The 288,358-nt window shown below is 42.3% G+C and overlaps 2 protein-coding genes and 1 pseudogene across 7 annotated transcripts; 2 read left to right on the top strand and 1 right to left on the bottom strand.

The window, feature by feature from the left end:
• Positions 1-29,580: 29,580 nt before the first annotated feature.
• Positions 29,581-32,728, bottom strand: LOC103007750 (calcitonin receptor-stimulating peptide 3-like; annotated as a pseudogene).
• A 77,784-nt stretch (positions 32,729-110,512) lies between these two features.
• Positions 110,513-115,456, top strand: CALCB (calcitonin related polypeptide beta). Of its 3 annotated transcripts, none has more exons than XM_057553973.1 (5): positions 110,523-110,684; positions 111,767-111,861; positions 112,126-112,269; positions 114,220-114,410; positions 114,943-115,456. In XM_057553973.1, the coding sequence occupies exons 2-4, from the start codon at positions 111,776-111,778 to the stop codon at positions 114,383-114,385; spliced, it is 396 nt and encodes a 131-aa protein (XP_057409956.1). In that variant the 5' UTR covers positions 110,523-110,684; positions 111,767-111,775; the 3' UTR covers positions 114,386-114,410; positions 114,943-115,456. The 3 variants fall into 3 exon arrangements, with proteins under 3 accessions (XP_057409955.1, XP_057409956.1, XP_007174946.1); XM_007174884.2 differs by having other exon boundaries at positions 110,528-110,684; positions 115,010-115,453; XM_057553972.1 differs by lacking the exons at positions 114,220-114,410; positions 114,943-115,456 and adding an exon at positions 113,148-113,634 and having other exon boundaries at positions 110,513-110,684.
• A 13,468-nt stretch (positions 115,457-128,924) lies between these two features.
• On the top strand, positions 128,925-257,043 carry INSC (INSC spindle orientation adaptor protein). Of its 4 annotated transcripts, none has more exons than XM_057553072.1 (13): positions 128,925-128,970; positions 168,502-168,602; positions 193,674-194,019; positions 194,992-195,044; positions 196,181-196,304; positions 209,169-209,282; positions 214,945-215,070; positions 230,890-231,061; positions 235,108-235,286; positions 244,250-244,316; positions 248,438-248,593; positions 250,122-250,198; positions 256,429-257,043. In XM_057553072.1, the coding sequence occupies exons 1-13, from the start codon at positions 128,968-128,970 to the stop codon at positions 256,555-256,557; spliced, it is 1,647 nt and encodes a 548-aa protein (XP_057409055.1). In that variant the 5' UTR covers positions 128,925-128,967; the 3' UTR covers positions 256,558-257,043. The 4 variants fall into 4 exon arrangements, with proteins under 4 accessions (XP_057409055.1, XP_007174943.1, XP_057409056.1 ...); XM_007174881.2 differs by lacking the exon at positions 128,925-128,970 and adding an exon at positions 134,393-134,488; XM_057553073.1 differs by lacking the exon at positions 128,925-128,970 and adding an exon at positions 136,319-136,431.
• Positions 257,044-288,358: the final 31,315 nt, after the last annotated feature.

Genomic DNA, 288,358 nt, shown 5'->3' with positions numbered 1-288,358 from the left:
TAAACATTAATCAATAAAATATATAGAAAGAAAGCCATAGTCCTCAATGAGCTTGTATTAAATCCTAAGAGACTGAATTTACAGTGCACCCAGGCCTCCTGCTTCATCCTCTAAGCTCCCAGAGAGTGCATTCATTTGGTCGAGAAATCTGTGTTGAAGTCCTCTGTGCCACACATATTGCCTAACATTAAGGACAGAGTGGTGAAGGATGTCATTCTTCCCTATGAGCTTTGGCTCATGTCATCAGTGTAGGTCATATCACAGTATATTATGGCTCGTTGTGATTATGTCTTAAGGAAGAACTCATGTCCTATTCATGTTTGTTCACTGTGTTTAGCTCAGTAATGAAGTTTAATTGCTGCAAAAAGTTTAAATGGTTAATTCCCCCCCACCACCAAAATATAGTTATGGGAATAAAGAGAAAAATGAGAATAGATGAAAAACAATTAATATTGTTGGACTAAAGAAGGTATTAAAAATTTCTGATTGCCTATCATGTGGCAAACATCATTCCAGGGAATTTGTATGTGTACGCTTGTTTATTCCTCACCCCAGTTTTGTGAGACAGGAAGAAAACTAACCTTACTAAGCCTTACAGAGGTTAATGCTTCACTCCCTTCCTACCTATACTCCCCACTGCAGCCAGGTGACCCAGTCTGGTCACTCATTGGCTTAGCAGCCTTCCATGGCTCTCCACTGTACTTGGAAAAATGCCCCAAACCCTCAACTGACTTGGAAGGAGCTATGGGACCTGGTGTTTTCCCAAGTCTCCAGCCTCATTTCTTGCCTTTCTTTCTCCTGCTCTTTTCTCTCTTGGTAAAATGCATTTCCTTCTGTTCCTTAAGCACACACCATGCCCTTTTTCATCCTGGCCTTCCCACAGGCTGTTCTCAAATGCAGAATGCTTTTCCTTCCTCTTTCCTCAATAAATATCGAATGAGTGAATGAATTAATGAATGAAGGGATATTGACGAGAACGTAGAATCCTGTTCAGTGGAAAGATAAAGAGTAGGTAAAGGGATTATGGAATTAATCACAAAACTATGATAATAGATGAGTTCTTTGAGGTTTAAGCTGATCACAAGATGTAGTACATCTAGCACCCAGATCTTGGTTTCTTCTCTTCACTAGTTCCTGCTCTTCCTTCAAGCCTCCATGTTAGTGCCACACTCTCTAGGATGCTTTTGTGACCACCAAGGTGGTTAAATCCCTCACTATATGCCCTATAGCTCCATACACTTCCCTTCTATGGTGCTTATCACACCAGACTGAAGCTGCTTAAAAGGGCTGTGACTTCCTTGTTTGCTTCTCTATTCTCAGCACACAGCTGGTGTGCACACAGCTGTGGTGTGTTGTAAACACGACATAGTGGTTACTCTATATTAATTGATTTGAATTAACACAGAATTACTCTAGGACACATAGTTGGTTAGCGTTTCTCATTGGTTTTGGTGTTTTATTCTTTTGGTCATTAGTTTATTTTATATAGAATTATCGTGTAGTTGGAGATTTTATATTTTCCCTACCCACTCTCAGATTGAGTACAGGGACTTCCCTGGTGGTCTAGTGGTTAAGACTCCACGCTCCCAATGCAGGGGACCCGGGTTCGATCCTTGGTCAGGGAACTAGATCCGCATGCCGCAGCAAAGATCCCGTGTGCTGCAACTAAGACCCGGCACAGCCAAATAAATAAATAAATATTTTTTAAAAATTGAGTACAACTGGTGAGAGATAGGGGCTACTCTCAAATATAAAATATTATCTACTCAATAATAGAATTAAAAAATAACTATCCCAGTTATTTAAGTGTCCTTCTGGGTGCATGCTCTGGGGAGCACATGCATTTCTTTTTTTTTTTTTAACCTCACCCTCCACCCTTTTCCATTTTCCTGGCTAATTCCTGTCTATCTTTTTCATCTCATCAAGTATTACTTCAGAGAATGTGTACATACACTATCAAGAGGACAACTGCATTCCCAGTGTCAAATACAAGAGTACCTGACACATGGTAGGAGCTCAATATTGAATAATGAATGAGTGAGTGAATAAATGAGGATGTGTTGGAAAGATTCAAGGTAGGATCTTGTTCAATGGAAAGATACAGGAATAAAGAGATGAGGAAATAAATCACAAAGCTATGATAATAGTTGTGTTCTTTAACATTTAAGCTGATCATAACATGAAGCACACTTAGCACCCAGATCTTGGTTTCTACATAACATTCTCCAGTAAAATGAAGCAGGAATTCTTGGAGAAATAGCTGATTCTAGGGCAGGGGCAGGGAAAATACAAGATGAGTTTGGAATATCACATGCTGCCAGACAATAATGAAGTGCTTAAGTGGCCAAAAGTGTGGACTGAACTTAGTGACTCTCATCTAACAGAATATGGAAAGGAAAAAATAGTAACTGTAGTAACAGGAGAAACCTGGCAGACACTCCCTTAACCAACTGATCAAGATTTATATCACCAGTAATACAGGCTGACATCATGGACTCCCTGACATGATGCAATGAGAAACGCACCTCTCTTCAGGGATATTGTTTTACAAGATCCATAAACTCCATCTAATCATGAGAAAATACCAGATAACCTAAATTGGGGGACAGTGAAGGAAATATCTGACCAGTGCATTTAAAAGTGTCAAGGTCATGAAAAAGCTAGGGAAGACTGCGAAACTGTTAAAGAATCAAAGGAGAATGAGACATGACAACTAAATGCAACATGGTATCCTGGAACACAAGAAGGATATTAGTGGAAAAATTGGTGAAGTCTGAATAAATTCTATAGTTTAGTTAATTTCACTGTTCCAGTGTTAATTTCTTGATGCTGATACATGGGTCATGGTTATGTAAGATGTTAACACCATGAGAAGCTGGATGAAGGGTATATGGGGACTCCGTACTATCTTTGCATCTCATCTGAAAAATCTAAATTATTTCAAAATAAAAAGTTGAAAAAGAAAAAGATTCCACACAAGGCTGCAGTGTCCGTTACAGGGAGTGTAGTGAGGAGGGCAGGGAAAATTGCCTGATTTGGGGTCCATAAAATCTTGGCCCTCTAGCAGTACATATAATGCTACCCTTAATCTGCATAGTGATTTTGATTTTGTGGAAGGATTTCACATCCTAAGCTCATTTAACCCTTTCCACTAAGAGGAAGGATAGGTAAGGAAGGTGCTTATGTTCATAGGGGACTAGAGTGAGAAACTTCCAGAACTTTAGGACAAAATGAGTAATCTCACATATAACGTTTGAGATTAGGCATCTGTAGAGAGCAAAGTATGGACTCTAAAAGGAACTGAACTGAAAGAAGACTGTGACATCAGTAATTAACACACTGGTGAAAAAAAGCACGCAGAGATGGCAGGCAACCAAGTCCAGAAATAGGATAACCAAACTCTGAATTTGTCAATATGTTTGCAGCAGGGACCAGGGAGATGTAGGTGCAAGCTGTGTCTCAGAAACTCAGATAATAGGATCTTCTCTTTGGGAAAAAGATCAACTCAGGCTATTGTATCTCCTTTTTCTGATTCTTTTCTCTCTTAACAAGTAATTAAAGCACAAAGAAAGAAAATTGGTTACCTGTGTAGTTAGCACTGTGCTAGATAATTTTGATGTTTTAAAATTTTCTCAAAACACTATGAAGTAGGCATTACTGCCCCCAGGTTACACGTGGGAATCAAACACCTATAGAGAGATTAAGCTACTCACTTGGTTACAACGTAAGTAGCAGAGCTGGAATTCAAACCCATATGTATCTGATGCCCTGACCCAATCTCTTACCAGACCCATTGGGTGAGTACAGAGGAAATGCCCCACAGCCCTCCTGTGCTCTTTAACCATCCTACCTGATGGGGACTTCTGGCAAAAACTGGATCACTGCTCTCTGGGGTTGTCTTTTGCAGCAGTTGTTTAAAGGCCAAAACCCCACTTGCCTTTTGAAGACAACAAGCTCTATAGTGAATGGACAAGAGGGTGACTCCCCAACATCCATGTCCCTTTCTCTTGGTACTCACCCTGATTTTTGTTGGGTATTCGTGCCAGCCCTGCTCAGCCCAAGCAATTTGGCTGAAGCTGACTCCACCCCTGGTCCTTGGGGAAGGACGTCTGATTCAGACTAGTGTGACACTATTCTCTGGCCACAGATTTTGGTGACAGGATGGGCATGCAGGCAGAATTAGGTCAAGGAGCATGAGGATTCATACACTGGGAGCCTCTGAGAAATATGCCTCTTTGTTTTTTTTGGGTGGTGGGGGGTTTCAGAGTTTTTTCTGGGAATGGAATGAGGACTCATGTAGCACAAGGGTATGGATGAAGAAGCAGGTTGTCATTATTTACTTTGTCCCAGTGAAGTGGAGTCAGCCTTTGGAGAAAGTGCCTTGTGCATCAGACAGGTCAAAATAAACTAAGCCTTTGGTGTTTCCACTTTTCTTATGAGCTAATAAGTCCCTCCAATGATTTAATACAATTTCAGTTGGTTTTTCTCTTACTTACAACTGAAATTATCTTCACTGAAAAAGTCCAAACTAACTTTTATGGACATTAGCCAGTAAGCAGGATAATCATGTAATTTATCAATCAAATCAGGACTTTTTTTCAGAGAATGAGAGGGAGTTATTAATAATTAAATGGGGCAACAGGTGTGAGCTGGGACCATCCTGGACAGGCTGGAATGTGTAGTCCCTCTACCACTGAGGCAGATGCTAGTTGCAAATCTGTCAGTGAATATGCTGTGAGACTTTGGGAAATTAATTTCTGATCTCTGAATATCAGTTTTATATAAAATAAAAATAAAATATGACATTCTTTGAGTCTAGGTGGTTTCTCTTGAGTCTGTAATACTCTTTACTCCTTGCTGCAATGGGGTTCCAAAGGCTGAAATGTTCCTCGCAGCAGAGATAATAATAATAACAATAACAATAATAATAATAAGCACAGTGGCAGCTTCACAAACTAAATGTTTACTAGTTGGGATTTCGTTATTCTGCCATTTTCATACCAACCTTTACATGGATATTTGAGAAGCATCAATGAATAAAAATTACAAAACCACAAAAGACTAATAAACAAAAGTCATTAGGTGGTACACTTGATGTCTAGGCATTCTTATGTTGGGATTCGTAGCATCAAGGAAAAGTTGAGTGGGGAGAAAACCTGGGCCAAGGATGATGTCCAGTCAATGTTCAAATTGCTTCTCCTCCCACTCGTTCTCAAGACCATTTTGATGTCGTAGTCTGGAGTCAAATCCTGAGTCTTTGCCAAGTCATTATCCTTTAAATTTATATTATTTAATAAATAACACCCTCTAACAATTAATAAAAAATATCAGGCCACATACTTTTATTTCATCCAGAACTTACTGAATATCTTCTATTTGCTAGCCACTAAGCCAGGTGCAAGTGACAATCTTGCCATCAAGGTCACACATAATCCAGTGTGAAAATAGCAAATATATATAGATTTAACCATAATGAGGTGACGCCCATGCTTTATTTGACATATCAACCAGTCTATGAGACACAGAAGAGAGAGGAATTGTTTCTTTTGGAGGGAGGAGCAGAAAGAGTAGGTCCCATCCAATCTGAGTCTTAAAATCTGAGAGGAGGAAGAAGGACCTTTGGGGAAGAATTTCAGAATATGAAACAGGACAAAGAAATAAAACCACTTTCCATCTCCCTCAGAGCTCTAATGCCTGCAAGGTTGCCTCAGGTACTATTGTGGGATGGAGACTTATAGGTTGAATTGTGTCACTCCAAAAAAAAATATTGGAGTCTTAACCTCCACCATATCAGAATGTGACTTTTTTGGAAATAGGGTCTTTACTATGTTGAGGTCATTAGGGTGGACACTAGTCCAATATGACTGGTGTCCTTATAAAAAGCAGAAATTTGGACACAGAGAGGCACAGAGGGCACACAGTGGAAAGAGACACAGAGAGAACTGTAAAGCCATGTGAAATGGAGGATTGGAGTGATGCATCTATAAACCAAGGAACACCAAAGATGCCAGCAAACCAGCAGAAGCTGGAAAGAGGCAAGGAAGGATTCCCCTACAGGTTTCAGAGGGAGCAGGGTGCTGTTGACACATTGATGTCTGAGTTCGAGCCTCCAGAGCTGGGAGATAATAAATTTCTGTTGTTGTAAGTCACCCAGTTAGTGGTACTTGCATATGGCAGACCTAGGGATCAAATATAGGAACAAAGAAGTTGCTCTCAGGATTCTGGGCTGCCCATTCCTACTTTAAACACATTCTCTTTTGTTTTATGCTTCTCCTTAAGGTTTTGTTTGAAAAGCAGGGTTTCATTGATGAAATGAACTTGAAAACCACAGGTACAGAGCTTTGAGAGTATATCAGTTGGACACTTTCAGTTGCAAATAACCAAAGCAGAGGTCAAATGTCTTAATTAACCAAGGGATTTATGGCTCCTATAATTATAAAAGCCTAGAGAAGATGTGAGGTTCCAGTGCAGTTTGACAGAGACATTGACCAAGGCTCTGACTCCATTTCTCTGCAGTTTTCTGGAGAGTTGTCATGTAAGGGTTTCATCCTCGGCTGCTCCTGTAATGGTGGCAAAATGGCTGCATAGTTCCAGCTTCACCTGACAGCACACTACGCAGAGTAGGGAGGAACAATGTTGACCAGCTATCCCCAGCCAAGGCCTTGAGGTTCTCACTGATTGAACCACCCCTGAGCCTGCACTGATCACTTGGCCTATATTCTGGATCAACTGTGACAGGAGGGAAGGATTCACTCTAATTGGCTTAGCTCACTGTTTCCATTAGCCTTTGCTACATAAAAAAATACTCCAAAATTTAGTGTCTCAAAACCACAACAGTTTATTAGTTCATGAGTCTGTGGGTCAGGAATTTGGGCAGGGCTCACCTGGGATGGCTCATTCTCTTCCATGTCGTGTTGGCTGGGCTCACTCATGCATTTAATGTCACTTGACAAGTCAGCTTGGGGCCAGCTGGTCCTGGATGGTGTTGGTTCTATGTCTGCTGATTGTCCGGGCTGCCTTGGTTCTCTTCTGTGTGTCCTCTCCACCCAGCCAGCTGGGGCATGTTCTTATGCACATAGCACCTCATGAGGTGAGAACAGAGGCTCAAGGACCCTTGACATCCAAACTTGAGACCTGTGCGATATAGTTTCTGTCACATTATATTGGTCAAAGCAAGTCCCCACCTCTTGGTGGGAAGATCTGTAAGAATTTGTGATGGTTTAAAAACATCACACCCACCCTTAGAGCTGGGGGAGGGGGAACCAATTTCACCAAACCACAGAGCTCCTGAACAGAATGGACATTAGGGGGAAAACTGGCCAGAGGCTGGAGAAGATTGAAATCAATTGTGAGGGGTTCTGTATGCCTTGCTAAGTGGAATTTATCTTCTAGGCTTATGGTTCTCACCCTGTTTCTGTGACAACGTAATGATTCTGATGCATTTTCATTAGGAAACATGATTTAAAAGTGAGTCACCATGGCTGTTTTTCTCAACCTGAAGATTGGGCATGAATAATGTTTTTTTAGGGGGGCTGCCTGCTCCTTCCTCTTGGGGAGTGGGGCTGCCTTGGTTGTAACTCACTGTTCCAGGCACTGGGGAGCCATTGATACCTTGTTCCTAAGTGCAAGGGAGATTTCTGCTCTGAGACTCAGTCTTAAGCTGCTCCTGTAACAGCTCTGAGTTATACTCACACACCTTTCTTCATTTCCCCCAGTGTGCACATATGCTGCTAGTTTGGGATTTTCCTCTTTCCAGCAGCACATGATTCCCAGAAGCAACCTTTCCTTCCTGCTGGTCAAGTGCTTAGGGCCCAGTCTACTCCTGGGTGCTCACACACCATTCTCATTGCCATAACTTTTTTTTTCTGCTTTCTGGCCTCAACCAGGACAGCCCTAGTCCATCCAATGTGTTTGGACATCAGTCAGGGAAATGGCTACTGCCCAATTCTCTTCCCTCCCAGAAATTGCCTTCTTGCAACTGATTTGGTCTCCAATGGCCAAATGAACATGAACGTGAGCATATTGACAAGGGGATCTTGTCACTGCCATCCCTGTGGCATATGAGCTGCAGCTCCAGTGAGTGTCCTGCCATGTGCACATATTTATCTCTGCTGCTGGGCTGTACACAACTTGTAGAAGAAACATGGGATTCAAATTGTTTGTGTTGAAAATAAATACTTTTTGAATGAGGGAATTAATAATGTATAAATAAACAAGATAACCCTGTGTAGCATCCCTCTTGATGGAAAAGTTAGGGACAAGGAAAATGTCCCCTGGTGGATGACTTTTCTTGTATTCTCAGAGTCCTGGTTCCCAGTCAGGCACTAGTGCCAGGTGGTATCAGGCATCCTGATCTCAGGTTCTCCCTTACACTGGAGGTAATGGTTTTATCATTTCATAGTGGGGAACTAGAAGGATCCCTACAGAGCAGAACTTGTCAGGTGAAGCAACAGGTAAAGAAGGAAAGGTCGCCTATCTGATTTAGTGACAAATAGAGGGGCATAACTTTGATCTCTTGAGTTCCCAGGCCAAATAATTTCCCATTTACTACTCTTCTTTCATTTACTAGTCACGTGGTCTTGGTCAAGTCTCAGTTTCCTCACCTGTAAAATAGATATCATCACCTAATCTACTTTTTTCCTATTATTGCCATGAGGGCTGGAGTTCATGAAGATGCTGGGCAAACCATGTAGGGGGGAGAGAAGAAACAGCAGAGATATGTCTTTAGGTATGGGACTTTAGAGGATATTGTCTAAATGATGGTGGTGGGATAGAATTACATGAAAAATAGATTTTCAATGCCTTCTACATTCTACCCTTTTCTCCAAGAGGCTATAATAAAATCTGGTCAGAATGTTGTGAGATCCCTGGTCAGGCTCCATCTCTCCCTAGATGGGGTTAAATCTAGTCTCATTGTTCTCTAGGGAGTTAATGGCCAATGAATCTTCTGCTACTCTTGCCTCTGTTCCTAGTGGCCACCTAGACCAGAGCTGGTACATCTCTATTTCATTGTCAGTAATGTTGTTGGATGAATGAGTGCATGGAGTCTTGGCTTCTTATAGTCTTAGTCATATTAGACAGAACTTCCCAGCTCTCTTCTTCTCTTTTCCAGAAAGAACCTTCCTCAAACTCCTAAAATGATAACCAGACCCCTGAAAAGCTACAATGCCAACCATCAGGCACTCTTGTACAAACATGTTCCACTGTCACACTTTCAGCCTTAATAATTCCAAAGGGAAATCCAGCTCAACCCAAGTGACTAAGGCATTCCCTTGTAGAACCTGTATTAGTTTCTTCCTTCCCCCTCCCTCCCTCCCTCTCTCCCTCTCTTCCTTCCTTCCTTCCTTCCATCTGTATTGGAACAGCCTTTAGAAATGAGTTTGTTACAGTCTGGAGCCCTGCCCTGAGAAGGGCTTATCTGTAAATGATATGCTCTGTGATGAATTAAAAGACAGGAATCTTTGCAACATCGCTTGGAAGTCACTCTGTGAAGTCCTACGTTGCTTTGCCTCCTTAGCTTCCATGCCCAGAGCACCTTGAAGACAGTCTCAGAGAAGATACTAATGGGTCCATGTGTGAGCTCACTTACCAGGACAGGAACATGTGGGTTGCCTTGAGCCCAACTGCGTCTTCTGATCTCTTTGTCCCTGTAAGAAGGAGACTCAGACGTGAGGAGAAAAAGCAAGCTGGAGATTGTTAGAGGTAGGAGCCAGGCAGCCCACTGGAGAATATCCAGTCAGCAGCCACAGAGGCCTGGTCAATATACAGTTGGCAGCAGACAGGTTTGGGATCAGGAGTAATCATGGGCATGGACTCCTCAGGCCATATAGGACTAATGAGAAATGGAAGGGAAAATAAGAGAAGGAAAAAAGACATTGCAAAAGCAAGCTGCTTCTAGGCCAAGACTAGCAATTAGGCCAGGACTGGTTCCCAAGGCAGCCATGAGGTTAAGTCTGCACAGGAACCCAGTGGCCCCAGCTATGAAGGTCAGAAGTCACAGCTCATGGAGGCTCATGGTACATCCCTTGCACACCAGCCCAGGCTACAGATTCTGTTCCACCCTGCAGGGCAGCACTTGTCTCAGCAGAAGAATACAGCTGAATACAGCCAAGACAAGCTTTGGGTGTCTGTCCACCTACCCAAGTACAGGCTGATCTCAGGAAGATGTCCTTCTGTGGCTTGTTTTTTGCCACTAATAGACTACGTGACCCCGTGCAGGTCACTCTTGCTCTCTGGAACTCTGTCTTCTCACCTGTTAAAGGGGTCATTGGAAGTAGACCAGCCCAACAGTTCTTGTGGCCCTAATACTCTGAGAGCACCTCTCTCTGCTCCCTGCCCAGTCTGTGCCCTGCTTCTGGCCCCCCTGTGTCCCCAAGTATTCCTGTTCCTTCCTTTTATAATTAAAATGTATACTTCACATTCTTGAGCCTGGCTTCCCTTTGTTTCTTTTCTTACTGCCACACAGATGTAGCTCATCTTTCCTGGATCTCAGTCTCTTGCCCTCTCTCTGTCCATTAACTATCTGTACTTAGTTATTAGCCAAAGTGTTCATTTTGATGTGTGCAGCTCTTTATAATTTGTAGACCTCCTTCACAGAGCTTCTCTCATTAATCCTCACCAAAAAACTTGGCCTGCAGGAACCCCAAAGAGCTTCAGTCCCGTCGGTCACTGAACTTTGGGCTATCTTTTCTAGAGCAAGTCTTCCTCCTTCTTATCCTGACGTTTATTTGAGCTGAACTAGTTTCAAATGAAAACTTGCTTTCATAGAGATATTTAGAAATTACAACCCTTTTTCCCTCCATGGGAATTTATTAAATCTATTCCTTCAATATTAAAGCTATAAACCAATTTATGTCTTGCTGGCTTGGGGGCTGTACCAACACAGAAATCAGACTGCCTTGATGTGACCCTCCCTCAGTCACTCACAGGGGAAATGTCCGGACTGACCCAGCTCGAGGCCTGTGATGCCTTGAATCATTCTTTTCTAGGAGTCTCTGAAGGGGTTACTGGCCACAGTCCATCTCTACAGCCAAGAGCTTTCAGGGAGACCAGAATGAATGAGGAACAAAGTTCCTACAATTTATTAATCAAAGATGGGGAAGGCCTATTGGGGAAAAGTCCCTAGAGGGTCGGCAGCTGGTCCAAGGCACTGCTTTTTGGAGTTGGAGAGGAGCAGTTGGCTTTGAGGCAAGGCCCTGAACATGATCTCAATAAGGAAAAAGGGGTGGGGTGGGGTGGAATTCTCCTGGGAGCAGGAGTAACCTGAGGACATGTTTTCCTCAGGTCACCGAGAGAAAGCATGGTGGACTGTTCCCCAGTATCTCTCATCTTGCCCTGATGCTACCTACTATTAGAGGCTTGTTCCTTTGTATTTCTGGTTAGAGATCTCATCTATGCCAGGCGCTATCCTAGTGATGAAAGTACAAAGTGAAATGAAACATAGCTCCTAACCTCATGGAACTTCTGGCTTGTTTTGGAATTCCATAGGACTGATTGGCTGTGGGGTTAAATAATTAAAATGTATAAATGTCACCAGGATTCTGACTCAGGAACTGGGTGGATCCTCTGAAATACACTAGCTGCTTTCACATTTGTTACAAGGATGTGCTCCAACTTCTTTCCAAAGCCAACTGCTCTAGGCTCTGGGTCCATCCTCTCTCACCCTCTCGTTTTTCATTCTTGCATTATTTTCCCCGTTACATGGGATCATTCCAGTCAGCACGCAGACATGTCTGGTACCCACTATTGGTAAGCCCTCCTTGACATCTCACTTACTTCTGCTGCTTCATAGAAAACTTGTCCACAGTCACTTTTTCCACTTCCTCTCTTTCCATTCTCAATCCACTCCAATCAGGTCAGGCAAACAACCCCTGAAAATGTCACTAATGGTCTCCTTGTTGCCAAATCTGGAGGTTACATTTCTGGTCTCTTCTTACTTGGTATCTCCAGCATTTTTTTTTGACCTAGCTGACCATTCCCCTTTTATTTAAACCTCTTATCTTGTCTATTATTTTTTCCATAAATTTATTTATTTATTTATTTATGGCTGTGTTGGGTCTTCATTGCTGTGCGTGGGCTTTTCTCTAGTTGCGGTGAGCGGGGGCTACTCTTCGTTGCAGTGTGCCGGCTTCTCACTGTGGTGGCTTCTCTTGTTGCAGAGCACGGGCTCCAGGTGCGCAGGCTTCAGTAGTTGTGGCCTGAGGGCTTCAGTAGTTGTGGCTCACGGGCTCTAGAGCACAGGCTCAGTAGTTGTGGCACATGGGCTTAGTTGCTCCACGGCATGTGGGATCTTCCCGGACCAGGGCTCGAACCCGTGTCCCCTGCATTGGCAGGCGGACTCTTAACCACTGCGCCACCAGGGAAGCCCTTATCTTGTCTTTTAATGACTCCATTTTCATCGCATTTTCCTCCCATCTCACTGGCCACTTTTTCTTAATTTCCTCTCCTGGCTCCTCTTTCTTTTCTAGACCTCTAAACTGTAAAGAGTCCCAGGGCTCTACCCCAGGCCCCGCCTGTTCCTCGCTGTCCTCTTTCTCTAGGTGAGCCTCTCTGCTGTCAAGGCTTTAAATATGCTGATTATTGGTAAATGTAGTTACCCAGTTGAGCTCCAGACATATATTAAATTGCTCATTTCACACCTCCACTTAATACTTCACATGACAAAAACAGAATTTTTGATTTCTAGTTCTGTGGGTAAATAGCATAACTTTTTTCCATTCTGCATAAGAACCTGACCTTCAAAGTGTAGCTCTGTTCTCCTAATGACCTGAAGAGGGTAAGAATGTCAACTATGTTACTAAGCAACATCTCTTATAGTAAAAATGACGCCTGTTTGGTAATCTAAACATGGAGTGGGAGGAAGCATAAATGAACTGTAAATACCTGGTGGGAAAGCATGCTCTAGGGCTTCCTCCACATGTGGTGATTCTTGTAATTGCCATGAGCCTTCCTGGGAAACTGGAAGGTATGTCCTTAGAGTAATTACATAGATACTAGCTCCTTTAGGCAAAGAAGCTATTAAGCTAAGTAAGCCCCGGCACCTGACTGATATAGATCTGGAATCCTTGCATCTGGGCTATCACCTGGCAAGAAGGTAGTTTCTGGACAATTGAATGGGCTGCTGTTGGACTGCTTTAAGGAACCTAACAAAAGAGGAACCTTGTGATGTGCCCTGCTGAACAACTGGGATTTCTCTCCTGTATCCTTCTAAGAAGACCTGTGGCAAGCGTGGCTGATGGTAGTCTTGTGAGTTTCCATTTTTAGGAGAGTCTAAGAAGACCTCATATCATACCTATTTCTAACCCAGTATTGCACATTTCAGTAAATGGCGCAAGTATTCATTCAGATGCTCAAGCCAAACACCTAGGAGTTTGATTCCATCTTTTTTGATTATTTTCTTAGTCCCAAGCTTTGCAAGTCATCAGCAAATTGCTAGCTCTACTTCTAAAATATATCCCATATCCATTTATTTCTTGCCATCTCTACCATTACCTTAAATCAAACAATCAACATCTCTCATAAGGTTTATAGCAATAGCCTGCTTCCATTCTTGGACCCATCAACCCATTCTCCACACTGCATCCAGAGTGATCTTTTAAAAACATCAATTACATTATGTTCCTTTCTTGCTGAAGCCCCACTCCCCGGGCCCACACCCCATGACTTTCCATTGCACATAGATAAACTGTAAACTCTACTGAGATCTACAGACCCCACATGGGGGGGCCCCTACCTATGTTTCCAATTTCAACTCCTGCCATTCCCCACTGTTGTTCACCATGTTCTAGACACACTGCTTGCTCTCTGGCTTGTAATTTCTATGTCCTCCAACTGGATTGAACAAGCCCTACATCTTCCTGTGTAATCTTTCTTTTCTTGTGGTTTTAATTGTCACAACCAACTTGAATAGTGGGCTAAGCAGTGACTGGAATTGAATTAGAAACAAGAATTATGGAATTATGAGTAAAAAGGAAGGAGAGTTATAGAACAGATGATAAGAGGGGAGTGTGGAGTCAAAACTTAATTTTTGCCATGGAAGAGAGACTTGAGCATTTTTATGTCTCTGAGAGAGGAGCCAGAAAGAGAGAAATACGTGACATGGAAGGAAGTGGAATAACAAAAGAAGCAAATTCCCTGAGCCCCTTTTAAAGATAAAATCCCTTTAAAGAGATAAGATATGTGACTCCAAAGGATTCTGGTTCCCACCTTACTTCCTTTTTTCCCTATCACTTTGTGAACTTCTCTACTATATTACAATTACCTCCTTATCCATCTATGTGTAAACAGTGAGTTCAGTGAACAGAGGGGAGAGGTCTTAATCACAGTTATATCCCAGTGCTGAACACAAAATAAAGGCTCTATAATTAATGAATAAATTTACCTGTTGCCTTTCTTTCTAAATGACATGTGTACCCCGAAGCAGCATGAATCCACTCAATAAATGAGTAAGAAGGAGCTATTAAAAAGAGAGGGGGCTGTGCAGGTAAAGGGGTGTGTTGATGACCTTGACAGACAATTGGTAAAGGTTCTTTTTTAAAAAGAACCTTTACCAACTTTATGTTTTGAAGAGAAGGAGCAGGAGCAAACACAATCTATTTTTCTCTCCTCCCTTATGGTTGTGGTCTACATTCTGGTACATTTTACAAAGCTATAATCAAAACATCTACATAATTGAATATTTTGTTTTATGAAACAGTGTTTGGAACAACTCCTTGCCATATCTCATATTCTCCATAATTATTATTATGAGAGCTGCAGAATATTCCATCTAGTTAGTGTACTGAAATTTACTTCACTGTTTTCACTGTTCCTATTGTTGGACATTTAGGTGTTTTCATTTTCTGCTATTTTGGAGAAGGCTACAATGAAGAGCCTCATACATAGGGATTTGCCCTCCTTTTGAATTATCTCCTCAGTTTAAATTACAGTGAATCAAATTACTGGGTCAAAGGGTATGAACACTTTAATGATTCTCAATACATACTGCCATGTTCCTGCTTTGTATCCGCTGTCAAAGGTATTCATCAATTTCACTGTAAACAATGGTACTAATATTATTACATCTTCTTTGCCAAGTTAATTGATATAAAAACATACTTTGTTGTTCAATTTGAAGTTTGCTGTAGCCTGAACATTTTCCCCTGTTTGCTAACTATCTACATTTTGTTGTTTATTTCATTTGCCATAAAGGGGGCATTTATAATATTTTTATATATTAGGGTAAACTTTTTATATATTATACATAATAATCCATTGCTCTAACATTTGAGACAAATACTTTTCCTGCTGTTTTCATTTTCACTGTGATTTGTTGGTTCTTATACTGAAGTTATATATTGATCTTTTCCTTTATGAATTCTTTCAAAGATCAGTTGCTATCATCTAAATGAACACATAAAAACTCTCAATTCTGTTTTGTGCAATTTATGAAAATTAAGATATTTAATAAATTTGTAATATTTAAATATAAGATTTGGATATAACTTGATGTTTCCCCAAACTGGTAATCCAGTGGCAGCTTGGAGTCTATAAGAGAGAGCAATAGGGAACAATCTTTTTAAAAGGGAGGGTGGGTTCCTTGTCTTGAAGCTGCATTTGTACAACAAGCACATTGTTTTCACTGTTGCTGCATGTTGTGAGGTAGCTTTATGATGGTGGTGACCATGATGGAGATTATGGACGAGAAAGGCTAAAGCTCTCCAGATCAGGACTGCTTTTTGATTTTGGGGGGATCTAGGCATTTTTGCCTTCATAGGCTCCATAGGAAAAATATTAAAAACCATATTTTATAACTGTTTTGTTGTAAAGATGAATATAACAGGCTGGATTCATTATTATACAATTATTATTATTAATTTTCCTTTTTTCTTATTTTAAATGTTAAAATTAAAACATTTTTGTGGGCCCCTAAACTGTGCCTATTGTGTCTAATAAATGAGTCAACCCTGTCCCAAAGCCACCCCTTAGCACTGATTAACTCTATCAATCGTCTATCTATCTAACCTATCTATCTATCTATCCATCATCTATCTAGATCTATCATCTATCATATCTATCTATCCATCTATCTGTCTATCTACCTATCTATCCATCCATCTGTCATCTATCTAGATCTATCATCTATCTATCTCTCTACCCATCTGTCTAAATAATTGGGTCTACTTCTTGCCTTTTCATTCAGTTTCTCAGATACACATTTCTATCTATATCAGAATCACAGTATTTCAACAATAATTGTTTTTTTATTTTTAAAAATTTATTTTATTGAAGTATAGTTGATTTACAATGTGTTAATGTCTACTGTACAGCAAAGTGATTCAGTTATATATGTGTATATATATATGTATGTATACACATTCTTTTTCATATTTCTTTTCCATTATGATTTATCACAGGATATTGAATGTCATTCCCTGTGCTATACAGTAGATCAGTTGTCATTTTTTAAAATATGAAATAACATTCTAATATTGTTAGAGGTGATCTATACCACAGAGTTCTTTTCAAATTTCTTGACCACTTATTTTCAAAGTGAATCTTAGAACCCTTCTGTTTACTATAATAAAAAAAAAACCCATTGAAGTTGCATTGTGTTGGTAAGTTGTCTCAAAGAGACGTAACATCTTTATAAAGATACACAGTTTGATATTCCATTCCAGCACCAGGGTACCATGACCATGCTGCAAAGAGAGTTCAAGGGGAGTGGAGACAGAGGCAGGAAACAGGGTACAGAAGGACCTGCACTCTGGTAGGGTGATCTCGCAACTAGGGGTGCTCAGCGAAGCTAGAACACAAGCTGCCATGAGTCAACATAGTGCCAGAAGTGGGTCATAAGCCAACACTGTAGGATACCTGCTAGTTTATTCCTCAGTTTAGGGAAAGGGAGTGCCTTTGGGAAGAAAGCTGGAGACCATGTTTTAGCCAAACCCACCTTCTTCTAATCTGTTGTTCTAAAGTGGCTATAGCTTGGTAGCCCTGAGTATCATATTACTTATGAGTGAGTTTAAAGCAGAAATTTTGTTTTTCATGCAGGTATCCTTGACACAATAAATAGTGATAGAAATAGGGAAAAGAGATCACAGGGTGGAGGCTGACCAGTATGGAGCCATTTTGGATCATCACTCATGATCAGCTCACTCCTTTGCAATTTTTATTATAACAGAAATATTTTATGTATCCTTATAATTTTCTAATATGAGGAACAGTCATTTTAGGATAGAGTTGCAAAATCCAAAGGCCTTCCTCCCCAAGTCCAAAGTCTTTAGTGATGAAAATTAAGAAGCACTGTACATCAAGCTAGTGACTTACAAGCTAAACTTACAGGTGTTGTCTGCTGTGAATAGATGTAACTTTAATATAAGGGCCATTAGAGTAAATTGAGTAACTTTAATGTAGAGAGAATTTGGATGTATATCATGTTTTATAAATCACATGCAGAGGATACACTTGGCAAGCTATTCCCCTAAAGGACCTAGATTAGGAAGATTTCTGTGACTCCAAGAAAAAGGTGAAAGATAAATGATCTGAAACTTCCAACTTTCAAAATTTCAAGGACAATATTTTACTTCAATTTTAATGTTATGAGGGATATTGGAGCACCTTGTTGGAAAATCTACTTGTGGGTCCATTCCTGCCCACTCTTCACACTCGATAGTATACAGTTACCTTTGTACTCAGAGATGCCTTCCCCCTCCAGGTAAATCAAATAATCATCTACATACTTACTGGGGGATGACACATTAGTTTCTAACACTGATTAATGTTAGTCATTTCATGTATATATATCAACAACAAAAAAACCCATCCAATATATGAGGGACCTCAGCAAATTCAAAAAGAGTGGCCAAGCTGAATAAACAGAGAAAATTTTCCTTAATGAAATAGGACATTCAGTTTAAACCTATCATGAACTGGTCACAGTCCCAGACAGCAAATAGAAACAAATGTTAATTATCTCTTGGAGATTTAAACCCAGACCAATAAAAATTCCAATTGATTAAGTACCAATGAACACAAACTAAAAATTGAAAAATCACAAAAATACCCATGGAAGAAGTCATCATAAATAAGAGTCATCAGAAATAAGAAACTGAAAAATCAGACCCACAAATAATGCAGATACAGGAATTTTTGGTTTCAAAACAAATTTGTCCAATATTGTTAAATAAATTAAAAAATGATGTTAAAATTTTTATTGGTCAGCTTGGGATACCACACGCTAGGTGGCTTAAAGGACAGGAATTTATTTTCTCCCAGTTCTAGTTGCTGGGAAGTTCAAGATCAAAGTGCCAGCTGACTCGGGTTGGGGGGTGGGGAATGTGATGCCCAGATCCCAACTAAAGTGATCCTCAGGAATTTGCTCTGGCAAGCATGCAGCATCTCTCCCAAAAGAAGCTTCTAATTCTGGCTCCAAAGGTGACTTTGGGGACTATGGAATCTCTTGTTCCCTCTCTAGAGACATATACCTGCCTCCTGGTTTCACCCTCTAAAATGCTTCTTGATCTTGGCTCTTAACTGACACTTAATGTAGGTGTTGGACTTAGACCCCTTTTCCTGTCCCTGACCCTTTTCAATCTCTGACCTCCTCTTCTTCCAAGTTCAGTGCACAATTCCTTAAGTTCTCCTCACTATGCAGTCTCAAACAGGTACACTTAACTATAACAGCTTGTATAAGGGATCTGTTCATCATTCTTTTATGTAAAACACAGGTATTAAGTTATTAGCATCCTCCAAGTACTGAGTGCTATATGAGGCACTCTGGAGACTGCAAAGGAAAAATAGATGAATAGTCCCTGCATATAAGATACTCCGAGTTTAAGAGAGGACACAGAGATGTTAACCAACTATACTATCATGTATTCAGAGCTATAATCAAAGTGTTGTAAACCTTGCTATTTGAAGTGTGGCCTTCAGTTGAACAGCATTAGCGTCACTGGGGAGTTTGTAAGAATTACAGAATCTCTTGCCCCAGCCCAGACCTACTGAATTAGAATCTATATTTTAATATAATGTGCACATGAGTCACCTGGGGATGCCAATGCTGCTGGTGCATGGATCACGCTTTGAGGCATGAGGTTGTAGAGTACAATGAAAAGGATAATTCTGCCTAGCTGAGTGAAGGGATAAGGGTGTCACTGAAAGCATCACAGAAGGGATATCATATGCATTGGGCAAGGAAGGACAGAGAAAACTTTGCTTAGCAGATTGGGAGAGAGGACAGGTGGATGGGCAGTCAGGCAGAGGAGATAACACAAATAAAGACATAGGGACATGAAGAGTATATTTGGAGAATGGTAAGTAGTAATTGTATTGGAAAAATGGATGAAGACGAAGTTGAAAATATAGGCTGGGACCGTATTTTGAGAAATCTTTTATGCTATGAAAAAGACAGTAGAAAACAGGGATTCTAGAAGTTCTTTGAGTGGAGAAGCAACAAGATTATATCTGCCTCATTGAAGTGAAGAGGGTAGATTGAATGGGAGAAAGCCAGACCACAGCAAGAAGCCAGGAGGAGGTTACTGCAATAATTCAGGCATGAAATAAATAAGAGCTGGAACTAAGACAATGGTTGTGGGAATTGCAGATACTTTGAACTAATAAGTTTGTATTAATTTGTTATGCAGCCATACATAATTAGCTCACATTTTACTACCTGGAACTGGGATCCAGAAATATATAAGAATGTGAGAGCAGTAATGAAATCAGAGAATAGGCAGTGACTGGAAGAGTTTTGAAAAGCATGTATGAGAAAGTGCAAATTTCCTTGAACAGACTTTAGTAGAAATCTGGACTTTCAGGATGCTGATGGTGGGGATTCAAAAGGAAGTGAGGAACATGTTATTGGAACCTGGGGAAGGAAAATCCTTGTTACATAATGACAGAAACTTAGCAAAATTATCTCCAGCAGTTATGTGCAAAGAAGAAATTGTAAGTGATGAACTTTAGATTTTACAGCTAAGGAGATTTCCAGGGAAAGTGTAGAAGGTGCCACCTGACTTCTTCCTGTCATTTATAAAACATGGGAGAGGAGAGCGATAACTTGAGGGAAGAACAAAACAGGACCTAATGATTTTGAAAAATCAGCCTCTCCAGATGGCAAAAGATGTTAAGGGATTCACTGTTGGGAAATCATGCTCTGGAGAAAAGGCTGAAGCTATTACTATACCTTTTGCTAAAATGTCATAAAGATCAAAAGTCAGAGTATTCAGCCACACTCAGGATTCTTTCAAGAGATTCAGAGTGCACCTCACAGATCTTTTCAATTGTGGATGAAGAATGTCACCCATCATATCAGTAAGCAAAGGATGTTGGGACCAACAAGCCATCAGCCACTGCAGTCGCCCCTGTGCACCCTGAGGAGACTCAGGATGGAGAAAAGCAGGATGCTGGCCCTAGGTAACTAAGGTGCATATCAAATGAATAATTTCAATGAGCCCGGACTCTTGCATCTTCCCATACATAGAAAAGAGCTAAATTCATTAACTTGAGATGACTGTTTGTCTTTAATTAACAGTAATCTTTTGATGTTCTGACTACCTGGTTTTGTTGCAAAAACTCCTATTTAAAAAAAAAATTTATTTATTTTATTTATTTTATTTTTAGCTGTGTTGGGTCTTCATTGCTGCTCATGGGCTTTCTCTAGTTGCGACGAGCGGGGGCTGCTCTTTGTTGTGGTGAGCGGGCTTCTCATTGCAGTGGCTTCTCTTGTTGCAGAGCACCAGCTTTAGGCGTGCGGGCTTCAGTAGTTGTGGCACGCGGGCTTAACTGCTCCATGGCATGTGGGATCTTCCCGGACCAGGGCTCGAACCCGCGTCCCCTGCATTGGCAGGTGGATTCTTAACCACTGCGCCATCAGGGAAGCCCCCAAAACTCCTATTTTTTAAAATTAATTTTTATTGGAGTATAGTTGATTTACAGTTTTGTGTTAGTTTCTGCTGTACGGCAAAGTGAATCAGTTATACATAATACATATACCCACTCTTTTTTAGATTCTGTTTCCGTATAGGTCATTACAGAGTATTGAGTAGAGTTCCCTGTGCTATACAGTAGCTTCTTATTAGTTATATATTTTATGTATAGTAGTGTGTATATGTCAACCCCAATCTCCCAGTTTATCCCTTCCCCCCTTTCCCCTTTGGTAACCATAAGTTTGTTTTCTACATTTGTGACTCTATTTCTGTTTTGCAAATAGGTTCATTTGTACCATTTTTTAGATTCCACATACAAGCGCTATTGTATGATATTGTCTTTCTCTGTCTGGCTTACTTCACTCAGTATGCAGTCTCTAGGTCCATGCATGTTGCTGCAAATGGCATTATTTTGTTCTTTTTAATGGCTGAATAATATTCCACTGTATATATGTACTACATCTTCTTTATCCATTCCTCCATCGATGAACACTTAGGTTGCTTCCATCTCCTGGCTATTGTAAATAGTGCTGCAGTGAACACTGGGGTACATGTATCTTTTTGAATTATGGTTTTCTCTAGATATATGCCCAGGAGTGGGATTGCTGGGTCAAATGGTAGCTCTATTTTTAGTTTTTAAAGGAACCTCCATACTGTTCTCCATAGTGGCCGTACCAATTTACATTCCCACTAACATTGTAGGAGGGCTCCCTTTTCTCCACACCCTCTCCAGCATTTATTGTTTGTAGATTTTTTGATGATGGCCATTCTGACTGGTGTGAGGTGATACCTCATTGTAGTGTTGATTTGCATTTCTCTAATAATTAATGATGTTGAGCATCTTTCCATGTGCTTCTTGGCCATCTGTATGTCTTCTTTGGAGAAATGTCTATTTAGGTCTTCTGCCCATTTTTGGATTAGGTTATTTGTTTTTTTGATATTGAGCTGCATGAGCTGTTTGTTTATTTTGGAGATTAATCCTTTGTCGGTCGCTTTGTTTGCAAATATTTTTTCCCTTTCTGTGGGTTGTCTTTTCATCTTGTTTATAGTTTACTTTGCTGTTCAGAAGTTTTTAAGTTTAATTAGGTCCCATTTGTTTTGTTTTGTTTTGTTTTTCATTACTCTAGGAGGTGGATCCAAAAAGATCTTGCTGCGATTTATATCAGAGGGTGTTCTGCCTATGTTTTCTGCTAAGAAAAAACTATTATATGTCAGCTCCTCCCTCACCTCTTTGGAGCAATCCCTCAGAGTTATCTGAAAGGCTGCCTTCTAGACGTAAGTCTTTAGCAAGTCCGCCAAATAAAACATAATTCTCAACTTTTAGGTTGTGCTTTTTTTTTTTTTCAGTTGACACACTCAAGTCAGAAAGCCTCTAGGAGACTTAAGAGCATTGTCCCTCAGCTATTTTGGCAGGAGCTAAGGATAGAGAAGTGGATAGAGAAGTTTGCTGTTAGTGTATAGAAATGCAACCACTTCAGTTGATTCCACATGACCTATAGACAGGCCCAGCATTCCTTGGGAGCTTCCCAAGCCAGGTGTATGTGTTACTGCTTTCTGGTTTTGCTAGGGTTTTGTGGAATTGCCTTTGCATTCCCAGGTCATGCCCTAGGCCCAATCTTCACAAGACTAAAGGAAGAATAACCTTAGTGATCCTGCCTGATCTGGCGTCACCTATTCTCAGCTCTGGAATCCTCAGCTGTGGCTCCTGGACGTTCTGCCATCTCCAGAAACCCAGTCATCAGTGATCAAGGGTACAGCTCTCTAGCAAAGCTGGTCTTCCTTGATGAGGCTCTGTGATGGTACGTGCCATACAACTGCCACCTTACAAGCTCATTTTTCTTCCAGTTTTAAATCTGCCATGCTTCGTGAGACTTTCAATAACTTTCTGTACCTGGATAGAAGACTGATGGTTCTCATTGGCAGAGGGGAAATAATTGACTTGACTTGGATCCAATGATTGACCAACTTATTCAGGCTCTTCTTACCTCTTACTTCTCTAGTTGCTTTGTTCACTTGACAGAATCCTGTTCATTTTTAGAGATGTGATATGATATCACATCCCCAGGGAAGTTTTTAAAAATCTAGATCAGGTTAGACTATAGTCCCCCTGTGCCTACTCCAAAGATAGCATTTAACACAATGGGTTCTAATTGCTTCTTTCCTAAATGCTGCAAAGACTTACTATACCTGACACCACGTTAAGTGCTACAACAAAGAGCAAAACGGATGTGGTTCCTGTGTGAATGGAACTCTCAGTCTAAGAGGAAATAGATATTAATAAAATAATAAATCTGAATGTATAAACTAAACCTGAAATAGTGAGCTGAAAGAAAGGTATATCCAATCTTTGAAATCAGATAAGAAAAGAATGTAACGTAGACTCTGGGAGTGGTCATCTGGGAAGGCTTCCATGAGGAAACAATGCTTAGCTGAAATCTGAAAGATAGAGTTACCTGGGAATAGAGAAGATATAAGGACTCTAGAACAAAGAAACAGAATGTGGAAAGGCCCCATGTAGGAAGAACATGCAGGTTCTGACAAACTGAAAGAATACCAGTGTAATTGGAACTCAGAGTGGGAGGGAGAGCATGGTAAGAAATGAGCCTGGAACAATAGTCAGGTTTCACATCATCCGTAGCTTTGTGGACTATCTTAAGGGTTTTATACAGGACCTGGCAGACTGTTGACTCTCTTTACAAAGGCAAGAAACCACTCCTACAACCTTCCTAGATCCACAGTTTAGCCAAGCTCTCTAGGAAGCCTCTAGAGTACCCCTCTTTATGGAAACAATTAATCTCATCATGGTCCTGGCAAGCCTGAGTAGGAGAGATGAGGGCTAGATTTATAGTTCGTGGGTTGGGGCCCTACAAGAGACAAGGGCAAGACGTTTGTTAGCTCTACCAATCATTTATGTGCAGCAGCTGCTACAGGAATATCCAGAAAAGTTTCACCAAGAGTAGAAACATCTGAGGACCCAAATAATTGCAGAGCCTTCTCCCCTACCCCAGATACATTCTTGAGAATGAATAGGTAATTGTCTAGAATGAATCTAGCTAATGAGATGGCTAAATCCAACTAAGGACTTCATAGTGAAGAAAATATGATTTACTTTAAATCCCCAACGATTAATACCTTCAGAAGTGTGGTCTCACTCATAGCTAATTCTTCCTGGATATTTTGCCCAAGAACAAATTTGTTGAGAACCCAGTGAAGCAGGAGAGGAAAGAAAGTGAATTCTGCTCACTATTGGAGGAATTTTCTAAGAGTCAGAATGATCCAAAGATAGAATGAGCTATATCAGGATATGGTGACATCAAAATTTCAAAAGTAAGCTAGTAGACCACTTCGGGGTGTTATAGAGTAATTCAAGCATGAGGGTTGTGCTACACGATCTTAGTGGTTTCTTCCCACCATGAGAATCTTAGAGGCAGAAAGAATGATGTGAAAGAGTAGCTACAGGATGGAGAGCATTGAGAACTCAGAGAGAGAAAGAGGCTCTGGTAAAAAGCACTCAATAATGAGGAGGAACAGGACTTAATTTTGTTTGGAGTGGAAGCCGCTTATGCCATTGCACCTAATATGATCTGGGCTTGGGAACAAGGGGAAAGAAATCTGACAATGCATCCTTTCTGGGAACTGTGACTTCCAACTTGAACTCAGGTCTGCTCATCTAGCCAACTTCCCTTGAATGTGTTTTCCAGGGAAAGCACTAAAATTATCATGGTTTGGATGGATATTAGTTATCTATTGCTGTGTAGCAAATTATCTCAAAACTTAGCAGCTCTGAAGAACAAAAACTTAATATCGCATACAGTTTCTGAGAGTAGGCTCTCTGGGAGAGGCTCAGCTGGGTGGTTCTGGCTCGGGGTCTCTCTTGAGGTTGCTGTCCAGCTCTCAGCTAGGTCTGCAGTCATATCCAGGCTCAAAGGGAGCTGGAGAATCCACTTCTAAACTCACTCATTTGGTTGTTGACAGGCCTCCATTCTTCATGGCTATTGGTCAGAGACCTGCATTCCTTGACACACAGACTCCTCCACAGCCTGCTTGAACAGCCTTGTTTCATGGCATCTGGTTTCCCACAGAAGAAGTGATTGAGGAGGGAGAGAAACGTGAGAAGGTAAGTGAAATAGTGCCCCCAAAGGAAGCAGGACTTGTATCTAGAATATATTAAGATCTTTACAGCTAAATAGTAAGAAGATAAGGTGTCCAATTAAAAATGGGAAAAATAGTGGAATGGGAACTTCATGAAAGAATATAAACAAATGGCCAATAAGCATATGAGAGGATATTCAATTATCAGTAGTTATTAGGGAGATAAAAATTAAAACTCACAATTAGAATCTGCTACAGTATCATAAGAATGGCCAAAATTATAAAGGCTGAAAGTACCCATCATTGTCAAGGTTGTGTGCAGCAAGTTAAATGATCTGACATTTATGCTGGGAGTGTAAAATGGCAGAGCTATTTGTAAACTGGCAGAGTCAGTTTAGTCATAACAGACGTTTACCATACAACTTTTAGCTATTTATCCAAGAGAAATGGCTTCAACTGTTCCCAGAAATATTTATACATGAATGTTCATAAGAGTGTCATGCATAATAATCAAAACTGAAAGTAATGCATCTGTCTGTCCAACAGATTTTAGTATGCAATGGAATGCTACTTAACCCCTCCTCTACAATCCTTGAGAATTAATACTCAATTAATATCCAATTAGTTTCCCAAATAACTATATAATGATATATGCAACAATATAAATAAATCTCCCAAACAAGATGCTGAGTGAAAGGAGCTAGATAAAAAAGAGTACATAGCATATATCTATCGAAAAATGAATTCACAGTGATAGAAATTACATCAGTGATTATGAGAGGCAGGGGTTTGGAGGATATTGACTTCAAAGTGGCATGAGGAACCTTCTGAGATGATGGAAATATTCCATACCTTCTATTGTGGTGATGGTTACATAGATTTTATGGTATAATTTTGGTAAAACTCATGGAAATATAATTCATCTATATAATTTTATATTATATAATTTATACCTTATGAAAGTAGATTTTAAAAGTAAAAAACACCCTTTATAATATGTAAAATCAAATGTTTTTAGAAATACAAGGGGCTAATTCACAGAGACAAAAATAACACTTGGAAACTTTACTGCCCTCTCCTAGTCTTTGCAAGATCAACTACCCAGGCAAAAATAATATATAAGAATAATGTAATTAATCTTTTAATTATATATGCATAGATATATACACAGATAAACACTGATATAAAAGTTTTTAGCTCAGGGAAAGTACTTTATTTTCTGTTATTTTTATAACATTTGTGAGAAAGGACCATATAATATGCCTCAAAGAAAATTTAACTAAATTTCCCAAGCAAAAAATTATAGAGATCACTTTATCAAACCTCAATGCAAAAAACCTGGAACTAAATAACTGAAATGTAATTTTAAAAGCTATTTTAAATTTGAAATTTCTCTACTAAATAACTTTTGAGTTAAGAGTAGATAGCAAAAGAAAAATTAAAGGTGATGTTAAAAATGACAACTTTACTTCTCAAAACATGATGCTTATTTTCCTCTGAGTTCATCTTAAAGATGAACTCAGAGGAAAATAAGTCAGAAGTTCATAGTTTTATAATTTATTTATTAACTCAACAGATGTTTTTTGAAGGGCTACCATGTTCTAGAAATTTTTCTGTGCTCCAGGGATATAGGTAAATATCCATATAACTTCCTTCATAGAGTTACATGCTAGTGGAAGTACATAGACCAAAAAACCCCACTAAATATGTAACATTTTAGATGGTGATAGGTTCTATGTGGATAAAATAATGGTAAGTTCTATATGGATAAAATAAAGCTGAATAAGGTGGGTAGACAGTGATCAGAGCCATTTCATGTATAAGCATACAGGAAAGCCTTTTCTGAGAAGGTGATGTTTCAGCAGAGTTCTGAAAGAAAGGAAACGAGTCAGTCACGCAAACATTGAGGGAATAGCATGCTAGGCAGAGAAAATAGTAACTGCAAAGACCCAGAGGAAGATGGGAGTGGAGCAAGCAATGGGTCAGTTGGCAGGAGATCTGAGAAATATATAGGGTCAGGTCATGTGGTACCTGTTAGACTACCATAAGGAAAATACAGGTACACTACCTCCAGAATGAAAAAGAAGATATAACCTCAAATATGAAAATTTTAAATTATAATGAAAAAGTACGATTTGTTAATGCATGTAAAAATTTTTAAATTAAAATTTCACGGAAATATATATAAATCAAGAATATATAAAATAAAATAAAATAGTAGAGTTGAATAATCTTGAAAAAATCGAAAACCTTGCAAGGAACTATGTTATAAAAAGAACTCTGTGAGAAACTTTTACAGGTGATTTACATCCAGCTTAAGGCAGAGATAGTTTCCACGCTATTTGCACTGATTTAAAACAGAAAAATTTCAAGTTTGCCAACTCATTTGATACCATTGGCATAGCCCCAATTCTAGACTTAACAAAGGTAGTACAAAATCCTAAATAAATCACAAGCAAATTGAATTTGGAAATAAATTTTAATACATATCCTCTGACCAAGTGGAGTTTATTAAGAAGCCACTGCAATGCCCCAAGTGATTACTCTGTGAGATGGGGACTCAATGGAGTATTCTGTACTTACAGGAGACATGGTCTGATCTGCTTTATGTACTACTGTGATGAGTAAAGAATGAATGGGAGCGAGGGTCATAGTTCTGTGTGTTTCTGAGGAAATAACTAGAATCAGTAGGTAGTAGGAGATGACTTTTCTAATTAAAAAACCCCTCTTAACTGACTGCCCACCAGTGAAACTTGCTGCAGAGTCACCTTGGAAGTTACAGTTAGCAGTTTGTCACCGGCATTTCCAGCAAATGCCAGGGATGTTGACGCTGGGAAATTTCTGTATTTAATAAGCCTTTAGACCATATGACATCCCAGATTCCTTCCAATACCGAACATCTCCGATTCTACAGCATGTATCACCTCAGTCTCCCCCAGTTAGAATATAAGCTCCATGAATGCAGGGGGTTTTGTCTGTTCTGTTCATTGCTCTAGTCCTGGAGCTCAAATAGGGTCAAGCATATAGCAGACACTCAATGATTATTTGTTAAATATAAGAATGTCTCTGTTAAACTTATTGCAGGACCTGAGCAACGCACTTTTCTTCTCTGCACATCAAAGAGTAAAAAGTTGGATTAGATGGCATCTGATGATCTTTCTAGGTCTGCCAGTGTGTGATCCCCTTTCAAACTGTGAGCTGTTGTTCTAACGGGCTTTGCAGGCTATGGGGTGTATGAAGGGGTGCTGTTGGGAGGAAAGGCAGGGATGGGTAAGGGCAAACCTGAGTCAAGGAGAAGAGAACAGATAACTTCTGGGGCTGGGGACCAGGGCACTCTCTGAAAATAAATGTGAATGTCTCTTTGAGATGCACAGGGTTCTAATTCCAGTAAAGGTGTTTCACTAGACACTGAGGATACAGGATACTGAGGACCCACCCCAAACATGGCATCATTGCCTCATTTGAGCCAGCCTGGCCAACAAAGTGTCACAGGTCCCTGAGGTTCTCATGGGAAAAACAGCATAAATAGCAGCAGGGACTCCTTTTAACTATATCGAAAATATATTTTGTATCTTGACGAAGTGCACAAATGAGAACATTTCTTTAAAGAGAGAGTTCCATTGAGGCTCAGCATTACTAGGCATCTCCAGACACCCACAAGGCAGCGATTTCATGTACCCCTGAGGTTTAGCAGAGCAGCCAACAGGTTGGCTGACAGGGTCCAGATTTGCTACCAGATAAGCCAGTGAGATATGTGTCATATTTATTGAATACAGAATCAAATATATTGATAAAAAAGATGCACAGTAGGTAGCTGCATTGATTTTATTCTGCATTTAGTTTATTTCAAACAAAAAAAAAAAGAGTGGTTTCAATGTCAAGAAGCATGCATACATGGGTGTCTTCCAGGCTATTTTTTTTGTAAGTTGCTTTCATTGCAAATTAAAAGAAATGGAGTTCAGCTCTTTGGTGACCTAGGAGAAAAAAAAAAGTAAGAACTAGAATATTATTACTTATTAACAGTGAGGCTCTTGTCATGTATTATCTCAATTACTTTTTATATTAATGATACAGGTAGGTACTTATTGTTGCTTTCAAGTTATATGGGGAAACAGGCTCAGAGAGGGTCTGGTCCATGGTCACATAGTTAGTAGAGGACAAACACAGTATTTGAACCCAAGTCTATGCTCTGAATCCAGATGTACATGACATTGTAGAGAATACTCCCGAAGGGTAGGGTCTTTGCCTTTCTAACTAAAAAACTAGAATAATCACAATTATAACTGTAGGGAACAGTGTTTTAAATGAATAGGATCTATATTTCCTGGCAGATGATCTCAGAGTCACTTGGAGACACTGAAAAAAACCAGAAACGAACCCAAATTCTAGGTGTTTTAGCTATTGGGACTCTGTTCTTTCTCCGGACACTGTGGTTGGCGCCTTCACTGTGGATTTTTTTTGCAATACAGGACCAGGGAGGGTCAGACTGTGGCCTGCACTCCTGCAATACCCAGCCATCTGCCCTGCCATCTGAGGTACTAGGGCAGTTGTCTTCTTCCTGGAGTCATTTCACTGCTCAGGCCTAAAGGTCACTGCGGCGCCAGCCAAAGGCTTTGGAGCCCACGCTGGCGGGCATGAAGTTGTTCTTAACCACGCTCCCAGATCTGCTCAGCCAGCCTGCATCTTATGGGTCACATAGGTGGCAGTGTTACAGGATCTCTTCTGGGCAGTGATGCTGATTTGCAGGATAGAGAAAAAGAAAAGGCCTGTCAGTGAGAGGCTGAGGGCAGGTGCTACCCCATGGGACCCACATGGTAAAATTACTGCTCTGAGAGGCACCAATGAACTTTAAATATTTTTCCTAAACACAAAATCACCACAGACAATCATAGGGCATTAGGGAAAATGCCACAGTCACTTCCCATAGACGTTTCCAAGGGTGTCAGAAAACCCAAACGTGCTCTGGGCAACAAGCCATGGAACACAGAACTGTAGCAGCCAATCTTTTCTGTACAAGTAAACGCAAGCTTAACCAAGGCTTAGGTGACTAGAGAGGTTATGGTGCCACACCCAACCTCATTCTTAAAGATTGTCTAGAAGATGCATCCCATTCACAAGGTACTGAGTGCTCCTTAGGAAAAGGAAAATTCCCCTGTCCTCCTAGAAGAGGAAGCGAGTTTGCAGCATCAAGTCTCAGAGGTGCTTAGTGCTCCTGTTTTTGCTACCTGAGGTTATTCACAGGGACCACCCACTATGCCCTGACTCCAGCTACCCGGGGCTAAAGCTACTTGCCAGACAGTTCCCTGTATCCATGAAGTGTGGGATGTGGCCAGACCAATAACCACCACAGCTCAGGTGATTTTAGAAATATACTATTATTCCCCCAATGAAAGGCATGTTCAGAAGCAGGACTGAGAAGCTCTGCTATGAAATCTACAGGTACTCACAGGGCTGCCCTCTCTCTCCTGATCTCTTCCTGAATGATTCTCTCTGGCCTGCTCTCCCTCCTCCCATCTGATGTTCCAGACATCCACTGCCACAAAGAATGCCACTGATACTAGCCCAAAGAGCAACCAGAGAAGACCACATGCATCAAGTTATAGGAACAAAGGAATTAGAAAGGAGAGGAAGGGGTTGAGTAGGCACCTTGAGGCATGCCAACATGAGGGGTCATGGTCTTTCTCCAATACTCTGGCCATGACCCATTTCTTGCCAGGCATTCTGACCCCAGTTTTAGTTAAGGGGAATGTGTAAAACTTGTTGAGGTCCTATGTGTGTGTGCCCAGGACACAGGTACTCAGATTATTGCACTGCTTAGTTCTGGAGCTGTCTAGGCTACAGGGAAAAGTCAGGCTAGACAATACCATGCACCAGGGCTGCCCCTGCAGGCAGTCATGCAGAAGGTTAGAATAGGGAGAGGGCACCTGGAGCAAAAGCAGAGGGGCAGGAATGGGGGCGGCTCACGCATCCTCCATTAGGAGAACACAGAGGTTCACTGAGCCAGGGCAGTGTGGGGAAGGGCTGCGGGGGGAAGGGGTGACCTTTTCTGGCATTCCACATGCTGCTCAGTCCTTCTTGCTCTGCAGAGAGGTTCTTAGGGCAGATACAGGTGCAGCACATGCCTCTGAACAGGTACGGCCAGGTCAGGAGCTGGTGTGAGCTCCAAGCTCAGGGTGCACAGGGGGGTGGGGCTGGGGAAGGGTGTCTGGTCCAGTGAGAACATGCACATCTCCACAGATTCTACACATCTAAAGGCCCTGGACCTACCTCAGACACTGTGCTACCTGACAACATCCTTTGTAAGGGCTCTGGCTTCACCTTGCAAATGTGCAATGAAGATGCCTTGCAGGTGTGAAAGAATATCATGTGCAGGTTAACAAGGAGGGGCTAGATTTCTAAAATCCCCTGAGATACATGGGATTCATTTCCTGGCTTTACTTTACGAGGCTAAACTCCGCCAGTGCTGGGAGGTATCCTCAGTACTGCCAGACAATTTCCGGAATGAGGGAGTCCACAGCTTCCCCCACTGCTTTTAGAAAGGGATCTTTGTACATGTGGTGCAACCATAGTTCCTTCACATGACCTCTGTCTTCAGTGGAGCCTGTAGAAGAGCTGGGCCCCAGGCCAAGGTGAACAGTGACTGCTTGCTGGCTGCCTGTCCAGCTATGTTCTCTTCCTACCTGTCAGGATACATCTTCCTGGTGAGCCAGGGGAGAGGGTAAGTGCTGAGCAGAGGGCAGAGCCTTACTTGAAGCCCTCCTGTCTCTTGCTTCAGCTCACGGGCCTTCATCTGCACATAATCGTTCATCATTGCAGCCAGTAGGAGGCGCATTTCCTTACTGGTGAGTGTAGCAGGATCAAAGCCATTCTCCAAGGCCCACCTAGGGAAGGGAAGCAAGCCCAATCCTGGCTCTGAGTCCCTGCCTACCCCCACGCCCAGGATAAGCAGCCAGGTTTCCTGGTTTCTGCATCTTCCCCTGAGGATGTGGCTGCCCCAACTGCCAACGGAAGAAATGAGGCCAGTGTCCGTCCAAAAATGCTGCTCCACTTGGAGGTAGGCTCTGGTGTGACCTCCAAGAAATGGTTTGCTGGCAACTGACGGTTAGATTTTCAGGAATTTTTTGAGCTTAGTGTGAAATGCAGCCATTATTAAAAATTAAATGATAATGATAATTTGAATCTGAAAATGGTTTCAGTTTAATAAATATAATTTGAATGAGGATGAGAAATTAGATGAATAGATCACATATCAGATTTAATAACAAATTTATTGGCCAAGTCGTTAGCAGACTAGGATGAAATCCATTTCTCAAATTATGGTTAAGTTAGTAAATAGCTTTGCTAAAGATAAAAGTGTTTGATAAAAAGCAACAAAAGTATGTTGTGAGGTTCAATGAGTTATATGAAATTTCTAATAACTAGTACTGTATATCTTATGTCTATTTGTAAACTGTGTGCTACACATCTTTCTATGATAAACTTATATATAAGTGTACATTTGTACATTACCACCACCCATCCCCCCACCTCCACCCACCAGGAGCCAGTTGCTAAAGATTCAGCACAAGCACAACTGAGAACACAGAACTGTATGATTCCAGGGGCCATGGGAGGTGAGAGTGCTCCTGGCAGGGCTGTCTCACCTGAATGGCGCTGCCTGGAGCATGCCTGCCTGGTTCAGGACCGGAATGCTGAGGACCAGGAACGGGAGGGAACTTCCAGAAGCCCATGGCACCTCTCTGCAAGGGAAAAATGACATCACCACCTGCAGCAGTTCAAGTTCTGTGAGCCCACAGACCCAGGCTCTGCTCCTGTCTCTGACTCTAACTCTCTGGTGTCCTGACTTCAGGTTGGACATGTCACTTCCCTTCACCATCGTTTCCTTCTCACCAAAGTGGACTGCTGGAAGATCCAGTAAGCCTGTAGCATGCTTGACTTAGCAAAGAAACCTAGTGGGACAACTGGGTGAGGAGGTCTCAGTCTGTAGCCCCCTCCCCATCACTCCACACATTCTCACATACAACCTGTTGGCCAGGACTCCTGGAGGGCAGACTCCGAGTACCTGTCACCACAGCGTTTCCCATTGTGCAACCCAGAGCTGTCCTCCTGGTGTGGGGCTTTTGCTCATACCTGGTTGGGGGAGGTGGGTAGGGAGGACATATCTCTGCGGTTGGAATCCCTGAGAAACTGAAGAACCAAATTCTACTGCTCAGCTGCTTCACACTTTGGCAAAGAGTACCCTGTGAGAAGCAAGCTGGCAGAGTCTTAATTTGGAACCCAGGACTTAAATGGGGGAAAAAAGCTCCCGGAACCTGCCACTGGGGCTTGCATTTAACGGTTACCTGCCCCTCAGTCACTGCACCTATTTGCCATCCGGTTGCGCTGGCCCAGGTTCCGAACCCATTTCCCACGGACCATTAGGCGAGGGATGTGATCCATGAGCGCACTGTCCGCACAAAGCCATTGCTGCGTCCTGTTCTGTGGGTGGTGCCTGGGGAGCTCCAGCATCCCGAAATTGACCTAAGCAAGTGTGCCGCAGGAGACAGCGAGACTGGAACCCACCCCAGTGCGGGGAGAGTGGAGCAGAGAGTCCCCGGACTGAGACCATGTATTCACATTCCTCCAGACACCCATTCCACCCTGCATACTGAAGATGGGATCCTTGCCATGAAACAGTGAAATCTTTCACTTCATCTTTCACAAAACATCCTCGTTGTGATCAAATCCATAGACAAACATTATCGATTGTTTTCTATCACTCTAAAAGCAAATGTAGGGAGCTGTTTCTCTTTTCTGAGCACTGAGAGAACATAATAAATGATTACAAGGAAAGCTTTATGTTCTGAGAGACTTTTAGTGATCCTTGAGGCCACCTCCTTACTGTCCCCCAAGGGGAGGTGAGGATGGGGGAGGAGGCATCTCATCAGTGCTGTTAGACTGCTTGAGTCATGGATCAAGTTCCCCTTTGCTAATGTAGCCAGGGGAAGAATGCCAAAGAAGGAATGCTCCTTAATTTAAGTGAACTGGAGGTATTTACAGAATGGAAATCAATCTTTTTTGAAATTAAAAAAATGATCTGACCAAGGATCCTCTCCTGATCGATATTATGGTTAGATTAGAGTTTACTGATGTGGATTTCAGGCAAGGATGACCTCAGGATCATCCTTTTTGGATCTTCTCCCTCCTTCTGCTGCCTCCTTCTTCACGTAAGGTCCAATCTGAATGGTGTTCTCATAGGAACTTTCTAATGGCCTGACCCTAGGCTGTTACTTGTCATTTTGACAACATCCTGACCAAAGGCCTTATCTTGGAACGTCAGGCAGCTTGAGGGGCAGTGAAGAAATCCTTATTTGGGACTATTATATAGACCTTTGATATATAAACCTTTGTAATTCTTGCCAAAACAATTGTAAAACATGGATTATGTTAATCAATGAGCATAAATAATGTGAGCTCAATGAGCACGATGAATGTTCACAAATCTGGGTGTATGTGTAGGAATGTGTTGCTGAGGATGTCTGAATCTTATTGAAACCGTGGTCTAGAATTCCAGGAAAAGTTGACATCTAGTGGTAAAAAAATTAAAGACAAAGATACACTTATGTCTTTGTCTGTTCAGGCTGCTGTAACAGAGTACCATGGACTGGGTGGCTTTTAAACAACAAAAATTTATTTCTTACCATTTTGGAGGCTGGGAAATCCAAGATCAAGGTACTGGCAGATTTGGTGTCTGATGAGAGCCCACTTGCTGATTCATACATAGATGTCTGTCTTCTCGCATGGCAGAGGGGCAAAGGAGCTCTCTAAGGTCTCTTTTATAAGGGCACTAATCCCATTCATGAGAGCTCCACCCTCACGAGCTAATCACCTTCCAAAGGCTCTACCTCCAAATACTAACACATTGGGGAATGGGTTTCAACATATGAATGTTGGGGGAACACAAGCATTCAGTTTACAGCATCATAGAACTACTGGAAGATAAGAGCAAAACCAGTTGGGTGACCTTGGCTCATGCTTAGTGTCCCAGTGGAGCTATTAATACCACCCCCTTTCACTCTCAGAAGGATACCAGTATGGACAGTGTCTTAGTCCATTTGGGCTTCTGTAACAAAATACCACAGACTGGTTAGCTAATAATCAACAGAAATTTATTTCTCACATTCCTGGATTCTGGAATTCCAAGATCGCTTCCTGGTTAAATATATGGTTGTCTTGTTGCTGTATCCTCACATGGTGGAAGAGGATAGGGATCTCTCTGGAGCCTCTTTATAAAGCACTAATTCCATTTATGAGGGCTCCAATCTCATGGCTTAAGTATCTCCCAAAGGCCCCACCTACTAACATCATCACATTGGGTATTGTGTATGGACACAAACATTTCAGACCATAGGCAACAATAAATCTTATTGTTGCCTAATATATATGTCATTAGTCTAGGGTATGTGGTCAGTCAGTGTAAACTCTGTGATGGTATCATTAGATGAGACCTAGTACTATAGAAGACAGGAGAAATAGACTGCACTGGAGGTGAAAAGAAGGAAGACAGATCCCATAAAAAGATAAAGCTGCTGATAGGCAAGCCCTTTATCCTCCAGGCAACAGAATCTACTACACCTCTGATATCTGAAATAAATGTGTCAAATATGAGAGGTATGTGAAGTGTTTGAATGAGAATGTGTAGTTTATTAGGATACATACATATTTATCATTATTCATCCTTTACTAAGTGCAATTTCTTAGCTGCTGGGAATAGAAAAATGAACAAGAAAAGGATTCTGCCCTCAGGGAATACTAGATCTACTTCAGTGTGTATTAACAAGCTCTCTTCAATCTTGGAGTCATTTTCATAAGCCCAAGTAACAGAAAATCTTTACTTCCCAAATCACTTCCCTTAAGGAACTCTACCACATACTTAGAAAAGGTCTTGAACTCCTAATATATTTATAAAAGCATGGAACATAAAAATGAAATCAAAAAATTTTAGGCAATCATCTAGAATTTTCTGTCCAACAAAACTCTGAATTTTTTGTAATGATGTAAATATTCTGTACTTGTGCTGTCTGATGCCATAGCCACTAGCCACATGTAGTTATTGAACACTTGATATTGGTTAGGGCAACTGGGCAACTGATTTTTAAATGTTATTGAATTTAAATGTAAATTGCCACATAGCTAGTGGGTACTGTTTTGGACAGTACAGATTCTAGACCTTTTTTGATTCTCAATTAAAATAGTCAAGTTTTTTGCTCTTTTTACTTAGATGTTTTAGCACTGTAGGGATACAACATATGTCCTAAATGAAAATGGGTAAATCACAGGAATGACAATTCTACAATCTCCATATTTAATGAGAGAAATGTGTTTATTCACTCAATCAAATTAGATTTAGCAAGCACAACTGTGTGCTGGGCACAATGATGAGATATGATGTACATGGACTTGCCCCCAGGGGATTATAGGGCTTCAGGATAAATAATTCATCAGTGCTGGTAATGGGTATCATTTAATGCCCATATTAGAATATTTTTTTTCTACTCTTTTTCCTTTCCCAGACACCAAATCAGATGTATCAGAAGTTTCTGGCTGCTTAAGCCTTAAAATAAACAGAGGTCAGGCAATATCTCTGTACTGTGAAAAGGGGACTTCCATGTTCTGATGACTGAGGACATGGAAGTGACTGAGAATAAGGTATTTAATTTCCTGTCCATTAAAGAAAAATATTGAGAAGCCCAGGCAGGAGAGATTTAGAGGCATTTCTTATGAAGATTAACTTACTGGTGAGGTATTATTTATAAAAATAAGTAAAAAAAGAAATCAAGAGAATGATAGAGACTTCATCTGTTTTCTTTTCTAATATCTGTGCGTTGGAGGAAGATGTAATGATATTCCTGGCATGTCATTTTGCCCTCCGGAACCATCAAGCATTGTAGATGTGATTAGGTAGAATCATTTAAATATGGTCGTATATCTTTAACTTTCTGGTCAATCACAAGTTCTGGTTATTATTTTTTTTTTTAATAAAGAGTTTTTGTTTTTTGTTTTTTAAAATGTAACCCAAATGTCTCAAAGTCCTCAGGCCTCTTGGGGTCATTCTTTTATTTAATATTCAAAGAAAAATGGCTTAAGCTCCCATTCTACATAACAGCAAGTTCTAGTTTTAACATACCTTTCCTTTAACTTTCTTTCTTTTTTTTTTTTTTAATCCATGCTTATGTTCCTTAAAAGGATTGGGAAAGGGAGGGAGGGGTGTTTGGAAGTATTGTTAAGAGGCCCCGAGCAACTGAGCCCATCATTACATTAAGCCCTAATTTTCGTCTTCCCCAGAGGATACTGTGTCTTCGTAGGGCAGCTGGCTAGAATTCAGGATTGTCACTTAACTGAGAACAGGGTGAATCCAGTATTGATGAACTGTTTTCATGAAGCCTGGGTAGTTCTGTAAGATCCAGGCCCCTGCGGAATCTTTGTTGAAAGAGAGCCTAAAGACCCACCTGTAGTTTTTCCACACTAAGCCGCTAATCCCTTGGATTTGTGGGGGGAGGAGCGGCAGATAAGATCATCCTCATCCATTTTAGGAGCCAGGACCTGAGGTGGCTAACCTCTATTGTTTTTTTTTCTAGGTTATTCTTTTTTTTAATTGATGTATAGTTGATTTACAATGTTGTCTGAGTTTCGGGTGTACAGCAAAGTGATTCAGATATATATAATATATATATTCTTACGTATATGTATATATAATATATTCACATACATATATATTCTTTTTATAATATATTCATATACATATATATTCTTTTTCAGATTCTTTCCATTATAGGTTATTACAATATATTGAATATATATTCAATATATATTCCCTGTGCTATGCAATAGGTTCTTGTTATTTATCTATTTTATATATAGTAGCATGTATATGTTAATCCCAAATTCCTAATTTATAACCTCCTCCCCACCTTTCCTCTTTGGTAACCATAAGTTTGTTTTCTATGTCTGTGAGTCTCTTTCTGTTTTGGAAATAAGTTCATTTGTATCATTTTTTTAGAACCCACGTATATGTGATATTCTATGATGTTTGTCTTTCTCTGCCTGACTTCACTTAGTATGATAATCTCTAGGTCCATCCATGTTGCTGCAAATGGCATTAGTTCACTATTTTTTATGGCTGAGTAATATTCCATTGTGTATATATATATATATATATATATATATATGTATATATATATATATGCCACATCTTCCTTATCCATTCATTTGTTGATGGACGCTTAGGTTGCTTCCATGTCTTGGCTATTGTAAATAGTGCTTCTGTGAACACTGGGGTGCATGTATCTTTTCAAGTTAGAGTTTTTGTCTTTTCCGGATATATGCCCAGGAGTGAGATTGCTGGCTCATATGGTAACTCTATTTTTAATTTTTTAAGGAACCTCCATACTGTTTTCCATAGTGGTTGTGCCAATTTACATTCCCATCAACAGTATTGGAGGGTTTCCTTTTCTCCACACCGTCTCCAGCATTTATTATTCGTAGAATTTTTGATGATGGCCATTCCGACCGGTGTGAAGTGATACTTCATTGTAGTTTTGATTTGCATTTCTCTAATAATTAGTGATGTTGCGCATCTTTTCATGTGCCTCTTGGCCATCTGTATGTCTTCTTTGGAGAAATGTCTAGTTAGGTCTTCTGCCCATTTTTTGATTGGGTTGTTAGTTTTTTTGATGTTGAGCTGTATGAGCTGTTTGTATATTAAGAAAAAAATTTAAGTAACATAGAATACAAAGCAAGCACCAATTTACTCAAAATGGCCAGAAATAACAAGGTTTAGCATTTGGTGAAAATAATTCCAAACACAACTTTATACCCATAATCAGACAAAACTATGGATATGTAGGTGGTAGGCAAGTAGATACATTAAAACAGTTTTATAAACTAGAATTATACCGTACATGCCTTTTAAATGTATTATATTTATCATACTTGAATTGAATAGAAAAAATAAGCTGAAAAAATTGCTGAATTGCAGATAAATATTTATTTAACAAAGTGATCATAAATTATTATGAATTGAAGCTATACTTTTTTCCCCACTAATTTCTTTTACTGAGTTATAATTTACATAGAGTAAAATGTAAAACGTACCTTTTCTTAGGTAAAGAGTTCTATTAATTTTTTTAGAACATTTAATTTTTAGAGCAGTTTTAGGTTTACAAAAAAGCTGAGAGGAAGGTACAAAGATTTCTCATAAGCCTTCTGCCCCCACACACACTAGCCTCCCCCATTGTTAACATCACTCACCAGAAAGGTACCTTTTTTTCTTTTTAACCAAGGATGAACCTACATTGATATATCATAATCACCCAAAGTCCATAGTTTACCTTAGGGTTCACTCTTGGTGTTATTACATTCTATGGGTTTGGACAAAAATACAATGACACATATTTGCCACTATATCATACAGAGTAATTTCACTGTCCTAAAAGTTTGAAACTATATTTTCCATTTTTTGTTTTTACTGTGTGTTCCTTTCCAGTAGGAAAACAAAATTCAATTAACAGAAAGTTTGAAATATGCATATTTAAAGCAAAGCCTTGCATAAAATGTGCCACATTATTTTAGGAGAAATTTTATTGAGAATAAGATGTTATATATCCCTTTGCCATTTTCCCCTCAATTTTATTAAGGTCTAACTCACATATAATCAAATGCACTCATTTTAAAAATATAGTTTGATGAGTTTTGACAAATGTATACCCCCGTATCATCACCACCATATTCAAGATATAAAACATTTCCATCACCCCCAAAGTTCTTTCTTCCCTTTCCCAGCCAGTCCCTCTTTCCTACACCCTACAACCAGTGATTTGCTGTCTGTCATAGATTAGATTAGTTTTCTAGAGTCTCCAATAAATGGAACCATACAGTATCTACTCCTTTATCTGGCTTCTTTTGGGAACTTATCCATGTTATGTGTATCAGTAGTTTGTTTCTTTTTATTGCTGAGTGTAGTTCATTGTATGAATATGCCATATTGTGTTTATCCATTCACTTACTGATAGTCATTTAACTGTTTGCATTTTTTGTCTGTCATTAAAAAAAAAACTCCTGTAAACATTCTTGTATATATTTTTTTGGATGTAAAAATATGTTTTAATTTTTCTTGGATAAATACTTAGAGTGTAGTTGCTAGGTCATATGGGAAGCATATGTTTAGTTTTATAAGAAGGTGCTAAACCATTTTCCATTATTTCATTATTATAACATTTTACATTCCCACCAACTATGTACAAGGATTTTACTTTCTCCACATGCTCACAAACACTTGGCATTGTTCACTTTTTAAAATTTTAGCCATTCTCCTGATTTTGTATTTGTATCTGATTGTAGTTTTAATTTGCATTTTCCTTATGACTAATGACATTAGCTACATCTGATGTGCTTATTGGCCATTTGCATAGCTTCTTTTGTAAAGTGTTTTTTCAAATCTTTTGCCCAGTTTTTTAATTGAGATTTTGTCTTCTAATGTTGAATTGTAAGAGTTCTTTATATGTCTATATATGTTGGATACTAGTCCTTTGTCAGATATACGTATCATGAATATTTTCTGCCAGCCTATGGCTATTTTTTAACGCTGCCTTTCAAAAAGTAGATTTTAGTTTTTATAAAGTCCAATGTTTCATGCTTTTTGTACCTTATCTAAAGAAATCTTCAACTACTCCAAGCTTGAAAGATTTTCTCCTATGTTTTCTTTAAATTTTATTGTTTTAGTTTTTATGTTTAGGTCTATGGCTTACTTCAGGTTAATATTTGGGTATCTTTGAGATCAAGATTTCTGTTTTTACCATATGGTTGACCAGTTGTTCCAGCACCATTTGTTGAAAAGATTATCACTTTCCCATTGAATTGCCCGGAACTTTTGTCAAAAATCAGTTGACCACATATGTGTGTCTATTTCTGGATTATCTATTTGGTTGTTTTGTTCTATATGATTATCTTCACTACATCACCACACTGTTATAATTACTGTAGCTTTATATTAAGTCTTGAAATCAGGTAGTGTAAGTCTTCCCAACTGAATCTTCTTCAAAATGGTTTTGGCTATTCTAGCTCCTTTACAGTTCCATTTAAATTGTCAATTTTGAAAAACATTCTATTGGTAGTTTGATTGGCATAGCACTGAATTTATAGATCAACTTGGGGAGAATTGAAATCTTAGTGATATTGACTATTCCAATCCATGAACTCGATACATCTCTCCATTTATTTGGGGCTTCTTTAGACCTTCTCAGGAGTGTTTTGTAGTTTTCACTAAAAGTTTGTCTGTAAGTGTTTTACATTTGTTGATGTTATTGTAAATTTCAATTCCCAGTTGTTAATTATTTGAATATGGAAACAAATTGTTTACCTCTCGAAGTGCTTTACATGAATCCTCTAACTTTTATGTGCTGCATTTTAATTATGATTTAGTTCAGAATATTTTCTTGTTTTCCCTATGATTTATTCTTTGAGCTATGGGTTCATATGAATTATAAAATTTAATCCCCCAATATTTGGGTAGTTTGAGATTTTTTTAGTTAGTAATTTCTAATTTAATTCCCTTTTGATTTCATTCTTTTAAAATGTATTGAGACTTAGCTAATGGCCTAACATCTGTTCTATATTGATAAGTGCTCCATGAGTACTTAAAAAGGACATACAGTCTGCTACTGATGGGTAGTTTTCTAGAAATGTCCAGTAGTTCAAGTTCTTTGATCGTGTCATTCAGTTCTTCTATATTCCTATTGATTTCTGTACTTTTTATATTAATTACTGAGGGAAGAGTTTTGGAATCTACAACTATAATTTTAGATTTATTTTTCTTTCAATATTATCATGTTTTAGTTTTGTGTATTTTAAAACTCTACTATTATCCCTTCAAGAATTTTTTTCTCTTCTCCTTTTCATCTCTTTCTAAGACCCCAATTACATGTGTGTTAGACCGCTTGATACTGTTTCACAGATTACTTAGACTCTCCTATTTATTTTTATTTTTTTCCCCTGAGTGCTTCATTTTGGATATTTTCTATTGCTTTGTCTCCTAGTTCACTAACCTTCTTTATCTTTTGTGTCTAATTTATGGTTTATTTCATTCAGTGTAATTTTCACTTCATGTATTTTATTTTTCTTCCCTAGTGGTTGCATTTGGTTTTATTTTTTAATTCTTCCATTTCTCCCCTCATTGTGTTCACATTTTTATTTAAGTTCTCAAGCATATTGAACATATTTATAAAAGTTATCTTATCATTACTGTTACTAATTCCATCAATTTTATCATTTATGCATATGTCTCTATAAAATTAATTTTTTCCTTGGTCACATTTTTCTCTGTCTTTGCATGTTTAGCCATTTTAGTTGGATGCTGGACATTGTAAATATTTCATTGTTAAGTGCTGGATTTGCTGTGTTTCTTTAAAGGTGTGGATTTTATTCTAGTAAGCAATTAAATTACTCATGATTTAGTTTGATATTTTCTAGGCTTATTTTAAAGCTTTTTAAGGATGTGACTAGAGTAGATATTCCTACAGTACCAGTTTAGCCCCAAATGTGACTCTTCTAGGATCACAAGTAAATGCCATGTGTATTTAACAAAGTCTTTCTGCTCTGGTGGGAAGGAACTTGAATAGTCCTGGCCCTGTATAAACTATGGGCTTTTTGGCTTTCACTCTGTGGTAATTGTTTTTTCTCCACACATCGTCCTTCATGCAGTCTTGTTGAATTTTATGCTGTGCATGGACAGATTAGTATTAAGTCAAAGGCTGACAGATATCCATAGTCAGATATCTGAGACTTCTTCTGAATATTCTACTACCCCCTTCTCTGTAATATTCTACTCTGCAAGTTCTAATTGCCTTAACCACCCTAAACTCTAATATCTGTCTCCTCAACTCAGAGAAGACTATTCAGACTTTGAGTTCCCCCTTCCTGCACTCATGGGCCAGAAATTGTCTACTTTCTGAAAGCTGGAGCTATTGCATGGCACATATCATTTTTTTCTTTTCTTTCAGGGATCATAACCCTTCACTGGTTGTTGTCCAATGTCCAAAATCATTTATTTTATATATATTTGGCCAGGTTTTTAATTGTTTATGATTGAAGAGTAAGTCCCAAACCATTTACTCCCTCATGGTTGTAAGCACAAACCATGGTATTTTTGTTGTCTTCTGAAATAATTTTTTCCTAGTGGCTTAGTTTTAGTTCTATGTTCATATGGTGGTTATCACTTGTGATTTTACCTCTTTGGGTTCTTAATTTTGAATCAGCTTTTGCTTAGCTCATTTTATCAGTCTGAAGTGCTTTTTGTTGAGGGGCTCATGGGTGCTCTGTGTCCAGAGAGTTTCATGTTTGAAAATATCTCTTAACCTTTTTACTTGAAAGACAACTTATGTGGGTTTAATTTTGTGAGTCACATCCATTTTCCACTTTTAATTTATAGACATTTCTCCATTGTCTTCTGCCACTGAATGTTACTGTGAGAAGTCAGTCTGATATCCAGCTCACTTTTTAAAAAAAATTAATTTATTTGGTTGCACCAGGTCTTAGTTGCAGCAAGTGGGCTCCTTAGTTGCGGCTCATGGGTTCCTTAATTGTGGCATTGTGAACTCTTAGTTGCAACATGCATGTGAGAGCTAGTTCCCTGACCAGGGATCGAACCCAGGCCCCCTGAATTGGGAGTGCAGAATCTTATCATCTGTGCCACTAAGGAAGTCCCTCCAGCTCACTTTTAAATTATTTGATTTTTATTTTTTGCTCACGTATCTGAAGACTTCTGTTTTTGTCCTTAAAGTTCAATAATAATCAGGATCTGTCATTGATGCCCTGTATAATTTTGGGGGGGGGGGTATGTGGTATACTGTTTTAATCTGCAGATTTAGATTTGCAGATTTTTTTTTACTGCAAGGAATATACATATATATATATATATATTTTTTCTCTTTGTTGGGTTCACCATTTAAGGGACATGTAAATATCTTAATATGAGATAGTCTTTCTTTGACTTCTATTTTTTTTTAACATCATTTGTTTTATTCTCTGTTTTTCTTTCTATTCATTCATCATTATTATATTTAGTTTTTCTTCTGCCTTCATCTGAGTTTTAGCTGTATCTGTCCTGTCCATGCAATTTCTAGTTTATAGATAATGTTGTTTGGATCTCCTTTTATTTCTTTAGCTTTAAAATTTCTGTTTTTCTTCCCGTTCTGGTACTTCATTTTCCATTTAGTCTTTAAGCTCTCATTTTACTGAATTCATGTTTACTAAGCAGTTCTATAAAGCTCAGCGTTTGTAGGTAATTTGTTTCTGTATCTCATGCTATGTTATTTTTCAGACTGCGTTCTTTGACAGTTCTTGCTTATTTTCTGGATTGTTTGTTTTCTTTGAGTGAATTCTCCTTGGTATTTCTCTCATTTTATCTGAGAATTTTTTTTCCCCCTGTTTGAGGTTTAGATATTTCTTTCCATCATTTTCTGAAGCCTATTTATCCCTGGGTTCTTAGAGAGGCCTTCTCTTATTCCTCAATCTGAATTAGGACTCCACTGTTATTTTTCTCCCAGAACTCTGGTCTTTCCCCTTATAGCATTTATTAAAATGTGTGATTTTGACCACAATTTGAAAAAGAAAGCTCCTTACAGCTTTGAAGTAATTTCTCCCCTCCCCTTAAAGGTCTATTAGTGCCATCAAGGTTTTTTGTTTGTTTGTTTGTTTAAAGCATTAGGTTTTAACCTTGTAAATATTTCATTACCTAGTGAATAAAAAATAATTACAGTAAAACTTTCAAATAATCTTAAAGAAAAAGCAACTGCTTTACAAACCACACAGCTGATATAGCTTGCTTGGGGCATCATTAAATGTCTAAATGTCATTAGAAAGATATTGATTTTCATGACTACTTTGACCCTTTTTATTAAAGCTCTTACCAAGCGCTAAATGATCACCTCAATGCCACTTAACTTAAGAGTGTAAAAGCAAACTCCACACAAATTCTGCAAATTGCTGACTTCATTTTTTTCACACACACACAAACATATGCACATTTATATGTAGCTATAGAACTACTTTTTATTTTGTACTCACTATCATTACCACAACTTAAAAGTTGTGGTGAGATAAAGAATGAGAGGAATTTACATGCTTGAGGAAAAGACATTAAAGTATCTTTAGAGATATATCTAGAGCCAACTGAAAAGAATTTGAAAAATAAATACAAGATTCAATCAGACAGAAAAGTGATTAGTTGACTCCAAATCTGGATAAAGAGTTTCAAAATACCATCTACTCAAATTGACTCATATAAAAGAGCCCAGCATATCTGAGGAAAAATAGGATCATTTTGGAAGCAAAGAATTATCTTTTATTTACTATGGTTCATTTTCTTGGAGTGTAAAAACTTGTGGTATGATGAAAGGATTCTTTGGAATTTTTGGTGCTGGGATTGAGGAAGTAAATTTCTGAAGACTGGATTAAAAAATCTTTGGCAAGTCAAGTGGTTTCCAATTATTTGTTTTCAATAAAATTGACAAAGGATCTAATCAAGATTTTTCTTATAGATCACTAAAAATTATTTTTGAAGCTTATATCATTAGGTGCTTTCTGGCATTTTACTCAGAAGTAGTTCAAAGATATTACTATGACAAAATTTCTTCCACTCCCATTCTCACTTTTTGTATGAATGAGGTATCATAGTTCTTACATCTATTAAATAACTATAAAAATAGGAATCGAATTGCATCTGAGCATTTTTTTCATTTTAGTAATAAGTAGATTTGTCCATAGATACTGGAACTGATTAAAAAAATATCCTAACCATCTTGTTAAGATTTCTAGTAAAAATTTACTTTATATATTTCATAATTATTTAGCAAAATACATAACAAATTTTTAGTGTTTAATCGATTCTATTAATATATTTATAATGATAATTTACTTCAGAAGAAAATTTTATACTTGGAGTATTATAGATACAGGAAATAAAAAATATATTCATCTCTTTTTTCAGAGAAGAATATAATGGGACAAATAAGAGACTCCAGGGCATAAAATATAATGCATTGTGATAAAATTCAAGGGAAGAAGAACAATGTAAATTTTCTGAAAGTTAAAGAAGAGCCTGTTCTTTTATTTTTTAAATTGATGATGTCATTATACATTGCTATGGCATTTAGATTCCAATGGATATATTTAAAAGAACAATATAGTAGCTTAAAATGTCGATATTTGCAATATACTGGGTAGTACGTATTTTACAACTCTTCAAACTTATGAGAAACATTTTAGATATCGCCTAAAAGAGGGTAGTGAGCAAAATTGTTTAAAATTACTGTACTAAGCTACAGTGGACTTGTAATAATCTCACTTAGTTTAAATTTTCTAGTCTGAAAAACAGACGTAATTATACCAAATTCACAGGGTACTTCTGTTAAATAAAATAATAAATGCAAAGGTCTTAGCATGAAATAAGCTCTCAGAATGTTAATTCTGGTCCTTCTCATTTTTCAAGTGAAGAAACCAAGTTGAAACCTGCCTACAAAAGATGGTGTGAAGCCAGCTAAAGCTCCAGTGAGAGGGGTGTGGAGGCAACTCCTTGTATCCCTGGGTAGGGGAAATAGGGTACAGGTAAGGAATCACAGACAAAGGGACTTATCTAGGTGCTAAAGTTAGGGACAGGAACAGAACAGGAAACCAAGCAATTTTCCCTCTCCTCTGTATACTGAGCACTTTCTATATGTCTGGCACTGTGTGTTAAACCCATTTCAATCATTATGTAATTTAACCCTATGAACAAATCTATGTGGACATTATTTTTAAAAATTTATCTCCATATAGCAGAAAAGGAAATAGAGTCTATGGGATGTTAAGTAATTTGTCTGAGGTGAGGCAGCTAGTACATTTCTGAGGTGGGAATCAAATCCCACCTTAGGTATGTTTGTCCCCAAACACAATCCTGCCTGCATTGAAAACTGTGTGCTTAGTTTCTATTCTACAAGCTCCTTCCTAAGAAGGCCACACCCAGGGAAGACCATGAGTTTGGTGTCTAAATTCTAGGAGTGGGCCTTCAGGGATAGAGGCTTCAAAAGCCCTATGCCCAGGGCATGGCACAACTCACCAAGACCCATGCTTCAGATTGAAGTTTAAGTCAGACTCACAGCTGGATTCTAGAGCTGGACTCCAGGCTTAGAGAACTGCCTCTGAGCCCACCTCCACCTCTTGTCATTTCCAGGCAGGAATGGCAGTCCCTATCTTGCGTCAGGATGACATAGCTACTGGCTGGTTTCCATATACACTAGGAAATCCAGCCTGGGCTCTGTGGGCAGCCTGCTGTGAGAAGAAACATTTCTCTTAAGACAGGATCTTTGACTCAAAGTGCCATTCTTGTGGAAAGACTTGATGAACTAGGAAACCATCATAGTACACTGTAGTAGATTCTCTGAAAAAGGTAAGTACAGGAGGAGTGAGATGATGGAGGGGAGGGGCTCTTAACTCAGCCCAGAAAGGCCACCCTTGAAGGATAAGCAGCACAATACAGGCTAAGGTAGCAGTGAGAAGTGGGGAAAAGGTGATAAAAGAAGTGGGAGGGGGCAGTGAAAAGGTCTTTGGATGAAAGAAAACAGGGGTTAGGTGGCAGAGGGCCTTAATGCCATGGTTAAGAGTTTGGACTTTATCCAGTGTGATGGGGAGCAATGGAGTGTTTTAGGCTACACAGTGAACACCTCACACTATGTGTGATCAGGGACTGGAAATAGATTAGAAAGGGGTGAAACATCTAAATTTAGAGACTTGGTTATAAGTCAGGCAAAAAATTATAAGGACTCCATTTTAAGTAGTGGTAATGGGATTGGAAAGGAGAAAAAGTTTTTCCAAGTATTGTCCTGCTTCAGAATAACCTGAAGGTATAATAACCTGAAGGAGGTGCATCTGAAAAATAATGCAGATTTCTAGACCAACCAGAGGATGAATCTTTGATGGATAGGGCCCAGGAACCTACAAGTTCATCAAATACCTGGCACAGCACTTTACAATTGGGAGGGAACCGCCAAATCCCTGTTTCTGTCTAAAGAGTGAAGGTTTTGGACCACACATCTACTGCCCCGACTTTTATATCTGAGAGCCAGTGAGGCTCAGCATTTGCCAGTTTCTCAGGACTACATTTAACAAAGAGGTGGTTTTTACATGGGTGTGTGAGCACTTCCCAAGGCTATCCAAACTAGGTTCATCAGAGGGAGCAGGCAAAAACACAGAGCTCTCAGTTTTTCCCTGGAAGGGATTAGGCTGCATACTTTCCCAAGTGCTGCCTGAAAGTTGGGCTTCTAATCAACCTGCATGTGGGAGCTGACTGGGATCCTCACTGGAGCCTGAAAGAGCTTCTGGGCGCTTCCCCAGCCACCCTGAGACACATTATAATCAAATTGCCAAAAGTTAAGAAAGTAGCAAGAGAAGAGTGATGTGTTACATATAAGGGAACACCCAAAAGACTATCAGTAGATTTCTGGGCAGAAACGTTATAGGCCAGAAGGGAGTGGGATGATATATTTAAAGTGCTGAAAGAAGAAACCTGTCAACTAAGAATACTTTACCTGGCAAAGTTGTCATTTAGAATTGAAGGAGAAATAAAGATATTCCCAGACAAACAAAACCGTAGAAATTCATCACCACTAGATTGGCCTTACAAGAAATGCTAAATGGAGTTCTTCCAGCTAAAATGAAAGGACACTAATTTGTAACGTGAAAACATATGAAGTATAAAACCCACCAGTAAAGGTAAATATATGATTAAATTCAGAATACTTTAATACTCTAATGGTGGTATGTAAATTGCTTGTAACTCTAGGATAAAGGTTAAAAGACAAAAGTATTAAAAATAAATATAGCTACAGTAATTTGTTAATTGATATGCAATAGAAAAAGATATAAATTGTGACATCAAAAATAAAAAATGTGGAAGGGGAATAAAAGTGTATAGCTTTTGTATGAGATCAAATTAAGTTGTTATCAGCTTAAAATACACTATTATAAGATATTTATTTATATCTTGGAAACTATTATGTAATTCAAAAACTTTTGGAGATACACAGAAGATAAAGAGAAAGGAATCAAAGCAGAAAATTATATCATAAAGGAAGACAGAGAGGAAAACAAGAACAAAGGATCAACAAAACAGCCATAAGATAATTAACAAAATGGGAATAGTAAGCCCTTACCTATCAATAATCACTTTAAATGTAAATCTACTAAATTCTTAAAGTTTTTAAGTAAAAAACTATTATAAGAGACTACTATGAACAGTAATATGCCAACAAATTGATCACCTGGAAGAAGTGGATAAATTCGTAGAAACATACAACTTAGAATGAATCATGAAGAAGTGAAAAACAAACCAGTAATGAGTAAGAAGAGTGAATCAGTAATCAAAAACCTTCATGCAAAGAAAAGTCCAGGACCAGATGGCTTCACTGATAATTTCTAAAAATATCTAAAGAAGAATTAATATCGGTCTCAAATTCTTCCAAAAAACATTAAAGAAGAGCGAACACTTCCAAACATATTTTATGAGGCTAGCGTTACCCTAAAACCAAGGCCAGAGAAGTACACTACAAGAAAAGAAAATTGCAGGCCAATATCCCTGTTAAACATAAATGCAAAATCTTCAACAAAATACTAGCAAACCATACTCAACAGCACATTAAAAGGATCATACACCACGATCAAGTAGGATTTATTCCTGGATGCAAGGATGGCTCAAAATTTGCAAATCAGTAAAAGTAATGCACAACATAAACAAAGTGAGAGATAAAAATCATGTGATCATCTTAATAGATACAGAAAAAATATTTGACAAAATGCAACATCCTTTCATGATTAGAACTTTCAACAAACTAAGTATAGCAGGTATGTACCTCAACATAATAAAGGCTAACATGACAAGCCCACAGTTAACATCATATTCATTGGTGAAAGCTGAACACTTTTAAAATGTACCTTTGTCACTCCTATTCAATAGAGTACTGGAAGTCCTAGCCAGAGCAAACAGGGAAGAAAAAGGAAAAAGAAGCTATCAAAATTGCAAAGGCAGAAGTAAAATTGTCTTCTTTTTCAGATGACATGATGTTATATATAAAAACCCTAAAGAATTTACCAAAAAACTGTTAGAGCTTATAAACAAATTTCATAAAGTTGCAGGATACAAAATCAACATATAAAAATCAATTGTGGAGAGGGCAGACAGCAGAAGCAAGAAGAACTACAATCCTGCAGCCTGTGAAACAAAAACCACATTCACAGAAAGATAGACAAGGTGAAAAGGCAGAGGGCTATGTACGAGATGAAGGAACGAGATAAAACCCCAGGAAAACAACTCAATGAAGTGGAGATAGGCAATCTTCCAGAAAAAGAATTCAGAATAATGATAGTGAAGATGATCCAGGACCTCGTAAAAAGAGTGGAGGCAAAGATCACGAAGATGCAAGAAATGTTTAACAAAGACCTAGAAGAATTAAAGAACAAACAAACAGAGATGACCAATACAATAACTGAAATGAAAACTACACTAGAAGGAATCAATAGCAGAATAACTGAGGCAGAACAACGGATAAGTGACCTGGAAGACAGAATGGTGGAATTTACTGCTGTGGAACAGAATAAAGAAAAAAGAATGAAAAGAAATGAAGACAGCCTAAGAGACCTCTGGGACAGCATTAAATGCAACAACATTCGCATTTTAGGGGTCCCAGAAGGAGAAGAGAGAGAGAAAGGACCCGAGAAAATATTTGAAGAGATTATAGTTGAAAACTTCCCTAACATGGGAAAGGAAATAGCCACCCAAGTCCAGGAAGCGCAGTGAATCCCATACAGGATAAACCCAAGGAGAAACACGCCAACACACATATTAATCAAATTGGCAAAAATTAAAGACAAAGAAAAATTATTGAAAGCAGCAAGGGAAAAATGACAGATAACATACAAGGGAACTCCCATAAGGTTAGCAGCTGATTTCTCAGCAGAAACTCTACAAGCCAGAAGGGAGTGGCATGATATACTTAAAGTGATGAAAGGGAAAAACCTACAACCAAGATTACTCTACCCGGCAAGGATCTCTTTCAGATTCGATGGAGAAATCAAAAGCTTTACAGACAAGCAAAAGCTAAGAGAATTCAGCACCACCAAACCAGCTCTACAACAAATGCTGAAGGAACTTCTCTAAGTGGGAAACACAAGAGAAGAAAAGGACCTACAAAAAACAAACTCAAAATGATTAAGAAAATGGTCATAGGAACATACATATCGATAATTACCTTAAACGTGAATGGATTAAATGCTCCAACCAAAAGACACAGGCTTGCTGAATGGATACAAAAACAAGACCCATCCATATGCTGTCTACAAGAGACCCATTTCAGACCTAGGGACACATACAGACTGAAAGTGAGGGGATGGAAAAAGATATTCCATGCAAATGGAAATCACAATAAAGCTGGAGTAGCAATACTCATATCAGATAAAATAGACTTTAAAATAAAGAATGTTACAAGAGGCAAGGAAGGACACTACATAATGATCAAGGGATCAATCCGAGAAGAAGATATAACAATTATAAATATATATGCACCCAACATAGGAGCACCTCAATACATAAGGCAACTGCTAACAGCTGTAAAAGAGGAAATCAACAGTAACACAATAATAGTGGGGGACTTTAACACCTCACTTACACCAATGGACAGATCATCCAAAATGAAAATAAATAAGGAAACAGAAGCTTTAAATGACACAATAGACCAGATAGATTTAATTGATATTTATAGGACATTCCATCGAAAAACAGCAGATTACACATTCTTCTCAAGTGCGCATGGAACATTCTCCAGGGTAGATCACATCTTGGGTCACAAATCAAGCCTCAGTAAATTTAAGAAAATTCAAATCATATCAAGCGTCTTTTCTGACCACAACGCTATGAGATTAGAAATGAATTACAGGGGGAAAAACTTAAAAAACACAAACACATGGAGGCTAAACAATACGTTAGTATATAACCAAGAGATGACTGAAGAAATCAAAGAAGAAATCAAAAAATACCTAGAGACAAATGACAATGAAACCACGATGATCCAAAACCCATGGGATGCAGCAAAAGCAGTTCTAAGAGGGAAGTTTATAGCTATACAAGCCTACCTCAAGAAACAAGAAAAATCTCAAATAAACAATCTAACCTTACACCTAAAGAAACTAGAGAAAGAAGAACAAACAAAACCCAAAGTTAGCAGAAGGAAAGAAATCATAAAGATCAGAGCAGAAATAAATGAAATAGAAACAAAGAAAACAATAGCAAAGATCAATAAAACTAAAAGCTGGTTCTTTGAGAAGATAAACAAAATTGATAAACCATTAGCCAGACTCATCAAGAAAAGGAGGGAGAGGACTCAAATCAATAAAATTAGAAATGAAAAAGGAGAAGTTACAACAGACACCACAGAAATACAAAGCATTCTAAGAGACTACTACAAGCAACTCTATGCCAATAAAATGGACAACCTGGAAGAAATGGACAAATTCTTAGAAAGGTATAATCTCCCAAGACTTAACCAGGAAGAAACAGAAAATATGAACAGACCAATCACAAGGAATGAAATTGAAACTGTGATTAGAACTCTTCCAACAAACAAAAGTCCAGGACCAGATGGCTTCACAGGTGAACTCTATCAAACATTTAGAGAAGAGCTAAAACCCATCCTTCTCAAACTCTTCCAAAAAATTGCAGAGGAAGGAATACTCCCAAACTCATTCTATGAGGCCACCATCACTCTGATACAAAAACCAGACAAAGATACTACAAAAAGAAAATTACAGACCAATATCACTGATGAATATAGATACAAAAATCCTCAACAAAATACTAGCAAACAGAATCCAACAACACATTAAAAGGATCATACACCATGATCAAGTGGGATTTATCCCAGGGATGCAAGGATTCTTAAATATACGGCAAATCAATCAATGTGATACACCATATTAACAAACTGAAGAATAAAAACCATATGATCATCTCAATAGATGCAGAAAAATCTTTTGACAATATTCACACATTTATGATAAAAACTCTCCAGAAAGTGGGCATAGAGGGAACCTACCTCAACATAGTAAAGGCCATATACGACAAACCCACAGCAAACATCATTCTCAATGGTGAAAAACTGAAAGCATTTCCTCTAAGATCAGGAACAAGACAAGGTTGTCCACTCTCACTGCTATTATTCAACATAGTTTTGGAAGTCCTAGCCATGGCAATCAGAGAAGAAAAAGAAATAAAAGGAATACAAATTGGAAAAGAAGAAGTAAAACTGTCACTGTTTGCAGATGACATGATACTATACATAGAAAATCCTAATAATGCCACCAGAAAACTAGTAGAGCTAATCAATGAATTTGGTTAAGTTGCAGGATACAAAAGTAATGCAAAGAAATCTTTTGCATTCCTATACAGTAATGATGACAAATCTGAAAGAGAAATTAAGGAAACACTCCCATTTACCATTGCAACAAAAAGAATAAAATACCTAGGAATAAACCTACCTAGGGAGACAAAAGACCTGTATGCAGAAAGCTATAAGACACTGATGAAAGAAATTAAAGATGTTACCAACAGATGGCAAGATATACCATGTTCTTGGATTGGAAGAATCAATATTGTGAAAATGACTATACTACCCAAAGCAATCTATGGATTCAATGCAATCCCTATCAAATTACCAATGGCATATTTTATGGAACTAGAACAAAAAATCTTAAAATTTGTATGGAGACACAAAAGACCCCGAATACCCAAAGCAGCCTTGAGGGAAAAAAACGGAGCTGGAGGAATCAGACTCCCTGACTTCAGACTATACTGCAAAGCTACAGTAATCAAGACAATATGGCACTGGCACAAAAACAGAAACATAGATCAATGGAACAAGAAAGAAAGCCCAGAGATAAACCCACGCACCTATGGTCAACTAATCTATGACAAAGGAGGCAGGGATATACAATGGAGAAAAAACAGTCTCTTCAATAAGTGGTGCTGGGAAAACTGGACAGCAACATGTAAAAGAATGAAAGTAGAACACTCCCTAACACCACACACAAAAATAAACTCAAAATGGATTAGAGACCTAAATGTAAGGCTGGACACTATAAAACTCTTAGAGGAAAATATAGGCAGAACACTCTTTGACATAAATCACAGCAAGATCCTTTTTGATCCACCTTCTATAGTAATGGAAATAAAAACAAAAATAAACAAATGGGACCTAATGAAACTTCAAAGCTTCTGCACAGCAAAGGAAACCATAAAGAAGACTAAAAGACAACCCTCAGAATGGGAGAAAATATTTGCAAATGAATCAATGGACAAAGGATTAATCTCCAAAATATATAAACAGCTCATGCAGCTCAATATTAAAGAAACAAACAACCCAATCCAAAAATGGGCAGAAGACCTAAATAGACATTTCTCCAAAGAAGACATACAGATGGCCAAGAAGCACATGGAAAGATGCTCAACATCACTAATTATTAGAGAAATGTAAATCAAAACTACAATGAGGTATCACCTCACACCTGTTAGAATGGGCATCATCGGAAAATCTACAAACAACAAATGCTGGAGAGTGTGTGGAGAAAAGGGAACCCTCTTGCACTGTTGGTGGGAATGTAAACTGATACCGCCACTATGGAGAACAGTATGGAGGTTCCTTAAAAAGCTAAAAATAGAACTACCATATGACCCAGCAATCCCACTACTGGGCATATACCCAGAGAAAACCATAATTCAAAAAGACACATGCACCCGAATGTTCATTGCAGCACTATTTACAATAGCCAGGTCATGGAAGCAACCTAAATGCCCATCAGCAGACGAATGGATAAAGAAGTTGTGGTACATATATACAACTGAATATTACTCTGCCATAAAAAGGAACGAAATTGTCATTTGTTGAGATGTAGATGGATCTAGAGACTGTCATACAGAGTGAAGTAAGTTAGAAAGAGAAAAACAAATATCGTATATTAACGCATGTATGTGGCACCTAGAAAAATGGTACAGATGAACCGGTTTGCAGGGCAGAAGTTGAGAGATGTAGAGAACAAACATGCGGACACCAAGGGGGGAAAGTCGCTCGGGGGTGGGGATGGTGGTGTGCTGCATTGGGCGATTGGGATTGACGTGTATACACTGATGTGTATAAAATTGATGAGTAATAAGAACCTGCTGTATAAAAAAATAAATTAATTAAAATTCAAAAATTAAAAAAAAAAACTAAAAAAAATCTATTGTGTTTCTATACACTAACAATGAACTATTGGAAATCAAAAAAAAAATCCTATTTTAAGTGGCATCAAAAAGAATAGAATACTTAGGAATACATTTAACAAAGTAGGTGAAAGATCTGTACATTGAAAACTAAAATATTGATGAAAGAATTTGAAAAATTCACAAATAAAATGAAAGATATCCTTTGTTCATGGATCAGAAAATTAATATTGCTAAAATGTCCATGATGCTCTAAAGATTCAATGCAATATTTATCAAAATTCCAATGACATTTTTCACAGAAATAGAAAAAATATATATAAAATTCACATGGAACCAAAAAAGACTCTGATTAACTAATGCAATCTTGAGCAAGAAGATCAAAGCTGGAAGCATTATACTTGCTGGTTTCAAACTATATTGCAAAGCTTTAGTAATCAAAACAGTATGGTACTGGCATAAACGTAGATATATAGATCAATGAAACAGAATAGAAAGTCCATAAATAAACCCACACATACATTGCCAACTAATTTTTGACAAAGGTGCCAAGAATAGAGAATGAGGAAAAGATAATCTTTTCAATAAATGATGTTGGGAAAACAGGATATCCACATGCAAAAGAATGAATCTAGACCTTATCTTACACCACACACAAAAATTACCTCAAAATGGATTAAATGTCAGACCCCAAATCATAAAACTCCTACAAGGATACATAGGGGAAAACTCCCTGACATTGATCTTGGCAATAATTTTTTGGATCTGACACTGAAAGCACAAGCAACAAAAACAAAAATAAACAAGTGAGACTACATCAAACCAAAAAGTTTCTGTATAGCAAAGGAAGCAGACAACAAAATGAAAAGGCAATTATGGATAGGAGAAAACATTTGCAAAGCATACATTCAAGAAGAAGTTAATACCCAAACTATATAAGGAACTCTTACAACTCAATAGCAAAAAAACCCAAATATTCTGATTAAAAAATGGGCAAAGAACCTGAATAGACATATTTCCAAAAAGACATACAAATGCTTAACAGGTATGTGAAAAAATACTCAACATTACTAATCATCAGGGAAATTCAAATCAAAACCAGAATGAGATATCAACTCATGCTTTTTAGGACATCTATTATCAAAAAGATGAGATAAATGCTGGTGAGGATGTGGAGAAAAGGGAACCCTTGTACACTGTTGGAGGGAATGTAAATTGGTACAGTCATTATAGAAAACAGTATGGAAGTTCCTCCAAAATTTAAAAATAGAAATACCATATGATCTAGCAATCCCACTCTTTGGTATCCAAAGGAAGTGAAATCACTATCTTAAAGAGATATTTGCACTCCCATGTTCACTGCAGCATTATTCATAGTAGCCAAGACATGGAAACAACCTAAGTGTCTATCCATGGATGAATGGATAAAGAAGATGTGAATAAATATATATACAATGGGATATTAAGAAGGAAATCCTGCAATTTGTGACAACACCAGTAAACCTGAAAGTCATTATGCTAGGTGAAATTAGCCAGACAAATACTGGCTAATGGTATCACTTTTATGTGGAACCTTAAAAAAAAAAAAAAGCCAAACTCATGGAAACATATTTAGAATAGAATTGTGGTTTCCAGGGGCTGGAGGGGTGGGTGAAATGTGTTGATGTTGGTCAAATGGTACAAAATTTCAGTTCTAAGATGAATAAATTCTAAGGCTCTAATGTACAGCATGGTGACTATAGTTAATAATACTGTATTGTATGCTTGAAATTTGCTAAAAGAGTAGATCTTAACCATTCTCATAAAAAAGTAACTATGTGAAGTGATAAATGTGTTAATAACTTGATTGTGATAATCATTTTACAACGATTTATACATATATCAAATCATCTTGTACACTTTAATTCATTATAATTTTATTCATCAATTTTACCTTAATAAAGCTGGAAAAAAGGAAAAGCACTCCTAATCACATTAGTAGTATATGAAATGAGGCTGGAGAGAATCATAAGTGAAGGGGTAGACCAGCTGGCTGGTTGCTGCAAGCACCAATCTATAAGGAGGCTAAAACATCTCTAGACAAGGGGAAATACGTATCTGTTCATCTTCTTTTCCATCACCTGATGGAAAATGGTGAAATGTACATTGTTCCCTCTTCTGCTGAAGTGGGTAGTGCCCTCTAGTGGAAATTTAAGCAAAAATACCCTCCTTGCTGGTGTCAACCTACTATAACTGCCTTCTCCACTTGTGGCTTTTAAGTTTAATTTCCTATAAATTAAATAAAATTAAAAATTCTATGTCTCCGTTTCACCAGCCACCTTTGAAGTGCTCAATAGCCACATGTGGCTAATAGCTATTGTACTGGATAGCACAGGTATAGATCATTTCCATCACTGGACAGCCGACATACCTTAAATCTGTTATCACAGTCAACTAAAATTCCTAACCACTAAAATACATGGCATTGTGCTTTTTACCAGGAATAAGTGATTTCTTTGTTGTCTAATTTTTTGTCTCTTTAAAATACCTCTCAAGAAGTAGTCAGTTACAGAAAATCACAAACATTTTAACTTTAAGTAAGCAAAAGTGTCATGTTAAATATTGTTTTTAGTGTAAACAGATGTACTATTTTTATTCCTAGAATAAAAATTCTACCCACAGCAAAGTAATATTGAACAATTTTAAAAAGAATTTCAGCTTGAAGTAGTGTTATATTTTTAGCTTCGGTGTTTTCTCCATTCTACCCCTTTCCAGTTAGGCTCTGTCTTACTCAATGACAGCAAGGAGTGGGATGAGTTACTGAGACTTCAGGCTTTTATTATTTCTGAGAATCCAAGTTATTCACTAAAGCTATTTGGAAAGCATGTTTTGTCATATACAATCCATGGCATTTCCCCTGCACAAAAGCTGAGTAATGGCACAAGAAAACCAATGAGGATTCACAAATATTTGTCTTATTCATGCTGGTGATGACCATGCCAGTAGAAGAAACAACAGGTAGACATAATGCCCCAGAAATTCTCATCAAATAAAATCCTCATTTATCTACCACTGTAACCATTCTTTTAAAAATCCCAGTCACTGTCCTTTGCACACACTTCTTTCGAAACACATCAAATCTGTACTCTCTCATAATAGAAAAATATTAAAAGTGTGGTCTCTTTTTCTTATGGTTTGCTTTCAAGTGTCTTGCTGACTGAGATATATTTTTCATGCTTATTAAGTTAAATCACCTCTATCTACTGCATCAGTTTATTCTATTTGTACCATACAACACAGCATGTAAAATATACCCAATACTGTACAATCATAAAATTATATATATATATTTCTTTTACATCTTTATTGGAGTATAATTGCTTTACAATGTTGTGTTAGTTTCTGCTGTATAACAAAGTGAATCAGCTATATGTATACATATATAGCCCGATATCCCCTCCCTCTTGCACCTCCCTCCCACCCTCCCTGTCCCACCCCTCTAGGTGGTCACAAAGCACCGAGCTGATCTCCCTGTGCTATGCAGCTGCTTCCCACTAGCTATCTATTTTACATTTGGTAGAGTATATATGTCCATGCCACTCTCTCACTTCGTCCCAGCTTCCCCTCCCCTACCCCGTGTCCTCCAGTCCGTTCTCTACATCTGCGTCTTTATTCCTGTCCTGCCTCTAGGTTCAACAGAAACATTTTTTTTCAGAGTCCATATATATGTGTTAGCATACAGTATTTGTTTTTCTCTTTCTGACTTACTTCACTCTGTATGACAGACTCTAGGTCTATCCACCTCAAAACAAATAACTCAATTTCTTTTCTTTTTATGGCTGAGTAATATTCCATTGTACATACATACCACATCTTCTTTATCCATTTATCTGTCGATGGACACTTAGGTTGCTTCCATGTCCTGGCTATTGTAAATAGTGCTGCAATGGACATTGTGGTACATGTCTCTTTTTGAATTATGCTCTTCTCAGGGTATATGTCCAGTAGTGGGATTGCTGAGTCATATGTCAGTTCTATTTTTAGTTTTTATTTTTTGGGGGTGGGAGGGGTTGTATTTTTTCATAACAACACTTTTTATTGTTTTATTTTTTTAATGTTTTTTTAAACAGCTTTATTGGAGTATAATTGCTTTACAATGTTGTGTTAGTTTCTGCTGTATAACAAAGTGAATCAGCTATATGTATACATATATCCCCATATCCCCTCCCTCTTGTGTCTCCCTCCCACCCGCCCTATCCCACTCCTCTAGGTGGTCACAAAGCACCGAGCTGATCTCCCTGTGCTATGAAGCTGCTTCCCACTAGCTATCTTTTTACATTTGGTAGTGTATATATGTCAAAGCTTCTCTCTCACTTTGTCCCAGCTTACCCTTCCCCCTCCCCGTGTCCTCAAGTCCATTCTCTACATCTGCATCTTTATTCCTGTCCTGCCCCAGGTTCATCAGAACCTTTTTTTTTTTTTTTTTTACATTCCATGTATATGTGTTAGCATACGTTATTTGTTTTTCTCTTTCTGACTTACTTCACTCTGCATGACAGGCTCTAGGTCCATCCACCTCACTACAAATAACTCAATTTTGTTTCTTTTTATGGCCGAGTATTATTCCATTGTATATATGTGTCACATATTCTTTATCCATTCATCTGTCGATGAACACCTAGGTTGCTTCCATGTCCTGGCTATTGTAAATAGTGCTGCAATGAATATTGTGGTACATGACTGTTTTTGAATTATGGTTTTCTCAGGGTATATGCCCAGTAGTGGAATTGCTGGGTCATATGGTAGTTCTATTTTTAGTTTTTTAAGGAACCTCCATACTGTTCTCCATAGTGGCTGTATCAATGTACATTCCCACCAACAGTGCAAGAGGGTTCCCTTTTCTCCACACCCTCTCCAGTTATTGTTTGTAGATTTTTTGATGATGGCCATTTTGACCGGTGTGAGGTGATACCTCATTTTGCTTTTGATTTGCATTTCCCTAATGATTAGTGATGTTGAGCATCCTTTCATGTGTTTGTTGGCAATCTGTATATCTTCTTTGGAGAAATGTCTATTTAGGTCTTCTACCCATTTTTGGATTGGGTTGTTTGTTTTTTTGATATTGAGCTGCATGAGCTGCTTGTATATTTTGGAGATTAATCCTTTGTCAGTTGCTTCGTTTGCAAATATTTTCTCCCATTCTGAGGGTTGTCTTTTCATCTTTTTTATGGTTTCCTTTGCTGTGTAAAAGCTTTTAAGTTTCATTAGGTCCCATTTGTTTATTTTTGTTTTTATTTCCATTACTCTAGGAGGTGAGTCAAAAAGGATTTTGCTGTGACTTATGTCATAGAGTGTTCTGCCTGTGTTTTCCTCTAAGACTTTTATAGTGTCTGGGCTTACATTTAGGTCTTTAATCCATTTTGAGTTTATTTTTGTGTATGGTGTTATGGAGTGTTCTAATTTCATTCTTTTTTTTTTTTTTAAGATTTTTAGAAATTTCATGTAATGTCTGAAACATTTATATTAACATATTTCCATACAAATAACCCAATGAAAGTTTAGTATTAGTTGTTTTGTTTGTTTGTTTGTTTATACTGCAGGTTCTTATTAGTCATCAATTTTATACACATCAGTGTATACATGTCAATCCCAATCGCCCAATTCAGCACACCACCATCCCCACCCCACCGCAGTTTTCCACCCTTGATGTCCATATGTCTGTTCTCTACATCTGTGTCTCAACTTCTGCCCTGCAAACTGGCTCATCTGTACCATTTTTCTAGGTTCCACATACATGTGCTAATATACGGTATTTGTTTTTCTCTTTCTGACTTACTTCACTCTGTATGACAGTCTCTAGATCCATCCACGTCTCAGCAAATGACTCAATTTCGTTCCTTTTTATGGCTGAGTAATATTCCATTGTATATATGTACCACATCTTCTTTATCCATTTGTCTGTTGATGGGCATTTAGGTTGCTTCCATGACCTGGCTATTGTAAATAGTGCTGCAATGAACATTCGGGTGCATGTGTCTTTTTGAATTATGGTTTTCTCTGGGTATATGCCCAGTAGTGGGATTGCTGGGTCATATGGTAATTCTATTTTTAGTTTTTTAAGGAACCTCCATATTGTTCTCCATAGTGGCTGTATCAATTTACATTCCCACCAACAGTGCAAGAGGGTTCCCTTTTCTCCACACCCTCTCCAGCATTTGTTGTTTGTAGATTTTCTGATGATGCCCATTCTAACAGGTGTAAGGTGATACCTCATTGTAGTTTTGATTTGCATTTCTCTAATAATTAGTGATGTTGAGCCTCTTTTCATGTGCTTCATGGCCGTCTGTATGTCTTCTTTGGAGAAATGTCTGTTTAGGTCTTCTGCCCATTTTTGGATTGGGGTGTTTGTTTCTTTAATATTGAGCTGCATGAGCTGTTTATATATTTTGGAGATTAATCCTTTGTCCGTTGCTTCATTTGCAAATATTTTCTCCCATTCTGAAGGTTGTCTTTTCGTCTTGTCTATGGTTTCCTTTGCTGTGCAAAAGCTTTTAAGTTTCATTAGGTCCCATTTGTTTATTTTTGTTTTTATTTCCATTACTCTAGGAGGTGGATCAAAAAAGATCTTGCTGTGATTTATGTCAAAGAGTGTTCTTCCTATGTTTTCCTCTAAGAGTTTTATAGTGTCCGGTCTTACATTTAGGTCTCTCATCCATTTTGAGTTTATTTTTGTGTATGGTGTTAGGGAGTATTCTAATTTCATTCTTTTACATGTAGCTGTCCAGTTTTCCCAGCACCACTTATTTTTTTTTTTTAATTTATTAATTAATTTTATTATTATTATTTTTATCTTTGGCTGTGTTGGGTCTTCGTTTCTGTGTGAGGGCTTTCTCTAGTTGTGGCAAGTGGGGACCACTCTTCATTGCGGTGCGCGGGCCTCTCACTATCACGGCCTCTCTTGTTGCGGAGCACAGGCTCCAGACGCGCAGGCTCAGCAGTTGTGGCTCACGGGCCCAGTTGCTCCGCGGCATGTGGGATCTTCCCAGACCAGGGCTCGAACCCGTGTCCCCTGCATTGGCAGGCAGATTCTCAACCACTGCGCCACCAGGGAAGCCCCCAGCACCACTTATTGAAGAGGCTGTATTTTCTCCATTGTCTGTTCTTGCCTCCTCGGTCAAAGATAAGGCAACCATATGTGCATAGGTTTATCTCTGAGCTTTCTATCCTGTTCCATTGATCTATATTTCTGTTTTTGTGCCAGTACCATACTGTCTTGATTACAATAGCTTTATAGTATAGTCTGCAGTCAGGGAGCCTGATTCCTCCAGCTCCATTTTTCTTTCTCAAGATTGCTTTGGCTATTTGGGGTCTTTTTTGTTTCCATACAAATTGTAAAATTTTTTGTTCTAGTTCTGTGAAAAATGCCCTTGGTAGTTTGATAGGGATTGCATTGAATCTGTAGATTGCTTTGGGTAGTAGAGTCATCTTCATAATATTGATTCTTCCAATTCAAGAACATGGTATATCTCTCCATCTCTTTGTATCGTCTTTGATTTCTTTCATCAGTCTCTTATAGTTTTCTGCATACAGGTCTTTTGTCTCCTTAGGTAGGTTTATTCCTAGGTATTTTATTCTTTCTGTTGCAGTGGTAAATGGGAGTATTTCCTTAATTTCTCTTTCAGATCTTTCATCGTTAGTGTATAGGAATGCAAGAGATTTCTGTGCATTAATTTTGTATCCTGCTACTTTACAAAATTCATTGATTAACTCTAGTAGTTTTCTGGTAACATCTTTAGGATTCTCTATGTATAGTATCATGTCATCTGCAAACAGTGACAATTTTACTTCTTCTTTTCCAATTTGGGTTCCTTTTATTTCTTTTTCTTCTCTGATTGCTATGGCTAAAACTCCCAAAACTATGTTGAATAATAACAGTGAGAGTGGGCAACCTTGTGTTGTTCCTGATCTTAGAGGAAATTGTTGCAGTTTTTCACCATTGAGAATGATGTTGGCTGTGGGTTTGTCATATATGGCCTTAATTATGTTGAGGTAGGTTCCCTCTATGCCCATTTTCTGGAGAGATTTTATCATAAATGGGTGTTGAATTTTGTCAAAAGATTTTTCTGCATCTATTGAGATGATCATATGGTTTTTATTCTTCAATTTGTTAATATGGTGTATCACATTGATTGATTTGTGTATATTGAAGAATCCTTGCATTACTGGGATAAACCCTACTTGGTCATGGTGTATGATCCTTTTAATGTGCTCTTGGATTCTGTTTGCTTGTACTTTGTTGAGGGTTTTTGCATCTATGTTCATCAGTGATATTGGTCTGTAGTTTTCTTTTTTGGTGACATCTTTGTCTGGTTTTGGTATCAGGGTGATGGTGGCCTCATAGAATGAGTTTTGGAGTGTTCCTCCCTCTGCTATATTTTGGAAGAGTTTGAGAAGGATAGGTGTTAGTTCTTTTCTAAATGTTTGCTAGAATTCACCTGTGAAGCCATCTGGTCCTGGGCTTTTGTTTGTTGGAAGGTTTTTTTTTTTTTTATCATATAACATCATTTATAAGTGGAATCTTAAAAACTGATACACATGAACTTATTTACAAAACAAAAATAGACTCACAGACATAGATAAGAAACTTACGGTTACCAGAGGGGATAGCTTGAAGATTTTTAATCACAGTTTCAATTTCAGTGTTTGTGATTGGTCTGTTCATATTTTCTATTTCTTCCTGGTTCAGTCTTGGAAGGTTGTACTTTTCTAAGAATGTGTCCATTTCTTCCTGGTTGTCCATTTTATTGTCATATAGTTGCTTGTACTAGTCTCTCATGATCCTTTGTATTTCTACAGTGTCAGTTACTTCTCCTTCTTCATTTCTAATTCTGTTGATTTGAGTCTTTTCCCTTTTTTTCTTGATGAGTGTGGCTAATGGTTTACGAATTTTGTTTATCTTCTCAAAGAGCCAGCTTTTAGTTTTATTGTTCTTTGATATTGTTTCCTTCTTTTTTTTTATTTATTTCTGATCTGATCTTTATGGTTTCTTTACTTCTGCTAACTTTGGGTTTTTTGTTGTTGTTGTTGTTCTTTCTCTAATTGCTTTAGGTGTAAGGTTAGGCTGCTATTTGACATTTTTCATGTTTCTTGAGGTAGGATTGTATTGCTATAAACTTCCCTCTTAGAACTGCTTTTGCTGCATCCCATAGGTTGTGGGTCATCATGTTTTAATTGTCATTTGTTTCTAGGTGTTTTTTGACTTCCTCTTTGATCTCTTCAGTGATCTCTTGGTTATTTAGTAGCGTATTGTTTAACGTTCATGTGTTTGTATTGTTTACAGTTTTTTTCCTCTTATTGATATCTAGTCTCATAGTGTTGTGGTCAGAAAAGACACTTGATACGATTTCAATTTTCTTAAACTTACCAAGGCTTGATTTGTGACCCAGGATATGATCTATCCTGGAGAATGTTCCATGTGCACTTGAGAAGAAAGTGTATTCTGTTGTTTTTGGATGGAATGTCCTATAAATATCAATTAAGTCCATCTGGTTTAATGTGTCATTTAAAGCTTGTGTTTCCTTATTTATTTTCCTTTTGGATGATCTATCCATTGGTGAAAGTGGGTGTTAAAGTCCCCTACTATTATAGTGTTATTGTTGAGTTCCCCTTTTATGGCTGTTAGCATTTGTCTTATGTATTGAGGTGCTCCTATGTTGGGTGCATAAATATTTACAATTTTATATCTTCTTCTTGGATTGATCCCTTGATCATTATGTAGTGTTCTTCTTTGTCTCTTGTCATAATCTTTATTTTAAAGTCTATTTTGTCTGATATAAGTATTGCTACTCCAGCTTTCTTTCAATTTCCATTTGCATGGAATATCTTTTTCCATCCCCTCACTTTCAGTCTGTATGTGTCCCTAGGTCTGAAGTGGGTCTCTTTTGGACAGCATATATATGGGTCTTGTTTTTGTATCCATTCATCAGTCTATGTCTTTTGTTTGGAGCATTTAATCCATTTACATTTAAGGTAATTATCAATATGTATGATCCTATTACCATTTTCTTAATTGTTTTGGGTTTGTTTCTGTAGATCTTTTCCTTCTCTTGTGTTTTGTCCTTAGAGAAGTTCCTTTAGCATTTGTTGTAAAGCTGGTTTGGTGGTGCTGAATTCTCTTAACTTTTCCTTGTCTGTAAAGGTTTTAATTTCTCCTCTGAATCTGAGTGAGATCCTTGCTGGGTAGAGTAAACTTGGTTGCGGGTTTTTCCCTTTCATCACTTTAAATATCTCCTGCCACTCCCTTCTGGCTTGCAGTGTTTCTGCTGAAAGATCAGCTGTTAACCTTATGGGGATTCCCTTGTATGTTATTTGTTGCTTTTCCCTTGCTGCTTTTAGTATTTTTTCTTTGAATTTAGTTTTTCATAGTTTGATTAATATGTGTGTTGGCGTGTTTCTCCTTGGATTTATCCTGTATGGGACTCTCTGCGCTTCCTGGACTTGATTTATTATTTCCTTTCCCATGTTAGGGAAGTTTTCGACTATAATCTCTTCAAATATTTTCTGAAACCCTTTCTTTTTCTCTTCTTCTGGGATCCCTATAATTCAAATGTTGGTGATTTTAATGTTGTCCCAAAGGTCTCTGAGACTGTCCTCAATTCTTTTCATTCTTTTTTCTTTATTCTGCTCTGCAGCAGTTATTTCCACTATTCTATCTTCCAGGACAGTTATCTGTTCTTCTGCCTCTGTTATTCTGCTATTGATTCCTTCTAGAGTGTTTTAAATTTCATTTATTGTTCATCATTGTTTGTTTGCTCTTTAGTTCTTCTAGGTCCTTGTTAAATGTTTCTTGGATTTTCTTCATTCTATTTCCCCGATTTTGGATCATCTTTACTATCATTACTCTGGATTCTTTTCAAGTAGACTGCCTATTTCCTCTTAATTTGTTTGGTCTGATGGGTTTTTACCTTACTCCTTCATCTGCTGCATATTTCTCTGTCTTCTCATTTTGTTTAACTTACTGTGTTTGGGGTCTCCTTTTCTCAGGCTGCAGGCTCCTAATTCCTCTTATTTTTGGTGTCTGCCCACAGTGGTTGAGGTTGGTTCAGTGGCTTGTTCAGGCTTCCTGGTGGGGGGGACTGGTGCCTGTGTTCTGGTGAGTGTGGCTGTATCTTGTCCCTCTGGTGGGCAGGGCCGCATCAGGTGGTGTGTTTTGGGGTGTCTGTGAGCTTAGTATGACTTTAGGCAGTCTCTCTGCTAATGGGTGGGGTTGTGTTCCTGTCTTGCTAGTTGTTTGGTATGGGGTGTCCAGCACTGGAGCTTGCTGGCCGTTGGGTGGAGCTGGGTCTTAGTATTGAGATGGAGATGTCTGGGAGAGCTGTAGACAATTACTATTATGTGGGGCCGGGAGGTCTCTGGTAGTGCAATGTCCTGGACTTGGCTCTCCCACCTCTGAGGCTCAGGCCCAACACTCAGACAGAGCACTAAGACCCTGCCAGCCACACGGCATGGAAGAGAAGGAAGAAAAAAAAAGAAAAAACAAACAAACAAATAAACAAAAACTGAACAGACAGAAACCAAAAACAAATGGTAAAAGCAAAACTAAACAGGCAAAATCACACAAAGAAACATACACACACACACTCATAAAAAGAAACAAAAAAACAAAAACAAAAAACAAACAGACAGAACCCCAAGATAAATGGTAAAAACAAAACTGAACAGACAAAATCACACAAAGAAACATGCACACACGCACTCACAAAAAGAGACGAAAATAAAAAGGAAGAGAGCAACCAAACCAATAAATAAACCCACCAATGAAAACAAGCACTAAAAACTAAACTAAGGTAAACATAAAATCTAAAACAAATCAAACGCAGAAAGCAAACCCCAAGTCTACATTTGCTCCCAAAGTCCACCGCCTCAGTTTTGGGAATATTCGTTGTCTATTCAGTTATTCCACTGATGCAGGGTTTATCAAGCCGATTGTGGGTGTTTAATCTACTGCTCCTGAGGCTGCAAGGAGAAATTTCCCTTTCTCTTCTTTATTTGCACAGCTCCTGGGGTTCAGCTTTGGTTTTGGCCCTCCCTCTGTGTGTAGGCTGCCCTCAGGCATCTGTTCCCTGCCCAGGCAGGAGGGGTTAAAGCAGTGGCTGATTAGGGCTCTCTTGCTCACTCAGGCCGGGGAGAGGGAGGGGTACAGTAGTCATAATTGAAATGCGGGGCGAACCTGCAGTGACAGAGGCTGGCGTGACATTGCAACAGCCTCAGGTGCGCCGTGTGTTCTTCCAAGGAAGTTGTCCCTGGTTCATGGGACCCTGGCAGTGGCGTGCTGCACAGGCTCCTGGGGGCGGGGTGTGAGTAGTGACCTGTGCTTGCACACAGGATTCTTGGTGGCAGCAGAGGCAGTGGTAGCAGCCCATGCCCGTCTCTGGGGTCCAAGATGATAGTTGCGGCTTGTGCCCATCTCTGGAGATTGCTTAGGTGGTGCTCTGCCATCTGTGGGCACACAGAACAGGAAGCCCCTCTCCTCATGCACCCCAAAACGATGGTCTCTTGCCTCTAAGGCAGTTCCAGACATTTCCCCAGACTCCCTCCCAGTTAGCTGTGGTGCACTAGCCCCCTTCAGGCTGTCTTCATGCAGCCAACCCCAGTTCTCTCCCTGGGGTCTGACCTCTGAAGCCCAAGCCTCAGCTCCCAGCCCACACATGCCCCGGCGGGTGAGCAGACGAGTGTCTCAGGCTGGTGAGTGCTGGTCAGCACTGATCCTCTGTGCAGGAATCTCTCTGCTCTGCCCTTTGCACCCCTGTTGCTGCGCTCTCCTCTGTGGCTCTGAAGCTTCCCAACCCCCGTCTCTGCCAGTGAAGGGCCTTCCTAGTGTGTGGAAACCTTTCCTCCTTCCCAGCTCCCTCCCACTGGTGCAGGTCCCATCCCTATTCTTTTGTGTCTGTTTTTTCTTTTTTCTTTTGCCCTACCCAGACGTGGGGAGTTTCTTGCCTTTTGGGAAGACTGAGGTCTTCTGCCAGCATTCAGTAGGTGTTCTGTAGGAGTTGTTCCACATGTAGATGTATTTCTGATGTATTTGTGGGGAGGAAGGTGATCTCCACTTCTTACTCCTCCACCATCTTGAAGGTCTTCAATCATGTAATTATATATTTTACATATTGAATCTTTTACAAAATGCCTTTTCTCTCCATATTCGTGTATTGATAATATATTCCCTCTCAAGCAACACTTTGAGAACTGGCATTTCTTGATCAGGCCTCAGGCAAAATGAACGTGAATAGAGCCTTGAGAGACAAATTATCTCTAATAAATCAAACATAAGACACATAAATGTAACACTTTGTAGTTTGGTCTCCAAAAGCTACGCAAGCCTATGTAGAAAGGTTGAGAGCGACTTGGCTCCATAGATGCATTTGTGGAAAATGTTTAGTAGTTTTAATTACTCTTGATTGTAAGATATGCTGGCAATGTGACTGTGTAGTAGATTTCAGCTAGGGTGACTGTCTGAATGTTCCCTCTATTCTCTGAGAGCAGCAATAATACATAGGGTTAAGCCTAGGTTGGTCGTGTTGAAATGAATTACCCACAATCGATTGGCCCTGGTGGCACCTGACAAAGACTGACCAGCCAAAGTCTGTTTCCAGGATTTGTCACCTGGTACTATGAGAAGAGACAGTGGTTTCTGTTATTGAAATATGAGATATAGCACCTGACAGTCCCTGTATTTCCTGGCACAAGAGTTTTGGAAGGATTCAGTCCTATAAGGAGCTAGTCTTTGTTTTAGTTGTCCCTTGGGACTTTGTGACCTCTCAGTGTGGTTAAATAAGATATTTAATCCCAGTTATTGTCCTCTATACAAACTTCCTTCAAAATTCCTTATCTTTGCAATACATTTCTTTTTGCTCAAGCTCACTTCACTTGGCTTTCCATCACTTGCAACCAAAGTTGAGACTAAATGCTGTTTTCAAAGGAACTAATGCAATCTTAGTCTACAATATTTAGGACTATAAGTATTTAGGGCAAGATAAATGATATTCACATTTTATTCTGAACTGTAGCATTATATTGATTCTGGAGGGTGAAGAGATTCCAAGTCACATCATATAAAAGAAGGTTGAAGGAACTGGAAATTTAATTTAGAGAAGAGGAGGCTCCACTGGGTCAGTGATAGCCTGATATATGTCTGTTAGGTTTGTTTTATACTATTTCAAAGGCCCTTAAAAATTATCCGAAGTTTAACATGCTTTTAATGCCTAAATATCTCTAGGATACCTGCCTAGTAGATATCTGGCATATTCTTGACACATCCAGGAGTTCAACAGTTATTCAACAGATAGTCATTGTGTACCTACTATGTGCTGACCACTATACTAGGAACCAGTGTTTTAGCAATGAAGAGAGATGTCTCTGCCCTCAGAGCAACTAGAGTCCCATTGAGAATTTAACTACCACTTGAAACATTCCATCCTCAGAAAATTCTTTCTGGGCCCAGTGGAAAGAAATTGTGGAAATACATGATTTATTTGAGTTGTTTGAAAATGGCCAGATCTGAGTGAGAATAGATATTTAGATACATTTAGATAACTTTCCAGTCTTGATATTATATGAGAATAAGGACACCCTTGATACCAGTGGTTTCCACTCTTTGGGCTGCAGACCACAAGGGATCCAAGGAATTATTTCAGAGGGTTCAGGAATCCATATGTGCTTCATTAATTGTTTAAGATGAAATCAGTAATATTGCCACTGCTATCATGTAAGTATCCATTGAAATGTTCATTCATTTATGCATTCATCCATTCAGTATATACTGATGACCTATCAGGTCCCAGGGACTGTTTTAAAAGCTGCGGGAAAAAAACAGAACAAAAAATATTTGGAAAGACTGGGAATCACTGCTTAGAGCTATTTACAATATTCAGCTTTATTTACTGTGTGCTTTCATCAGAAGAACAGATGGCAAATCCAAGATTCTGTTGGCTTTTTTTTTTTTTGCAAGGGTGGGTGTGGTATCTGGGCTTCACATACTATTGATATATACTAGTTATTAGGATATAAATGATACTCTGCAAGCTGTGTGATCCAGGACAATTTGAAAATTTTAAGAATTTTATCATGACCTTTGGTTGTGAATAAAATTTAATTTGACTGAAAGTCACATTATTTTGCTATGTTCACACAAAAAAGAATTTCTTCTTTTTTATGGCAGTTAATTTAAAGTGAAACTGACGAGTTCAAAAATAATGAGATGTCTGTTTCCATCGTAGTAGTACAAGAACAGCCCACAAAGAGGAAGATTTCAAAAGCTCCTATAACCGGTCCTCAGAAATCTGTGATTGCTTAATAATCTCAGGAGACCCTGGAATCCTAGGACATATAGAATCAGCAGTGGGAAAAGAAAAGATCAAGCTCCATTTTTTGCCACTTCCTTTACACAGTGCTAATATGTGAGGGCAAGACCCACAGTGACCCATTAGCCAAGTTGTGTCCTAAAAAGAGGTAGTTAAAACTAGTGAATGGTGCTGGCTATCTTGGTGCTATATAGTGGTCATAAGATTATTGAGGTAACACTGGTTTAAAACATTATACATGGTCATGAGTACAACATTAAATTTCTACTTCTGTATACCTTACAGTGTGCTTACCACCAAAAATTTCATTTCCATCCATCACCATACCAGTTGATCCTCTTTACCCACTTTGCCCACCCCCCACCCCCTTGCCCTCTTGTAACCACTACTCTGTTCTCTGTATCTACATGTTTGTTTTGTTCATTTATTTTGGTTTTTGTTTGTTTTTTATATCCCACATATGAGTTAAATCATATGAAGTTTGTCTTTCTCCATTTGACTTATTTCGTTTAGCATAATACCCTCAAGGTCCATCCATGCTGTCACAAATGGCAAGATTTCATCTTTTTTATGGCTGAGTAGTATTCCATTGTGTATATATATATATATATATATATATATATAAATATATATATATCACATCTTCTTTATCCATTCATCTGTTGATGGGCACTTAGGTTGTTTTCATATCTTGGCTATTGTAAATAATGTCATGATGAACATGGGGGCACATGTATCTTTTTGAATTAGTGTTTTTGTATTCTTTGGATAAATATCCAGAAGTGGGATAGCTGAATCATATGGTAGTTCTAGTCTTAATTTTTTGAGGAATCTCCATACTGTTTTCTATAGTGGCTGCACCAATTTACATGCCTATCAACAGTGTATGAGGACTATCTTTTCTCCACACACTCACCAACACTTGTTATTTCTTACCTTTTTGATAATAACCATTCTAACAGGTGTGAGGTGATATCTAATTGTGGTTTTGATTTACATTTCCCTAATAACTGAACATCTTTTCATGTGCCTGTTGATCATCTGTATGTCTTCTTTGGAAAAATATCTATTCAGCTCCTCTGCCCATTTTTGAATCAATTGTTGTTTTTTTGTTGCTGAGTTGTATTAATTCTTTATATAGTTTAGATATAAACCCCTTATCAAATATATCATTTGCAAATATCTTCTCCCATTGGGGAGGTTGTCTTTTTGTTTTGTTGGTTTCCTTTGCTGTGCAGAAGCTTTTTAATATGACGTAGTCCCATTTGTTTATTTTTGCTTTTGTTTCTCTTGCCTGAGGAGACATATCTAGAAGCATATTGCTAAGACCCATGCCAAAGAGTGTACTGTGTATGTTTTCTTCTAGGAGTTTATGGCTTCAGGTCTTACATTCAAGTCTTTAATCCATTTGGAGTTAATTTTTGTGTGATAGTGATCTAGTTTCATTTTTTTAATTAAGTTTTACCATGACTTGAATGAAATCTCTCTCCTGTTTATACAGTTTCTGTGCTTGCCACATAATTTTTAATTTCTAAATTTGCCTCTTGATTAACCAGCTGCTAAGAAGCAGACACAAGTAAACTATTCATGGTGGAGGTATACCATCTATTGTAAATTAATATATTTTCATGGAGTTAGAAGATCTGATTGTGCTTCATAGCCATGGTTTTCTACTCTAAATTAGTAAATTTGACCTTCTGGTTTATGTATCATTTATTAAGAATTTGAGGGACTTCCCTGGCGGTCCAGTGGTTAAGACTTCGCCTTCCAATGCAGGGGGTTTGGGTTCGCTCCCTGGTTGGGGAGCTAAGATGCCACATGCCTCAGGGCCAAAAAACCAAAACAAAAAAACAGAAAAACAGAAGGAATATTGTAACAAATTCAATAAAAGACTTTAAAAATGGTCCACATCAAAAAAAAAAAAATAGAATTTGAGGTCCACCAGCTTGGATTCATGGATAAAATTAAACCAGGAAAGGAGACCACAACCTTGGACAATGATGCTATTTCATGAGACTCTGCCTAAGCAACTAGTTCTTAACCCCAGGTGAATTCACTTACACCCACCTCCAAAGTGGTCCTTTGACCTACAGATAAACCAGATTCTTGGAAGAGTGAAGAGTAGTCTTTATTGTTAGCTCCTTGCTAAAAACAAAACAAAACCTAGAAAAAGATCCCTATGTCTAGATGTACGGTTTTATCTCCACCCCATCCATGAAAATCTAATTCCTAAACTGATATTTATATATGCATAGATGATTCAATATGGTATGCATTTCATGGAGGAGAATTGTATTTGTGCTTTATAAATTCCAGTTTAAAATTCTCAGATTTCAAACATTTATCTTGAATGAACTTTAGAAACTTTATTGCTGTTGTTAATACTCTAAGTGGTTTGATTAGGGGAATTAGGATCAATGAGTAAAAATGTTTTGAAGATTGTTCTCAGGCTTAACTCAATTGCAAATCTGGCTTAAGCTGTATTGATCATAACAGATTATCCATAAACTGAACTCTGGCTATGAAAAATTATGTTGGAGCTAATGATACACCTGTAAATAGCTTTTAATTTTAAACAGTTAATAAACAGGATGAGAATCCAGTACAGAGTGGGTTGCAACAATCAGGAAGCTTTGGGGTGCTCTTTTTATTGAATGCTTGGCATATGATGTAAGGGAAGGTTAATGGCAGAAAAAGCTTCATATCAGCAAGAAGCTTTGGGTATCTCATTATATCTAGATGTGATAAAAATGATAATAGCCCATTAATTACACATTCAGAAGAAAACCATATTGTTCAGTGGAAAAACCCATTTCTTGGAATTGGAATTATATTTTTTAATGGATTTTATTTTCAAAAATGAAAAAAGCTTTTTGTTTGTTTCTGATTATAAAAGTAATGGGATTAATGGGAAAGATGGTGGTCTAAGTGCACATTTATCCATGCCTAATGTTTACTGAAAGGAAGCAAAAGAACCAGCTAAGAAAAAGAAAACTTCATTAATGCTGAAACTAGAGCAGACTTCATATTCATAATACAATGTCTAGGTAAAGGATGCCAAGGAAGGAATATGATTTTCCTGCTCATGAGCATGGTGGGCTGGGCTCTGGGAAGTGGGTGGAGATGATGCAGAAGAACCCCAGTGGTACTTCTCACTAGAAGAGCAGATACCTGTGGTATGAGTGGGCTGCAGGAAGGGCAGCAAACATTTTTTTGAAGTGGAGGGGATGCTGGAAGAGAAACTGTATGGCTAAATAGTACCATTCTGTTTCTCTGGCCTAACTTCCTAAGCACTAGAGATCTACAGATGAACTATCATTGAAGCTGTGGACCAGAAGAATAGTATTGACCCACAAATTTAAGTGTGCAGTAATCCTTTAAAGAGAAGTCTCAATGTTGAAAATAGATTCTATATCAGAAGCAGTAAAGTAAACCCACGTTTTAGTGGTGTCCTCCATAGAATGGGGGTTAGCGCAAAATGGATGATAATGAAAGATTTTTAATAAATTCAGAAAGAAAATACAGAGTCAAATTTCCCAGACTATAATTTTACATGGACACAGCTCCCTATCCACCCCCACCGCCACCTGCCATAGGTAGCTGGGTAGTAGAAGAGGGAATATTTACTGTAAAATCCATCCCTTTAGCTCTAATGCTAATGGAAAGATTAGTATAACGATTGAGTAAACAGGAAGGAGAGTCAAGTAGATTCTGTTCACACTAATCTGGAACAAATATTAGACTTACATTATGAGATAAATTGTGCAGGAAAACACCAGCGTGCAAATAAACATTTTATAGCAAAAAGGATTAAGGGGACATTTTATTGCAAAAGGATGAAAATAACAATTTGGGACATTTACTCTAGGAAACAGAAAATTTCAGCTATAACCATTTTGTGCTTATGGATTCAAGCAGGAAATTGTACAGTAGAGTGAAATGAAAGAGCTACTAGAAAAACTAAGATAAGAAGAAAAGGAAGATAAAGATCACCTTCTAGACAAATAATATTATACCATTGTTAATTGGTATAATAATTGATAACTGTACTATGTTTATGTAAATTGTTAACACGTGTATTACTGATAATGTGTCTAGAACACTGGGACTAGTAGGTACTCAATAAATATTTGTTGAATGACTAATCCATTTCATCCATGATGGTGTGCCATAGTAGTAAAGAGTGATCATTAGAATTATACAGGAAGCTATTTAAAAATACATAAATCTAGGTTCCACCTCCTATCTATTTAATTAGAATCTCTGAGAAAGTGACAGAAGCTGATAACACAATAGTAATAAGAGACTTCAACACATCTTAGTCCTTGACAGATTTTGTAATTAAGAAAAATCCATAGACGATCTTAACCATATAATTAACAAGCTTAATCTAATATACTGATTTTCAACATTTTTAAGGCTGTGGAATTTTTTACTTCAAAATATATCTTATATAGACTCTCAAGGATGAAGAGATACAGTTCCTTTTTTAAAAAATTAATTAACTTAAAAAATTTTTACTGGAGTATAGTTGATTTACAACACTGTGTTAGTTTCAGGTGCATAGCAAAGAGAATCAGTTATAGATATACACATATCCACTCTTTTTTACATTCTTTTCCCATATAGATCATTAAAGAGTATTGAGTAGAGCTCCCTGTGCTATACAGTACGTCCTTATTAGTTATCTATTTTGTATATAGTAGTGTGTATATTTCAATCCCAAGCTTCCAATTTATCCTTCCCCCTTCGCCCCTGGTAACCAGAAGTTTGTTTTCTACATCTGTAACTCTATTTTTGTTTTGTAGATGGGTTCAGTTGTACCCTTTTTTTAGATTCCACATATAAGTGATATCATATAATATATGTCTTTCTCTGTCTGACTTACTTCACTCAGTATGACAATCTCTAGGTCCATCCATGTTGCTGCAAATGGCATTATTTCATTCCTTTTTATGGTTGAGTAATATCCATTGTATATATGTACCACATCATCTTCATCCATTCCTCTGTTAATGGACATTTAGGTTGCTTCCATGTCCTGGCTATTGTAATTAGTGCTGCAATGAACATTGGGGTGCATGTATCTTTTCAAATTAAGGTTTTTTCTGGATATATGCCCAGCAGTGGGATTGCTGGATCATATGGTAACTCTATTTTTAGCTTTTTAAGGAAACTCCATACTGTTCTCCATAGTGGCTATACCAATTTACATTCCCACCAACAGTGTAGGAGGGTTGCCTTTTCTCCACACCCTCTCCAGCATTTATTGTTTGTAGATTTTTTTGATGGGCAGAAGATCTAAATAGACATTTCTCCAAAGAAGACATACAGATGGCCAAAAAGCACATGAAAAGATGCTCAACATCACTAATTATTAGAGTAATGCAAATCAAAACTACAAGGAAATGCAGTTCTGATACTTGTTAGGTAGTTATTGATTTAGCAAATGCAGTGTTTTCAATGCCCATAAGTAAGGAGTATCAGAAGCAGTTTTCATTCATTTGGGATGAGCAAACAGTTCACATTTATGAATTTACTCTATGGTCTGTGACCGCCCTCTGTCACAGTACAGGAGTCTGAAGAGAGTTTGATCATCTGGACATTCTGCAGAAGATCACATTGGTTTGATATATTGGTGACATCATGTTATTTGGCCCTGATGGGCAGGAAATAGTAAATACTCCAATGCCTATGTTAAGACATATGTGCTCCAGATGTGGGAGATAAAACTTTATAAACATTAAGGCGCCTGCCACATTGGGAAAGTTTTTAAGGTCTCATGATCTGATATAGACTTTGGCAGGAGGTAGAATTGGCTTCAGTTCATGTTGCATTACTTACTAGCTGTGCAGCTTTGAATAAGTTCCTTAACCTTCTAAGTCCAAGTAAGGTTTAAATGATTCAATTTATGATGATCTTAGAATGGTTCCAGGCATATAGTAAATGTTTAATTAATGTACATGATATTCTTCTTATTATTATTACTCATTTTAAGGACCAGAATCTTGACTGCAATTGTTGTTTGGGTCCAGCCAGTCCATAAATCTATTTATAATAATGTCTGGAAGCATACTTTAACTCAGGATTATAGAATAATAAAACAGGCTAAACTGAGAGTATCTGAGCCCACATTATGGAATGGGAAACTGGAGTGATTTTAATTATATGAATGACTTCAGGATGATTTATTTTTATTATTATTATTTTAAATTTAATTTATTATTACCCATGTGTCTTCTCAGGAAGGATGGAGCCTTGCCCTCTCTCTCCTCCTTTTTACTTACTCCTTCCCACAACAGGGGGAGTGAATTGTCTGATGGATGTAATCTAGGGGAATATAATAGTAGTCAGACTACGTTAATAGGGGCAGGATCATTGCAATAAAAAGCAGGTTTGTCTCTCTCCCTCTCTTGGGCTCCTTACTGATACAGAGTCAGCATGTGGAAAGGGTGCTGAGCCCTGTCTGGGGAAGGACTTCTGCTCTCAGGGTTTTGGTTTCTTCATCTGTGCCTGGACAGTTGAGTCAGGTTAATCCTTCATCTCCAATTCCGGAAGAAAGTCCAATTTGCCCTCCGGTCTAAACCACTTTCTTCAGTCTTTTAAAAAAGCTAATTGATATCTTGATTTAGCTCTAACATTAATCTATAACAACGGCTACTCTAAGAAGAGATTCCAATATTAATTTTCATTTCTTTAGCCTTTGATTGATCACTAAGTAATTCTCCCATTCATTCATTCTGGACATTTATTACTCCATATTTATTATGTGCTGGGAACTCTCTTAGGCGCTGTAGCTACAGAGTGCACAAAAAAGACTAAAATCCTGGCCTCCATAAAGACTTATATCCTAGTAGGGAAGTCAGACCATAAACAATATAAACAAATAAAACATCGAAGTGTGTAAAATATAAAATATAGGTGGTGATAAATGCTCCTGAGAAAAAAATGGAGAAAAAAGCTAAGAAGTATTGTGAGTGGGATGGGGTTGAATTTTGCATTGTCTGGTCAGACAAGATGTCACTGAAATGGTAAAGGACTGAAGGAAAAGAAAGAGCAAGGCCTGAGGCTGCCTGGGGGAAGAGTGCCAGGTGGAATGGCCACGATGTGCACAGGGTGGAGGTGGGAGCTTGTGGAGATGGCCAGTGTGTCTGGTAAGAACTTTGACACTTTGAGTGCAAAGGGAACCTCTGGAGGGTTTTGAGCAGAGGAGTGATGTGATATCCTCTACATTTTGACAATGCACAGAACGGACAAAATTCCTACCCTCATGAAACTTTTATTCTAGTAGAGAGGCAGACAATAACAAAATAAATAAGTAAAATCTAGAGAATGGAAGGTGATAAGTGCTACTAAGAGAGGATGAGGCAGGGAAAGAGGACATTCCAGCTGCAGCGTTGAAAATAGGCTGTTGGGGGGCCCTGCAGAGGGTGTGAGGGCAGATGCAGGGAGGGATGGTAGAGGTTATTGCAGTAATCACGGCAGGAGGTGGTGAGAGCAAGTGGTAACAATGGAAGGGGAGGGACATGGCAGATTCAGGACATATCTAGGAGGCAGAGTCAACCAGAACACTTGTTGATGGATTGGATATATGGTATGTGAGAGAGAGAATTCCAGGCTGACTCCAAGGTTTTCTGGCTGAGCAACTGGAAGGGTGGAGTTGTCATTAACTAAGATGGAAAGACCATGGGAGGAGCAGGTTTTGGGGAAACTATGGGCGCTTGCCTTGAACCTGTTAAGTCTGCAAGGCCTATTAGATGTCTGTAGAGATGCCGAGGAGGAAGTCTGGTGTTAAGATAGAAAGCTTGACATGAATTTTTCCTTTTCAGGTCATGCTTATCTTGAATGATATTTTCTCACTGGGAGGCAGTGAGAAGGGTTGGGTCTATAGTTTGATTACCTGACCTCAAATCTGGCTCTAAGACTCACTAGCTCTGTGCTCTTGGGCAATTATTTAACCTCTCTGTGGCTTAATTTTGTCATCAGTAAATGGGAGATACTTGTGTAACTCATAGGATTGTTGTGAGAATGAAATGAGTTCATATCTCTCACTATCTTGGCAGTGAGCCTGGCATGAAATAAGTATTCAAAAGAAAAAATTTTAAGTAATAATAGCAGTAGCTACCACTTATATAACCTTCACTTTATGCCAGGTACTATATACTATTTTATTCTATTTATATACATATAAATTCATTTTATCACTCACAAAAGGCAGATACTATTACCTTATGATGGCATGAAAGTTTAAGTTACACAGTTAGCAGGTAGCAGAGTTGAGGTTCAATTCCAGGCAATCTGGCTCCAGAGTCCATGCATTTTGGACTCTCAGAACATGTTAACTATGGTTATTATTTCCCTGGGTTTTTCCTTCCTTGTATCAGGGCATCCATTCTTAATCTGCTTATGAACCTGCTCAAAGTTCACTTAGAGTCTGGTATTTATCAACTATACTTCTAACGAGTATTGTTACCTTCAGTATACTTTGCAAGGTATAATTTCTAGTTGCCCTAGGGATGACCTATCTCTCCAGTTGCCAGGTCCTGCTGCTTCCTGCCCTTCTCTAATTTGAGCACTCTGTCTTTTGTATCTGGATGATCAGCATTCTGCCCTTGTGGCAGCACAGGGATTCAGTTCTGCATGCTTTCGTGGGAAGAGTCGATTCTTGGTTGCTATTCGATCTCCCATGGCTGCTGCCACGTGGGGGCATTCTTGTTTTACCATTTCACGTTCATTCATATGTGGACAATAGTTGCATAGCTAAATGGCTAGCTGAACATTTGGATTCACTTATGTCACATCAAACACATCATATATAGCAAATATTATTTCTTTTTTTTATTTTTTATTTTTACAAGACATAAATAAACTGACACCAAGCATTGTAAATGGATGACCACAACAAAAGCAATGATAGCAATTACCAAACATGAAACACACCCATACTATGTCATAATATTGACATTCAGTCCAGTAATCCTCCACTGTAACAGCTCCTTTACTTTGCAGTGAAAATTGATTTGTAGCAAATATTATTTCTAATAGATATTTATAAGCTCTCTATACAGGACCTTATTAGGTAAAATATGATATTTTAATAATTAAGAAAATCTTTTTTGGCAATCAGTAACTTTTACTTTATCTTCACTTGTTCATTCCTTGATGCTTTTTCCCTTTACGTAGATCTGAGTTGCTTCTCTCTAAAGAACTTCTTTTAACATTTCTTATAAAGCAGGTGTATTGGCAACAAATTTCCTCAATTTTAATTTGTCTGAGAAAGATTTTATATCTCCTTCACTTTTGGAGAATAATTTCAAAGGGTACAGAATTCTAGGTTGATGGGATTTTTTTTTTTTTTCTTAACACTAAATATTTTGTTTCCCTCTCTTCTTGCTTGCATGGGTTCTGAGGAAAAGTCAGATGTAATTTTTATCTTTGTTCCTCTATAGGTAAGGTGCTTTTTAAACTCTGGCTTCTTTCTTTATCTTTGATTTTCTGTAGTTTGAAAATTATATGTCTATGTATAGGGGTTTTTTTTTGTTTCTTTGGTTGGTTTTTGTTTTTTGCATTTATCCTGCTTGATGTTCTATTAGTTTCATGGATCTGTGGTTTGGTGTCTGACATTAATTTGGAGAAATTCTCAGTCAATATTGTTTCAAATATATCTTTTGTTCCTTTCTCTTTCTCTTCTTCTAGTATTTTTATTACACATATGTTACACCTTTTGTAGCTGTCCCATTGTCCTTGGATATTCACTTTTGTTTTTTCAAGTCTTTATTTTCTTCGCCTTTCTGTTTTGGAGGTTTCTGTTGACATATCCTCAAGTTCTAAGATTCTTTTCTCAGCCATATCCAGTTTACTAAGTTCATTAAAGGCATTCTTCATTTTATTACAGTGTTTTTGATCTCTAGCATTTCTTTTTGGTTCTTTCTTAGGATTTTCATCTCTCTACTTAAATTTCTCCTCTATGCTTGCATGTTATCTAATTTATCCATTAGGGCCCTTAGCATATTATCCATAGTTGTTTAAATTCCAACATCCCTGCCATGTCTGCTTCTGATGCTTGCTCTGTATATTCATATTGTGGTTTTTGTCTTTTAGAATGCCTTTTAATTTTTTCTTGATACCTGAACATGTTGTAGCAGGGAAAAGGAACTGCTATAAATAGGCCTTTAGTAATGTGGTGGTGAGGTGTGGGGCTAGGGGAAGCATTCCACAGTCCTATAATTAGGTCTCAGTCTTTTAGTGAGCCTATGCCTCTGGGTTGTGAACTTCACAAGTGCTTCTCAGTTTTTTTCTCCCCTCTCAGATGGTAGGGAATGGCTAGAGTTGAAGGCTAGAGTTGACTGTAGTTGGATATTCCCCTTCTCCCAGGACACTTAGGTCTTGATAATACCTCAGCAGACTAGGCTCTGGTTAACCAGTTTCTCCTGAGGGTGGCCTTGTTAAGAAAAACAGAATGAGCTATTGTATTTAAAAATGATTCCATTACAGTAACCAGGACATGGAAGCAACCTAAGTGTCCATCGACAGATGAATGGATAAAGAAGATGTGGCACATGTATGCAATGGAATATTACTCAGCCATAAAAAGAAATGAAATTGAGTTATTTGTAGTGAGGTGGATGGACCTAGAGTCTGTCATACAGAGTGAAGTAAGTCAGAAAGAGAAAAACAAATACCGTAGGCTAACACATACACATGGAATCTAAAAAAAAAAAAAAAAAATGGTTCTGAAGAACCTAGTGGCAGGACAGGAATAAAGACGCAGATGTAGAGAATGGACTTGAGGACACGGGGAGGGGGAAGGGTAAGCTGGGATGAAGTGAGAGAGTGGCATGGACATATATACACTACCAAATGTAAAATAGATAACTAATGGGAAGCAGCCACATAGCACAGGGAGATCAGCTCAGTGCTTTGTGACCACCTAGAGGGGTGGTATAGGGAGGGTGGGAGGGAGACACAAGAGGGAGGGGATATGGGGATATAAGTATATGTATAGCTGATTCACTTTGTTATAAAGCAGAAACTAACATGCCATTGTAAAGCAATTATACCCCAATAAAATGTTAAAAATAAATTATTAGCAAAAAAAAAAGAAAAAATTTCCTTTTCTCCTTCCCCTGCTGAAAGCACAAGGGAATATTTTTCTCCGATATTTACTGTGAGAGCCTGGTCAAACTCCTGGAGGTAAATCTCACAAAACTGAGTTCCATGACTCCTCCTCCATGCCTGAGTCCCCCTGGATATTTTAGAGTTGTCTACGTGGAGCCTCCGGTAACTGGTCAATTGTAGTTTAGGTTTTCCTGCCCCAGCACTGGTTCCCAAAGAGATTTCCACTTCTTAGTCTCTGTTTCGGTAAGCCATGACTCCCTGCCTGCCTGTCTGCCTCTCCAATTTGGAGGCAGCAGTTTGCCCTTGTCCTCAACTACCTTATGGATCTTAGAAAAGTTGTTGATTTTTCAGTCTGTTCAGATTTTTACTTGTTAGGATGGAGTGGCAACTTCCAAGCTCCTTTTATGCTGAACCAGAACTTGGAAGTGGCAATCAGTGACTTTCAATCATGTCAAGATTTTAAATATTTGGGCATAATCATAGTATTGATATATGTACAATAACAACCTAAGCACTGGCTTTCATATGTGTTTCTAAAAACAATGGAGCTGTATTTTTTATAAGGAAAACTCCATGTTTCATAGTTAATTGAGAATAAAAATCTACTCTTTGAACTCTGTAAAATGACATAAACTAGAGACTGGCAAAAGATGAATGATATTTTGTGACACATGAAAATTAGGTGTAATGCAAATTGCTCTGTCTATAAATAAAATTTTATTGGAACACAGCCACACTGTTACATGTTGGGAATGGCTACCTTCACACTATAATGACAGAGTTGAGTAGCTATGACAGAGATTGTACAGCCTGCAAAGCCTAAAATATTTACTATCTTCCCTTTGCAGAAAAATGTCTGCTGACTCCTTAAATAAACTAATACAAAAATAATGCTGCAGGCATCCTTGGTAAGGCCAGGGTCCCGCATCACTTGGTCAGTACCTGTCTGCCCATCTCACAACAGTGCAGAGCCGTCATGTGACAGTGGGTGCTGACTGCAATCAGAGGAGACAAACATTTAGCCTAATCCCATATAACACTCCATTCTTATCTTAATATGCATTTCCTTTGGAAAGAAGATGGTTCTTGTAAATTGTTGACTTGTTTTCCAGAAACAAGACTGTCATTGAATGTGGAATTGTATTTTGAAAGCTTAGGTAAGAGAGGATTTTTTTCCCATAATTGAAATTATGTTACCTGTTTTCCTCATTACGAAATTATGCATTTAGTGTAAAAAATTATAAAAATACAGAGAAGCATAATGTGAAAGTAAAAATCCCACCTAAAATCCCACCTCTCAGAGATAACCACAATTTGAGCTCAGTTTATCCTATGTCTTAAAAGAAAGAGCTGATATTTATTTTTCAGCCTGCCAAAGACTACCTGATGATGGTCTGGATGCAGCTAAAGAGCTCTTTCCAAGGTGGAAGTGGCAGGTGGCCCAATTTCCTACCCCAAAGTGGGAGCCCATTGGCTCTTTGCAGGTGTTGAAGGGTCAGTTGAACTCTATCAGACTTCAGCCACTGAGGCTCAGGCAGGAAGCCAATAGGTAGCTCAGTTTATATCAGTGATAAAAGCAGGAAAATTGTCTATAGAAAGCATTGGATATGCATTCATTCATTCAACCATTCAATCAACCAGCCAGTGAATAGTAAGCATACTAGTTCCCTATTGCTGCTATAACAGATGACCACAGAAGTGATGGTTTAGAACAACACAAATCTATTCTTTCACAATTTTGGTGGTAAGAAGTCTAAAATCAAGGTGTTGGAAGGGCTGCGTTTCTTCCGGAGGCTTTAGGGAAGTATCTGTTTTCTTGCCTTTTCTGACTTCTTTCTAGAGGTAAACTGCATTCCTTGGCTTGTGTCTCTCCCTCTGTCTTCAGAGCACATCACGCCAACATCTGGTTCTGTGGTCACATCTCTTTTTCTCTCAATATCTTGCCTCCTTCTTATAAAGACCCTTGTGATTACATTGGGCTCACCCAGATAACCCAGGATAATATCCCCACCTCAAGATCCTTAATTTAATCACGTCTGCAAAGTCCCTTTTGCCATGTAAGGTAACATATTCACAGGTTCTGGGGATGTCTTTGGGAAGCCATTATTCAGTTTACCACAGCATGTGGGCACCTGCTTTGTTTCTGACACTACCCTAGGCTCTAGGAAATCAGAGATGAATGAACATGGCCCCTCCCCCTTGAAAAGCTGACTTCCAGGCCCAAAGAAAGAGCTTGGGCAAAAGGTGCAGAAGAGGGGCTTCCCTGGTGGCGCAGTGGTTGAGAATCTGCCTGCTAATGCAGGGGACACGGGTTCGAGCCCTGGTCTGGGAAGATCCCACATGCCACGGAGCAGCTGGGCCCGTGAGCCACAACTACTGAGCCTGCGCGTCTGGAGCCTGTGCCCCGCAACGGGAGGGGCCGCGATAGTGAAAGGCCCGCGCACCGCGATGAAGAGCGGTCCCCGCACCGCGATGAAGAGTGGCCCCCACTTGCCGCAACTAGAGAAAGCCCTCGCACGAACCGAAGACCCAACACAGCCAAAAATAAATAAATAAATAAATAAAGTAGCTATACAATTAAAAAAAAAAAATTTTAAAAAAAAAAAAGGTGCAGAAGAGTGAAGTGAACAGTGTTGTTGAGAAATGGTGATTAATTCGGCATTTGGGAAATCCTGTATATTAGTCAGTATTCTTTGGCTCAAGCATTAGAAACTAAGTTGATCAGGCTTAAACAAAAATGGTTTTCTTAAAAGGATATAGACTGACAAAAGGAAACCAAGGGCAAAAGTGCAGCTGGGCCCCAGGAAGGCCTGGACCAGGAACTGGAAAACGGATTGAAACCCAGGCAACTTCTCTCCATGTGCTTGCTCCTGGTGTCCAGTCCATATGGCTAAAATGACTACACCATATCTCCTAAGCTTTCCTTTTTTTTTTTTTAAATAGTCACCTTTTTGCACTACTTCAGATCCTCAGAAGAAAATCCAGTTTACTGTTGACTTCTGGTCCAATTCATTCTGACCTTGGCAATATAATCACATAATGATGTCACATGGGAATCTCTGAGCAATCTTCACCTTGGGGGTTTGAATATCATATTGTACTGCCACATAATGACTTTTTTCTTCTCAAGGGGAGGTAGATTGTTAATATATTATCATTATTCTTAGATTATGGAGGGCCTAAAATCATAGGACAAATGTCATGGTAAAATATCTGTCTGATTGCTCTGAGAGAAAATAAATAACATATCCTAATTCCATTCTTTTGTTTAGGAATTTTGCTAGCTTACCTTATTGAATGTGTATCTCTGTCTAACACAGTGGTTCCCAACCCTGGCTGCAGAGTCACCTGGGAAAAGTTTTATAAAATATTCATGCCCAAGCTCCACCTCAGACCAATTGAATCAAAATATAAGGTGGTAGCAGATGTCTGTGTTTTTTAGAAAATACCCTGGGTGAAATGAGTACATGTTACAACTGGTGAAATTGAATAAGGTCTGTAGTTTAGTTAATAGTATTGCACCTATATTAATGTCCTGGTTTGATCATTGGGGGAAGCTGGTGAAGAGTACAAGGGAATTCTCTGTACTGTTTTTGCAACTTCTTGTAAGTCTAAAATTATTTAAAAAGAACAAGAAAAAATCCAAATGAACAAAGAACCAAAAGAATCCACCCCCTCCCCAAAAAAGAGGTATCAATTGGACAAATTCATTTTTGAAAGTATTGAAAACAACAACAACATGCCCTAGGTAATTCTGAGGAGGATTGGGAATGGTTGCCTTAATATATTTAGGGGAAGTGAGTCCCTTTGTGTAAGGTCAAATTGGATTCCCCTAATGAGAATTTCAACCAAACAAGGTTTCGATGGGATTAAATTTAGGCGAGTTTATGGGTAGAATTTATCTTCTGTTTTCAATCTCAGGGAATGTAATAAAAGGTCAGAGCACCACTTTTACAGTGCTGTAGAAATGACTCAGAAATTTCCTGTAGAGGCTCAGCTGTAGGCTTCAGACACTCCACCCAATGTTATCTGTCCCCAGCATAAATGAGCAAACCAGCCTGGGGGTTAGACTTCCTGAATAATTGATATTTTCTGCCTCCAGGCAGTGTGCTGAATGCTAAGAAGGTGATACGAAGGATTATTGAGCATTATATTTAATATGGAATAAAAAGGCACGTGAAACCCTCTGCCTTGTATTTTTTTTTTTTTTTTGTAGTGGCCTGAGATTTCCACCTCAAAGAAATTTAACAAATCAAAGTGTAGTCAGGTCCAGAAAGGAGGAATCATTTTTGATCTAGGGCAGATTCTCAAATAGAGGGAAGTTTGAGGATGAGAGAGATATTTCAGGAGGTTATTTTGGTCTCAAAAAATAATAAATTTCATTTCTAATAGAGTTGTAGGTATTAATTAGGAAGGTTCATGTTTTGTATTAGATTTCAGACTTTAAAAGCCAAAAGTGGTACAACCATTTAAGTGCATTAGTGAGGAGTCTTTTTTTAAATAAGTGACAGGGTAGTTTAAAGGAAAAGATTTATTGACTCACTGGGAATTGAAGGCATTCCTGCCTTCAGGTATGGCTGGATTGAGGATTGAAGCAATGTCATTGGATTGACTCCATTTCTCTACTTGATTCTGCTTCTCTCTATTTTAGCTTACTTCTCAGTAGATTTTTTCCCAGTGTGGTGGCAAAAATGTATGCCAGCAGCCCTAGGTATACATTTTCCTTTTAGCTAACAATCCCAAAGAAAAAGAGCACTACTTTCCCAGTGGCTCCAGGCAAACTCCCAGGCATGGCTCTCATTGTCCTGGCTTAAGTCACATGTCCATCTCTGAAGCAATCACTGTTTGAAGAGGGATGGGGACTCCTATTAGTTAGGCCTGAGTTGTATGCCTCCTCCACAAACAAGATGTGAGGTCAGTTCTCCAAACTACATGTGGACTGAAAATGGAGCAGAGGTGGTTCCCCAAAGAGCTAGATAGAAGGTGATGGTTCCCGTTGGATGAGGCTCGTCTGTGGGCATTGGCAGCAGTATTATACATCACCAGGTGGGTGACATAGGGGATTGATGGTGAATGCCCTGTTGTTACCAATGCCTTATTTGTGAGCATTCATGAGAAACACTCCACCCCAGAGTCCCAGCAGTACCATGCTCAGGGCAGACATTGTTGAGGCAGAAGAGGTTGTCCATTAGCAGGTAAAGAGTCTGTGCAGCATGAGTTACATGTGTGAAATCCTAAATGGAAATCAAAGTGGGAATTCAAGTTCAGACATTGTATAGCAGGGCTTGCAAGGGAATTGATTTGTGTTGAAAAGCTTTATTTTTAATGTTTGCTGATCTTATGAAGTTTCTTTTATACTCTATACACACTGCTGTTTGGGAAGGTGGAAGCTGATTTCTCATGATGCAGAGGGGCAAGTTGGGGAGGAAGGGAAGGAAGGAGGGAGTATGGAGGCTGAAGAGAAGAGGAGCAAAGAAATGGTGTGTATTCAGATCTAGCTTAACGTCAGATTCATGAATTTTTAGAAATGAACGTTACACAGCAATAAAAAGTTTTGAAATATTAGTCTTTTAAACTGACCTCACATCTCAGTTATGGAGGAGGCGTGAACTTAGGCCTGACCAATAGGAGTGCCTGTCCCTCTTAAAACAGTGATTGTTCCAAGATAGACATGTGACTTAAGCCAGTACAATGAGAGCTGTGCCTGGGAGTTTGCCTGGAGCCACTGGGAAAGTAGTACTCTTTTTCTTTGAGGATAGCAGTTTCCCCACAAACTGTCCATAGGCCAAGAAATTTCCAGACATTTGAAAAAGGGCCCCAAACAAACATCATGTGCTCCTGCTGTTGACATAAGCGTGAAATGAAGGGAACATTGGAGATCTGAACCATTGAGGTGCACCCAGAAAGCCAGCAACCACAATTTGATCTCCGAAAAGAACATTAACAGCATGCACTGTACCAGATGCTATTCCATGCTGTAGACTTGGAATAACTGAGCAAACATTAGGGATTTCTAAAAATGGAAAGAGTGGTCTTCTGAGAGAGATATAGAGAGCTATTGCAGTCTCTTTCTAGGATCAATTACAAATTCAAGGTTTTAGAAAAAGATCAAGCAGCTCTTTCTAGCACTATGTGTTGGGTTTTCTTGGGCACTGAAATAGACCCATTTCCCTACCAAAATGTCCTCCACCCTTTTTTATAGGGGTCTTTTCAAGCAGATCCAGGTAAGTAGGTGAGGAAGAAGCTTATCTTTTGGGAACCTTTTCTGTTAATTAGTAGTGCTGGGGTAACTCTTAGATTTAGTGGATACTTTTTAATACATAATCAGTTGGCTACTTCTATGTTTTAAACCTTTGGTTGATTTACGAAGCAGCTGGATTTGGTGAAAAGGGAATGAAAATGAAATGTAAAGTTTAAGAGTTCCTATCTTGCCTTTAGTCTGTACTAGATATATACCTTTGGAAAGTTAATTACTGTCTTTCAGCTTGGATATTTCAAGCTATAAAATAGATATGATACTACCTACTGCAAAGTCTTGCTTTGGACATTAAAGGAGGTGAAGAGTCCTGCAAAACGCCTGGCATGTTTTAGGAAACAAACATCTGTCATGGGATCATAGAAACAATATCTCATATTTCAACTATAACACAGGTGCCCACAGATCTATCTGTGACCTGATCTTTTTGATGAAATTTCCATAGAGCCAATGATTTACTCTGTGAAGCCCCTAAGAGTAGTGAGCTTGAAGAGGCTTTCAGGAAATATGTCCACCACAGGAATTTTAGTAGCCTATACATTGTCCCAAACCTATTTAGTCAGGGTTAAAGATGCTGAACCATCAATCTGCATATAAATACATACTTCTTTTTAAAAACCCTGGAGACAAATTACAAATTATGACCTATAAATGAACCCAGGGCATTTATGCTTCTTCTTGGAAGATTTCCAAGATGCGATTAAAGAGATTTCCAGTTACTTATTGGTGGATTTAAGCATTACCCTCCCCCAACTCACCATGCCAAGGAATAGTGGTTAAGAATTGATCTGCTTGTTCCAGAGGGGCCAGCAAAAAATTCTGCAAAAACTGCTCAGGAAAGGTGGATATAACAATGTGTGTGATCTTATTGCAGATGGCATTTGTCTTAGTCTGTTTGGGCTGCCATAACAAAATAACATAGACTGGGTGGCTTAAACAATAAAAATTTACTTCTCACATCCTGGGGGATGGGAAGTCCAAGATCAAGGTGCTGGCAACATAGATTTCATTCTGATGCCTTTTCTCTTGGCTTTTAGGAAGCCACCATCTTGCTGTGTGCTCACACGGCCTCTTAGTGTGTGGAGAGAGAAAGCACTGTTCTCTCTTCTTATAAGGACACTAATCCTATCATGGGAGCCCCATCCTCATGACCTCACCTAAACCTAATTCCTTCCCAAAGGCCCCAACTCCAATACCAACACACTGGGGGTTAGAGCTTCAACATGTGAATTTTGGGAGGATACAAACATTCAGTATTAACAGCATTTTGAGTGTCAAAACGTGTGGGAAAATATGGCCACAAGTCCAAAAGACACATGACCTCTTGAATTTGACGCTTCACAGCAAAAGTAATTGACTATCTCATTAAGTCATCTTTGCCCTCTCCCCAACCCACATAAGTAATTTAAAAACCTGTTCTACCTTGTACCTGGGGGATTATTTACCCTATTAGACAACCAGCACTTACTTATCACCAAGTATTGTGATTTTGACTAACAGTACTACCCAGTACTACTACCCTGACTAACAGTACTACCCAGGTTTTTGGGAGGAGAAAACATAATATTTGCAATAAATAAATATTTGCATAAATAAGCATAAATTTTGCAGTCTGTTTGAAGTTGTGTTTTGTAGGATTATTCCACATGAAGTCTGTAAAAGGGAAAACGGGAAGATATGAATTTGTCAGCATCAGTTCGGCATTACCCAAGGGGCACAAAGACTGTATCTGGCAGAGGATCCTGACCAACGGAGTAACCTTTTTTGTAGAGCAGGATCTTACCAGGCTTTGCCAGTGATGAGATGAAATATCCCTGTTGGGTATCAAATTTTTGCACCTCAGTTTTTTCTGCTGACTAAGAAAGATTCTGATAACTAATTTAGTTCCTCAGGTGTCTTAATGAGGAAGAGTGAGCTCCAGAGAGTGACATAAAATTCTGGTCCTTGGAAAGAGGAAGGCATTATCTTTCATTGTAAATTACATGCATCAGCCTTTGATGAATTTAATTCATGGGGGTTCAGGGTCAGTTCCCCAAGCCTGGTCAATTCTGAGTAAACTGAAAAAAATTTGAGTTTCTAAACTTCAAAGCTTAGAATTAGAGCATGTATATAGAGACTACACCTGTACATCTGTACACTATACAGTATACAGGTATACTGACCACAGTGAAACCTTGCTTGAATTTCCAGCCAGTGTATCCATGTCTCCTATACCTTCTCACTTGGCAAGTCTGAATGGGCATGTCAGTTGCCACCAGCCAGCTATTGTGTCATCTTCATATACACAGAGCTATCTCCCCCTGCCAAGCTCACAGAACAGCTCTGCCCCATGAATAGAATATTTGGCAGCAGACACAGTAACTCTGTCAGAATGCTACAGGGCACAAAATAGAATTGTATTCTCAGGATCTCCAGTTAATTTCTTCATCTGCTGCATCTCACCTCTCCAAAGAGACTGCACAAAAGTCCAGTTTTAATGGGACACATTTTATACCAAGAACCAGTGAAGGTTTTTAGAAGCTTTAAGGAAGCTTCTAAAAAACTTTGAATAGTTATATATTCCTCCTCTGAGTGGAAGGTTATACACAATACAGTTACAACACTGAGCCTAACAGGACCTGTCTCTCCAAGCCCAGTTATTATTTGAACTTAAAAACTGTGTTCTGAGAGAAGATTCTGGCTGAAAACTTTGAGGCAGCTTAAGTAGAAAGTATTTCATTCATTCATTCATATTGCAGATTAGACATCCTGGTAGTTTTTTGGCTACTAACTCATTTAATACAGACATTCTTGATTCATTTTTTTGCTGGGTCTTTTAAAAATTTTCCTTTCTTTTAACAGAATCTTATTGTAGGTTTATTTTCTGTAATTCTTCAGGGTACAAGTTCCATTGAATGTCAAGAATTAATATAATCCTCTAACTTTAAACAGAACTTTGTCCTTAGAACAGCTGACTTTATGAATATTTCATTAGTGAATGTTTGCTAGTAACACTTTTCAAACTCTCCTTTTATTTTAAACAACTTCCCTGTTCTTTGTTGTTACTAGATATATGTTTTTTTCCCTTATAACTCTTGCCAGAGACCATCTTTCAGATATCCTAGGAATTTATAGGTATAACGTCCATAAATTTTCTCTAAGTAGAGATGTCAATGGTGTCCCCTCTATGTATTATTGACATAAAATAACTCTACAAAAATAATAATTCCTCAAATAATAAAATAGTGAAGTGTTTAAAGCACAAAAAGACAGAATTTAAGAATGAATATTCCAAACAACCAAAAATTGGGGTGCCCAAAATATCCTTAAATATAAACATGTTGACTGAAGCGCTGGATCTCAGGTTGTTCACCATACTGTCTCCAAAATGTCAAGCTAAAGTTCATTCTGGTTCCAGTGTCATCTGTTATCTGGTGATAAATGTCCATCCCTTTGAGAACTTGAGTCCTCTGAATACTTAAGTATTTCTGTTGAATAAGTTGTTCAATAGATATACCAAAGTCATAGATTCAAATGCTCATGACACCTTTATGGCATGTCACCACAAATTTCTCTCCAGCTTGATGTCAATCAATCAGTAATCTTCAGATTTTGCCATTTAACCAGTTGTCCTTCTGACAGTTCAAATATCTAGTTTTTATTCTTCAGCATTTCATGCGATCCACAACAGAAACATGAAGCAAAATTTTACAAGTAGGTCACTGGGAATAATGGCAAGAGGTCCAATCTTATTTCTACTGCTTAGCTGCATTTTCTAGCTAATGAGGACACAGCACAATGTTTAAATTGTTGGTTTAATACATATGTTGCATTCTGGAGGACAGCACCCAAAGTGGCAGAATGTCCCTTTGATGGTGCCTTATCTGAGTCTTCATCAGGTCATTCCACCATTTTGTAAATGATACTTCTGGGGATGGGCCTGTGGAAAGCCAATCGCTGCACTTTCTTTGAGGTAACATGGCTGTCTTTGTCCCAGCCAATATTGTGTGGGACACAATATCAATAGATCAGGCATTCTTAAGTCCATGAGAAGTGGTGCTGAGCAGGGAGGGCAAACGCGTATCCATAATACGTATCAATTGTGATAAGGACAAATAACTACCCCCTGTAGGGTGTATGGAGTGTTCTCTGGACCCTAAAACAGGTTAAACCTGTAAGATTAAACCAGTAAACTGAAGTAGACACTTGATCATCTCAATATCCAATTTCCTGCTGTTCTGCATCTTAGTTAATCACAGGTGGAAGACAGCCTCAGTAATTTGGATGGCCTACCTATCAAGGGTCATCACCACTCTGTTTACCACCACAGTAGAGTTCCTGTTGCCTTTGGATCAGTGAATAATCCAACTCCAAATCCCACTATGAGGTTTGCTTTCCCAGGGTCACTGCTGGGACTATCTTAGCAAGGGTTTCCTAGAAAACAAGATCTGTGGCAGAAACTTAACATCCAAACATTTTAGAGGAGAGTTTAATCCCAGGATAGTAGAAGTGAAGGAAAACAAGAAATGAGGCAAGGGAAGGAGGGAAGACAGACACACAGGGATGTGCAACTGAGTTGGCCACTACCTCATGGATAACAAATCCGATGGATTGCTTGGCCTCACAGAGGGGCCAAATAAGCTCTTGCTGCACCTTTGAAACAGTCCATGTGGGGACTTGAAGGGGGTGGAGGAGGAAAGGGGAGATGGGGATCAATTCGTTTGCTTCCTCCCATCTTCTCCCATGGGTTTAAGCCCATCCCAGGTGGCATTACTACCTCCTGCAACAGGTAGCTGTTGGGAGAAGCAGAGCTTCTGCAGATCCCTCCTTCTCTATCAGCCCTATGTCTAGGGCTACTTGATCGGTGTGTGTGGTGGTAGAAAGGGGCAGCTTCATTGACCTGCTCTGTGACCATGGGAATTGTGTTAAGGCTGCTTGGTTGGGGCACAAGTAATGAAAAGTAGATGTGGCCATAAGAATCGGAGATATTGCATGAACTGGGTCTGGTATAGGTGTGTTCAGAAAATAGTGATTTTCCCCAGACGGATACCTTAATGGACCCTTCTCTGCCTGGAAAATTCCACAGGAGTAATCAAGAATACATTTCCGGCATGAATTTCTATAAAAAATTTATACTCCTTGCTTTCCCTAGGGCACCTAGCAAAGTACCTGCCACAGAAAAGGCTCTGGGTGATTTGGCTTTAGAAGCCCTACAGTTCTTACAAAGCCATCTCCAGTGTCTGATGGACCCAAAAGACAAATTACCGCACTCGTCTATGTAATTAGCTTCTCACAAAGTGTACATATTAGCAAGAATATGAAAAAAAAACCCTATTTCTGACATTTAATTTAAGTACCTGGGTCATTTCTATAACTTAAATCTCAACCTACTAGAAATGATTTTTATCCTTTCTTGAACAACTTTACTATTTTTTTTTTCTCTTTGAACACACAGGCATTTAAACTATTTTTCTTAGTAGGATGAGACATTTGAATTCTTATGCCTTTTTATAATTCAAAGCTATTTAATTCTGAACTTAAAACAAGAAGGAATACCCATTAGCTTAGATTATATGTTTAGTGGTACATTTTATGTTTAGTTTGTGGGGAAGAAAGGGGATGGGTGGGTGGTAGAAGGTAAGAGGAAATCCAAGGAAGTCTAGAGATACATTGATTGGTATTTAGAAATGAGAGAAGGCTTTTTGCTTGTTCTTTCTTTTTTCCAATCAGGGAATCCTATATTACAACCAGTTAAGATACGAAGATTTCTTATCAGCATTGGTAAATTAGTTTTCTCAATCAATATTTCAGGTGCTTGAACTATCATTATGTGAAATTCACCCCATGCCAGTAAGTTATATCCTTCAAGAATTCATATATCAATATAATAAATAAAAACCATTAATCATTGAAATAGTTTAAACAGTGCCAATATATGCTTTATAATATATGCTATATGTAGTTTATATTATAGATAACATATACTGTGTATATTTCCAATATTGTCTTATTGTACAGACTATTTAGACACTCCTATAGTGTGTATCGAGGGTAACCACCAATACCTTCCCATCAGGGAATTGAAGAAGCCCTTAACCAGAATTGTAAGAATTGTAGATCCTTTCTAACCTTTTTTTTTTTTTTTTTTTACCAACTAAGAATCTCCATCCCATGCTCTATCACCCAGACTGATCTTCCTAAACTGTGTACTTCTTGGCACTATTGATAACCGACTTATTACTGAGGACTCTCAGCCTGTCTGCCTGCAGTTGCCTCAAGTTCCAGCCCTGATGCAGAGTTTATCAGCAACAAACTTCTGCAGTACAGGAGATGGGACTTTGGATATACTTCGCTTCAAATGCCTGAGAAATGCCCTTTGCTATGTGCTACCACTGAGGGAATTGTTTCCACAATTCATCTTTTTAACACTTATTTACTTATTTATATATTTTTCAGCTTTATTGAGTTATAACTGACAAAATTGTGAGATATTTAAAGGGTATATCATGGTGATTCGATATACATATACATTGTGAAAGGATTTCCTTCATCTGGTTAATTCACACACCCATTACCTCACATATTTATATATTTATTTATTTGGGGCAAGGCTTGAGAATTCAACACATATTCACTGAGTGCTCACTTTGTGCCAGGAGTCGTGACAGGTGCTGGGAATACAGAGGGGAGTTAAGACGGGTCTGGACCCTGGCCTCCCAGACCCCACACTTTAATAGGCATTAGGGACAATTTAATAAGCTGTTACAGTCCTGAATGCTGGGCTTAGGGAACTATAGGGTGCCTTGGGGTTAAATAACAGGTTGGGGGGGCATCATGGTACGCTTCTGTGCAGGAGGACCTGTGTGTGATATGTGAGGGAAGAATGTAAAGAGGTTAGCTAGATGTGGAACGTTTTAGTGTTCTCAGAGACTCAAGTGATTAAATTACGTTGGCTTAATTGTTGCCTGAAAGAATCCCCTTTATTTAAGATTGTCCCTGTCTCCCCCAGAAAACCCATGTTAAGTGCTGGGCTCCAAGTCAGACAGGCCGGGGTTTGAATCCTTGCTCTCACAGTGAGTTTTCAGGGGTTTTGGTTGTAGACAACAAAATTCACTGTAACTCTAAGCAGAAACGTGTTTGTTACGGGAGATTAGGTAAGTTGAAGACACTGGGGAGGCCAAGGAGCCGCACGCCTGGTTACTGCCCAGCTAAGAACACAACTTGGGGAAACACTCAAGCACACTGCAAGTCTGTTCCAGGGGGTGCCACTGCCTCTACTGCTGCTGCACCTGTGACGCTGGGGACCAGAGACTGAATTCCCACACAGCTGCTCCAGAAGAAACACATGAGGAAACCACAGACACTCTCCACACAGGGAGGCTCCTCCTAGTCACTTCTGCCTCCAGGTGTTGCTCGTGAGACCCTAGGCTGCACCTGGAGTCCAGTTCCGAGGGTGCCTGGGTAGTGCTGTTTCTAATTTTCCAGCCTCTGTGATGCATGTTATACCAGAGACGAATTGGAGTGAGTGTTGAATGAGCCAGTTTTCTTTAGATGTCACATCCCAATTACTAGCCATCGAAACTTGGGGAAATTGCTTAATCTTTCTGAGTCTCAATTTTTTCGATTGTAAAATGGAACTGGTAACGGACCATATCTCATAGAGTTGTTGTGAAGATTTATAAAATAGATAACACATGCTGTGAAGATTAAAACAATAGATAACAAATGCTAGCACTTAGCCTAGATGTATGAAATCATGAAATAATGTTATCTTCTATTGTTGCTATCAATATTATTAACATTATTACTATTGTTATTGGTATAATAAGTGCCCCTACCTCAAAAGGAACTGCCTGCCCAGGGAAATAGCTGAGTGAGGCTGTCTTCTGGCTTTGCTGTTGAACTACCTGTTCTGAAGTGAATACACACATATAACTGTGCCAAGCTCAAGGACTAAAGTGCATTATTGGTAGACAGAATGGGTGAGATTGGGGATGGAACAGGAAAGGGTGGACAAGACTTACAAAACTTAACAAAAACTCCTGACTGCCTGTTTAACTATCTAAAATTCAACCACGAACTCTATTCTTTTGGGTCTCTTGGGTTTTGTTCTAGAGTTCTTTAAGAATTGCAACAAAACCATTGCCAAACCCCTGTCTTGTATTTGCCGGCTGCCTATTTTTTTTGGCCCCACTGTGCAGCATGTGGGATCTTAGTTCCCTGACCAGGAATCGAACCCATGTCCCCTGCCTTGGGAGTGCAGATTCTTAAGCATTGGACCCCCAGGGAAGTCCCTGGCTGCCTATTTTAATTGCGAATCTTCCACAGTAGGATAGTCTCACCATGGCAGAATTTATCTTTTTTTTAAATTAGTTTTTATTGAAGTATGGTTGCTTTCCAATGTTGTGTTAGTTTCTACTGTCCATCAACAGAGGAATGGATAAAGAAGATGTGGTACATATATACAATGGAATATTACTCAGCCATAAAAAGGATTGAAATTGGGTCGTTTGTAGAGATGTGATGGACCTAGAGCCTGTCATACGGAGTGAAGTAAGTCAGAAACAGAATTTGTCTTAATAGTGGCTGTCCTACCGTCTTAGAGGGCCTGGAATTGTCATGCTCCTCAGACCACTTGCCAGCTGCTCAACTCCAATTAGGGTCCTTTTAGATCCTCTCCCTGCAGACCATAATTTTTTTTTTTGCTAATACTTATAACTAGGAACCCCTGTTCCATCTAGTACCAATTAGTGATCTCCCTACTTCTCTTACGACGCAACACTTAGTCCTGATATGTGTTGGTCCCCACAAATCAGCTACTAGCTCTCGACCTCATTTCAGTGCCTTCAGAGTGGGAGGGGGGGATTTTGGCTTCCAGTTCCCCCAATTTTCTGGTTGGGTGTTGGGGTGAGATCCAGACCCTATGACTTGAAGTATGACTCAGACTCTTGAGTGATCCCTCCCCTTGTGGAGTCCTGATCACTGTGTTTCACCAATGAGATCTGACACTCAGTGCTGATTGCTTCTGGAATTAAATATCTGCCCTCTCAGACACTACCAGGCTGGACAACCTAGTTTTCTTCTGCCAGTCTCTGAATACAAACTAAAGGTTGTATTACTCCAATCCCTATACAAAGGTCTTCTATCCCAAAGGTCCAACCCAGGTCCACCAGGATTATGACTAAAGTGAAATCTTTATGAGCCCCCTAAGGAAAATCCTATGAGAATGAGATGGAAACAGGATAGATACCTTTGGAGGAAAGGGCCAGCAAGCATATCTGAGAAGATCTTTGTGTCATTGGTCTGCACGGGCAGCCCTGATGACACCATTGTTCAGAATTTGATGTACAGGGCAATTTGTATGTACAGCATCCCTTCATTTTCAAAAAGGATTTATTTTTATCCCCCAAATATCCTTCAATTTCTTTATCCTAAGGAGCCCTGCTTCTTTGGCAGTTTTCCTCTGGCTGCATTAGTTGGAAATCTCCCTGAGCACCTCTCCTTGGCTGCTGATGCCTGTCTGCCTTACAGCATATAAGAGATGACGTCTCTCTGGGAATAAGCAGAGGGGTTTCTCAGGAATAACTAAAAGTCTTTTGGAGAACAAAGCCTTCTTCCAACCACTTATAATTTTCCTCTGAGTGCTCAGCAAAGAGAAATAGCTCATGGAAATCTCCCTCCTTGCGTTTACCCTTTGAGGGACAGCAAACCATTTTCTGTCCATTATATAGAGCTGTTTGGGCCAAACAGTAACTTAGATATGCCACCTTTTCATGGAAGGGTCCTGTCTTTAATATGCAGAGTAGATGGAAACTTGTAGAAATGTGAGCACGATGTAAAAAGGATTTTACATTGCAGTGTGAGTGATGACAACATTTTTAATCGAGAAGAGCGTTGCTGTGCGTGAGCCAAGAGACTCTTTCTCCTGCTGTTGGGAACTATTTCCTCCAAGACTCATCCCACCAGTCCGTCATCAGGTGAGAGTGTTTCTTGGGCCACGTGCCAGTTCTTGGATGGCTGAAACGCTTGCCTGGACTCTGGCTACTTGCCCCACAGTGCTCTCAGAGTCACCCATGGTGACTCACATAGAAAGCTGTTACCTCATTTTGTTGACTTCCATCGTGTGGGCTGACGGTTGAGTTTAGTTGGAAGAAAGGAAAATGAGAACCAGAGATGAGGTGACTAATTGACAATCTCAATTACCAAATGACACATGAGAACATAGAAGCTCTTAATAAGGAAGGGAAGGTGAGCGCTTTGCCCTCTACTGGATTTCTTTTGCTATGAGCTACTGGTGAGTCACAGCTGAGCTGGGGCCAGGCACAGTGAGTTCAAGGGGGTTGATGCAATGGCATGAAGATCTTTCAGTGAACAACTTCCAGTGGGATCTCATGAGGCAGAAGGGTAGAGGAAGACTCCCATTTCTACTGATGGAAGGCAATAATCTAGAGAAATCCATTCACTGAGTGGCTGTCCCAATGCTGGTGTAGCCCAGATCTGAGCTGAGGTCTACCAACCCCTTACAAGATAGTCAGCTCAAACCCTTATTTCATGCCTTATTATCTCTCAGTTCCAGCTTCTGTGTGTGCTGTCTTTGATTCTGCCTCATGTGGACTCTGAGATAAAAACTCAATACCTTCCTTGATTTCCTCAAAAAAATCCAGACCAACAAAACAGAAAAGATTATAATCAATTTTATTAAAGATATGGGGGTAAAAGAATAAGTCACATCACAGCTTGATAGGTAAATAAGCTAAATTTTCATATTAGGCATTTTTGTTGTCTTCAATTCTTTTGTCCCTCACCTCAGCCCTTAACTACCAAGAAGAGTTTCTCGCTTGCTCTTCACCCTTGTGAGTTCTGGGGCTTCAGCTGTTTCCTCATTCTCCTTTCACTCATTGCTTCCAGACTGCCCTAAGGGAACTTTAATTTATTTATCCCTCTATTATATAAAACAATGCAATTTTCCTTAACTCCAGATCACAAACTTGGATGTCCAAAAACATCGACGATCTAACAAGACAGTGGTGATAATGAAATAACAGAACAAACTAACAAAAAAGCAAAAAGAGTAGTTATACCACTATTATTCATTTAACAAATATGTGCTGAGTGGCTACTAGGTGCTGGGCACTGTTCTAAGCACTGTCCATTTCTAAACAGAAATTTGTACAGTATGTCATCTCTGCCTTCTCAGGATTGGTACCTGGTTTCAGAATATCACATTTGCTGCCCTTAGGTCAAGAGTTTTGGTCAACTCTGATTCATGCACCTGATAGTTCAGTCATTCATTCAATTCTGGAAGACAGACATCACCTCTGACCTATGCAGTTTACTCACTGTGGAGAAGTAGTCAACTAAGGAGAGACTGGGCTCTGGTCTTGGGACTGGAGGCACCCTCTCTGAAAAGTTGTAGGGTGCTGTTATGGTCTTCAGATATACTGAAGGGATGAAAAGAAATGATCAAAGGAATGTGATGGTCTATAAGGGAGTTAACACGGTCCCCCAAGAGCCTTCTATAACAATTATGGCTGGGTACCTGGAGGAGATGGTTGGGGCTGCCTACAGTTCACTCTGCTCTCCAGGCCTGTTTGACATGAGTGGTCTCAGGAGACCATTTATCAAGAGCTTCCTGCTTCTCCTTAAATATCTATAATTGCTATGAGAGAGGCAAATAAACATAAATATTTAAAATGTGGGCTCTGGAGTCAGACTGTCTATGCTTAAATCCTGCCCTTAAGCTTACTAGATGTGACATTGGGCTAGTACTTAATTTTTCCATCCTTGTTTTTTTCAAATGGGTAGCAAGGATAACAGTATCTACTTCATAGGGTTGTTATTAGGTGTGATGGTTAATTTTATGTATCAACTTGACTGGGCTACAGGGTTTCCAGATATTTGTTATAGATTATTTATGGGTATGTCTGTGAGGATGAGATCAACATTTGAATTCATAGACTGAGTAAAATATATTGCCCTCCCCAGTGTGAGTGGGCTTCACCTGATCCATTGAAGCCCGGAAAGAATAAAAGGCTGAATAAGAAAGAATTCTTTCTTTCTGTCTGGCTGTCTGTGAGCTGGGACATTAGTCTTCTGCCTTCAGACTCAGACTCAGACTGAAACTCTATTATCTGTTCTCCTGGGTCTCCAGCTTCCCGACTGTAGATCTTGGACTTCTCAGACTCCCTAATCATGTGAGTCAATTTCTTATAGTAAATATGTTATGTATGTAATTGCCTATTGATTTTATTTCTCTAGAGAAGCCAGATGAATACATAAGGATTATGTAAAATGATCTAAGTAGAGCTCTTAGCATACTGCTAAGTGTTGCAGAGTAAGCATTCACATACTTCCATGATTCTTCAGATGTTTATCACATCCAGCCTTTGTGCTGGGCACTGTTCCAGGTACTGGAGATACAGTGGTGAACAAGATATTCAAGGAGACTGCTCTCAAAAACCTTACTTTCTAGTGAAAGAAGACAGTAATATACCAATAAGTAGATTACAGAAATAATTTCAGAGAGTGGTAAGTTCTATAAAGGAAGTTATACAGGTTGATGTCATAAAGAGACTGGAGGGACTTCTTTAGACAGGTTGGTTGTGGAAGGTCTTTTTTAAGTAGGTGACATTTGATTTTAAGTTGAAAACTGAAGAGTGATAAGGAGCCAGCCATCAAAAGTGGTGGTGGTGGTGGTAGTAGTGATGGTGATGTGTGTGTGTGTGTGTGTGTGTGTGTGTGTGTGTGTGTGTGTGTATTGTGTGGTGTCATAGAAGGGGAGGATTGACAGATAAGGAAGACTTTTCTAGGCAGAGAAACCATCAAGTGCAAAAGCTCTGGAGTGGAAAAGGTCTTGGTGTGTTAGTTCTAAGACTTCCAAAAAGTCCAGTGTGGGTATACAGGTGAGGGGAGACTGGTACCAGAGGGTGCTGGCAAGATGGATAGGAGCTAGACCATGTCTGTCTTAAAGCTATGGAAAAGCATTTAAATTTTTTATCCTAACTATACTGGAGAGTTGTAGGAAGAGGAGTGACCCAGTATGATCTATGCTTTTAAAACATCACTCTGAGAGTTATGTGGAGAAGGAATTACAGAGGCAACAGTCAAATCCAGGAGACTAGTTAGGAGACTACTGGAATTGTTCAGGCAACAGATGATGGTGGCTTGGACTATGGTCCCTTGTTGCCATGGTCTGAATGTTTGTATCTCTCCCCACCCCTCAATTCATATGTTGAAATTCTAATGCTCAATGAGATAGTATTAGGAGTTGGGGACTTTGGAAGGTGATTAGCTCATGAGGGCAGAGCCTTCATGAATGAAATCAATGTGCCCATAAAAGAGACCTCAGAGAGTTCCCTTGCCCGCTTCTTCCATGTGAGGATACAATGAGAAGTCTGCAACCTGGAAGAGGGTCATCCCCTGACCATGTTGGCACTGTGATCTCAGATTTCAGCCTCCAGAACTGTGAGAAATAAATTTCTGTTGTTTATAAGCTACCTAGTCTGTGTTATTTTGTTACAACTGCCTGAATGGACTAAGATATTGGTGGAGACAGATAAATGGATGGATTTGGGATGTTTTTAGGGTGGGAGAGTAAATAGGAGTAGAGTAATAGTTAATATATCTAATCACTGGATTAGACATAGATGAAGGAAAAGGAGGAATTAAGAATGATACCTACATTTTGAGCTGAATCCACTGAGTTATTTGTGCTGCCGTTTACTATGATGGGTAAAAGTGAGGGAAGAACAGATTTGGACAGAAAAAAACCCCCAAAATTCTTTTTGGACATGGTTAGATAGAGAGGCTTATTAGACATCCAAGTGAAGGTATATGTGATTTACTCAATTCCCATCGAACCCCTTCTTGCAAGCCTTTTTACAGAGGTTAGAAAATTAAAAACATTTCTTCTCAGGTCCTCTTGGAGCTAGAATTCCACACAAAATTTAGGCACTGGCAATCAGAGGCATTCATAAAGACTTGGAGGGCAAAAGTGAACATTTTAAGATGTTGGCTGTATGAGAGGAAACTGGATATTCTGGGGCAACCATGGAATTCCCTGGAGTCAAAACTGATATAGGTGAGCAGCAATGGACTTCCCACTACATTTCCGTGGGATGATTAGTTTCTCCTGGATGTATTATTCTTGGGTGTGTGGCATCTGGACCTGATTCTCTGGCCTTTTAAAAAATTCTGTAAGCTGCTCAATACCTTGTAACAAGTACTGTCCTGTTTAAATTAGCTTGGAGAATTCTGTTATATACAACTAAGCACCCTGATGAATAAAGTGTCAAATGTTAACACTTAGCATTATTGCTAAGAGACATTCTGCCATCTCCCATAGTCCTCCATCCTTTCAGGAGTGAGTATGAAAATTTAATTTTAACCCATCAAGATAGAGAGCTGAGAACACCCATACACGAAAAAAGCCTGATATAATTATCTTCAACGATAAACAGAAGATACGCCCCAGTAATTTCTTGGCCAAGGAAATTCTAAGATGCTAGGTATGAGAAAATAGGGTCTGTTCAACAAGAAATAACAAACCAAGTCATGAAGACTAATAAATCAGGATTGGAATCTCCCCTCCCCCCACTGCCCCAAGCTCATCCAGCATTAATGAGTCTTTGGCAGCGTGTCCTTTATGTTTTCTTTTGAGCGGAAGGGCTTCTGTGTGTGTTTGAGTTATTGCTGCAAGAGACTAGAGGGTACTGGTTTTTCTGGTGTTTGCTTACTGATGAAATAGGCACTGAAGTTAATGGACCCTAAGACTCAGGCACCATGAAAGGCTTTCTAAATACTCTGAGCAAAGACCTTATGAGTCAGATAGGTGGCAATAGTTGACGAAGTGACATCAGCATATCACAGCCTGTTTGCTAACCTATCACAACACAGTATGGATGGGAAACTTTTTCTTGCCTATTTCTAGGGAGGGTCATTAAGCAGTGGCAGACTCTTTATAATAATAAAATGGGCTATAGCAGACGGTCTTAGCACCTCATCAGTCTTTACTACTCCCATTTGTACCTATAGCTTTCTACTGCAAGCACCTATGACTCATCAGTTTGTTTTTTTTTTTTTGGGGTGATTATTTAAAATTTATTTTCCATTTTTTCATGTTTTGCAGGAAAAGATACAAAAACAATTAAGTAAAAAATGTAAAAGGGATTAAATATTTTAAAGATTGTCTTTTCTTCAGGTTTCTAGGAGCACATAATTAAGTCCAACATGTATACTCCATTTCCTGCATTATTTCCTTTTTGCTGTCCATTTTTAATGTCCATCATTATATTTTCATCTTAACTCCATTATTTTTTTTTAATCTTTATTGGAGTATAATTGCTTTACAATGGTGTGTTAGTTTCTGCTTTATAACAAAGTGAATCAGTTATACATATACATATGTTCCCATATCTCTTCCCTCTTGCATCTCCCTCCCTCCCACCGTCCCTATCCCACCTACTGCAAGCACCTATGACTCTATGTCTGGGAGTTTTCTCTGGCCACAGAAGCCTGGCCATGCAGGACTGGCCAGATGTGCCGGGGGGTTAGCACCTGTGGGAGCACCCCTAAACTGGTGATGGACTGGAGTTGGTGGATAAATAACTTATCATTTTTTGGGGTGCAATAATTCTGAGGCTCTCTCTCTAAAGTGTTCCAGAGGATCTCCAGCAGGATAAAGCCTCAGTTACCTGCAGCAGTAACCTGCTTATTATCATACTCTATAATGGTTATCTTCCCTTCCCTGTCTCATTTCCCTGTTCCCTTACTGGTACAACTCCCAAATAAATGGTTTGTACCCAAATTCTTGTCTTGGGTTCTGCCTCTGAAGAAACCCAATGTAAGACAATGGTTAACATGTGTGTAGCACTTACTAGTTGCCATACACGGTTCTAAGCACTTATGTTTATTACCTGTTTAATCCTCACAAAGCCCCAATAAATAAGCAATATGATTATACTCATTTTACAAAGGAGGATCCTGAGGTGCAGTAAGTTTGAACTATTTGTCTATGGTGAAACAGCTAATAAGTGGGAGAGCCAGAATTTGAACAACAGGCAGTCTGGCTCCAGAATCTATGCATTTATCCACTAGTCTGTACTATAGGTTGTCATCCAATTCTGTAGCCACTGGCTAAATGTGGCTATTTACATTTAAATTAATTAAAATAAATTAAATTAAAATTCAGCTCTTTGGTTGCACTGGTTATATTTCATGTGCTCAAGAGCCACATGTGGCTTGTGGCTATTGTCTTGGACAGCACAGATTTGGAATATTCCCAGTGTTGCCAGAAGTTCTGTTGGACAGCACTGTTATACAAAACCTTCTTTTAAACTTATGGTCTGTCTCAAACTTCCTTAACATTATAGAAACACTCACTTATCCAGAAACACCCTCTATAGAAGACATAGTTGAGGGCCAGAAAAAGGGCCAGTAAAATGCATTAGAGCTCTTTGCCATTACTCATAAGAGAGACACTCAGATCCTTCTCTTAACCCTCCTCCTTCTGACTTGCTCCAGCTGGTTCTACTGAACATGAGTCTATCGTTTTCCTGATGATGTTGAATTAGCAGGTGAAAATTCAGGTAGACTGGGCCTGGGGCTAGAGGCAGATATATTAACGAGGACCAGAAGAAACCATCACAACCCAAAAATGTGATCCTGAGATTCTGACTAAGAGGATCTCATAGTCAACTGAATATGAATAACTAATATGCTAACTGAAAACAATGGACCAAGAGCTCAAAAGCACAGAAGTTGGGGTCAGCAGGTGTGGAGGTAAACAGTCCAACTAATTCAGGCCCTTACATAGGATGCAACACTGTGACTGATGTTCTCTTGATGACGGCTGTGAGTCATCCAGAGAAGGTTAAGAGGAGAATGTTATGCATTTTAAAAGGGTTTCCATCCAAAATGGCTTTAAAAAATGTGTTTTCCATTTAGAGTATGTTTCAGTTACCTGGGAATTTACTTTAGCTAAAACTCTCATTATTCTGAGAGTGTTAAATGCAGGAGATTTTACTCTAATTAGTTTTATAAGAAAGTTTTAAGGACCTGTATTTCTACTTTCTTTGCAGTATGGAACAATGCTCTCAGACAGGGAGGAGAGAGTCAATTTGGGTCCTGTGAGTCTGAGCCAAGAAAGAATTTTAATCATCTGAGAGGAACCCAACCTGAGTAATTCCTTGACGTCATTCACTGTCCATCTCTCAGAGTGACCAGCTTGGATCTGGGCCACCACGCTTTGCTCATTCTCTGCAAGGCACAGACAACTCTAAAAATATTCTCTAAGAAGGGACTTCTGTGGGTTAGATGTTGGCATCTCTATTTCTCTGGGGTTTGGAGGAAGAAGTCTCCTGGCTGGTGGCCTGTGATGGGGAGTGGGACTCAGTTGAGTCAAGCGTCCGGTGGATTGAATCTAATTTGAGGGTTCTGCAATGACTGTCTGTATCTCCTACCCTTCAGCCGGTCTTCTTAACTGGTTTAGCAGAAGAGAAAGCTGTGTAGAGACATACATTTCTAGTGCAAACTCTAGTAGGGCAGGGAAAGCCATCAAGAAGCAAGGACCCCAGACAAGCACAGGGCTCTGAGGACTTGGTTGCTTCTGTCGGTGGTGTTATACGGTGGGCTGAAAATTGGAGTGATTGCAAGCCTTTAAAAAGAGTAGTTAGACCCAAGACTTCCTTCTATATCCTATGTAGTTAGATGACTAGGTGTCAGAAAAGACTGCAGGATTACCATAATGAATGGTAAAACTCCCAGCCTCCTTTATTACTTATTGGCTTATACTCCACCCCGCAACCCCCATCCCGCTGACCCTTGCAGGAGTCCTCTTAGGACAAATGAAAAGCCAAGGGAAAAGACTTACAGTTATTCATTTCATAGTTTAGCCCCCCCCCTCCCCCAATAAAATGACAAGGTTGCTTCTCATCTAATCACTCTGTATTCAGGTCCATCGATGGACAACTCTGCCATCCTCATCTTCTGATTAGCATGTTATTACTTCCCTCTTAAATATAAATCAGCAGCTAGGGAGAACTAGAAATGTGAAGGTAGTCTCTAAAGTGAGAAGAACAAAACAAACAACCTATGTTTAACAGCTTCAGAGAGCTAGAAGACAATGTTGCACCCATTAAATAAAAACAGGAGGATGTAAAAAGTAACACAGAATTTTTAAAAAGCTATTGGAAGTTAAAAATATGATCAAAAGAATTTAAAAACAATGTAAATTTGAAAAAAAAAAAACCTCCCAGAAAGTTGAACTGAGAGAGAGAGAGAGAAAATTATCAAGGAAATAAAGCAAGAAAATTTCCTTGAATTGAAGAACACAAATTTTCTTATTGCAAGTGTTCTCCCAGTACTTAGAACAATAAATAAAAATAGTCCACACCAAGGCAAAACATCATGGTATTTTAGAAGACTGCAACAGAGAGAAGGAGAGGGAGAGGGAGGGAAGGAAGGGGAGAGAGAGGGAAGGAGAGGGAGAGAGAGAAAGAGAGAGAGGAAGAGATCTTATAAAAAAATAGAAATGGATTTCTCAATAGTCACACTGGAAATAGAAGACAAATAGAGAATACTTTCACAATTCTGAACGCAAATGATTTCCAACTTCGAATTCTATTTCTGGAAAAATCTATCATATAATGATGAGTTTGCTCCACCAAAGTGAGGTAGTAAACCAAGAATTAGGGACAAGTAGGACCTAGGAAAAGGAATAAACAGGTGATGGGCAGAAAGAAAATTAAACAAATGAAAAGAGAGGGAATTACTAACTAAAAATAAAACATACAAAGAAATGTAATCAAAGTACAATATGTGGCTCAGCTAGTCTGTACATGGTCTTCATAATATAAACACTGAATATCTATGACAAACAAATAGATGATATTACTATATTGATATTACTATATGCGAGGATAGGTATGTGTTTTATTTGGGTGGAGGGTGATATACAAGGACTCTTGTTAAATACACCACTGTAATATAAGCATCAGGAGGGCAGGGGTTTTGTTTCATTCACTGTGAGTTGCTAGTGCCTAGAACAACATCTGGCACATAGTAGGTCCTCAATAAATATTTGTTGAGTGAATAAAGCTTTCCCCTAAGGAATATTTCTCCAAAGAAATTTGTAAAGAAAGCAGAGAGTAAGTTAAAGCACATAAAAATAAACGTCAGAAGCTACAGTACATGGAATCTGTTTCTCTCTACAATTTAATGACTATCATTTTCAAAATTTAAAGGTAATTACATAAAATAGTTAGACCAAACATCGAAACATTTGAGACAATTTGAAAGCAAAAGATATTCCTGGGAAACCATTCGCTGTAAATCCTCATGCTAGTTAGTTTGACTGGGGATGCCTTGAAGCTCAGAACAGTTCCAGGAAAATCAAAATGTAATTTTCTCGATTTAGAAAGCAAGGCATTTTATTGACTTTTTCTTCCATTATCTCACAAATATAATAAAGGATGGGTTGAGGAAAAATGCCTTATTTTGCTTTTCAAGCTGGTGTTCGGAAGAGAAGCCCTTCCTCTCACGTTAGATTCCAGAAAGTTTTCACCATGACTCTGATTCCTTTTATGAAATAAAAAGAGGTGCGTCTTTGGATCAACAATCTGCTTTTCCATCTAATGGATCTAAACTGGGTGCAGTTCACCTTGGCTTCGAATCTACTGCTGACTCTTAACGGGAATGAACCCTTGGAACTGTTCATTCATCATCCCCTCGCTCACTCCCCCGTCACCGAACATTTGCTGTGCACCTACTATGCTCCAAACACTGTGCAAAGACACTAGTGGAGGAAGATTTGGTCAAATAATTCTGGGTGCTCAGTGCTAAAATAGCCGGTCCCATCGGGGTATCCAAGAAGACATTGAAAGCGCAGTACCAGGACAATTTGTGTGAAGATGGGCTTCCTGGTCCGGGTGCGCACTCCTCTTTCTTGTCAGAGCGCAAGGATCCGAGTCTCTGCAGCTTTTATAGAAACTTTCACCGACTTTACCCCAGGCAGGAGCTCTGCTCGGATTGTGGGCTACGCATCGCGTGCCGTTGGAGTGGAAGGCGCCGCCGGGGATTGTGCCCCGCTAGAGGTGGCAGCAAGGCTGTCGGTCCTAACACTTCAGAAAAGTCCTAGTGACACAGACAGAGTCTCTGGAGAGGCTGTCAGCTTTTCAGTCCTTAGCCCCAAGAGTTCAAAGTTCCCCCTAAATTCATAGTTTGGGGCCTCTTGGGAGGCCAACCCCCTAACGCGATTCCTCCTCTGCTCTCTGCGGGCTTCCCCGCTCAGCTCGCCGCAGATAACTTGGAGGAGGCTAGGGAGCCTGGGGCCCAAGGTCTGGGGCCTTCCGGACCTTCTCTCCTACCCCGCCCCCTGCGCTGGCCCTCTCTGGGGAGCGGCGCTGCCCGGAGCTGCTGGGGCGGGCTCTACTCCCTGCCAGACCTCTGGGACGGTGGCAGTGGTCCGGGAAGAGGCGGCGAAGAGGGCGGAGGCGTTAGTCAGCTCCCAGCTGCGCCTTTCCACCCGGCAGCCCCTTTCCCCGACCAGAATCCGGGAAAGGGAGGCAGAAGTGTCCCCTCACATTTGCAGGGCTCTGGGAGAAGGACCCCCAAGTAAAGGCCGCTTCGGTGTCACCGGTCGCATCCGGAAGCGAGCCCTACCATTGGGGCGCAGAGAGACAGTCCCACTACTACAGCGGAACCGCTTCGAGAGCAGCGCTTCCTGGTGTGGGATTACAGGGGTCCTGGGAGTCCTGCTGCCCTGCTTCCTGCCGCCAGAGCCCGCAGCCACCTTCTCGGCGCGGCGCAGCTTTCCCGGGGGTAGAGGAGACTCCGGGTCAAGCAGCCTCTGTGCCTTCTGCCCGCCGGGGTAGCAGGCCCGGCAAGAGTCGCCCGGTCTGGCGGCCCGGATTCTTTGGGGCTGTTACCTGGAGTTTCGGTTGCCCAGGTGCTGGAGGGCGACCCGTCTTCGGCCCGCAAGAGGGGTTCTGCCACAGAAAATAAGACCCGGAGGGCCTAGACAGACGTCCGCTGAGCTCCCTTCTGACCTGCAGAAACGGTCGTCACCAGCTGCGGACATTCCTCCAGCCTCTGGCTTCGCTCCCTGCCCCGCACCCCTGGGCGAGGCTTCCGGAGAGGCTTCGCGAGCTCAGGAGGGCCCGGCGGGAGCCCTTGGGGTCGCAGCTACCACGTTCAGCAGGGCTAGCCTGAGGGCCTGAAGGTGGTTGCGCTCCTTCACTTATTCCGCACTGCCTCTGCCCCCCAGACACTCTACGCCCCTTCGGCCAGAGCTGGGATCTTCTCCCAGCGCCCTGGTGTCGCGGGCCCCCGCCGCGCGGACTCCAGACCCGGCTTTCCGTAAGGAAAAAGGGAAAGGCAGAGTCCGTGCGCGTGCCTGTGCTTGTGTCTATGTCCGTGCTTGGGGGACAGTGTGTACCCCTGTGCATATAAAACTTGGCTGTTTCCGAAAGCAGAAACTCGGGGGGCCGCTTTCGGATCTGGGCGAGGTCGGTATGGGTTGATAAGAGCTCCCTCCTTTGCGAACAGCTGGTGAGGGCGCGTCTGCTGCAGCGAGTGCTGGCGATCTGCGGAGTGTCTGTGTGTGAGTGCGAAAGGAGGGCGTGTGGCCGGGGTCCAGGTAGGTGAGCGCTGGACGTGCACCCTGCGGGAGGCGTGAGCGCGCTCACCCGCCGGCCTGTGGCTGCGAGTGGCGCGTGTGTGAAAGTCCAAAGGTTGCCCCGTTGGTAGGCGCTGACCCCGGACAGCTCTGCAATCAAGGGCTTCAGGGAAGTGGGGCTGGGGTGTAGGGCGAGACAGGTAGAAACCCGGACACAGGCGTCCTGGCCCAGCAGCTTGGAAAACAGAAGGCAGAGGCGCCAGACAGCTGTGTAAACCAACTCCAGCGCCGCAGCGCAGGATCCCCGGGTAGAGTGGGGGAGGCAGAACCCGCAGTCGAGAATTCGGGAGCACGAGAGGAATGCCTAGCCCTCTGCGCAGACAGTGCCACTCCTCTCTTTCACTCCTACCCGTCCCAGAGAAGCGAGAAGAAAGAGGCTAGGTTGCCAGACTGGCAGCAAACCAACTTTGCGGGGCCCTGGGCGCCAGGGCGCGGCTGAAGGAGAGGAGGGAGCGGAGGATATCCCAGATCACCCCAGGTGGTCCAGAGAGATCAGTTTTTCAAGGACCCTTTCCCCCCACCATCCCCTTCTTCCACCGTGGCCTATTTCATCTGAGATCCCTTCAGAATCTAAGGGACCGGGCCGGAGTCCCTACTGGCGTGGCTGGAGGGAGTGCAAGGCCGGAGTTCAGGCACAAAGAAAGGGAAACTCTGGCCCCTCACTGTCGGTGACACCAAACTCTACACAATTTGCTCCCACTTTCTGGACGTCGAAGGCTCTCCGCTCTCTCCGAGCCCTCCTGCTGCCCAAGCAATGACCTCATTGCGAGTGACAGTCAGAGCGGATGGTTCCCCTCCCTAGTGGACTGGTGTGCGGAGCGCGAGCAATGACGCAATCGGAGCTGGGTCGCTCCTGGCCACTTTGGATTGGCCGCGCGGGCTCGTGGGGACCTCCCCGCCCCCTATCGCTGGCATAAGAGCAGAGAGCTCCGCAGGGAAGACGCCCACAGCAGGCGTTTTGTCTATCCCGGTGGACCCGCAGCTCGCGCTCTCCTGAAACTCGAGTCGCCAGGTGAGAACTTCCCACTCTGCTCACTCTTAATTACCAGCCTCTGCATAGTTCATCTAATTTGCCCCATCTGCCTGCCTGCCTCTCTTTGCTTCTCACGGCCATCCCGGCCCACCTATAGCCAGGTGCTGCTAGCCGTCTGTCCCCTTGGAAGAAGGCAGGAGATTGGGGCTGTCAGCTCATTTTCTTCTAACCAGCTCCAGTGGAACCGCAAGCATCCCCAGGGCTTCGCCTGGGCGCTGGAAGCTCCGTGAGCCCAGCCCTAGTTTCTGAGCCTTCCTGGGTCTGCGGCCCCTGCATTTGTGCCGGTCCTTTGCGTGCAGGATTCTTCCCGAGTTTGGTCTGGGAGCGCCCTGAGCAGTCTGTGTCCCGAGGAGCGATCACGTTTGGTTCTCGGGACGGTTGAGCCCTGAAACTTCCTCTGAGGCGCCTCCAGCCTGCGAGCGTCCCTGGGGCACTGGCACGGACTTGGGGCAGTGCAGTTAGCCGGCCAGAACATTGAGCTGGCGCCCAGCACCTGCTGCTAAACTGCACTTCAGCAGAGGCTGGCTGTTCGGGCAGAGCCGAGAGACGCCAGTAACCGGCATGTTAAATTATCCCCAACCCAAACCCACAGACTGAGAGATTAGCGCTCCTTTCCAGTTTGCCCTTACTGCCTTCCTCTCCCAACTGTTGGTGGCGAAGTCCAGAGGAGGTGAAGGTGGTCCTAGACTTCTCAGTCCCTATGAAGACAGGCACAGTCTACAGCAAGGGTGGGCTCTCGCTTGGTTTCTGCATAGGGCAGAAGGTGTGGATTTATGTGCATGTGTGTGGCTTCTTCCTGGCTTTCCACGGGACAAAACCGGAACCCCCCGCCCTCACCCCAGGACACCTGTTTCTGCTGTACCATGCGATTCAGTGTAATGTATATTTTGAGATTCAAAGCAGCCCATCTGGCAAATGAACCTAACCGAGCCGTGGGGAGGTGGGGTAACCTGCCCGAATTCTCAAGGCAGTCGTGGCAGAGGCCGGACTGGAACTTGGGTCTGTGGGCTCCAGGCGGTGCTTGGTCTTGGTGCAGCGGTAATGTCATTCTCCCTTTACAGAGAAGCATCATGGGCTTCGGGAAGTCCTCCCCCTTCCTGGCTTTCAGCATCTTGGTCCTGTGCCAGGCAGGCAGTCTCCAGGCGACACCACTCAGGTGAGACAGCCTGAAGCCACGAGAGCGTTCCCCTTCCACTGCCCCTGGGATCAGGCAGTTCTGTGCCTCTGAAGTCACAGCAGTGGGAGACTCCCAGTGAATCAACACCCTCAGGTGTACACTGGCCTTGAGCCCTGTGGGCTGGCAGTCAGGAGAGCCACATCCTCAGGGAAAGCCGCGGAGACCAGGAAGCCTGGCTGCTTATCCTGGGAAGGAGGCAGGCAGGGGCTTAGAGTCTGTGTTGGGTTTGCTTCCTCTCTCCAGGTCTGCTTTGGAGACCCTCCCAGATCCCGGGGCACTCAGTGAGAAGGAAGGGCGCCTCCTGCTGGCTGCACTGGTGAAGGCCTATGTGCAGAGCAAGACCCATGAGCTGGAGCAGGAGCAGGAGCAGGAGACAGAGGGCTCCAGGTAAGGCTCCCCACCCAGCCCTGGCATATTCAGGAGGACGTACCCCAGAGAGGTAGGAAAGACCACATCTGGCCAAGAGTTCAGCAGATTGTCCCTGTTCGCCAGGACCTGGGACTCAGCCATTCTCAGCCTACATGGAAGACAGAGGTCCACATGCAGCTGGAGGGACTGTGGTTAGACACATTAAAAAGATCCATTCCTGAAAGCTGTTAGGAAATGAAATGGGGAGGTGTGGGATCACTTACTCTGGGAATTGGTCTTGTCCGACTGAGGAGAACACCCAGCCCTGGATGAGTTAGGACCGGTGAGTGTGAAGCCAGGGGATGGGCTGTTATAGCTCAGGATGTCTTAGAAATTTAACCTGTGTATGTTGTTCTCTCACACCTGCAAGGCACCTTCATTGCACATTTGCAAGGTGAAGCCAAAGGCCTTGCAGAGGGTGGGGTCAGGTAGAGCAGTGTCTGAGGTAGGTCCAGAGACTTTAGATGTGTAGAATCTGTGGAGATGTGCATGTTCTCACGGGGCCAGACACTGCTCCCCAGCCCCACCTCCCTGTGCACCCTGAGCTTGGAGCTCACACCAGCAGAGTCACGTGTTGCACCTGCATTCACCCTGAGAACCTCTCTGCAGAGCATGAAGGACTGAGCAGCATGTGGAATGCCAGAAAAGGTCACCCCTTCCCCTCACAGCCCTTCCCCACACTGCCCTGGCTCAGCGAACCTCTGAGTTCTCCTAATGGAGGATGCGTGAGTCACCCCCCTGCCTGCCCCTCTCGTCTCTCTGCTCCAGGTGCCCCCTCCTGGGTCTAACCTTCTGCATGACTGCCCTCAGGGGCAGCCCTGGTGCATGGTATTGTCTAGCATGTCTTTTCCCTGCAGCCTGGATGGCTCCAGAGCTAAGCGGTGCAGTAATCTGAGTACCTGTGTGCTGAGCGCGTACTGGAAGGACCTGAACAACTTTCATAGATTCTCTGGCATGGGCTTCGGGCCTGAAACACCTGGCAAGAAAAGTGACATAGCCAGCAGCTTGGAGAGGGACCGCTCCTCCCATTTTGGGGTGCCCCAAGATGCCAAGTGAACTCCTTCCTCTCCTTCCTGATTTCCTTTCTTGCTCCCATGGATGAAGTTAATGCATGCAGATTTTACCTGGATTGCTCTTCAAGCTGGTATTGGTAGCTTTGCTTATGACAGAGAATGCTGGGGACCTCAGGATGGAAAGAAAGAGAGCAGGACTCACAGACAAGGTTAGAGATAAGAGAGTGAGGGAAGCTTCTGAGATCCCAGAGAATGTCATGGCAGAGCCGTCCAATTCCTGCTTCATCCCTCATGCCTCATCATTGATGAATAAACCTATTTTCTAAAAGGATTTGCACTTTGGTGGTCATTATTCTGGTCCCTGTCCCAGACCTGAGAGTGCCCAGGGCCTGTGCTTGAAAGTAGCCCTAGCCTTACGGTAGTAGGATGCAGGGCTTGGTGAGGGTCTCTGTGAACCAGCTCCAGCAATGAGAACAGGTGTGCTGAGGAGCAGGTAAGCACTTCTGGGGGAGGATGCTGCAAACCGTGTGCTCTGAGCCTCTTCCAGGTAAGACTTCAGGGAATTTTCATTTTTCTGTGGAAAGTGGTTTTGTTGGTGCTCGTGGCTAGGGTATGACCTCTATATGCTCCTTACATGTTGGGGTGGGTGTATCTAAGGGGTGATAAGTATAGGGTTTTAGCACTTGCCACATGGCTTAGAACTGGATTTTTCTGTGAGAATCTTTGGGCAGGGCTTCTAGCAAAGGCCTCCAGGCCATTTCCCCTAACAGCTTTGATAATTGCATTTAGGAGAAACACTTATTCTTAAGTGGTGTGTCAAAGAGCTACAATTCTCTTTATGAAGGCCTTATGGGGTAGGCTCCTGCCCCAGCCTCTCACTGACAGGCCTTCTCTTTTTCTCCATCCTGCAAATCAGCATCACTGCCCAGAAGAGGTCCTGCAACACTGCCACCTGTGTGACCCATCGGCTGGCAGGCTTGCTGAGCAGATCTGGGGGTGTGGTGAAGAGCAACTTCGTGCCCACCAATGTGGGGTCTGAAGCCTTTGGCCGGCGCCGGCGCCGCAGGGACATTCAGGCCTGAGCAGTGAAATGACTCCGGGAAGAAGGTGATTGCCTTGTACTGTCAGATGGGAGGGGAAGGGATTTGGAGGTTAGGACCCACATTTTGAAACCCACTGGACCTGGCTGCAGATCCCTTCTCTCCAATTACATTATTCTTCTTGAGTTAGTGAGTTCCTTCTACAACTCAGCTTGAAATCAGAGCGCTAGGACAGGCTGCAGAGATGCAGTGTCATCTTTCTGAGAAGAGAGAAAAAAAAAACCAACTTGCTGTATTTAGAAAGGTAGGGCCTTGCAAATCTTAGCCTGGGCCACTTGTCATTAATGAACCCAGTTTCAGAAAGCCCTCAACTCTTGATCAGTATTCACAGATTCAGACCAGAGGGCTATAATCATAATACTACTGCTAATATTAATAGTGACCATTGAATGGTTTGCTCATCATTTGCCTTCAAAGCTTGCTTACATCTCATATCCATAATTTATAAATAGTGTTCAGTTGAAGAAGCACTTCTATAAATTTGTGTTCTTTCAGTAATAATTGTGATTATTTTCTTCTTGTCCTTCTGATTCTCCTAGTTCTCTTTCTTCTTCTTTTCCCCTTCCTCCTCCTCTTCTTTTTTATTTTATTTCTTTTTCATCTCAGGTTACCATGAAGCTGAACTCACCACTTCTATTAACTTCCGTTGACAACAACTTGGTGAGGAGGCCCCAAGGAAGATATACATGTTTGCATCCTAATAGATATTGAGAAAAAGCACCTTTGTCACTTGAAAGGAATGAAACTGAATGCAAAATAAGCTAATTCCATATTTCTTGTGCATCTTTTTTATATTTGATTCTATGTGCAGTAAATGTGATGGCATCTCTCATTAGCTTATCTGGTAGCAAATTGGTTCTTTGAAAGCTGTCCTGTTGACCATGGCAGCTCTGCCAAATCTTAGGGGGACATTAAATCACTGCCTCTATGGCCTCTGGGGACACATGGTAATGGTGATGCTATGCTTTATTGTCTAAGAACATGATTGTATAATTTGTTTAAGGAAATGTCAATATTGTGCCATTTGTGAACTTCATTAAGATTAAAAACATATTTTGGATACACTTGTTTCAAGACCCTATTGGTTCATTTCAAATTGTCTTCCTATTTGATAACAATAATAATAATAATAGACATATCTTGAGGGATGACTATGGGCCAGATGATGTTCTAAGGTAGTGCTTTATACCTATTAATTCAGTTACTCTTCAGGACAACTCCACAGGGCTAGACCCCATTATCATTTCCACTTTACATGTGGGGAAACAGAGGCACGGAGAACTGAAGTCCAAGGTCATACAAATAGACAGTGGCAAACACAGGTGCTGATTTCCAGAGCTTACAGTTGAAACCACTACAGTGTATGCTTTTCAACAATGGCTCCTGATGTTTTCCATAGACCTGTGAGCCATTCTTTGACCTAGCTGCCTCACACGGTAGACCCTCAGATTTTTGAAGACAAATGGAAAATTTAAAACATACAAACAACCTAGTCTTTATATAATAAAATGAATCCCTTCTACCCATTACTTGGTGCTATAGGCTGCATGTTTGTGTCCCTCCCCAAATTTATATGTTGAAACCTAACTCCCAAAGTTAGGAAGTGGGGCCTTGGGGAGGTGATTATGTCACAAGGTTAGTCCCCTCATGAACAGGATTAGTGCCCTTATAAGGGAGGCCTGAGGGAACTCCCTTTCTCCTTCTACATATAAATTTACAATGAGAAATTTGCTGTGAATGAGGAAGTGGTACCCCACCAGATATTGAATCTGCAGGTACCCTGGTCTTGGACTTCCCAGCCTCCAGAACTGTAAGAACTAAATATTTGTTGTTTATAAGCCACCCAGTTTGCGGTATTTTGTTACGGTAGCCTGAATGGACTAAGACATTTGGCTTCAACAAGGATCAATTTGCGGCCAATGTTATTACATCTATGAGCCATCTACTTCCCCCAGACCTCCCCTACCACCCAATATATCCATAAATATTTCCCCTTGTATCTCCAAATGGGAAGGACTTTTAAATATAACCAAAATTCCATTTAACAATTAAATAGTTCAAATCCCTCAATTACCTTATATATTAGATATATGATATCACATATATAAATCTTATATAAATTATATATTATGTATATAAATATATAAATATAAATCAGGGCTTAAATTAGGTCTTCACTTTGCTGCTGGTTGATGTGTTTTAAGGCACTTCCCATCTAGAGGTTTCACCTCTACCTTTTTTTTCCCTCCTGCAATTTATCTGTTGGAGAGACTAAGTTATTTGTCTAATGGTGTTTCCCATATTCTGAATTTTGATGACTACACCCTTGTGGTGAGGTTTAACATGCTCCTTTATCAATTGTATTTCTTGTGAGTGAGAGTGGGAAAGGGGAAAGAAAAGTGGAAGATGAGGTCAGAGATGTAATCAGGAAGACAGATCATGTAGGACTTTGTAGGGCACAGGAAAGACCCAGGCTTTCTATCAGTCAATTTCTAGTCCATAGAACAGAAACCACATCAGTGATTTTAACAGAAAGTATGCTCTAAGACGTTGACTAAGTAGGCAATAGAGTACTGAAAAGGCAAAAGAAAACAAGAAATAGTACAGAGATTAAAACCAAAGGAAGCAGCTACCATCCACAGGGCTGGGAAAATGAGGGGAAGTGGTGGGGGAATTAGAATCTAGGAACTTAAAGAAGAATTCTCAGACCATTGAGAAGGGAGGTCATCTGATGCTGGTATTGAAGCACCAGCATCCATCGAAGCAACAGCAGCACGCATTGAAGGGGTGCAACAAGACTGTTCTATGAGTGTAGAAAAGCACACAAAATTGCAAACAGGAACCAACTTCCCTGGCAGAATAAAGAAACTGGGGGTGATGCTGACAGAGACAGAAATCAAAATAAGAAGGAGCAAGCTTCTTCTTCATGCCTTCTTGTCTCCTTTGAGAACCTCCAATTGGCAGGGATCCACCTGACAAAGAAAAATGTGGTTTGCAGAGTTCCAGCCTCAGAATCTCTTTATAAGCATATATTTTTACATTTTTATAGAGAAAAGCCATTTTTTTTGGCACACAGTTCAATGGGTTTTGACAGTACATTTGAGTCATGTAATCACCATCACAATAAAGGCACAAGACAGTTTCATCACTCCTCAGAAGTCTCCCATTTCTCCTTTGCAGTCAGTTGCCCCCTCAGTCTTTAAACCCTGATAACAACTGTATAGTTTTTAAAAATATTTATCTTTTAAAATTGATATATAATTAACATATGACATTGTATTAGTTTTAGGTGTCCAATGTAATGATTTGATATATGCATATATTGTGAAATGATCACCACAGTAAGTTCATCCATCACTACACACAGTTACAATGTTTTTTCTTGTGATGAGAACTTTAAGATTTACTCTCTTAGCAACTTTCAGATAGATAATAGAGTAGTGTTAACTATAGTCACCATGCTGTGCATTACATCCCCAGGACTTCTTTATCTTATAACTGGAAGTTTGTACTTCTTGACTGCCTTTACCCATTTGCAGCTCCCTACCCTCACCTCTGGCAACCACAAATCTGTTCTCTGTTTCTATGAGTTCGTTTTTTCTTTTTTCATACATAAGTGATATACAGTATTTGTCTTTCTCTGTCTGACTTATTTCACTTAGCATAATGCCCTCAAGGTCCATCCATGCTGTAAGAAATGGCAGGATTTCCATTTTTTAACGGTGAATAACATTCCATTATATATAAAACTCTCTATATACACCAATGTCTATATATCCATATCTATATCTACCCATATATCACATTTTATCTAGTCATCCGTCAATGCACACTTAGGTTGTTTCCATGTGCTGCTATGAACATGAGGGTGCAGATATCTTTCCAAGACAACGATTTCGTTTCCTTCAGATAAATACCCAGGAATGGAATTGCTAGATCATATAGTAGTTTTATTTTAATTTTTTGAGGAAACTCCACACTATTTTCCATAGTGGCTGCACCAATTTACATTCCCACCAACAATGCACAAGTGTTGCCTTTTTTCCACATCCTTGCCGACGTTTGTTATTTCTTGTCTTTTTCATAATAGCCATTCTAACAGGTGTGAGGTGATATGTCATCGTGGTTTTGATTTACATTTCCCTGATGATTAGTGATGTTGAACACCTTTTCATGTACCTGTTGGCCATTTGTATGTCTTCTTTGGAAAACATCTAATCAAATTCTTCTGCCTTTTCCAGAATGTCATATACATGGAATCAATATGTAACTTTGTCTGAATTTTCTTTTACTTAACCTAATGCATTTGAGATTTATCCATATTGTTGCATGTATATAGTTTGTTTCTTTTTATTGTTGAGCAGTATTACATTGCAGGGATGTACTACAGTTTGTTAATCCATTTATCCATTGAAGGACTCCTGGGTTGTTTCCAGTTTTTGGCATTTATGAATAGAGCTGCTATAAATTTTGTGTATAGATTTTTGTGTGAAGATAAGTGTAGTGGGCCAAACTGGGGCCCCCAAGAAGATATGCCCATGTCTTCAACCCTGGAAACTGTGACTGTTACCTTATCTGGAAAAAGGATCTTTGCTGATGTAATTAAATTAGGATCTTAAAATGAGCTCATCCTGGATTATCCAAGTCAGTCTTAAATCCAATGATGTGTTCTTATAAGAGATACACAAAGAAGAAGATACACAGAAGAGAAGATGATGTGAATACAGAGGTAGGGAGAGTCATAAACCGAGGAAGCCAAATCAGCCAGCAGCTCTCAGAAGCTAGAAGAGGCATGGAGTGGATTCTCCTGCAGGGTCTCTGGAGGGAGTGCATCTCTCTGTCACCTAGATTTTGGAATGAGAGAATAAATTTCTGTTGTTTGAAGCCACTGAGTTTGTGGTAATTTGTTATGGCATCCCTGGGAAACTAATACAATACATTCCATTTCTTTTGGGTAAATACCTTGGAGTGGGATTGGTGAGTCGTTTGGCAAGTGTCTATATTTTTTTCCTTAAGAAGTCTTTTATTTTTGCAATTACCTTCTAATCTTTGTCCATATACATTTACATTCTTGATAATTACTACCGAATAGTTTACACATGGTATTGTGTATTTTGCTTGTTACTGCATTCAGTATGATAAACATAATTGTATTGCTTAAGTAAAGTAAGAAAAACTAATTTCAGAAACTTTGAAAAACCAATATATGAAAAAAGATTTCAATAAGCTTAATTCAACCACTGTGATTTGTTTTTATTGTCTTCCTTTTATATGCATATTTTACATAGTTCTAAACTATATATTATGTTATATTTTTAAATAAAAACTTTTTTTAAGAGCAGTTTTAGGTTTGCAAAAAGTTGAGAGGAAGGGACAGAGATTTTCCTATACTCTCTGCCCTCACACACGCACAGCTTCCCTCATTATCAACATCATTCACCAGAACAATATATATATATATATATATATATATATATATATATATATATATATATAATATATATATATATATATATATATATTTTTTTTTAACCAAGGATGAACCTACACTGACACATGACAATCACCCAAAGTCCATAATATACCTTAGAGTTCACTCTTGGTATTGCACATTCTATGGATTTGGGCAAAAGTATAATGATATATATCCATCATTATAATAGCATGTGGAGTATTTCACTGCTCTAAAAATCTTTTGTGCTCTGCCTGTTCAATACTCCCCATGACTCCCCTGGCAAACACTGGTTTCGCCTTTACCAGAGTGTCACATAGTTGGAATCATACAATACGCGGCCTTTTGAGATTGGCTTCTTTCCCTTTGTAACATGCACTTACGTTTCCTCCATGTCTTTTCATGGCTTGGTAGCTCATTTCTTTTTAGCACTGAATGGTATTCCATTGTCTGAATGTACCACAGTTTATCCATTCATCTACTGAAGGACATGTTGTTTGCTTCCAAGTTTTGGCAATTATAAATCAAGCGTCTATAAATATCTGTGTGCAGGTTTTTATGTGGACATATGTTTTCAACTAGTTTGGGTAAATACCAAGGACCGCGACTGCTGGATCATATGCAAAGTGTATGTTTAGTTTTGTAAGAAACTACTAGACAGGCTTCCAAAGTGGCTGGTAGCATTTGCATTGCCACCAGCAATGATGAGTGTTCTGTTACTTCACATTCTCACCAGTATTTGGTGTTGTCAGTGTTCTGGATTTTGTCCATTCTAATAGGTGTGTAGTGGTGTCTCATTGCTGTTTTAATTTACATTTTCCTGATGACATATGACTTGGATCATCTTTTCATATGCTTATTTGTCATCTGTATATCTTCTTTGGTGAGGTTTCTGTTAGGGTCTTTGGCCCATTTTCAAAGTTTTAAGAGTTCTTTGTATATTTTGGAGAATAGGCCTTTATCAGATGTGCCTTTTCCAAATATCATCTCCCAGTCTGTGGCTTGTCTTCTAATTCTCTTGACACTGTTTTTTGCAGAGCAAAGGTTTCAATTTAATGAAGTCTAACTTAATCAATTACTTCTTTCATGGATCATGTCTTTGGTGTTGTATCTAAAACAACATCACCTTACCCAAGGTCATGTAGGTTTTCTCCGATATAATCTTCTAGGAGTTTTATAGTTTTGCATGTTACATTTTGGCCTACGATCCATTTTGAGCTAATTTTTGTGAAAGGTCTGTGTCTAGAATAATTTTTTAGCATGTGGATGTCCAGTTGTTCCGGCACCATTTGTTGAAGAAACTATCTTTACTCCATTGTATTGCCTTTTGTCAAAGATCAGTTGACTGTTTTTGTGGGGTTCTATTTCTGGGCTCTCTATTCTGTTCCATTGATCTATTCGTCTATTCTTTCAACAATACCTCACTATCTTGATTACTATAGATTTATAGTAAGTATAGTAAGTCTTGAAATTGAGTAGTCTCCAATTTTGTTCTTCTCCTTCAAGATTGTTGGCTGTTTTGAGTCTTTTGCCTCTCCATATGAACTTTAGAATCAGTTTGTCAACATTCATAAAATATCTTGCTAGGATTTTGATTGGGATTGCACTGAATCTATAGATAAATTTGGGAAGAACTGGCATATTAATAATATTGAGTCACGAATATGGAACATCTCTCCATTTATTTAGCTCTTCTTTATCTCTGATAATTTTCCTATCTTTGAAGTCTGCTCTGTCTGAAATTAATATATCTAGCCCTGCTTTCTTTTGATTAGTGTTAGCATTTACTTTTTAAATTGTAGTATAACTGATATACAAAATTATTAGTTTCAGGTGTACAACATAATGATTTGATATTTGTATATAATAGAAAATGATTACTTACTTCTAGTTAACCTGTCACCATACATAGTCACAGAATTTTTTTCTTGTAATGAGGGATTTAAAGATCTACTCTCTTAACAACTTTCAAATATGCAATACAGTACTATTAATTATAGTTGCCATGCTATACATTACAACCATTTGTTTCTTTTAATTTGTATGCATCTTTATATTTAAAGTGGGTTGCTTATAGACAACATATAGTTGGGTTTTGTTCTTCTTCCACTCTGACAATCCATGTTTTTTAACTGGTACTTTTAGACTTGACATCAAAGTGATTATTAATATAGCTGGATTAATATCTACCATATTCATTATGGCTAGTATATATTTAACTTTATAAGAAACTGCCAAAATATTTCCTGAAGTAGCTGTACCATTTTGCATTTCCACCAGGCAAGTATGAGTGTTCTAGTAACTCCACTAATGTGTATATAGTAGTATATAATTGTGGTTTTAATTTAAATTTCCCTAATGACTAGTGACATTGAGCATCTTTTCCTCTGCTTCTTTTCTATCGTTTTTCCCTTTTGTTGAAGTGTTTGTCCAAATCTTTTGCTCATTTTGCTGTGGATTGCTTGTTTTATTATTGTTGAATTTTGAGAGTTTTTTACATACTGTGGATGCAAAATTATTATCAGAGATGTAATATCTGATAATGTTTTCCCCAATCTGTGGATTGCATTTTCATTTTCTTAGCAAAAGTTTTAAATTTTGCTCAAGTCTAATTTATCATTTTTTAAATGGGTTGTGCTTTGGTGTCGTGTCTTATCTAAGAACTCTTTGCCCAACCCCAGATCACAAGGTCACAGTGGCTTTGTCCTATACTTTTTCCTAAAAGATTTTTAGTTTTATGTTTTACATTTAGGTCTAGGATCCATTTTGAGTTAATTTCTGTATAAGGTGAGAGGTGTAGGTCGAGACTAATTTCTTTGCCTATAGATGCCCAATTGTTCCAGTTGTTGAAAAGACTATTACTTAACCATTTAATTGCCTTTGCACCTTGGTTGAAAATCAATTGATAATATTTGTGCATGTGATTTCTGGACTCCCAATTCTGTCTCATTGATCAATGTAGTTATTCTTTTGCCAATACCACACTGTCTTTTTTTAAAATTAATTTTTATTGGAGTATAGTTGATTTACAATATTGTGTTAGCTTCTGCTGTACAGCAAAGTGAATCGGTTATACATATACATATATCCACTCTTTTTTAGATTCTATTCCCAGATAGGTCATTACAGAGTATGGAGTAGGGTTCCCTGTGCTCTACAGTAGGTTCTTATTAGTTATCTATTTTATACATATTTGTGCGTATGTGTTAATCCCAATCTCCCAATTTATCCCTCTCCCCCTTTCCCCCTTGAATACCACATTGTCTTGATATACTTAGACACACTGTGGTGTTAAAGTAAGCATGGTAATCAGGTAGTGTGGGTCTTACAAAATTGCTTATTTGTATGTTTATTTAAGTATCTACATGTCCTTTGGTCCACTCCAACTCAACTCTTATGTAGTTGTATAGAAATAGTGTTTAATGGAGATGCAGGTGCTTTTTAACATGATGTGGGGTGAGGATGTCAAAAATAAAAGTAGAGGGGGTGGCAGCATCTTAAAATACCCAGTCTCCCACCAGTCCCTCCCTCTGGGTGCAAAGCAGCCCCTTCTCCACCAGAGGGCGCACCAAGAAGGCGCTTAAGCTAGCTCTGCCAGGATCCCCTCTTCCCAGTCTGGTCCCAAGCTGGTCTCCCAGATTCACCTCTCCCTGCTCTCATAGCCTTGGCTTTCTGGCCCCTATATTTGGAATAATGACGCCTCCCTCGCAGGTGTGAGGCAACGTCCTACCAAAGGTACTCAGGATTCCAGGGGCAGATGGTAGTCCTTAGGGAGGAGGGAGGCTGGAAGCTTCCTCTTGTTTGAGGGACCTTGCGAAAAGAGCAGCCATAGTGAGACCCATTTTGTTACCTTCTTGACTCCCCTCAAAGGACAAAGACTGGGGCAGAGATGGAAGAGTGGCGGGAGTGGGAGGGGCATTAAGGGAATGAACAGAGATCTCTGCATTTTGACATAGGACTGCTTCTGTGGGGGATGAGTGAAGACAAAATAAGGGAGGTTTTTATGGAGGGCTGGGTCTTGGACTCAATGATGAAAGTCTAGTAGGGTTTGTTTTTTAATTAAAAATTAAATAACTTTTTCCTAATTATAAAATTAAAATACTCAATATGGAAAATTTAGCAACTACAGGAAAGACAACAACAACAACAAAAGGTGGGGGGAATAGTATGTTTCTTAGATATCTCATCATCCAGAGAAATCCACCGTTAGTAGGTTGGTGTGTGGTTTTTTTTTTTTTTTTTGTATCTTATGTGCATATTTATAAAATTGTATCACACCAAACTTCTCTGAAACCTGCCTTTTTCAGGGTCCATCTTTCCATGCCACTCCATGTTCTTCTACTGTATCATTTTTCATGTCCATTTCACATTCCATTGAATAAATGTGCCAGAGTTTATTTAATCAATCCCTTATATACATGTAAATTATTTCCAGATTTTTATTCTTGTAAAAATGCTGTAACAATCAACTTTGGAACTAAATTTCATAAACTATTCACATTTATTTCCTTAGGGGAAATGTGCATGAGCACAATCTAGGATCACGTTAATCTAATTTTAATCTAATGCGATACCATTTTTTATTCTTTCTAGCAGTGGGATTGTAGAGTCAGAGAGTAAATGCATATGTAATTTTGCTAAGTATAGGTAATCTACCATTTTTCATCCCCCCCCAGCCATGTGTAAGAGTTCTTGTTTCTCCCAGCCTTACCAACTGGCTATGTTATCAAATTTCTGGATGACCAGACACAGGGGGACACAGAGCAACATAAACAACAGAAAACAGAAACAGACCCAGAGGCTCACACGTAGGAGGAACAAATGGGAAGAGAAATGCCAGCTCAATATGGGGAGACACTTTCTGGCATTGGGAGCTGTCTAATGATAGGGGCTTCTCGGGAAGTGATGGGCTCCCTGTCACTGCAAGTGTTCAAGGAGAGACCAGATGGCCATTCAGCAGAATGTGGTACAGGAGCCTTCAGCAACTTGACGTCTGGATCAAGGACCTTTAACGGCTGGAGAAAATCACACAACCATATTGATTGATTGCCTCAATTTAAATCCATGAGCCTTAATTAAGCCTTTATTGCTGCCAGGAAATTGTATGTCCTTAGTCCATTCACTCTCCCATTTACTTCTAGATCATTATTCACACCTTCTCCTTGAAACCTCGACACTTCCTCCACCGTCCTTATTCTCAGCCCGTGACTGTGCTTCTTACTTTACTGATAAAATGACATCAATCAGAAGAGAGCCTCCCCAGACTCCACCAGAACACCTGTACACTACTGGTATCTGCTCCCAGGTCCTCGTCTCCCGCTAGTCTCCGTAGGTGAACTTTCCGTGCTCCAAGCTAGAGCCATTTCTTCCATTTATGCACTGGGCCCCATCCCCTTTTCACTACTCAGGGCATTGCTCCAGCTCTTCTCTACTATCCCCACCTTCATCTCCTCCTACTCCCCCTCCCTTCTTCGCACCGCTCCACTTCACTAGTCTCCTTCCTTTTGCTCCAAAACACCAGGCACACTCTTGCCTTAGAGCCTTTGCTTTGACTGTTTCCTTTCTTTGGAAAGCTCTTCTCACAGATAACCATCTGCATAACACATAACTCCTTTACCTCTATTTACATGGACTGAATTAAAAGACCAGTCTAACTATAGGCTCTTTACAAGAGGTATCTAAAACATTAGAATACAGAAAGGGCCAAAGTAAAAGAATGAACAATTTTCCATGCAAACAGTAGCCAAAATAATGGTAGTGTAGCTATATTAATTTTGAATAAAACTGACTTTAAGGCAAAAAGCATCATTGAGATAATGAAGGCCACCTTATAATAGCAAAATTAAAAAATTTCCAACAGTATGCAATAATTCTAAATGTATATGCATCTAATAACAGCCCCAAAGTAGTATAAAGCCTAAATCCACAATTCTGGTGGGACATTTTAACATACCTCTCTTATTAATTATCTCCTAGCATGAGATGGTCTATTTATATCTCTTTATGCATTATTAGACTGTGAGCATCCCAAGGTCAGAGATTGCCTTGATCATTTATATTCTGAGCAATGTGCACAGGACTGGCCTTTATTCATTTTTTACTGGACTAAACTTCCTTCAGCATTGGTGAGGTCACCGTCTTCTGAAGTAGCACATTCTTTCTTTGGGAATGCTCTCACTCTTAGAAGGGTCTTAGTCTTCTGGATTAAACCTGTCCTCCCCACTCTCCCAGCTTTCCTAATATGGCTTAGGCATGTATGGGTTTTGGAGGATTTCCCTCCAGGAATGGGTGTGTCTGAGACCAGATCTTTTAAACCATAGGTGGGTATTAATTGCAAGGAATTTAAAATAGATCATTTTTTTCTTTCCTACAGTCCTGGCTGGACATGGTTTCTATTAGAAGAATCCTTTCTGGGCAATTACCCATCCATCCTCAATAATGTATCTGGGAGTTGGCATTAAGGCTTTTCAGTTATTCAAATTGTCAGAATTTTTATCTCCTGGTGAAACTTTTCTGGAGGCTCTCATGGCAGCTGTTGCATGTGCTCAGGGGCAAAGCTAAAGCTCTTGCCTTTGTCTTTGGCAGGCCCTTAGGCCAGGGCTGTAAATCTGAGCCCATCAAGACCATTATAACAATTCACTGACCTTCTTGAGAGTTGTAGCGCTTTTACAGAGATTTAAATGCGTGGGAGGCTGTGGGGATTGAAAGAGTTTGTAGGTCTTGGCTTTTCTCTGGGTTCCAGTTACTATCCATTTGTACTGTACACCCTCCCCCATAGCTTCTCCATCCTTCTCTGCTCTGCTCTGTGTCCAGAGGAGCTGGTCCTCAGATCGCAGCCCCTGGGTTATCTGGTTGGGTTTTGTCAATGGAGGTACTGGCTGGAGGTCAAAGGGAGGAGCAGGAGAGGTTAGAGAATTTCTTTCTCACTTTGGTGCCATGGTTCTGAGACAACCTCTTCCATGGTTGCACCAGAGCACCTGTAAGCCATTTCCCCCCTCGCCCCTAGACTTAGAGGTGGTGGCATCTTCCCACAGTTGTCAGTACCTGGGTGCCTCAAAGCAGTTGTTATTCTCTTATCCCTGACCATAAATAGCCTTTCAGGTCTCCAAGTCCCACCTAAGTGGACTTCTTTTCCTGCTGGGACCTGACTGGGAAACAAAAATATACAGGCTATGCATTCTGCCTGGAAGATGGCTCCTTTCTTTACTTTATGGGCTCAGAGTCCTTGTCAGATACACCTGAGAGCACTCTTGCACTAGGTCTCAGGTGACTCTCTGTGACTCAGAAAAGGAAAGACACTTCCTTAGGGTCACAGAGGTAAGAGAGAAGCCTCTGATTCTTATCCCCTGTGCTGTGCCCTTCCCACTAACAGCTGGACTTCTCTCGGTGCTGCCTTCACCAAGGAGACGTGGGGAGGGGGGATACATTAGGACTTTTAGAATTGTAAGCAAAAGAAAAAAAACTCAAGCCAGTTTAAGAGAAATAAGAAAAATGTTGTTAGAGTGTAGGGGTGTCTTGTGAAACCTCCAGGACAGGGAAGCTGTTGGGCCTCACGAACCAGGGGTGCAAACACCCTTCGTAGGGAAGATTCTTGGAAACCCAAGTCCTTTTCCTTTCAGTGGCTGGGTTTTCTGTCTGGCTCCCTTTATCTTCTTGGCATCTGGTTCCTGGATGGTCTTGGCCACTTCTGTGCTCTGCCACATGGGACAGCTACTTCCACCACCGTGCTCACACCATTCCACAGAAGTTTGCTGAATATCTGCTATGTGCCTGGCACTGCACTGGAAGGTAGGGCCTCCGTTCTTGTGGAGTGGGGCACTGGGGAGACAGATAATAAACAAATAAACAAATAAATAAACAAGGAAATTTCAGAGAGTGATAAGTGGTATTAACAGGGGAGGGCTCTTTTAATTTGGGTGGTCAGGGAAGAGCCCTCTTAGGAAGATGATGTGACCTGAGACCCTGGTGGAGAGAAGAATCAGGTAGAATTTTGTGAGCCAGAGAAAGGGTCTAGAACTTTTATTCTAAGTGCAATAATAAGAAGCTGTTGGGCTTCCCTGGTGGCACAGTTGTTAAGAATCCTCCTGCCATGTACATATATGCACTACTAAATGTAAAACTGATAGCTAGTGGGAAGCAGCTGCATAGCACAGGGAAATCAGCTCAGTGCTTTGTGATCACCTAGAGGGGTGGGATAGGGAGGGTGGGAGGGAGGGAGACGCAAGAGGGAAGAGGTATGGGTATATATGTATATGTAGAGCTGATTCACTTTGTTATAAAGCAGAAACTAACACCAATGTAAAACAATTATACTCCAATAAAGATGTTAAAAAAAAAAAAAAGAATCCGCCTGCCAATTCAGGGGACACGGGTTCGAGCCCTGGTCCGGGAAGACCCCACATGCCGCGGAGCAACTAAGCCCGTGCGCCACAACTACTGAGCCTGCGCTCTAGAGCCCACGAGCCACGACTACTGAAGCCTGTGTGCCTAGAGCCTGCAACAAGAGAAGCCACCACAATGAGAAGCCTGCGCACAGCACGAAGAGTAGCCCCCGCTCACCGCAATTAGAAAAAGCCCGTGCACAGCAATGAAGACCCAGTGCAGCCAAAAAAAAAAAAAAAAAAAAAAAGCGGTTGAAGAGTTTTAGGTTGGAGGAGGATATGATCTCATTCACATTGCTAAAGGATGACTCTGGCAACTTTGTGGTTAAGGGGCTTTAGATGGTCAGGGTTTCAACATGGAGGTAGAGCAGACAGGACAGACTGACTGGTTGGATGTTGGGGGCAGGGGGCTGGTGAGGTAAGAGGAATAAAAATTGACTCAGGTCTTTGTTTTGATCAGCTGGGAAGAGGCGGTACCGTTTAATGACATGCCTTGATTTCAACCCACAGGCAGCTCCAGAGCCTCCCATTCTGCAGGTGGGGAAAGGTCCCTCTTTACCAGCTCACAGCTTCCGCAGTAACTCCCAGTGCTCACCCCGGCCACCTCTGTCCACGGGCCCCATTGTGTTCAGGAATCGGGGCCATGTTCTGCCGGGGCTGGGAGGGAAGTCCTTCAGGGCAGCCCCACGCGGTGTGAGGTGGCGTCCCAGCTGTTTCCCCTCTCACCATAGATGGTAAGCTCCCTGCAATCCCTGCCTTGGAACACCTCTCAGACGTGGGGTCAGCCCGTGTCCCCAGACTCAGATCTGGAGTCACTAAGTCTGGCTTGTGTGATTGCTCTCACTGGCTCCTTGTAAAATGTGTGTTTTTCAACTCTAGTCTGGCTACGATTGTCATTCCTAAGCTGCTCCTTCTCCTACTTCCCAGGGGAGCTGGGCTGTTCCTTCTTTGACTCCTCAAGCCCCTACCCCCATTTCTGCCCCTTTATTTGCCACAACTCACCTGGCCTCCCACTGTAGAAAAGGCCCCTGCCCTGCCCCTCCCCCAGCCTATCAGAGCTAGCACCTGGCCTTCCCTCTCAGCAGCAGGTGCACCTCTGCACTTGTGTTCTTGCACTGCACCCTGGGAAACTCGTGGACCTACGCTCAGACGGACCTGGGTCTGAATCTTTGATCTTCCACTCACTGGTTGTGTGACCTCAGGAGAGCTACTTAACCTCTCTTGCCCTCGGTTCCTCACCTCTAAAGAGGGGATAGTAATAACTACGTCACTGGATCGTGGTGAGACACAAGGTAAATCATGGAAAGTGCTTACTACAGCAGGTCTGTATACGGGAAGAAGTCAGTGACTGACTTCTTATGTAATAATAGTAGTTTTTTTTTTTAAGTTTATTTATGGCTGCGTTGGGTCTTCGTTGCTGCGTGTGGGCTTTCTCTAGTTGCCGTGAGCGGGGGCTACTCTTGGTTGTGGTGTGCGGATTTCTCATTACAGTGGCTTCTCTTGTTGCGGAGCACGGGCTCTAGGTGCGCGGGCTTCAGTAGTTGTGGTGCGTGGGCTTGGTTGCTCCGCGGCATGTGGGATCTTCCCGGACCAGGGCTCGAACCCATGTCCCCTACATTGGCAGGTGGATTCTTAACCACTGCGCCACCAGGGAAGCCCATAGTAGTTTTATTATTATTATTTTGCTCCTTTTCCCAAGACCTCACTTCTCCAGTTACCCTCGAAGCTCATCTTTCTCCCTGAACCCGCGGAGCACAGGAAGCAGAGGAAACAGTAGATTCATGCTGGAGAAGCCAAAGTGGTTTCTAGAGCCAGGCCCTCAGCAGGCTTCCTTCCAGAAGGACATCTGAAGCTGTCCCCCAGCTGTCCAGAGCAATCCTCTGAGATCCAAAGGGCCAAGGAATGTCCACTAAGTCACTCCCTTAATTAGGCACCAAAACAGTGACAGAAGTAGCATTTTTCTGCCGTGTCTCTGCTGAGGCTGTCCTGCTGTTGTTGGAAAGGGGTTACCCCTTAGACTTTGGAAAGAGGGCCTCTGTCTTAGCTTGGGATGCAGGGCCACAGCTCGGATGCCTGAGATTGCCCAGGAGTGTGGGGACAAGGATGCTAGCCAGGAGGGAGTGTGGCTGGCCACACAGTTGGCAGCCTGATCGCTTTTCCTCCCTGGGCTCAACAGCCTTCAATTCATTGTTAGGGAGGCAGAAGCTACAGCCCCTCCTGCTAAGATGGTGGTCCTCAGAGTGTAACGGGTATACTAATCACCTGGAAGACTTGTTAAAACACAGCTTGCTGGACCCTAGCCCCAGAGCTTCTGATTCAGTAGTTGTTGGAGGAGGTCTGAGACTTTACCTTTCCTACACGATGCCAGGAATTGCTGATGCTGTTGGTCTAGGACCACTCTTGGAAAACCACCACCCTGGAGAATTGCATATTTACACACTCTCCTTTTGCATCCTGTCTGAGGGTGGGAAATAGGGGAAAGACAAAGGGGCAGGAATCTCGGGCTCTTATTTTCACTAACTTACTCTGTGGCTATGTTTCTCAAGATGGTTTTGCTTGTAAGTAATGGGAAATATCTTGTTACTTTAAGTAAGGGAATTTGTTGGGAGGAAATTCAACTCTTCTCTGAATTTAATGAAGAGTTGAGCAGTGAAGGCTTGGGATGGGCAGGGTAGTCCTGGGGCCATCAGCAGCTGGAGTTCATGTGCTGAGGGCACTGCTGGCCAGGGCACTCCAGTCAGGTGATCTGGCCACTAATAACCTCTAGTCCAACTTATTAAAATTCTAAATGCTGATGAAAGTCAATCTGATTGGCTCACAAGGGGCGAGACCTTCCTGCCGTGCCTCTCTTAGCCAATGAGCCACAGCTGGTGTGTGGTGGAGAGGCTGCAGGAGAGGGCCAAGAAAAATGCAGGGCTGCCTGCCTGCCCCCGCTGTCCTGAACTGAGCAGCAGTGATCCCACAAGGGGCCTACTACGGTGACCTCGACCAAGATTCTTTCCCTCACTGGGCCTTAGTTTCCCTGTCAAATGAAGGGTTTGAGTTAGAACCTAATTGCTAGATCAATTTTTTCTCAAAAAGCCCTGCATCATAATTGCTTGGGATGCTTGAAAATAGAGACGCACATGCCCCACAGTGGGCTGGGAAGTTGTCCACAACAGGCTTTCCAAAGCAAACCAAAGTGAAACAAAACAAAATGCCCTGATTTGTAGTATTTGCCCAATTTCTGTGGTGTAAATAAATACTTCCATTATGGCCAATTTCAAGTTACCAGCATGAAGTCACTGAACATGGATTGGGAAGAGAGAGGTACCCAGGCTTCAGCTCACCACCAACCCACTGAATCAGAACCTCTGAGGGAGGCCTGGGAACCTGCATTTCACTCCCCTCCCCCGCCCAGTGATTCTGGTGGGTAATAAAATTTCAGAATCCCTGCTCCCAGAGATTGCTGAGGGCCTTTCTGGTCCTTACATCCTTCATCCTAGTTACATTACAGGTTCTCACACTGGTTCTGGGAGTTGAGGGAAATTTCCCCTTTTGAGAGCATTGTAGAGGAAGGCCTGGAGAGAGATAGATGGCCCGAGTGAGTCCATGGGGTGTCCACACCGGCCTATGGCCAGATTCCCCTCTCCCAGTCCTTCTTGAGTGGCCTATCCCACCATCACCCCTGGAGGCAGGACAGCATCTCCATGGGCGTGTCTCAAGGCTGCAGGAGGGGACTGCAGGAGTTAAGGTCACAGCCATGGGTGCTGGGATCCTTGCCCATCGCTCATATCTCTGGGTGGGCTGGCATTTCAGCTGCGATCATCATGACCTTCTGATCTGATATCTCAGTCCTCGGAAATGAGAGCCTGTCTGGTCATCAGCTATTTTTGTGCAGGTTCCTCATCTTGATAACCTTCTCTGAGTAGGTGGAGTACAGAGTGGAGGATGCTGTGTCTCACTTGAGATGGACTGAGGCACAGAGAGCCATCACAAAGTCCAAGGGAGACTGACCAACAGGGGGCAGGGCCGGCGCAGAAGCTGGGGAGATGGAGGCTGGGGAAAGGAAAGTACAGACTACTGACAGGAATGGAAATTCTTTCTTTAGGGGCCTTTCAGAAGAAACCATTTGCCCCTCTAAAGTTAGGCTGCACCTTAGTTTTGAGCTGGAATGACCTCTGACTGTCTCTTATTCTATAAAGCAGTGGTTCTCAGAGCGTGACGCCCCCAGACCAGTACCATCCACATCAGCTGGGAACCTTTTAGAAATGCAGATTCTTGGGCTCTGAATGTCTCCTCCTCTTAGAGCCATTGCCTGGCTACATGATTCCAGGTTAAATTGTGCACGCCTCTCTGGAAAAACCCCTTTCCAAAGTAGATGCCCCACAAGGCTGCCATGCTGGGCTGTTCTCAGACCACAGAGTGGATGGGCTTGCGAGCGGGAACAGTCGAGGAATTCTGGGAGGGGAACGGAGTAGGAAATGACGAGAGACAATAGAGATCACACTGGCCATGGCAGGCCTTCTGGAGCACTCCACTGGGGCTGCTGGCAACGAGCACCAGTGCCAGCACAGCCCCTGCTTGGAGATGTCTAACTTAGCCTGGAAATTTCCAGCAGTGGACAAGTTCCTGGACTGCTAAATTCTTCTGCTCTCTTCTTTTGCAGTCCTGTTCTCCCAACTCCCAGGGCTCTGGACTTTGTGACTTGTCCTATATCATAGCCCTGCCCCTCCTGCGCCCACCCTCCTCCCACCAAAGTCTTGCCACCTCTCTGCAAGACTGGAGCTGGTACCAGCTCCCTCGGGCAGCCCGTGCTCTGTTCTGCCCGAGGCCTGGGCTCTGGTGCCATGCCTTGTCCCGTGGGTCCTGTGCAGCCTCATCTGGGCCTGGGGGCCAGGAGCCCTCCTTGGCCAGCCCCTGACAGTGCCAGAGTCTTTGAGGTGCTACCTGCATGAGGTTCGTTCATGATCCCTTCAGAAGAGGGCACCTGAGACTTCTTCCAGTGACCATGCGGGGTGTGCTGGGCAAACTAGATTTGGAGCGGAGGCTGTGGGTTGACTGTAGTTCAGGCTGGCTGACTGAACTGTAAACCTGAAATCTGCCCTCCATTTAGGTCTAACTTGTCCTTCCTGAAGTGACTCCTGAAGTTGGTGGAGCTGGGATGGGCCTTTTGGGAGGGAAGAAGAACGTGGCATCAGACTAGAGGGGACCTTTGCCTGATGCAGCTCTGAACCATTTCTGTGGCTTCTCCTTTGGTAGAGGGACCTAGTTTTGGTTGTGCCCCTGAGAGTCTGCATGTATCTGTTTACCTGTATGTCTCCCTTTTCACCCATGAGGGCTCCCACACATATCTATATAGAGTCTCCCTTCATCTCACAAGCTGTGAGGCTACAGGCATATGATTTAAACCATCTGGCCTCCATTCTCCTTGTCTGTATAATGGGAATAAAAATAACTTCTACAAAATGTTACTATGGTGGCAAAATGAAACAATGCACATAAGGCCCTGAGCATGGTTCCTGGTGCTCACGTATTAGGCTATTATTAGTAATGCAAGTTATTACTCCCTGTGCCTCAGTTTCCCCATGTGTAAATTAGGGATAATAGCTAAGTCGTCCACGAACCCAGTGTAATCGTGAGGATTAGGAAAGCTGATACCTATAAAAAACTTAGCACCATGCAATAAATGCTAGTGATTATAATATTTATTATCCTTCTGGGTATGTGTCTGGGTGAGACTCTCCGAGTTTGTGAATGACTCTGGGCATGTCTGTCTGCTGAGTGTGTATGTATGTATGTGAATATGTGTGTATCTGTGTTTATATGGCCCAGCAGGCCTCCTGTCTCTGGGTGGAGTTTGCTGTTGGCCCAAGCCTGGACTCCCTGAGGCAGCCAGGGCCGGCGCCGGGGATGGAATTTCCATTAAGAATTAAGCAGGACAGCACTGGGAAGCCAGGCAGGCGGAGGGGAGGAGGCGGAGGGGCATGATGCTCCAATTCTGAGCCCCCCCCCGCAGCCTCAGTTCTGAGCTGCCCTGGAGAAGGCCTCTGCCACCTTTGCCTAGAGTCTCAGGCCTGCAGGGGCCATGGCCCAGAAGGATGGGCAAGGAGAGACGAGTTGCCCGCCGGGGCCCCTGTAAAGAGACTTGGAGTTGCTGCAACCAAGACTGGAGCCATGAGGAGGCCCCCTGGGAATGGAGAGACGGCCAGCGAGGGTATAAGAGGCTGGGGCCTATGGGGCCGACATGAGCCCAGGAAGCTGGGCTGTGCTGTATGTATCTGGGAACGTGGATGTGTGTGTATGTGTGTGTGTGTGTGTGTGTGTGTGTGTGTGTGTGTGTGTGTTTGGGAATGCAGGTGGGGGACATACATACCAAGTGTCCTAAGGGAACATCTAAAAAACCAAGTCTGTTCCTCTCTTTACCTGAAACTCAGACCCAGAGTTTGTATCTGGGAATGAAATGTTTCTGAGGCTTTTTGCTAATATTTATCCTGTTCATGATCTAAGCCTCATTCCATTTCTAACATACTAAAAAACATCTTAGCTATTCAAGTACTTTTACATTCCTGAGCTCATCTCATACTTTCAACAACGTACGAGCTAGGCAGAGATTATTATGATCCCCATTGTAAATATGGGAAAACTGAGCCTCAGAGAGTTTAAGTGACTTGTCCAAGGACGCATAGCTAGAATGTAGTAGAGGCAGTGGGCAAGGTTAGGTTTCTTTGAGGATAAAGTCCAGGCTATTTTTTCTTTTTTTTTTACACTACCTGATCTACCAGAAATGGACTCAAAGATTCAGGAAACTGCCCATTTGAGGAAGGCTGTGGCTTCAGTGTTAATGCATAGCCAGGTGAATGGCTGGGCCTTCAAGCTCTGTCCCCAGGCCCTGAGACAGCCTTTGCTGAGATAGGAACTGAAGCCCCTCTCAAGGGTCTGGGGAATAGAATCAGGGTGTCTCCAATGGATGGAGGCTGCAGTCAAAGCTGGCTTGTCTGAGGAGGATGACTTGGGCATCTACAGAGTCTGGGGTCCCCAGAGAGCTGAGGCAGTTGAGTTAATGTCAGGAGCTGCAATGTGTCCAGGGCAATTATCATTTTTAGCCAGGGCCCGAAAAGGGGAACACAGGTATTAGCGTCAAGGAAGAGAGGCTGAGATGGGAACTTGGAGTGGTCATTGTGTCTTGGAGACAGAGCTGGTTTTCCTGTCCCTGAACACAAAGTGTGAGCATATTGACATAGAGTAGTTGCACACGAGGGATTTAGGTTAGATGCCAAGGAGAACTTCCTGCCAATGAGCGGGTTCAAAATTGGAAACAGTGCCCAAGGGAGGCTAGGGTCTGCTCTTCCTTGGTGGCCCACCCCCCAGAGTGGGTAGAGGAACTCCAGGCCCCTGGTGGGGAATGACTCATGGCAGGGTGGAGGGGGTTGGATGGAATGCGACATTCCTGAGCTTTGGGGTAGGAATCAGCCTTCTTCTCTAGACTTAGCCATCTGACACTAAGTCCAGAGCGGAAGTTTGATGTGCCCCAAGTTAAAACGAGTCTCTGCAACCACCTTCTGTCCTTTCTGGCAGGTCAGCGATCTTACGTGAGCGACTTAGGTTCCAAAGGGAAGCACCTGAGGTCAATAAACCAAGTGGCATTCCGGGCGTTTGGGGGCTGCTCAAAGTTCAGCGCTCCCTCCGCAGAGCCTGTGAACCGCACCCAAACCCCTCCTTGTTTTGTTTCAGTTCCAACGCACTCCCTTTCCTCTCCAGATGTTGGCATGTGGGGCACATGTGGGCATCAGGGCCGGGACGGCTCCGAGGGTCCGGGATGCTTACCCGCCGTGACTCCCGCCCGGCCCCGTGTGAGCCAGGTCTCTAATTAGACTTGACCGCGTCCCCATTCCAGGGCTCCCCACAGCTGAGAGCACAAAGTTTGCACTGCCAGGGGCACCAAAAGAGCCTCGCAGCCCGGCTGGGACTGCAGGCAGCGGTGGCTGACGCGGGGCAGAGGTTTGGCAGCGAGCGGACTGCTGCCAGAGGTCCTGCGGCGGCGGGCGGGAGCGGCGGGCGGGGGCAGAGCGGGGTGGGGCGCGGGCAGCCGGCGGCCCTCGGGCTGGGCCACCGAGCAGGTCACTTGCTCGCAGCCTCTGCAGCCCCAGCTGTGCCTGCCGCCGCTGGCCTGGCCGCTGCATGCAGCCGCGCACACGCGCTCTCACTCGCTCGGAGTAAGTAGGCGGCGCTCCCCGGGCTGGATTCGGTGCCCAGCCCGGTCCGGGACAGAGCATGCTTGTGACTATTTGGATAGTAGGTGTAAGTGTATCAGTGTGAGTGCTTGTGAGTGGGAGCGAGCGCCAGTGGGAGGACGTGTGTCTGGGCTGGTATGTGAGCATAGGGAACTTTCCAGCATATGTCCCAGGGTGTGAGTGTGTCAATGTGTGTGGGAACTTCTGTGTAGGTGGGCCTGGAGTGCGCCCATAGGTGGCACGTGTGTCTGTGTGGCCCTTGCTGCCCCGTGTCTGTACGCTGGATGTGCATTGGTGAGCGTGGTAGGCAGGCTCCATGGGGCTGAGTGCGTGCAGGAGCCGATGGCTGGATGCGTGTGAGTGAGCAGATGAAGACAAGCTGGGGATAAGGAGTGTTATCTGAACTCAGGCTTTCTAGGCTGACCCGACTTGTCCGCAGCTGGGATGCCTTCTCTGTGGGTCACTCGGCTTTGGTTTCTCAGGACTCTGAGCGGGGCAGGAGTTCAGCGCCAACACTGGAGTGAATGGGGGTCTGAGCCAGCCTAGCTGACTGGCCAGGGTTGGGGAGGCAGCTTGGAGACAGCCCCACTGTCACTCCAGGGGGAGGTGGGAGGACCACTCAGCCATGCCCACACACAGACACTCACAGGGCACCCACACCCACACCCTCACAGCTGCTCATGTGTGCACAACTTCCCGCCACCCACACCAGTCTTGCACACGTTGTATCTCAGGAGGGCCATGTAAACACTCACCTTCTTTCAGTATGTACATCTGAGGACAGTGACACATATCTAACAGGTATCTCTGTGTGCAAAATGCATATGCACAAACATGCACCCCTGGCTTGACCCACTCTCAGCCTTTTAGGCCCCCTTTTCGGTCCCCTTTAGCCTACATGTGGCACCTTGGACAAGTCTAAGAAACTGGCTTTAGTAGGAAATATCTTAAGCCGGGGGCTTTGGCTGGGGGGTCAGGGCAGATGTTGATACAATGCCTTCAGAGTGTCCCATTTGATCTGGAACTGAGGGTGCTCTTGGAGTAGTCTTACCTTTTTAGAAGTGAAAAGGACCGTCTGGCAAGGCAAGCAGGGCCAGTCTGGGATCTGAGGCAGAGCTCAGCACCTGTAATTTGCTCCACACTCTAGTTTATTCTCTGGATTCCCCCTGCAGCAGAAAAGCAGTGAGCCTTCTGTGGGCTAGGCCCAGACAGTCATCTGACAGGGAGGAGAAGTGAGTTGAGCTGGGCTGATTTCTTCTCTTTTTTGGTTTTAGTCAACCCTGTTTTGAGTCTCCCATCTGCAGACGAGGCTGAAAGGGAGAGCCTTTGCTTTGCTCCTTTCCAGTGGAAAAATGAGGTACCCACTGTGAATCCCAGGCTGGTTCCCCAGTTTTAGTTCATCAAATACATATACCTACCAATCAGAATTTCAGAGCAACAATTAGGACTCATAGAGCATCAAGGCAACCCTATTAAGGTAACATAGTTCCAATTTAAAAGAGAAATCAGACAACCCCCAAAATGCTAATAATGACAACCACTATTTATTGAATCTATAATACATGCTTTATTTCATTTACTTTTCACAGCAACCTTATTAGGTTAATAGTCCCATTTTTTTTTTTCCCTCTGACAAGGAAATTGAAGCTTAGAGTGCTCAAGGGATTTCTACAGGTCTGTGTGACTGCTGAGCTCATGACATCACCTGTGTGTTTCCCTTCTTACTCTGGCTGCCAGGAAGCTCTTAGGTCATCATATTGCTTCATCCTAGTAAATGTGTTCGTTGGAACCATGGCTTTGACTTTTAATTTCTGCTTTAATAACTTTATAGTATACCCATCTTTAACTGTAAACTCCTACATCCTTCATAGAAAGAGATCAGAATAAATAAATGAACAATCAGCAATTAAGCATTCTATTGGTCTCTGAGGATGAGAACCATGTTGCACAGATTTTGGGGGGACGTCTCCAATTTCAAATATTTCATCTGGTTTTCAAACCATATGTCTCAATTTTGGCTTCTGTATTTTGGGGCTCTGATTTGTGACCATGTCTTGGGACTTTTCTTCCCAGCAGCTCTGGGAGAAAATGCCCATCTCTGTGCTGGCTCAGACAATGGGGATTGTTGTGAATGAATTGGGCCATTGATAAGCGTCCCCTCCTCTGACTGCTTCAACTGCCAGCTTCTCCCTGTCTCAAAAGCATGAGTGTCTGGGTGCCCGAAGGAGTTTGACCCCTGCCCTATGCCTGGCCCTGGCCCTATGGCCACCCCTTCCTCATGTGACCCCGCCTAGGCTCAGGGCTCTGCTGAGAGGTCTGTGTCTCTTGGACCTAAGCTCTGCCTCCCTCAGAGGAGACCACGTGGACCACATGGTCTGTGATCAGGGATGGACCTTTTGGAGCCGGAGCTCAGGATGAGGAGCATGGGCACACACGAAGGGCCCTTCTGCCCCCTCCCCTGGATCTGTGAGGCTATAGGCTAGTGCTCAGTTCTTCCTTTTCCCCATGAGGGGCTCTCAAGTCTGCCACATGGTCAGAAAGTCAATTGTCACCTCTTATCTGCAAGAGATGTGTGTCACCAGGGTCATCTGAATGCAGGACAGGGCTCTAGCCACACTGCAAAGTTGGCGAGACCCCTAACTAATTTACTCTAAGACTGATTCTTTTAGCCTGCCCAAGGCTATTAGTATTTGGAAAGGGGAGGAGTGGGGGGCAATGCTTAGCACTAAAGATTACTTACAAGGACTCTCGTGGTGGGCTTTCAGGCACTGTGTTGAGATCTTGCTTCTCAGTATGCATTAAGTCACCCGATGCTGGCAGCTGTTTCCCATGTTCGAGATTAATCCTCCCAGAAGCACTTGGTTACAAAGGGGAGGAGGAATCATTGGCCTGAGGCCCCAGGAGATGCCTGGCACCGGGTGGTGTGCTGGTGGGTTGGTGCAGGTGACGGGTTTGTACCTTCCCAGGTAAATGCCACCTCAAAAAGGTAAGACTAAGACTTGATTGCATCTCTGCTGAGGATTCTGGGTGTTCCCTGAACTTTAAGCTCAACCAAGTGAAAACAGGTTTAAAATCCAGCAAGAGAGCACTGGGTGAGGCGGTCAGAACTTCTGTGGGGGAAGCCTTACTCACGGTTACTCACATTTTTTAGTGTCTACTAAGGGCCAACCCCCTTGTTAGGCTCTTTGCATCTTTTGTTTCAGGAAACCTCTGGAACAACACTGGGAGACAGGCACTGCTATTTTAAAGATAGGGAAATTGAAGCAGAGCAAGGTTAAATGATTAGCCCAAGGTCAGAGCCAGCAACAATTTCATCCCAGGTCTGTCTGATGCTGGAGTCTGTGGTGAAGACTGTGGTCTGTGGTCCACTGACCACTCCCCAGTTCAAAGGCCCTGAAAGCAGGGAAGTCCAGGCCTTTGGGCCAACTGGGGAAGAGCTGAGGGCTTGCCTTCTCTGGCTCTAGGACCTGAATATCATCAGCATCACTGGCCTTTCCAGCCTCAGATGGAGACTGCTGCTCTGTAGGAAGCAGGGGTGGGGTGGGGAAGGCCTCTCAGGCCGGGCAGGGATACCCCTGCCAAGCCCGCCCCCTCCCTGCCAACCACTCCCTTGGGGTGGGCTTCTGTGTCTTCACTTCTTCCCTGGAGCAATCTCTGGGGACCGAGCCTACACCCAGACACTGTGATCCGGCCAGCCCAGTCCCTCCTCTTCCTGCTACATGGTGCCCTCAGTGCCAAGCTCTGGGGGAGTCCTGGATCCTCTGAGGATGTCTCTGGGCAGACCAGACCCTGTTCGGCGTGAGGCAGTGTCTAGGCGTCAGCAATTTGGCTGGGTAATTGTGTACAGTGTTCACTTTCTGCTGGAGAAATGGAGGTTTTGTCTTACAAACCAAATATCCTGGGTTTGGAAGCCATGTGAAATGCAGCCTGTCGTCTGGGGGTGTGGGCTGCATTGTGGGTCTGTGTGTGGTGCTGGTTTAAAAGACATGGTCGAGGGACAGAACGATTGACTCAGGCCATCTTGTTGCCTCTGATGGAGGGTCAGAGGTGGGCTGCATATACTGGCAATGTGCAGAGAAAAGAGCACGGGCTTTGCCGTCAGACAGATCTGACTCGGAGCCTGTTTCCACGTCTGTAAAAAGGGGTTCCGTATGATGCAGTGGTGATGCTAGCACTGGAAAGTTTATTGAAGTGTAGTGTCCAGAGCAGAACAGGTCAACTGTAAATGACATATTCTTCCTTCTTGTCCCACCTACCTTCTCGGAAAGAACACTGGGCTGATGGCAAGAGATCTGGATTCCAGCTCTAGCTCAGCCTCTGGGTACATTGTTTTCTCTTACCCTCTCTGGGCCTCACTTTCCTCATGCATAAAATTAGAAGAACTAATTTCCCTTATTCTTCTGTATTTTTTGAGGATCGTGAAAGAGACTGAAGTCAGAGAGCTCTCTTGGAGGATGCAGAAAGTTTAGTCACTATTTTTCATGTATCCATGCTGCAGTATTAACTGAGATCCTGTCATGTGCCAGGGCCCATGCAGAGCACTGGGCATACAGGTGTTGGGAATATCCCAGTCCTCAAGACAGGATTGTGAACAAACAGTGACAAGCCTGTCTGTGGGACATGATCATGGCAGGTATTAGTGTATCAGAAGAGGAAGTGTCACCCCTAACTGGGGCAATCAGGGAGGCCTTACCAGAGGTGAAAATTCCTGGTCTGGATCTGGAAAGATAACAGGAAGATTCCAGGAGGATAAGAGGAGGGCTTTCTAGGCTGAGAGACCAGCACATGCGAAGGCACAGAAATGTTGCCTCGTGTGGTAAGCTTGGGGGACTTGAGGCAGTGAGGGTACTGGTCAGTATTGATGAAAGAGAGATGCGAGACTTTACAAAGGGCTGTCGAGTGTCAGGCCTTGATGGCTGTGCTGAGGTGTTTTGATTTTTATCATGACAGTTGTGGGCAGCCCCTGAGGTATTTTAAGCAGGGGAGGGTCATGGTTGGATATGGGCTCACTTATTCATTCAGCAAACATAAAAACAAACAATTTTATGTCACCTTTAATTTTGATATCATATCAAATTAATGAAAATTTGCAAGACTGGTAAAAGAAATCCATCTTTATCTGTATCCCTTAATTGATTACAAGACACTGCATTTACTTCATTTTTTTTCATTCCTTCTCTCTCCAACAATATAAAAATACATTATTTTTTATTATTTATGTATATTTCAATTATCTGTATAATTTATACTTTATTGTTCATTTATTATAATTATATATTTATGGTTTTATCATGTATATGTATATATGAATACATACATGTATATGAATACATATAAAATATTCATATTTCTGATCAATTTAAGAGTAAATCGGAGACATGGTGCCTCTTTGCCCGTAAATACTTAAGTGTGTATTTCCTTAAAAAAAAGATATACTCTTACTACAATACAGTTGTGTCCCAATAATGTCTCTATAGCTCTCCTGTCTCCCTCGCCCCGTTCAGGGTCCAAGCTACAGATGGCATTTTGTTATCATGTCTCCTCAGTCTTCTTTAATCCAGAGCAATTCCTCTGCTTTATCTTTCTTGACCTTTTTGTTTTGAATGGTATAGGCCAGTTATTATGTTGAATATCCCTCCATTTGGGTTTATCTGATGGTTCTACATGACTGGATTCAAGCTATGCATGTTGGGCAGGAGTACCATGAAGTGAGGTTAGCATACCAGCAAGCACAGGCTGCGGGGACTGTCCCAGTGCTGGTGATGGAAGATTTCGTCACTTGCTTGAGGTGACGTTCACCAGTTTCTCCTGTGAAATTACTGTTTTTCCCTTAGTAATCAATAAGTAATTTGTGGAGAGGTACTTCGAGGTTTTGTAAACATCCTGTTCCTCATCAAACGTTTAATCACTAATTTTATCATCATTGATACTTTTGAATCCATCATTTCTTCTGTATTTATTAGTTGGCATTTTTCTGTAGGAAAGATCTTTCCCTTCTCCCTTTCTTTCTCTCTTTCTCTTTATCTCTCTCCTCCCTTCCTCCCTCCCTCCTTTCCTCCCTTCCTTCATTACTATGAACTCATAAATTCTTAATTAATTTATTCAATGGGTTTAATCAATTTGTATATTTTATTTTGATGTTCGAAATGTACAAGATTTGATCAGTGGGAGGTTCTCAGACTGGCTCTTGTTTCTTTTGACTTTTCCCCATGATTCTCTGAGCATTTGGTTACTGTTGCTCTAGCAAGATGTTCCAGGCTCATTTTGTTCTTTCCTTGCTACAGCCCTGGAATTAGTCATTTCTCCAAGGAGCCCTGGATCCTTTTAGTGAAGAATAGTATTAGAAACCAAGACCTGGGGCTACATGTGCTCCCTGTTACTGGTGTGTCATTGCATTTATGCCCTCTTAGCAAACAGAGCTAGGGTATATACTTATATGTCCATATTTATTTCTTTAATAAAAAAATAAAACAAATTATTATAGGTTTTTAGAAAGAAAAACTCAAGTGATTGAGACAGAGAGTGAGAGGATAGTGTGGTTTAGGTGGGTGGTGAGGGAGGGATTGTTCGAGGAGGAGGTATTTAGAAAGACCTACAGTGTGGAAAGGATGGATTGGAAGGAGAGAGAGCCTGGAGATTCTTTCAATTATCTAGGAAACAATTACAAGGACCTGAAATAGACAGGCAAGAGAGGAAGTAGAATCAGGTAGCTGGTTGAATGCAGAAGGTGAGGGAGACGAAGGAGGGAGATAGATATCTCCAAGGTCTGTCAAGCTGAGTGTGTCCAAAACGGAATTTCTGCATTCTTGCTCGGCAGTGTCCTATTCATATGTGGTCCTCTCCAGGTATTTCAGATCTCATTGAATGGCTCCTTCATCAATACAGCTGCACAAGTCAGAGAGAGCTGGCAATCATCTTCAACACCTTTCTCTCTCAAAGCTCATATACAATCCACCACCAAGTCTGTTGATGTTCTCTTGAAAATCTCTCCCCAATCCGTCACTTCTCTCCGTCTCCACCAGTATCACTCTAGTTCAAGGCACCATTTTCATCTTACCAGACTGCTGTGAGAACTTCCTAACTGGTCTACTTATACTCCCTCCAATTTGTTGTCACACAGCAGCCAAATGTATTTTAGAACACAGCTCATGGGCTTCCCTGGTGGTGCAGTGGTTAAGAATCCACCTGCCAATGCAGGGGACACGGGTTCGAGCCCCTGTCTGGGAAGATCCCACATGCCGCGGAGCAGCTAAGCCCGTGCGCCACAACTACTGAGCCTGCGCTCTAGAGCCCGCGAGCCACAACTACTGAAGCCTGCTCACTTAGAGCCCGGGCTCTGCAACAAGAGAAGCCACGGCAATGAGAAGCCTGTGCACTACAACGAAGAGTAGCCCCTGCTCGCCGCAGCTAGAGAAAGCCCGAGCGCAGCAACAAAGACCCAACACAGCCAAAAATAAATAAAATAAATTAAATTTTTTTAAAAAGTTTTTTTTAAAAAAAAACACAACTCAGGTCATTTCCCTCCTTAAAAATACTTCAGTTGCTTCCTATTGATCTTAAGCTAAAGATCAACCTCTTTAATAAGCCTACAAAGTCTAATTTGTCTGACCCCTGCCTCCACTCCTACACCCTCTCACCCAGCTCTTTCTTCACCCTATCTCCTGGCCTTGTCTCAGTCCCTTGGGCTTGTCAGTTGGCAAGGCCACAGGCCTTTGCATTTGCTGTTCTTCTGCTTAGAACACTCTTCCTTCGTGTCTTCACCTACTGAATTCCTACTTATATCTCAGCTCTCAGCTCAGCTGTCACTTCCATGATTAGGTCAAATCCCATTTTATAGGGCTTTACAACACCATGTACCACCTTCAAGGCTTTATCATTTGTGATTTTACATTTATTTACAATTTTTTCATGATAATTAATGTTTACTTTTCCTATTTGATGATGAGTTTTGCTCATTGCTTTATCCTAGTAGTTAGCATGTTACTGACACATATCACAAATATTTGTTGGATGGATGAATGAATGAATGAATGAATGAAGTTTTATCAGCTGAGCAACCAGCTGGTGGTGTCATTCAGTAGAATAAAAATTCTAGGGGTGAAGTAGATTTGGGGTGAAAGATAATTCATTTTAGGACATGTTACATTTGAGGTACCTCTCAACCACGTCTGCCCCCCCAAACATCTTACCGTCTTCTGGGCAAACAAATTAGACTGTCATTCAAGAGCTTTGAGGGGACTGGTGATAGGTGACAGCTAATTCCTGGGCAATTCTAAGGAGCTCCTGGAGAAGATAGCTAAATCACATGGCATCCCTGAGCTGTACCCCCCTTTCTGGTTTGTAGAGGATACAGGAGATCTGAGGGACCTCCAGGTGGTTTGACCTGGCTCCTTGGCTGCTACGAAGGATTTAACAAACATTTATGAAGGCTCCTTGGAACTTGAGAGTTACGTGCATGATTCACATGGGTCAGGAATTGCCAACCTTCTCCCCACCCCTGAGACTGCACTAGATATAGGCCTAAAAGAGAATTCAGAGAGGGTCTTACTAAGCCCAGTGAGCTCTCCTTGCAAAGATGCCAGTAGTCACTCCAGCTCACTCACTCCTGCATTCCTCACTCACTCGTTCAATATCTGTTTCGCCTTCACTCAGTCACTTACCCGCCCAACCACATGTATCCATCCACAAACAAGAGTTATGTTGGATCTGTAGCAGGACTCAAGGCTGATGAGTCACCCTCCCTGCCCTCTCCTTCATCCCTCTTTCATATGGTCCTCACAGCCCAGGAGCCCAGATGAGGAGACGTCAGGGTGGGGAGGTGTCACTTTACTGGTCGAAGGCCGTGTGTGCTTGCAGGGTGTTACCAGGAAGAGAGGGAGATGCCACCACACCAACTGCTCCTCTTATGTCACCTCCTGCTTTTCTAGTGTCCCGTCCCCTCTTTCAATGGTGATGAGAGCTTAGGAATTAAGCTCCTTGATCAGAGAGGTAGAAGGTGGTAGCTGGGCTCTGCAGAGATACTTGGGGCTCAGGCTTGAAAGGGAAAGAGAGACACAGCTCCCCATGAGCCCCACCACGGAGAAGAGGACACTTTTGTTTTCTTCTTCATTTTCTACCAGGATTGCCCTTTTAACCCTGTGGAATTTGCAGAGAGGCTGGGGGGAGGGGGGGACAGTGGGATTTAAAATGTGGCATTTAGAAACCAGGCAGTAGACTAATCCTGGCCCCACCCCTCCGGAAGCTGCTCTTTCAGTTCTCTGAGGTTTGTCATTTACAAAGAGCCCCACAGAATGGGCGCTGTCCATCTGCCGTGACATCAGACAGGGTTGGGGCTGAGCAGACATAGGACAATGGCAGCCACATCAGATAAGAGCACCTTGGAAAAGTGCCCGAAGATGCCCAGGATCTAAGTTACAGACTCATTCACTCATTCCCTCTCTCACTCATTCATTCAACAACGATCTACTTAGCACCTACTCTGTGCCAGGCATTGTTCTAGGCACTGGAGATACAGCAGTGAGCAAAACACATGCCCGAGTAGAATTGCTTTCTGATGTGGGAAGATAGTAAACAGGTTGATATATGCAAAGTGGTGCTGAGTGCTGTGGAGAAATATAAAGAATGGTAAGGGGGTCCCAAGGGTAGGAGGGGACTTGTACATTTATACCGGGTCAAGAGGTTCTCTCTGATATGCAGATATTTAAACAGAGGCCAGGAGGCAGTGGAAGGGCAAGCTATGTGAATACTGGGGGGAGGAGCAGTCAGCACTTCAGGATTCTGGGTGCCCTGTGGTCTGGGGGGTCAGAGTAAGCTTCTAGGGAGAGGCCGCGTTTAAGCTGAATCTTGATGTCTGGGGACAGCAAGTCAGTCCTGAAGAATAGCAGGGAACTTGCCTTGAAGCGTGAACATAAGGGACATGTCGGGAAGGACAGTTTGGTAGGGCCCAAAGAGGCAGGGTAGGCTGGAAACAGGGTCTGGAGAGTCATGAGTGCCAGGCTAAGGAGTTCAGACCTGAGTTGAGGGACACTGGGGAGACATAATAGATTTTCAGCGAGATGTCACAATGAGAGCTGTGTTTTAAGTGGCTGAAACTAATATTAGAATAGGCTGGGGACTGGGCAGCCAGCAAGAAGACAATCGCCTTGGGTGAGCCTGCTTGGCCTTATGGCCACCAAGGACCCTGAGGCTGGGGGGAACGCTGGGTGGCCCCAGATGCACAGCAGGCAGGGATACAGTGATGTAGGGGCTATAATGGCCGACAGAAGCAGCAGGTGATGTGAGTGGTCATCATTGGGACAAAACCCTAGATGTCTCCTGTAACTCAAAGCTATCTTTGAGCAAAGAACACAGAGCAGCCTGGGTTCTGGGGCAGAGCAAGCTGGAGAAAAGAGTTTGGCTCTCATCTCTGGCCACAAATGACTATTTTAGAAGCTTCTGGGGAGGGGGTCCTTGGATTGTAGGAACATTTGGTTCAGAGGAGAGCTTATCTAATCCAGCCCTCTCCTCTCACAGATGGGAAATTGGAAGCCCAGAAAAGGGGCATAAATTGCCCAAGGCCATATAGAGCATGTGTGGCAGAGAAAGGTCAGGCATCTTATTTGAACTCATCTTGGAGGAATTACTATGTCTTATTTAATTACACATTTATATATAAATCTTTCAGTGGAAGAGGAAATTCTAAGAAAAATGTTTTATTCATTGACTTCTCTATCATCTAGCTGCAGCCTGATACAGAGCAGATGCTCTCTTGACCTGGACCGAGGCTGATGTTAGACTGGTCTCAGATGTGGGAGCAGGAGCTGCCTGTGAGTGGGGGAGAGCCTGGCTCTGGATCTCCCTCACGCACTCATGTGGCCTGGCCTGCGACCATCTCTACCTCAGTTATACTCACAGCCCTCGGCAAAGGGACCATGGATGTGAGAGAGTGTGGGGGCTGCTGTCACAAGGGTGCCTGCCAGAGGGAGAGGTGACAGGTGTGGTGAGGGGCTGGGTATTCTGGGCCTGAGGCCACTGCAAGAGAGAGAGGCCCTGCCCAGCTTGAGAGAGCAGCCCACAGGGGGTTTCACAGCCGCTAGCTGGGCACCTGGGATGCATGTTTGGGGTGAAAGTGCAGTGCTTGGTCTGGCCTGCAGCTGGACCCCCAGGCATTTCACCAAACCCACTTGTTTTCAGCCCAACCCTGCTGTCCCAAGGAGCTGAAGGCCACAGTTTTAAGAAGAGGTCCTGTTCTTTCCCCACAACATGCAGAAGTCTATGACTTAACAGCAGGATTTCAGATGGAATTGTCCTTTGCTGTGCTTCCACCCTCACATTCAGGATCCTAGTCAGGGGGTGGGGGGGCTGAGCTGGAGACAGTTTCCTGAAAAGTCAGAGGGATTCAAGCTATAGCTCCTGCCAGCCCAGACCCCTGCATCTGTGCTGGATGAGTAATTGGTTCTTAAGCTCTTGGTCAACACAATCTGTTTGTCTTGCACTATGGCGCTGGCAGAGGGATTTCCAGAGTGGAGTGAGTTATACGCATCAGCACACTGAACCTGTAGACCCAGGAAAATAAGTGTCCTGAGTTTGGCATCCCTCAGTGAATGTCCTGGGGGAGGCAGTGGGGTTTTCTTCAGGTGTGGGGTCATCACCCTCTCGAAGGTAGCATCGTGGACTAGGCCAGGTTTTGAACAGAACCTGAGAGGAAGGGAAGAAGGAACTTAGATTCTAGTCTGGGTTCAGCTACAAATTTACTCTGTGACTTGGGCAAGTCTTTTGCCCTCTCTGAACCTCAGTTTCCTTTTCATGAACCACAGAGTTGGAAAAGAGGGCTCCTGAGGACCTGTCCTATGATATTCCATGTTTCTTGCTTACATAATACTAAAAGGAATTTTGGTTAAGACACTAACTTTGAGATTTCTATCCTCGCCCAGGTCTCTTTTACTTTGCCTGAAATTCCGCCTTTGGTTCTTTTAAGAGGCTCTTATTTCCATATTGACTAACAAAATCCCTCTTATTTTTATGACCTTGTATAGGGATACAAAGCAGTGTAATCTTCTAGTTGTATTTCAGCCTTTATAACAACTGTGCCAGGTAATCAAAGATATATTATTTCCAGTTTGCATTTGAAAAAAGAGGCCCAGAGAGGTTAAGTAGTTTGATGAATTTCACAAAGTTAGTTGCTGGCAGAGCTGAGGTGAGGCTGCAGGTTTCTTGGCTGTTGGCTTATGTTCTTTTGTGCTACCCTTTGGGTTTGGAAAGGGAGTTCTAAAGGCTGCATGGCATGGGGGTTGTAGTGTTCATCAGGTGGCACAAGTATCAGTATGACAGCATCTGCCCCCGCATACCTGTACCACGTAGGCTGAAGTGTTCTTAGCCTGGGGCAGCCCACCCAACCCAGGCACAGTAGTGAGGGGCTGTGCTGGCCGCTCTGCCTGCTTATGCAAAGGCAGGTCAGGGCAAAAAGCAGGCCCTCTGCAGCAGCTTTCTCACTGATGATCCTGTGTTCTTGTCTGCCGTAGACTATTTTAGCAGGGTGGTGGGTATCTGGCAAAGCCCAGGTCTTTCTTTTTTTTTTTTTTTTTTTCCCTTTTTCTCCCAGCTTTTTTGAGCTGTAATTGACATATAGCATTGTATAAGTTTAAGGTGTATAATGTGATCAGTTGATATACATATTTATTGTGAAGTGATTACCACAATAGGGTTAGTTATGCATCTGTCACCACACATGGTTACCTTTTTATTCATGTGGTGAAAACTTTGAAGATCTATTCAATACTTTCTTAGCAACTTTCAAATATACAATACAGTATTGTAAACTATAGTCACCATGCATACATTAACTCTCCAGAACTTAATCATATTATAACTGAGAATTTGTACTCTTCAATCAATATCTCCCCATATGCACTAACCCTCAGCCCCAGGCAACCACCAATCTACTTTCTGTTTCTATAGTTCAGCTTTTTTAGATTCTACATATAAATGAGGTTATACAGTGTTTGTCTTTCTCTATATGACACTTTGCATAATGCTCTCAGGGGCTATCTATGTTGTCACAGATGGCAGGATTTCCTTCTTTTTTTATGGCTGAATAATATCCCATTGTGATATATATGTGTATTATATATATATTTTTTCTTTTCTTTTTCTTTCTTTCTTTATCCATTCATTCATTGAAGGACACTTAGGTTGTTTCCATGTCTTAGCTATGGCGAATAATGCTGTAAGGAATATAGGGGTGCAGATATCTCTTGGAGATAGTGATTTCATCTCCTTCAGACATACCTAGAAGTGGAATTGCTGGATCACATGGTAGTTCTATTTTGAATTTTTTTGAGAAAACTTCATACTGTTTTCCATAGTGGCTACACCAATTTACATTTCCACTAATAGTGCACAGTGGTTCCCTTTCTCCACATCCTCACCAGCGCTTGTATCTTGTCTTTTTGATAATAACCATTCTAACAGGTATGAGGTGATATCTCATTGTGATTTTGATTTGCACTTCCTGATGATTGGCGTTAAATACCTTTCATATACTTGTTGGTCATTTGTATGTCTTCTTTGGAAAAATGTCTATTCAAGCCCTCTGACCATTTTTTCAATTAGTTTTTTGTTTTGTTTTGTTATTGAGCTGTATGAGCTTCTTATATATTTTGGATATTAACCCCTTAGCAGTTAAATGGTTTGCAAATATTTTTCCCAGTTTCCTGTAGGTTGCCTTTCACTTGTTTCTTTTGCTGTTCAGAAATTTTTTGTTTGATATAGTCCCACTTGTTTATTTTTACTTCTGTTGCTTATGCTTTTGGTGTCAGATCCAAAAAGTCATTGCCAAGACCAGTGTCAAGGGACTTTTATCCCAGGAGGTTTAGAGTTTTAGGACTGACATTTAAATTTTTTTTTTTAACATCTTTATTGGAGTATAATTGCTTTACAAGACATTTAAATTTTTAATTCATTTTGAGTTAATTTTTGTGAGTGGTAAAATGTAGGGGTCCAATTTCATTCTCTTGCATATGAATATCCAGTTTTCCCAGTACCATTTATTGAAGAAACTTTCTTTTCTCGTTTGAGTATTCTTGGCTTCCTTGTCAAATATTAGTTGACCATATATTCAGGGGTTTATTTCTGGGTTCTTGATTCTTTTCCATTGGTCTATGTGTCTGTTTTTATGCTAGTCCCATATGGTTTTGATGCTATAGCTTTGTAGTATAGTTGGAAATCTGAAAGTGTGATGCTTCCAGCTTTGTTCTTCTTTCTCAATATTGCTTTGGCTATTTGGGGTCTTTTGTAGTGTTATATGAATGTTAGGATTTTTAAAAAATTTTCTGTTAAAAAATGCCATTAGATTTTTTTTTTAATTTAATTTATTTATTTATTCATACCTATTTCTGGCTGTGCTGGGTCCTCGCTTCTGTGCGAGGGCTTTCTCTAGTCGTGGCAAGTGAGAGCCACTCTTCATCGCGGTGCGCGGGCCTCTCACCATCGCAGCCTCTCCCGTTGTGGAGCACAAGCTCCAGACGCGCAGGCTCAGCAGTTGTGGCTCACGGGCCCAGTTGCTCCGCGGCACATGGGATCCTCCCAGACCAGGGCTCAAACCCGTGTCCCCCACATTGACAGGCAGATTCTCAACCACTGTGCCACCAGGGAAGCCCGCCATTAGATTTTTGATGGGGATTACATTGAGTCTGTAGATAGCTTTGGGTAGTATGAACATTTTAACAATATTAATTCTTCTCCTCCATGAACATGGGCTATCCTTCCATTTATTTGTGTCTTCTTTAGTTTCTTTCATCCATGTCTTATTTGTCAGTGTACAGATATTTCACTTCTTTGGCTAAATTTATTCCTAAGTAATTTATTCTTTTTGATGCTATTGTAAATGGGATAGTTTTCTTTATTTTTCAAATAGTCTGTAGTTAGTGTATAAAAATGCAACTGATTTTTGCATGTTGATTTTGTATCCTGAAACAAAAAAAATTACTGAATTCATTTATTAGTTCTAACAGCTTTTTGGTGGAGTCTTCAGGGTTTTCTATATGTAAGATTATGTCATCTGCAAACAGAGACAGTTTCACTTCTCCTTTCTGATTTGAATGTCTTTTATTTTTTTCTTTCTTAATTTTTCTGGCTAGGACTTTTAGTACCATGTTGAATAGGAGTGGTGACAGTGGGCACCCTTGTCTTGTTCTTGATCTTAGAGGAAAAGCTTTCAAACTTTCACCATTGAATATGATGTTAACTGTGAGTTTGTCATATCTGGCCTTTATTATGTTGAAGTATGCACCTTCTATACTCAATTTGTTGAGAGCTTTTCTCATGAGAAGGTGTCAGATTTTGTCAAATGCTTCTTCTGCATCTATTGAGAGGAACATATGGTTTTTATCCTTTTTCTATTAATGTGGTATATTATATTTATTGATATGTGTATGTTGAGCCCTCCTTACATCTCAGGATAAATCCCACTTGATTACTCAAACTGAACTTAATAGCACATTAAAAGGATCATATACCAGGTCTTCTTAATTAACATTCCATTTCTCATTTTCAGAAGCTTTCTCATATGCTTTTCCTGGAGATGGGCTGGGCTTTTCTGTCTGCAGAAGGGGGTTCTGAGAGCAACCCTCTTAGCTGTTTCTCTCTTGCCCAAACCAGCTCAGTCTTTGCTCTGGGGCAAGAGGGAGGCTCAGGGGCAATAAGTGTGGGCAAGAAGGAGCTCTCCCCTCATATACCAGGCAGGAGCAGCAGTGGGAATCACCCCCAACCCCTCCCAATTCACTTTCTGCTTATGCTTTGGGATGTACGTATGTGCTTTCACTCTGTCTCTCCTGTTTCCCTCTCCTCTCTCATTAATCAAGTTTCCACACTTGCTTTGGTCTATTTTGGGGCTTGCTATTCAATTCTCTAAGTTTATTCCAGGGTCAATATCACATTGTATTTACTGTTTGAAAATAAATCTTACTATCTGGCAGGAAAAGTCCTCCCAATTTCTTTATTTTTTCAGTAGTAATCTTGGGTTTACTCATCAAGCGCTAGGAAAGAACATTGTGGGGATTTGATTGGGATTGCATGGAATCTATAGGTCAATTTATGGTGAATTGACATTTTCCTGTCTATATACATGAGATACCTCTTCATTTATTTTGGCCTTCTTTAATATCTTTTAACAATATTTTATCATTTTCTCAATAAGGGACTTACACATTTTAAGATTAATTTTTGTATACCTTATATATCTTTGTTGCTTTTGTTAATGCCCTCTCTTCTAAATTTCATTTTATTTTTGTGCTGGTGTCTAGGACTATAATTGACTTTTGTGTATATATATTTTAGCCACCTTTCTAAGCCTTTACATGAATTAAAATAATTTATTTGTAGATACTTTTGGTCTTTCCACATTGGTAATGAGGGTGACTTGCTAGTTCATGGTACATTTTTATAGGAATTAGGGAAAGATACCATGTCTGGGAAGACATAGACCCATGGAGACTTGGCTTGTCATGTGAACTGCAGGTCTGTGTCTGGTGGACCCAGCCCTGTGTAGTGAGTGTGGCTGAGTGGTCACAGCAGAGGCCAACTTCAGCCTCCACTCACCCTCTTGGCTGTGTGCTGTTGCGGAAGCCCTGTGGAAAGTCATATCAACTGTGAATAATGATGGTTTTGTTTCTTTCCGTTTTTATACATTTTCTTTTTTTCTACACTAGCTAAGATTTTAATACAATAATGAATAGAAGTTGGTGGGAGGTGGCATTTTAATTTTGTTTCTGACCTCACAGGAAATGCTTTCAACATTAAATATGTTGTTCCTGTATATTTTTTTCTCAATAGATGCCCTTTAATTAGTTTAAGGAAGGTCTCTTTTACTCCTAGTTTTCTAAAGGTTTTGTTATGAACAGCTGTTGAATTTTATAAAATTATTCTTCTCCATCTATTGAGATGATCATAAGGTTTTTCTTCTTTTACCTATTAATGTAGTGAGTTTCATTAATCTATTTTCTAATGTTAAAGCAGCCATGTATTTTTAGGCTAAACCCAACTTGGCCATGATTTATTATTCTTTTTATATATATAGCTGGATTCTGTTTACTAATATTTTATTTATTATATTTTTGTCTATGTCTATACATGAGGTTGTCCTAAAGATTTCCTATCTTGTGTTCTTTAGTTTCAGTATCAAAATTATGTCAGTCTTATAAAATGAAGTATGTTTTCTTTTATTCTTATTCTTCGGAAGATCTTGACAAAGGAAGAGTTATCTTTCCTTTGAATGATAGAAACTCATCTGTGAACTTCTCTGTGCCTGGTGTTTTCCTTAAGGGAAGAGTTTTAACTATTGATTAATTTATTCAGTAGGTATAGATCTATTTCTTCTTGAGTCATTTTTGGTAAATTGTATTTTTATAGGAATTTATCTAGTTTATTTATGATTTCAGTGATATTGCAGAATATTCTTGTCCATATAATATTATCCACCATATTCTTTTATTTCTGCTGCATTTGTAATAATAGACTCACTTTTATTGCTAATATTGATTTTTTGTGTTTCCTTTCTTTTTTCTGATCTTACCAGTAGTTCTCTATTTTATTTGTTTTCGAAAACGAACGCTATTGGTCATTTCATTTGTGTTTATGTTTTGTTTTGTGTTTTTGTTGTGTTTTGCTTAATGTTTGCTTCTATCTTAACTATTTTTCTCTTGCTACTTTCTTTGAAATTATTCTCTTCTTTTCAAAATTTCTCATGTTGTTAGAAGTTAGAATTCTTCCAATTTTCATATTTTCTAATTTAAGCATGCAATTTTTGCTCTTAATTTTACTTATCAGTATACTATATGATTTATTTTTAAAAATTTTTTAGTACTTTAAAAAAATTTATTTATTTTTATTTATTTATTTTTGGCTGCATTGGGCCTTCATTGCTGTGCATGGGCTTTCTCTAGTTGTGGTTGAGCGAGGGCTACTCTTTGTTGCTGTGCACGGGCTTCTCATTGCGGTGGCTTCTCTTGTTGAGGAGCATGAGCTCTAGGCACGTGGGCTTCAGTTGTTGTGGCATGTGGGCTCAGTAGTTGTGGCATGTGGGCTCAGTAGTTGTGGCTTGCGGGCTCTAGAATGCAGGCTCAGTAGTTGTGGTGCACGGGCTTAGTTGCTCCACAGCACGTGGGATCTTCCCGGACCAGGGGTTGAACCCATGTCCCCTGCATTGGCAGGCGGATTCTTAACCACTGTGCCACCAGGGAAGCCCCTATACTATATGATTTTTATATGTATGTTTTCATAAGCATTCATGTTTATTTTCTAATTTCTGTTATAATTTCTCCTTTGACCTATGACTTGTGTGCTTAAAATATCCAAACATATGGAGGTCTTCATATTGGGGCAGAGATTACAATCTGTAGGATACCAGTCATTTGAAAATTGCTGAAACTTGCTTTAAGATCCAGTCACTAGTCATTAAAAAAAAATCATGACTCATGAATCCTTGAAAAGAATGTGTATTCCTGATAAGTTGAATGCAGTGTTCTGTTCATAAACATTAACTCTAACTTAATTGTGACATTCAAATCTTCTGTATCTTTACTGATATTTTTTTGGCTTGAGCTGTCAATCAATGACAGAATTGTGTTGGAATCTCCATCTGTGATTCTGAACTCATTCATTTCTCCTTGAAATTTTATCAGTTTTTATTTTGTATATCTGTATTATTGTTATTATGTGCGTCATTATTATATCTTCTTGATAGGCTGAACTTTTTATTTTTATGTAGTGCATCTCTTTACCTCTATAATGCTTATTATCTTAAACTTTGTTTTGTATCATATGAATACATTAACACCAGAATTCTTTAGGTAAATATTTCTATGGTATATCATTTGTTGTCTTTAACTTAAAGCTGTTTCGGGTGTTTTTGTTTTAGGGATATTCCTTGTAGCCAGCACATAGCACACTTTCTCTCTTTCCTTCTCTCTCTCTCTCTCTCTCTCCCTCCCTCTCTTTTTTCTCTTTCTCTCTCTCTGTCTGTAATGCATGCTTTATAATCTTTGCTTACAAGTGGCTAGTCTAGTTTCTCTCTCCTTACTGTCATTACTATTATTCACTGATACACCCCCCACCCCCACCCCACACTTCTTTCCTCTTTTGGATTTTTTTATTACTTGTTTTTTTCCCCATCTACATATTTGAAGGGTAATATCTATCTCTACCTCTATGTGTATTCTTTTGGTTGGTTACCCTAAATATTATAGCATTAATAATAACCTAATAAGGCTAAAGTTAATTTACATTTCTATTTTCCTCCTCCCAAATAAAAGAAAATTAGAACACTTTAACTTACTTTAGTCATCCCCTTCTGAATTTACATATACATATTTGAGATTTCTCTTTCTTTCCATATCCCACAAATGAGGTATTATTATTGTTTCTTACAGTCAAGGTTTGTTTGTATTTACTCACATAGTAAACGTAAGTTTACTCATCATTCTTTCTTATATTTCAAACCTTCCTTCTGACATTATATTCTTTCTGCCTGAAATAATTCCTTTAGAATTTCCTTTGGTGTGGGATTTTTACTTGTTTGAAAATGTACTTATTTCCTTCTTATTCTTGAAAGAGAGTTTCTTTGGGGATAGAATTTTAGGATAATTATTTTCTGTAATCAGATATTTTTCCACTCTCTCCTGACTTTCATCATTGTTATTTAATGGTCACCTGTAAATCTAATTTCTCTCTTTCTCTGTCTGTCTCTCTGTCTCTGTCTCTCTTTTTACCTTTGGATGCTTTCAAAACTTCTCTGTCTCTTGTGCTCCTTAGTCTTATGAGTTATCTAGGGTATGTATATCTTTTGCATTTTTCCTGCTTGGGATTCATTGGGATTTCTGGATTTGAAAGTTGTTTTGTCTTTCAAAAATTTTGAGAAATGTTTCAGCCACTATTTTTTGGATATCACTTTTCCCCCTATTCTCTCTCTTATCTCCCTTTAGAAATCTGAGTAAATACTTGTGAGGCTATTTTACTTTCTATTCCTTAGCTTTAGTTCTCTCGTATTTTTTGTCTCTTTCTCTCTCCGGGCTGCATTTTAGATTATTTCATTTGTTTTGTCTTTTAATACACCAATCCAATCTTTAGCTGTGATTAATCTGTCCAATGAGTTTTTCACTTTAATTATTATATTTCAAATTTATATAAGTTCTATCTGGTTCTTTCTGAAATCTGCTTGATCATATTTTATAGCCTCTGTTCCTTGAAAATGTTTCCAAGACTGTCTTTTATTTCTTGAAGCTAAATTCTCTAATCGAGTGTTTTCCCTTCATAGATAATGTGAATTCAGGCTACAAACCTTTCTGAAGGTCATATTGTGGTCATTAATCTCAGGAGAGACTTTACTTCCCTTTAACCCAGCATCAAAGTTGGGAAAGACAACTTTTCTTGCACCTTCTGAATAGGAGATTTATTTCTCATTCACCTTTGCATTGGGTTTCTGACCTTCTAGACCACTATTTTATTGTTTCCCTAGCCCCTAGGATTTGTCCCTTGTCTGCCCTACCCCATACATACATGGAAAAGAAGCTTAGGGAATACAGCATTCAGCAGATATTCTCAGGGCAAAAACTGCCTTCCACTCTTGCTTGTTATTATTGGTTCCTGCTTTTGCTTTCCTTTTGGTTTCTCCAGATTTCCTACATTTTTGCCAGCTAAGTGATACATTTTAAAAACATTAAAACATCTTTATCAATCCTTTAAAATTTTAAAAATGTTAAAACATCTTTATCAATCCTTTAAAATTCTTCTTATGAAGAAGTATTTTAAGATATATGTTGTACCATATTGCTGTACATAAAATTCCTGTGTGAACTTTCTCTATAAGAAGAGAAATCAATTTTCAAGTAAAAATCAGATGCTAAAACATAGTGGCATAGTATGGATTTCCTTAAAGAGAGGGTACAGTCATTACCCTCACTCAACTTACTAGCTATGTACAGTAGCAAATTATTGAATCTCTGGATCTTCATTTCCATGTCTTCAAAATGGGGATAATAGTAGTACTAATTATTTTGAAATTTTTTTTGGAAATAAATTAACTTATAAAAAGAACCTAGAAGTGTACTTGACATACAGTTAAGTACCCAATACCATATTTCATTAAATTTAAGATGCCACAGATTGTAAGATGCCCTGTGACTTCATAAAAAAGAAAACATGCTTTCAATTAAACTATGACACAATGCAAAGATGCCATTGACTGAAATTACATCCCAATTTCATATGTTAAAATATGAAAAAAATGCATCTTAGAACCATCTGACAATACTAAATTTTGGCTATTATGAATGGATACATATAAGCAAAGACTACAGTGATTGAGAAATGGAACCTTAGTCTCAATTGATAGGACTTTAAATGTTTGTAGATATTTATTCCATTCTACCATTACCTCATCAACTTCTGGACTCTGGCTGTATTGTGCATGAATTAGAGTCCATGTCCAGAAGGCTAATTGTCAGTAGACAAACACAATATTCTACCATCTTCTCCAAGACTGAAGAAGAAGGGGAAAAACGTATTTATTGAGAGATCTCTGTGCCTAGCACACTTATGAGTGACTTAAATATCATATTTACTTTAATTTTCACAATTAGGTTAATTAAGATTAGTTGGTGCAACAAACGACCCCCCAGATATTAGTGACTTAGCACATTATGTTTATTTCTTGCTTACTACACAGACTGATATGGGTTGGGTGACTCTGCTTCAAACTGTGATTCAGGACTCATCTTCTTCCATCTTTTGGCTTTGCCATATTGGCCTTTCCAGATGCTCTGGCATCACTCAGGAGACAGAAAGGGGAAGAGAGAGGACCAGGAAGAAAGCATACCTTTCATTACAATATAATTAAAAAAAAATTTAAGACATCAGAGTTTGATTTATTCCTAGGTAACTTGTTGGAGGAAGAAATTACTATAGGTTAGGGTGGTTGGAGGCCTCCCAGATGAAGTAGGATTAAAGCTGAGTCCTGAAACATTGATATTACTTAGAGATAGAAAAAGAGAGTTGAGGAGATTTCAGTCTGGATGTGCTGGAGTGGCATGACCAATGCGTAGAATTACAGAAGAGTAAGATGTTTTTGGAGAACCATGAAACATTCTCTTGGGGAATGACTAACATTTATTGAGCTCCTACTCTGTGCTAGATACTGTGTAAAGTACTGTTCAGGTGCTACTGTGATATATGGCTTCCTAAACATAAATGAGCCTCAATAAGACAGCATTCTACGAATGGGCTGTTTTTCATGTTTGACCCACTCCGTGCCCCAATTAATTAACTCAGATAATCATATTTGGAACATGTGGTCCAAGTACCTGACACTGCACCCTCACATAGAGGATTCTTTATCTGAGGACGTTATGATAATGACAGTAGGATTTGTTGAGAATGACTGTGTTGTGCTCTCACTCTGGGTTATTCTATTTACAGTCAATGGCCCTAGAATGGGTTCCGGTTCCCTGTCTTTTGTTCCTTTTCATTAGTGAGCTGCTGAGAACCCTTTGCCATTGCGGCTGAGCCAAAGTTCTGGTTCAGTCTGGACTCTCCTTCAAATGCCCCACACTACTTGGGTCACATAGGGTATGAACTGGGATGTTAATTGTTTCTTCATGGCCAATGTTACTGATTATAGAAAATGTCTTAGTGTCGTTGTTTGTGCTTATTCAAAGCATGGTGTCTATGTATGAGGTCTTTATCAAATCTCCTCCATGGGAGGCTTTTCTTCTTCTCAATATATGTAATATATCCTGCTTTTTAATCCCCTTTAGTGTGAAGCAGCTCTCTGGGCCCGAGGTCTGGGTCGGAAATGGATCCTTCCTTAGGCACAAAGATAGATATCATGAGACTTCCCTTGTGACACCTTTAACTTGTCTCCCTGGGTCAAAGTAGTTATGGTACTGTTATTTCACTTGCTCTTATAAGCATCATGCATGATCTTATGTGATTCCTACAACAACCCTGAAAATAGATTCAATTCCCATTTTCCAGATGAAGAGGCTGAAGGTCAGAGAGCCCTAGTAAGAGACAAAACTGGGATTGGGATTCCAATCCCGAGCTTTTGGATTTCCATAACCTCATCATGCTACTTTCCAGATGTTATTGAGTAACCTCCAGTTTGGAGGATTTGAGAAGGAAATTAAATCAGAGAAGGTCGGACTATCATGGTTGTTGATGTAGCACTATGGTCTGCTTATGGCTTTAGAAGTAAGAGAAAATGACATTTGTGAAACTGCAAAAGAGTGTACCGTTTCCTCTCTTCTGTCCTCTTTCCCAAGGGTATATAGACGCCCCTCAAGCTGGGTCCTCATCATGACTCAGAGAGGGAAATAGCTTGCCCAGCGTGACCTCTGAGCGTGATTTATGAAACAGGATGTATCCAAATTTTCACCACATTGGAGCTACTCAATTTTCTCTAATGGCCTTTATCTGAGAGTTATGTCTATTCGTGGCAGCCACGACCAGTAAGTCATTAGCTTAAAGTATACTGATTGTTAATTTTAGCATCCTGGGCCCTGGGCCCAGTGACAGAGGACTCTTGCTTTTGCAAATTGAAGCTAAAGAACATTCGAGCAGTTGGCTGACATTTACATCAGGAAAAGTTAGAAAGTAAGAAGGGATAGTTAAAAAGTTAATGAGTAAGAAGCAGTTGACTAGCTGGACATAGTTCAGGAGGTGGCAGAATGGCCTCTGTTTGGCTGCCTCTCTACGGGTACTGTTTTCATCAGAAGAGAAATGGAACCAATCTTTATATCAAGCACCCCTGGGTGCAAGGTACTTCATATATGTGATCTTACTGATCTGCACAGCAGTGCCATGAGGAAGGAACCATCACTTCCATTTCATCCTTATGATATAGGAACCCCGCTTTACAGATAAGGAAACCTACTACCCAAGGTCACACAGCTAATAACTGATGGAGCTGGGATTTGAACCTGGGCAGTCTGCATTCTTAACCAACAGAGCTCTGGATGGTGGTGGCCCAAAGACCCAGCCAAGCCTCCCTCAGGGACTGCATACCACCTAAGGTCTTGGAGGTCTGGGGCACCATTTTCTCACTTATGACCCTTAGAAAATCACCAGCTCAGGGCCAGCTCACAGATGCCAGTAACTGCAGTTTCCTTGTGTGGCTCAGGGCTTGGTGCTCCTCTCATGGGCATGTGGGGTGTCAGAGCCCTGGTGCTGGGAAGGGCCCACCCTGAGTCACAGGATGGGGGCATCCATGGCTTTCCTGCATCCAGGAGCCTGGACCTCCCTACAGGATTGCTTCTCATGCTCCTTCAGGGGAGGCTGCTGAGGGTTGGCTTTGGCAAGTTGGAACCATTTGGGGGATGGATGGTCATGTTAATCAGGGACTGGGACACATGGGCCTCAGCCAGGAAAGCTTGACGGGGCTCTTTTTCCTCCAACCTTTGGGGACTCATGGGCACCTCTGAGTCAACCTGCCTGTCCCATTCCAAGGCTGAGCTGAATCAGACTAGGAATCCCTGGAACTTCCCTGTCCACTGTCCATTCCCCTGTGCTTGGTAATCATAGCAGAGGAGAGAGAGCAGGTGTAATTATCCCTGTTTTACAGATGGGGAACTGTGGCGCCATTGATTTCCTAGGGTAAATCACGCTGAACCTGGATGGGTCTCTTCAGACTCTTAACAGGCAAAGCCTTCTTTGGATTTCCCATGGGAGGAGTTTATGGGAGTGAGGAGACCTGGGTGCAGGCCCCAGGTGTAGCTCAGCTTACTGTGTGACCTCAAGCAGATTTCTTCCCCTCTCTGAATGTCTATCTGTTCATGCTGACCTCTCTGTGCTTCAGTTTCCTCATCTGAAAACTGGGGACAATAATAGTAACTTACTTCATAGAGTTATTTTGAGGATTAAGTGTAAAGCATTTAGAACAGTGCCTGACACACAGCACCTAATAAGTGTTTCTCCCTCTACTCCTCCTCATTTTTGTATTATTATTATCATTATTATTATTATTACAAGGGGGTAATCGCTAATGCTTCCTATTAGTTCTAATACTCTAAGATTATGATGTGAGCTCCTCCAAGAAGGCTGCCTGGATTTTGGCTGGCAGCTATGGCCTTACCCCTGTCAAGTTCATGGACATATTTGTGCGTATGGGATTCCTGTTACTTTCCAGGTAGGGGCTAGAAAGTAGATGTATCCAGTTAATCAGGTGGAGGCTTGGGATCTTGTCTGTGCTTTACTGAAACTATTCTGGCCCCAGAACTGAGGAGCAGGGCTGAGGTCTGGGTGGGCCCCCTCTACCTGATGCACAGTCTTTCTGGGCTGTCCATCCAGGCTTTTCAGGGCCTGAGGGGATAAGGCTGGCTCTGTGAGCCCTGAGGTCTGTTCTGCCTACTTGCTGGGCTCCTTCGTCTGACAGCTGTGAGGGGCCCTCGGGGGCCTCCTCCAGGGAGCCAGCGCTCTCTATATTTCATGAGTCTCGGTCCATTCAGCAGGGCTGGGTGGCAGCTTGCTTGGTTTCTTGCATCTCCCCTGGGAATAAGCGTTTTTAAAGTATCTGATCACTGTAGGAGGCTGGCCACCGCAGCTATCAGTACTGAAGTATCTCTGATGACTATAGCCACCCATGGTAGACAGGTCACACAGAGGCCCGGAGAGGGAGTGAGGAGGGAGGCCCATTGTCGTTACTTCACAAAGCTCATTGCATCCCTCCTTTCCACCCCCAGGTCCCCACCTCTCCAGCCCTAGGGCTTTGGGTGGGGGGGTCCCCTGGGAGATTGTATTTGTAAATGAACTCCGGCTGTCGGTCTCATTCCCTGAGGCCCATCCACTCCACTGTTCACCATGGGAGCTGAAATTCCACTCTGATTATTTCACTCTCCTGCTCAAACACCTTCAGTGGCTCCCATCATCCACAGGATAGAATCTAAAGAATCAGTTCCTTTTGTATGTAGGACTATAGAGGCACCTTCCCTCCAGCCCCTGGGGGAGTCCCTAATACCTGCTCCACTTTCTGGTCTCCTTGCTATGGCTCACACTGCTCTCCTGACACTGAATGTCTTTGTCCCATCTTCACCTGGCAAAATCCCACCCTGCATTTAAGACTCACCTCCTCTAAGAAGTCTGGGCTATTCCCCAGCTGAAAGTGACCACTACTTTTTCTGTATTTCCATGCCACTGGGATAGCTTTCTCTGAACTCTACCACCAGCCCAGAGGGCTCCAGCCTTCTAGAAACACTTGCAGTTCCCTAACCTTACCATGCTCAGGATTCGGTGCCTTTCACACGCCCTTCCCTCTGCCCGCACATACTTCCTTCCCACCCCTTCTCCTTCCCTTATTCCCACATTCCTCTCTCAGCTTTGGGAGCATGTCCTGAGAAACCTTCCATGACCCCTCCCACCACCTTCCATTCTCACCTACTACTGCTTGGAGGCCCTCTGGACCTCCCTTAGCATCCCCTTGGTTACCTGTTGTTGCAGTTTTCGTGCAGCTTTGGGACTGTCTGTTGGTACACCTGTCTGTCTGGAGAACCTGATGAGCATGGAGCTGGGGGTAGGGAGGGAGACTGCCCAGGGGTACCACCAGACAGGGAGGACTGCAAAAACTCAGGAGGGGCAGGTGGCTTTGTCTCATGGATGTTAGGAAGCAGAGCCCTTTCCACGAAGTGTGTATGGTTGCAAAAGGCCCTCCAACTGTTGTCTCACTGAATTCTCTCAACAGCATGGTGGAAATAGGTACCTTTGTCTCTGGTTTACCAGTGCGGAAGCTGAAGTTCCTTCCATAAGAACTCACCTAGTCAATCAACAAATGTTAATTGATCTGATTGTTATGTACCAGGCACTGTGTCAGGAAGGGGGTGGGGTGGTGGGAGTGGGGAGGAGATACAGCAGGTCAGACCTAGTGCCCACCCCTGGGATGATCCTCAAGGGAGAAAGACGTTAAGCACTAATTTCACAGTGAATTGTTTAATTATAATTGTGATAAATTCCATGGAGGAGAAATAATGAGGGGGTAGGGTATTGTATGATGAGGGACTTGACTGAATCCCTGGGTCAGTGCCTCTCCTACCCTCCCCCCCACCCCCCGTTCCCCAGCTCCCATTCCTCTCTCTGTTGCTGCTGCTGGAGCTTAACTGCTTTCCACAATGTTTGCTGTTCTGCTCCCGTTGACAGCCCTAATGGATTCTGCAGATGAAACAATCCCAGCCCTGCCTTGAGCTGTACTCGGATTGGCCCATTAGACAACGGCAGAAGCTGCCCTTGCTCCTGGTTCTAATTGAATAATTTACTGTAAATAGCCTTCATTTCCACCAGAGCCCAAGCTGGCTCCTTAGCCAAACGGAGGTGAGCAAGGGCTGCCTCTAATGGGATGCAGGAGCAGAAATGAGCAGTTGTCCCAGCAGGCATTGAATTAAATCAGAGACACTTAAGGCTTCAAGTCCTTCTTGTAAACGAGCCACTCCTGGTGGGGAGACACAGCCGAGAGCCCTGCAGAACCCAGGCTGCCAACTCCGGGGTAGGATTTCCAATGAATTAGGAAGGCCCTTGGGCTGCGGGTGGAGGTGATGGAGTTTCCTCTTTCCTGCTACGCCTGCAGGTGTCCTTTTCACCTCTCTCAGGGGCAAGGTAGCATCTCTGCCTGAGACATATTTCTCAGCTCTTCCTTCCATGAGGAAGTATACTCCCACTTTGAGGCTAGCACGTGCCAAGTGCATGATATATTACATTGAATTATATTATATTATATTAATCTATAAGGGAGTTTTATGAGTGATCTCATTTAATGCTCATGAGGCTCCTAGGAGGCAGGTATAATCAGAGAAACCACATTCATGAGGGCTGATGCTTTTCCTAGGGTCATGTACTTATCAGGCACAGAATCAGGATTTGAATCCAGATCTACCAGACTCCAAAATTCAAGTTCATTCTGCAATACCAGCGAGGACAGATGGCATGGGGCAGAGGGGTTACCTTGAATTCATTCTTGGTTTCCTGACACGCTGAGCAGCTTTGGAGGGGTTCTACTCTCTCTGCTCAATAGGATGAGTCTGGCTTAGGGCAGTGGGAGGGGGCAGCCACCCAGCACGCTTGAAACAGGTCTCTCTACAAAGCTGGTGACACTTTATTTATTTATTTATTTATTTTTAACATCTTTACTGGAGTATAATTGCTTTACGATGGTGTGTTAGTTTCTGCTTTATAATAAAGTAAATCAGCTCTACATATACATATATCCCCCTATCTCCTCCCTCTTGCGTCTCCCTCTCACCCTCCCCATCCCACCCCTCTAGGTGGTCACAAAGCACCAAGCTGATCTCCCTGTGCTATGCGGCTGCTTCCCACTAGCTATCTATTTTACATTTGGTAGTGTATATATGTCCATGCCGCTCTCTCACTTCGAAAGCTGGTGACACTTCAGGCTTTAGCTGGGACTGTGGCTTCCCATCCCCTGATCCCTTTAGGACCCATAACTCTGTCCTTACGACTCACCAAAGGAACCAACCAATGAGCAACAGGAGAGATGCCCCCACTGTCTGTGCCCCTCTTCCTCCCACCATTTGGGTGCAGTGTTTGGATGCTTCATTTTTTGAGCACTGTTCTGTCCTCTGGCCGTGTCACTGAGGTCCTACACTTAATGAAGCTGGAGGACTCGTGGTTTCGGAGGTGGGAGCAGTGGGAGGTGCTGGTGAGAGGGAAGAGGGCTCAGCTGTGTGTGAAGGGTAGAGGCTGGGTGTTGCCCCCATGGAACGGAGTCAGGCTTCCTGTTAGCAAATGCTGGACCTGTGTCACTTCTGTTGCTCTTATCATCTTCACCTGCTCCAGCACCTCATCTCCCCTCTGATCATAAAACCTGGATACCAGTCCTCTGTCACCTACTAGCTGTGTGATCTGGGGCAGTGCACGTAGTTCCACTGAATTTCAGAGGTCTCATCCGCAACAAGGGGATGATGATAGTATTAAATGAGTTAATACTATACGAAGCATTTAGAACAGTGCCTGGCACATAGTACACACTCAAAAAATATTAGCAATTATTATTATTATTATTTGCATTTTTATAACATCAGCCAGATAAACTCTTGGTAGTCCCTATCTCACCTTCCAGATTTTCCCTCTTACCTGTTCCCCATGCCCAGTGAATAGGACCTGTGGCTCCTCTGAGAGCTAATCTGATTCACAATCCCGGCTTCAGCCACGTAGGTGCACAGTCCCACACTGAGCAAGATGGGGTTTCAGACATCCAGGATTTTGTCCCATTGAGGGAAAGAGGCATAAATAATACAGTCTGTGCCTAGGGCAGTGATACACGTGCAGCCCAGATGTCCCCAAGAGGGCTCTCCAGCCTCTGGGAACACGTGCAATCACATGAACCAAGGTTTTGTTAGCAGGCAGCCTCCAACTGGCCTAACTGCTGGGAAGCTGTGGATGAAATGGAGGAATGAGGACATCTCAGCCGGATGTTTTAACAAAATCAAGATATATTAGGTTTATTGCATCCCCCTCAGCTGAGAGCCCAGCGGTTGCTAATGAAAAGGAAGAAATTGTTTGAGCATGATTTGTTCCATCTGGGTTCTAGCTGGCTTCTCCCTGACCGGCTCACAGGCCAGTGATTAGGAATCTGTTCTAGAATTTCGTGGTCACCAAGATGTGTTTCTGGAATCTACCTCTTGGAAAATCAGGATATTCTCCTGCATTCAGGGACCCTTTCTCGGGGCCCCTCAGATACGACTTGATCAGATCCAGGAGGTCCTCCAATATTCTAGGGTGTGCTCACAGAATCCTAACTTGTTCACACTTTAAAGGGCCTTGGAACTTCCTGTGTCCTTAAACTTTCCTTACTGTCACTTGCCTTAAGCTTATTCCCTCTTCAACCTTTTTGCTCTGCCCCCTTTCTTCTCCATGATGAAGATGGAGCTAAAATAAGATCTGCTTGCTCACTGAGCTCTGATCACGTCAAAGCATTCACTCTGAGATGGTGGTATTTCCCTTTTTGGTTCTTTCATCAAACACATTGAAAACGGAACAAATACCTCATCTTGTTGTTTCTAGCTTTTTTCTTTTGTGCCATTCTTTTCAGGCTGCTGACTCACTGGGTTCCAAAAATATACCTTCTCAATAATGAAAGTAATGAAAGTAATAAAAATCGTGATACTCCTGATGATAAAGAGGCCTCGTGGGGCACTGTTATTGTGCTAGGTGCTTTATATGCTGTATCTAATTTTCTGCATCTCCCCTGGCAAAGCTGACCACGGGGCTGAACACACCGCAGACTCTCAGGACATAATAATAACTATTTATTTAGCTCTCAATCTGGCCTGACACTTCTGCATTCCTGATCTTATGTCATTGTTATAATAGCCCTGTAAAACAGATACTATTATTCTCAGTTGCAGATGAAGAATTAGGGCTCAACATAAATGTATTAAAAATTCATTCCACTCATTATTTCTATAGACATATCGAGTGTTTGCTAAGTGCCCAGCCCTTGGAACCAAGTGGTCCCCGCCCTCCAGGGTCTCACAGTATAGTGGGGTCTGCAGAGCAGGGAACAGGAAGTGACAGTGAGTCTCTGGAATGATCTAAACCCCTAGTTTATTCTGGGCTTCTTCCTCCCTATACTTTTGAGATTCACTTTTTTTGTCTTTTATTCCAAGCATCACAAGGGGTACTTTATGTCCAGCCACATCACTATTAATTAAAGTCCTCCTCCGTTCTTTTCTCATAAGGGTCACTTTTAATCATAGTGTAAGAGTTTAATTTTTCTGGGCTTGAATTGCTGCCCTCCTCAGCTGTATCCTCCCACAAGTTCATACTTGTGGTTTCTCTGAATGTCTTGAAATCTGCTGTCCTCAAGCTCAGGATATGACAAGTGACAGACAACCATCTCTTGACTATTGCTTTACCCAGGCAAAGGTGACAGAATCTCCATTTTCTTCAAGGAGGGCTTCTTCATTGGCTTGGAGAAAGAGGTGGCAGAGAGGGAAGAATGGGGATGGGATGGGGAGGCAGGAGACAAACAGGTGGGCAGCTGATTTTATGGAGGAAGAAGAACACTGTTGTCTTGGTCTAACCTATGAGGCACAGGCAAGCCAAGTGGGTGCTCAGTGCTGGGATTGGAGGCCCCGGAACCTGGATCACCTTTATCAGTTAGGCTGCTTTTGGGTATACTAAACCAAAATCCTCACTTAGACAAGAACTTTATTATTTTACATACTAGGAAGCCCAGAGGTGGGCCAGACTCAGCACTGGTTGATTCAGTGGCTCAGTGATCAAGAATGCAGGTTTTTTTCCTCTGTGTGCCTGCTTTCTTCTCCAGCTGGGTCCCCTCTTGATTGCAAGGTGGTCTCTAGCAGCAATGGAGCAACGTGGTTCCTTGTTCAGGTCCAATGGGAGGGATACTATCTCATCTTGTGGCTGACTTGCAGTTAAGGACAAAGTTAACTTTTCCTAGAAGCAATTCTGTCATGGCTCATTGGCTTTAATTGAGTTACATGCCTATTCCTAAACCAATTCCTGGCAGTTTGGGTGAAATTACATCATATAAAGTGGAATGGATTTGGGGAAGCAACCACCATGCCCATTACAGGGTCACATTTCCCAGGCATAAGCAAAGTGAAGAACCTAGTACTATGACAGTATATATTGATAGTTAGGGAATTAGCATAGAGAGTTGCCAGATTTAGCTAATAATACAGGATGCCCAGTAAAATGTGAATTTCAGGTAAACTCTAAACTTTTTAAGTATAAGTATGTCCTATGCAATATTTTCTAGTCTATGTGTCCCAATATTTGGTGCAAAGCAAAATGGGTTAGGTACGTGTTGGGCCATGAGACATAAGAAAAGATTCTAGGGGTTCATAGTGGGCTAGGGGCTTAGAATCAAGATCAGATCTGAGTCCTGCATCGCTTGTGTGAGGATAGTGGAGTATAAACTGGTTCAAACAGCAGAGGGCCGGGGGCCTTCCCTCCACACCTGAGATGACTCCCTGTGGCCAGGATTTGGGAGAGAAAATGATTGCACCTCCTCACTCGGCGGGCCCTCGTTGACCCCATCCTGCCTTCTCTTTCCAGGGCCCCGACCGCTGTGGGCAGGCTTTGCTGCAGATTGGCGTCAACATGATGGCGCTGCCTGGAGGCCGCCACCTGGACTCCGTGCCCCTGCCGGGTCAGCGGTAAGTCCCACTGCTGTGTCTCAGGGCCAGGCCTGCCCCATCTGGACTCTGGCTGAGGCCCAGCCCCAGGATCCTGAGGTTTGCAGGTGGCCCCTTCTCTCTGTGCACTGTGCTGGGGAGGAGGCTTAGGACAAGGTATCGGGGATGCCACAGTCACTCAGCAAATAAAAACGGAACTGGGCCCTGGGGCACAGAGGAGTCAGCCACATCCTGCCCCAAGGGGCTAGTTTAAGATCCAGGCAGACAATGAAGCAAAGAGTCAAGTGAAGTGTGCTGCTAAGATAGGGGACCCCAGAGGCACCTCTGGATCCGGCCAGGGCCAGGAGGCTGGAGCCACTGGGGGAAGTGGCCTCTCTGAGCCTCTTGGAAGAGGTCAGCCTACCATTAGGTGGCTTTCTCCCAGAGCACCAGGGAGAGGAGTGGGCACAGAGCTGATCCTTGGCAAACACTTGTTGCCCTGAGCTGGGCAGTGTGGGGAGGGGGAGGGAGGAATAACACTGAACAGCAGGTGAGGCCTGGATGATGAGCTGAGATGGAAAGACCTGAGGCTCTAGAGCTGCCTTCACACAGGTGAAAGGGATGGGGAAGCAGGTATAGATCTGACATGACTGGTCCTGGAGCCCTGAGACAGAAGCAAAAGTGGAGGCACCAGGGCAGCAAATCTATGAGGACCAACTGTCCCGGTTTGCCTGGGACTGTCTGATTTTGGCACTGAGATTCCTGTGTGCCTGGAAACTCCTCGGTCCTGGGCAAACTGGGATGGTTGGTCACTCTAATGCAGGTTTGATCTATGGAGGAACTTTGCAGTTTGAGTGCTCAAGGCTCAAACTTAGCCCTTCATTTCTTGCTCAGACATTTTGATGGGGATGTTTCGAGGCAGCAGAATCCAAGTAGCCCTTGCAAGGCCGTTAAATCGTTGTTTTGTTATGTAGTGTTTTGCTTTAAATATATTATGGTACCACTACCATCTCATCTCTACTAACCCCTCACCTGAATTGCAGGGGGTTTCAACTTATTTACGTCATTCGTTTCTATATTGTTTGTTTGATTTTTGAGTATTATTTTATAATCAGAAAAGAGTGGAACCGTTCTAGATGAAGAGGAATCTTAGTCTTTCCATCGCCTGTCCTGCCCAGGTAGTAGGTTGGAAACTGTGTATCCAGATGGGCAGCAGCAGCTGTGGCAGTAGGGCTTTGGGACACCTCCACAGAACTCATGGGTGTTGGGATGGTCAGACCAGAGGCTGTGCTGGGGGTGGGGAAGCTGTCATCACAGGGCTGTTTAGGACAGTGGTTAGGAGTTGGGACCCACTCCTCCACCCAAACTTGATTCTTGGTTCTGCTACTTATTAGCTGTGACCTCGGGCTTCAGTTTATTGATCTATGAAATGGAGATATTTATACTTACATCATCGGGTTGTGATGAGACTTTATAAAGATGTATAAAGATATATAAATCACCTGCCTGAAACATAGAAACTGCTCAATCAACGTTAACTTCTTCTTTAAATAAAGAGTAAGTCCCCGGACTAGAAAATACGGAGCCAAGGTAGATCACATCCTGACACTCTTTCAGCCCCTGGGAACCACTGATCTCTCTCTTCCAAGCTCCTCAGAATTTTTGAAGATAAAAGAAAGTTAAATTACATAAAAATGATTTAGGAATCAGATCATTATCCTTTTGGAGTCAGGACAGGTTTTTTAACTGATATTGTACAGTAAATACCTTGGGAGGAAAACACCAGACTAATATGATTCCACGAACACTGCAACCTGCAAAAAAAAATGTTTGTTTAGAATGTCTTCAACCTTACAATTCTGTTAGAGCAAAGCAGGCTGCAGAGAGAAGGTGGTATTTCCTTTAATATAGTCATAGCCTGGCATTGGCAGGGCAGACCTCCCCAGGACATTGGGGGAATAGAATCCTATTAATCCTCTACCACCCTATTAATCGTCTGTGTTCTAGAAGCCTGTGCATGAGCGACATTCACAGCGGAGGCTCATGTGTATTTACAGGATGTCAGAGGGGTTCATTTGTCCAATCTGATGCCACATTATGGGCAGACAATAGCAACCACCTCTTCTTTCCTCTTGTTCCAAGCTGTAGAGGCCTCTCTCGTGGGGAATAGCACCGTGGTTATTGTCTCCAGATAAATAATTAATGCTGGATAATTGACTTCTTTCCTTTGTGTTCCACTGAGGCTGAATTTCACTCTGGAGTGCCATTGTTCATCTCAATGTACAAAATAAATAAATATGGTCAAGTTGTGTGGGATCATCTCACAGCCTGGGTGAATCATATGGGTTAGGCCTTTGGTATTTGAGATCCTTACGGGTAAATAACATCAAATAGGGCTTTTCTAGGTGCAGGCTCCTGGAAGAGAACAGAGGGCAGGGGGCAACTGAGTCTGAGGCCACGCGTTGGGATCCTGAGCTGAATTGGTGTGGGCGATAGGAGGGTGTGTGATAGGTCTCTCAACACTGACTGTGTCTGAATCTCCTGGGAGGTTTTCGTATTTAATAATAATAAAACAGACAAGCCAAAGAACAAAACCCTACTCGTGGAAACTTTAATGTGGGAACTCTAAGTGGCTGAAAGCATATAGGCCTTGGAATCAGACTTGGGCTCAAATCCCAGCTCCACTTCCTGTCAGCTGTGTGACCTTGGCTGCCGCCTAACCTGTCGGAGCACCAGCTTTATTGTCTGTAACAGGGTGTCAGTCATAAGTGCTTTAAAAGGTCGTGTAAGTGCTGGGGTCCAGGAAGGAAGGTCTCTCTAGGCCTCGGCGTGCCAACCCACACGTCACCAGGCCATGCCTGTAACACTAATACACCCCTCCTCCCTCCCTCCCTCAGCAGTGGAAACCCTCGCAAGCTCAGGTTCAGATACTTCCCTGGAGGTTCACGGACTTATTGGTGGGATTGAAGGGGACAGGGGATCAGCACTCCGGGTAGCAGGAGACTGTAGCTGCTGTGTCTCTAGCTGATCTTTGCTTTCTTCTTGCGTCTCTGGTCTCCCATCTTTGTGTCTGGTACATTGATTCCCTCCATTGGCTCTGGGCTGGGTGGTAGTGGTGCTGGGACCCAGCCATGGTGGTCTGGGTGTTGCCACCTGTCTGCCTGCTCCCAGGGTTGTGCTTTCCACCATCGCAGCGTAGCCCTCATCTTCTGCAGGGATCCTGATGGCCCAGTCCTTTGATCTGACTCTCTCTATGGAGAGATTCCTGCAGGGTGGGCTGGGGGCCAGTCTGAGGGATGCACGCAGGGCCACATCCAGACATGTCCTCCCTCTCCCTCCCTCCCTTCCTTCCTTCCTTCCTTCTCTCCTTTCTTCTCTCCTTTCTTCCACTACTTCTCTTACCCACAGATCAAGCTGGGACACTGACATTTTCTCTCTGGTTTCCTGCCAGTGAGGGTGGGAATACTGATGAAAGGGCTGGGCTTCACTAACCCCCATGACAAAGTTGGCTCACTCTCATCCAGCATTTGCTAAAAGCTGGATGCTTTTACACATAGCAACTCAGTCCTCACGATAGCCCTTGTGTATTATTATCTCTATTTTGCTAATGAGGGAGCCATAGTTTAGGTCCTCTGGGAAGCAGCCATTGAGGTGGAGTTGAGATTTCAAGATGGTTATTAGGGAGTGCCTTTGGGATCAACACCTGTGGAAGGGAGAGGAAGGAAGCAGGCCTGGGCAGGGGGAGCTGGGGAGCTGGGGAGCTGTGATGCCTGCTTGATGACGACTCAGCTGACCTCACAGGGACCTTTGGGATCAGAGTTGTTCATTGGCCAGAACCTTCATATCCCACCTTGATCTGTCATTGGAGTGTGTGGGCAGGCATGACCTCAGGTTAGGTGGCTCTGAGGCAGTATCTGGGGGGCCTGCCAGCTGGGGACAGCAAGTCCTTCCTTGAGGGGGAATCTGAGGGGCACATACAACATCCATCCCATGAGGAAATGAGGCTTGAGGAGGTTAAGTCACCTACTTGTCCAGGAAAGGCTGACAAGGATCAGAGCAGAGGTACATGTTGCCAGACGGTGCTTGAACATGAGTGCCGGCCAGCATTCTATCCTGGCTGTCTTTTCCACGATGTTCTTGAGGGCATTGCACAAGCAAATCATTCACTCATTCAGGTAGTCGTTTATTTACTAGCCTTCCACATAATTTCTCAAAATATGTATTGAGTGCAGATCATGTGCTTTGTATGGGGCTTGTGTGCTTAAGGACATGATTGTGACCAAATGCGGTGTGGTCCCTTCCCTTGTGGAACTCACTACTTTATCTCTTGACTTGATCAGGCCTGGTTTTGTAGCAAGTATACAACCTGAGGCTTTTATTTGGGGTGTCTCACTGTGAGGGAATCGCTTTCTCACAATGTTTCTGTTCAGCCTGGAGTCTGAGACGAGCCAGGGCTGGATGCAGCTGCAGCTAGTGGCCGGCGGCCTCCTGGGTTGCCCCTGGCCTGCTGGCGAGGACCCACCCAGCTTCCCTGAGCCAGTGGGGCCATTGCAGCCCAGCCCGTCTCCAAGTAGATAATGGCTTGCATGTGTACACCCTTGGTCTGTGGCTGGTTTTCTGCTGCTGGGCTGCTTTCTGCGCCTGCGGTGAAATGTGCAGACTGTAATTGTCAATGGGATAATTGGATATTTTTCTGTTGTTTAAAGCGAAAGGAAGGCTAATCAAAGCTAGAATCAAATTCCCTTCCTTCTCCCATCTCCCAAGAGAAATCCACAGAAACACAGGACGTGACCTTGTAAAGGCAGAGGGACAATGATTCAATAGATATTTTTAAGAGGAGAGGTTGGATTTAAATTCCCTTATGGTGCCGGGAACTGGGATCATAGAGGTATTCAATGTTGTTGCTGGAAGTTTCCTCAGAGCTCCCTGCATTATAAGATAGGGAAATTGAGGCGCAGAGAGGGAAATGGAGCTGCCATAATACTCTTCAGGCCCCTTCCTGCCCTTTGCGGAGTCCTGCCTTTCCTGGGCTCTGTTTCTTAAGTTTAATCTCCCTCCTAGCCTCCAGTAAATTCTGGCAGCTCTGTGTCCTAGCCCCAGTGGAATCTTCTCGTTAGCAATGATCTGTAATAGATATCAATTTCATTCATTCACTCGTTCATTTGAATGAAATTTACTTCAGGCTAAGAACTTACTCTGGGCCAGGCTGTGAGTAGTACTATAATGAGTTATGTAAATGTCATCCTTCCTACTCAGTAATAAATGTCCTGAGGGCCAAAGTCATTTCTGACTCATATTTGTGCTCCTTTGGTTAAAATGCACACAAAAGGAACTCAAAAACTGGTTGTTGAATGAATAAATGTTTAATAAATGTTTGAAAACTGACTAGCAGCTGAGGAGTTTCAGGTGACTGTGAGAAATTTAATTCCATAGCTTGGATTTTGTTCCTTTCTCCAAGACACTCCTCTGTTTGTCTCCAGCAAGCTATTCTCATTCTTTACGGTAGAAAAGTGCCGCTTGGAGGGAAAGGATAAGCTAGAGTTTTACCTTGATTAATTTAAATACTGTTTCTGAATGGAAGCCAGAGATTTAATGGGTTGAAGGAGTCAGACAGTTGGAGAGACATTATTTTTTCTTCTAAAGAATAGTGATTCAGAAATATTTTTAATCTTTGGTTTTAATTCATTGGAAAAAATGTCTCTGCAATTTTGTCATTAAATGTCTTACAGGAGAGCACACTGTAGTGGGGAGAAGCAACCAGGGACCAGAGGCTGGCCTTCCTTCCATCCTGTCTTCCTTCCTCTCTTCCTTCCTTCCCAGCCCTGGCTCTACGCTAACATGCTGTGTGTTCTCAGACAATCCTTTTCCCTTTCTGAGCTTCAGTTTCTTACTCTGAGAATGAGGAGGTAGGCAAAAGTTTCCCCAGGGACCCTTTTAGCTCTAACTTCTAGAAGTCTGTGAGTGACTTTTGGATAGTCTTCCCTTTTCTTGACAAAAGTATCCCACTTTAGTGCCTCAGGGCTATGAAAGAATCTCATTGACCAAAACAAACAGGGTCTTATTCCTTCCAATGAAACTCATGAAGAGGTTTAGTGTTGGCCTTGTACCTGGGATGGAAATTGTAAGACATTTTAGTTTGGGAGCCCCTTCCAGCATTTGAGGGTGTGCCCTGTTCAGGTTTTATGGAAGCCCCATGGTACAGCCTGGAGAAGTGCTCTTCTCCAGGGGAGGGGATAGTGCGCCCTGCTTTGCTAAGTTATAGTACAGATAAATCCACGAAACCTAGCACTCCAACGTGCTTCTTGATTTGAAGTTCTTAGTTTTGACTGAATTCATTCCACCCCTCTGACTACTCTTAGCAACTTGCCATCTTCCCAACATGTGGTTCCTCGCCTCCACTGCTTTGCACATGTTGTTTCTTCTGTCTGAAATCCTATCCAACTCTGCTTCTTCTCCTGGTGAACTTGAAGGCATCCTTCCAGCGTTGGCGTGGGAAGCTTTCTCAGATACCCTAGTTTGAGCTGAACATCCTTTCTGTGCTCCCAAAATTCTTTCTTCTTACTTCAAAACGCCATATGGAGCATACTGAACCATAATTGCTTATTTACAATCATTCATTTATTCATTCAGTAAATGTTTATTGAGTGCCTATGATGTGTCAGGTGCTGTGCTAGGTGGAGAGATTATGTCTCACTGTAATAGAAGGTCCTGCCCTCTTGGAGATCATATTCTTACCATCTCTTCTTTATAATCCCAACACCTAGCCCAATACCTTGGCCCACTGGGGTGCTCAGTAAAGTTTGGAGGCCATTACCAAGTGTTCTTGGCATAGAAATGTATTCTTTCAGAAAACTCTCCACTTCACACAGCAGGTGGAATAGAGTAAGGTAGAGAAATACAAATTCCAGATTTTGAAGGAATAATTAAAGTTTCATTCTGAGTGAAAAGAAGTTAAAATGAGCCAACAGTAATGTAGGCAGAGATTTCCATAAACTAATGACCCCCAATGTTTTGGGGAACTCTGGATGCCAGGCCAGCAGGATTATCTGGCAATGAGGAACTGGTACCAGCAACTGGGGACCAGGACATGGGTCTGCTGAACTGGGAAGAATTGTTCCCTTTGGCATCTGAAGGGTCAGGCACAGTTACCTTCCCCCAGTGATGGGCTTTGAAGAATGAGGAGGGCAATCTAAGTGGCAAGAGCCGAGGCAGGGCAGAGACAGTGAAGGGGTGGGGGGACCCTTTGCAGCCAGAGTCCTGAGAGGGTCACTCCCCACTCTGCACGGTCTCCCTGGCTTCCCACTCTGGCAGTACTTCTGGTGCAAACTCGTCAGAGATCTGTGATGATGGGGCCAGTGGGCCAGTAGTTCTGTCCTGAATTTAAATAACATACACCCTGTTCTCTCCCCAAAAGAAATAAGGCAAGAGTTTGAAAAATGACTAGACATACTGTAGTCTTTAAATGATCACCATCTTTAAAAAGACATTGATAATCAGATAAGGGAAGTCCAGCATAGGAGAAAGAGCCCCAGCTGTGGATTTGAGGGTGTGAATATCAGCTAAATTGCTGAAGACCATTAAAGAACATAGCATTTATGTAAGACCAAGGTTCTGGTCTCAGACTGCATTGATTCTTGTTTCCACTTATCTACCATGAGACCTTGGCCAGGTCACTTCACCTCCCAAATCTCAGTTATGTGACCCTCATGGGATTGTTTTGAGGGTTAAGTAAGCATTAAGATTCGTTCTAGCATTTAGCACATTGTCCAGAAAGTAATAAGCACTTAATCAATTTTAACTTTATTATGACTATTAACAATGAGGTCTTAGACAAGCTAAGTAATGCCTCTAAGCCTCAGTTTCTACATCTGTAAAATGGGTTGGTAATTGCCAACCATCAAACCACTGTGAGGGCTGAAGGAGAGAGTTCTTGGTGCCAAGAGGTGCTCTATTGTTTGTAATTCTCTCTGCTTTCTGTGTGGGTAGTTAATTCCTTCTGATTTTAGACATATTTTAGGGAGCCCATTTTTTTCATACTGTAATACCTTAGTATAAGACTATACTCCTCCCTTCCCCCACCCCAACTCCACCCTGGATAATTCCAGCTTAAAATAATTTATCCGACCAGTATCCTGGTATGTGGAGATGATTGTGGTTACATCTGGCTTTGTGTTTGGAATCTGCCAGGCTCCAGAAAACCCAGATTTGGGGGCTTAGTCACCTCCTTCCAGATGTCCAGGAAAGCCACCATCAGGGAGCAAGGAGCAGGGTGACTTGGGGAGTAGACATCTACTTCTCTCAGGGGCTCTTCTGGGTACTGGACAGGGCTCCCGTGAGCCCCATTCACTGTCTGGAATGCCCTCCCTGCCCCACAGGCAAGGGGACATCTTCCCAGCATCAGGCTCAGATTCCAGCTCACCATGGAAACAGAGGAAATCCAACCCTGGTCCTGGCCCCTGGCCCCTCCAGCTCCTTGGCTGGAGACCCTACAGGCTCCTGACGGTGGTGGTTTCCACCATGAAGGGCGTGTGACTCACTGCCAGTCCATCTGCTTTGACCTCAGTTTTCAATTCCTTCCTTTGTATGAGAAATCAGATCATCTGTACTTGCAACGGAAAGATTTCATGTATAGTGAGATGGCAGCTCCAAGTTCACGGCTGAGGATGGCTGAACCACTGGGAGTTGCGAGGTGCAGGGACAGCAGGCAGAGCCTGCTGCACAGCGAGAGCTGCCCTGTTTAACCAGACATTTTTATGTTGGGGTCAACCAGCAAATGCAGTAGGAAAGGTGGAGCCCGGAGAACCAGAGAGCTAATGACAGAGACTCTGATGAGCTGTGCAATTATGGGATGCTCAGCACTAACGCAGTCCAAACCGTAAGGATCCACAGTCCCCGGGCTCCAAAATTGAGAAGAACATCTCATTATGTGGCGGCACAGTGACGGCGGCTGGGAGTGGACCGGCTTGTGGCAGGGCTGTGCCGGGTTCACCAGGCCTGCTCTCCTCTCTGGGAAGGTGTGGGGCCTCTCTGAGGGACCCCTCTGTAGGGCCTAGACCCCGCTTCCGCTGTGGCCTCGCGTATCCCACTTGTCATCGTGCATCACCATGAAACCAAGCAAAATGAAAACTAACTCCTTCCTGGATGGGTTTCCTATCTCAGTCAGGGCAGCACCAGTCACACAGACCAGAGACCCAGGAGCCAGCCTTGCTCCTTTCCCTCCTTCACCCTCGTATCTTCTCATCTCCCTCCCAGACCACCCACTTCTTCCTTTCCCATGTCACTGCCTTAGTTCAGCCTTCTGTCCTCTCTCTGCCGTATAACCATCATTTCCCGACAGGTCACCCTCCTGTATGGTATTTAACTCACTCCAGTCCATTTTCTACTGAGTCTCTGCACAGTTGTGTCACTGCCCTTCTCTAAAGTGTTTTGAGTGTCTCTAAATTGCCTTCAGAATTAAATCCAAATCCCTAATCATGGTATTCAAGGTCTTTGATCAACTGGTCCCTGTCTCTCTCCTTAGGCCCCTTCCTGGCCACCCCTCATAGGCCCCTGATGCTTGATTCCAGTGAAACTTCTGGTCGTATTACTATTTTTATGTCTCTAGGCATTTTTGTATCTATGTGGAAGTCCTTCTGTCCTTGTCATCCTGGCCACCTCCTCTCCTCTAAGAACCAGGGCAAATGTCATTTCCTTTGTGTACATATTCCCAGGCGAAGTCAGGCCCTCTGTCTCCTGTGATCCCAGACTCTCCTGCTCACAGCTACTTGCTGGCAGCGTGGTGTTTAGTCGATACGAGGAGAGGCTCTGGGCTCTAGAGCATGGGTCTGAGTGATGGCTCCACCACTTACCCACCATATGACCTCTCCCGACAGAAGTCTCCTTGTCTGTAAACGGGGGTAATAACAGTCTTCTCTCCCAGGGCTGTGGAGAGGATTAAGGAGTAGTATATTGAGAAGGCTTAGAACACTGCCTGGCTCATTGCTGGAACTCAACACATCAGCTACTGTTATAACTGTGACCAGATTGGATTCTTGGTGCTTTCTTGCCTGTTCGGGGTCTTGCCTGAGCTGTGTGAGCACTGGGATTTTCTCCTGTTCAGGTTTGTCCTCAGCTTCTAGAACAGGCTGGCGCTGAGAATGCACACAGAAAACACCAGGACATCAGGATGCATGTACTGGCTGCAGGACCTGGTGGGACAGGCAGCCTCTCTGGCCTCTGCATCTGGGGCTCTTTTGAAGCCAAAGCCTAAGGATGCCTGGAGTCCGCCCACAACTGGGGATAGAGGACTCTTGGTCAGAGCCTGAGGCTGGGGATGGAGCGAGAGTGTGGTAGAGGAAGGGGGTCTAAGTGCTGGGGGCTGGAGGCTGGAGGCTGATGGAGTCTATGGCAACGGTGTAGACCCGCTCTTGGAAACCCTCTAGCGGTGACTTCTGGACTCTCACCTGCCTTTTCCAGAATCCCGCAGAGGTACCAGGATGGCAACTGACATGTAGGATATGTGAATTCTCCTAAATGTTCCACTTTGGCAAATGAAAATACTCTCCTTAAAGTAAAGTGGAAAGACAAAGCTAAACCCTCTTTAGTCTACACATCAGGTCCTGTGTTACAGCCATGAAACTTGAGGGCAAGCAACGACTCAGCTCAGGCATGTGAGAATGCATTTATATCTTTACCTGACAGTACTAAACATGCCATCTGGGCAGAGCACGGCCTATCATAATGCAGTTTAGAGTGGCATTTAAGGACATGGGGTCTAGAGTCTGATGGGCTGGGTTCCGAGCCAAACTTTGCCACTTACAAGCTGGGTGATATCAGATAGTTCATGTAAACCTCTGTAAGCTTCAGTTTCCTCATTTGTAAAGATAAGATGATTATAGTGCCCTGTTCTCAGGGTCACTGTGAGAACTGCATGAAGCCATCTCCTTGATAGTTGGCACAGGGCTCAGCCTCAATAAATGTTAGCAGTAATGATTATGGAGCTTATCACAATAACCCGATGAGACGGTACAGTGGTACAGGTCATTGTTATTCCCATTTGATAGATTTTTAAACTTAATTCAGTTCCATAAATAGACACTGAGCATTTTCACTGTATCGGGCCCAGTGCTAGGGGAAGGATGCAGGGTAGGCCTGGTAGAGAGAAGCCCTGCCCTGCTTAAGGTCTAGCAGATAAACAGGTAGTTAAATAATTGAGACCTGTGTCATGATGGGGGAAAGACAGGGTGGCCCAGACACATGGGACACATGGGACGTAAGCTCATCTAAGAGTCAGAGGCACCTACTTCAGGAGAGACATTTAGTCCAAGATTCCAAGGATACGTAGGCATCAGCAAGGTGAAGAGGAGATGGGGAGAGAGGGATCAGAATCTGCAAAGGCTGGGAGGCTGGAAGTCTCAGCAGAGGTACTTGAGAGAACTTGGTGAGGCTGAGACAATGGTTTGGGAATGAGGGGGAGAGCAGGTCAGGGAACTGAGGCTCAGAGAGGGCAAGCGTCACATGCAAGGGCACACAGCTATTAAGAGGTGAAAGTGGGATGAGGACAGAGTGATGGATCCTCATCAGGTGTTCTTACCGTGAGTAGCATCATGCCGGCTCTCATATGTATACTGACAATGCGCATACACACACGTATCCTTTTTAGAGTTTCAAAAGTAACTTTTTCCTGAGTTAACGGAAGGCCAGGGAGTACTAATAGTGTCTTCAAAATGCCAGAGTTTGATAAAGTTAACAAGACGGGTTGCTCCTGAGTCATCAGAGAGGAGGCAGCTGTGAAATGTGCACATGAAATTGGCTCCCTGGACTGGAAACCATCACCTGGAGCCAAATTCATGTTCCCTGTCCTTCTGAAACAGAAACGACAGCGCACTCATGGGTGCTGGACGGTCTGGGGAGGTAGCCAACGCACAGGCTCTGGAGGCAGGCGGACCTGGATTGAGATCTAGACCCAGTCATTGGTGAGCTGCAGGAAACTTCCTGAGCCTCACTTTTTCCTGTAAGACGGGGGATAATAGATAGCATTCTGTAACTGCAAGACAGATACTGTACCGGCAAGCACTTGATACGCACCTGGCATGCAGAAGGTACCCAAAAAATTTTTCCTTTATAGCATGCTTGGAACTATGCTAGATTTTTAAAATATTGATTTGTTAGAGTCTCCAAATCTCTTCCCTACCTTCAAGTCCTTCTATAGATTGCTGGAAGCCAAAACCTGGAGAAATGGACAGGACAAAGTGACTATAATGCCATTATATCCATAAGGGATAATCCATAGGGGATAATCCATATCCCCTTCACAAATTACTCCCAGGTATTAGCTTCGAGGTGTATTAGTGGGCCAGAACTCCTGGGAATATCTGAAAAGTAGGAGCAACTCTCTTAGCGTGTTATACTGGACAGTTCAATTAACCGAAAATGTTATGGAACACATATGTCAAAAGGGGTAGGCTGAATAATGAAAATGGGGATTTCTGGGTAGTGATCTGAAAACTCTTTCCAGTGCTGCAGCTTGGAGCAGAGGGTCACTGCAGGGAACACGGAGAGACAGAGGCCATCCCCAGCACAATAGGTGATGCAGGAAACATCGTGCAGATTCATCGAAGGAGAGATTACTTCCTTCCTGGTTCTGGCATTACATGCATGGGTCTGCCACAAGTTAGGAGCAAGGCTGCGGTGAGCTGTCCAACACCATGTGCTGGGGAAGGCTCTACCCTTAAAATGTGAGCTACGAGTGGTGAGGGACAGAGATGGAGAACTGTCTGCCCCTTTCACAAAAGCCTCAACGCATAAAAAGGCCTGTAATGCAGCTCAGCGTGGCTCAGAAGCAGGGCAATGAAAACCCTGGAAGATTTCAACATGATCAGAGAAGCAACATTTCCTTTGGTCTCAGCTGGCTGGGTTTCACCAGTTCACCAGTGCCTTAGTGAAGAGAGGTGGGAAGTTAATCTCCTAACCATACTGTAAATTATTTATAGCTTGTTGCATAAATAATTATGCTTACATTAACTGTTCAATAAACAGTTTATAGTTCACTGCATAGCAGAGGTTAAGTCATTCTAAATTCATCTGTGTGTAGTTTTTATAAAGCCCTTAGTGAGAGAGCCTTCCAGGTTGGGTTGTAGAATGGCGTAGGGGCCAGGTGGACCCAGCTGATGACAAGGTCCCTCGGATATCTCAGGAGGAATCCTGCTGTTTACTCAGAGTGAAACCCCAGAGGGCCTGCAGTGGCTTTCAGGGCCCTCTAGGATCTAGCCTGTGTCCCTTCTCACTCCTACTGATCTTTCACTTGCTCCACTCCATTCTGGCCGCACTTATCTCTGTACTGTTTCTCCAGCACCCGGGCTGACTCCCACAGAAGGCCTTTGCACCATCTCTTCCCCCTGCCCCGAACGCTCAGTCCCCGTACATCAGCATGGTTGGTTTTCTCTGAAGCATTCCCTCACAGCTTACCTTCTCAATGAGTCCTACCCTGACCCATTACTTGAAGTGGCTTCTCCCTCCCTGCCTCTCACGTGAACAGTCTTGTCCCCACTTACTCTAACTCTTCTTTTGAATGGAAATTATCTGGTTTTAACATACTAGGCACTGTTAAATCTATTACATTTATTACTATTGTCTGTTTTCCCTGCTGTAATGTACCTTTCACGGGGCAGGGATGTTTGTTGGCTTTGTTCACTCTGTACCCCAAGCAGCTGGAACAGTTCCCGGCACAAAGTAGGCACTAAGGAAATATTGACTGAATGAATATTCAGGGTGGAATGTGTGAGGGTATGTGGGTCACACACTCTGCGTGCAGTCTGGGAGGCCCTGGAAGTTTGGGGAATGAAGTTCGATGGGAGGGCAGTCCAGTGAGAGGGATGGGCCTTCTTCAGAAGAAGAGACAGTGGGCCCATCAGACTCAAAAAGTCTCAAGCTGAACCCACCTTCCTGTCTTCTGAACTGGTTTCTCCTGTCCATTCATCTGCTTGAGTCAAACATTTGGGTCACATCTTTGACTAATCCCTATTGTTCATCATCCATCTGAATTGGTATCCAAGTCCTATCGATTTTATCTTAATTATTCTTGAGTGATTGTCTTCCAACACCACTGTTGCCACAGAAATCAGGACTCCTTCTCATCTTATTCTTGAACGTCATTTGGCTGAATAGAACATCCTTGGTTTCTTTTCATATCGAATATTTTAAATGTGTTACTCTACTTTTTTTCTGGTATAAAGGATTGCTCTAAGAAAGTTATCATAGCATAATTTCCTGTCCCTTATAAGTAACGTGCACTTATTTCTAGATGTGCAAAGGATTTTCTTTTTTTCTTTTTAAAAGTCCAATAATCTTACTAGAATACGCCTTGTATGCTTGTTTTCATATAGGTAGTATACTCGGTATATATCATTTTTCTTAAAAATTTAAGCTCATTTTGTAATGGTTATTGAAATATTGAAACAGTAATTTATAGTTTCCTTCTGTTTTTGAGTACATTCTCTTGGCATTTTCTCATCGTAGCAATATTATTCTTCTCTTTATTCTCTTTCCAAAATAACTATGCATGGGATGATACTTCAATAAATTTTTTTTGCTCATTTGTATGTGAAATTAGTTTGCATAAACTTTTAGAGGGAGGTAGGGTTCAGGAAATCTGTTCTAACTTCATAGAGCTCTGTCTTCTTTTGTTGTTGTGTAGGGTTCAAAAATATGATGATCTGCTTTCTAAGTTTCCTAGCTCTGTTCTGTCCCTCACATTGGTCTGAACATCTCTTCCTTCTGTCTCCATTATCTCTGTCCTTCTCAATTTCGATTTTACTCACAAAAGTTTCTTCTTAATGTGGTGCTTTGTTGTAGAAGAGATTCCTGTTGGGTCAGTTTTGAGAGTTCAGAGTACGTGCCTTGCACTCACCTCATTGGAGAGGCAAACCCCTGCTAATTTCAGTTACTATTCTCAAATTGTCACACTGTGCTTTCCAGTAAATACCCAGTGGCTACATTGGGGTTCTCCTTTCCCATGTTCTCCAGATGCCACCTTATTGTTTCCTTCTTCTTCCTCTCATACAGGTGATACCGAGCAGTCTTGTAGCTGCAGGTGGTTTGCCCCCCCCCACCCCCGCCACCCCTTGTATTTTGAGGTTTGTAGGAATGCTTTATCATCTAGTTTTGCTGTAAATATTATCCATGGGGTTTTGGCCTTGTTATCTAGTTGCTCTGTAAGTTTTTATATGGGGAATTGGAGTGATTGAAAAACTGTGCTGCCACTACTCTCATCTTTCCAGAATTCTTCCTTATTTCTCTCACTTTTAAGTAACTAAGTTCTGATGTTACCAGCTGCTTTAATTCAAATCACTCCAGAAATAACTAACACATACAATATTGTCTATCAGGCATTGTTCTAAGCAAATATTTACATACATTTGTATACATATGTATGTGTGTGAATATATACATTCATATATTCATATATTCACTTCATTTAATAATCACAAAAAGCCTAGGAGTTAGGTACTATTATCATTCCCTTTTGCCATTGAGGAAGAGGAAACTGAAATACAAAGAGGCTTTCCCAAAGTTGTAGTTAGCAAGTAGCAGACTAGGATTTAATCCAGGCAATCTAGCTCCAGGGTTATGCTCTGAGGGGAGCACTGGTACCCAACAGAAGCCACATGATGCCCAGAAGACCCAGTGTCATGCCTGGCTCTGATGCCGGCACAGTGGTACCTAGAAGATGCAGCAGTAAGAGAAGAAGCAGTGACTATGACAGTCAGAGACGTCTAGTAGAGATCAGACAGCATGATATTACCCAGAAGGAAAGGCAGCCATGCTGGGTGGACCTGGCAGGACCTGGCAACTAGAATTATACCTAGTGTAAGGCTGCTAAAGGAAGAAAAGATGACAGAATTATCCAATGCTGCCTTGTGGTTGACTGAACCAGTCTTTTTTGGTGGAGGGGGAATATATATATGAGATGAACTCTAGGAACTCCTAGAAATACTTGACACTATGGTACATCGTGTTAAGATGAGAATGAGGTTGGGCTATATTTGTTTATGTCTGTTTATCTCTTAGACAGTGTGAGCTTCCTAAGGGCAAGGGTCACCAGCACAAAGCCTGGCACATGATCAGCATCTGTAGTGTTTCATTGAATTGACCAGGGATTGTTTTAAACCTTATCAAACTGGTTGAGAATATTTTACGTTACAGGCATCATGTGGGGACAGGCACTTCCTATGGGAGCTCAGACCTCCCTTCAGCCACTTCTCCAAGGCTTAGCTATATACCTCCACACCTCACTGGAAAACCATTTGCCTGAAATTTCTGAGAATTGGGATAATGGTTGCTAAGAGTCCAAGCTGTACCCAACCAGAACATTGCTTGGTGGAATATAGGAATGTTTGAACAATGCCTTTTACAAAGGTCTCTCTGATTCTGCTGACACCTGCTTTAAGTATTTCTATTTAAAACAAAAAATGTTTATTATCATGTCTTTTGTGGTATCTAGTTACTTACCCAACCTCAAATTTTAACCACAGGGAAAAAAGTATCGCAAGGAGCTGACCTATGCTTTTTCTGACATCCAAGCCAAAGACAGAGTCCACCTCTTCTGAAGTATAGCCCCAGAAGAGAGGAAGGGGTGAGTTCAGGGATTCCAATCCATGTGCCAGGTCAGGGCACTCATGCTCATCTTGCATGACACTCTGCAAGTTCTGGAAATATTTTCATCTGGCACGGCAAGGCTCACAATCCGTCTCCCAGGTGGTCTCTGGCTTACTTGATTCAATTAAGTATATATTGACACCTGCTATATGTCAGGCCCTGTGCTGAGTGCTGGTGGTGCTGAGATAAATCAGACGGTGCCTGCCCTTGAGGAGATCTCAAAGTCTGGTGGACGAGAGAGACAGGTGGAGAAACCATTTAGTACGGCCAATATACACATAGTCTATGAAATCAGGCTGCCTACATGAAGCTCTGGCTCTCTTAAGTCATGTAAGCCTTCTGCACCTCTGTATTCTCATCCATAAAGTGGAGACAATAAGAGTGTTCACTTAATCTGGTTACTGTGAGAATAAAATACTACATGATAATTGTACAGTCCTGGGGTCCAATTAATATTAGTTGTTATTACTGGTGGATTTTGTCTATTTTCCCTTTCCCTGTGACTTCAGAGCTGCTTTTCATCCAATTCTCTATTACTTATTTGTTTTTTAGCTAAACACAATTATATTATTATCCTGATGGTTTAGTTGTAACTAGGGCAGCTTGGGTGCAAAGCAAGCTGGGCAAAGTCAGGCTTCATAGGTATATACATGCCTTGAGCATCATCCCATTTTGCCCTCCACCTGCTGGTGGGCCAGAACCTCCAACATCCTCCCTTCCCTGGTAAGAGCTGGCCTTGGACCTAAGTGGGATGAGCCACTGAGTGGGGTCAGGAGGAGGCAGGGGTCCATGGGCTTACTACTCTGCTTGTTTATTCTTCTCTGTATGCTTGGTTGCTGCTGGGGGAGAAAGAGGAGGTAACTGTTTAAACAATCTCTAGAAATAGAAGTTATTTTAAGCTCATTCTTAAAGAAAACCAGATTCTGCTTTCCCCACAGGCGCCCCTTGTCTGTCCTCATCTCTGAGGCTGTCACCCTGGAAGGCAGCTCCTGGAACTGCACGGCCGGGAGTGGGTTTGGCCTGAAAGCAGCAATTACATCTCTGTGGCCCGTGATCCTGGTCCTGCCGCTACCCAGAGCTTTAGGCAGAGCCAGTGGCTCATAGCTTTCCTTCATCTTCCTGTTGCTGATAAGCAGCCCCTGAAGTTCTTTCTTGGGAAAATGGCCCTGCATATCTCCCTGTGTTAAGGCATCTTATCTTGCTCTCTGCTCTTCTTCTTCTTTTTTGAGGGGCAGGCAGAATGGGAAGCAGTAAAGCATAGCAGTTAAGAGTAGACTCTGGAACCAGAGAGACTAGGGTTTCAATCTCAGTGCTACTGCTTTTTACCTGGGTGATTTTACTTCTCTGCATCTGTTTCCTCATCTGTAAAATGGGGATGATAATAAGACCCAACTCAGACAGTTGTCCTGAGTAGATCAAATAATTCATGTAAAGCACTTAGCACAGTGCTCAGCACATGGAATGTGCTCACTAAATTCTAGCCTCTATTATAATTATTATTCTAGCCTCTATTATAATTATTAGAGGTGCTAAAGTGTTGCATATGGGGAAAGGCAGCAAAGAGAATGAACATTTTTGAGCATCTCCTTTGTGCTATGCACTGTCCTAGGACAGCCCTTTACGTTCACCATTTAATTTAATGCTTCCATCAACTCATTGTGGAAGGTTCTATCATTATCTCTGTTTTACAGGTGAAGAAATTGAAGCTCAGAGAGGTTAAGAAACTTACTCAAAAGACTAATGTATGTTGTGAGAGTCAGGATACTGGTTATTCTGGCTGGGGAGTGTCCAGAAGGGGGTGCAAGGGAGACTTCTGGGATGCTGCTAATATTCTATTTCTTTATCTGGTTCCTGGATACAAGGGTGTGTTGACCTTATGAAAATTCATCGAACTGCAGCTTGATATTATGATTTGTTCACTTTTATATACATATGTTATTTCAATAAAAATATCAGAAAAAGGAGAAAAAAAAAGGCAGCAGCAGTGGCAGCCTGCCTTCAATTACACAGATTATGAGCAGCAGAGCCAGCTCTTTCTACCCCTACGTGCAGACGTGCAAACCTTGTTGGCCTGGGCCTGCGGAAGCTCCTCTTATGCTCAAGGCCTTTACCGGATAAGCGGTTCTGTCCTGAGGAAGCTCTGGTTCAAGGCCTGTTCAGGCAATTAAGGAGGGAGCGGGATCTTCCTGAGCCAGTCTGAGGGCCTGACCGCCAGAGGGAGGCCTCCCTGAGGTAGCTAAGCATAGAAGGCGCAGGTCCAAGAGGCTGGCCTGGGATCCAGCCTTTGCTGGGCTCTAGGGCAGCTGATGGGGTCGACTGAAGGCAAAGCCAGCTAGGCTTGCACTGTTTCTTCCCCCGAGAGGACAACTTCCATTCCCTAGCCCAACTGGGGACCCTCTGTTCTTCCGTGTCAGGCTCCTTAGCCAGGTTTCTCCTTCCCGTCCACTGGAGCTTTGATGCTCTAAGGCAGAGGTCCCCAAGCCCCGGGCTGTGGACCGGTACTGGTCCACGGCCTGTTAGGAACCAGGCCGCAGAGCAGGAGGTGAGCAGCGAGCGAGCGAAACTTCATCTGCCACTCTCCATCGCTCGCGTTACCGCCTGAACCAGACCCCACACACCGACCCCCACCACCGGTCCCTAGAACAATTGTCTTCCACAAAACCGGTCCCTGGTGCCCAAAAGGTTGGGGACTGCTGCTCTAAGCCTTCTTTCTGAGGGGCTCACGACACAAAGTCAGAGAGACAGACCGTCTCAGCCCATGCTTCTGGTTGGGGAAGAAGCAAGTGATGTGAGATTCTTTCTGGCGAGTTGGGGTAGAAAACCCTCAGGCTTGTCTTCTGGACTCCACCTCCCTGCCAAACCTCATCTTTTTAAAAGAAACTTAAAACAAATTTTGTAAGTAGTTTTGGATTTACAGAAAGTTGCAAAGATAGTGCACAGTGTTTCTATATACCCCATACCCAGTTCCTCTGATTAATGTCTAATAGCGGCTTGGTACATTTGCCACAACTAAGGAAGCAGCATTGGTGCTTTACTATTGACTAATTTCCAGACTTTATTCGGATTTCACTAGTTTTTCCACGAGCGTCCTCTTTTGTTTCAGGATTCCATCCAGGACATCCTGTTACATGTTGTCGTCGTCACGTCTCCTTAGTCTCCTCTGGTCTGTGACAGTTTCTCGGTCTCCCCTTGTTTTTGATGACCCTGACCGTTTTGATGAGTACTGGTCAGGTCTTTTGTACAACGTCCCTTGGTTTGGGTCCCCAGTGTTTTTCCTATGATGAGACTGAGTTATGGGTTTCAGGGAAAACGCTGCAGCAGTGAAGTGTCTTCATCACGTTGTATCAGGGGTACATGCTATCAACATGGCTTATCAGCAGTGAGATTCACTTTGATCTCTTGGTTAAGGTGGTATTTGCCAGGTTTCTCCACTGCAAAGCTACTTTTTTTTCTCCACTTAGTATACTCTTTTCTTTGGAATTGAGTGATTAAGCGCAGCCCACGCTCAAGCCCCACCCCACCCCATCCATTTTTAATCATCGAGTTTCTCTGGTGCAAGGCCAGTAAACACACAAACTCATCTGAGTATTTACGCAGGTAGAGATACACAAACTCTCACCCAGACACCCAGACACCGGTGCACAGACAATATAGACAGACACCCGAATGAGTTCATATCCGCAAACACGACACGCATGGGCACAAATGCACAAACACTGGGGAAATCAAGTTTTGTCATTCCATTTCTCTTACCAGCAGAGTGATAAATCAGCTAGGATTTTAATCAACACAGCTTCTAAAGTCTCACTTTCTTTTTAATTTTTAAAGATCTTAAACAGCAAGAACTGAGTAATGCCTGCGTGTGAGTTGGGGGTGAAGGCAGGTGATGAAAATATGGGTTTGGGATCTAATCAGGCCTCCTGGGATGGGCTTACACCAGAGGCGTGTGGTGGCTCTGACTCCCTTTTTCTCTCTACCTGGTTCTTCCACGGCCCTTTCCCACCCAGGCCAGAAGTAAGGGGGTGTGAGTAACTCCCCCGTGAGGACCCCAGAGCTCTTCCACAGGGAGACATGCTAAGAGCCCACCCCAGCACCATGGGTTCCCCTTGTGCTGGCTCCAGCTGCTGTGATTTAGGTAGGAGTCTTTCAACTCCACTGGTCTCTACCCCTGTTGCCCTGCCTGCCGCTCTTGGATAGCTTCTTGTGGCTTTCAGCATAAATGCCCAACCCCTACTCTGGCTTCAAAGTTTTTCAAGATCAGGGCTTTCCCCCTTCTCCAGATTTGCCCTTCACAGCTCCCTCTTTTCCAGAATATATAACTCTAGCCCAACTAACCTACTCATTGTCCTGTTGTCTGCTGCACTCTGGAAGATTCTCCCGCTGTCTTCGTGTGTCCGAACCCTACCCAGCTCTAATGCCACTTTCTACGTGAACCGTCCCCTGATCTCCAACTGAAAGGAGTAGCTCCCTTCTTTGAATTCCCAGAAAACCTTTTCTCTAAGGGGTGGCACCGACTCAACTCTGCTTAGCTATTTGTGAACTTGTGCTTTAGAAAAGTTTCCTTTGGTTGCAAGCAATAGAAGTTAACTCTTGGCCTTATTTCCCAGTCCCCAAATGATGCCGGAGTTCCTGGTGGAACAACTGAATTTGCCGTCACGAACGTGACCCGCGTCCAACAACTCCAGTCTGTGTAACTCTTGGTTCTAAGTTTCACAGTTTGGGGAGAGGGAATTGGATTCATGCAGCTTGGTTCAGGAGCCCACCCATGGATTAACCACCAGCTATGGCCAAGGGTGTCTTCACACAATGCAGATATTTCCCCTGGGGTACCACGCTGTGTTTGGGAGGAGGGGCCTTCCCCAAAGAGGAGAGAAACGCTGAAGCCTAGGTTGCCCCAAGAGGCAGCTAATATAACTCGTCTTTGCTACTGATGGCAGAAGGAGGGAGGTTGCTGGGAAGAAAAAAACAACAGATGTCCACTGCAAAGTGTTTATGGAGAGAATGAGTCAGTGAGTGAGTGGCTAGTTCATTTGTTGCCCCCTAAAAGCCCCTAGGTCAGTTTGCCTCCCAGTTCTGTATCTCTAGAACATGAGGGTCATTGACTTTTCCATCCTCTATATCACCTTTCCAATCATGTTGTCGTGAATGAAAAATGTTGCCTGCCATATCAGTAAACGAAGGATGTTGCAGCCATCAAGCCACTACAGCTGCCCACAAAGGTGAGCCCCGAGGGAACTCAGGATGGAGACAAATGGGCTGCCCGCAGTCAAGCCCTCAGCCTCGGCAGCCACCCTGAGGGGACGCAGGATGGGAAAGCACAGGATACTGGCCCTAGATAGCTAAGGTGCATATCAAAGGAATGATTTCAGTGAGCCCAGACTCTTGCATCTTCCCATACACAGTAAAGTGCTAAATTCATTAACTTGAGATGTCTGGTTTTCTTTATTTAACAGTAATGTTGTGATGTTCCGACTATTTGGTCTTTGTTGCAAAAAATCCTATATATCCTGGTGCCTCCTTTACCTTTTTGGAGCAGTCTCTCAGAGCTGTTCTGAGAGGCTGCCTCCCAGACTGGAAGTCCTCAGTTTTGTCCGCCAAATAAAACATAATTCTCAGTTTTTAGGTTGTGCATTCTTTTTAGTTGACATTGTTCTTGGGGCACTCCCTGGGGAGGTGGAGTCTTCTGTAGAGGCATGGCAGTAAATGCCTGCCGCTCGTTCAGATGTGTAGCTGGTATATGTCAGGCACTGGTAATAAACCAGACATGAGGGATGTCCCTCACAGGACTTGGAGAGTTCAGACAAACGTACAAATTGCAATAGAACGTTATTAGTGCTCCAATGGAGGATGCACAGAGAGGTGGGGGTCCTGGGGGGCAGCTGATAAGCTCTGACTGAGGCTCTTCAGAGAAAGTAACACGAGAGCTGGGTATTGCAGGGTTAATAGGAGCTTGCTAGGTAGAGAGGAAGGAAAGGGGATTCCGATCTGAGAGAGGAATTGTCTGTGCAAGGCCATGGGGTAGACTGTAAAAGAGAGCCACGCTTGGGAAACAGGAAGGTTGCGTGTGCCTGGAGTGTAGGGTGTTTATGGTGAGGGTGCTAAGATATGAGGGAAGATGGAAAAGGGAGATGTGTGGGAAGGGAGGCTGGGGCCAGATCTTGGAAACTCCCCATCTGAGCCTCAGGAATTTTAACTTATGGGGGAATGGTCAGTGGGGGAACACTGAGGACTCACGCAGGGGAGTAACAAGATATATGTATAGAAAGTTCTCCTGCATTGTTGGGGGAATGGGATGCATTGCTGCCTTGGGGAGCCAATATGGCAACATCTATAGAATTTCACTCCTACTCTTGGGGGTCTATGGCATAGAATGAAGATACTGGTTATGTAAGGGCATATGTGTAAATGTGTTTATAGTGGCCAAGAACTGGAAACAAAGTGAGTTCCCAGCAATGGGAAAATGGTTTAATAAATTGTGGTATATCCACAAAGTGATTTTTCATCTAGCTATCTATCTATCCATCTATCTATCATCTATTCAAATTCTTTACAAAATATAATAGCTATTTTTCATGAAGGGAGAGGGAGAAGGAAAGGTTATTGGTAAGCTTTTATTTTTAACAATTTAAAAAGCTATAAGAAACCACATGCACAATTTGCATAAACAGTATAAGCTTTGTGGTTAAAAATTACATTTAAAAGCCTTATAGACAAACAGCTGCATTGTTCAGAAAGTCCTACTCCTCATTAAATAACAGTAAATATGAAGGCGTGATTTTAACCATGATAATTGGAGCATTCCGCTATCATTTCAGTCCTGCTTGATACCTTGGCCCTACTTACCTGGCCTCATCAATGCCTTCTGGGTGCTGTATTGACTCAGAATAAAAGCCAAATCCTCACCTTGTCCCACACAGCTCCATATCCACCCTCCACTGCTTTCACCTCAAGTCCTCCATCCCACTCTCTGCCAGGTTAACTCTTGTCTTTCTCACACATCTCAAGGACACTTGTGCCTCAGGGCCTTTGCACTTGCTGTTCTCTCTCTCTGAAACAATTTCCCCCCAGATATCTACATGGCTCACTCCCTCATGTCCTTCACGTCTTGGCTCAAAGGTCCCTTCCTCAGTGAGCCTTCTCTGATCCACTTATTTTACATTGCAATGCCTACTCCCCCTTTCACCCCCACAACTCTCTATCCTTTTTTCCTGTTCTTTTCCTTCATAGCACTGACCACCTCCAACGTATTGTATGCATTGCTTATTTATTTTGGAAATTACTTTGGAAGTTGACTGTCCTCTCACTTGAATGTAACCTTTACAAGGGAAATGATTTTTATCTACTTGCTTGCTCTTATATCCTGGCTTAGAACAGTACTTGGTACGTAGTAGGCACTGAATACTTTTTTGTGGAATGAGTGAATGACTACTGGCAGGTGGAGAATGGCTGGAGGCAGGTAAGATTAGCAACAGAAAGACTAGTTAGAACACTGTTACAAGCCAAGGCAAAGGGACTTGAGCCCAGCCTTAAAGGTTAAGTGTGTGTGTCTTCTTCTGTCATAACCTTCAAATGATGTTGAAATCTATTGTTTTTTAACTTCTCATTACTATGTCTTGATTCTTTAGGCAGATCAAAAGCTCCATGAGAGGGGAGGCGTGGCATGTTGATCTCCACTTTTCCCACAGTGTCTGGCACTTATGTGATATTAAATATAATTAATTCAAGCAATGTTCAAAGCTTTGTTAATGATCTGATATGACTGTTATTTGACTAAGTGAATTTTGGAGTGAATTTTATTTGACAAAGATCTTAAGATCTAATCAACATTCTCATGCTGTTGTACTAAATAGTTAATTAACTAAAAGTTAATTTTGTTCCATTACAAAATTAGTATATATGCTTATGAAAGTAAATTTGGAAATTAGAGAAAAGTTGAAAACAAATGAAAAATCTTTTCGTTTCACCACCCATAAAGAACCACTAGTATTTTAATATTTCTTTCAAATATTTTTCCTAGATATAGCTTTTAAACATAGTTATAATAATTGTGTTTACATTTCTGCATACTGCTTTGCATACTGTGTTTTTATTTTATTAGTGCACACATTTTTCTTTGCTATAAACTTTTGGAAAGCATTATTTAAATAAGTGCACATTATATAACCATGTAGCTGTACCATAGCTTACTTGGCGTAGCTAATATTTGATATTTAGGCTATTTCTATTTTCCTCTTATTGTAAAGATAATCTGCTACTCTGTCAGACTTCATTGCCTGATTTGTCTGGTCATCTGCCCTCAAAACATCTTACTATCTGTAAGATGGACATATTGAGAAATAAGAGGATTAAGGTAAGTGAATGCAAGAAACAGTGATGAGCATATAGTAGGTGTTTAGTAAACACCAGATGGCTTAGAATTGAAACCTTTGGAAATTGTGGAGTGTTAATAGCCTTCATGGCACTCTTCCCTGGCTGCAGGCTGCACCTGATGCAGGTGGACTCGGTACAGCGCTGGATGGAGGACCTGAAGCTCATGACGGAGTGTGAGTGCATGTGTGTCCTGCAGGCGAAGCCCATCAGCCTGGAGGAGGATGCACAGGGCGACCTCATCCTGGCAGGCGGTTCTGGGCCCGGAGACCCCCTGCAGCTGCTGCTCAAGCGGGGCTGGGTCATCAGCACTGAGCTGCGTAGGATCGGGCAGAAGCTGGCCCAGGACCGCTGGGCGCGCGTCCATAGCATGAGCGTGCGACTGACCTGCCACGCCCGCTCCATGGTCAGCGAGTACAGCGCTGCCAGCAGGAGCTCCTCGCAGGAGATGGGCCAGGTGGGTTGCCTGGCATGGGCGTGGGTGGGCACTCGGAATGGGGTTGCCTTTTAGAAGAGTGGGTCTGAATTGTGTAGAGTCCTAACTCTTCCTGCCTCTGGGACCTCTCTCCACTTCCAATGAAGCAGGGAAGACAGTAAGGACCTTTACTGAGTATCTGCTCTGTTCCAGGAATTGTGCTAGATGTATTTACATACATCTCATTTACCTTGAACAACCTCTGAGGCCAACATAGCCACTGAGAGACACCGTGCAATGGTTAAATACACCCCTGCTTGCTCAAGTGTCAGCTCTGTCTGCTGTGTGACCTTGGCAATTTACTTAACTTCTCTGTGCCCCAGTCCCATCAACCTAATGAGTATAATAATAGCATTTATTTCGTAGATCTGTTGTGAGGACTGAGTCCTAATTAAATTAAATTAATTAAAAATATTAGTTAGTGTTGTTGTCCTCACTTTATAGATGAGGAAACAGAAACTCAGAAAGCCTAAGTAACTTGCCCAAAGTTAGGCAGTGAATGGTATAAGCCGGATTCAACCTAAGGCTTTGTAATTCCAAAGCCCATGGTTTTGAATCTCCTTCAAGTCCAAAGCAAACCACTGAAAATCCCCCTTTATTTCTATTTCTTCTGGCATCCCTTTGCACCTTAGTGCTCTACCCTTTTCCTTGCTCCACTTTGCAGACAGGAAACTTCTATTCATTCTTTAAAACCCAGCTCAAATGCCCCTTCCTCTCCGAAGCTTCCCAGATCCCCCAGCATAACTAATTGCTCAGTTTTCTTTTTTTGAGCCCCCAAAGCAACTGAGGATGATCTCTTTTGCCATCCATATCACACTGTGTTATAGTTTATGTGCCTGTTTTCCAAATCGGCTGATTTGATTCTTCATCTTTATGCCCCAGAGGGCCCAGCTCAGCAGTTGGTCCTCGACCAATGCTTACTGAATTGAATAAAATTGATCTATTTTTCTGCAGATTGAAAAGCTGCTAATGGAGAAGTGCTCAGAGCTGTCAGCGGTCACAGAGAGGTAAATCTCGTCTCTGGGTGAATCTAGACAGGGTCTGCCAGCCCGTCCTCAGGCGGGAGAAGGCGCTGGCATCTTCCCCCACAGGGACAGTGGGAGTGGGGAGGCCTGGTGGTGGTCTGGGAGTTTCCTTTTGCTGACTTTCATCAGCAACCTTAAAAGACTCCCTTGGGATTTTCTGCTCCACTTTCAGGCCTGCGAGAATGTAAAAGGCAGAGGAGAGGCCTGGGCATAGGAAGAAAGAGGATTCTTGAGGGTTGGTAACAAGGAAAAAGTTTCCCACAGCTTTGGGAAGCCCCTTGATCTCCAAAGTCAAGGCAAGGTGAAAGCAGACACACCTTTATACTCACATACACATTGACAAGGATTTCACAGACATGCACAGATATATAAACATACACTCACGCAATCACAGAAATACACTCACACCCTCTTCTCCGTATCTCACACACATAAACACACATACGTCTACACTCAGAAACGTACACACACTCAACCTTGTCTGTATGCACACCTGGGTGTGTGTTGACACTCTCCCTCACCCCTTCCAGCCCCCAGGCCCTAGAAGAAAAACCTGGAACTTGACATTCCTAAGACTGCCATGGGGTCTTTGGCCTGCCATTGTGAAACATTCTCAGGTCACAGGGGTGGACTTGATCTTGATCTTCCTGTGTGAGGAGAAAATCCTCAAGGCTCCTGTCTGCACGCTTTAGGCAGCTCTTTCTTAAAGGGTCACAGGCTTTGCCATATACCTTTAGAGTGAGCACGGCATACCTGGCACACCAGCAACCCTCCTCTACGACTCCCATCCACCATCCCTAGACCCTGGCCGCAATGATGGCAGATTCTCCCAGGGAGAAGCCCAGAGGTATGGATTTGGCTGCTTTCTGATGGCCTTTCTTCCTGGCAACATGGACTGTTAGCTCCTCTTTCAGGCCAGCACTTCTTTGAACACTAGGAAGCCAGGGGACGAGCCAGCCTTGGAATATTCCATCTCTGACTCCCCAGGAGCTGATGTCATCTTCCCAGGCCACTTGCATCACCCCCAGGCCTGTTGCAGGCCCGGATCTGTCCCCTAAAATGGTTCTGGGCTGAATGCCTGCCCCTTACAGTGGCCCACCCAGGGTTTCTTTCTCCAGGTGCCTCCAGGTTGAGAATGAGCACATCCTGAAGTCGATGAAGGCCTGTGTGAGTGAGACCCTGAGCACGCTGGGCCAGCACTTTGGCCAGCTGCTGGAGCTGGCCCTGACCCGGGAGGTGCAGGTCAGTGTGCGCTGGGCAGCGGAGGTGGGCAGAGGGACTGGGCCCGGCTCGGGGAAGCTCTAAAGTGGGCTTTCTTGGGGGACATCCTCCTCAGACCACCAAAGCGAACTCCAACACCTGAGAGACAGGACTGTCAGAGCTGAGCGGAGCCTTCCTGACCATCTAGCCCAATTCTGCATTTTCCAGATGTGAAAACTAGAGCCCAGAGAGGGCAGGTACTGACCTAAGGTCACACAGCAAGGCAGTGGCAGAGCCCAGCGTCTCCCAATTGCACTTTCAGTGCTGCTACCACCACCTTAAATCTTCTCTGTTGAGTTATTGTTCACAGTGCACACAATAGATCCTTATATTCCTGAAAGACTTAGGGCACCTGCTGGGATCAAGTCAATTCTGGATATCCTGGCAGTAGAGAAGAATCTAGAAAGGTCAGCTGATCCAGCCCCTGCCTCTAGGGAAGGTGGTGCTTGATTTCAGAAAGAACGAGGGCTTTGGAACCTGACAGATCTACTTTCAAATTGTGGTTTATCATGGGACCTTGGTCAAATTCCTTAATCCATCGCCTCATTTTCCTCATATATAAAGTGAAAATCTTCCCCAGAAGAGAAGTGAGAGGACTAAGCAAACAACGTATGAAAAGTGCTTAGCACATAGTATGGGTTAAATACATATTATTTCCTTCTCTTGCCTTTTCCTATTTTTAAAAGCCTCCCAGAAAAGCTGATTCCATATGGTTTTCATTAGGAAAGGTATTTGCATGTTATTTATAGTTACAGAAATATTGTGTTACATATTTGCCATTCTTTTCCCACCACCAAATAAAAGCTTTCCACAAATAACAAATCCCTTCCCATATCGGCCTCTCTCCAAACTTGGCCTTTCTACCTATCCCAGAGTTTCCTTTCTCTCTTTCCTATGTGTCTGCCTCGTCTTGTACACAGCACAGGCCCTTCTGACCTGGCTCACTTGCTGGTCAGGGCAGCTGGCCCTGTGCAGCCTCACCCTCCCAACCCAGAAGGGTCTGCGGAGTTCACTCTCCCTGCCCCGAGAGTCTGGGACAAGGGAAGGGAAGGGCCAGGGCTGGGGCCCTGGAGCCGACACGATGAGCAAATGTTGACAGTCACGCGTACCGGCAGGTGGTGGTTCAAGCTAGGGCCAGTGTCCCAAATGGGACCATCAAGTCCCAGAGGGACCCAGTGGAACACGGGGCCGAAGTGGGTGAAGAAATTGAAGGAGTGATGAGCGAGGGTATTGAGGTTAGTGGTGGGGAGGAGAGGAGCCTGGAGGAATTTTTGAGCAGGAGCACAGGTGCCCGCTAATGCTTTTTAGGCCATTTTGGTGCCCTCTTGCCTGGCAGTACCAGCTTCACTTAAAAGGGCTTAAAAGAGTTGTGTTGGATTGTAAATGGAAGCCAGCTGGGTTTGGAAGTAGTCCTTTGCTCTTTCTACCAGGGGCAAAGGGTAGCTTGTCTTTTCGATGCTCCCCGTCACAGAATCCTGGGAAAAGCTCCTTGGGCTGTCAGGAGCCTACTTGGGCTTTGTGGACTATGTATCTGATTTCCTGGGGCACTGGGTCCATTCTGTTTTTTCCTCATCCCGACCTTGTTTGGGGTGGAATTCCTGAGCCGGTGCTTCTACTTCCATAGCTAAATCCTGCCCCATTTCCAGTCTGGCCACCTGCGTCATTGATGCCTAGCTTGGGAGCTGTTGGATCAGCTGCTCCTCTCTTAGAATTGAGTCCCCCATTGGTCCCCCTCCCCTGGTGGGGGAGGCAGTGTCTGTCCTCCATTCCTCTGCGTATTTGTTAGTTTCTTGACAACCCCCCTTCCCTCCCACATGCCCAGTGGCGTCCTCTAAGCCCTCCTTTGGGCTGAGCTTGCTGTGCTCTTAATATTTCTTGGCTGATCTTTAGCATCCTTTTACATTAGAAAGTTTCCATACAAAACAGTGGTGACATAAAGAGCTACACTGGCTGAAGGCAGGGTAATCTGTTCAGTGTTGTGAGCATGTGTTTCCTAAACAGGTAACTCAAATCATCTTCTCTAGGATGTTAGTAATTATACAAGGATCCTACACTTGGGGTATCTTGACGTAAACGAAATTAAGCTTATTTTTTTTTGCATCAGCATTTCTCTTATGATGTGTTATTGTGTGTTACAAGTCTTCTAAAAGGTCCTCACACATTCATAGTATTTCTTGTCTGACCTATAGTTTCCATAAACAGGGGTTTTGCTTTTTTTTGTCCATGAATATATATCTAGTGACTAGAACAGTACCTGGCATACAGCAGGCATCCAATAAAGATTTATCAATGAATGAATGTTAAGCAGTGTGTTCCAAACTTACCTAGTCACAGATCTTTTTTATTCTTAAAACACCCATTCATTTATTCTGGGATGCTGGTGTTTCAGGAAATGCAAGTTGGGAAATGCCTTTTTTGCCCTAGGGAGCCATGTAGGCTCTTGAGCAGAGGAACAGTACTCTTTCCATCCCCCGTCCACGCCCACCACAGAAACACAATACATGCTGGAATGGTGCTTACAAGAAGGGCAGTGATAATATAGTACTACTCTGCACTGGTCTGCTCCATCCTGCAATGTTATGTCCAGCTCCAGACCCCAGATGTGTTATTGAGACAATGATTGTGCTCAGAGGAGCTTCCTAGGAGGATGGGGAAGGGCTGAAGATTAAGGTATGTGGGGAATAGTTGGAGGAGCAGGGATGTTTAATCTAAGAATGGAAACTCTGCTACCTCCAAAGGGAAGAAGGACCTTGGGCCAGTGAAGTGAATCTATAGGACATTCCATGGAAAAAGGGGTTGGCAAAGCAATAGGGCTGCCCCGCAGTAGAAGGGGCTGCCTTAGGAAATCCCTATCACTGAGGTGGGAAAGTCATGCCTGGGAGGACATCGGCAGTAGATGGAGGTTGGACTGAGTGACTTGCAAGATATCTTCCAATCTTGATAGTATGTAATTCTATGAATGTGAGCCTTGTGGGGTAGTGGATTGAGCATGGCATTTGGAGGCATATCAGGGTTCAAATCCTGGATGTGCTACTTACTGCATCTACAAACTTGGGCAAGTTACTTAATTTCCTCAGTTTCCTCACCTCTACCGTGGGTTGCTGTTAGCATTAAATAAGACAACGCAGGAGTAATTGGCACTCTTCTGATTGCATCAGTGGCTTTATTCACTACAGACCTGAGCTACCTTAAGAGAAGCTAACAACAAGCTTTGCTAAAAAGAGCCTCCTAATCACCTAATTACTAATTATTTATTGAGATAATTTGACTACTTGGTGGGCTTGGAAATTTAAGGCTTAACCGTTAGGAGCCACCAATGGGAAATTGATGAATATTAAGGATTAAACTTTCTCGGATTAAAGGATTAGCCATGTGGGAGGTAAGAGGAAAAAACTTGATTTAGGAAAGATGATTTACTTGAAGACGACTTCAAGGGGACTCTCTATTGAATAAATCAACTCTCACCTGTACCTCTGAATCCTCGACTCCGCTTCATGTGGATAGATTGTATATGCATTCATCCTTTCATTCCATCAATCAATATTTATTTTAGTTTAAAATATCACCTTTATTCTAATAAAACTGGTTAGGGACTGTATCTCTGGCTCTCTGGCTGAGTGAACTTGTTAAAACTTCATCTCACCCCTAAATTTCCCCTCCCTGTCCCAGACAGAGCTGGTCAACCTCAGGCCTCACCTGAGGCATAGGCACCTATCCTGTGACAGAGGTCAGACCAGAGGGACACGTCCTAAGAGGAAAGAGGCAGGCGCTAAGCTAAACATACTCGGTTCCTTCTTCCAGACTCACTATCTCATCCTTACCCTCTCGGCAGGATGACGTGGAGGGGTGGGGACTGAGGCCAGCAGAGGTGGTGCGGCTGAACTCTCTCCCTAGTGGAGCAGGAAGAGTGGGGACCAAGTATTACCCCTTCGTGTTCACAGTTCTTGTCCTATTATCTTATTGGCCTCATCTATCTGGCTGTGGTCAGGCAGGGGTGTGGCTGGCCCCTTTGGAGGAGGAGGTCAGCTGCCTGTGAGGCAGACTTTTCACACCTTCAGGAAGCCATCCCCCCCAAATAACGAACTCTACTCCTTTGTGGATCCTTCTGGAATCCCAGTGGGCAATTTAGACTTTGCTCCCAGAAGGCTTGGAAATGACTCAAAATATTGCATTCATTAAATTGACTCTAAGGAGATTTTGTAACTAAAGCTCAAAATTTGCTTTCCTGTTCTTTTTCTCATTCTCAGATTTTGCTCAGCTATGTTGTCCAATATAGGTAATCAGAGGCTGCAATGTGATTAAACAGCAAGATAAAGATAATCCAAACATACTTGCCAGGATGAGAAATATAAAGATGTTCAAAATTTTAAAATGGTCTTCTATCTCATTTTAAAGTTCCCTGGGAGAAAATAAAGTGAAAGAAAATCAAAACAAAAAAACCCCAAATCTGAATCTCTTTACTCTTAGGAATAACTCAAAGCCCCCGATTCTTAGGTTAATAGAATTCTCTTTAATTTTCTTACTCTGCTCATCTTAGCCAGGAGGGTCTCATCCCAGTGTGTGTGTGTGGAGTCATGTTTCTTTGGGCAGCTACAGCCCAGGCTATCTCCCCAGCAATGGGAGGGATTTCTTCAGGGCTTCTCAATTTGTACTGGTCTTTCCCCACGATACTTGAAAGGGTCCAAAGAGTTAGTACCTTGGATACACAGTATTATCACAGCACTACTGCTACACTCACAGAAAGTTAAAACAGGCCAATCCTCAATCCTTACGGCAGGAATTCCAGTCAACATGTCTTCCTAAGACTCTGTCTTTAGGGTTGCTGAAGACCTTAACAGACACTCATCTGCAGTTGAGAGAAAGAGGGTGGGTGACAGATACTGTCTGGGTTGCATCTGCAACAGGATGTCAGTTTATTTCAGTTGTCCACAGTCCACAAGGATTTGTGAGCATACATTCACGGGGGGAAAGCATCCACCACAGGTTAGTTGTGGTACGATGGTTACCATATATGGGAGAAAAATGTCTCCTTTTTCATAGAAGGGCATGTGATACGTTTCTTCTTCCCAAAAAGCCAGGCATTTGTAATTCCTTCACAAGGACTTGGTTTGATTTGTATTCTTTGCCATCCAGCATTTTCAACATTTCTTAATTTCAAGCTCCCCTCCAAACTTTGCATTTCTGCCGCCCCAGGATACACTGATTTCGGCTGCTTGAAGTGACTTGGGCCAGTGGTCTACTGCTTCAGATGCATTGCATTCTCTGGGTTCCAAAAGATTTCCTAGGAGAAATGCAAGCACGTATACTTTTAACGAAATCAATTTCCAGATCTTCAGTTTTCATTTGTTTTCTTTCCTAGAAACAATCCTCCTAATAATACACAGTTTTTACTAGCCCTTCTATTATTTTCCAAAAGAATGGCATATTCCTCACCCATCCCAAATCTTATAGTGCATTGCCCTTTTTTGCAAAAAGCTTGGAGTGCAAATGGGGAGATAAAACAAAAAAGAAGCCTACATTCATGAACCATAAACCTTTAGGCCTCCGTGTATTTCCACATTTTTAATATTTCTGTTGAGAAAAGCATTAGAAATTGTATATTTTGTCCAGTGTGCAGATTTTCTGAATCTAAAAATGTGGTAGAATGGTAGTGTGTGTGTGTGTGTGTGTGTGTGTGTGTCTGTGTGTGTGTGTGTTGGAGAGTTGGTTGTGAAAGTTTCCAATTTATCTTATCCCTTCTATTTCCATTTATTCTCAAATCGTGCATAGCTCTTGAGGGACATTCTCCTTAGACAAAGCAAAGAGAGCACAGGTGGGACAAATCAAACACTCAAAATGGCTTTTGGGGAGCACTTTTTAAATGCAAGCAATTCCTTTCAGCTGTATCTTATGCTCAACTCTAAGTGATGTCTAAAGGTTAATGATAATGATTCTTTTAAATGTAACTGGAATATTTTTGAGAAAGACCACATTTTTCAAGATATACTGGGTAAAAGTCACAGATACAAGTTTTGCATGATTTTTCTTTTCAGATTTGATGCACATTATTTAAGGCAGCAGTTAAAGACTATTTTGTCACAACATTTTATGAAATATTTACACTAATTTCTACTTTCTGTTAGCAAAAGATATAATTAATTGCTGGCAGCTGGACTAATTAGATTTAAACATAAATACTTTTCTCCTTTAAATACGTAGTGAAGTTTGATCATAAGAGCTGCAAAAGGACTTCCCTGGTGGCGCAGTGGTTAAGAATCCGCCTGCCAATGCAGGGGACATGGGTTTGATCACTGGTCCGGGAAGATCCCACATGCCGTGGAGCAACTAAGCCCGTGCACCACAACTACTGAGCCTGTGTGCCACAACTACTGAGCCCGTGTGCCACAACTACTGAAGCCTGCGTGTCTAGAGCCTGTGTTCCAAAATAAGAGAGGCCACCACAATAAGAAGCCCGTGCACAGCAGTGGAGTAGCCCCCACTCGCTGCAGCTAGAGAAAGCCTGCGCACAGCAACGAAGACCCAATGCAGCCAAACATAAATTAATTAATTAATTAATTAATTTTTAAAAATGGTCCACATCAAAAAAAATACCTTAAAAAAAAAAGAGCTACAAAAAACAGTCGAATGATTTCAGATATTTTTATTCTCAGACCTTATTTAATTATTTCCTGAAATAAACACCAAAGTTCAATACATATACACATCTATTTACTGAAGGAATGCAGTGGCTTTTATCATATTCCCAGATTTATAATTACTTTACGATGTTAGCTATATATTACTTTGCATTATGAAAAGTTTAATAAATTGTTTTATCTTGGCTTTGGAATATACACAAGTAAATCAAATTTTAAGTCTGTATTATTTTAATATTGACAGTTTTTAGCATTTCTCCTTACAGAATGATTTCCAAAATTATTTGTCAGCATTTTTTAGCATTTCTTGGAATACATATTAAAATTTTTTTAATTAAAAATGAAGTCAGGTCTATATTGAGAAAAAGCTAAGTTGACTTGGCTGATTGGCTTGGCTTGAAGAATAGTCTTTGCCAATTAGGTCATAGGGTGGGTATTTTCCATAAATTAAATAAATTAATTAGCTTCTTAAATTTTTCATAAATTAAATAGCTTCTAGTTTTTTTATTTGAAACACACAAAAATATTTTATTAAAATTGTATTGTTAATGAAATTAATAATATTTTGATTTTCTTAATCCTTTCTGAATAATTTGGATAATCCAAGGTGCTCTAAGTGAAAGAGTAGTGGGTATAATTAAGAGTTACTTAATATGTCTTGGTAAAGTACTTCTGGAATTCTTCTCAGAAATTGAGATAAGTGAATGAATGACTAATGATTGGGTGACAAATGTTTTGCAAGTCAAATGGTTTCCAATTCTTTGCTTCTACCAATTTGTAGGCGTTATCAGCTGGCAGACCATTAAAAATAGTGTTTGATGATAGATCACTATGTGATTACATAGCTCAGAATGTGCTCAAAGGGTGAGCAACTTGGCTATATATACTCTTCCCATTCCTCTTTTCACGGGATTTATGGGAACAAGATTTTTCAGGATTTACATCTAAAAATATAGCATTAAGCCAATATTCAATCATGGATAAATGAATTAGAAAACCTGAAAAGTTTACAAAGCCTCATTCATCTCATTAGTAGATATATTTATGATAAAATTTTAATTTTTATGATTTATAATTATCAAAATTTATCATCTATGTTGTATTGACCAATTGTACTGATGATAATTGTAACACTAATTCGAGCAAGAAGAGATTATTTTTAAACACTTAGAGCCTTATAGTCACAGGAAATAAAAGAAAATTTCAAATTTCAATGATAAGCATGATTAAGTGTGATCAGTAAAATACTTTGAAACTTAAATGTATTACATTAAGATAAAATTCTGAGGGAGAATGGAAATGGTAATGTAAGTTTAAAGATGAAAAGAAAAGATGCAAAATGTTCAAATGTTAAAGAGATTGTTCATGTAATTTTAAATGGATGATGATGGTATCAAGTTGTTTCGGTATTTAGATTTCATGGGATACATCTAAAAGAGTGATGTAATCATTTTATTTTAGTCAATATTTATAGTCTGCTGGAAATTACATCCTTTCCAACTTTGTTCTTTAAACTTATGATGCAAAATTTTACCTGTCAAATTAAAAATGTGCAAGGGGTCATATATTTCAAAAAATTCTTTTAGGGTTAAATGAGAAAAAAAAATTGACATAGGATACACAGGCACTCTAGTTCTATAATATGGCTGTTGTCTCTGCCTCTCTCTGAGGATTGCTTAGGCCTTAAGACCCTGTCTTCTAGGAAGGGTTTTCTTGTTATGCTCCTGAAGTCTGTTGCCTTATGCACCTACTGAGAACCCGTCCCTCTGCCATGTGCTTCTCAGAAGACCATCTTCCCATACCTTTTGAATATTTCAGTCTTGAATAACATTTTTCTGCTACATCTTTTTTTTTTTTTTCCAGTAATGAATTATGTCTGCAGTTTTCTCTCTCCTCTGTTAATCCCCCACTCCCTTCAGGGAGACTCAGCTGAATTTCTCACCTTTTGCCCTGCTTCTCACGTGGGTCTCTTTCCTTATCTAACTTACAGAATGAGCGCTATTTGCTCATCTGAGCAGCATTCGCACTTTGACTCCTCTTTCCTTTCTGACACATTCTTTTGTTTTCTAAAAGTAACCTTTTAGATTTTAGGATTTCCCTTATTGGAAGAAATAAAATCAGTTAAGGTCTGGATCTGCCCTAAACCTTTAGTTCTAAGTGATCTTATCCATTTTTGCCTCTCTAAATTGGATATTCCCACCCAGGAGATATTTTCCCATCAGACCAGTAGCTAATCCAAGCCTGGATTCAGTTATTATTTTGTCTGTCTCCTCTTTATTATGTCTAGTCTTTCTGAGCCTTTCTCCAAGTCCTAATTCATGCATTTCTCCAAAACGTTCTCTTGGGACATAGGCGATACTCTATCCTTATGTTAAAACCTTTTCGCTTGAAATTTATCTAGTAATCCTTTGAATATTTCATGCTGATCTCTGTAATTTTGTCCTGTATCTAGAACTCTATTAACACAACAAACAACCGTAAAACAATTTTTAATATTATATCTCACAATGTTAAGGGTAGAGAATTTCAGCAGGGCTTGGCTGAGTAATTCTTCTGCTCCATGTGGCATCAGCAGAGGTCACTTGGAGGTATTCAGCTGGCAGATGGTTTAGAGAGTCTTAGAAAGCTTCATCACATGTACGGTGCTTTGGAGGGGATGGCTGGAAAGTTGGTCTCAGTTGAGAGTAATTGATCAGGGGTCCTACACATGGCACACGGCATCTCCAGCATGACAGTCTCAGAGTTATCAAACTTCTTATCTGGTAGCTTAGGACTCTGAAAAGAATGTTCCAAGAAGCCTGGGTGGCAGCTTCAAGGTTTCTTATGACCTAGCCTTGGAAGTCCTGAAACGTTACTTCTACCGAGTGCTGGCTTCTGTTGGTCAAGGAAGTCACTGAGGCCAGCCCAGATTCAAAAGAGGGGGAATTAGAACCCACCTCTCTATGAGAGGAGTAGCGAAGAATCTGTGGCCATCTTTAATCGACCCATGTATATGTAATCCCTTTGCATGGCTGGGCTGCCCTAACTATATCTAACTATGGAGTCTCTATCTGAAGCTTTAGAAAGAGGCTTCACGGTATTTTCCTGCCTCCTTCTGAGGAACTTATTCCAGGCTGATGTTTGAGAGTTTACCCCTGCTGATAAATTTCACTGGGCTGCAATCACTCTTTCTGATGGAGAAACAAAAATATAGCCCCCTTTTCAAATTCTTTATTTAGAGTAGTTAGATTGTGTGCATCTCCTTAACTCTTTTTTTTCTTCTTTTTTTAAAATCCCTTTCTCCTGTTCTTCAAGATCCTATTTTATTTGTTTCATATCTGCCTGGTCTGTCATAAAAAAATTCTGTCATTCAGTTTCATCGGTCTATCTTCCTTTATTTTGTTTCCATTCTTTCACCACTCTTCTCATGATAGAGGGTGAAGCATATTTTTGAAAATTCACCAATTCCTCCTCGATTACCTGAAAAAACTTGATTTTAGAGACTGTGTTCATTTGAAACTAATACCAAGATAGGATTTGATAAGAAACATCCATGAAGGATAAAGGGAAGGAAGCAGGAGAAGGCAGTAGGAAAACCATGTTGCAGGGCTGACAACTGACAAGGAAAAGGGGGAGGAAGACTTGAGTAGGAAGAGATGGAATTTTCAAGCCAAAGTCACCTGTGAGAGGAGTCCCCTGCCTGCAGTCACGGACTCACAACAGTGCCCCTGCTGTGCTAAGTCACAGCTGGGAGCAGCTCAGGGGAACTGTGGCCTCGGTAGGAACATGGTGGTGGATCTAGGTGGGGCTTTCAGTCAGCTCTGCCCCCTGCAGCAGAAACTCTGGCTGCCACAGGGTAGAACATTGTAGATGCTAATGGAAGCCAGGGTGGAGAACTGTGCTCCAGTTTGGTGAGAGCTGCTAATGAGACTGGATTTCCTCCTTGTTTTGAGACTTCATCTCCACTAGTCCCTGGGAGGTCCTGCCGGCACTGAGGGACATGGATTCACTGACTTTGGCAAATAGGGAGTCAGATTGACAGGGGTTAATGTCTAACTCCACCACGTACCATACGTATAACCTTGGTCAGATTTCTGTGTCTCAATTTTCTCAACTTGGAAGGAAATCTTGAACAAAACTTTTGAGAGCCCTTCTAGCTCTGACGCCTTCCAGCTCTGACGCATTGTGATACTTAGAGCCTTGATGATTTCCGTGGTGCCTGTGATCGCTTATATTTCCAAAGTTATCCTTGTGAAGAGGATGCTTACAACTTTTCATTGTCAGAAAGCTGACTCACTGAGACAAATCTGAAGTGTAATTATGGTATATGTGGGTATAGACGTTAACAAGAAATTATCCTCAGACATAAATGGTCTAATAGCAGCAAATGATTGCAAAAGACAGTGGGTTTGAATAGTTTAACATAATGCTAATTTGCTTCAAGTGGAAACACCAATCAGGAACATTAGGTAATTATCATTTAGGTACAGGACCCAAGTATATGAAATCTGCATTTTCATGTTAGCACTGATATCACTTATATAACTGCTTACAGCAAAGATAGGGAATGATTCTAAGAAGTACATTCATTATACAGATTTGCAGTGACAAATCTTGGTTATTAATTTTACTTTTTGTTAAATATCTTACAAGTGGCATCTATCCAATCTTAGGAAATAATTTTTATATTTAATGTAGTTTGATTAATTACACACAATCTTAGACTGCTATATGTAGAAGATTGGCATATTGCTATGTGTGAAGAATTCTGAGTTTGAATAAAGAAGAAAAATGGAAGAGCTATTTACCTTGAGCCTCAAACCCCTTTAATTTAAAACATTTTACAAATGGGGAAACTGAGGCCTAGGGAGTTTATCTCAATTGCCCAAGATCTCAAGATAAAAACTGCTAAGAATTTTATTTTGCTTCGTGTGCCAGATACCTTTAGAAGTTCTTTATATATATTAGCAACTTTAAAAGATGGGTACAACAACCATAAGAGATAGACACTGTTATTTCTGCCGTCTTACAGATGAGGAAACTGAGGTGCAGAAGGGCTGAGTTACTTGCTCTAGGGAGCTTAGAAGTGGCAGAGCCAGAATTTGAACCCAGGCAGTTTGGCTCTGGAGTCCATACTTTTAACCATATACATACTTCCTCATCAATATAGTGTGTTAAAAAAGACAGGCTGGCACTGGAACTCAGATCTCCTAGTTTCCTTGTGTCCTTTCCATAACACCAGTATGAATTTGAAACAAATCCATTTTAATATTTTAAAATAAACACGGCAACTGAAATTGCACAAGTGGCTTCCCAGAGGTCCTACTTTCTCGCACGAGGCCCCCAAAGGCTAGTCTCCCCAGTCTCCATCTCCACACCTCCCAGGAGAAACTCAAGCAATGGACATTAATTAGCAGGTAGGAGTCATCTATAATTGATGAATCACAACCTTCAAAACAAATGGCTGATTATGAAGTGGTTTCAAGTTATGTGAAAAGCTTTTTCCCAGAAATAAGCTAAACTCTTCTAGGAATAATCTTCATGTCCCATTTGTTGATGAATTTTCCATTTGCTCTTCTTCCTGAGCCTCCCAGAGTCCTGTGCTTGGTCATTCCCGGACCTCTCACCACCAGCCTTAGATCCTTCAGCTGTAATTAGTGGCATTCCTCACTGAGCTACCCACTCTTTGACAGGATTCTGGGTTGCTGTGTTGGCCTGGCTGTCCACCTAAGGCAAATGTCCTCTGAGCAGGAAGATACTGCAGAGTAGAATGTTCCTCTTGACTCATCTCCTGAACCCATCACCCAGCTGGACTTTGCCATTAGCTAACGGCCATCCAAAATGAGCAAATTCTTTGGTCATATCTGTAGCAACTCATTGGTTTTCAACTTGATGGTTTGTTTATTTCACCGATGGTTTCTGTTCTCATCAGGAGGCAGTAGAATAGCAAAAAGGTGCTTGCTGAGCCCATCAGTGATGAGAGCTGATTTTCTGATTGACTAGAGCAGGGCGCATTGGTTGTCCATGCCCCAGGGGTATGAAATTATCCCATATTTCTGAAATGTAGCTCAGACCTCATCCTGACTCATGTCTTTCCCTAAGTTACCCCATCATGGGGTCGTGGAGATGGGGCAGGGTTACAGACTTCAGGACACTCTTGAGTATTCCATTAAGGAAGATGAGCAGAAAGTAGATGAGTGAGTAACCATCAGACTTTGCTCTCTTTTCTTAGGCACTGGTGAGAAAAATCGATGCCTCGGACAATATCTACACCACAGAATCCACCACAGGGAACCTGTTCAGCCTGACCCAGGAGGGGGCTCCCTTATGCCGCATCATAGCCAAGGTGAGCTTCATGGATGGGGGCCAAGGTGATGGGCCTGGGGAGAGTGTGAGGAAGCTAGTTTGGCGGGGACAGCTGGCTTAGGAAGCCTGTCCTGGCTCTAGCATTTGCTTGTTATGTGATCTTGGAAGAGTTACCTCCCCTCTCTGGGCCTTGGTGTCTCCATCTTTAATAGTGGCTAACTCCTCTGATTTCATTTCCCACTTGAGACAAGAAGATGGTGCCCCTGGAGCCTCTAGCATCTTTCTTCACGTGGCGGCTGTTATAAATATCAACCCTCCTCCCTCATCTTCACATATCCCACCAAACCCAAACTAGACATATCTTCCAACTTAGGTTCTTGGCTGGATCTTAAAAATGCCTGCTGTCACTGCACTATGACATGAAGGAAAGACAAAATTGAGGGCAGTGGTACTCATTAGTTACACGGGAGTTGTAATTCATTAGCTTCATGGTCAGTTTGCCCCTGCACTCGTTCTAAGTGTTGGATCCAAACATTTAGAACAAATATAGGCAATTGGTAGCTCCCTAGGGGGCTTGCTAAGGCCTTCTGTTTTATTTTTGCCTCTTTTTTTTTTTTAAACTTGAGAAATGACATTACCATTGGGGATAGAATAATGATCTAACTGGAATCAAAGTTATATCCTTCAATAGACTTAAGATGCCAGTCACAAGAAGATGCTCCAGCTCTGTGGTTCCCAGTCCTAACTCTGCATCACAATCCCTCAGGGAGTCTTTGGAAAACACAACATAAATGGTTTGCCGCCCTCCAAGATTTACCGAGGTCCTGGGGTAAGACCTGGGAATCCATATTTTAATAAGCTCTACAGGGGATTCTGAGGCATGGCCACTCTCAGAATCACTGATCTAAGCCTTTAAGGAAATCTGGAAGAGCAGGGTAAATGCTTGTCAACTCTGGTCACGGGAGAAGTAAATTGTATGCAACAGCAATAGCTAACGTTTGAGGGTGCTCTCCACTGTGCTTAATGCCTCGCAAGCGTTATTTCTTTTAAATCATAAAATCATCCTAACAAGTAGTTACCACGTTTTTCCCATCTATAGTTGAGGAAGTGGTTTGAGAGGCTTACTCAAGGTCACACAACTGATAAAGAGTCGAGTCAGAATTAGAACCCAAGTCTCTTTAATTCAGAGTTCATGATCCTAAAGCCCACAGTGGTGACTTCTGGTTCAATCCTTGGCCCTTCAGCTTCTTGGGCCAAAGTGTGACTCAGAAGTTCTCAACCCTGTAGGCCTATTAGCATCACTAGGGAGCTTTAAAAATCTCCACTAGTAAGTGGCCAAGGTGAATTTGAACCTGGCTGTTTGACAGCAAAGGCTATGCTCTTATTTGCTGTCCTGATCTGCCTCTCAGCAGCCCGGCTCCCTCCTCTTCCTCCTGTCTGCCTTCTCCTTCTCATCCCCATCCTCCCTCGCCCTCCTCCCCTCTCCACAACCTTTATTATCTACTGCATCCTTTCTATATGTCAAACACTGCACTAAGCTTTCCCTTCATCATCTCATCTGATCCTCCCGATAATCTAATGATGTGTTATAATCATTCCCATTTTTAAGATAAGGGAACAGAGGCTCAGAGAGAAGTTCATGCACATTAAATGCAGATGGGATTTTAACTAGATCTGTTGACTCCAGAATTTTAATCTCAACCTTCTTCTGTCTCCAGTCCTTGGGGGAGAGTAGACAGAGGGTTGATGCAGAGAGATGATTCCATGACGACTCCCATCTTCCCAGCCTGGAAGATGGCGAGACTAGGTCCTCCAGCAAAATCAACGTTTGGGTTTCCAGTCCTGACAGTGACAAAGGCGCTGGGAGTTCCTGGTATGCCCTGCACAGCATCCTCACCTCCGATGCTCAGGAAATATGCCCAATATGGTGACAGATGTGGGGCAGCTTCCCCCAGTGGCCTTCCTCACTCACCTCCTTGGAGCCTGGTGTGGTCTGTCCTTGGGTCCTTCATCCATCTGAGCTACCCCCATGAGATGATTTGGGCAACCTGTCTGAGGTCTATCCTCTCATCCCCTTGGGTTCCTCTGACGGCCAAGAAATAAACCCAGTCCTCCCTATGACGGTGGTGGCAAATAATCCCATCCCTTCCTGAGTGCAGAGCACAGAAAACTCCCCTGTGCACTGTTGAAATTACCCCCTCCTCGCCACTCCAGTTCCTCTATTATCCTCCCCCCACCACTAGCCTACACACCCCGCAAGTGGCCTCCTCCAGCTTTATGACAGCTTACCCTGAGCCTGTCTGAGTAATGCATACCATTATACAGCTGGGCTCTGAGCCCAGAGCTTTCTATAAAATTAAACAAGCTCCAGCCAAAAGTGTGATTCTGCAAGCTCAGGCGGCTCCTTGTCCCACTCTAAGCTGAGTGCTTCTTTTCGGTCCTCGATGGGGGCTTCACATTCCGTCTCACTTTCTATCTCCTCTCCCTCCCACATATTCCAGCCTTTGGGACACCTTTCATGAGGGTATGAGACACCCTTCTAACCAGGATGCCTTCTGTGACCTGATCCCAACCTGGCTCTCCAGGTCCACCCTCACTGGGTGCTCGGCCCTTTCACAACATTAACTCACTGCTCCTTCAGCAGCTGAGTCATGTAGCTGTCACGACCCCATTGTTAACCAAAGATTGCCAGCAGCCGAGCCAGGATTTGAACCAGAATCCCCTCAGTCTGGGTTCAGGAATCCCCCCTTCTTCTCCTAGTAGCTAAAAATGCTAAGAAGACCATTTTTCACAGGCTTGGGAAAGGATGTAATGAGAATCCAGTGCAAATGGATGCAGAGGCTTAAATATAGTTATGCTAGACTTGGCGTCTCCTGAGCCAAAGGAAGGCTGCCACACTGATCCTGGCTCTCTGCCTCCCATTCTTTGGCATCGTTTCTTCATTGTCTGCTCCAGCCGTAAATATCTATCTACCTATCTATCATTGTACATATATAAATAAGATTTGTACTATATATGATTAAATACACACACATATAAACATGCATACATATATAAACATATAAATATTTACATCTGGCGGGAGGTCATTAATAGCCAACAAGGCTGGCCAGGGAGACTTTAGGACTCCTGTTCTTTCTTCTTACTTTAAAGAGTAATTTGATCTTATGTCAGTGACTCTCTGGGTAAGGTCTTTATGTGGAACCCTTATCGGATGTCCCAGGAACCGTGGGAAAGTAGGCAAGCAGGGATAAAGGACTGTGGAGCAAGAATTCAGAGGGGTAAGTGTCTTGTCCCCATACCAGAGCATATTTTTTATCGGAGTAATGATGTGCATTTAAAATCACATCATTTTAAGTGACCCTTTGACCCTTCTATAACTGTCCCCCTTCAGATTATGTCAGGAGTTCCTACTCTGTGCTCTTTTAACCCTGCAACCCCTCCCCATTTCAATGCATAGCTACCCAGATTTCTTCCTGCTTTTAACGTTGTCTGCCAGACAAGGAGCTCAGCATGGACGGGGACTGAGGCAGTGCCCAGCAAAGGGTCTGGCATATAATAAACCATTAATATTTTTGTGCTGCCTGAACAAATTTACTAGTCCTAAGATATGACCCCTTCCCACCAAATAAACTACCCTGAAAGGAAGGAGGAATATTATAAAATGTCAGAAATTCTGAACTCCCCCAGAATTGGATACTTTCATCTTGGTCCCTGCAGTGATGGGTAGCCAAACTCTTAGACTGCACAGGGCCCGGGGCTTGTCATTGTGGGGTGCGGGGAAGGGGAGATCTGGGGTGACATTTCAGCGAGGCTGTGCTGGGCCGTAGTGGTCATTGCTGCTTCTTCTGGTTGCTCATACATGATCCTTTCAGTCATTCACTGCTGCGTCCCTGGGGACACAGAACAGAGCCTGTTTTGTGCATAGTACATTTTTTGTTGAGAGAGTTCTGAAAAATCTGATTGGCGATGGTAATTCTGCTGAACCCACCTCCTTCTTCCTGTAACATCTTTCTCAGTTTGGGGAACCAAGGGCAGTGGGCATAGTTAGAGCCAGGAGTGGTGCGGTTAAAGGCAAGTGCCCCTCAGGACCAAGTTCAGACCACTTGCTCATGCATTCTTTCCTGCTGCCACTCCTAGGCACCCCTCCAGCCCTCAGGGAAGGGGAGAGGGAGGAAACAGGTCAAAGCCAGTCGTGGGATAGCCAGCTTCCCCTGCTTTGGACGTGGATGTCCACGGTGGGGTTGCCACCAGTTTGCTGGACGTGTGGTGAGTCGCCTTTGTGATCTGTTGGTCTCTCTCACTTTGCTCTGGGAGCCAAGGCGGCTTCAGTGGTTTTTCTACAGAATAAAGATGTCCAGTTAGGCTGAGCGCCTCACTCCCAGACTCTTCTCAGAAATCCTCTCAGACTTCTCCTGGGAGGTCGCCACAAGGTCTCAGAAAGGAAAAGTACAGGTTCACATTCAAGAGCTCGGCTGATCAATCCTAAAGTTTTTTTCTCTTTTCCTTTTACAAATTGGAGTGAAGGAGTGAAAACAAGACCAGTGTGGATTTGGGGTGATTATTTCACCCACCTGGACTTTAGTTTTTCCCATCCCCCAAATGGAAATGAATTATAGTACTGATGTAAATAAAGCTCCTTTTTGTGTGCCTGCCATGGTGGTGGGAGCATCTGAGAAGTAACAGGGGGTCACTGGCATAGTGAGAACCAGCACGAGGCATCTAGGTTTCGGTTCCCTCCATCTGCCTCAGACTTGTTTCTAGAACCTGCTTCTGACAACTCCAGGCTTATTCCATGGCGGCTGCTGAGGGGGGTTACCAGGAGTCTGGGAGCAGTGTTAACTGGGGTTGAGCCTGGCCCCAGCACGTGTGCCTGCCCTGGCCCCTCACCTCCAGTTTAGATTACCAAGAATGACATTATTTCTGGAGCTGGCATTTCACTGTAACATGTGTGGGAGATTGGGAGTGTGTGTGTGTGTGTGTGTGTGTGTGTGTGTGTGTGTGTGTGTGTGTGTAGAAACCAGAGGGGAGGAAACATTCTTTTTTACTACTACCTTCCTGGGTTCTCTGGCTGGGGCCCTGGAAATTGGGCTGACAAAAGACAGATTAACAATAGGAAAAAAAAAACAAGTTTATTAGCACTTGCACCGTACTTATGCATGGGAATGGTCAGAGGTGAGTAACTCAAAGGGTTGGTTAGAACTTGGGCTTAACGTAGCATCTTAGCAAAGGAACAGTACATTTTTAGAGAAGTGGTAAGACAGAGGAAGAGAACCTTGACTCTCTAGGGGTGGCAAATTGTGGGAAGACACATATATGGGAAACTAATAGTAGATAAAGACTGAAGTCTGCTATGTGGATTCCTCTGGTGCCGAATCCAGGCTGATAAGGGTCTAATATTGTCTCCAGCGATTAACTCTTGTTCTTCCTAGTAGAGAGGGGAAAGGGTATAATCTTTTTAAATTTATGTCCTGCTTTTAGTCAAATAGGGAGAGGACAGAGATCTTTTTTTTGTATCTGCTTCTTCTTAATTGCCTTCAAATCAAAATAATCCTTACACTAAAGCATATTTTGGGGTGGCTATTCTGCCACCTTACAGACCCCAAAACACACCTGCTGAGTGAGGGGTATCAGTAATTCTTGAGTCAGCCCCTGGAGAGCTCACACGGTGAGTTCACGTGACATTTTCTTTTTCTTGGCAGGAGGGTGGGGTCGTGGCGCTCTTCAAGGTCTGCCGGCAGGACAGTTTCCGGTGCTTGTACCCCCAGGCGCTCCGCACGCTGGCCTCCATCTGCTGCGTGGAGGAGGGGGTCCACCAGCTGGAGAAGGTAAGGGCGCAGCTGGCTGGCTGGGCGGGGCCTGAGGTCCCTGAGCGGGTGGGTGAATGGGGAGCGCGACCTCCTGGTGGACATCTGGCAAGAGCAAGTCTCCCGAGTCCCTCCTGTTCCCAGGCATCATTCATGTGGGGCTGCTGGGATCTTGACTGTGGTTGATGAAGACATGAAGGGGGCCAAGACTGAGGAGCTCAGCAGGAAAGGCAGTGTCCAGAGGGACACTCAGCACTTCCTGGGTGGAGTGGCCAACAGAGCCTGGTTGGCGGGGTGGGGTGGGAGGTGGGGGGGAACACAGCAGGAGGCAGGCAAGTCAGGTGGAGAGGGGTGTCGAGGTTAAGGGCGGTTGGTCCTTCTCTCGTGGCAGGACCCCAGCAGAAGGAAGAGGATCCAGCTCCTCTGGGGACAGGATAGGCATGAGCAGGGTGGGCATGGGTGCCTGGGCAAGCAGGTGGACTCCACCCAAAGACGGCTTGGGTAAGGGAAAGGGAAACTGGAGTCCAAGCGCATGATGGGTCAACACCACTGGGGGTGGCCAGGATTGGAGAGAAGGTGGTGACTTGACAGTCCCAGGTGCCTAGCTCCAGGCCAACCTAGGGCAACGTGACCGATTCCAGCTACCACCTCCCAATTACCCCAGGTTGTAGGGCTGAGGCTGCTTCAACACTGGTGCCTGAGTGGGTCTGAGCCTGCAGATGGGTCCTCAGGGATGTTAGCAGGAGGGTTGGGAGGCTAGTGCTGACACTTGGGGATTTCTCAACCACATTTCAAGGAAAGATGCTGAATTTTTTTTTATGGAAGAGAGATAGAAAGGCCTGGTATGACCTGGTGACAATTGTGGTGCCTGCAGGGTGAGGGGTAGGTACCTTGAGTCTGTTCTCGTGACTGGTCTAAATAGGGATGGGACAAGCAAACTGCTCCCCTTCCTGTGCATCCGTGTCCCACAGTCTGGTCCTGGCTGCCCAGAAAACCTCCACCCTACCCTCAGCTTCTTTACTTTGGTCTGGACTCCTAGACAGATGGTAGTTTTACATTCTACCTTGCCTCTTTCTAAATCTGCTCGGGTTATGGGACAGAGTCACAGGATCACAGGCTCTGAGGTGCTTTTAGCTGAGGATGGAGGGTGCATGGGAAATCTGCTCAGTTTACAGATGAGAAGGCTATGGCTCAGAATGGGGAAGTAATTTGTCTGAGGTCACACAGCAAAGTGGTGAAAGAGCTAGTGCCAGCCCTCTGGACAGAGTGCCCCCTTCCCATGGGGTCAGAAGCCTTTGTATGTGTGTGCTTGCTTAGGTGGTAAAATGGAGGAGAGAGGCAGTGGCGAGACAGACAGACTCCATGAAGTAAATGCATTGAGCATTTCCAGTTTCATGTGCTGAATAATCCTCTCTTCTCCCATAAAATCTTCTTCCTTAGACAGTGGGAAATGGCCATGCGCATTTGTTTCTCATCTTCTTTCATGCTGGTTGGCAGGAAGAAGGGGAGGAAAAGGCAGAAGGGACTAGAATCGCCAGTTCTCCAAAAGCTGTGCATTTCTTGGCTTTAGAGAGTTTGCAGAGCTGCAGGAAAACCTCAATCCAGGGAAGGAAAACAGCAGGGCTTTTTTTGCTCAGAGTGAAAACCTGTGCAGCTGGGAAGGCTGTGGAGGCAATTTCTCCCGCGGGGCTCCAAAGCCAGAGGGCGCCAATGCATCTTTCCCAGGCCAGATGGGCCACCGGCCTGGGAGCCAGCCCCTACCCACTAAGCAAGAGGACGGGGGACACTCGGCGCCTGAGGGCTAACTAAGTGCCCCGTGCTGAGCTAGCCCCTTACACGCATTCCCTTCATTAACCCACCAGAACCTCGTGAGGTGAGCATTATTCATAGCTCCACCTTGAAGACGAGGAATTGAGTCTCAGCCAGTGTAAGTGACTCACCTAAAATCACAGAGTAAGTTTTGGAGCCAGGATTTGGACCCTGTCTGCTTGTCTAATGCCCAGTCGACCTCACTGACTCACTGGTTTAATGGATACTCTCAGACTGCCAAAAAATATCTCTGCAGCTAAACCCGGACCACCTTGCTGTTTCTGGCCAAAGTCCTAATTCTCCCACCCCCAACTCGTACAGGAGAAGGTCACCGTCTCTGGGCTTTCCCCTCCTGCAGGTCAGATTACTTTCCATACACAGATACTTCTGAAATAACTCTGTGCCCAGCAGTGAGCAGGAGGGAGTCTTTTCAGAGAGGAGCCCCCGTGTGGTTGGAAACAGCTACTACAGCTCTGCAGTCACAGAGCTTGCCAAGTGTCTTCACAGGCAGCCTGATTCCATTTGATATCTGTCTTGAGTGTACAAGCATCCCCATTATACAGGCAAAGAAACCAAGGCCCAGAGATGTGAAGTGACGTCTGCACAGAATCACACAGCTCGTAATTCATTCATTCAGCAAACATTAATCGACTGTCTGCTGTTTGCCAGGCATTGTTTTATGTGCTGGAAGAACAGCAGTGAACAAAACAGACAAAACCCCTGGTCCTCTTAGAGCTTACGTTTTAGCTCAGGGGGTGGCAAGTTACAGCCTGTGGGCCGAAGTCATCCTGCTGTCTTGTTTTTGGCACATACAGCCCATGAGTTAAGAAATTTTTTTTTCATTTTTTAATGGCTGTAAAAATATCAGAAGAAGAAGATTTTGTGTCACATGAAAATTATGTGAAATTCAAAGTTTTGATCCATAAAGTTTTAATGGATCACTGCCAGACTCCTTTGTTTAGGTGTTCTCTATGTCTGCTTTTTCTCTACAACAGCATAATTAGATAATTGCAAGAGACCATGAGGCCCACAAAATCAAAAACATTTACTATCTGGTCCTCTACAGAAAATGTTTATCGACCCTTATTCTATCAGGTAATAAGGACATCATGACAGTGATTAAAAGGATAATAACTTTTATCGAATACTTGCTTTGGACAAGCACTTTGTTAAACCCCACCTTTCATGGTGTCACTTAATCGTTAATCCATTGGTGCTGTTATCATCCATGTTGTTTGTAGAAGGAAGGGAGACTCAGAGAATTGAAGCAACTTGCTCAAGAGCACACAGCTAATAGATGGCCTGGCGATCATTTAATCCCAGCTCTGCTGAGCCAGAGTCAGCCTGGGCTGTGAACCGTTATGCCAACCCAGGACTCAACTCCAATACCTGAGGCTAAGGTCCATGCTCTTTTCCTCCACATCATGTTGCTTCCAAAGCTGTGAGATGTTCTAGAGACACCCAGGAGGGCCTGGATCACCTGTCCCTCCCCCAGGTCCTGCCCACGTGGGCTCTGTGATCCGGCTGCTGAGCGCTGGCCTCAGATGCTCTGGTGAGGTCAGCTGTTGTCCATGTTTAGGATGGAAGGTGAAGAAATCCGGGGACAGGCTGATTTGCAGAAGCCACAGCACGACAGGCAAGGCAGAGGCGAGGTGGGGAGCAGGTGCCCTGGGGCTTTCGCCTGCTGCACACTCACCCGGAACAGTTCGTGCCCTCTTTAGATAATGTCAAAGTCCCAGCCTCCCCCTGATTTACTGGCCTAGCCTCCTCCCTGAGGCTCCCATAATTAATTGGCAGCAAGAAATGTGCTGGATTTGGTTAAAATCCATTTCTGTCATGCGGCTACCCACCACCGCTTCCCTCCAACCTTAAAGTGGTTCATTAAATCACGCACAGATCCCTGCGGAGTGTGAGTCTAGTCAGGTCACCAGACACCCCATCCATCCTTGGCCCTGCTGCGTGATGCCCGAGCTCTGTTGGGCTTGGGGCATTCGAGTGGCCATAGATTCACCCAGTCACCTGTTTCTTCTTTCTCTGTCATCCAGTCGTTCACTTACTTTCAACTCACTCGCTTCCTTGCCTGCTCACTCAGTCCCTCACCATCTCATCACGCTACTAATTCATTCCGTCGTCACACATTTGTTGTGAAGCAGCCCAGCTCCAGGAAAACTGTGGCCTTTGAGAGTCAGGCTCTTCTGGATGGGAATTCGGGCTTTTCCACCTACGAACTTGGACACGTTTCCCTGGGCAAGTTACTTAACTTCTCAGAGATGTGGTTTCTTCATCAATCAAATGCGCATGATGAAATCTACCTCCCAGGGCTGTCAGAGATAAATAGATTGCGGTAACCTGGTGCCTGGCACTCACTAGGCACTGAATAAATGGTAGCTATTTTGATTTTGGCGGGTGTGATGCCAGTTGCCGGGGTTTTGAATATCAGTGGCCTGAAGAAGATGATGGTCTGGTGGAGAAGAGAGCTCTGGCGCGCCAGCAGGAGGCGATAGCGTGGCCAAAGACGCTGCCCAGTGCACAGTGTGGAGAAGTCAGTGGGGCTGGAGCACGAGTCCCTACAACCTTTCCATTTTACAGGCGAGGAAACTGAGACTCAGAGATTGTGTTCCCTCAGCTCATGAATGTGTAGTTTGGATCCAAACCCACGTCTGGCTGGTTTCTAAAGCCCACGTTCTTTATACTCTGCGACCCTGGGAAGAGATGGCCCTTTGGAGGTGGGGACTGCAGGGCAGTGGCTCCCAGGGAACCAGGCTCTGGGTATTGGTCTGGGAAGAGGGCAGACGTGGATATTCCCCGAGCAGGTCTGGAGCAGCAAGATGTCAAGACATAGCAAAGGCCTCTGCAGAGGTGCCTGAAGGGTCTTTCAAGGCTCCACGCTTGCTTTTCTGAGGTCTGGTTCATCCTGCCCACAGCCTCCTCACCATCGTGCTCCTGCTGGGGCAGCGAGTTTCAGGAAGTCTGTCCTGTGTCCTCAGCAGACAGTCGCCCCTCATTCCCCAGCCCCTGCGCTGGGCTCTGGGAGGAGAGACAGGCAGCTGTGTTCCCTGTCTCCCACCTGGGCTGGCCAAGTGGTAGCCCCATGGCCATCAGAAGCCGCAGGCTGGTGGTACCACCTGTGCCTGGGGTGCTGGTGAAGGCAGCAGCAAGGAAGCAGTGGAGCTGGGCCCCGAGGACCAAGGTGGAGCTCCCAGGCAGGCCGGGGGAAAGTGGCCTCGGCAGAGGGACTCCGCAGCTGGCTGGTAGGCCAGTGGGGCTCTAAGTCTTTTAGGAGCTCCGTGCTCAGTGAGTTGGGGGAGCCCAGAAGAGGAGGCAGGGTTCTCTGAGACCCACTTTGGAGAAGATGGGATGAAGAAAATGAGGGCCAAAGAGGGAGTGAGGGCTTCAGAGCCACACAGCCCAGTGAGAGCAGATGGACCCAACCCCATGTGGTGGCCAGGTGACCTAGCCCACCTGGCCTGGTCAGGGCAGCCTTGGAGCGGAGTAGAGCTGGGAAGGTGGACTGACATTACCAAGGCAGAGAACTGCTGGTTTGGGGGGAGGCTGAGAGGGGGCTAGAAAGCGAGTCCTCTCTGAACCTTGGTTTCCTCTTTATAAAACAGGACGACACCTCCTCCGTGGGGCTGTCATGATTACGTGATGCAGCAATGCAGGTGGGGCCTGCTTGGAGGAAGAAATCTCCTGTGTCTGTTTCCCTTCCCTCTTTCCTGGCCTGTTTGTCTTCACCTTTTCGGGTTGGTCTGGGGAAAATCCTGCAATGCTCCCAGAAAGCCTGAGTCCTGGGATTTTGCCATGGCCCTGGCAGAGTTCCAGGGTGTTCTGAGTGGGTAATGGGACCGTCAGGGCACTGTTGGTGCAGCAGTCAAGGTTGGACAGAGCCAGGGGCCAGGATGGGGGTGCTGGGGACTAGAGCTGGACTGGAGACTGGGGTCCAGGGAGGGGCTGGGGCTGGGCAGGAACCTAGAATATAGGGCCGTAAGGGGTGGGGGGCATTCCAAACCCAATGCTCAGACAGCCTCAGACAACCTCCGAGACGGTTCTAGTAATTGCCTCTTCCAGCCTTGAGACCAGAGACAATCTTGCTTTCAAAAGAGATTTTTTTTTATTCCCACCCCCTCCCTCTTATTTCATTTTTTCAAATAAGGAGTTCATCCTGTGTTGGAGCCAAGAGGAGAGTTTAATGAAAATCGATGGAGAAATTAATGATGAGCAGCAGGGAGGGGAGGAGGGCTCAACTTCAAGTCTGAGAAGAAAAGCATCAGTGGCGAGGGATGGAGAAATTGCTGCCTGTCTCCAGGCAGCTCTCTCACCTCACTCCCATTTCCCGGGGCAGCTTCTTGGGATTGAGATGCCCTGACATCTGAAGGGCCAGGCTGCAGACAGGGAGGCCTGGACCCAGAGACCCTGGGCAGGAGGGAGCATGTTCTGGGGGATGGTGGGGAGGCTCTCTCTCTCTAGCTGCTGTTTTATAGGACTTTCTCTCTACTGCTTGCTCCTTGTAGGGCTGCAGATGGTCAGAAATAAGTCATATCTGCAAAAAAAGTAAACCAGTTTTTCTCATCCTTTTGCTCATTTGGTTCAAACGATCATTTTGCAAGGAAGGCAGGGAGAGATGGTCATGCCCATTTTACAGAAGGGGAAGTTGAGGCTGGAAGGCATAGAGACACTGGCAGAGGCAGAGCCTGGGGCTGAGAACCCCATTTTTGCTTATAGTTTCAGTTTGCTATGCCCCCCACCCCATTAGCCGAAAAGGACCATCGTGTGCACACTCCAGAGCGAGGCAGCTACTTTATCTTCATGGAGTCAGTTCTAAATAAGTAAGTGAGGCTGGGTGGGGAGAGAGGACCTACGGATGCCAGGCAAGAACTCTGCTTAATTTGACTTGAAGCCCCTTCTTTACCTTGTAGTAGCTCCTAGAGAGAGGGAGAGAGAAAATGCCTCTGAATGGAGATCCAGATGTCTCCTCACCCTTCTTTAGGGCTCAACCCACCTACTCTTATCAGCTTCCACCAGCTCTCACGCCCCCAGGTGTGGGCCTGCAACTGCCCTGGATGGCAGACTGTGCAGAGAACCCGAGGGTGCCAGGTCAGCTGTCTGTGCTGTGACTGTGGACAGGCAGACAGAAGTGGGGACTGACACTGTCACCTTCCTCAGCCCTGCAAAGGGGCTTTCTAGAGGGGGTGTGGCTCACTCCCTTCCCTACCTGCCAAGTCTCCCAACCCCTTCCATCTCCCTTGAGGGTATGGGTGGGGGGACTTGAGGGAGGCCAGGATGTGAAGAGGAGAGAACAGAATTAGGCACTCTGCCCCGCTCCCCCCTCCTCTCCCTGTGAGATTCACTTAGAGATTAGGGGCCAGTATCGTCCAGACTGAAGGAAGGCCCTGCTGGCTCCGGGGCTGTGCTGCACTCCAAACCTGAGTTTGGAGAGGGCAGCCTCAGTCCTAAATGCAGCAGCGGGCGAAGGCTCAGCTCAGCCGGGCCTCGGGTCCCCATGCGCTGTGCAACAGCGCCACCTGGTGGACAAGAGCACCAGCTGCAGCCCTGCCACGCCGCTTGTGTTGGGGAGAAGGGAGGCTGTGCCGCAGGGAAGGAAGCCAGGGCTGCTCAGGTGCAGAGGTGGGGCCTGCACCATCACAACTGGCTTCCCCTTGGCTTCGGGAGTAGGGCCAGTGCCAGCTCGGAGGCCAGCAGGGGAAAGGACGTCGCTATAGCAGGGAGGGGAGACAGTGAGAAGATTGAGGGAAGATAGAAGTTGCAGGTTTGGGGGCAGAATTTAATGAGGGAGGGCCCATTTCCTGGGAACAGCCTGGCACCAACAGCACAGAGCAGGCCAGCCCTCCAAGCACAGAGGCAGCAGGAACCAGCATCCGCCATCCCTTGACAGCAGGTGGTGGGTCCTTTGGTCACACACACAGAGACAGAGACGAGGAGAGGGAAGAATGATGAGAAAGAGGAAGAGACTTATAGGACAAGAGAAAGAGGGGCAATGGAAAGACCCACACAGATAATGAACACACAGTTTCCAAAGAAGTGTTTCATTCTCCCTTGGGCTACTTTAAAAGTACAAATAATTAGTTTGGGTCTTCCCTGGCAGTCCAGTGTTTAAGACTCTGTGCTTCCACTGCAGGGGTGCAGGGGATCCCATGTACCGCACCCGGCACGGCCAAAAAAAAAAAAGTACAGATAATTAGTTTGAAGCCTTGTGATAGCTGGACATGTAGTGCCCTGCTTGTGGCCTGCTTGGACATATAGTGATCTCTCATGATGGTTTTAATTTTCACCTCCCTGACAAGTAATAATTTTGAGCAATTTTTCTATATCCTTATCGACCATTCGGTTATCTTCTGTGAAATGTCTGTTTGACACTTTTGCCCATTAAAAAAATGAGTTGTTTTTCTTATTGATTTATAAGCTTCAAAAATACATATTTTACATACAAACCCTTTGTCAGATACATGTATTGAGAATACATATTCTCAGTCCATGGTTTGCTTTTTCATTCTCTTAATGGTGTCTTCTGATGGATAGAAATCAACTTTGATAAAGTCCAATTTATTGATCTTTTCTTTTGTAGTTAGTGCTTCTTGTCTCCATTTAAGAAAGGTCTGTGTTCCCCCAAATCATGAAGAGAGTCTCCTATATTTTCTTCTAGGAGCTTTATTATTTTACTTTTCACATTTAGGTCAATGGTCTATTTCAAATTAAATATTTTTGGTGTTCAAGATTCAGTGTTTTTCCATATGATATCCAATTGAGCCAGCACCATTTATCAAAAAGACCGTCTTCTCACCACTGAATTAAAGTGGTGCCTTTGTTGTAGGTAAAGTGATGACGCAGGTATGAGTCTGTTTCTGGACTATTTTTCTGTTTGGTTAATCTTTCTTTCCATCCTTGTACCAATATGGCACTGGCTGAGTCCCTGTAGTCTATAATAAATTGTAATATTTGGTAGTATAGATCCTCCAATTTTGTTCTTGTTTAAGATTATCCTGGTAATTCTAAGTTCTTTACATTTCTATATATAATTTAAGATTTTGAGATTTTGATTGGCATTTCTTTAAATTTGTAAATAAATTTTGGGATAATTGACTTCTTAAACAGTATAGGGTATTCCAGTCAATAAATGCAGCATACCTCTCTACTTATATAGACTGTATTTAATTTCAGCGATGTTTTAAGTTTTTAGTGTCGACATCTTGCATATCTTTTTTAAGACTTATTTCTAGGTATGTTTTTATGCTAATGTAAGTGTTATTTAAAATTTTTTATTTTCTAATTGTTGTTAATACATAGAAAATACAATTTTGAATATTGTATCTAATGATCTTGCTAAATTCACTTATTAATTTTAATGGTGTGTAGATTCTTTTGGATTTTATACAGGTTTGGATTATGTACATGTGTACACAATCATGTGATCTATAAATTATGACAGTTTCACTTTCTCTTTTGCAATCATTATACCTTTTTATTTCTTTCTGTTTTCTTGTTGCATTGGCTAGGGGCACTGTAAAATGTTAAATAGGAGTGGCCATAATGGCTATCTCTGTCTTGTTACTGATTTCAGGGGGAATGCTTTTGATATTTCATTCACTGTTTCATTAAGTGGATATTATAATTTTAAGGATTAGAATACTGAGGCTTAGAGAAGATGAGTAACTTGCTCATTTTACCAAGTCAGCAAGTAGCACAGTTGAGTTATGAACCCAGGTTTTTCTTACTCCTAGGCTTGTGCAACTTCCACTGTACCACAGCTACCTCTAGAGGAGACGTGCTTAACCCAGGATCTCCATTAGAGTCACTTGAGGAGTCTTTAAAAATACTGATGCCAAGACTCCACCTAAGACCAATTACATCAGAATTTCTGGTGGTGAAGCCCAGGCATTAGTATTTTAAAACTTCCCGATATGATTCCAATCATCTGAGAACCAGGCAAATAACCACTGATCTAGAAGCCCATTGGCACAGTTCAGATCCCAGCTGTGCCAGTTGTGCTTTGCTGAAAACTTGGTACTTTCACATCAGCACATGCCTAGTAACCCTCACCCAAAGGGAAATGAACTTTTTCTTAGTGACCTTTTGATACCTTCTCACAAACTCCACTCCTTCCACTACCCAATGCCTCCAGGGCATCTTTTCGACAATCTGCTTTAAGGAAAATCACTTGCTTGACAGGGAAATTATTTTCCATTTATATTCTTAAGTGATTTAATTCTTGATTTCTTTCCACCTCAATAACTCACCTCACTGACTTTGCTGCCAAGCTGGTTATATAATCCTTTTCATCCATTGTTCCATTCCCTGTTACATATTCATATTTGTTTTTGTCTATTTTGACATTTGGCTTTTAATCAAAGATTCTTGTTTGAAAAAGCAAAAGAAGTTGAGTGGGGTCTGGATGTGTTCATTTGGGAGGAAGATAGTGTTATCCTCCTGAAGGCCCATTTCACTTTCTATGGCTTTCTACGGCTTTCTACTGGGCTCCCAGCTCTACCACCACTCCTTAGAACAAATACTTCATTTTATAAAGTGAGCCTTTAACCCCTTACATTGTTCACAGAATTTGTCCTGAACCTTGCCCTCATCAGATCCTGCTTCTGGCCCATGGGTTCCTTTATTCCACCGAATGTTTTGCCCTGTCCCTTGGCCCTGACTTGTCTTTGCTTCCTTGGGCATGACCCTGTTTCCCTCTCTGACTGTGCCTGAATTTTCCCTTTGGCTGTACTCTGGGCAGACAGATCCATCCATGAGCAGGATTCCAACTGCTTTGTGGTTCCCACTTGTCTTTTATGTTTTCTGCAAGCTTTTGGTATCCAAGTGGACAGAAAGGTGAAGGAGGAAATTTGGGGGGTCTTTAGGTCATGCTCCCCCACTGAGGCTGAGTTATCACTGCATTTGCATGAATCTGTTTATCTGTTACAACAATCAACTCCTCTGCCTTTCCCTAAAAAGTAAACATACAAAAAGGAATTAGGAAGGAGCAGACCAGCACCAGTGATATATGATGGGCCTTTGTATACTAACCAGGGTCCCTTTGATATTCACATTAAAGCCACTACTGATGCTTTTCTAAAAACCAGTAGGAGGACATTGCCCATAAACTGGACGTGATGTTTACGGTACACTTGGATTCCTCAGCTGCGTGGTTTCCACGCTCCTTCCCCCACTGCCCAGGGAGACTCTCGGAGTCCACCCATTTCCTCTGTAGCAGATTCCTGTGGCATCAATCCTACGGCCCAGGTAGGGACCAGGCCAGACCATCCTCACCACCCCATGAACATCCTCCCATGAGGAACGCTTGTCCTCTGCCCAGGCCCATTCCACGCTAGGTAAAAGCTAATTACCTCTAAGTGCTCCCAGCAGCAATTTCTTTAGGGATGTGAAAGTGCTTTGATTAGATTGTTCTCTTGGCATCATTAAGTTTATGACTGAGGATGGGAAGTGGGCGTTTGGGGATGGAGACTTTCCAGAAATGGGATCAGGGTTGGAGGAAGCTGGCTCAGGCTGGGCTACTCCCAGGCCCTCCCTGGAGCTGAGTTGAGCAGCCCTCACTGACCTGGCCCTCTCACCAGCTTCTCCCTATGTTGCCCCGCCAAAGGCCCCACAGCGCGGCCACAGGGCCAGGAGCGGGGAGACCAGGATGGGAGTCCCGGCCCTGGCGTTACCTTGCTTCGTGGCCTGGGCAGTCTCTTCCCCACCCTGTGCCTCTGTTTCCTCATCATTCAGCCCACACCTCACAAGTTAACCACTGTGTGTCAGGCCTCCACTGGGTACTAGAGACCAGAGAAGATTCAATACAGGAGCTGCTCTGAGCAGCTCAGATCTAGTGTAGGGATGGGTATGTAAGCTGGGGAAGATGATCCAGCACGATAAGTGTTCTAGTTGTGGGCACACCAGAGTGGTGTGGCAGCTGGGAGAACAGAGACCCTCTGTCTGGGGGAGGAAGGTGCATGTTCACAGAGGAGGTGACGTCTCACCTGGGTCTGAGAGGGAGCGAGGAGGGAAGGCAGAGCAGATGAGCAGTCCAGCTGAAAGCGAACTGGGTTTGAGATGCCTGTGAAATATCCCAGAAAATTAGTTTTAGAACTGAACATCAAGAGACCCAGTAGCAGGCTGGAAATGTAGATGTGGATCTTGGGAAAGGAGGTCAGGGCTGGAGGGCTAGGGGGTCATCATAGTGAGTGACTGAGGCCACTTGGTTTGGGTGCTATAGACTGAGGTGGTACAAAGTGGGCTGATGGCAAAACCTGTGGCTAAGAAGCGGTTAGCTGGGAGGAGGTGAGCCCAAAAGTGGGTATTGTGGGGGCCCAGGAAGGAGAGAGGCCTAGATAGAGAGAGTTCTCAGCAGGGGGAGGTGATTCAGAAAGGCCAAATAAGAGAGGAATGGACAGGCTGGGCTTTGTACCAGTCAAGTTCCCAAATCCTTTTAAGCATATGATCTCTCCCTCCACCCCCCACCTTTGGTTTCTCTATGTGTCTGTCTTTCTCTGTCTCTTATTTTGTTCCTGATTTCATCTCTGTATCAGTCTGCCTAGTTTAGCATCTATCACGATAAGGTGCTCAGTTACTGTTTGTTGAACATTAGAGATGCATGGGTGGTATTTTTTCTCTCTGTTCCCTTCTCAGGAATTGTAATTATTAATCTTATTGTTCCTGGTCAGGTATTAAAAGAGGAGTCACTGACCTTTTAGAAGTTCTAGTTCTGGGCTGCATGACCCAAAGTTGTCCAAGCAAGCAGGTAAACTTGTGGGCCTCAACCTACAGGGCTGAGGTTCTCTATGGGGTCTCAGGCCCAGAGGAGCCTGCAGAAAGGAGCCCTGGAGAGAAGCCCAGTTGGGAGACCTCAGCTGGGGCAGGCGAAGTGAGGCGAGCTAGGATTCAGGGCCCCAAGTCTAGGAGAGATGACTGCAACCGCCAGGTGGGGATAAGGTGGAGTGATGGCGCCACCATGTGGCAGGCACTGTACATGCATTCTCTTAGTTAACAATTCCAGGTTTCGGCATCCTCTGGGGTTGGTATTTTTATTCCCATTATATATAAAGGCTCAAAGTCGGTACCAAAAATTGTCTGGCTAGTAAGATATGGCAGCAGGATTCAGACCCAGGTAGGTGTGACTCCAGAACCTGTGCATATTCTGACACTACAGGAATTGGTTCAGGCACTGGGAGGCCCAGAGCCCTGTGGTGGAGGGCCCCTCAGGGCCTTCTGCTTCATAAGCTGGACTGAGTTGGAGTTGCTGAGACGGTGATGGATACGGAGATCAATCTGGGCTGGTGGCAGCTTGCTAGCAGGAGGCCAAGTGGCCAGTCAGTGGCATCAGAGCCAGAGGCCTGGGCAGTTGGCCCACATGACAATCCAGGGTCACTTTCCTGGGGTCAGGAATCTGTGGAATCCATGTTCCCATGCTGGCTGTTCTTCAAAGCTTCCCCTTCCTTTAGTGGGCTTCGCTTACGATATCCCCTCCATCTGCAATGCCATTTCTTTACCTTCACTTGTCTAAAGTGTGTCCTCACTTAGGACACACCTAGGTCCCATTTTCTCTCTTTCATTTTTTCCCCTTTATTGAAAGCCTACTATGTGCAAGGCCTGGAGAAGTCACGGGTACACAAGCTGTGGTCTCCAGGCTTGCAGAGCTTCCAGGAAGATGTCAGAGACAGCCAGACAGAAAAGGGAGTGGAGAATCACATCCCAGGGTGCTTCTCCAAATTGCTGGTGTATAAAGTCGGCTTCAGACCTTGTTAAAAAGCAGATTCCAGGCCTCCCCAGAGAGCCTGGTTGAATAGGTCTGGGTGCGGCCCAGGAATGTGTTTTGAAGAAACTCTTAGTGAATTTGGTGTCAACCACAGATGCCACTTGGAGAAACATGGCCATCCCGTGTGATAAATGCTGTTATGACAGTAGATGCGCCTGGACGTGAGCTCCGAGGAGGGCCGCCTCCCCGAGCTGGGGTGTGGGCGTTAAGTCAGAGGGGCTTCCCGGAGGTCTCCCACGGAGCATCAGAGGTCACATTGTGCAATAGTCATTTGAGGACGGGTCACTTGTCCCTGCCCCGCTGCTCCAGCGCAAAGCCTGGCACTCAGCATGTGCTCAGGGAGATTGTGCTCAGTGAGCTTGCTGAGTGGCAGTCTGGGCTGGGAAGCATGCCTAGCGTGCAGGGCCTGGGGGCACAGACCCTCCGGGACCATCAACCTCTTGGCCTCTCTGGTGCGTTCAGATTGGCCCATCTCCCAGCAGATGCTGGGGATTAGGTTTGGGTCTGACCAGCATTCCCAACTGGGTCTGAGATGCAACTCCATCTGCATCCAAGATGAGGTTAGGGAGTAGGATTGGCTGAGACATTCCCCCACTAGAGACCCTGTTGCTCCCTAGCTACTGCCTTGGGTGGTGCTGGAAGGAGGAAGGGGACGAACCAGATAAGCCTAAGAGGCATCTTAGGTTGGCAGTAAGAGGGGTGCTGCTCCCTGTTTCTAGGCCCAGAGTAGCCCCCACGTCCGTCCCTGGGCCCAGGTGAGGCCTGTTAGTCAAACACTTGGCACGAGCCCAGTCCTGCAGGGGCTGCTGGCTCCTGTTTGCTCTTTTATTAAGCACATCCAGGTGAGTTTTATTGCGGACAGTTCCCCGGGCTCCTGTTTCCACATTTGTCTCTTTTGAGTCTGAGATTGCCAAAGGCTTTCACAATTAATGGACCGAAACCTCCCAAGAACATTTAAGGGAGGCCCAGAACATGGTGGGGGTAATTAGTCAAACAACATGAGAGCAGCCGAAGCTGAGTGGCAGGAAGTAAGGGAGCAGGGACAGGAGCGGGGACAGGAGCCCGGCCCTCGGCAGGTGTAGGGCAGCAGCTCAGGCGCCTCCTCTCCTCACCTCACCCTGGCTCTTTCCCTGCCTCGCCCCTCCCCACTCCGATCCCTCACAAGGGAAGCTCTCCTTGGCCCTTGGTGGCAGGGTCCCCAGGCAGGTGGGTGTCCCGGGGCATCGAAGGGCTGCAGGAGCCCTGCTGAGCTAACCTTGGCAAGTTACTGCCTTTTCTCTAGACAAATCTTACCTGCTCACCTTTGCTGGAGGCTGGGGTCTGAGCTCAGGTGTCACGTCTTAGAAGGCAATGTGATGCCCCTTCAAAACCATGGGCTTTGAGACTAGACCATTGTGGTTCAAATCCCAAACCAACTGCTTCTAAAGTCTGCGATCTTGGGTAAGTCAATGAACCTTTCTGTGTCTCAGTTTCTTCATCTGTAAATTGAAGATAATAATAACACTGACCTCAGAAGGTTATTAAAAGGATGGATGGTACAATAACACATACGCTGTACATAAGAGCACTGCCCTCAGAAGGCTGTTATGAGGATTAATGGTGTAGTAACACATGCACCGTGTAGCTGGCCTGTATCAAGCGCTCAGTAAGCAGAAGTTACCATGCCAAGAGCAGGTCCGACTGGGGCAGAACTGGAAGCTGCAGTCTTTATCTGGCGTTCAGCTCCCACTCTGCCCAGGTCTGTTTCTCTCTGGTGGGGCAGAGAGAACAAGGCGTCCAGGGGAGCAGCCCTCTCTCTGCGGGGGAAGGTGGTGGAGGACAGGATGCGGGAGGAAAGACGCTGAGCTCAGCCTGCTGCTGACCCACGGAGGGAAGGAGGGGGCCAACATTGTTAAGCATCGCTTCTGGATCCAGCATCACCTGCTTCATCTCTTTAGCTCCTCACACCTTGTTGGTGGATGAGGAAACAGTCTCAGAGAGGCTGAGTGACCAAGCGAGAGGGAGCTAGGATGTGAACTCAGGGATGTGAGATTTCTAAGAGATTGTTCTTTCTACTACAACTCGCTGTGGTGGGTGCCCCGGCCTAGCCCCTGGATGCCTGCTGATGTCCACTATCTAAGATGCCATGGGAAGTCAGTGATCTCTTTGGAGCCAAATGATAAGCCCCCAGCGTCACTGGGGTCCAGACCTGACTGTGAGTCTGTCTCATCATTATCTTGAGCACGTGCTCTCCCCGGATGCACAGGGCTGTGCCCTCTCTCCATCTGCAGGTGGATGGCGTTCTGTGCTTGGCCGACATCCTGACTGACGACAGCCACTCAGAAGCCACGCGGGCTGAGGCTGCGGCTGTGGTCGCCCAAGTCACCTCCCCACACCTGCCCTTCACCCAGCACCTCAGCAGCTTCCTGGAGAGCATGGAGGAGATCGTGACAGCCCTCGTTAGTGAGTCATCCGGGGCTGGAGGGGACCGTTGGGTGAGGAGGGCCTTGTCACAGTTGTCTTTAGGAAGGACAGGAAGGTCTCCCTGTCCCCCCCGCCACTGCACCCACATATCTCCTGCACACAGATCACACTAGCTGAAATCCCACCATTGAAGTATCAGAGTCAGGCCTTAAAGAGCTCTGTTGTCAAGTCTTCTATTGAAGCGTTTGCAGCCCTCCAAGAAACTCCTTGAATTGAGTTCAGATTGGGATTAACTGGCCTTTCAAACAGGAGAACAGGACAAGCCCCAGGGAAGAGTGGGGCCTCAAATGTTGAGGTTCAGATCCTTATCCAGAGAGATTCTGATGGGCTTTGCTCCTGAGATCTCAGTCGGTGGTACCCGGTGCCCAGCGAATGTGGCAGCAATGACTGGGGGCAAGCGGCTTCTCAGAGAGCAGCTGTTCCCCACCACCTGCTGCTTGCAATCCCACCGCTGGCCTCACTTCCTGGGGCCCTGAGAACTTTGACCCTTTTAGGGTCCCCTATTCAGACGTGTGTGCTCCTGGCAGGAGAATCAGAGCCCCATATCTAGAATGTAATCTTCCTGCAAACCTGCAGGAACTAGGAGGACTCACCTGGATGACGATCCTCAGGAAACTTGTTTTGCAAACCACATCCTTTCTTTGATAAGTTCCAGTGATGCTCTGGGTTTCTACTTCGATCCCTTTCTCTGTCACTGTCTCTCTATCTGTATCTCATTGAAACTGAATGAAAATTGATCTCATCAGAAAATGTAAGGTTGGTGCTTGGAGTTACCAAACCAGGGTTGGGAATATCTGGAATAGCACAGATTTAGGAGCAGCACAGAGCAGGGGACTTGGAGTCAGAACACTTGGACTTGGAGTTTTGTCTTTGATAAATCCATCCAACAAAAAGCTCTTGACTGGCAGCCCTGTGCAGGCTGTGTGAGATTCTGCCACTCATTTGCCATGTCACATTGCAGAGCTCACTTTACAATTTTCCTATTATATGAAACAAGGGGTCAGGACCTGTTTCTCTCAAGGTTCCTTCTCACTCTAGAATTTTCAGATCTGCAAGCACTTTGCACGCAGGAAGCATCAGTTAAGTTGATTTAATGGCTGATTCTAGTTACTGTGGTTGTGGCATCCACAGGCCAGGCTGGGAGAAATCAACTTGTCAACATCTACATTGATTCAAAGTTGAGAAAACCAGGAGCCAATTGTTCAAAGTCTTGGCTGGAGGGAACGCAAAAGGCCATCAAGTTTAATGCCCACCCTATAAGAGAAGAAACCTAGGCCCAGAGGGGTTGAGGAACTTTCTCAAGGCCACATAACAGTGTTAGGATTCACTTACGCCAGCGGTGTCGTACTCAGTCATGTGCCAGAGCCCGGCAGGAAACATAAATGAGGTGAAGAGGCCAGATGGAAGAAGAAAATAAGGAGATTTGAGTCCTGTATTGAATTTAAAAGCACGTGCAGTGACTAAAGAGGGGCAATCACTGATAAATTCCAGTTCATTGTTGCCATTGTAGGAAAGGCCAATTTAAAAAAAAGACAAAAATCCTAAGTTTTATGGAAAACCTCCCAGTTTATAAATGATAGCAAATACTAAATCAAAACATATATATTCCAAACAACCTTTCATTATTGCCATATGCCCATTTCTACTTTGCCCGGGCTGGATTTCTCCCCGGAGAAGAGGAGTCTCCCTATTTATTTCACCCTGATGAAGATGTGTGGTGGAGTCCGCCCTGAGAGTCAGCAGATGGGATTTATCTTCTGGGCAGGTAGCCAGGGCTCTGTTCTTTGGTGGGAAATAGTCTTCCAATTTCTTGCCATTCCCTGGAAACATTTATAAATGAGTCACTGGAATCCTCAATTTAATCTTCCTAACACATCCCAGGTGAATCAGCCTGTAGTTCAAATAAATGTGCATTAAAATTAAAAGGCACTTAGATGGTTGTGTTAATAATTGCTGTGTTGGCAGCAATGGTGACTCATAAGAATGAGGGTGGGTGTTCGGACCTAGAAGAGATCTTGCAACAAAGTGGACTGTGAGTTGTACGGTCTTACCCCACACCCTGGACGTAGGGAGGTGGCGTGGAAGGGCTGACCCTAGTGGTTCCCCCCAAATCAGAGGATAAAGCAGTCATTGGAAAGGGGAAATCAGAGTCCTTAATTCCTTGGCTAACGTGCTGCCCCAGCCCAGGGTGGCTAGATCAAGATGCTAAGTATTTTAATAGTCATACCTGGGCTGCGGGGAGCAGCGTTGCCCAGAAGCAGGCATTGCCCTCCTGATAGAAATGAAAGTAGATCTACAGGAGCATCACTGGGAATGAGGCAAAGAGGCCCAGAGACAAGAGGCAGCCTGGAATGTAGAAAGAGTGGGGACTTTGGGGTCAAGCAGTTTGATTCCAGCCCCCTCCCCCCCCCAGATTACCATCATTCCTCAGTTCCACAATTTTGGGAAAATCATTTAACATTTGAATCCTCTGTTCCTTCATCTATAAAATTGTGATAAAAAATTGGGTTGTTGTGAGGATGGAATGAGTTAGTGAGGTCAAGCATGTACAGCAGTGCCTGGCACAGAATTAACACTCAGTCGGAGGTCACTGCTGCTGCTACTACCAGCTTCTCTGAGTCTCAGCTTCTACATCTAAATGAAGGCGACCACTTTCTGCTCTAAGGGTGCTCAGAAATTAATGGCACTGTGTAAGACACACTGCAGGGGTTCAACTAATGCTATTTTCTGTCCCTTCAAAGGCAGGGACCAGAAACTGCATGTACTGGAAGGTGCCAAGAGGTGCCACGTTTAATGCCAGGACCTAGAAGTAGACTCTTTGGAAGCAAGAACTAGAGATCAGGATAGAACACAGCTCAACTCTGCCCCTAAAGCTTTCTTTCTCTCTTGTGGCTGTTTTCTTGAAGTATGGCTTCTCTTCCTGTATTTTCATAGAGGTGCTGTCAGTAGGAGGGGCCTGGACCCAGGAAGCACCTTGATTAGCGGTCAAGTTGGAGCTGAGGGTCAGAAGTCAGGTCCATTGGGATGGGTGGGCAGCACCATGGATCCTTGTATGCCTTCTCCAAGGCAGGAGTCCATTCTAGGTCACGTGGAGCCCATGGGGGAATGTGTTAGGTGGGGAAGGGATGCAGGGTTTGGGGGTGGTCCTCTCCTCCTGAAAGACCCTCAGTACAATTACAGATGGTAAGTGGGGGGATACGGTTAGGATTGGGTTACGGCCACTAGGATCAGAGAGAAAGAGCCTGACATTCAGGGGCTTGGTGTAGGACTTTTCTGCAGCCAGGTGACCCTTATCCTGGGACCAAAAGGAAATCCTGAAACTTTGCTGATGGCAGCTGGAGAGGTAGTGTTTTGATGTTTTAACTTCAGCCTCTTCTTCAAGGCAAATTCAGCAGGTCTAGTGAACGCTGCTGGAGACACACACATGGACTAGGAGCTCTTTCCTGCCTCAGGGCCTTTGCACATTCTGTTCCTTTGGCTTGGAACATGCTCTTCTCCCCAATATTCTCATGACTGCTTCATTTTTCCCCCTCAGGTCTCAGCAGTAAAGTCACTTTCTTAGGGAGACCTTCCTTACGCACCCAATGGGCCTCTAGTTATTCTCCGTCTTAGCACTTGTTTATTTCCTCCTTCACATTTATTAGTTTGCAGTTATTTATATTAGTTTTTTAAAAATTCATTTTGTCTTGCCCACTAGTAGGATGTAAGCTTAACAGGAGCAAAGACCTGACCTGTTTTGTTCACCAGCCCATCCTAAAACACCAGGGTGCCGGGTACATAGTGTTCACTCAGTAAATACCTGTTGGATGGAGTGATTAGGACGCACACATAAGGTTTCAAATGCCAGCCCTGCTACTTATGTAGGAAGACACATTTCCCTCTCCAGTAACTACTTTCTTCATCTGTAAAATGGGAATTATAACACCTACCCAAATTTTCTCCCAGAGCTATTGTGGAAACCAAATGAGGTAACTGATATGAAAGCACTCGGCAGTGAAGCTGTTTTCTTCCTCTTCACCATCCAGAACTGTGCCAAGAGGCCTCGTCTGGGGAAGTCTTCCTGCTGGCCTCTGCGGCCCTTGCCAACATCACCTTCTTTGACACGATGGCCTGTGAGATGCTCCTGCAACTGAAGGCCATCCGCGTCCTCCTGGAGGCCTGCAGCGACAAGCAGAGAGTAGACACGCCTTACACCCGGGACCAGGTGAGCAGCTCAGGGGGAACCAGGCCCAGAACCTGTAAGCGTGAAGTCAGAGGGCAGGAGGCCAGGGCTTAGGTTCTGGGCTGCAGCTCACTGTCGGTCCTGTTAGTAGCAATCTGGGGGAAGGTAAAGGAATATGTTTTCAACATGCCTTGTTGCCCTTGGAGCTTCTCCACAAGCCCATTCCCACCCTCCTTTCCCATTCCAACCACTAGAGAGACTTCCTCCATCTCCATCCAGACCTGTCCATCCTAAGAGGCAGAGAGGTGCCGTGGGAAGATCCCTGGACCTCCTCCAAAGGTCTGTATCCAGCCGTGTGGGCACCTGCCTGTCTGACATTGTACCTGCAGCGAGTTTCTTCCTTTCTCTGCCTCTGTGAAACAGGGTCTTGGAGCAGAGCCTTGATTCTGTGCCTCAACCCCTATATCAGTCTCAATTTTTTTTTTTTTCCTGTATATTTGAGCTCCATGTAAAGTTTTGTTTGGGGAAAAAGGATTTTACTACTAAATGTGTTTGAAAACATTGAATGAGGGGGTTTTCAATGGCCTTTGAGCTCTGAGGTTGTGGAATCCCATCCTGTCCCACCTCTGCTGTACTCAGCCTCCCATTTCTCTTCCAGAGGTGGGGGCAGTGGATTGGTGGGTTTTAGTTCTCTGTAAATTCAACCAGGTGCCTCAACTCTGTGTTAGATGATGCTCCAGCCTCCAACCCAGCTCATCCCTGTCTGCAACCCAGCTCCCCAGCCCCACCTCTTTCTTCCAGCCTCATCATCCAGTCAAAGCTGCCACAGCTTCACGTGCCAGCTCCTACCCTAGCAACTCCGGGAAAGCCTTCCCAGACGGCCCCAGCTCCCCGGGATCATCCTTTTCTTGGAGGCCACACCTCACAATGCAGTGTTGACTTTTCCAATGATATTTATTCCTTTCCAGTTATTTCATGTTTATCCCCCTGAGGGCATGGCCCATGCTCTATACTTCCCCAGGATTTCTTCGGCCTCTGGCCCAGAGCTGGCGCCCTTGGCGAAATGCTCTAAATGCTTGCTTAGGACGTGAAAGGGAAGAAGCAGGATGGCACTTCATCAGTTCTTTCTTGTCTTTAGAATCACCTGGGGAAAGGCAGCCAACCACAGAAACTCCCATTCAGAGAGAATTTCTAGTATATAAGCATTTGCATATGAGGGCTCTACTAATATTGTGAGGCTGATAATATCCGCTGCATTTTACAGATAAGAGCATTGAGGCTCAAGAGAGTATCCCCTAAATCATAGGGTTGACAAGCAGCTAGCCAGCACTGAATCCTGGCCTGACATAGACCTCGGTCTTTGACTCTTATCTGCTGCCATCTCTGAAAATGAAGAGGAGGTAGTGGAGCTATGGGGTCAGAGAGACTGAATGTCGATCTTGTCTGGTCCCATTTATTCACTGGGTGACTTTGGGCAAGTCACAGCCTCCTGGGTGTTGGTTTTCTCATCTACCTTGCAGGGTCCTTGTGAGGGCGAGTGAGATAATACATGTAAAGGACCTGATACAATGCTTTGTCCCTACTAAGTCCTCAGTAAGTGATGACTATCATTATTTTTCAAACTTGATGTTGCAAGGGAGAGCACAGATAGTGACTTATCCAAAATCTTCCGTTTGGTCTTCCAAGCCTTGCATGATGGAGTTCCAGACTTCCTTTCCTGTTCAATCTCTCACTTCTTAGTTGGACAAGCCCTATACAGACAAGGTATGACAGCACAAACAGATGAAGAGTGGTGGCTCACTGGGCTGGCTGTTGGCTGCTTGGCTCCTGAGCGGGGCCGGCCCTTTGCAGTCACTGTCCTTGGCTGTGGGGCATGGGACCGGAGGGCTCACTCTGCCTGATCCGCCTTGTTCCTCCTCTTCTCTTCTTCAGCTAGACGCCTCCAGTTGCTGGGTCTCTCACCTACCTGACACGATTTTAGGTCCCTTTCCTTTCAAGTACCTCTCCTGCAGCCAACTCTGGTCATTTCATACAAAATCCAGTAGTGAGGCGGTAAGAACAGGGGTTGGAGGATCAGATGACATGCGGTTAAAGCTTCTCTACTACATGATCATGTAACTCTGGGCAAGTCACTCCGAGCCTCAGTTTTCTCATCTGTGAATGGGGTTGAATAATACATACTTCACAGAGATAAAATAAGAATTGAATAAACTAATACAAACTTTTGGTACAGTTCCTGGCACACAGAAACTATGAAATAAATGGAAGCCACTGTCTGTTATTACTATTGGCCTTTGAATGGGTGGTACTCAGCCCTGAATGGGGAACCTTCAGAGGGGAGTGTCCTTATCGGTAAAGTAGGATGGTCTCCTCCAGCTTAGACATCCCGTGTCTCTATGTGTACAGACCCTTTTTCATCCTGAGGAGTGACTGGTCCCCTCTTGGAACCTCACTGATTCCTAGGAAGGAGGGGCTCAGGGTGGGGAGAGAATGGAGAACGTAGTCAAGCTCTATGCAGTTGGCAGTTCCTTCTGAATCTGGAGTCAGGCGTTTTCCTGCCATGCTCTCCCACCGCCCTGTCTCCCTCATCCCCCCATCTCCCCACCCCACCCCCCTTCCCATCTCCCCATGGCTGAGCCAGGCTCTTCTCCTCTGTCCTCAGGATGGCATCACCTTCAGCCCTGACTCAGAGCAACCACTTAGCTAGTGAGAGAGGACCCATTAAAGAAACAAATGGCTCTTTCCTTTGACAGAGGGAGGATTAAGGTGATCAGAGGGCTCCCAGTAATGAAGACAAAGAAGATGAATTAGACTCTGAAGTGCTTACCGCCTCCTGAAACACTTAGGAGATTAAATGCCCGTGAGGGTTCCGGTAATGCGTCTGCCAATGACGCCAATGCTGTGCAGAGCCTCTGGGTCTTGGATCTATATTTGTCCGCCTCCCTTTGAACATCTCAGCGAGAACCCCTCCATCAACCCAGCAAACTGAGTCCACTTAATGTGTCCAACAAGTTAAGCAGAGGGGCTCTTCCACGCCCCTCTGCTAATCTAGGGGAGTTGGATGTGGTCAGGCATCCAGAAGCACTTCCTGCCTAACAAGCCCTTTGTGGCCTGTGTTTTCACCCCCAGGAGGTATTTTCTAGGGGTCATGCTGCCCAGGGCATCCAGCTACAGGCGTGATAATAGGGTGGGGGAAAAGGGCTGGCTCACCTCTGCCCTGTCTGTCAAACTGTGACAACCTAGGGTGAAAGGGATGCGGTTATCCTGTCTAAGCCACAGCAGAGACTTTCACTGAACATGACTTTATGGCCTTTAGAAATTAATTGCTTTCACAGAGGTGAACGGTGCTGGTATATTCACTTCCCATGAAGACACATTGTCTGCTTGGCATTTTAGAATGTCCAGATTTTGTAGCATTTCTGAGCCCTCACTGTGAATACCATTATCAGGAGTCCATTTATCAGAAATGTCAGTTACCAGGGATTGCAATTTTGACTTACATTGCAAAAGCCCTCTATAGTTTATACAGCCCTATCACATACATATATGACATGGTAGAAACAGTACAGACTTTGGGTTCAGGCAGACCTAAGTTCAAATCCTGACTCCGTTTCCTAGCTGTGTGACCTTAGACAAATTGCTTAACCTATCTGAGCCACAATTCCCTCATCTGTGAAATAGGGATACTAATATTTTCTCCCTCCTTGTGTCATTATGGTGATTAGATGGCATAATGCTTGTAAAGTAGTTAGAACCAAAGAGATACTCAGTAATGAGCGGGCCAGGTGTCTCTGATAGAACCAGAGATTGGGATGGGTTCAGACAGAGACTGTCAGGAATCTGATTGGGGCAGGAAGGTAGGGTCAGGAAATGTGGTTAATGTGGTGGTGAGTGTAATGTGGCATGAGTCAATACATGGTGTGTGTTGTTTCAATCTGTGTGTCAGTTTCTGCAGGTTGTACTGTGTGTGTGTGTGTGTGTGTGTGTGAGAGAGAGAGAGAGAGAGAGAGACTATAAGCCACTTAAAGCAGTGGAGTTTGTTTGCATATGACTATATATGCATATCTACCGATCCAGAGAGGCTTGGAGGAGCCCAGGATCACAACACCCAGTCCTGATTTGCTCCAGGAACCTCTCCCTATAAAGCCAAGGGAAAACTAAGCCCAGAGAACATGGTCTGGTGTTTACATGCTCTCTAATACTGTGAGACTGACACCTCAAACTCGTTGCAATCCCCAGGGAGAGTGTTTTGGTTTAGTTTACCAACAGCTTGGGACCTACATCTAAGGCATTTTTATGGCCTTTGTGGCTCTCTCTCCTAAGCCCAGAGCTCAGCCCTCCAGTCTCGCGCCTTTGGTAGTGAGGAGGGAAAGCCGGGCCCGTCTGTGAGAAGACCAGGGATCAGAGGGTGGGAGCAGTGTCTGTCTCGGGGCCTAGGCAGGTGCCCTCCTGGTTTCCACGCCTGTCCAGCCCTCTCAGCTCCTGGGGCCCTGATCACACCTATCAGAGGGAGGGAGAGAGCTGGGCCTTCTCCTGGACCCCCTTGCCTCGCTGGCCTTGAGGGAGAAAGTGTGTTCAAAGAGACCACACCCTCCCTCTCTCGGAGCCCTTCATCCTTCAGACCGCTGTTCTTGTCTTGATTCTTTCTGCTCTTTGATGGAGGAAGTGGCGTGGAGGGAAGAGGGCAGGACAGAGAAGCAGTGGGACTTCCTCTGCTGGCTGGTCTCAGGGCTGCAGTTGACATGGTTGCTAGAGCTTTAGAGAGTTAACACAGTGACAGTAGAAATCTCAATATTCCATCAGTAGTTAAAGAGTAATTCTAATTTCAGTTCTATGAACTCTTGGCCTTTTTGTCCTAATTACTGCACAGCATAAAAGCAATCATAACTTTTCATTAAATATATGTCAGATTTTCTGCATTATAAGCTCTATCAGATCAGAGCACCTGTCTCTATTTGGGTATCCTGGGTATTCCTCACTTGTCTTTTAAGTGGTATGGTCCTCAGTGTTAGTTTATGACAGAGCAAAGGAAAGGCACAGAGGTAGAGTCCAGGTGTGATCAGGGCTGACTGCTGAGCCATTGTTAAGGATGTGAGATGAGCCTGAGATTGGTTTGTGGACAGGTGTTCCCGGAACAAGCACAGAGTAAACCTTTTCCTCCACGTGTCTGCTATTGTCAAAGGCTTTGCCATCCTCCCTCTTACCACATGGGGACGTTTCTTCTTGAATCAGTGACATGGGATTGCCCCTGTTACTCTGGTTCAATTTGCTATTTGCCTCAATGTTCCTAAGGTCTTTGGGAGGCCAGAGGAAAAATGATTTTAAAATGCCACAGAAAGTAATGAGCACAAAGTTTGTTGGGTTCTCTGCTGGGAAGGGCTTCTCCTGCTCTGGTACCTTGCCTCCCTTTGGGAGGGATCTCACGTCAGCTTCACATCTTGGCAACACTGGGTGTTGTACTGGATGGTACTTGACACAATCTTTCAAGGCCTGGGTCCTTTCAGACTCTGTTCCCCGGGGCCAAATAGTACTCATTTTATTTAACGAATGATCTGGGTGCTTGACAAAACATTGTCCCTTAATACTTATCACAGTCTTATTATCTTGTTTTTATCTTTTGTAGTAGGCCAAATAATGCCCCCTCCCCAAACCTGTGAGTAGGCTACTTTACATGGTGAAAGGGATATTTTCAGATACGATTAAGGGTCTTGGTATAGGAATATTATCCTGGATTATCCATGTGGGCCCAGTGTAACCACAGGGATTTTTATAAGAAGAAGGCAGAAGGGTCAGAGTCAGAGAGAATAAGATGTGACTGAGGAAGCAGAGGTCAGAGCAATGGGGTTCCAGGAGCCAAGGAGTGTGAGCAGCTTCTAGAAGCTGGGAAAGGTAAGGACATAGATTCTCCCCTAGACCCACTAGAAGGAATGCAGCTCCGTCAACACCTTGATTTTTAGCTCCATAAGACCCAATTAGGATTTCTGACCCCCAGAATTGCGAGATAAAATTGTGTTGTTTTAAGCCACTAAGTTTGTGGTAATTTATTTTAGCAGCAATAGAAAACGAATATACCTCATTAACCAAGGCACAGAAAGGTTAAGTAACATGGTCAAGATCAGATGGAAAATAATGACAGAGCCAAGATTTGGAATAGGTTGGTCCATGCACTTAGCCACTATGCTATACTGCCTCTTACCTAGAACCTCTCTTGAGGCTGATACCCTCTGATTCCCCAAATAACTACAGAGGGATCAGTAACCTCTCACTCAGGAGGAATAGGACTTAATTAAAAACCATCAGACAGGAATGACTTAGCCTGGGCCAGGGGAAAACTGTTTGTCTGGCTCCTGTACTCTCTCCACTGACAGCATTGCTATCTTGTAGCCAACAAGGTAAACCAGTTGTCCCTAAAATCCCATCCTGGGCTTGACTGTGAAGAGAAACATTGTTGATCTGCCTTCCTGTCTATACCAGGGTACATACAAGGATGTTTCAAAGGGGGGACTCAAAGCAGGGCATAATTGACATTTATTCAAATTGTGCTTAATTGAATACTTCATCTGCACCTCAGAAAACCACATGGGGTACAGGTTCTGTAAAGAGGAAGTAATTTTCATTAACAGGATCTAAATTAGTCTGACACAAAGACCTACCTGTGCCTGTGACACAGCTAATAATTGCAGTGTAATGAACCTGATGCTGCAGACAAAGGTTTCCTTTTCCTTTTTTATGTCACCTTTCTTTTCCTTCTTTCCTCCCTCCCTCCCTCCCTCCCTTCCTTCCTTCTCTTTTGGTTCTGTATGTCAAGCAACCATCTTTATTCAGTGGCCAGGCTGGTGATGGTTGGAGGGGAGCTGTCCCTTAGTGGTGAGAACAGAGCCTGTGCCCCCCGCTACTGCTCACAGCCCAGAGAAGGCCAAGTGAACTGCAGTTTGGTACAGGCTTGGCCTTGTGTCTCCTTCCTCATAAGACTGCGCACTTTATGCCTCTTGGGCACCTTCTATTTTTTATTTTTTAAACAAAATGCCATTGAATATTTGATGTGTTTTCTTTTTTCTTTTTAAAAATAAATTTATTTATTTATTTATGGCTGCGTTGGGTCTTTGCTGCTGTGCGCAGGCTTTCTCTAGTTGTGTCGAGCGGGGGCTACTCTTCATTGCGGTGCTCGGGCCTCTCAATGTGGTAGCCTCTCGTTGCGGAGCACGGGCTCTATAGGCGTGCAGGTTTCAATAGCTGTGGCACACGGGCTCAGTAGTTGTGGCTCGCGGGCTCTAGAGTGCAGGCTCAGTAGTTGTGGCGCACGGGCTTAGATGCTCCGCGGCATGTGGGATCTTCCTGGACCAGGGCTCGAACCAGTGTCCCCTGCGTTGGCAGGCAGATTCTTAACCAGTGGGCCACCAGGGAAATCCCTTGGGAAGCTTCTATTTTTTGACTGCATCTTCTACCTGTATTTTTCTTCTAACTCCTTTCACTCAGCCCACAAACACTCACAATCCTAAAAGGGTAGGAAAAAAAGAGCTTCCAAGGACTAACCCTCCTTCAGTCCTATTACATTTCTAAAATGTAAATAGGAGTTTGTCACTCCCCTCATAAAATATCTGGTGGTGCAGAGTGGCCTTCAGGATGAAGCTTCTGGTGTAAGTCCTGTCCCTTCCCTGGCCACCCACCCCATCATACTTACCCACGCAGGCCCCTTACCAGGTCCGAGCTGGAAGGGCTGACACGTATGGATGCCACGGCAGCCTAAGGAGGCGTATCCCTTTCTAGCACGTGTTTAGTGGGGAACGGAGGAGAGAGATATTCTATAAACGTGGCAAACTTTTCCCTTCCTATAGAGATTTGTTACATGCGTTTATTATCCAGAGTAATATGCCAATGTTGAACCAATTAAAATCTAGATAATACGCTTTATTGGTCAACATCACATTACTACGCATTATTCAGTTTCAGAACTAAGCTGCCTGAACTGTGTCAGGAGACTGTTCACTGGCACAGCCTCCAGTTATACCATGTGACAGGCTTTGAAGAAATCTTTCAAGAGAGATAGGCCTGCACCAAGGAAAAAGTGTTATTTTATTTTATTATTTATTTTAATTACCACTTGAGAGTGCTGTCCGAAGTGGGTGGATTTTCATTTTGCTAAATTTAATGTCAGGAGCAGTGTCATGGGTGGCATCTGAGTTAACAGGTGCCACGTTTCCAACATATTCCAGTGGTGTTTGGCACCCTCTACAGTTTGGGGTCTGTAGGAGGTCCCTTGCTGGCCCATCCTTAATCCAGTTTTGTGCTGTGAGTTCTCTGTGCAAACTTGACTGTGCCAGGGGGCGGGGTTGGGGTGGGCTGTTGGCTGCTCAGCCCACGAGGTTGTAACCAAGGGTCTGTGTTTACCTGATGTCAGCATCCCTTTCCTACAGGCAGAGCCCTTCAGCCATGACTGACAAGCAAGGCTTGCAGCCCACAGGCTTATAAAGTGTAGCTGAGCATGAATTCTCATCAGATTCCATACAATACCTGAGGCTTACGGTGGAATGCTGCCTTCAGTTTCCTAGTCATGATCTCTATCTTAACCTTAGTCTCCATTCATTTCGGGTTGAAAGTAGGTGGGGTTCAGTATCAGGGCAAGAAGCTGGGATTGGAGGGAACCCAATCCAGGGCAGGGATTAGCCAGAAATCTGCCAGTTCTGTATGCATTTCAGGGCCTGGGGCCAAGGGACCCTGCAGAAAGATGATAGAGGCTCCATCTTCACTCAGGTGACCCTGTTCTCTCCTGCAGTGTCCTGGGGCCCCTGGGGGCCATCCCAGAGCCACATGCTGATGAATGGGCATCAGTCACTGGGGAAACTCATCTGAGTGGCAGAAGCCCATGAGGATGGAAGAAAATACCACAGAAGGATGGGCCAGGTGGATCATAAGGAGTCACGGGCTAAGGGAAAGCTTTGTAGCCCCTGGCTCACCTGTCAGCACAGGTGTTCCCATTTTCTTAGCTTCTCAATCCTCTTTTCCAGATTGTGACCATCTTGGCAAACATGTCTGTCCTAGAGCAGTGTGCCTCTGACATCATTCAGGAGAACGGTATGTGTTTTCAGTGATGTGCATGTTGTACAGGTTATGTGGCTCTATGGGACCTTGTGCCTTTGTGTTTGTGTGAAGGCCTATGTATTTGTACATGTGGGTCTCCACACTTGCAGGAGCACATGAACGTGTGCTTATGTGGGCAACTGGGCCAATATGTAAGTGTTTTCTTGCTTCCACGGAGCTTCAATCTAGCGGGAGGCAGACACGAAACAAAAGAAGAGAACGTCAGATGCAGAAAGTAAAGCAGGGAAGAAGATAAGGTAAACGCAAGGTAGGAGGGTGGCAGTTGCTATTTCAATTAAGGTGGTGAAGGGAAGACAGATTTCATTATGATCCAGAAGTAAAAATGTATTCCTACAAAGGATGCATTCCAACTTTAAATCATTCTCATCATATTGGGTTTGGCCACAGTGGAAAGCCGAAGGGTGGGGATCAGGTCAGGGCAGCTGCATCCCTTGATGCCTCACCTGGGAGCATCTTTTTCCTCTTGCTCCCCTACTCCCACCTCCCACCTTGGAGGGTGTCACCAAGGTTCAGGTGAGGTGCCCGGAAGCTGATCTAAGAAGTCTCCGCTGGAGGGCAGGTCAGCTGGCCGCCTTGCAGCTGGGAGCAAAGTGGTGAGGGCTTCCTGTGACCGAGAAATAGGAGAGCAATTAGCAACCAGTTGGAAACCAAGAGATACTAATGAGGAGGAGCTTGCTGGGAGCCTAGGCAGCTGCCTCTGAGCCTGTTAAGCCCCTTCTCCCCGGTTGCCCCACTGTTTTAACACACGTACACATTCCCCATCCCCCATTGCTCTATAACTAATTGAAAGGCATCATTTTGTGTTAATTTTATGTGATTGGGCTAATAATGAGAAACTTTGTTGAGCTGGCTGAGGCTGAGAGGCTGAAGGGGTGTCTTTTGTGGCCTGTTCCTTCAGAACCCAGAGCCTGTAGTTCAAGTGGTCAGTGGGAGTGGGTCTCCATAGGCCAATGGATTTGGGATTGGAGTATCTGGCATCTGTGGAGGATTTTATGGTTTACCAAGTGCTATTGACTGGCTCATTCAGTAAAGTTATTGAGACCTACTAGGTTCTTGGCATTGTGCTGGACAGTGAGAACACAGAGATAAGTTAAGTCCTTGCCTTCATTCTAGAGTATCTCACACAGTCTAGAAGGAGACCCCAACTGGACAAAAGTGATAACATGACAGAAGCGTGACATCTGCAATAAAGTAATGCAGCAGAGGAAGGAGGGCATAGTGGTTGAGACTGTGAAGACTGGAAACGATTGCCTGGGCTTGAATCCTGGCTCTGTTATTTACTAGTTTTGTGACCTCCATTCTTCCATCTGCAAAATGGGAACAACAGTAATATCTACCTCACAGGGATGATGCGGGGATTAATATAAAGCATGTTAGAAGAGTGTCAGGCACAGAATGAGCTCTGTGCTATGTGTATCTGCTCTTTCAGGAAACAGTGCCCGTCTCATAGGGTTTAAATGAAGAGAGTTTGATGAAGAAACTATTTACCAAAGTGGGGCAGGGTTTGAGGGACCAGCAGTGGGGGTGATTCAGCCAGGGATCACTGGAAGACAGTAGGACTCCTTGGTCTGGACAGGGCAAGCCTCGTTGTGCTTTGAAAGGAAGTCCTCCCACCAGGATGCTTGAGACGCTGACATGCTTTGTCCTGAAGCCTGGTGATTTTGTCTCTGTCCTGCCCTGAACTGTGTGTGAGTGTTGGTGGTGAGGAGCTGGATGAATGGGCCATACTGGAAGGTCAGAAACTGTGACCACTGGTCACCCTTACACTGGGAGGCAGGCCAGGGCAGTCCAAGCTCTTATTTGTCAATCCAGTGGCATCAGCATTGCCCTTTCAGCTAGTTTTGCCTCTCCCTCAGGGGCTGGGGCTGAGCTGGAGAGAATGTTGAGGAGGGAACATGGCTTTGGGACCTGGTCTCTAAGCTGTAACTGCCCACAACTCTCAGGCAACTTTTGTGGCACTGAGTCTGGCCAGAACTTAGGAAACACATTCTGGATTTTGTAGGCAGCCCCAATTTCATTGCGTCTTATCTTTTTCTAGATAAGACTTATAAGGTATACATTTAAAGGAAACTTTGTTTTTTATACATTTGTAAGGCTTCTAACATGAATACTTTCACATTCATTCATTTGATATTCATTCCCAAATATTTGAGCTAAGCACTATTCTGAATACTTTGGATACACCCACTCAGGAAGTGGACAAAAATCCTTGCCCCCATGGTGCTCACCTGCTCGTATATGAGAAACTATTTTTTGGCAGACTCTAGGTACGAAGCTGGGATTTGGAAAATGGCTTCTTTATGGAAACCTTGACCTGGAGGAATTAGTAAAATTTCTTAATCTTGTGGCACTTCCTGAAGTTGTCATTTTGGTGCCCCCTGTTTATGTCCCCATAGGCCATGCCATATATACTCAGGACATTAATAGCTATGACTTTGTCTTAGGGACATTGTGGGCATAAGAAGCCAGAAGACCGTGTTCCATTCAGTGGCCAGGGAGGGGGTTTGTGGTGGCAGAGCCAATAGGGGCTAAGAAAGGCAGGGCCTGCAGCATTCCCTGAGGCTGTAGGAGGGAGAAATGGGGCACTTACACAGCTCACCAGAGAGAGAAATGGCCCCTCCCCAGGACTGAATAATCTCAGGGTTCACAACTAAGTTACTCACTGCCCCCTGAACCGGGATCTAGGAGGCTTAGAAATTGCATCTGGTTCAAGTCAGATTTGGAGAGGCACATGACTGAGGTACTGGCCTGGAAGTGACTCCTATGTGAACTTGAGAAGTCACCTCCTCTCTCCACACCTCAGGTACTCATCTGTGAAACGGGGGAGAGAGGCAGGGGTTGTGCTAGAAGAACTCTAAGGACCTTTCGGGTTCTATGGTCTAAGCTACAGGTTGCAAAATTAGATGCCTGCAGGACCCACACAGGTGATATAAATGGATGACGTGGGCTCAACATGGACTGGATCAATCTCATTTAAAAGAGTAAGCTTATAATAAGCTTCAGCAAATTGTTGTTATGCGGAAATGTGGGCCCAGTGTTCTCAGATCAGGAAGTAATTTTTCAGATGCCAGAAATCTGGATTTTTATGGCAATCTCCCAATTTGCGTATTAGCAAAAACTTTTAAAAAAATTAAACACTGTGTAAAGCAAGAAAAAAAAGCAAAAATACACCTGTGGGCCATGTCTGGTTGAAATTCTAAGCTGGCAAGTGCCACTCTGTGCAGGAAAGAAGGGTGTGGGCTGGAGCAGCTGAGGAATACCTCCCACAGAAGATGGACTTTTACTACAACCTGCAGGATGGGAACGATTTAGATGGAGAGTGAGAGGCAAAAGGACATCCCCTGCAGAAAGAATCAGATGGGCAAAGGCATGACGTGGGAGTGGATGTGGGTGTCGTTTCGTAGGCCAATCAGAGGACAGATCTGGCTTCAGGGAAGGGTGGAGAGGTTCTCAGCTGACCAAATTCAAGCCTAAATGTCTCGGTCCAACTACTCCACTCTCTTCCAGTACATGATACCCCTCTAAAACATTTGATCTAGTGATTATCCAGTCTAGGTTTGGGTCACCTCCCACCAGGGGGACCCATTACCTCTGGACCTGTCTCAGATGCAACCAGCATCAGAGGTGAAGAGGTGCTGGAGGGTAACCAGATTATCTGAGTTCTGATACCAGCTCCCCAGCTACTTACTGTGTGACCCTGTGCAAGATACTTCACCTCTCTCTGGGCCTCAAAGTGAATTATTATATAGTACTTAGTTTATGAGGCTACTGGGAGGTTTTAGGGTTCGTGCATTTACTGTGTATTTAGCACAGCATCAGGGATGTAGTAAAAGATCAGTAATAGCATTTAAAGGAAATTAAAAGGATATTCTCCAGATGTCCCTTCCAGGGGCATAGTGACTTGGTATGTGGAATCAGAGACTCCCCCAGGGCAGAAGGAGAAAAAGAGGAGGACTTGTCCAAGTTCCTCCTGTGGTTGAGAGCCCCGAGTCATCCCGACAGCCTTTGCTTGAGCCTGCAGCTCCATGCAGCTGGCCCCTAGAGGAAGTCTCCCTGCTTGGGCAGCTACCAACTGTTCATCACTTTCCACCCAGGGGTCCAGCTTATCATGGGCCTGCTGTCTGAGAAGCCAAGGTCTGGGACCCCCGCCGAGGTGGCGGCGTGCGAGCGAGTCCAGCAGAAGGCTGCAGTGACCCTGGCCCGTCTCAGTCGAGACCCAGATGTGGCACGGGAGGCCGTGCGGCTGAGCTGTAAGTGGTGCTGGCTGTGTCAGGGGCGGAGAGGGGCGCCGGGGCTGGGAGCAGTCCTGATTTCATGGTGGCGGTGGTGACGGAGGACTCAGAGCAGGGCCGACTGTGCTGGGAGATGCTGGCATGGGGGCCCAGGGTGCAGCCCCAACGTAGCCTCCTTTCCCCTGGGGCTGAAGCAAGAGAGGGGAGGAGTCTAGAGAGGTTTAAGTTGGCCAGAAGAGTGACTCACTTGTAGGCTTCCTGTTAACAAGGACCCCATTCACTCATTCATTTTCTCATTCATTCATTCACTCAGTTATTTGCTTACTCATTTGTTTACTTATCCACGCATTCATTCACTCATGAATTCATCCTTTTGTTCATTCATTCATTAACTCATTCATTACTTCATTTATCCACCGTTAACTCTTTCATTAATTCACTCATTAAATCACTCATTCATTCATTCAGTCAGTCACTTATTTACCCAACAAATGTTTCCAGAACACTCACTCTATGGTAGGCTCTGTTCTGAGTGCTGGGCATATAACACTGATTATACCCGCATCCTAACCACAGCGGCCTATAGCCTAATGGAGGTGGCGGATATGGAAAGAAAAATTTGCACTTGAGTATCACAGAGCGACGCTCAAAGGATGTCAATGGCACAATTAGCACACAGAGGAAGTAGCCCACACTTATCCGGGTGGTTCAGATAATGTTGGAACAAGGAGGTGACTCTTCAGCGGTGGCTCTGGGAGTTATTCGGCTGTGAGGGCTAGGAAAGCGCACCCAGGAAGAGGCAGGAGCTGGCAGTGTCGCCGACCATCCAGGCACTTGGAGGACAGCAGGAGGTGGCCTTGGGGCAGCAGAGAGTTCTGGCTCCAAAACAACTTTATGGGGGATAAATACACACATACAGAATCCGTCTGCATACCTTTCATTACTATCTTATAATGAGTTATTCTTTTCCATTGTTAGAGTTTGAAAAAGTCAATTTGCATTGAAAAGCAAAGTCATTTATTTCACTTTCCTCTGTAAAGGCTTAGGAAATATTAGTGTACTCAATCTGTAGTCTTCTGTAATTTTAGCCACAATATATTTTCTGACTCAAATGGGCAGTTGGGGGGGTGGAGAGGTACTAGGAAGTTCCACTGATGAAGATGTAAATGTTGACTATAGCTGGTAAAACCAGAAGAAGCTGCGTGGGAAGTTCTTTCTCAGGAAGACCTGCAGTATCCTCTGCGGCTCATGCCTCCACGCTGCGGGTGAGCGCCATCCTGGCCAGTGGTCTGGCGCTCAGGGGTTTGGTTTTGATGCTCCAGCACATCCTGGCCCTGACCAGGGTCCATTCACACCTGAGGGAGCAGAAAGTCTCCCCGACAAGCTCCTCAGGGAGGTTTAGCCCTCTTCCCTGCCGACCGGCAGCCACGTCCCTCCACAGGACCCCGTGCAGAGGACTGTGTGTGAGAGATGGGAGCACCTCCGGGTCAGGCCTGGCCAGGCCCACCCCGACCTGGGCGTGAGGGTCTCCCCGTGTCTCACGCAGGTATGTCCCGCCTCATTGAACTCTGTCGCTCACCCTCCGAGAGGAACAGCAGTGACGCCGTGCTGGTGGCCTGCCTGGTGAGTTCCCAGTCTTCCCCCAGCTTTCTTCCTGGGCTTTGGGGTTGCAGACCAGGGACCAGGGGAACAGGCTATGCCACGATTGGCTTGGGTAAGCCAGACAACTTATTCTGGGTTTCCGTTTTTCTCTTTAAAATGCTTTTTCTCTTTAAAAGAGTAATACTTGTTTCACTTAATTCATAAGATTGTGATGAAAATTATATGAGGTCATATATGTGAAAGGCAGAGGCCTGGGGAACCGCCCATTACCACACATTTAGTACCTTTGAGGTCCTGGGGGATCTAACAGCAGGTCTAGAGCGGAGGGGCCCAGCTGGCAGGATGCTGGGTGGTGGTGGAGACGCTATGGTGCTTGCAGCATGTGGTAGCTGGGGTGAGATGTCTTCTGCCTGTTCCAAGGCGGACACTGTGAGGAAGCCTCCTTTCCTCCTCAGGTGGAGCCCCTCTATCGGTTCTCTTCCAGCTTCGTAGCTCCCTCCTCCTTTGTGGAGTAGGACAGGACAGGACAGAGGATTATTCAGCCAGTCCCCAGGATCTTCGCCCCCAACCAAGCTAGCACATCCTGAGAGGTCTCTACCCAACTTCTTGATGCTTGGGTCCACCATGAAAGTACCAACAGCACCAGATGGGGCACACACGACTTGTCTCTGTATCCTCCCTGCTGGGCTGTGTTAAATCCTAGAGCAGAGCAGCTGGAAGCATCCAGGAGCAGGGAAGCCCGTTGTAAAAGCCCTTTAACTTCCAGAAGGGGGTGCCAGATCTTTGATTTGTCCTCAAAGAAAGACTGTGCAGGAGAAGGGATGGATCTAGAGGTCTTTCAAGCTGTTTCACAATAAAGCCCCTTCTCACCCCATCCTTTTTTTTTTTTTTTTTTTAACTGAGCTCATCCCGTTTCTGGGAGCTCCTGACAGGCATTGTATGGTGGTAGGAGCAGCAGGCATTACAGTCAGACACACCTGTCTTGGTTTTACCATTAATGAGCTGTGTGACATTGGGTAGGTCACTAAGTGCTGTAAATTTTATTCAATAAATATTTGCTAAGTGATTCTATGAGCCATGCACTCTCCTGGGCTCTGGGGATACAGATGTGGGTGAAAAAAAGACAAAAATTTCAGCTCTGATGGGCCTTTTATTCTGGTACATGCAGAACAACCTTCACCCTTTTTGTGCCTTGGGTGATCTGGAGAAGCTTATGGACCCCCTTCTCAGTATTAGGTTTTAAATGCATAAAGTAAAATATATAGAATTAAAAGGAAAACGATCATATTAAAATAATTATTAGACTATCAAAACAGGTGATATGTTAATATATATATATATATACTTTTAAATTAACTCATTAAATAAAAGCTAGCCTCAAGTCTTCACTAGCAATGAGCATAAATAATATTGCAGGTACCTCCAAAAACTGTAATTTACTGAACCAAACTTAGGTCTGCTTGCCCACGCACAGTAAAGCCACTCAACTGATACCGGGTTGTGGTGAAGGAAAGTGCAGTGGGTACTGCAGGTTGCCAAGTGAGGAGTCCAGGTAGATAGGGCTTAAAAGGCCCAAACTCTCCGAAGGCTTTCAGGGAAAGTTTTTTAAAGACAGGGTAAGGGAGGGGGGTTGTGTGGTGTGTGATCAGCTCATGGACATCCTTCTGATTGGTTGGTGATGAGGTAATCAGGAGTCAGCATCATCAACCTTCTGGTTCCAACAGGTCTGGGGTCTATGTGGGCAGCATACAGTTAACTTCTTCCACCTTTTGGAGGTTTCAGTATCTGTAAAAGAGTTCAAAGGACACGGCTCAGAATTTTATCTATATCCCCTGAGGAGGAACTAAAGGTCCTTGACTTTGCTTAATGGCGAAACTCTTATTAGTTTGTCTTGCTTGACTGTTTTCCTTTCTTTCTGCATTTTCTCACTTCTCTGATTAAATGTACTCTTTGGAACTCGGGGAAGCCTAGGAGACTAAAGTTTTTCTACAGACAAGAGGCAGGTAGAGGATATGGAGGGGGACGCTGTTCCAGGAAGGCCCCATAGGGTCCTCCTCAGTTACAAAAGTGTCTGTGATTTCTATTGGTGAACAAGTAACAGGCATCGCTGAGATGTCTTGATCTGTTGCTGTTAGAGGGCTGTTTCAGTTAGAGGGCAGTGAATGTAAAGATGTAATTTTTTTCATGCAAGTTCACAGACCTTAATTTTGTCTGGTCTAGTGAGTAAATGGAGAGAGTTAATACCTGGCAAACACATAATCATTGGCCCCAACTACCTTATCTTCACAACTTGGGCAGCCAGCAACTGCCTGACACTGAATAGGCCTGAGAAAATGTTGAGAAACTATAAAGCTCCATTCAGACACATGGGCTTGTTGTGATTCCTTTTCCATTTTTATCATTAGTTTGAAGGAGAGCACACAGAAGGGCTTGGCCTCTATTTTCAATCACTTGAAGGACTTTCCGGTGGTAAAGGGATTACATTTCTCCTTGTGGACAGGTTGTTGGATGCTGAATAGAGCCCCTTCCTTCTGAATCCATCCTTCACGTGGCTGCTGGCCTCATTTTCCTCATGACAGTTTACAATCATGACCTTTCCATGACTAACCCTTCCCTGGTTCCCTGTTACCTATGGCCTACTGTCCACGTGCTTAGCCCTTCACAGCCTGGTTCTGACCCACCTGGGGTCTGAAGGCCGTCCACTGCCTCCAGACCCTGTCCAGCTCAGGTCAGAGTGCCCTGAACAACCCTGACACTGTGCTTTGGCCCTTGTCCCAAGCAGATGTCCTCCCTAAAGCTCTGCCAGCACCGCCTTCAAGGCTCATATCAAAATCCTCCTCCTTGAGGCTTCCTGGGAGTTCTCTGCAGCTTGGACCTGCCTGCTCGGATTTTTGTTTTCCCCAGCAGGAAGCATGTTGTGTTATCCTGTGTTTTAGGTGTTATAAGAGGAGGCTCTTGGAATTCAAACACAGGCCTGCCTGATGCTGTATGTCTTGACTTTTTGCCCTGACCATCTTGTTTCCAGCCATGCTTTCTCCCCTTATGTCTTGTGGCCCTAGTCATGCTACCCTGGCTCATGGGAGGGGATCTGTATTTCTCCCCCTCTAGCCTGGACCCTTCTCATGGCTGGGTCCCTTTTCCAGCTCTTGTATCTCCATGGGACCTTGGGTTTGGTGACTGTTTCTTGCCTGGCTGAGGGACTGATGGACTTGTCTGCCCATCCCCCAGCCCCCAGTGTTGGTGGGTGTTTGTTTGTTTGTGATTTGGCTCCCAGAAGGGGCTCCATACTTGAGTGCAGCCGCCTGGCTGGTGAGATGGGGGCTGCTTGGAGCCTGGCCTGGCAGATGGAGTTGGAGGCTACCTCTCCTGCCCGCCCCCCAAGCCTTCTTCCCAGTTTCAAAGACTCTATTCAGGTGAAGAGAGGACATTTCAATTATCATCTCCCACATCTGGAAAAGTGGCAGCATGGATTACCTCTTGCAAACAGAATTGATTTTTCCTTAATGAAGCGGCTGTCAGTGGGCTACGGGGCTTGTTTAATTCTTGCGTGTTTTCAGACTGGGAATGAGATGCTGGGAAGGTTGTTAACCTTCTGAGGAAAGCGGAGGCCAAGTAAAAGGCTTCAGAAGGGTGAAGGATCCTTTGAGCTCCTGGATGCTGAAGAGGGGGTGCTCTGAGACCATTTGGGTTCACGATGAACCCTGCACACTTTCTGAGGACCCTGGGGAGAGGAGGGTATCTATTTGCCTTCGTGGTTTTTTGGGTCTGTTTCTAGTTCTCTCCCTCTTGTGTTTTGCTTTTGCTTTTCTCTCTGTCTAGAGGTTGCCTCCTCCCTTAGGGATGTTTCTCTCTCCTTCTTTCCCCTCCCCCCCATTCTTTTTATCCCCTTAGTCCTCTCCCCCATCTCTACTACCTCTTCACCTCCTCCTATCTCTCTCCTATTATCCTCCCAACCCCAGGGTGTGCTCTCTTTTTCTCTGATACCATCTCTTTCTCTCTTGATCTCCCTGTTATGCTTGGTCTCTTTTCTTTCCCAAGTTCATCTCTCTCTCTTTTTTTAAATTAATTAATTAATTAATTAATTTTTGGCTGTGTTTGGTCTTTGTTGCTGTGCATGGGCTTTCTCTAGTTGCAGCGAGCAGGGGCTACTCTTCGTTTTGGTGAATGGGCTTCTTAGTGCGGTGGCTTCTCTTGTTGCAAAGCACAGACTCTAGGCACATGGGCTTCAATAGTTGTGGCATGTGGGCTCAGTAGTTGTGGCTTGCGGGCTCTAGAGTGCAGGCTCAGTAGTTGTGGCACACGGGCTTAGTTGCTCCGCGGCATGTGGGATCTTCCCAGACCAGGGCTCGAACCTGTGTCCCCTGCATTAGCAGGCGGATTCTTAACCACTACGCCACCAGGGAAGCCCTCTCTCTTTTAGTAGTTCCTTCTTGTTCTGTTTTTCTGATGCTGTCTCTCTTTTTCTGTCTCTCTGTTATTTTCTTCTTCTACATTTTCTCTTTTCATGAGTTTATTTTCTATTTCTTTGTCTCTCTTTTTTCTTCCCTCTCTTTTGCTTTATTTTTATGCTTGATGATGTAAAATACATCGATGGTTTTATATTCTCATATCTGTGGAAGATCCCTGGTTCCATTTTTACTGTAACAACTCAAAGGCAGTAAGGTTATTTCTCCCAGTTGGAGCCCAGAGGAATCAGAAAGTGCAATGGAGTTCAGCCTTTTAGCCCTTGGGGAAATCATACCCCAGGAGAGGCAGGACACACTAGTTAGAGACAGTCTCCTGGAGTCTCCTTCCTGCCACCAGTGTCTAAGACCCTGCTCATGTGAACAGAGATGCATATCCCTTCTCCTTGAACCAGCTTGGACATGGCAGTGTCTGTTAGTCCAACAGACAACTTAAGCCAGCCTCTCTTTTCACCAACTTGGCGATTTCTCAGCAATAGATTACTTCTCATGTCTAGGTAATGAGTTATATGTTTGCTTTGTACTCAGTATAACCTAGTGTCCTGGGCTTGCAGCATCCTGTCTCTGTGTGTGTAGGTATGAGGGCCCTGGAGTTGGGCTGCTGTGTGATCTTGGGAAGGCCACTTTCACTCTCTGAGTCTGTCTCTTTATTTCTAAATTGGAGATCATGATACTTACCTTGCTGTATCCTGTGGGGATTAAATGAGATACTATGTAGACACTCAGTAAGAGTTGGCATTCCTCCTTCTTTGCTTCTTCTGTCACTCAAGATAGTCCCCTCTCTCTTTGTTTCCCAAGGAAAGGGCATCCTTAAGCTCCCACCTTGTTCCTTGCTCTGTTCAGGCTTGAGAAGATGGAAGGAATTAATATTCATTGTGCACTTAGTATGCATGGCCTCAGCTAACTGGCAAAGAGGTCTAGGTAGGTACACAGCTCACGTTTACAGTTTCAGGTTACTCTAGCAGTAGAACTCAATATTTGTTCGGTTTTTTTTTTCCAGCATACCTTTGTAGGTACAGAGAAAAATAAAACAGTCTCTATCCTTGAGGAGCTTAGAGTCTGGTGTGGGAATAAACACCTAAAAAACAGTTGGGGAGGGGTTTCACGTCATGGGAAAGATCTGAGCAAGGGCACATGGATGTAAAACAAGATGGTGTACTCAGGGAAGAGTGCAACACTCAGTGTATGGGGACCTGGGCAGTAGTTTCATTCTGCCTGCACCTCTCTTTCCTGTTCATCCCCATCTTGCTGGCAGAAATTCCATTTCCTTCAACTTTATGACCCTCCTTCTTCTCTCTCTCTCCCCTCCTTCCCATCCCAAAATGCTTTGCTCAGAACCTTGCTGAATTTATGGATAAATGAATAGCCCTTGCTGTTCTAAGGTTCCTATAGAGACCTGGAAGTGAGAATATAATTCCACTGATGCTTCTGGCAGTTCCAGTCTCTAAGATAAATCTTGAACTTAAATATGTCACTAAATTGACCAAATCCTTAAAGTGACAGATCTTCAAAACAATCAATTTCCTAAGATGACTGAAAAACCAAGATGGCAAGACTATTAAGATCATGAAAACTTTCAGATGACATCCCCTTTAGTGATCAAGGTACCATTGAAATCAGGTGACTATGTAATAAGGTTGCTATGGTGACCAAGTGACAAAAAGGACCATATCACTAAGGTGTCAAGGTGATGATCAGCTCAAATTGGCTGGTAAATGAGCCACTTACTGAAATGCATCTCTCAGGGAAGGTGAAGGCCCAGTCTGATCTCTTCTGTTTTCTCCTCAGGCTGCTCTGCGTAGATTGGCCGGGGTCTGTCCTGAAGGCCTCCAGGACTCTGACTTCCAGCAGCTGGTCCAGCCCCGGCTTGTGGACTCTTTCTTACTCTGCAGCAACATGGAGGAGAGTTTTGTGTAGCAAGTATGGGAGACGAAAGGCATTTGGCCTCATTCTCAAGCCCCCTCTGATTACATACCTGTGAACACACCTGACCACACACCAGCCCCCTCACCTCCTTATTTATACTTAATTTATTTTTTATGTGAAATTAACAGAGGGCTAAACATTATAGTAACATCATCAGGCAGTTTGTGGTCCTTGGGAGTCTTTTTTGTTTTTATTTTTTGACTTCTGTGACTTTTCAGTTGCAGATGTTGAAATGCATAATGGCTAATATGACAGATTGTCATGGGTGATTTCACTTCCTTTTGCTTTCTCTACTCTCACTATATAACCTTGCCTCATTTAAAAAAAAAATCTGATAACAAGAGTATTTTAGCTGCCCAGCAGTTTTTCTTTTTTTTCAAAGTTGGAATTGCTCTTTCTAAAAGATTTTAAATGCATTTCATAGTTGGACAGAATATACTGGAAGTTCTAGTTTTATTCTTTAATAAATGAAATCACATGAAATGTGTCTTGAATTTTCTGATTAAATTATGTCTTAGGCTAACTTCTTGCTTCCCAAGGTTTCATGCCACAAAAACTTTCTCAACTATTAAAACTGCATAGAAAGTATATTGTTTTCATAGCTGCATAAATGGGTTAATTTCTGAGTGATTTAGTGAGAAATCAAAAGGTTTCCAAAGTCCCAGGAACTCAGTTTCCCTTGGCTTGCTCTTAACCTCATGGTAAACAGTATCCTCAGATGAGGTTTTACTGAAAAATACCTCTTCAAAAGTATACTTGAAAGTAGTGGTGTGCTGGAGTTGGCTTATACCAGCTCACAAGGGACAGTTGTAAGGAATTCCTCCCAACTCCACATTCAGTGAGCTCATTTGGTACCTTGTAACTGGAAATACTGAGGGTATTTATACCACATAAATTGGAAGATGCTACAAATCAGAGGCTTTGTGTTATTTTTTCCCCACAGAGCTGGTTTACCAATATCGTTGTTTGAAAGTATCACAAAAATCTATGAATATTGCTGAAAGATTTATTACTATTATATGATTTTATGCAATTCAAGAAAGTTTTGAAATCCATTACATCAAGATGCTAAAAGAATTACACGATCATATCAATATATACAGAAAAAGCACTTGATAAAATACAATATCTTTTCATGATTTAAAAAAAAACTTTCAGTAAACTAGGAATAAAGGGAAATTTCCTCAACTTGATCAAGATTATCTACAAAAAATCTACAGCTAACATCGTCCATGAAGCTAAGAAACTCAAAGCTTTCACAAAAGATCAGGTACAAGGCAAGGATATTGTCTCTCATCACTCCTTTTCAACATCATACTGGACATTCTAGCTAATGCAATAAGATAAGGAAAAAAAGCAAGTAGGTATGGTGATGGGTTAGCATACTTGAAAAACAGGATAACCACAAATCAAAAATATATAATAGACTCACAAGAAAACGAAAAGAAGAAAACACAAGCATAATACAAAAGAAAACCATCAACCACAAAAGAAAAACCAAAAAGAAAAAAAAAAAGAAACAAAGAAGAAATACAAAATCAACTGGAAAACAAGGTTTAAAGTGGCAATAAATATATATCAATAAGTGTCTGAAATATCAATGGACTAAATGCTCCAATCAAAAGACAGAGTGGTAGATACGTTAAAAAAAACAAAACAAAAACCAAGAGCCTACAATATACTGCCTATAAGAGACCCACTTTAGGGCAAAGGACACATATGGATCAAAAGTGAGGGGATGGAAAACACTTCATGCAAACAGAAATGACAAGAAAGTGGGGTAGCAACATTCAGATAAAATAGATTTTAAAACAAAGACCATAAAGAAAGATAAAGAAGGACAGTATATAATGATAAAAGGATCAATACAAGAAGAGGATATTATACTTGCTAACATACATACACCCAATATAGGAGCACTTAAATACATAAAAGAAATATTGTCAGACATAAAGGGAGAAATTGATGGGAATACAATAATAGTAGGAGACTTTAACAGACCACTCATATCAATGGAAAGATTTTAGAGACAGAAAATAAGTCAACAGAGATCCTAAGTGATATAATAGAACAGTAAGACTTAACTGATATTTTCAGGACATAGTATCCAAAAACCCAAAATACACATTCCTTTCGAGTGAACATGGAACATGCTCTAGGACCACAAACTAGGGCACAAAACAAACCTCAACAAAGTTAAGAGTATAGAAATTATTTCAAGCATCTTTTCTGACCACAAAGGCATGAAACTAGAAATCAACCACAGGAAAAGAAACAAGAAAAAAGGATTACCTGGAGACTAAACCACATCCTACTAAAAAACCAATGGGTCAATGATGAAATCAAAGAGGAAATTTAAAAATACCTTGAGACAAATGACAATTAAAACACAACCATACAAAAATCTATGGGATGAAGCAAAAGCAGCTCTTAAGGGGAGTTCATAGTGATACAGGCCTTCCTCAAAAATCAAGGAAAAATCTCAAATAAACAACCTAACCTACCACCTAAAAGAAGTATAAAAAGAAGAACGAACAAAACTTAAAGTCAGCAGAAGGGAGGAAATAATAAAGATCAGAGAGGAAATAAATAAAGATTAAAAATAGAAAAAAATCAATAAAACCAAGAGCTGGTTCTTTGAAAAGGTAAACAAAATGGACAAACCTCTGGCCAGTCTCACTAAGAAGAAAAGAGAGAAAACCCAAATAAAATAAGAAATGAAAAAGGAGAAATATCAACTGATACCACAGAGATACAAAAAAAACATAAGAGAATACTATGAACAATTATATGCCAACAAATTTGACAACCTAGAAGAAATGGACAACATTCTAGAAACATAAAGCCCACCGAAATTGAATCAAGAAGAAATAGATAATTTAAACAGACCAATCACTAGAAGTGAAATAGAAACTGTAATTAAAAAAAAAAATCCCTGCAAACAAAAGTCCAGGACCAGATGGTTTCACTGGGGAATTCTACCAGATATACAAAGAAGAACTTACACCAATCCTTTTCAGACTCTTCCAAAAGATTGAAGAGGAGGGAACACTACCAAAGACATTCTATGAAGCCATCACTCTGATACCAAAACCAGATAAAGACGCTATCAAAAAAGAAAATTACAAGACAATATCTTTGATGAATATAGATGCAAAGTTTCTCAATAAACTATCAGCAAACTAAATCCAACAACACATAAAAAAAGATCATACACCATGATGAAGTTAGATTCATCCCAGGGTCACAAGGATGGTTGAACATATGCAAATCAATCAATGTGATACACCACATCAACAAAAGAAAAGACAAAAAACACATGATCATCTCAATAGCTGCAGAAGAAAGCATTTGATAAAATTCGACATCCTTTGATAAAAACTGATAAAAACTCTTACCAAAGTGGGTATAGAGGGAACATATCTCAACATAATAAAGGCTATTTATGACAAACCTACAGTCAACATAACACTCAACAGTGAAAAGCTGAAAACCTTCCCACTAAAATCAGGGACAAGACAAGGATGCTCACTCTCACCACTTCTATTTAACATAGTATTGGAAGTCTTAGTCACAGCAATCAGACAAGAAAAAGAAATAAAAGGTATCTAAATTGGAAAGGAAGAGGTAAAATTGTCATTATATGCAGATTACATGATACTATATATAGTAAACCCTAAAGACGCCACATAAAACCTATTAGAATTGATAAATGAATTCAGCAAGGTAGCAGGACACAAGATTAACATACAGAAAACATTTGCATTTCTTTACATCAACAATAAAATATCAAAAAGGGAAAGTAAAATAGCAATCCCTTTTAAAATCATATCAAAAAATAAAATAAAATACTTAGGAATAAACCTGACCAAGGAGGTGAAAGACTTATATGCTGAGAACTATAAAACACTGATAAAAGAAACTGAGGATAATTCAAAGAAATGGAAAGATATTCCATGCTCTTAGATTGGAAAAATTAATATTGTTAAAATGGCCATACTACCTAAAGCAATCTACAGATTTAATGTGATCCTTATCAAATTACCCATGACATTTTTTCACAGAACTAGAACAAAAAATCCTAACATTTATATGGAACCATAAATGACCCAGAATTGCCAAAGCAATCCTAAGGAAAAAGAAAAAAGCTGGAGGCATAACCCTCCCAGACTTCAGACAATACTACCAAGCCATGGTAATCAAAAGAGTGTTGTACTGGCACAAAAACAGGCATACAGGTCAATGGAGCAGAAAAGAGAGCCCAGAAATAAACCCACACACCTGCAATCAGTTAATCTTTGACAAAGGTGGCAAGAATATACAATGGAGGAAGGAGACAGTCACTTCAGCAAGTAGTGCTGGGCAAGTTGGACTGCTGCATGAAAATCAATGAAGTTAGAATACACCCTCACACCATACACAAAAATAAACTCAAAATGGCTTAAATACAATATAAGACATGACACCACAAAACTCCTAGAAGGGGACATAGGCAAAATATTCTCCAACATAAATTGTACCAATGCTTTCTTTTTTTATTATTTTATTTTTTTGAATGTTATTTTATTTTTTTATACAGCAGGTTCTTATTAGTTATCTATTTTATACATATTAGTGTATATATGTCAATACCAACCTCCCAATTCATCCCCCCCACCTCACTTCCCCCCTTGGTGTCCATACGTTTGTTTTCTACATCTGTGTCTATTTCTGCCTTGCAAACCGGTTCATCTGTACCATTTTTCTAGATTCCACATATATGCATTAATATATGATATTTGATTTTCTCTTTCTGACTTACTTCATTCTGCATGACAGTCTCTAGATCCATCCACGTCTCTACAAATGACCCAATTTCGTTCATTCCATTGTATATATGTACCACATCTTCTTTATCCATTCATCTGTTCATGGGCATTTAGGTTGCTTCCATGACCTGGCTATTGTAAATAGTGCTGCAATGAACATTGGGGTGCATATGTCTTTTTGAATTATGGTTTTCTCTGGGTATATGCCCAGTAGTGGGATTGCTGGGTCATATGGTAGTTCTATTTTTAGTTTTTTAAGGAACCTCCATACTGTTCTCCATAGTGGTTGTATCAATTTATATTCCCACCAACAGTGAAAGAGGGTTCCCTTTTCTGCACACCCTCTCCAGCATTTGCTGTTTGTAGATTTTCTGATGATGCCCATTCTAAGCGGTGTGAGATGATACCTCATTGTAGTTTTGATTTGCATTTCTCTAATAATTAGTGATGTTGAGCAGCTTTTCATGTGCTTCTTGGCCATCTGTATGTCTTCTTTGAAGAAATGTCTATTCAGGTCTTCTGCCCATTTTCTTATTGGGTTGTTTGTTTTTTTAATATTGAGCTGCATGAGCTGTTTATATATTTTAGAGATTAATCCTTTGTCCGTTGATTCGTTTGCAAATATTTTCTCCCATTGTAAGGGCTGTCTTTTAGTCTTGTTTATGGTTTCCTTTGCTGTGCAATAGCGTTTAAGTTTCATTAGGTCCCATTTGTTTATTTTTGTTTTTATTTCCATTACTCTAGGAGGTGGATCAAAAAAGATCTTGCTGTGATTTATGTCATAGAGTGTTCTGCCTATGTTTTCCTCTAAGAGTTTTATAGTGTCCTGTCTTACATTTAGGTCTCTAATCCAGTTTGAGTTTATTTTTGTGTATGGTGTTAGGGGGTGTTCTAATTTCATTCTTTTACATGTAGCTGTCCAGTTTTCCCAGCACCACTTATTGAAGAGACTGTCTTTTCTCCATTGTGTATCCTTGCCTCCTTTGTCATAGATTAGTTGACCATAGGTGCGTGGGTTTACCTCTGGGCTTTCTATCCTGTTCCATTGATCTATATTTCTGTTTTTGTGCCAGTACCATATTGTCTTGATTACTGTAGCTTTGTAGTATAGTCTGAAGTCAGGCAGTCTGATTCTTCAAGCTCCGTTTTTTTCCCTCAAGACTGTTTTGGCTATTCAGGGTCTTTTGTGTCTCCATACAAATTTTAAGACTTTTTGTTCTAGTTCCGTAAAAAATGCCACTGGTAATTTGGTAGGGATTGCATTGAACGTGTAGATTGCTTTGGGTAGTATAGTCATTTTCACAATATTGATTCTTCCAATCCAAGAACATGGTATATCTCTCCATCTGTTGGTATCATCTTTGATTTCTTTCATCGGTGTCTTAATAGTTTTCTGCATACAGCTCTTTTGTCTCCCTAGGTAGGTTTATTCCTAGGTATTTTTTCTTTTTTTTTGCAATGGTAAATGGGAGTGTTTCCTTAATTTCTCTTTCAGATTTTTCAACATTAGTGTATAGTAATGCAAGAGACTTCTGTGCATTAATTTTGTATCCTGCTACTTTACCAAATTCATTGATTAGCTCTGGTAGTTTTCTGGTAGCATCTTTAGGATTCTCTATGTATAGTATCATGTCATCAGCAAACAGTGACAGTTTTACTTCTTGTTTTCCAATTTGTATTCCTTTTATTTCTTTTTCTTCTGTGATTGCTGTGGCTAAGACTTCCAAAACTATGTTGAATACTAGTGGCAATAGTGGTCATCCTTTTCTTGTTCCTGATCTTAGAGGAAATGGTTTCAGTTTTTCACCATTTAGAATGATGTTTGCTGTGGGTTTGTCATATATGGCCTTTATTACTTTGAGGTAGGTCCCTTCTGTGCCCACTTTCTGAAGAGTTATCATAAATGGGTGTTGAATTTTGTCAAAAGTTTTTTTCTGCATCTATTGAGATGATCATATCGTTTTTATTCTTCAATTTGTTAATATGGTGTATCACATTGATTGACTTGCGTATAGTGAAGAATCCTTGCATCACTGGGATAAATCGCACTTGGTCATGGTGTATGATCCTTTTAATGTGTTGTTGGATTCTGTTTGCTAGTATTTTGCTGAGGATTTTTGCATCTATATTCATCAGTGATATTGCTCTGTAATTTTCTTTTTTTGTAGTATCATTGGTTTTGGTATCAGGGTGATGGTGGCCTCATAGAAAGTGTTTGGGAATGTTCCTTCCTCTGCAAATTTTTGGAAGAGTTTGAGAAGGATGGGTGTTAGCTCTTCTGTCAATATTTAATAGAATTCACACACGAAGCCATCTGCTCCTGGACTTTTGTTTGTTGGAAGATTTTTAATCACAGTTTCAATTTCATTAGTTGTAATTTGTCTTTTCATGTTGTCCATTTCTTCCTGGTTCAGTCTTGGAAGGTTATAACTTTCTAAGAACTTGTCCATTTCTTCCAGGTTGTCCATTTTATTGGCATAGAGTTGCTTGTAGTAATCTCTTATGAGGCTTTGTACTTCTGTGGTGTCCGTTGTTAGTTCTTTATCATTTCTAATTTTATTGATTTGTGTCCTCTCCCTCTTTTTCTTGATGAGTCCAGCTAAAGTTTTATCAATTTTGTTTATCTTCCCAATGAACCAGTTTTTAGTTTTATTGATCTTTGCTATTGTTTTCTTTGTTTCTATTTCATTTATTTCTGCTCTGATCTTTATGATTCCTTTCCTTCAACTAACTTTGGGTTTTGTTTGTTCTTCTTTCTCTAGTTCCTTTAAGTGTAATGTTAGATTGTTTATTTGAGGTTTTTCTTGTTTCTTGAGGTAGGATTGTATTGCTATAAACTTCCCCCTTAGAACTGCTTTTGCTGCATCCCATAGGTTTTGGATTGTCGTGTTTTCATTGTCATTTATCTCTAGGTATTTTTTGATTTCCCCTTTGATTTCTTCAGTGATATCTTGGTTACTTAGCAGTGTATTGTTTAGCCTCCATGTGTTTGTGTTTTTTACCTTTTTTCCCCTGTAATTGAATTCTAATCTCATAGTGTTGTGGTTGGAAAAGATGCTTGACATGATTTCAATTTTCTTAAATTTACCAAGGCTTGATTTGTGACCCAAGATGTGATCTATCCTGGAAAGTGTTCCATGTGCACTTGAAGAAAGTGTAATGTGCTGTTTTTGGATGGAATGTCCTATAAATATCAATTAAGTGTATCTGGTCTATTGTGTCATTTAAAGCTTGTGTTTCCTTATTAATTTTCTGTCTGATTATCTGTCCATTGGTGTAAGTGAGGTGTTAAAGTTCCCCACTATTATTGTGTTCCTGTCAATTTCCTCTTTTATAGCTGTTAGCATTTGCTTTATGCATGGAGGTGATCCTGTTGGGTGCATATATATTTATAATTGTTATATCTTCTTCTTGGATTGATCCCTTGATCATTATGTAGTGTCCTTGCTAGTCTCTTGTAACATTCTTTATTTTAAAGTGTATTTTATCTGATATGAGTATTGCTACTCGAGATTTCTTTTGATTCCCATTTGTGTTGAATATCTTTTTCCATCCCCTCACTTTCAGTCTGTATGTGTCCCTAGGTCTGAAGTGGGTCTCTTGTAGACAGCATATATATGGGTCTTGTTTTTGTATCCATCCAGCGAGCCTGTGTCTTTTGGTTGGAGCATTTAATCCATTCACATTTAAGGTGATTATCGATATGTATGTTCCTATTACCATTTTCTTAATTGTTTTGTTTCTGTTTTTGTTTTTGTAGGTCTTTTTCTTCTCTTGTGTTTCCCACTTAGAGAAGTTCCTTTAGCATTTGTTGTAGAGCTGGTTTGGTGGTGCTGACTTCTCTTAGCTTTTGCTTGTCTGTAAAGCTTTTGATTTCTCCATCAAATCTGAATGAGACCCTTGCCAGGTAGAGTAATCTTGGCTGTAGGTTCTTCCCTTTCATCACTTTAACTATATTGTGCCACTCCCTTCTGGCTTGTAGAGTTTCTGCTGAGAAATCAGCTGTTAACCTTATGGGAGTTCCCTTGTATGTTATTTGTTATTTTTCCCTTTCTGCTTTTAATAATTTTTCTTTGTCTTTAATTTTTGTCAGTTCGATTACTGTGTGTCTCAGCATGTTTCTCCTTGGGTTTATCCTGCCTGGGACTCTCTGTAGTTCCTGGACTTGGGTGGCTATTTACTTTCCCATGTTAGGGAAATTTTCGACTATAATCTCTTCAAATATTTTCTCAGGTCCTTTCTCTCTCTCTTCTCCTTCTGGGACCCCTACAATGTGAATGTTGTTGTGTTTAATGTTGTCCCAGAGGTCTCTTAGGCTGTCTTCATTTCTTTTCATTCTTTTTTCTTTATTCTGTCCTGCAGCAGTGATTTCTGCCATTCTGTCTTCCAGGTCACTTATCTGTTCTTCTGCCTCAGTTATTCTGCTATTGATTCCTTCTAGTGTAGTTTTCATTTCAGTTATGGTATTGTTCACCTCTGTTTGTTCTTTAATTCTTCTAATCTTTGTTAAACATTTCTTGCATCTTCTCGATCTTTGCATCCATTCTTTTTCCAAGGTCCTGGATCATCTCTACTATCATTAGTCTGAATGCTTTTTCTGGAAGGTTGTCTATCTCCACTTCATTTAATTCTTTTTCTGGGGTTTTATCTTGTTCCTTTATCTGGTACATAACCCTCTGCCTTTTCATTTTGTCTATCTGTGAATGTGATTTTCATTCTACAGGCTGCAGGATTGTAGTTCTTCTTGCTTCTGCTGTCTTCCCTCTGATGGATGAGGCTATCTAAGAGGCTTGTGCAAGCTTCCTTATGGGAGGGACTGGTGGTAGGTAGAGCTGGGTGTTTCTCTGGTGGGAAGAGCTCAGTAAAACTTTAATACACTTGTCTGCTGATGGGTGGGGCTGAGTTCCCTGCTGTTGGTTGTTTGGCCTGAGGCAACCCAGCACTGGTGGCTACAGGCTCTTTGGTGGGGCTAATGGCAGACTCTGGGAGGGCTCTTGCCAAGGAATACTTCCCAGAACTTCTGCTGCCACTGTCCTTGTCCCCATGGTGAGCCACAGCCACCCCCTGCCTCTGCAGTAGACCCTCTAACACTAGCAGGTAGGTCTGGTTCAGTTTCCTATGGGGTCACTGCTCCTTCCCCCTGGGTCCTGATGTGCACACTACTTTGTGTGTGCCCTCCAAGAGTGGAGTCTCTGTTTCCCCCAGTCCCGTTGAAGTCCTGCAATCAAATCCCACTGGCCTTCAAAGTCTGATTCTCTGGGAACTCTTCCTCCCACTGCCAGACCCCCAGTTTGGGAAGCCTGACATGGGGTTCAGAACCTTCACTCCAGTGTGTGGACTTCCGTGGTATAATTGTTCTCCAGTTTGTGAGTCACCCACCTAGTGGTTATGGGATTTGATTTTATTGTGATTGTGCCCTTCTTACCGTCCTATTGTGACTTCTCCTTTGTCTTTGGATATGGGGTATTTTTTTGGTGAGTTCCAGTGTCTTCCTGTCGATGATTGTTCAGCCGTTAGTTGTGCTTCTGTTGCTCTCACAAGAGGGAGTGAGCACACGTCCTTCTACTCTGCCATCTTGAACCAATTTCGATCTGTACCAATGCTTTCTTAGGTCAGTCTCCCAAGGTAATAGAAATAAAAGAAAAATAAACAAATGGGATCTAATCAAACTTACAAGTTTTTGCACAGCAAAGGAAACCATAAACAAAATGAAAAGACAACCCACGGACTGGAAGAAAGTATTTGCAAACGATGTGACCAACAAGAGCTTAATTTCCAAAATACTCAAACAACTCATACAGCTCAATAACAAAAAACAAACAACCTAATCAAAAAATGGGTAAAGACATAAATAGACATTTATCCAAAGAATGCATACAGATGGCTAATAGGCACATAAAACTGCTCAACATTGCTAATTATTAGAGAAATGCAAATCAAAACTATAATGAGTTATCACCTCACACCAGTCAGAATGGCCATCAACAAAAAGTCTATAAATAAGAAATACTGGAGAGGGTGCGGAGAAAAGGGAACGCTGCTACACTGTTGGTGGGAATGTAAATTGGTGCAGTGACTTTGGAGAGCAGTATGGAGTTTCCCTAAAAAGTTAAAAATAGAGTTACCTTATGATTCAGCAATCCCACTCCTGGGCATATATCTGGACAAAAGTATAATTTGAAAAGATACATGTACCCCTATGTTCATAGCAGCACTATTCACAATCAGCAAGACATGGAAGCAACCTAAATGTCCAACAACAAATGAATGGATAAGGAAGATGTGGTATATATACACAAAAGAATGTTACTCAGCCATAAAAAAGATGGAAATATTGCCACCTGCAGCAACACGGATGGACCTAGGAATTATCATACTACGTGAAGTAAGTCAGACAGAGAAAGACAAATATCATGTGATATTGCTTGTATGTGGAATCAAAAAAATGATACAAATTAACTCCTTCACAAAACAGAAAGAGACTCACAGACATAGAAAACAAACTTATGGTTACCAAAGGGGAAAGGGGGGGAGGGATAAATTAGGAGGTTGGGACTAACATATACAGAGCACTGTGTATAAAGTAGGATCTACTGTATAGCACAGGGAACTATACTCAATATCTTGTAATAACCTATAAGGGAAAATAATATGAAAAAGAATATATATGTATATTTATAACTGAATCACTTTGCTGTACACCTGAAACTAACACAACATTGTAAATCAACTATACTTCAATAAAAAATAAATAAATAAAAATAAAAGATTCCCATTTATACCTTCCATTACAGACGGGGAAACTGAGACTTGGTGAGGTTAAGTATGTTGCTAAAATCAAATAGTTATTACTAATGTGGGGATTGAAACCACATCTCTCTGACTTCAGAGGCTAATTAGAAGATAGCAGGACGTTAGCACCAGATACTTACAAGAAGGTAAACATGAAACATGGCTCTGGATCTATGTAGAACCATCATCCTCTACCAAACATTATGAAAGTCTGCTCTGGGCCCATGAAAGAAAAATAAAAAGGAATAAATGTTGGTATTACCTGTGAATTTAGACTGGAGGGTGGTGGGTTAGTTGTCAGTAAACCAATCTCCTTAGAAAGCCTGTAAAGCATACTGGTTAAAACAAATATGAGCTCTGTAGCGCACCTCAGTTTGAATCCTGGCTCTGCTACTTACTATCTGTGTGACCTTGGGCAAGATACATAACCTCTCTGTGCTTCTGTTTTCTCATCTGTAAGACAGGGTAATGATAGTGCTTTAATCATGGAGTTGTGAGAATTAAATGTGTTCATACATGGAAAAGGCTTAGACTAGTGCCTAACGACAAGTGCACAATAAATGTGGCTACAGTTAAAGTTAACCAAATCCCACATTTGCATCTATGCAGGTTCCCTGACCCTTCTTACAGTGCCTCAAATATTAGACCCATAGCTTGTTAGAAGCAGAGACTTTATCCTGCAAAAGATGTAGGGACTATCTAGTCCCATCTCTACATCCCATACTTAGGAGTAGAGAGACTAGCCTAAAATTACACAGCAAATTAATGGAAGAGCTGGGACTTGGGTCCCAGAAAATTACAACTACTATCACCACAGCTGCCATTTTTTGAGCACCTGCTCTGTGCCAGGCGCTGTAACGTCCACGACTTTACTAAATTTTTAAAATGACTGTGCTAAGTAGTTACTATTAGTGCCTTCTTACAAATAAGTAAACTGAGATTCAGAGAGACTCTATGTTGTGCCCAACATCACATAAATGCTAGACAGGATTTGAGCAAAGGCTGTCTGACACTAAACCCATCATCATTCTACTTTGGTGCACAGATGTTTTACACATAAACCCAAACACCACGCTCGATCTTAAAAACAGAAGTATAGCACTTTGTCAAATTCTGAGCTTTCTCTTTATTTGAAAAATATATAGTTTGCATTTTTTAAAAAATTTATTGAAGTATAGTTGATTTACAATGTTGTGTTTAATTTCTGCTGTACAGCAAGGTGACTCAGTTATACATATATATATTATTTTTCATATTCTTTTCCATTATGGTTTATCACATGATATTGAATATAGTTCTTTGTGCTTTACAGTAGGACCTTATTGTTAGTTTGCATTTTTATTTAAATAATTTTTAAGCACTGATAAACTTTATTCATTTGTTAAAATTACAGTAATAGATATGAAGATTATTTCAGAGAGAAAGTGAATGGGAATGAGACAATGAAATATAACTTAAATAACCAAAGTAGAAATCCTGTGCAGTTTCTGATCAATACCAGGAAAGTCTCTAAAATAGCTTCTCCTTAGCCTAGTTTCAGAGTAAAGCATCAAAGACAAATCAAAGTAGATGCTGTATGTTATCAGTTCCAATTTTAAAGCCATGACAGCTTTTGGGAACAATTGTTTTAAAATTCCTTTTTTGTTAGAGATCTCTGATGGTCCCTTTGTAGAGATTCTATTTATGTCCACAATCTTCTGTCTCCTTCCCTGTGATTTTTATCTGTGATTCTTTATACAGTTTGGGGCTATCCATGACTGATAAAAGGAAAAATTAGAGAATATTTATATGTGAGTGTTTGTGAGTCTCAGACTTGAGGCCCTCCAAGGAAACCGTGGAGTCCAAATAGAAATCTGTAACGGGCTATTTGCATATTTTTCACATTTTGGCAACACATAAAAATGAGATCCTTGTCATTTTACTACATCATTTACATGGCTTTTTCTTTAAAGTCCATGGTCTCTCTCCTCCACCCTGAGACTAAATTGGTCTCACTTCAGGCATATCAACCTTTCAAACCGAGACATTTCTCACTTTGGTGCAGGCCATGGTGACCATGGATGACAGCCAGGGTATGGGGGTGACACTGCATGTGAGTGAGGCTCCTTGGGTTTCTGCCCTCAGGGAAGGCCAGGAAAGAGAAAGAGAAGCTTTCAGAGTATTTTTCAGCTTCACTATTCAGGCCACTTCTGCCACTGCTCCAGCTGTGCTATGCTTTCACTTCGACCCATGCATACCTTGAAGTGCAAGGTGGGGAGAGAGGCATGCTAATTTTTGAGGCCTTTGAAAAATTTATTCTTCACATCTCAAACATGTTAAAATTTAATAATAAGCTTACCTATACTTCTACAGTGTCTCTCAAGTTAAAAGTTCATTTGGGAAGTTCTGTTTAGATGGTTTGTCTTGAGAAATGCACCATATGACCATCTGAGGAAATTCACTGCCTCATACCAAGTTGGCACTTTCCCTGTGGAGGTCCATGCAGACAATTTCCAAATTTTGAACAAGACATTTCAAAGGCCCGTGTACTGGGCAAGGAAAGTGGAGGTCTTTCCTTAAAATTCACATCCAATCTCATTTCCCAGCCCCAGAAAACAAATCCCATCTGGTTTTCCAGCATTTTCCTCCAGGGCCTGGTATTTGGAGCTTTCCCATGGGGTTCTTCAGAGAGTAATAAACATGGAGGACTGCAAAAGCAGAAGGTGCTCATGGATGCCAGATGTCACACCACCAAACAGGAAGAAAGTGGCCCTTGGCAAAGGCAGTCAATGTCTCTTTCTCTGAGATTGCTCCTCAGGAAGGCTCCTATCACTCCATTCATTCTGGCAGCTCTGAGTCAAATGACTAGTAGACGTTTTCACTTTCTCTAAGAACTTGCCCAAGATGTCCATCTCCTTGTCTATCTCTTGGCACCTGTGTTTGATGGCCTTGTGGAGTAATTGCATGTGCTGGTGCGCCTTCCTCTCCTCCCTGCAGCTGACCATGTGAGCCCACCTCAGCTGTACTGTATATTCTGCCTTTAAGATCAAGACTTCCTTCACTTTGCTGAATCTCGTGTGAGCCATGGCTCAAACCCTGGACAGGGGAGACCACAGAGCAGATGGGGTTCCAGGCTGTTCAATTGCAAGAATATCTGGGAGCCTTTCTGTAGTTTTCAAGTTACTATTTAACTCGCTTTTGTAGGGTTGGCTGCTCACTGTGACTTCTGATCAAAGGACAGTGGAATCAATTTCCTGCCCCAAAGGCCAGTCCAGGAGAGTCAGGGAGCAGGGCATATACCTCATCTCCAACCTCTGCCTTCCTTCTACAGGCACATCTCATGGAGTGGGATAGAACTCCCTAGAGTTCTCTCAAACCAAACTTGAACTTTTAATACTTATTCATCAATTAAAATATCTTTCCTCTCACCTTTTTTGTTTAGTGATATTCCCTAACAGTTAAGTGGCTCTCATTTTACTGCCTGAAACTTCCTTAACAATGGAACTAGCTAAGCCCTGAAATCATAAAATTGCACGATCACAAAATACAATTAAAAATCCACATAATCTTTTCAAAGACTGGAACCAGAGAGCTCATGTAGTCCAAGCCCAAGACTCATGCATGTGTTATTATTTACTGATCATATGACATCTTGAACCTTGTAGATATTTTACATTTTTGTATAGAGAGGATAGTGGTACATTTGTACAGTGAAGTACTATAAATGAAGTACCGGAAATTTGTCATACTGATACATTTCAAAACAACAATCCATATTTTGGACTAGAAAGAAGTTATGAAAGATACATACAGTTCAATAACATTTATATAAAAGTTTATACAAACTAGGAGACAAGATGGCAGAGTAGAAGGACTTGAGCTTAACTCCTCTCATGAAAACACCAAAATCACAACTAACTGCTGAACAAAGATCAACAAAAAAGACGGGAACCTACCAAAAAAGATATTCTACATCCAAAGACAAAGAAGAAGCCACAACGTGATGGTAGGAGGGGCACATTCGTGATAAAATCAAATCCCATACCTGACTGGTGGGCTACCCACAAACTGGAAAATAATTATATTCCAGAGGTTCTCCCACAGGAGGATTCTGAGCCCCACATCAAGTTCCCCAGCCTGGGGGTCTGGCATTGGGAGGAGGAGACCCCAAAACATTTGGCTTTGAAAGTCAGTGGGACTTGATCACAGTAACTCCACAGGACTGAGGGAAACTAAATGGCACTCTTGGAGGGTGCACACAAGGTCTCACTCACTGGTGTGAGCTCTCCTGGAGGCCGCCATTTTGTCACAAGACCTGGCCCCAGCCAACAGCCTGTAGGCTCCAGTGCTGGGACGCCTCAGGCCAACCAACAGGGTGGGAACACAGCATCACCCATCAGCAGACAGGCTGCCCAAAATTTTCCTGAGCCCACAGCCATCTCTAAATACAACACTTGACACGGCCCTGCCCACCAGAGGGACAAGACCCAGCTCGACTCACCAGTGGCCTGGCAGAAGTCCCTCCCACCAGGAAGCCTGCACAAGCCTCTTAGACCAGCCTACTTACCAGGGGGCAGACATGAGAAACAAAAGAAACTACAACCCTGCAGCCTATGGAATGGAAACCACAATCACAGAAAGTTAGACAAAATGAGATGGGAAAGAAATATGTTCTAGATGAAGGAACAAGATAAAACCCCATAAGAACAACTAAGTGAAGTGGAGATAGGCAATCTACCAAAAAAATAATAATTAAAATAATTAAATAATTAAATGTAATGATAGTAAAGATGATCCAAGATCTTGGAAAAAGAATGGAGGCACCGACCAAGAAGATACAAGAAATGTTTAACAAAGAGCTAGAAGATATAAAGAACAAACAAACAGATGAACAATACAATAACTGAAATGAAAAACACACTACAAGGAATCAATAGCAGAATTACTGAGGCAGAAGAACGGATAAGTGAGCTGGAAGACAAAATGGTGGAAATCACTGCTGCAGAACAGAATAAAGAAGAAGGAATGAAAAAAAAAAATGAGGACACTATAAAGGATCTCTGGGACAACATTAAGCACACCAACATTCACATTATAGGGGTCCCAGAAGGAGGAGAGAGAGAGAGAGAGAAAGGACTTGAGAAAATATTTGAAGATATAATAGCTGAAAACTTCCCTAACATGGAAAAGGAAATAGTCACCCAAGTCCAGGAAGCACAAAGAGTCCGAGGCAGGAGTAACCCAAGGAGGAATGTGCCGAGACATATAGTAATCAAACTGACAAAAATTAAAGACAAAGGGAAAATATTAAAAGCAACAAGGGAAAAGCAACAAATAACATAAGGGAATCCCCATAAGGTTATCAGCTGACTTTTCAGCAGAAACTCTGCAGGTCAGAAGGAAATGTCATGATATATTTAAAGTGATGAAAGGGAAAAATCTACAATAAATAATACTCTACCCAGCAAGCCTCTAATTCATATTTGATGGAGAAATCAAAAGCTTTACAAACAATCAAAAGCTAAGAGAATTCAGTGCCACCAAATCAGCTTTACAACACATGCTAAAGGAAATTCTGTAGGTGGAAAAGAAAAGACCACAACTAGAAACAAGAAAATTATGAATGAGAAATCTTACCAGTAAAGGCAAACATACAGTAAAATAGCAAATTATCAACACAAAAATATGATATCAAAAGCAGCAATTGTGAGGAGAGTACAAATGCAGGATATTGGAATGCATTTGAAATTAAAAGACCAGCAACTTAAAAGAATCTTGCCTATATATAGACTGCTATATCAAAACCTCATGATAACCACAAACCAAAACTCTGTAATATATACACACACACACAAAAAAAGGAATCCAAACATGCCACTAAAGTTAGTCATCAAATCACAAGAGAAAAGAACAAAGGAGGAAGGGGAAAAAAAGACCTACAAAAACAAATCCAAAACAGTTAACAAAATGGCATTAAGAACATACATATCAATAATTACCTTAAATATAAATGGATTAAATGTTCCAACTGAAAGACATTCACTGGCTGAATGGATAGAAAAACAACACCCCTATATATGCTGTCCATCAGAGACCCACTTCAGATCTTGGGACACATACAGACTGAAAGTGAAAAGGTGGAAAAGGTATTCCATACAAATGGAAATCAAAAGAAAGCTGGAGTAGCAATATGCATGTCAGACAAAATAGACTTTAAAATAAAGATCGTTACAATCGACAAAGAAGGACACTACATAATGATCAAGGGATCAATCCAAGAAGGAGACATAGCAATTGTAAATATATATGCAACCAACATAGGCACACCTCAGTGTATGAGGCAAATGCTAACAGCCATAAAATGAGAAATTGACAGTAACACAATAATAGCGGGGGACTTTAACACCCCACTTACATCAATGGACAGATCATCCAGACAGAAAATCAATAATGAAACACAGACCCTAAATGACACATTAGATCAGAGGGACTTAATTGATATTTATAGAACATTCCATTTGAAAGCAGCAGAACACACATTCTTCTCAAGTGCACATGGAACATTCTCCAAGATAGATCACATGCTGGGCCACAAAGCAAGCCTCAGTAAATTTAAGAAAATTGAAATTGCATCAAGCATCTTTTCTGACCACAGTGCTATGAGATTAGAAATCAACTACAAGAAAAAAAAAAACTGCAAAAACCACAACCACGTAGAGGGTAAATATGCTACAAAAAAAAAAAAAAACCCCAAAACACATTAATGGATCACTGAAGAAATCTAAGAGGAAATCAAAAAATACCTAGAGACATGAATATGAAAACACAATGATTCAAAACCTATGGGATGCAGTAAAAGCAGTTCTAAGAGGGAAGTTTATAGCAATACAACCATACCTCAGGAAACAAGAAAGATCTCAAATAAACAACCTAACCTTACACCTGAAGTAACTAGAGAAAGAAGAACAAACAAAACCCAAAGTTAGTAGAAGGAAAGAAATCATAAAGATCAGAGCAGAAATAAATGAAATAGAGATGAAAAACAATAGCAAAAATCAATGAAACTGGTTCTTTGAAAAGATAATCAAAACTGATAAACCTTTAGCCAGACTCATCAAGAAAAAGAGGGAGAGGACTCAAATCAATAAAATTAGAAATGAAAAAGAAGCTACAACTGACATCACAGAAATACAAAGGATCATAAGACACTACTACAAGCAATTATATGTCAAAAAATGGACAACCTAGAAGAAATGGACAAATTCTTAGAAAGGTTCAATCTTCCAAGACTGAACCAGGAAGAAGTAGAAAATATGAACAGACCAATCGCAAGTACTGAAATTGAAACTTGATTAAAATTCTCTCAACAGACAAAAGTCCAGGACCAGATGGTGTCACAGGCAAATTCTATCAAACATTGGGAAGAGTTAACACCGATCCTTCTGAAATTATTCCAAAAAATTGCAGAGGAAGGAACACTCCCAAACTCATTCTATAAGGCCGTAATCACCCGATACCAAAACCAGACAAAGATACCACACTCACAAAAAGAAAATAGCAAGCCAATATCACTGCTGAACATAGATGCAAAAATCCTCAACAAAATACTAGCAAACTGAAACCAGCAATACATTAAGAAGATCATATACCATGATCAAGTGAAATTTATCCCAGGGATGAAAGAATTTTTCAATATTCACAAATCAATCAGTGTGATACACCACATTAACAAATTGAAGAATAAAAACCATATGATCAATCTCAAAAGATGCAGAAAAATCTTTTGACAAAATTCAATGCCCTTTTATGATACAAACTCTCCAGAAAGTGGGCATAGAGGGAACCTACCTCAACATGATAAAGGCCATACATGACAAACCCATAGCTAACGTCATACTCAACAGTGAAAAGCTGAAAGCATTTCCTCTAAGATCAGGAAGAAGACAAGGATGTCCACTCTTGCCACTATTATTCAACATAGTTTTGGAAGTCTAGCCATGTCAATCAGAGAGAGAAAAAAAAAAAAAAAGAAACAAAAGGAATCCAAATTGGAAAAGGAGTAAAACTGTCACTGTTTGCAGATGACATGATACTATATTAAAAAATCTTAAAGATGCTACCAGAAAACTACTAGAGCTCATCAATTATTTGATAAAGTTGCAGCATACAAAATTAATACACAGAAATCTGTTTCATTTTTATACACTAACAACAAAAGATGCATTTACCATTGCATCAAAAAGAATAAATTTCCTAGGAATAAACCTACCTAAAGAGGCAAAAGACCTGTACTCTGAAAACTCTGAGATGCTCATGAAAGAAATTGAAGATGACACAAACAGATGGAAAGATATACCATGTTCTTGGATTGGAAGAATCAATATTGTCAAAATGACTATACTACCCAAAGCAATCTACAGATTTAATGTAATCCCTACCAAGTTACCAATGGCATTTTTCACAGAAAGAGAACAAAAAAATTTTAAACTTATATTGAAACACAGAAGATCCCAAATAGGCAAAGCAATGTTGAGAAAGAAAAACAGAGCTGGAGGAATCAGGATCCCTGACATCAGACTATACTATAAACCTACAGTAATCAAAACAGTACGGTATTGGCACAAAAACAGACATATAGATCAATGGAACAGAATAGAAAGCCCAGAAATAATTAATTGCCCATAGGTGTGTGGGTTTAATTGTTGTAGATTAGTTAATTAAACAAAGGAGACAAGAATATTCAATGGAGAAAAGACAGTCTCTTCAATAAGTGGTGCTGGGAAACCGGATAGCCATATGTAAAAGAATGAAATTAGAACATTCTGTATTACCATACCCAAAAATAAATTCAAAGTGGATTAAAGACCTAAATGTAAGATTGGATACTATAAAACTTTTAGAGGAAAACATAGGCAGAACACTCTTTGACATAAATCACAGCAATATCTTTTTGGATCCACCTCCTAGAGTAAGGAAAATAAAACAAAAATTAAAAAATGGGACCTAATTAAACCTAAAAGCTTTTGCACAGCAAAGGAAACCATAAACAAAATGAAAAGATAGCCCACAGAATGGGAGAAAATATTTGCAAATGAAGTGACCAACAAGGGATTAATCTCCAAAATATACAAACAGCTCATGCAGCTCGATATCAGAAAAACAAACAACCCAATCAAAAATGGGCAGAAGATCTAAATAGACATTTTTCCAAAGAAGACATACATCTGGCCAAGAAGCACATGAAAAGATGCTCAACACTGCTAATTATTAGAGAAATGCAAATCAAAGCTACCATGAGATATTTCCTCACACTGGTCAGAATGGCCATCATCAAAATGTCTACAAACAATAAATGTTGGAGAGGGTGTGGAGAAAAGGGAACCTTACTACACTGTTGGTGGGAATGTAATTTGTATAGCCACTTTATGGAGAACAGTACGGAGGTTCCTTAAAAAGCTAAAAAAAGAGCTACCATATGATATAGCAATCCCACTCCTGGGCATATATTTGGATAAAACCATAATTTGAAAAGATACATGTACCCTAATATTCATATCAGCACTATTTACAATAGTCAAGACATGGAAGCAACCTAAATGTCCATTGACAGATGAATTGATAAAGAAGATGTGGTACATATATATAATGGAATATTACTCAGCCATAAAAAAGAATGAAATAACGTCATTTTCAGCAACATGGATGGACCTAGAGATTATCATACTATGTGAAGTAAGTCAGAGAAAGAAAAATATCATACGATATCACTTATATGTGGAATCAAAAAAATGGTACAAATGAACTTATTTATAAAACAGAAAGAGAGTCACAGACTTAGAAAAAAACTTATGGTTACCAAAGGGGAAAGGTGAGGGGGAGGGATAATTTAGGAGTTTGGAATTAATATATACACACTACTATATATAAAATAGATAATCAACAAGGACCTACTGTATAACACAGGGAACTCTACTCAATATTACCTAAATATTGAATAGAGTTCAATATTGAACTCTATTCAATATTTAGGTAATAACCTAAATGGGAAAATAATCTGAAAAAGGACATATGTATATGTATAACTGAATCACTTTGCTGTACACCTGAAGCTAACACAATATTGTAAATCAACTATACTCCAATATAAAGTAAAAATTTTTTAAACTTTATCTACACAAAATACTATGTATATGTGTGGAAAAATCTTATGTAGTGAAAGTATTAATACATGGGTGGTGTTGTGGATTGAATTTTGTCCTCCCCATATTTATATGTTGAAGTCCTAACCACCCCTCCACCCCCAGGTTCTCAGAATGATAGTTGGAAATAGTAATTGCAGATGTAAATAGCTAAGATGAGGTCACAGTGGAGTCATGTGGGCCCATAATCCAATATGACTGATATCCTTATCAAAGGGGAAATTTGGACACAGAGACATGCACACAGAGAAAATAACAATATAAGGGTGGAGTTATGCTGCCACAAGGCAAGGAACTACCAGAAGTTAGGAGAGAGTCCTGGAATAGATCCTTCCCTAGTGCCTTCAGAGGGAGCAAGGCCCTGTTGGCATTTTGATTTCTAACGTGTAGCCTCCAGAACTGTGAGACAATAAATTTCTGTTGTTTAAGCTACAATTTGTGGTACTTTATTATGGCTTCCCTGGGAAACTAATACAGGCGGGAAGGATACACATGAACCTCAGGATAATGCTTATCTCTGGGGAGGGAGGGAAGTAAATGAGATTGAAGAGTTAATATATGAGATGTTTATTTCATTAATAATAAAATAAAAGATCTGTAGACTATATGGTAAAATGTTACTAGTTGCTAAATCTGGATAGTGAACATATGGGTGCTTGTATATTATTCTCTGTACTTTTCTTAATATGTAGAGTAGTGCAAAATGAATCAATAAGATATTAAGAGGAGTGTATCAGCACACCTAGGACAAGCATGGCATGTTGTCTAGTTGCTAATTTTGAAGCTCTGATAAACCCAAAGCCCTGCCCAATCTTTGGTGATAAAGGGCGAGGCTGCTGGGTAAGAGACTGAAGATGTTGAGGATACATCCAGATGGGCTGTGCAGAGGAAAGCAGAGAGCTGGCACAGACTATTTATTTTTAGAAACAGCCACCTTATTTACCTGTTCATCTCTTGAAGGTTCTTTATAATTGAGAATGCATCATTCATCCTGCTTAGGGGTTGAGATCTAAGGTCAGAATTTTACCAATTAGAGGAGTAGATCCTTATGGAAAATATCATCTCTGAAGCTAACGTTCAAAAAATACCCTGTCTAGAGAGAGCTCTCCAGAGAAGTGGCTGATGTAATTTGCATACTACCCAAACTCATTCTATGAGGCCACCATCACTATGATACCAAAACCAGATAAAGATACTACAAAAAAAGAAAATTACAGACCAATATCACTGATGAATATAGATGCAAAAATCCTTGACAAAATACTAGCAAACAGAATCCAACAACACATTTAAAGGATCATACACCACGATCAAGTGGGATTTATCCCAGGGATGCAAGGATTCTTCAATATATGCAAATCAATCAATGTGATATACCATATTAACAAATTGAAGAATAAAAACCATATGATCATCTCAGTAGATGCAGAAAAAGCTTTTGACAAAATCCAACACCCATTTAGGATAAAAACTCTCCAGAAAGTGGGCATAGAGGGAACCTACCTCAACATAATACAGGCCATATACGACAAACCCACAGCAAACATCATTCTAAATGGTGAAAAACTGAAAGCATTTCTTCTAAGGTCAGGAAGAAGACAAGGATGTCCACTCTTGCCACTATTATTCAACATAGTTTTGGAAGTCCTAGCCATGGCAATCAGAGAAGAAAAAGAAATAAAAGGAATACAAATTGGAAAAGAAGAGGTAAAACTGTCACTGTTTGCAGATGACATGATACTATACATAGAAAATCCTAAAGATGCTACCAGAAAACTACTAGAGCTAATCAATGAATTTGGTAAAGTTGCAGGATACAAAATTAATGCACAGAAATCACTTGCATCCCTATACACTAAGAACAAAAGATCAGAAAGAGAAATTAAGAAACAGTCCCATTCACCATTGCAACAAAAAGAATAAAATACCTAGGAATAAACCTAAACTCCTTTTACCTAAGGAGGTAAGAGACCTGTACTCAGAAAACTATAAGACAATGATGAAAGAGATAAAAGATGACACAAACAGATGGAGAGATATACAATGTTCTTGGACTGGAAGAATCAATATTGTGAAAATGACTATACTACCCAAAGCAATCTACACATTCAATGCAATCCCTACCAAATTACCAGTGGCATTTTTTACGGAACTAGAACAAAAAGTCTTAAAATTTGTATGGAGACACAAAAGACCCTGAATAGCCAAAGCAGTCTTGAGGGAAAAAAACGTAGCTTGAAGAATCAGACTCCCTGACTTCAGACTATACTACAAAGCTACAGTAATCAAGACAATATGGTACTGGCACAAAAACAGAAATATAGATCAATGGAACAGGATAGAAAGCCCAGAGGTAAACCCACGCACCTATGGTCAACTAATCTATGACAAAGGAGGCAAGGATACACAATGGAGAAAAGACAGTCTCTTCAATAAGTGGTGCTGGGAAAACTGGACAGCTACATATAAAATAATGAAATTAGAACACTCCCTAACACCATACACAAAAATAAAGACAAAATGGATTAGAGACCTAAATGTAAGGCTGGACACTATAAAACTCTTAGAGGAAAACGTAGGCAGAACACTCTTTGACATAAATCACAGCAAGATCTTTTTTGATCCACCTCCTAGAGTAATGGAAATAAAAACAAAAATAAACAAATGGGACCTAATGAAACTTAAAAGCTTTTGCACAGCAAAGGAAACCATAAACAAGACGAAAAGACAGCCCTTACAATGGGAGAAAATATTTGCAAACGAATCAACGGACAAAGGATTAATCTACAAAATATATAAACATCTCATGCAGCTCAATATTAAAAAAACAAACAACTCAATCAAAAAATGGGTAGAAGACCTAAATAGACATTTCTCCAAAGAAGATGTACAGATGGCCAAGAAGCACATGAAAAGCTGCTCAACATCACTAATTATCAGAGAAACGCAAATCAAAACTATAATGAGGTATCACCCCACACCAGTTAGAATGGGCATCATCAGAAAATCTACAAACAACAAATGCTTGAGAGGGTGTGGAGAAAAGGGAACCCTCTTGCACTGTTGGTGGGAATGTAAATTGATACAGCCACTATGGAGAACAGTATGGAGGTTCCTTAAAAAACTAAAAATAGAACTACCATATGACCCAGCAATCCCACTACTGGGCATATACCCAGAGAAAACCATAATTCAAAAAGACATATGCACCCCAATGTTCATTGCAGCACTATTTACAATAACCAGGTCATGGAAGCAACTTAAAGGCCCATCAACAGACAAATGGATAAAGAAGATGTGTCACATATATACAATGGAATATTACTCAGCCATAAAATGGAACAAAATTGGGTCATTTGTAGAGACATGGATGGATCTAGAGACTGTCATACAGAGTGAAGTAAGTCAGAAAGAGAAAAATAAATATCATATATTAACACATGTATGTGGAACCTAGAAAAAATGTACAGATGAACTGGTTTGCAGGGCAGAAATAGAGACACGGATGTGGAGAACAAGCATATGGACACCAAGGGGGTAAAGTGGTGGGGGTGGGGGGTGGTGGGATGAATTGGGAGATGGGGATTGACAAGTATACACTGATGTGTAGAAAATGGATAACTAATAAGAACCTGCTGTATGAAAAAAATCAAATAAAATCCAAAAAATAAAAATAAAAAAAAAAATAAAAAAGAATTCATACTGACATCTGCTGAACCCTTTGAATACTTCCCAGCCTAAGAACTAGGAATTCTGGAGCAGAACTCTCAACAGTTTGCTTTCAATTTTCTGCCCTGGGCGGGTCCGGCAGCAGGCTGAGATATGCAACTTGAAATCAAATTTAAGATCTTTTGCTCACTGCCCACATTTAGCATAATACATCCATGGCAGAATGAGGCAGGACATCTAGGGTATAATTAACAATCACTATTCTGTGACAGTCTGAGCAACAAAAATGCCAATTTGCTTGTCAAAATCCAAAGAGAGATGAAGGCGCCATGTGGTAACCATACACTACAAAGTCCTTGTTTTCTGGGCCCAACTCAGCAATTGCTCTGTCCTTGTGTGGCAGGAAAGGAAATCCTGTCAGGTTCTGGTTCACTGGGCTCTAGATCACTTCCCGAATATCTCTCCAGCATCAAAATCCAATCTGACTGGGTTCTATGGACCCCTTGGTGAGTCAGTAAAGATGTAAATGGAGATCATGAACTGAGGAGAGGCAGTTCAGAGCACTAAGACACCAGGTTCCTTTACTTGGGGCTTGCTGTATACATGCTGATTGAAAGCTCTAACAGTCATTAGATTTTGTTGTTGCTTAATAAAGACAAGAAAGTCACTTATTACTTAATAACTGCCCTTGTTTGATAGGGGAATTTTTATTTAAAAGTGGGATTATCTTTACAAACAAATGAAAAGAATTCCGTTGTGGTAAAAATGTTGAAAGCTGCTTCTGTAAATAATCGTGAAATTACTTTTTTTTTCTCTTGAAAAGGAACTATTGATCATGACATAAATAACTAAATTTTTCTCTCTTCTACCCCATACTCTTCCAATATAAGAAAGAGTTGTATGATGAGTTCAAATTAGATTTTTAGGCAAATTTCACTCATTTTTTCCTATTGTTGGATAAAAGTCAGTTCTCAGATTTTTTTTTCTGTTTAGGAGACAACTCAGATAATTGATAGTGGCTTCCTGCATGGTTATATCAGTGGGAATTCTGATAAGAGCATGACGGTATACTCTTGGAGAGGCGACATATCAAAGTGGCTAAGGGCTTGCATTCTAATCTTGGACAAGTTTCTTCTTCATGCTTTAGTGTCTTTAGCTGTAAAATACTAACTATACCTGCATCATGGAATTGTTCTTAGGAATAAATGAATGAATTTGGTAAAGAGCTTAGAGCAGTAACATATATAGCTATTATTATTATTATTTTCATCATCATTAATTAGTAATGCCTGCCAGTGGTGAGGGAGGGAAGAGTAGTATAAGAAATATCAAGGATTTACCATTTGCTCCTGGGGCATTGTTTGCTGCCTCTTTCTAAGTTCTCTTCTTCCACATTCTCAGTTTTGGTTTTAGTTTTTTTGGTTGTCGGTCTTTCTACACCTCCACACTAGTACACATTCCATTTTGGCCTCAGATAGTTGATTCTACTTTCCTACGTCAGAGTGATACCTAACAGCAGACTTCTTGTTCTTTCTGTAATTGCTCAAAATCCAGTTTTCACAGTACAGGGTAACACAGTCTCAACCACAGAAACCCCATCAGCTTTGTATTCTTCTGCCATTTGGTACCTAATTAAATACCTGTTTTGCATTTGATACTTTATACCTCATCTCTGGTACTTTCAATAATCTGACAAAGATTATTTACAATGAGAAAAAGGAGGCTTAGAGAATTTAAGTGGTAATTCACCTACAGGTAAACTGTAAACCTTGATATTTTTGGTTCCAAAGTTTGTGATTCTTCCTTTCTTACCACATGCCACATTGTGGAACCTGCTGTTGTCAGCACTTGGTTCTAGCAAGCTTAGGGCTCTGCAGTGTTTGCTCTAAGGAATATTGCAAGAGATGGGAACGTTAGCAGGAAAAGGGCAGACCTCCCAGAAAAGAAACAAGCAATTAAAGATCAAGTGCACTCAGGTGTAACCCACTTCTGTGCCAGGTATGGGAATCAGGCTGGACTGATTTGGGGTTGGTGAGGAAGATTCAGAACTCCAGATTAGGCATGGCAAGAGCATCAGACATAGTGGGAACAGTGGGACTGGGTTTCAGTGGAGGGGACAGCAGCGTGAATCAGACAAGTAATCCTATCCTAATTATTGGAGTGTAGGATGGGGTTCCCATCTTGCTGGGTCCTAGTGCCTCAGAAGGTACCGAAGAGAGAGAGGAAAGAGGCAGGCGGTAGCTTGCCCTCCCCCTGGAGAATTCATCTTGAAGAGTAAGAGCACCCGGAACTTCCATTTCTAGCAATGTGCCAGATACAGGGTACCCTGATGGGTCTCACTGAAAACAACTGAAAACAGTAAATACATTATAGACAACACCTTATTAAAAGTTCTAATAAGCTGGCAAGGGAATAAGAAGCTATGAACCAAGTGAAAGTAGAAACCCAGGGGCAGGGTATTTTACCAGGACGGTATTTGCTAAACCAGATGAGAAGGAGCTATGGCTTTCAGAGCCTTGTGTGGTATTGCTGAGTTAAAACCAAGTCCAGAGCCTCCTTGAAGTACAGAGTCTAAAGAGAAGCCTGCCAACAAAAAGTTGGGAATCTAAAGGATTGCATCCTCAGTATAAGTGTGAGCTATAAATAAGCCCAAACCTCTGACCCAGGAGACTGAAAGGAAACTTCCTGTCTTGATTCTTGGCACCAATACAGAGGGAAGTTTATGCCACAAGATGGTTCTCACATGAATTTGCAACCTGAATTTACATTATTTGGGTGAGTCAAAAAAATATCCAAGCCAAGGATTTTAATTAAAGTGGTCCTTTAATCAGATGAAAATAAAGTTTTCTCTGGATGAAACAATTTCAAAGGCCTTGAAGCATTTCTACAGATACGGTTCCAAGATATATAAACCCAGTAAAAAAAAAAAAAAAGCCACAAACCCAACAAACCAAGAAGAAATTAAGCGCTGTAAGGAAGGGCCAGAAGAAAACAATAGAAGTAATAGACCTACATTGAATGTAGATATTCGAATCATCAAATACAGAATATAAATGAGACTATTTAATTTTTAGAGAAATAGAGGATTCACAATATTTGAAAAGAGCAAGACTATTATAAATGATGAAATGGGTATAAAACAGAAACAATAAAACTTCTAAGAGTAATAAAAAATAAAATAATTGAAATAAGAATTCAATAGATGGTTTTTAAAAAGTGATCATTTTGAAATGTATAGAAATACCAATCACTATGTTGTGTAACAGTAACTAACAGTGTTGTAGGACAATTATACTTCAAAAACAAACAAACTCGTGGAAAAAGATCAGATTTGTTACCAGAGGTGGTGGTGGGGGGAGGGGAAGTGGATGAAGGCAGTCGAAAGGTACACACTTCCAGTTATAAGATAAATAAGTACTACGATGTAATGTACAACATGATAAATATCATTAACACTGCTATGTGTTATATAACAGTTGTTAAGCGAGTAAATCCTGAGTTCTCATATGAAAAAATTTTTTTTTCTATTTCTTTAATTTTTGATCTGAGATGATGGATTTTCACTAATCACTTCATGATGTGTGTAAATCCAATCATTGCGCTATACACCTTAAACATATACAGTGCTTTATGTCAATTATATCTCAATAAAACTGGAAGAAAAAAAGCAGATTAGAAACTGCTGAAGAGTGAACTGATAAACTGAAAGATATATCTGTAAAAAGTGTACATCTGAGAGTCTTTGATGGACAACATGGAAGAGAAACTAAAAAAAAATTGAATATAGAGTCAATAGTTTCAATATATACCAAACTGGAATTCCAGAAGAGGAAGAAAGCATTTGAAGATGTCAGGGCTCACAATTTCCCAACACTGATAAAAGATATCATAATGATTTCCCAGTAGGACAAATAAAAAGGAATACACATGCAGATATATAAAAATGAAATCACAGAACATCAAAGATCTTACAGGTAGTCAGAGAAAAAAAATACTTTAAAAGAAATGATAATTAGAACAACAGCTGGTTTTTCAACAGCAAAAATGAAAGCCATAGGTGAAATGAGATTGTCAATGTACTGCGTATTAGTTTTCTATTGCTGTCATAACAAATGACCACTAATTTAGCAGTTTAAGATAACACAATGTATCATCTCACGGTTCTGTGGTCCCTAGTCCAGGTTGACTCCTCCAGTCTCTCTGCTCTGAGTTTTATAAGGCTGAAATCACGCTGTCAGCAAGCTGGCCTCTTATTGGGAAGCCCTGGGAAGAATCCATTTCCAAGCTCATTGAGGTTGCTGATATAAGCTAGTTCCTTACCTGTAGGACTGAAGTTCCTGTTTCCTTGGTGGCCCCTCAGATCCTAGAGGCTCTCTCCGGTCCTTGTGGATGGATCCCTGTATCTCAGAGTCAGCAGCAGAATCTCAAATCCTCCTCATGCTTGGAATCTCTCTGTCTTCTCTTCCACATCTCCTTTTCCTCTTCTGCTGCATATCTCTGACTTCAGCCCAGTAAGTTCTCTGCTTCTAAAGGCTCATGTGGTTAGATTGGACTCACCTGGATATCTCAGGCTACCACCCCCACTCCCTTTTCTAGGATGAATAAGCTTAATTGCATCTGCAAACTCCCTTTTGCTGTGTGATGTAACATAGTCACAGGTTCTAGGCATTAGGGTGTGGGTCTCTTTGGGGAGGGAAACATTATTCTTCCTACTAATGCACTGAGAGAAAATAGCTACCTGGAAATATTTTTTTAAGAATAGAAGGAGAGGTAGAAAAAAAAGAATAAAGGGAGAATACACTTTTAGATAAACAATATCTATGCGAATTTGTCGTCAAACAGCCCTCACTAAAGGAAATTCTAAAGACTGTGTTTTAAGCACAATAAATGTGATTCTAGGAGGAAGGTCTGAGGGATGAAGGATGAACAGTAAAGAAAGTGGCAAATGTGTGGGTACATTTTAGTGAACATTTTATAAAGCAATAATAAGATATTTTTGTGGATTAAGAAAACTAAAGTTAAATTAAAATATCTGTCAACAATAATGTATATGTTGGGTGGAATGAGTGTATTATAAAATCTTTATATGTGTTCTTTGAATGCAAATAGACTTTCTGTAGTGTCTCTTTGTCACCAAATTTCTTTCTTGTTTTATCCATGTAAGGTTTTGAAATCAAGGTCATGCTATAGTCAATGAAAGTTATATAAATTTCTTTCTGGAATAATTTTTAAGATAAGCATATTTTGACTAATCAGTAAAGCTAATCAGTAAGATCTTAGTGGGAAGATTTTTTTTAAAGCACCAATTCACTTTATTTAAGGATTATTGGACTATTCATCTTTTTTTTTAGAGTCAATTTTGGTAAACTGTATTTTTGAAGGGTTTTATAATTCATATTTCAATTATTTATTAGCATAAAAATTTCAGAATATATCCTTACTATCTTTTAAATTCTACCAAATTCAAATTATGTCCTGTTTCATTTTTAGTATTTTTGAGCTTTTATTTTTTATATCAATCAAGTTTGCCAGAAGTTTGTAAATTTTATTAGCATGTTCAAAGAACTAATTTTTGGTTTTATGTATTCCCTTAATTTCATGTTTATTTTATATTTCATTGAAAAAATCTTATTATTCCTTTAGTATGGTATTTGTAAGATATATTTTTTTTTCTTTAACTTTTAATCTATCTGTATTCTTATATTATAGCAATATTTTTTTTTCTTTCAGTCACCATAGTAAAATTTATCTAAAATTTAGAAGTGCATAATATCTTTTGTCTAAATGAAATTTTCCAAGAGACTTGTGATTCTCTCAGTCTAGAAGTATGTGCAGGGACTCACAAACAAAGTCCATCAGGCCTGAGACCACAGACATGTACTTGTTCAAGTTCTAACATGATTTCCAGGAACAGGAAGTGTTTACCAGAATATAAGGGTAAGGTCTCAAAATGCTTCTTAGATGTGGAGAAAAAGTGAGAATCCACCCAAGAGTTAATTTTATCCTTAGAGGCAGATTATTTGTATTTTTGGAGAAGGGAATAAAATAGGTTAAAATAAAGATCTTTCTAGAATGACACCAAGAGCAGAGCAATTTGTTGTGTAGGTTCAAAAGCTATCTGTCTATAAAAAGGTGGAGTCCAATTCATAGTCTCATGGTGAATATAAGGTATGCCCCTTTGAGTCACAGGAAAGGAGAAATGTCACACATCTCTACATCATTAGTGAAGGGATGAATACTCCAATACCAACAGAAGAAGGGATAAAAGAGATATCAGGACTACTGTTCTTTCATGGAACATCATTGGATGTTCTTCAAGGCCCACTCTGATATTTTAAAGGCTAT

Source organism: Balaenoptera acutorostrata, chromosome 9 (genome assembly GCF_949987535.1).
Source record: "Balaenoptera acutorostrata chromosome 9, mBalAcu1.1, whole genome shotgun sequence".
Lineage (NCBI taxonomy): Eukaryota > Metazoa > Chordata > Mammalia > Artiodactyla > Balaenopteridae > Balaenoptera > Balaenoptera acutorostrata.
Note: the sequence above shows the minus strand (reverse complement) of the source record. Positions and strands in the feature narration are given on the sequence as shown.

Bases quoted from the DNA above. Each gene is read 5' to 3' on its own strand.
- INSC (XM_007174881.2), top strand. From the start codon at position 134,393: ATGAGGAGGCCCCCTGGGAATGGAGAGACGGCCAGCGAGGGTATAAGA. The intron at 194,020-194,991 runs GTGGGTTGCCTG...ATTTTTCTGCAG, and splicing joins CCTCGCAGGAGATGGGCCAG to ATTGAAAAGCTGCTAATGGA. The intron at 195,045-196,180 runs GTAAATCTCGTC...TTCTTTCTCCAG, and splicing joins CTGTCAGCGGTCACAGAGAG to GTGCCTCCAGGTTGAGAATG.
- CALCB (XM_057553972.1), top strand. From the start codon at position 111,776: ATGGGCTTCGGGAAGTCCTCCCCCTTCCTGGCTTTCAGCATCTTGGTC. The intron at 111,862-112,125 runs GTGAGACAGCCT...TCCTCTCTCCAG, and splicing joins CTCCAGGCGACACCACTCAG to GTCTGCTTTGGAGACCCTCC. The intron at 112,270-113,147 runs GTAAGGCTCCCC...TTTTCCCTGCAG, and splicing joins CAGGAGACAGAGGGCTCCAG to CCTGGATGGCTCCAGAGCTA.